The 288,358-nt window shown below is 42.7% G+C and overlaps 3 protein-coding genes across 5 annotated transcripts; 2 read left to right on the forward strand and 1 right to left on the reverse strand.

The window, feature by feature from the left end:
- Nucleotides 1-43,104: 43,104 nt before the first annotated feature.
- galntl6 (polypeptide N-acetylgalactosaminyltransferase like 6) lies at nt 43,105-197,052 on the forward strand (the record flags this gene model as incomplete). Its single annotated transcript, XM_080837759.1, has 12 exons — nt 43,105-43,239; nt 77,535-77,643; nt 81,370-81,508; nt 85,746-85,912; nt 167,559-167,744; nt 174,645-174,828; nt 186,302-186,419; nt 189,032-189,139; nt 189,691-189,912; nt 194,144-194,260; nt 194,942-195,091; nt 196,885-197,052. The coding sequence occupies 12 exons, from the start codon at nt 43,105-43,107 to the stop codon at nt 197,050-197,052; spliced, it is 1,803 nt and encodes a 600-aa protein (XP_080693885.1).
- Nucleotides 197,053-203,257: 6,205 nt separating this feature from the next.
- Nucleotides 203,258-216,439, forward strand: galnt7 (UDP-N-acetyl-alpha-D-galactosamine: polypeptide N-acetylgalactosaminyltransferase 7). Of its 3 annotated transcripts, XM_080838041.1 has the most exons (13): nt 203,258-203,477; nt 205,708-206,138; nt 210,339-210,505; nt 211,322-211,452; nt 211,854-211,933; nt 212,436-212,618; nt 212,915-213,097; nt 214,205-214,322; nt 214,539-214,661; nt 214,796-215,014; nt 215,120-215,218; nt 215,301-215,429; nt 215,548-216,439. In XM_080838041.1, exons 1-13 carry the CDS (start codon nt 203,355-203,357, stop codon nt 215,683-215,685), a joined length of 2,124 nt encoding a protein of 707 aa, XP_080694167.1. In that variant the 5' UTR covers nt 203,258-203,354; the 3' UTR covers nt 215,686-216,439. The 3 variants fall into 3 exon arrangements, with proteins under 3 accessions (XP_080694167.1, XP_080694166.1, XP_080694165.1); XM_080838040.1 differs by lacking the exon at nt 212,915-213,097; XM_080838039.1 differs by lacking the exon at nt 212,436-212,618.
- Nucleotides 216,440-216,734: 295 nt separating this feature from the next.
- hmgb2a (high mobility group box 2a) lies at nt 216,735-218,986 on the reverse strand. The gene is made up of 5 exons (XM_080836108.1): nt 218,914-218,986; nt 217,978-218,138; nt 217,646-217,797; nt 217,383-217,557; nt 216,735-217,283 (listed from the first exon to the last, which is right to left on the reverse strand). The coding sequence occupies exons 2-5, from the start codon at nt 218,125-218,127 to the stop codon at nt 217,107-217,109; spliced, it is 654 nt and encodes a 217-aa protein (XP_080692234.1). The 5' UTR covers nt 218,128-218,138; nt 218,914-218,986; the 3' UTR covers nt 216,735-217,106.
- Between the last annotated feature and the right edge of the window lie 69,372 nt (nt 218,987-288,358).

Raw genomic sequence — 288,358 nt, forward strand, 5'->3', positions numbered from 1 at the left:
ACAGATCGTTTTGTTGTTTGAACAGATACAAATAATGAGGCCTCTACCTCTAGTGTTCATTTTAGGCAGGGAGTCACCTGGAAAATGATGGCTTTCTTCTTACCACATCACTAAAAGGGTCGCTGCCACTGTACTTGACAACAGGGAAATTGCTCACCTGCAAACACAGCTGGCAGGTAATAACAAACTGCAGGCTCTCTGTGTGTGTGTGTGTGTGTGTGTGTGTGTGTGTGTGTGTGTGTGTGTGTGTGTGTGTGTGTGTGTGTGTGTGTGGGTGCGAGCGAGAGAGGAGAGAGCTGCTGTAGTCCACTGACAGCCTGATGAGTTGTGCCAGGATATGACTTAAACACAAGAGTTTCAGGCACAGGGGCTTGGCTTATTACACTCTCTTAGCCCCAGGCTACCAGGAGGAGCAGGCAGGGACAGAGAGGCGAATTCACAGGCAACAGTTCAGGCCTGTCGACTGATTATGGCTGATGGTGTATGCTTTGGAAATTCTCACATTAACATTCTGAAACCATCTCATTTAACATTGTCAACAGAAGAAGTTGAAAGATTATCTAAAGATTCTTTATTGGTTCAGTTATCAAGGATGCAAGGCAAGGCAGGGTTACTTATATGGCATTCATTACATTCATTACACAGGGGCAATTCAGTGTGCTTTACAATGTGCTTAAGAGAGAAAAATAATAAAACATACAAATATTAGCAAACATATGTAAGGGATAATGTATAGAACGCAGGTCATTGTCGGGAAAATGAGCCCCGACAGGGCGAACAGCATCCTAACGCGAAGCGGAGGGGTGTTGCTTCACCCTGAAGGGGCTTATTTTCCAGACAATGACCGGCGTTCTATACATTATCCCGCTTATTATAAGGCTACTTGCCAAAACAAAAAAATTACTTAACACAGTGTCTTTTTACAATGTATTTGTTACTATACGTAGTGTTAAAAAGCAGAGAAATAGTTCGCCAAAGACGTTGAACATTCTTAAGAACACAGCTGCTCAACCGTCCGCTGAAACACCATTGATGGAGCATTCTACAGCATTAAAAAGAGCCGTGTAATAAACCCGTTGCCATTGACAGCACAGCGGTCATTATATGCAGGTCATTATATGAAATTATTACACGGCTCTTTTTAATGCTGTAGAATGCTCCATTCACTTGAATGGGGCTTCCCAACGTTCTGCGGTCAACTATTTTCCAATAACTGACCGTTGCTATGCAATAATGACCGCTGTCAAGGAAAGTGGCCTTTTTGCCTCTGATTCACATCTTTCGTAGCACTCCGCAAGTAGTACGGTAACTTATCAAGGGAGTTTCAGAGGACGGTTGAGCAGCTGTGTTCTAAAGAATGTTCAACTGTCTTTGAAGTTCAACGTCTTTGGCAAACTATTTCTCTGCTTTTTAACACTACGTATAGTAACAAAAACAAATACATTGTAAAATGTGTGTTAAGTTATTTTTTTGTTTTAGCCGTATAATAAGCGGGATAATGTATAGAACGGCGGTCATTGTCGGGAAAATAAGCCCCTTCACGGTGAAGCAACACCTCCCCGCTTCGCGTCGGGGTGCTGTTCGCCCTGTCGGGGCTTATTTTCCCGTCAATGACCTGCGTTCTATACATTATCCTGCGAACCTGCGAACCTGCGAACGTTGGGGATGGCCCATTCAAATCAACGGAACACATGAAAAGAGCAATGTTTTTAACCTGGATTTAAGATCTTTTGGTAGTTAGTTCCAGTTGCATGTTGCATAACAACTAATGGCTGCTTCACCATGTTAGGTTTGGACTCAGGGCGCTACTAACTGACTGAGTCTGTGGATCTAAATGCTGTTTCAACATCTATGGATCTACGATCAGTTCAATTTAGTTTATATTCTTCAAACATATCAGAGATGTATTCTGGGCCTGGACCATTCAGTGATTTAAAGACTTGTAGCAGCACTTTACACCAAATCTGTTCTTTAACTAACTAGAAGCCAAAAGAGTGTTTGGAACTGGAGGAATGTGCTCTTTTCTTTTAGTCCTGAATACAATTCTAGCAGCAGCATCTTAGCTGCAGCTGCTTAATGGTCTTTTGGGGAAGACCAGTTATAAGACCATTACAGTAGTCGACCTTCTGGAAATAAAAGCATGGATGAGCTTCTATTGGTCTTTTTGGGACACCAAACCCTCTCTTTCCAGCTAATTTCCTGTCTCTCTTCACTGTCCTATTCAATTAAAGGCACCCCCCCCCCCCCCCCCCAAAAAAAATGATCTCTGTAGGCATCTGGTGAGACAGCCAAATATATACAGCCGCGGAAAAAATTAAGAGACCACTTCAAAATTATCAGTTTCTCTGGTTTTACTATTTATTGGTATGTGTTAAAGTAAAATGTACATTTTAGTTTTATTCTATAACCTACTGGCAACATTCCTACCAAATTTCAAATAAAAATATTGTCATTTAGATAATTTATTTGCAGAAAAATGACAATTGGTCAAAATAGCAAAAAAGATGCAGTGTCTTCAGATCTCGAATAATGCAAAGAAAACAAGCTCATATTCATTTTTAAACTACACAATACTAATGCTTTAACTTAGGAAGAGTTCAGAAATCAATATTTGGTGGAATAACCTTGATTTAAAATCACAACTTTCATGTGTCATCAGAGAAGACGAACTAGGAGACCCTCCAGTCGGCTTTGGTTCAATCCTTATGGTCTTTTACAAACCTCAGCCAGGCAAAGTGCATCTTTTTTGCTATTTTGACCAATTGTCATTTTTCTGCAAATAAATTATCTAAATGACAATATTTGTATTTGAAATTTGGTAGGAATGTTGCCAGTAGGTTATAGAATAGAACTAAAATGTACATTTTACTTTAACACATACCAATAAATAGTAAAACCAGAGAAACTGATAATTTTGAAGTGGTCTCTTAATTTTTTCCGCGGCTGTATGTATATCATCTACATAACTATGATAATCAATGTTGTTCTATAGAGATTAAATAGAAGATGTCTGAAAACTATTCCCTAGGGATTCTGCATGTCATGGCCACTCTATCAGATTCAAATGATATTCACTGATATTTTACCTGAATCAATATCCAATCAATATCCAAACACTTTTATAAGAATTGTTTCAGTACTGTTCTGAGGTCATAAGCCTGATTGAAATTTGTCAAAATGACCACTTGAGTTGACTTTCTCAATAATTTTCGCTTTATAAGGAAAATTTGAGACAGGTCTATAGTTGTTGGACAAAGAGACATTTAGAGTTCTCTTTTTAAGTGTTGTTTTAAGTGTCTTTGGGAACGTGTTTGATAGTAGTGAGCCATTAACTTTTTGCTGAAAATCAGTTAATATACAGTTAAAAATAAGCCAGACATCGGTGTATTGAACATGTCAATGAGTCAACTGTCAACTGTATTAAATTGTGACATAGAACTCAAACTATTTCTAGGTGGTTGTGGAGATGGTATCGTGTCAATGTTTCACTGTGTGATGTTGATAGTCAGTGTGATAGTTTTGATGTTTCCAATAAATAAAGAAAAGGCCTTGTTGATGTTCCTGAGAAATTTAGCTGTGTAGCCTTGCATAACTCATATATAAAACTACAAAAGGCTTTGTATATAGAGGACACTGTGGACTACTTTTTGGCCACTTGCATTCAGCTTTACTGCACTCTCTTTTCAGGGCTTTTATCATTATAGTGTATCTCCATGATGCTTTCTGTTTGTTCTTGACTTTTACTTGTGCAACAACATCCAGGACGTTTGAAATGTTCAAGCTAAAGTTATCCAGCAGCGCATTAACTGTGTCTGCACTCATGGTTGGTGACATAGCTAAGGCCTCCATAAACTGAGCACTGGTACTCTCGTTTATGCACCTCTTCTTAACAGAGACAGAGCTTATTTGAACATCAGTAAGTCAAAGAAGACACAGAAATGATCAGAAAGTGCCAAGTCCTTAACCACAACAGAAGAAAGGTTGAGATCTTTAGAAATTGCTCGATTCAAAGTGCTGCCTCAACCTCGTGTTGCAAGACCAAAAATGTCAAGTTGTCAGGATCCTGCTCGGTCCATTTTGTGTTTGCCTGTTTTGTCTCGTGTTTCTTGTGTGTGTTCTCCATGTGTTTCCCTGCGTTTGTTTTTACATGTGCTCTTTGTGTTTTTGTTATGCCATGTGTTTTCTGTTTTGTCCTAAGACTCCGCCCCCACCTGCCCTCTGTCACTTCCTGGATTCCCTGTCACCAATAACCACACCTGTCCGTTAATCAGTTCAGTACTCATTGTCTTAATTAGTTTCTCCTGTCCCCTGTTTGTTTCCCACCAATTGAATGTCTCCCTTCTAGTATTTAAGTTCAGTCTCCCCAGTGTTCCATGTCTGATCGTTACTTAAAGTCTGTATGAAAGACTCTGTCTGTCTGTCCGTGATTCTAGAGTTTAACTCTTCCACCTTCCCTGATTATCTGCCGGTGTGAGATAAGTTCTTGGTTTTTTGTATTTTTCTCTTTTGCTCTGCCTGCTTTGTTTTTGGATCTTTTGTGTGTTACCTTTTGGACTCTGACTTTTTGCATCTTTTATGTTTTGACCTTTTGAACCCTTTTTGGTAACCTGTTTGTGGACAAATAAACACAAGTTTTGCCAGCAATTTGGGTCTGCTATTGGGTCTCTTTTCCCTCCCTACGGAACCTAACAGTACGATCAGACCAAGATGGACCCAGCGGACCCAAACCTGATGGAGAACAGACAAACACAGTTTGACCCGTATTGTACATCGTTTGATTTTAAAGCTAATGAGGCCATACATCTGCTCCCGTGGGAGATCTTTTGGGACGGTGAGTCAGCGAGTGGAGAGGACTGGGTTACTGATGACGAGTTCTCAGAGGATGAGTGGTCTGAGAGTGGCGTCATTGAGCCCGAACCCGGACCCAGCCGAGACTCTCTGTTTGAGGGTAGTCGGTTGGCTATCCGGCCAACCCCGTTCAGAACACCACCTCTGGTCTCGCCACAACCAGTTCCTGAACCCGGACCCTGCCGAGACGCTCTGTTTGCGGGTAGTCGGTTGGCCATCCGTCCAACCCCATTCAGAACGCCACCTCTGTTCTCGTCCCCTCCGCTTCCAGCACCCCCTTATGATATTGAGGAGGATGTCAGCGAGTGGATCGATGGGGGCTTTATATTGGGGGACCGCTTTTTTGAGAAGCCAGCCAGTGCTGATGACTGGGAGGCCTATGACTCTGAGGATGACTCGGATGAGGAGGAAGAGATGGACACAGCTTCCGCCCCTGCTCAGATGACCGCCGTCGCCCCCGTTGCTCCCGCACCTAAGACTCCATCTCCAGCACCTCCTGCACCTCTCACACCAGGGCCAGTGCCAGCACCCTGCCGGATCCCCGTTCCAACACTCCACTGTGAGCCCGGTGGGTGGATCGGTGGGGGTTATTTCATGCGTGATCAGCACTTCATCTACACCGATGAGCTGGAAATGGCGGACACGACTCCTGCTCCAGCTCCCCAGTTAACCCCTGCTCCTCGTCCAGCGTCCGCCCCCCAGCTGACTCCTGCACCTCTTCAAGCTCCAGCTTCCCGGCTGACCCCTGCACCTCCTCGAGCTCCAGCTCCCCGGCTGACCCCTGCACCTCTTCGAGCTCCAGCTTCCCGGCTGAACCCTGCACCTCTTCGAGCTCCAGCTCCCCGGCTGACCCCTGCACCTCTTCGAGCTCCAGCTCCCCGGCTGACCCCTGCACCTCTTCGAGCTCCAGCTTCCCGGCTTAACCCTGCACCTCTTCGAGCTCCAGCTCCCCGGCTGACCCCTGCACCTCTTCGGGCCCCAGATGCCCGGCTGACTCCTGCGCCTCGTCGGACTTCAGCCCCTGAGCCATTCCGCTCTCCTACAGCTCATGCTGCTGCTGCCCCCGCAGCTGCTACCCCTGCTGCTGCGTCTCCTGCAGCTGCTCCTCCTGCATCCACTGCAGCCACTCCTGCTTCTGCCAAGGCATCTCCAGCTCCAGCAACCCGGCCTACCCCTGCACCTCGCAGGGCTCTAGCTCCAGCGTCAGCTCCAGCAACCCGGCCTACCCCTGCACCTCGCAGAGCTTTTGCTCTAGCCCCAGAGTCATTCCATGCCCCTGTCCGCAGTGTCCCGACTGCCCCTGTCCGCAGTGTCCCGACTGCCCCTGTCCGCAGTGTCCCGACTGCCCCTGTCCGCAGTGTCCCGACTGCCCCTGTCCGCAGTGTCCCGACTGCCCCTGTCCGCAGTGTCCCGACTGCCCCTGTCCGCAGTGTCCCGACTGCCCCTGTCCGCAGTGTCCCGACTGCCCCTGTCCGCAGTGTCCCGACTGCCCCTGTCCGCAGTGTCCCGACTGCCCCTGTCCGCAGTGTCCCGACTGCCCCTGTCCGCAGTGTCCCGGCTGCCCCTGTCCGCAGTGTCCCGGCTGCCCCTGTCCGCAGCGTCCCGGCTGCCCCTGTCCGCAGCGTCCCGGCTGCCCCTGTCCGCAGCGTCCCGGCTGCCCCTGTCCGCAGCGTCCCGGCTGCCCCTGTCCGCAGCGTCCCGGCTGCCCCTGTCCGCAGCGTCCCGGCTGCCCCTGTCCGCAGCGTCCCGGCTGCCCCTGTCCGCAGCGTCCCGGCTGCCCCTGTCCGCAGCGTCCCGGCTGCCCCTGTCCGCAGCGTCCCGGCTGCCCCTGTCCGCAGCGTCCCGGCTGCCCCTGTCCGCAGCGTCCCGGCTGCCCCTGTCCGCAGCGTCCCGGCTGCCCCTGTCCGCAGCGTCCCGACTGCCCCTGTCCGCAGCGCCCCGACTGCCCCTGTCCCCAGCGCCCCGACTGCCCCTGTCTCCAGCGCCCCGACTGCCCCTGTCTCCAGCGCCCCGACTGCCCCTGTCTCCAGCGCCCCGACTGCCCCTGTCTCCAGCGCCCCGACTGCCCCTGTCTCCAGCGCCCCGACTGCCCCTGTCTCCAGCGCCCCGACTGCCCCTGTCTCCAGCGCCCCGACTGCCCCTGTCTCCAGCGCCCCGACTGCCCCTGTCTCCAGCGCCCCGACTGCCCCTGTCTCCAGCGCCCCGACTGCCCCTGTCTCCAGCGCCCCGACTGCCCCTGTCTCCAGCGCCCCGACTGCCCCTGTCTCCAGCGCCCCGACTGCCCCTGTCTCCAGCGCCCCGACTGCCCCTGTCTCCAGCGCCCCGACTGCCCCTGTCTCCAGCGCCCCGACTGCCCCTGTCTCCAGCGCCCCGACTGCCCCTGTCTCCAGCGCCCCGACTGCCCCTGTCTCCAGCGCCCCGACTGCCCCTGTCTCCAGCGCCCCGACTGCCCCTGTCTCCAGCGCCCCGACTGCCCCTGTCTCCAGTGCCCCGACTGCCCCTGTCTCCAGTGCCCTGACTGCCCCTGTCTCGAGTGCCCTGACTGCCCCTGTCTCGAGTGCCCATGTCTCCTGTGCCCCTGTCTCGAGTGCCCATGTCTCCTGTGCCCCTGTCTCGAGTGCCCATGTCTCCTGTGCCCCTGTCCCAGGTTCTCTTGTCCTTGTCCCAGGTGTCCCTATCCCAGGCACCTGTGTCCCTGCCCCAGGTTCTCCTGCCCCTGTCCCGAGCGCTCCTGTCCCGAGCACCCCAGGCGCCCCTGTCCCAGGTGTTCCTATCCTGGTCGAGGAGGCGTGTTGTGACCTCCTCGCCCCCAACAAGGCTCCCAGTCGCCTGCCTCATTCGGGGCGTCCACCCGGCCAACTGCCAAAGACTCTGCCCCTGTCTGACCACTCATCCGGCCGGCCACCAGATACTCTGCCCCTGTTTGGGTCCCCATCCGGGTGGCCACCAGATACTCTGCCCCTGTTCGGGCCCTCATCCGGCCAGCCACCAGATACTCTGCCCCTGTTTGGGTCCTCATCCAGCCGGCCACCAGATACTCTGCCCCTGTTTGGGTCCTCATCCGGCCGGCCACCAGACACTCTGCCCCTGTTTGGCCGCTCGTCCGGTCGGCCGCCAGACACTCTGCCCATGATTGTCCACCGACCCGGTCATCCACCAGGCTCTTCGGTCGTCCACCCGGCTAGCTTCCTGACCCGTGGTCTGTGTCCAGCTTTCTGCCCACCTGCCTTGCCCTTGACCCCCTCCACCCACCCTACGCGGACTCTTTCAGGTTTTGCAAAGGCCGTCTGGAATCCGGCCCTTAGGGAGGGGGTACTGTCAGGATCCTGCTCGGTCCATTTTGTGTTTGCCTGTTTTGTCTCGTGTTTCTTGTGTGTGTTCTCCATGTGTTTCCCTGCGTTTGTTTTTACATGTGCTCTTTGTGTTTTTGTTATGCCATGTGTTTTCTGTTTTGTCCTAAGACTCCGCCCCCACCTGCCCTCTGTCACTTCCTGGATTCCCTGTCACCAATAACCACACCTGTCCGTTAATCAGTTCAGTACTCATTGTCTTAATTAGTTTCTCCTGTCCCCTGTTTGTTTCCCACCAATTGAATGTCTCCCTTCTAGTATTTAAGTTCAGTCTCCCCAGTGTTCCATGTCTGATCGTTACTTAAAGTCTGTATGAAAGACTCTGTCTGTCTGTCCGTGATTCTAGAGTTTAACTCTTCCACCTTCCCTGATTATCTGCCGGTGTGAGATAAGTTCTTGGTTTTTTGTATTTTTCTCTTTTGCTCTGCCTGCTTTGTTTTTGGATCTTTTGTGTGTTACCTTTTGGACTCTGACTTTTTGCATCTTTTATGTTTTGACCTTTTGAACCCTTTTTGGTAACCTGTTTGTGGACAAATAAACACAAGTTTTGCCAGCAATTTGGGTCTGCTATTGGGTCTCTTTTCCCTCCCTACGGAACCTAACACAAGTAGTGCAAAAAGTCCTTATTGTCTATGTTAATCTATGTGTGGATGTCCCCGGTTATGATAAACAAGTTGAAATTAATGAAAATAACTGAGAGTAGTTCAGCTTATGTCGTCATACTCAGCCAAAATGCATGGCATGACGGTGACTTTAGATCTTACAAAATCAGTCTATTAGTATAGAACAGGGGTAGACTGATGTAAGCGACACACAAGAATGTGAAATACGATGGCACAGCCCTCATTTTTTAGTATCTCCAATGGTATGCCAGTGGTTTGCAGCATTGACCAACAGAAGCTGAGGGATGCACAAAAGGTTTTTTGGATGGCAATCTCACATCTTGTTTCCCTCCAGTCCCTACTGCCGTCTCTCGTCCTCCTACTCCTCCTCCTCCTCTTTCCCTCATGCCATCATCTCCCCATCGGGGGGAATAATCATCTGTGTGGCCCTCAGCTGCCTCCTGAGGAGAGCTGAACAGGCTCTGCTCAGAACCATTAGTAGACCTGGGAGATGAGCAGAGAGGCACAGAGTCATGGGGACGATGATAGGTGAGTGAAGATCCAGTCACTCCCAGTAAATGCCATGAAGGCAGTGTCTGGTTTGAATAAACTTTCTCGACTGTTCTCCAGTCCATACAGCAAAACTTCATAAGTTATGTTTGAGCTACAAGCTACAGGTAAGGTTTTATGTCGACTGATTGATTTTAGATCGCACTGAGGGCTTCTCTAGAGTGGTTCTCTAGTGTGCTCTGAATGCGGATATCCCCTGCCAGTTGCTTTCCTTTGCTGAACTGAAGGTAACCTTTGAGCCTTTTGTTACTCTTTGGCTCCCTGTGATTAGCTAGACCTTTGCCTGTATCGATTTGAACAGCAATAAAGTTCGAAAGCAGGTCTCTTGGCCACTGCAAGTTTGGTGATGGTGAAAGTGCCAGTTTTATACCACCTGCAATCACATTCAACTGTCTAAAGTTTCACAGAGTGGGATCAACAACAGTTCTTTATCAGTCATGCAGCCACTTTCACATACAGACAGGTTAACACCATGTTGTGCCTTTGTCAAATTTAAGGGCATAGTCCAGCTTAAATGAAGTTTACAGTGCTTTTCTGATTTCTTTTCTTTCAATACATGTCTGGTGCAGTTTTCCTCTTTCTGTAAGCGGTGGTTAAATTCAATGCTCGCATTTAAATAAATGTTAATTAAATGTTATGGCTATAAAAAAAAATATTAGTCTCAGTCTCGTGTTCCTTGATTTATTTGTGACGACATGTTTTTGCAGCAACTTAAAATATTCTAAAGTAGAATTAGCAGAAAAGCTTCAGTCAACAAATTCATAACATTAGTACCGAACTATTGACCGGATCATTGTACATTTAGATCCATCCATGGGTCCGGGTACCAATGCTGTCACATCTTTAATGCCGTGCGAAGTACTCTATAATACTGAGTTGTTTTATTATGGAGACCCTTTGCTGTATCATATGTCTGAGTTTTTTGCCCAAGAAGAAGAACGTCAGGCTTCTCACATGCATTTCATCAACCTTTGACCTTAACTTCCAGCATTGTCATATCCTCATTCATTGTTTTAATGCAAAACATCCGGCAAGCTTCTTGTAAGTGTAAGTGACTGATGCAGCACTCTAGTCTCATTTCATGCTTGGCGGAGTTCTGTCTGGCTCTTGTCGTAACTATGGCTCACCATGGAATGACTGAGAAACAGCCTTCACAGTGTGACGGTTACCATGGTGAGTGAGGGTTGTCATGGGAATGTTATTATCAAACATAGCTTAGGCACAGATACCACCTGGAAGTAAATCTGCATTGGATTCCTTCTCATGCAGTTTGAATCAAAACATTATCACGTGTAAAAGAAGAGCCATATTAAGGGGAGCTATATCAACCAGCGTGTTTTCGTGCACCTCTTAGTCTTTTTTTTAACCTTAATCAGAACAGACATGGGCCTCGGTCCTTGGGCTTTTCCTCTCTTGGGTAGTACAAGATTACAGCAGCTGCAGGAGCCAGCGGGCCATGAAGACGGCAGCCGCTCACAGCTGAACATGAGAAGCGTGGCTGTGGGGCAACAGCATCACACAAGAGACTGGCAGAAGGGCTGGCCAACATGAAAGAGTGAGGTCTCCTGCTCCCAGCGCGAGCACAGGGAAATGCCTGAGGGGTCCATTACCAACCTCGCATGAACTCTGGTTTGGCCTAAGATGATAGGTTATGCCATGTTAAAGTGTGGCTGAAGATGCATGCATTGCAAAGGCTGATATATACGTCACTTACAATAGACTACATGGACATTCTAAGCAAAATACCAATTTTGAAAAAGGCCTTAATTCCCATCACAAGTACAACTTTGTCTAACAGCACAGTCTTCGGTCAGCGGGACACCTCTTAAGATACTGGCGTTGAGAGCTGGCACAGGCTTACATTAAATTCTCTGTTAAGCACAACCCCCTTGTTCTTTCACACTAATAATCTATGTGAATGTGTTTGAATGACGAGAGCGCGAGGTACAGCTGCAGCTCTGTGGTGTCAGTGACGTGCTGTGCTGCCTGAAGCAGTGGCTCATTGTTTCTCATGGAATCCATTAATAGGAGAAGAAAGGCATTTAATGAGCTAGCTAAAGTGTTCTGAAGGCACAGCGAACCATTTTCTTTTTTTTTACTTCCCAGAAGTCTTAATTGCTTCTGGCTTGCTGAAAAAAAAACATGGTGTGAATATTACTATCACATACTATGTGTGTGTGTGCAGACCTAACTGCATAAGAAAAGCACACACAACAAATGTGTTGATAAACTTTCCATCCTGCTAATGTATCCACAGCATTTTTTTTCTAAATGTGTCAGTGACTGAAATAGATACAGAGAGGCTGTTATTTTAGTTGACAGACCAGCAGGATGTTCTCATTAACACCTGCTGGCCTGCCTGTCAGTGGCTGCTTGGAGTCTATGGTGATGGCCAAACACCTTTTCCATGTTCTTCCTCCCGTAAGAAGCCTCCATTTATCCAAAGGGTAAACATAGAAATGAGCCCTGAATGGAGAGCTGTAATTTCCGTTCACTTAGAAAAGCAATTTCTGTCAGCTTGCTTGTATCAGCCAGTCTGTGCTTGTGTGATGGAAACTAGACTAGGTACTCAAGTGTGATCTTTAGACTTAGGATCTTCCCTTGGGCTCTATACACTCTATAGCTCTCTAATATGGTGCATAATTCAAGAGGATGACAGTGGTTGGTATGCCACTCTCTGCCTCCACTGGCCTGCAGTCATTTGCGGGTCTACTGGCTGGCTGGATTAGTCTACACCTGAGGAGGATAAAAAGCTAACACTTGTTTCTGTACCTCTCTCTCTCTCTCCCTCTCTCTCTCTCTCTCTCTCTCTCTCTCTCTCTCTCTCTCATAGTCTTCTTGTTTTGTCTATAATTAAGTTAAGTACTTCAACCTGGAGGATATCTATAATATATAGACGTGTCAGACTTTTGGATTATCTTTTGGTGTAACTGTCAAACAGCAACATGTGACAAGTCTCCGATATCAGAAGCCTTCACAGGACTGGCTTTCAAATCACCATCAAATCATGAGAGAGGTGTAAATAAAATGAATTGCCAAATAATTATATAACATAGCAAATTGTAGCGTGTTGTCATAATTTAATATTTGTCATGCATGCAGCGCATTTTTATTATATTGGTTGCTGGCAAGACCTCTGTTGGAACAGGTGAATATCAAAGGAGTTTTATGCTTATTTAAAGTGTCAGGTTTGTTATAAGGCATACTTACTTCAAGGAAATCCTCCCTATTACAAGCTATTTTTATTAGAGAAATCACAGAAATATTTTGTATACATTTGAAAGGTGCAGTCTGCGATTCTTATACCATACACCTTGTGTCAGATTCAGTGAATTGCCTCTCGTGGACCTCTAGCTCTGGCTCTGTAAATGGGAAACAAACATAGTGGCTCGGACCAAGCCCTATACAATCCCAGCAAATTAACTCACAGAAGGGAGGGATATATATATATATTTTTTTAATGTTAACTACCTTTAGCGAAATTGAATCATGGTCTGCATCTTGAACTCAATGTTAAACATTATAGTAACATCACTTTGCACCGCTTGCTCAGCTCTTTCCCTGGGTCTAAGCCTCACTGCATTCTGACTGGGAGCCATGGAGATTCCATTCAGTGACCGTGACCTCATTTTCTAGCACAATTTTACTCATGATATTTCATGTAAAGCCAAAGTGAGGGAAGGGCTCACATAAAACTTTCAGCATCCGCTAAAGCTAGGCGGAGGGACAAGCCTGGTCGGCCATTAAATATGACAGGCCCCTCTGTAGCACTGCCACCCAGCCCAGTTAAATGCCATCTGGCATCACGCTGCATTAGTGATGCCACATTACATCAGGTATGACATGAATATTTTACAAGTCTAGGTGGGCAAATCTGCTGCTCTTGCACTTCACTGCTTCAGTGAACTATTATTTCTAAAACAAGACCTTACATATTATACTGTCATATCATGTATGACAAGCATGGGTATTCTCCCCTTTCAAATGATATGTGTTGTAACACAGTGTCACTCATTGCTCTGAGGGATAGGGCATCATTGATGACTACAGTGATGAAGAGCAGCTGTCCTTGTGACAAAACCATCAGGGGAGAAATATCATCAGGGAAAGGGACCAACTTGCTCATCAATTTCATTACCAAAGGCTAGCAAATGGAATGAGGAGTTACACAAAGAGCCGCTTCCCCCTGCACCTCTGGCGACGGCTGGCCAGTGTGAGGCCAGCAAAGGGCTGCTTTTATGGGCCTGCGTCTGCTGGGCAGCTGCTCTCCAACCATTAGGAGCTCCCCTCTCTGGCAGGCACCACTGGCCACCAGATGCAGCGTCCGTCTCCCAGAGACACGTCCCGTCATTAAGCCGTCGGTGGAGCACTGTGGACAGAGAGGGGGTGGCTGTGGCAGGAATAATCCCACTGCTAACCTGTCTGGATGAATAATACAGAGGCCTGCTAGACAGACGTTAAACTGAGAAAGAGCAACTCAGGAGATCGACTTCTCTCATCAGGCAGCATAAGCACAAGACCACCCCCCTTCTTCTTTTTCTTCCTATTTTCCCCTTTTTGGGGTGAAAAGCATCTTGTTTGGATAGAGAGATGACATCCCCTATCTGATGGACCTCTGCAGATTAAATGCCTACCGTGTATTATCCTTGCTGAGTTTTCCGAAGTACCTTTATGCCTGCGGGCTCCTGACGAATCCATTACCCTACCCTGAGTGTTATGAGAAAGAGATGCCGAGCATAGCTGAGTGGTTCTAGACAGATAATGGGTCCACTTGTTGGCTGTTACTTCTTAAAAACTCAGTTGTTCGTGTATTGGAGATATTAGACTCATAATTCCCCTAGCTTTAAGTTGATATGACGAGGACTCTTAATCGTAAACACAATAGCCTATTAAGAATTCATAATTTATCCCTTCACATTTAGAGTTGCCACACAAGCAGAGAGCAATGGTCTTAAAAAAAACAATACCAGTAGAGATGTTGTAGATGAGGTGTAGAGGCTACATAAATCCATCATGCGTTCATGAAGTACGAACAACGAATGCAGATGGAAACGGCACAATGTCATGAACAATTCCCTTGATTTATGTACATATTAACAAAAGAATATAGGAATAGCGTTACCATTATATATAAATGAATCGATGCTTGTTAGGAACAATATGACTCCCATAAAAGCAGAGCCAGACAGAAAGCAGAGAAAATCACACAAAGCTGCCTTTGTTGTGTGTGATTATCTTTGTGAGTGGTTAGTGTTAATCTAGCATGGTGCTGTCCCTTTTGGGATGTTCTGCATCTGCATGGCAATGTGGTGCTATTATTGTCCCTTTCCCGTGTGTTTGCATCCAGTTGAGCCTCCTTCTATTTTACCGGGAGGCTTGTTAGGGCCACAACTAAATTTTCTCTGCCAGACTGGAATTAGCAGCTGGACTGAATTCACCAAAGTAGAGCCGCTGCTGTTTGTGTTTGTATCCTAATTACATCAAACACACACATTTAACCACATTAGCAATTAAAATCAGTAAGTAGAGAGGAAGACACTGTCGTGATAAAACGATCACTGATTTCTCGGCAAATGTGCATGCACATTTTATGTGGATATGAGAGAATAAGATGTCTCACATTATCAAAGAGAAACTACCTCTGGTCATTTCTCATGTGTAATGGAAAAGATGTGAGTTACATCTGAAAGGGCTTGACATTCAAATGATTGCATTTTGGGCTTGCTAGAATAGGAACAGGAATATTCAAATGGACATTGCCATGAATGTTGTCTCTTGTCCAGCATTGATTTTTGCTTTTGTTGTTGTTTTAGTGGACAAGCCCGCATACGCAACATGGCAGTCAGTAACGGCCAGCGGCACCTTTTCTCTGGGATCATCTATCAAACAACTTTGATGTAGCATCCTGCTTTGACACATGCATTACACACGTCAGTGGGATGGATATCTGTATGATTTTCTACATCAGACCAAATGGAGTCCGGGAGTCTCTCGCCAGCAGACCAAATCAAGACACCTCTCAGTCAGCAGAAAATGGCTCCTCTGGCTCTGCATCCTCATTAGTAGTCTGTCGCACTCCAGCGGTATTTAATTGCCGAAATGTGTCAGGGTGTAATTATTGCAATCATCTTCATTAAAAAAAGCGGCTGCTTGCCTGAGCAAAGAGGCACAGTGACACGCTGATGATTCTACAGCTGTCACAACACGTTTCATTTTCCACATCTCAGATTCTACACGCCAAGTCACTAAGTCGCCATTATATGATGAAAACCCATTTAACAAGGTTCAGGAGGTTAAACAAGTTGGCCACTGGTTGATTCCACCATTTCTTTACAGAGAAAAATGGAGGGCACATGATTCAGTTTTTCTTCGACATTTGGGGCTAATGTAATGGGTACAATCACACAGTGGCCCATGTAGATGGCCTCGTCACCAAGGAGAAGGGTTAGTGTCAGTGTATGGGGGTGGCATTTGAATAGAAATGTCCTTGAAGAGTCATTTGGAATTCAAGGCCGTATCTAGTCGCACTCTGACAATGGCAAAGGCATGCTCAATTCCAATCCATCTTACTTTGGGAGAGTCCATATGTCATTAATTCCAATGCATCAGTGGGTGTTTTTGTAAAAGGACAACACCGTGACATTGCAGAGCTTGTAACGTGATGTCACGGAAGACTGACATGCATATCATATAAGACAAATATAATGACAGAGGGCTGAAAATTCATGGCTCAGAGGCAGAGAAAGAGAAAGTCAGAGAAGGAGTCTACAGTGTGTTTGTCAACTCCTCCACCTTATAGCCACACTCCAAATGAAGGTCATTACGGATTCTGTGAGCACCTGGTCAGTCATGCCAGGCATATTTGATTAGGTTAGGTTTTAATTTTTTTTCACAGAAACATAGGTCTTCATAGAGCAAGATGGCAACTTTGACTCAGAGCCAGCATATCAAGCTTCTGGCCAGGTCCATGCTGAAATCAGGCATGCATGTTATGGGCCAGTGAATTTGTAAATGAAGGTCAAAAGGATGTATGAAAGGTTCATGCCCAAGTATAAGCACGTTTTTGAATTGTGTGTGATATCTCATGTTGCAGTCACCTAAAGCCTTATCATTTCCCCCGCTCGATAACAAGCTTAATTTGACAGAAGAAACAGACAGGTGAATCTGAGTTCCAGTGAAGTTTGACCTCTCCGTGGTCACTTGGCACAGGACAGAAATAAACTGCAGCCAGCGAGCTTGAGCCCCCAGGACAGTGCTCTCTTATTGGGGACAGATGGGACCCGTGACCTCACGACCTGGCTGGGATGTGAAGCTGCATGCCTGCATCAAAGCCTGCACAACACACATTCTCCCACTGAAAAAACACGTAGCATTAAAAAATGGATTCTCTGTAAACCTGGGAAAATACTTTTGTAACATCGTAATGATTATATACTTTTTGTGATATTTGTTTTTATAAAGCAGTCTATTTGGATTGCACAATTATGTTATACTTAACAGTTTATACTGACAGATAACATTGTTTTCTGATAATAACATTGACTTGAATGGTATGACTTCAAGTGGCATGGTTGTGGTCAAATATGATCATGTATTGATTACAGTATGCAGCAAAAGCAGTTTGTTTTTGTGAAGCTGCAGTCCTGCTTGTACTTACTGTAATTGATTACACATTGTAAAAGTGGATCCTCTGTCTGATAGGCTTAGTGCAAATGAGATGCCTCCTGCAAGGCATAAGCTGGCAGATAATAGATTTATCCTTCACCTTCATTCTGTTTTTGATCATACTATCTCTTGGCTTTAAAGGGGATTTGTGACAGCACCAGCAGGATACAGCACAATTTCCCTCATTACAAACACATGCAATTAAACTAGATCTAAAACCATTTCCAGCACTCGGTTAAGGTCAAGTTGTTGGTTTCTAAAGCAGATCTGGAACTGAAATGGACCTTATCCCCTCTAACTGTCTTTCTGTCTCTGGGTCTATCTTCTTCCTTGTGTGTATGTGTGGGTTGTGGTGGTGGGGGGATAGGGATTATAATAATTGAGGGGTTGTATAATAAAGGAGAACTCAAGGGTCTTTACACACAAATCCCAAAGGCACACTACTTTACATGCAGAGAAACAAGGGAGGCCAAACTGAATCCCCCAACTACAGACATTCTTATGCTTAGACAGCCTCTCATCAGACACGTGGCGAACAGAAGGTTGTGCAGCTGCAGGAGTACTCAACATTATCAGCAGATCCCAAAGAAAGCACCATAGAATAGGACGCAACACATGCAGTACATCAAACAAAAGAATACAACTCCAGATGTACTGTTGAGGTATTACATGCAGGGGCGGAGATCCCATTTCATTGAAGGGGGGGACAATACATGGTAACATTTCAGAGAGTAATTCCGGGGGGGGGGGGGGGGGGGGGGACATGAAAAAATTGCTTTCACGAGAGCTAGCATAAACTGCTAAATACCGAATTCTCTTATCACATTTACAAACAGAAATTCGAAGTGATGATCTAAACGGCATTAAATGCACTAACACGAAATATCTACTCACAGACAAATAATGTCCAAAGTTCAAGAGAACTCGATGCTCAAAACAAGTTCTATAACAGCTCAAGGACGCTTCGACAGGGACTCAAACTAGCAACCTTCTGATTACTATACGACCTCTCTATCTCTTGAACCACTGTCACCCCATGATGATAACACCAGCATTGTTCATGGACCACAGAAAAAAATACATTAATTTACCTTCAGTTAATTTAACTAATCTGGAGAGGCACTGAGATGTAGACCTACGTTTATTAACTAGCATTAACCTACTCCTGACGGGTCACTGTCCCAGCCTGGAGTTTAGAAAAACATATTCTTTACATGTTCTTACTGCGTTCGAGAATGAGATAAATCTCTTTACATATCTTTTATCATAGCGGGAGTGACAGGGGAGAGAGGAGGAAACAATCTCACAACCTGAACGTGTACTGGGCATATTGACTGAAACACGGAGCTGTTGGCAGCCCCGCCCGTTGGAAACAGCATGTGAGCCAAAATACTTTGAGGAATAGGGGGATCATAATTTTTCAACACTTAAAAAGCACATTGTTTTACGTTTATGATAAGCACCGCTTGTGTCTTTGTGCGTTTATTTCATATTACTATATTAAAAAAAAAAAAAAAAAAACATTTTCCAATGTCCCCCCCGGGATCTCCACCAATGATTTGGTCACTATAGTTCCTAGTTAACTAGGAAATGTTATATCCACAGCTCAATCATTCCATTTCGTCAATGCGACTACTGGTCATTCCTCTACCCCAGTATGTCCATCAAAGCTGTAAAACAACTCACCTTTCACACAAAACACATTGACGAATCACCTTCTCAAGTTATCTGTGCACTGGTAGTGTCTCTCAAAGCATTGTTTCCCTTCCGTTGTGAATGACTCCCTGTCTTGGGGATTCTCTAAAGCCAGTGTCGGCCTTGAAGATGCATCACAACACAAGTGTCCACAGAAGGGTGGGAGAGAGGGTGAGTGCAGTGGCATGGAAACCTCCCTGTGATCAGAGGGAGTCTCTCAGTGCTGATTGCAAGGCCCCATAATTAAGATAAATGGATGGTGCTTAGCCATCTGTATAATAGGATGTGGGAGGCCTGAGTGCTTTATCCTCTTTTAGACAGGATGGAGGTACAATGGGGCATTAGCTCTTTGAATATGAATTAGCAAATCTCACGCCACGTCTGATGTGCAAAGAATTGTACCGGAAGCCATCAAAGTAATGGCATTGTGGCAACACCTCAGTCAATTGTAGTCATTGCAGTGCACTGCCCTTCGGGCACAGACACTAAACACTGTATCCTTATAACATTGTCCTCTGATGCTGACAAATTATTTTGCGGTCAAAAATGAATCATCCCTGGTCTACTCGATCTTGTATTTTCTGCCAAATCCAGTGATCTCGTTTGATGAGGTGTCAGGAGTCGCTTTTCTGGTCACACTTTATTTGGATGGTCCCCTATAGACTATCTACGCATGTTCAGATTATAAACAAGCTCCCTGTCCTTTCATTGGACTTTTTGGTGTACCTGCAGACGATCTCCCTCTGCAAAAGCCACAATTAAATAGTTTAGCCTATTCCTCCCTTTTAGCACGGCGACTCATTCTTTTGAATTGGAAGAGTGACCACCCCCCTTCCTTTGGCAGATGGATCTGTGATGTGATGTTTTTTCTTTAGCTTGAAAAAATGAGATATACTGTTAATGGAACAATAGAAAAATTTGATGTAGCATGGCGTCCATTTATTGTATATGTTGAACAAATGACCATGATCCTTGACTCTGACTAAGTTGTTATGTACTACATGTAACTAACCACTTTGGACTTTTTTTTTTTTTTTTCCTGTTTTGTTTTGTGGTGTTGTGTTTGTTTGCTGGTCCCAGTGTTATTGTGTCTACTGTCTTTGTGTTTGAAAATCTCAATAAATATACATTGAACAAAAAAAAAGCTATCTGTTGAACTGATGTTCAGTGAACCACTGAATTTCAACAAAAATGAATTGTTCCTATTTTAGATATTTTATAATTATATGTGTGAGCATGCTCATTAGGCTCCTGTTGATTGCACCCACCTGTGGGCACGGTGGTGGTAAATGGGTACGTCATCCTACCGCGGATATAGGGGTGCTCTCCGATGTTATGGGACAGAAGTCGCCGTCACTGGATGGTAGTAGTACGAGAGGAGTACACTTGTCGCAACTTCACGCTGTGGCATAGGTATGTGGGCTGTTTTAATACAACGTCTTGCTGCTACTAGCCGCTGCATTGCCGTGATTTACGAATTACTGTAGCCCTCCTTTTGTAGCAGGCTAGCTGTCTACCAAGTGGTCATTTATGTTTGTGCGAGGGGAGGGGTAATTGGTTGACGCTTTGTCGCTCTACGTGAGCGAACCACAGTAGGCACTAAGCTGACTTTGTTTGCCTTCAGTGGACGTTGGTTGTCGCCGCTTTGAGCCGCGATTGTCATCATTGTGGTGTACCGGGCCTGCCCCCAGTTGCTGCTCCGTCTCTCCCTTGACTACGCAAATAGTCAGACGCCGAAGGTAGGCGATGCAGTACGTTTCAATAAGAGTTGTTTTATATTGTAAAAGCCTCAATAAGAGTTGTTTTATATTGTAAAAGCCTCCCGTTCTAACCATGTCTGCTTTCTCTGCTGTAGGTCACAGCTTGCCGGCTGTACAAGGCTCTTAACCACTGTTTTCCCCGGGTTATTTTTATTGTAGTTTTCTTTCATTTGCAGAGGTTCATTGAGGATTGTTCCTTCCCGCCCCTTTCCCCCTCTCTCCGTACAAGCGGTGACCCACTATTAAATTATAACCTAGTTAACCAAGTAGCTGTATATCAGTAGCTCCTGCTGTTTTGTGTGTTTGCTGTGTGCACGCCCTAGTGGCCAAGTGTGTGGCCTCGTGTGTTTTATGGCCACTGAATACTTGTATGAACAATCGTGTGTGCTTAAACATTTCCTGTGTGCCTTCCTGTCGTCCATCACTTTGACTCTTTGCAGTGTTTTGCAACTGTGTGTAACTATATAGATATTCACGTTAAGTGAGCTACTGATAAGAATACACGGTTAGGCTAGTGTCTCTTTATTTGGGTGTCACAGCTGTACGACCATCATTGACTTTCTTTCTTTCTTTTTCCGTTTTCCTGTTGTAATATTTAGTGTGACCAACCTCCTGGTTGGGTATGCCGTCATAACCACCAAATTGTTAATAAACTGTTGGTTTCATATTGTAACAGCCTCTGCTTCTCTCCATTCATTTGGGGTAACCTGTAACCTACTGGGTAGCCTTTAGAGTTGGGTTATGGGGGGTAATTAAGCACCTGATCAGTATCAAGAATACTTTTGTGAACCCTACAAGTTTCTGTGTGGGTGGGTGAGTTTGTGTGTCAGTTTGTGTGTTTGTTTGGAAACAACTGATATATTTCTGCTTATTTATTCTTGGGAGCATAATTATATTTGGCATGGTGGGCTTTGTCACGTGAAGATACAGGGATGAGCTCAGGTCTGTCTGTTCAAATATTAGACAGTCTTGTGAGCATTGCATGGTTCTCTCTCACTCTCTCTCTCACTCTCTCTCTCTTTCTCTCTTTCCCTGCCTTACCTTCAAACTGTCACTGAATCACAATCTCTGCCTGCAGCCAGAGTGGCATTGTCTCACCTTGCTGGAGGCAGCTTTCACCCTCACCCTCTCTCTTCCCCTCCCCAGTCTTGTGAGTGGACGTGTGGAGGAGGGAGCAAGAGGGAGGGAGACCACATCCCTAGGCTCCGCTCCCCACTCGTACCGCACTGTCTGTTTGACTGCAGAAGAGAAATGAATCACACTGTCAGCTGGCCCCGAAAACATAAAGCATCAAAGCCAGCCGGCCCTGCCTGGCCTACCATCACACGCTGAATCGCCTGAACGAGCAGACACAGCTCCTCACACAAACACACGCATGCAAACACTCACATTCATGCACAAAAACACACTAGCAGACATGCAGAAAAATATTGGCAATTCGCTATTCTTGTTTCCATGCAGGTGGGAGGTGATGCCTCCTTGGGTCGTCCCATGCCAAATCACCTACATATCCCCACATGACCTTGTTTGACCAGTTCTTCTCCAAATGTGTACTATACCCAGTGGTGGACGAAGTACACTAACTACGTACTTAAGTGAAAGTATAGATACCTGGTGTAAAATATTACTCCAGTAAAAGTGGAAGTATGCACTTTGAATTTCCACTTAAGTAGAAGTATAAAAGTATTTGCCTTCATTTATACTTAAGTATTAAAAGTAAAAGTACTTGGATGAATTATGGTTCTAATGGCCTTTTATCATTTTCACATCAAGGCTCCGGCTCAATCAACTGATATAAGGTGAAAATACTAATGCCACTCTTTAAATAGTGTCTTACATTTGTCTATTAAAATGAGTATAAGCACAAAACATTGAAAGATGTCTATTGCCATTAGATAATGTGATAGATAACAAGTGGTTATAAAATAACAGCACTAGAGAACAATTATTCCATTTTACATGTATTTGTAACTTAGTTGCACATTTAATTATGAAAAAATGTGGAGCTAAACATATGCTCCTTTATTGTATCACATCTGCATGTCTGTGTTACCCTTAAACTCATAAATCCTGATTTATGTTTCAAAGTATGATAAGAACCATTACAGGAACTAGTTACACAAAATCAGAGAATGTGGTGTTTTACTAGTTTGTGCTAAAGACTAGAGATATTAGTTATATTCCCTACACAACCCTAAGTACAAAAAACAGACGAAAGTCAAAACCAAACACTTGACCTCAGATCAAACGTGAAAAAAAAAATCATTACAGGAACTAGTTTTTGCATAAATTGAACAAAATAACAGAGCATACCAGTCTGCTCTGAAGACTGTAAAGAAGTATGTAGTGATACCTTTACCGAGGGAGAGTTTGTCAAGAACTGCATGATAAAAGTTTTGCCATGATAAACATCGTTTCCTCCATCATTTCCCTCATTTATATAGCGTTAAGTAGGCTAAGCATGAGCATAAAACAGCCTCAAAAATGCTGCAGCGAATTCAACTTAGCTCGCGCACAACGAACGAACCAAACTGACGAAACCGAAAGGACTTCAGAGCAAATCGTGCGCTGAGCCCTGATTAGTGATTGTGCACGCACTTTGACCTCTCATTATTTGATTCGCTTTGGTAAAAAGGAACGAGAGGTTTTACTAAATGTAATGGAGTAAAAAGTACGATTTTTCACTTTGAAATGTAGTGGAGTCAAAGTATAAAGTCTCACCAAATAGAAATACTTGAGTAAAGTACAGATACATCTATGTGTTACTTAAGTACAGGAACGAATTACATCTACTTCGTTACTGTCCACCACTGACTATACCCATGCTGCAGGTATGGGTACAGGCACAGGCACACATGCATTGCCCAACACCAAAACTTTACAAAATGAGGGAAATATAAACTAAGGTGCCCTCAACTACAAAAATAATGATATATGAAGTTGGGATTTCTTGCAATATTAATTAGTTTTCGGTTTGTGTGTGTATGTGTGTATGTGTACTGACAATAAATATTGGAGTGTATTAATTGTATGAAGTACTTACTGTATATGTTAAAACCGCAAAAAGAGCTGAGGTGAAGGTCTTAAATAATGCAAGAAATGAAGTGCCCCAAATCTTACAAAGAGTGTAATTTCAGTGTTGGCAATTTCCAAGGATGCTGACATTTTGCTCATTTAGGTTACATCATGTACAGTATGTCATATACATAATATACAACTTTGTGGCCCAGTGATTTCAATTAATAATATTCCAAAAGACCACTTCTGTGGGAACACATCAAAAGAATCAAATTAATTTAGTTGGGTGCGTTTGCAGGTATACAGTATTGTTATTTGGAGTGATGTTGAAGTGCTGCAAATGGCAAAATAGAGCAAATATATAAATACATATTTTGATATGGCAGTGTGGGCAGTTACACAAGACTCTGATATTTTGACATAGGGAACATAATTTCGCAGTCAATCTTGGTACAAAATGTCAAATTAATATTTTGTTAGGTTACCAAGGTTACCAATCACACCTCCAATTATAACATTTTTGTAATCAAGATTACGTGGCACAGGATCATTTTGCCACACACACACGCACGCACGCACGCACGCACGCACGCACACACACACACACACACACACACACACACACACACACACACACATACACACACACACACACACACATACACACGCACACAAACAAAACTACAATACTATTTTAAGTTATTCATCAGCATGTGATTCAGCAGTGTGGGCATGGATATGAAATGAATACTTGTATTAGAATTTCACCTGATTATTGGAGAAATAAATGTCCTGTTATGAAACCTTAATCTTAAAATGCTTTAGAGCTATGCTTATGAAAATGCATCTTACTTTTTCGAATCTCAAAGTAGCAGTCTTAAAATTAGCATAATATTCATAGTTATGGAGAAGTTTTGTGTATAGCTTGAACATGAATCGATGTTCCATAAATGTCAAAATTTCACAATCCTACATAATTGCTAACACAGTCATATCAAGTTTGAGACCTAATCTACATTTGTGCTATTTTACCGTTTAGATTATTGTCAGACCTTTACCATAGGTCCAAATCACAATGTGTCAATTGGTTTGAATCTTCACTCAGTGGACATTCATTCAGTGTTTTTTGATAGGAACAAGTATCAAATTCTCATCCCCACTCCACCGGTGTGCCCCAGGGATTGGTACTTGGACCCCTCCTATCCACCACTTCCTTAGGTGAGACCATCTGTTCCAATGGGTTCTCCTATCAGTGTTATGCTGATGATTCCCAAAAAAATGAGCCCCTGGTATTCTGATGCGTAAACCTTATCTGGCAAGTGCTAAATGAAGCATGTGTAGGTATATAATATTGGTATTTTTTTTTATATACTGTGTATATATTTTTCCACAGAAGTGCTCCTTTGAAATGTTAAGGTTTGCCTTGATGCCAATGTAAAGTGATTGGAAATCAAATTTTAATTCATTGAAGTGATTGAGCCACAACATATATACGTATATATAATAAAAACCTTGTATATTGATATAATAAAGACGTACAGTACAAGGTACTGCATTTTCAGAGTTACGTAATTGGAAATCTGAAAAACAATCAGATTGCATTAAAAAATCCAACTCCACACATCAATATGTAATTATTGCAGGTTTCAGACTCTACACGTGAAAGTAAATACAGTAGAAAATGTCATCCTGATATCATCAATGGTGTTGAAGATGCCAGTGTTAAAAAATGCTATAGCATATTTTGGATAGTGCAATAGGGAAAAATCTGTGTGAGGTTATTGCCATATGAACTTATTTTGTTTGCCTGTGCCCAAATCTGAAGTATGGGTATACATGATACAAATTTGAAAACAAATCATATGAGAAACTTTGTCAGTCAACTTTGTGACCCTGAAAATGAACAGGTTACTTATATTTTCAGGCATTCTGTTATGGTGGTGCGCTTGCTCAGCTGTGATACTGTGCCATCAATGGAGCCTGGTAATGGTAGACACTGGTGAAGGGATGACACAGGAGCTTCAGTAATGTGGCTTTTAAAAGAGCAAAGTACCAGATGGTGTTATTTCTCTACACCTTTCCCACTTTGTGTCCTTGTGTAGTTCTCTCTCTCTCTCTCTCAATCTCTCTCTCTCTCTCTCACTCTCTATCTCTCTCTCTCTCTCCACTCTCTACACAGTATGGCTCTGTGAATGCCATGTTTAACCTTTTACAGTTAAATACTCAGAGTGAGTTGTCACGTGACACGAGTCACGTGAGATGTCAGGCAGGACATTTTCCCTCTTAGAGCCCCAGCACCTCAGGCTGAAGAGCCCCAGAGGACTGAGGAGTGTTGCCGTGAGCAGTGTAACACAGAACCTCCCCAACATCTGCCAAGGTATCACGCAAGGAGGAAAGCAAAGGAGAGAATGAGGAGAAAAAAAAGAGAGGAAAAAAGAGCAAGGGTAGTGGAGAGGAAGGCAGAAGATAAAACAGACTAAAAGAGATGGGAGATGACCAGAGAGCTGAAGAAACACGGTTAATAGAAGACAGGGGCCAGATAGGTAGAGTGGAGTTGAGCTCCTCAGGCTGCAGAGCTCTGTGTGAGTCGCTGCTCTGATGAATGTGGTCTGTGTGAGGAGCCATTCTCTGCAGCAGATAACAAGTGCTCGGCCAGCGTTACAGCAGCCTATTCTTACATGATCCCACGGGCATCAGGGAACTGTGTATGTGAGTGTGTGCGTGCGTTCATGCGTGCGTGCGTGTGTGCGTGTGTGTGTGTGTGTGTGTGTGTGTGTGTGTGTGTGTGTAAATGAATCTGGTTTGCTTGGGTTTCTGTGCCCAGAATTACACAAACAAACACACAAAGACACACACAAGAATCTTTCATACTTCCTACTGCTTTACATTATAATTTCGTAATTTGAATTTCGTCAATATTTTGAGGAAATAATAGTTGTGTACAACATTACATACCATAAGTATAATACAATTATAAGTATATATAACAATATGTTGCTGGAAATGTACATTTTAAATTGCAATACCATGCATAATCTTGTGACCTTTCATTTTGAATACGGACATCCCAACACATCATAGCCTGCTGTGCTTACCGTGCTACCCTCTCAACACGTTACATATTATGACACAGGGGTTATGATTCAATATATTGTGATATACTGTGATACTTGAAAAGGAGGTGGTGGAAGAGGTTCAGGGTGGCTGGTTTGATACCAATGGGGGTGGTCGGTGAGACACACTAGTCCAGTCAGGGTAGCAGTTCAAGTCTTTATTTAGGACTGTAGGATGGGTGGGTGTGTACGGAAGGCAGGTGAAGGAAGGTGTGTGGAGGGAAGGTGTGTGGTTTCTAGGAGGAGGAGAAATGATGTACAAATCAGTGCCAACAAATACATTGTACAGGATACCACAGCCTACAACGTGTGCTCAAGTTATACAATATAAGACAAATCATAGCTTTTGAAGGTGGTGGCAGGGTGGCAAGTGATCAGGGCTAATTAACAGGCTGGGAAAGGGGCGTGGCCGTGAGTGTGAGGGAAACAGGGAAAGTTAGGATCTTCTCAACAATACTGTAAGTTTACGTTGTTATGTTGGGGAGAAAGTATCAAATAGCAGTAGATGGATTACAATACTGCTATCTGGTTGTTGGGGGTTTGAACACAATACAAAATAAACCACTGTCTGCCTCAAATTGTTGCCAGTAAACTATCAATCACAAATCGATGCAGTACTGATACATTAGCACAAAACATAAAATCGCAATACTCAAATGAATCAATATGTTCTTACTAGTGCTGTCAGTGTAACGCGTTATTAACAGCGTTAACGCAAACCCATTTTAACGGCGTTGATTGTTTTATCGCGCAATTAACGCAATGTTGCGATGTTTTTTTTTTTTTTTAGATTAACGTTCTTTTTGGCCTCGCAAACTGTGTAGTAGGCTAACGTTACATTTGAGTGAATGGTGAGCGCAATACGGCGAAATGGATGATAAAAGGCTTCTGAATAGAAAGTTTCCCTCTAAAAGTTGTGTTGTGCAAAAGAAGCGAGCTTCACTGTTCACTGAAAATGTCAACAGGCAGCTGGCTGAAAGCACAGAAGAAGTAGGCTTGGTAACCTGACTGTTACGGTTAATTGTTTTTGAAATAAGAGGCCTGACTATAAGAGGCCTGATGTTCACAGCAAACTTGAAAAAAAGAAAATATTTAGCCATGGTTTAACTGCACATTAGGCTGAGTCCTTGTTTATCTGAAATGTGGACTTTATAATTTTATTTTGTACCGCCCTGTTTGGCAATGTTGTTTTTCAATAAAATAAAACATTGCATAAAGCAAGCCAATCCACTTTTCCATGTTGATAAGAGATTAAAATGAAATAAAAATGATGGAAAAATAAAAAATAAAAGGGACATTTAGAATAGATACAAATTTTGCAATTAATCGCGATTAATTTGAGTTAACTATGACAAAAATGCGATTAATCGCGATTAAATATTTTAAACGTTTGACAGCTTTAGTTCTTTAATCTTATTATTAATAATAATAATAATAATAAACTTTATTTTTTTCAGCAACTTTCATACAAAACAATGCTCAAAGTGCTTAACAGCAAATAAATTACGTGAAGAGAAATGACATGCACAGTTAAACAATTAACATGCATTCATAACTATAGCTGCTATAGATAGCATATACAGTATATACAGCCGCGGAAAAAATTAAGAGACCACTTCAAAATTATCAGTTTCTCTGGTTTTACTATTTATTGGTATGTGTTAAAGTAAAATGTACATTTTAGTTTTATTCTATAACCTACTTGCAACATTCCTACCAAATTTCAAATAAAAATATTGTCATTTAGATCATTTATTTGCAGAAAAATGACAATTGGTCAAAATAGCAAAAATGATGCAGTGTCTTCAGATCTCGAATAATGCAAAGAAAACAAGCTCATATTCATTTTTAAACTACACAATACTAATGCTTACACTTAGGAAGAGTTCAGAAATCAATATTTGGTGGAATAACCTTGATTTAAAATCACAACTTTCATGTGTCTTGGCATGCTCTCCACCAGTCTTTCACATTGCCGTTGGGTGACTTTATGCTACTCCTGGCGCAAGAATTCAAGCAGCTCGGCTTCTTTACATGGCTTGTGACCATCCAGCTTCCTCTTGATCACATTTCAGAGTTTTTTTTATGGGATTCAGGTCTCGAAATTGGGCTGGCCATGACAGGGTCCTGATCTGGTGATACTCCATCCACACCTTTACTGGCCTGGCTGTGTGGCATGGAGCATTGCCCTGCTGGAAAAAACACTTCTCAGAGTTGGGGAACATTGTCAGAGCAAAAGGGAGCAAGTTTTTCTTCCGGGACAACGTTGTACTTTGCCTGGCTGAGGTTTGTAAAAGACCATAAGGATTGAAAAAGCGGACTGGAGGTTCTTCTAAGTTCGTCTTCTCTGATGAGTCCGATTTCACAGTAGGTGCAAGACTCTCTGGCTTGTAGGCCTCTCCAGGTCTCCGTCTAACCATCAGACGACCATGTGTTGGGCAAAGCTGAAAATTGGACTCATCAGAGAAGACGAACTAGAAGACCCTCCAGTCCGCTTTTTTCAATCCTTATGGTCTTTTACAAACCTCAGCCAGGCAAAGTACAACGTTGTCCCGGAAGAAAAACTTGCTTCCTTTTGCTCTGACAATGTTCCCCAACTCTGAGAAGTGTTTTTTCCAGCAGGGCAATGCTCCATGCCACACAGCCAGGCCAGTAAAGGTGTGGATGGAGTACCACCAGATCAGGACCCTGTCATGGCCAGCCCAATTTTGAGACCTGAATCCTATAAAAAACCTCTGAAATGTGATCAAGAGGAAGATGGATGGTCACAAGCCATGAAAAGAAGCCGAGCTGCTTGAATTCTTGCGCCAGGAGTAGCATAAAGTCACCCAACGGCAATGTGAAAGACTGGTGGAGAGCATGCCAAGACACATGAAAGTTGTGATTTTAAATCAAGGTTATTCCACCAAATATTGATTTCTGAACTCTTCCTTAGTGTAAGCATTAGTATTGTGTAGTTTAAAAATGAATATGAGCTTGTTTTCTTTGCATTATTCGAGATCTGAAGACACTGCATCATTTTTGCTATTTTGACCAATTGTCATTTTTCTGCAAATAAATGATCTAAATGACAATATTTTTATTTGAAATTTGGTAGGAATGTTGCCAGTAAGTTATAGAATAAAACTAAAATGTACATTTTACTTTAACACATACCAATAAATAGTAAAACCAGAGAAACTGATAATTTTGAAGTGGTCTCTTAATTTTTTCCGCGGCTGTATACGTATATATCCAATTGGATTGAGTCCTCCTTGGAATGTGGTGCCAGAGCATTCTCTGCGTAAAGGAACCAACAGTCCTGCACACAATACAGCATACTGCTACTGTGGCAAGACTGTCGACAGAAAGAAACAGAGCGGATAGATTTTAAAGTCACTTTTTGGTTTTGGATGTGAAAAATAGGGGCACAGGTTCAAGTTTTCCTTTAATGGAACTGTGAAATAGACTTAAATAAAATATAATACATTTTTTTAGCTAAGTGCCACAGGGAGGTAATGGAACTGAAGGACTGAATCTGTTTATGGAATTCATACAGGACTGAATATGTATTTATTTTTCATTCTAGAAAGCCGTATTTTGTTCACTCTCCCAACAGAAGAATGGCGATGCTGCAAACGGGAGTCAAAGTCTGTAAATGGCCCAACAATCCTTCACAACCAATATTCCAGACTCCGAAGGTTGGCAAACTAAAAGCAGGTTATATATTTTTTTGCATTACTTTCAACCTGTGTTTGTGAAGGACTGATATAGAATACAAACAAAATCACTTTTGTGTTCAGCAGATGGAATTCCGCAGGCTGAATCCAGTCATTACAAAGCAATATTTCAACCATCAAAAATGGATGGAAGGATGTCATTCTCAGGAGTAAATGGATCAATTCAAGCCCAGCTTTAAAAAACACTCACCCTGCTGCACCTCCTTTCACCCAATAGGGAGGCAGCCGAGGCCAACAGCATTTCAATGAGTTCTGCAAAACACAATACAAGCTGTATGAACAGTCTGTTTGTAGAAGGTAAAATAAAAAAACAGAGAATTACTTCAATCAGCCATCAATTAATCTAGGCACTCTTTATGGTGTATTCATCTCACACTGATTTTTTTTTTCCTGCCAGCTCTGGAAAAGTACAAGTGTAAAGGTTAGGGCTGTGTGTTTTACTGTTTTATTTTATTTTATATGGGATAGATATGGGATGGGCTATGGTATAAAATCTCTGGATTAATACAGGGGAGACATAAAAATAACCAGAGCGGTCTGTTAGAGTGAGTGACAGGAATCCATCTCCTTCTAGCTAGAAAAGGACCGAAAGCCTAAGGGATCTTTGACAGTGTGCTATCGGTTGTGTGTGCCTGACTGTGCAGGGAGATGGGGTGGGGGGGGGGGGGGGGGGGGGGCATGCAGGCAGACAGGGTGTCTGGAAAACAGACTGATGGAAAGGGAATGTGGTCTATGTCGGCAGATGACAGCCAAAGGGAGCTTTAATTGCAGTTGTCAAGATTCAGAAGCCGATAGAGAGACAGTGACATCGCAGCGCCACTTACTCTGAGGCAGTATCACAGAACAGAAATGCAAAACAAGATTGGGAGAGGGTATAGGAGCTGTCATCACTGAAAGTTTTTCCTCCAGTCAGAGATGGCTGATCATGGAGAAGGCTTTACTTCGTCAGGGAACAAAAAAAACCCTCATAAATCTGTCACGACTCGTACAGAACATCATGAGGGAAAAAGCCAACGCCTGTAGAGGCTATCACTGTGGCAGCTCAGCCTCACCACTGGAACCACACTTCACAAGTAATAACCTCTGATCCCATTTCCATCTTTCCAGTGCTCCATCTCCATCAAACCTGTGTCTAGAATTCAGCTGAAACCCAGCTATGTATGGCAGAACATGAGCAAGATCCATATAAATGACAGATTGCTATTTTAACATAGATGATAACTCACATGGTCATCATTTATTTGCATTGGCGCCTAGGGTGGGGTGTGGAGTGTGGAGCAATGTGTTTTGCGGCAGATTGACATCCCAGTTAACAGGGTTGCCTAATCTTTAATGAGAGATTGTAAATTTGAGCTCTGTCTTTGTGGCACATTCTAATTAGCTGTAATTACATGAGACTTGACCCCTGTAGATCTCTGTCTGTTTGATTTACAGCGACAGGGCTCCTTGCTCCATCAGGGGAGGAAACCGACAAAGGCTCATCTCGGAGAGAGACAGGAGCGGTAGGGCATCCATAGGTCAATCTGACAGCATCGAAAATAACACATTACGGCAGAATGCAGTAGCTGTAAACTGCATTTTGGGGATTGCGAAATGGCACATCATATATTTGCAGCTGTATCAAAGTGCCAAGTGAATCACTAGCTTGCGGTGAGGCACGCTAAGTCACAGAGAGCTGGAGCTGTTGGAGCCCCCGCTGATTCTTCCAAAATGTGTGCCAGAGCACATGAGTATTAGCAGTGAATTGAATGCCAAAAGGAGAGCCGTTGTCTGCATTTGGAATGGCAAATTTACTGGGGCTGAATTAATTCAAAGGTGAGGCACTCCTGTACAGGAGGTGAGAGATTAGGTCTTCCTGGCCTGACTGAGACAAATGACCTAAGAGCAATGAGCCACAGGAAAAGAGGCAATCAGGAATATGACATGAGCATTGGAGGGAGGAGGCAGAGCCCTGCAACCTTACCCTGTCCAGGACGAGAGGCTCACGTTGGGAAAGAAGAGTGGAGGTATAGAGAGGAGAAACAAGAGAGGATCTATCTAAGTAAATGCAGTGAAATGGCCTCCAGTGAACTCTAAGTTTTCTGATATCAAACCATGGCCTGCCATAAAATGTTTTTTCAGGATCACATCCTCAAATGTAATTGCATTTGTGCATGTGGCATTCATGGGGTCCATGGGCCAAACATGTCCATAACTCTTTTATGAGTTTATGAGTTTTGTAAAAAGTAGTTGACAGCTGTGGTGGGCTATTAGGCTTTCTGTGTTTTCTTGAACACTCATCGACTAGAGAGAGTCAGAAGTGGGCCAGGATGCTCTCCAAGGGCTCTAGGGAGCAGAGTTCCAGGTCAGATGGCATTCTGTGTTGCCAGCAGGCCAATTAAAGGGCAAGCAACCAATATTTTTTTTAAATTACAAGCAAACATTGTAGGGATGTAATGCAAATTATGTTAATGACACAGTTCTAGGAAATGGTTTCGGCGTATGTCAATCTTCATGGGTTATGCACAGATGAGTGCTTGTATTTTCTGTAAAACAGTTTCAGGGTAGATTTGAAACTCCAGAAATTCAGGGTGGATTGAGATGTTACAAATGTTATTACTGCTACTGTTTTTTCTTCTCACCTCTGTCAACTTTTGGATTCCCTTTGCTTATGCATTCTGTGGTACGATCCTGACTGCTTTAGACGTTTTTTTTTTTTTTTTTCCTAATCAGATTAGATTGGATTATTATATTATACTGACTTTACCTAACCTCAGTTCTTTAATCCATCTTCATCTGTTGGTCGCCATCCATGTGTGGGCTCCCAAATGAATGTTACCTTGCCTAGGGATTTGTAACAACTGTTGTTGTGACAACACACTGTTTACCATTTACTACATTATACCTACATAGCCACATCATACCACATATTTGTGAACTTGTGAATGAGTTAAAATCAATCATAGCATTTATTTTAAATCTCTTCCCAGCTCAATTTCAGCCTCTGGCCTTAGAATAGGATTTTAGTTTAGAATAGGCATCTCCTTGGTTGAAACTGGAGACGATATCATGAACCACGCAGAGTTTGTTTAACTCAGACGATCGGTCACTCTAGCTAATGTGTCCATTGTACTTGTGGCTTCAAGCTCTCATGATAAGTGATGTTTCTAATCTGTTATAATATTCAACATTGTTTAATATGTCACAAGATGTGTTAATATATACTACAAGCAATGTAATATGCAATGACCAAGTCTGTTTAAATGTGGATGAGAACAGCCTGTTTAGTCTATTTTAATACTGATTTTCATTTACATTTAGTCATTTAGCAGATGCTTCTATCCAAAGCGATGTACAAAGGAGAACACAATCAAGTTACGAGCAATAGAGAACTGGTGCAACAATAAAAACTACTTTACATTTGGAATAAAAAGTGCAGGAATGTAACTACTGTAAGTATGAGTTAAGAACTAGTTAGATGAGATAGCATTAGAGGAAAGATATGGAGAGGTAGAGGAAGGAAGAGGAAGGGAGAGGAAGTGCAAGTTAGGACGATGATCATGACAAAGGCAAACTCAGACTTTGCATTGGATCTCTCCTCAGTTCAATACAGTCATTTAGATGTTTTCAGTTTGGGTACTCTCTCAGAAAATGCTATGTTCTCTATGTCTGGCCCCGTGAGAGTATTTGTTAAAAAATGTAAATCAAGACAGAATTCTTTACACGTGTACAATTAGTATAGCCGATATCAAATAACAAAAGCAAGAGATTACTTTCATATTAATACTAATCTAATGTCTTCAATGAACGTTCTTGATAAAGGGATAGAGGCAGAGAGAAAAAGGAGTAAGAGAAAGAGAGAGAGAGAGAGAGAGAGAGAGAGAGAGAGAGAAAGGCGTGTGAGCTCAGGCGGAGTGTTGTGGCTGCTGTGACCCATGCTTGCTCCTCCACAGTCCCAGTGATGGGCTCGTTATCAGGCTCAGGGTTGGAGCTGTGGAGCTGATGAGAGGTGCTGCCGCTCTCTGCTCTTTCCCCCACAACAGTGCGCTCCGCTGAGGGCTGAAGCCATTTCTAATGAAGAGTAATGAGAGCAGCACTCGCCCTCACCTGGACTACAGCCTCGCAGAGAGGAGGAGAGGAGGAGAGGAGGAGAGGAGGAGAGGAGGAGAGAAACCCCCATCATGTCGAAATGACGAGCCTGGAGCCGCAGAGGACAGAGGCCAGTGACACTGCACCTGTTTACAGTGAGGTGTAGGTCAGGCAGTCAGTTCACATTCCCATCATGGCAGCACTCGCTAGGATGGCCTAGGTGATGGCCACCTCTCTGTTCTTTTTCCTTTCTTCTCACATGTAGTTTCACGCATAGATACAGATGAGCACTCCTACACCTTTTGTGCACGGACACACACACACAAACACACACACACACACACACACACACACACACACATATACACATACACACAAACACACACACATACATATAAATACAGACAAACACACATACACATAAATATACATACAGACAAACACACACTAAAACACACACACACACACACACACACACACACAAACACACACACTCACATGACCTCACACCTCTGAGTTCACCGCACACAATTTTTGACGAAAAGATATTCACCACACATATGAACTCAACACCCTGAATTCCCTCTCCTAAGATTTTTTTTCCTTTTCTTTCAAACATTCGGAAGCAGAAAGTTACCTCTGCCCTCTCCGGGAAGCCCAGGCTTTATTACGGCTATAATTTTATTTCACGGATGTGGTCATGTCAAATATATTCTACCTCGGGGGCTTTTTTTCTCCCAATGAAGGAGAAATTGAAATTCAATATATTTGCCACTTCTGAAAAAAAAGGTTGAACAGAGCATGTAGCACCGAAGATGCCCAGAGGACTGTCCCTCACGGGGACAGAAACAACGCCAGGCTTCTGCTTATTCAAATTCCACGTTCACTCTCAGAATTAAGGGTCACGACCAAGTGCTTCTCATACCAAACACTGATCAGAGCCACATCCTGTCTGGCTAACTCTCTGTCCTACACATGCGATCCACACCTTTTGCATTAATAATGGTGATCTAAAAATACACTTACTGTGCACTCTAGTGCACATTTATCATATGCAGCCAACAGTGGGCAGACCAGCCATTTGAGTTATTTCTCCTTTTTTTTTTACCCGTATAATATTCATTGAACATGGCCACCACTTAAAGTGGATACAAGCTGTGGGTTTTTTTCTTGCATAAAGTGGCACATAAACCCAAAAGGATCCCCCTGATAGGCCAATAGTGAAGGCGAAGTACTCTGCATTTTCAGCATTTAGTCCCATGGAGGACACAGTGATTTTTTTATGAGAGGAATTTTTCACACAGCATAAAGATGTTTTAGAGCTTTCGACAAGACTAAGTCAACATCTCATTTTCTTTAGTGTGCTCTAAAGTTACCCCCTTGGCAGAGTAATTTGTCATTTTACAGCTAGGAAGGGAAGACTGTTTTGGTTATATCTTCTATTTTGTTTTTCTTTTTTTGCTTAAAGAGGTTTCTCCATTATTGTTTTGTTTTTGTCATATCCTTGGATAGCACCTCTAAGCCTGAAAAAAGCACTTACATTTCTGCGTGATAAAGAATCACATTGTATCAAGTTTATTGGCATCAGATATATTTAGATTATTTGCCAAGATGTTGGAGGGAACCAGAGTGATTTAGGAGTTGTGGATTTTCCTCTTTACTGCCGCTTGCTATGCTCTTCTTTATAGGGCTGTTAAAGGGAAATTGCCTGGCTTTTCTAAAGTACTCCACATGACCCTTGGCATGACAATTAAACCCGTCCCTGTTTCATTGCGTGTCTCTGACCGTCCTGGGCACACAATATCAGATGCAATAAAGATGAAGAATACCTCTCTAATAAGGGAAAGTGACAGGAAGGATAACCCAAGGAAGCAAAGAGCCTGTCCAAATATGCTGACTTCACTAGCTCCGGGTAATCCTCTCAAGGTTTCCTTGCGATTATATTCTTCATCAAACTCTGATCTAATATATATCTAACCACAGCCCCTGAGAACTCCTGCCAACATAATCCACAGATATAATGCAAGGCAACCCACATGAGTATGTTCTCAATTTGTCAGTCATATAATCGCAACTTCACCACTACTACATTTAGACTTGTTGAGGTTATTGTTTATTTGTAGCATACTTCACTTTTTGAACATAAATCTCTACAGGTCTACCCAGAGGCAATGATCTACATCAAAAGAAATAGACACACATGGGGGAGACAATTGTAAATGCAGCCTTCCCATGCTTTTGAATGATGCAAGCATCTCTCTCTCTTCTCTCTCTCTCTCTCTCTCTCTCTCTCTCTCTCTCTCTCTCTCTCTCTCTCTCTCTGTCTCTTTTTCTCTCTCTCCTGAACAGAGTCTGAAAGCTTTTGAAAATTGTTTCAATCAACCATAAGGATATCACCACTGCGTAGAAAATCATTTTAGACACATAACAACTTTATCAAGACGTGTTTTAAACAGACCATGGATATTGGAAAAACAGTTAGGCATTTTGTGCTCTGTCTGAATTTGTATGAAGACAGCTTGTGTCATGTACACACCGGACAGTAGTTGACCAGTTTCTCATTGGGGTCCACTGCAAGGCTGTTGTTACTTTTGGGATTCTGCATTTAAAGAATTCCACCCCGCAAATGATGAGTTTGCTGTAGGTTCATTTTGCCACACCCTGAGACCTAAAACTAAAGCATTAGGATCATCTTGCTGTGTCAGCAGTAACACTTGAACAGGCTAAATTAACAGCAGGTTCTTTGACCTTCATTTCCCCACAGCTTGCTCTCTCTCTCTTTTTTCTCTCTGTATCTCCCTTGCTCTATGACAGTTTCGAAAAAAATTATGGCAAAAATAAATCAAATCTATGTCAACATTCTTTCATGGATTTCAAAGTAATATATGGTTTTCCTGTTTACTGTAATAAGAAAGCAGTAACTCACATCTGAGACGGTGCTTGCTCTTTGTCCCAGCGCTTGCCTTGAATCCCTGCCTGCTGCCTACTTTGAACGTGTCCTGCCACAGACAGATTACATCACCACCCCCCCACCCCCCTTTTGGCTGGAGATTTGAGGTTTAAGAGCACTGATTGAAGACGGGTGGGGGTGTCAAAAGACAAGGAAGGGATGCGTCTTTAATTGAGGCCCAAAGCTGTGAGTTATTTTCACCACACTCTGGAGGGCTGTATAGTGTCCTCACTCCCTTATCGCAGTGAATGCAGGCTGCCGCAGCATTTGTTTGAATGGCAACTGTTGGGGTTTATCCACGGCTTTCATCTCTCCCTGGTTAACCTGTAGTCTAGGGGGGATTTGCGTAATTATGATTTATGCCGAACAACGTCTGCTGGCTTCATCTCATAGTTAAAGCATTTGGACTCACAGGAAATGAAAGGGAACATTCCACTGTGGATATTACCATTCCACTGTGGCAATTGTTTGATATTTGATTTGAATATTTATTTGATTCCAACCTTTCATATTCACAGCATTTACATTACAGACAGACTTACCCTATGTGCAGCCCCCCCCCCCCCCCCCCCCCCAAAAAAAGCCAAACAAACATGGAATATGTCTCTTGTCTCCTTGAAAATTGAAATAAAATTTCCAAGCCATCATGTCAAGGTCTGCAGGGAATGAAGAGACTGCAGAGAAAATTAAATGCAGGAAGTACGTTGTCAAGGTGAAAATCCTCAATATGGTGCAAACCCGTGACTCTGGATTGTGGAGGACCTGTGTCCAGCTAACAAGCGTGAGAGTAAATCCATGTTTCCAGTCAAGAAGGATTACGAGGCGGAGCACTATTCTCCCTGGCTCATCAAGGCAGCGTGGAGAATATACTGAATCAAGTCCACCTTGGCTATAAGCACTATCAGCATGTGTGACCTTAAAATCAGGCAAATGCTGTCTCTGCGTATATTAGAATTTCCGCCCAAAAGATGTCTGTATTTTCTCATCTGATATACTCCTGTAACCTTTTTGACCTAATGTATTCTATCGAATTGTGTTGATGAGTAGTGTGTGTGTACGTAGGTGTATGTCTATGTGTGACTGGCAAGGGAAGAACAGAGGCCATAGCAAATGTGCTTCTCAGACAGTTCAAGTGTCCCCCACAAATTAATATTATTATGCCTTTGGATGTTGGCTTTGAGGACAGAGTTATTCTGTGTTGTTGATCATTTGGCAGTATTATCTCATGAATTATCTCATGCGCCCCTTCACCCCCTGAATAAATACAATATTTCATATACATTTCATACAGTACATAACAATACAGTTTATGCAATCTTATGTGAAAGATGACTTCTTGTGTGTGTGTGTGTGTGTGTGTGTGTGTGTGTGTGTGTGTGTGTGTCTGTGTGTGTGTTCACTTTATGCACCACTACTTTTTAATCAGTGGCTAATGCATGAAGGCTACTGTCTGAAATCCATCTGAAAGTGCATTTCTGTAAACACTTCAAATAAATGTGCTCCCCCGTGGCAAACAATGTATGTGGTTCTTTCCAGATGAATGCCCACTTGTCACATGTCACAATTAGCCCAAGGCATGACATTTGGCTTTGTGGCATTGTAATTAAAACCTCTCATTGTGCCCGACTTCCCCATCTTCGGTTAAACATGGCTGGAGAACATTAGCTGTGTTTCAGCTTGGCGCTCCATCAGCAGTAGGCATCTGAACGCAACTGACAGCATTGGTTTGGTTATCAGCGCAAGTTCTTGATTGGTGTTTAATGCGAGGAACTGATGTTGACAGCTAGCTAGTGTGACCCTGTAAACATTCGAAAACTGTTGTCTCATAAGCCCTAAGGGATGTTTATCTGTGTCTTTTTATAAATCACCATCCAGCGGTTGATTTCCTTTCCTCACTTGTGGGGACACTGCTCTTTTTTCTCCCCACATTGGCTATCATTGAGACAAATGAGACTTTCCAAGGACTCTGTTAGATCTGCTTTGTTACTTCTCAATAGTGTCATTGTAATGTGGGCCTATTCGGCTGAGCACAACTTAAAACAGAGATGAATCTGATGTACCATTTTTAGAGGGTTGCCAAAAAGTGACACATCTGGAAAAAAAAACACTTAAATGATATGCAGGTTGTCTAGATTTCATGAAACAGTTTAGTTTACAGGTAACCTATGATTAATCAGACAACTCTTTAATAACACTGCATTTGAAAATCATACGCCTCTCAGTTCCTCTTATTCAGATACAGTGAGTGGTGACTTTTGCATACAGGTGACCAGAGAGAATAATCAAAGTGTCCAGTCATTAACAGTGACTCTTAAAGCTGCTGAGAAAAGCTTTCTGAAGTAGAGGAATAAGCCGGTGACACTGATAACCAGTAGATGTGTGACTGAGTTAGGAGATTTGATCACAAACACACACTGAATGATCTCTTGAGTGATGAGGCATACTGCGGTGAGACCTCACACAGATAACCTGGCATCAAGGTTTCTCTCATTTGAGAAAATAAAAAAACTTTCATAGACTGAAAAAGTAAAAGAGATTTTCTGATTATGGTATTACCAGGATCAAAAGCCTGGTAATTGCTCCTCTACTTGTCAATTGATAGGACACCCTTTAGCGGTCAAGAGTACATTGTATATTTTAATCTAGAAAGGCTAATGTATTGCCCCACCCAGCCCCACCCCCCACTCCTGGGGTTAACTGGTGGTGACAGACTGCATGAGGATCTAGTGTGGTCACCTAAAAAGACTTGAACTATTTTGTGGCGGAAGGAATTCTTGGCTGACAAAAAACAGCAAAAAGTCTTTGGGGGACTGAATGATTTTTCATTCAACAAAGTACCTGTATGTTAAATCTCCGTGCCAATGATGCCAGAAAGGGACTGTGAATAACACATGTGAGGTGGTTCAGAACCATTTGTAAACAGATGGCACTCTAGCTTTCTTTTCAAATCCTGTTGAAATCCAGAAACATTACTATGGTGCCACCTCATCCAACAATTGGCAAGACTCAAACTGAAGGTATGGTGCAAAATGTGTGGCTGATGTTGTAAAAAGCATTTCAGAGGCTCCTGGGAGTTTTGTAGCTCAGCATGATACCCAAAGACATCCAGTGTCTCAGAAAGAGTTATATCGTGTTATCAAAGTAATTACTACATTTTAAGTAGTATTTCTTGAACAATCTGATTGATAACAATTTGATTGTATACTGTATATACCGTAACTTAAACACATAGCTTGGAATCAAGTTGTCTGCCTGGTTATTAAATGGATTGCACAATTTGTATGGTTGCTGTCTATGGTACTGAACTGGTGTAAAAGCTAATAAACATCATTCTGCTGTCCATGGTCCTGATTTTGCTTAGCTTGTCACACAGAGAAACCATAAGCCAATTTCCGATGGCCTTTATAACATATTGATGACTCTATTGTGCTTGCTTTTTGAATAGGATGTCTACACGTAGACATCCTATTCAAAAAGCAACTAAAGTGTGTCTTTTTAAAGTACCTCTGTTGGGTTGCAATGCCTCCAGTTCATTGTTGCTTTAGTTTTTTTTAAGCTCTATAAGGTTATCATATCATGGCTGTCTCACACTTACTGCATGCTCTGTTAGCCCACAGTGCATATGGTTTCGTCCATATTTTCATGTGTTAATACAACTAAGTTCCATACAACTCATGGAAGTACTGGTGTCAGCATACCTATGGTTCATTTACAACAGGTTTTAGGGGCCTTTAGAAGTGTTTACCGTGTAAGGTAATATTCATACTCAGGTATAAATAAATACATATATATATCTGTGGAAGCTCTCAGAGAAGGATAGGTTTTTTGGTTTATGTATAATGTGGTGTTATGGCTGCAATGGTCAGAACATTTTCAGAATTTTGTTGTGATTTCCCCATATCAATTCAACTTAACATAGTGGAAATGCTGTTGCGAGCTCTTGATGTTTCAGAGAGAAGAGAGGAAACCCCATTTATCACCTTGGGGAGTTGAAAGGGAGTGGGCATCTGCTTTGATTTCATTTCCCACGGATTAATTTGTTTTTACAATAGAACACTACCTAATTTAACACTGCGGCCTGTTAATGCAGCACCCTCTATTGGTGGCACCGAAGAAGAAATATAAAATGGATAACATTTCAGACCTATTTACTGAAGATAAGAGTAATCACTAAATTATTCATACCAGTATTTGCGTTTAGAAATTCCTCAGCATGGCTTACAACACATACATCAGATGAGTTGCGTAGCTCTTTCATATTGCTGAGTGGTTGCCTTAGGTTTCATAACTTCACATATACAAGATGTTCAGTCACCAATAAATGAACAACAAACAACTCCAAAGCAGCTAATCATCATCATCAATCCAAACCAGAAGAACCGAGGGGTGAATATCTTGTACTTGAGTGCATTTATTCGGACGACCTGGTGAGAATGAAGAAAGTAACCTAGGCTATAACATGCCTAATCAAATATAAATTAAAATATATGAAGATGTTTAGCGTTTGTATGGGTTAGTATGGGTTCTGGAGTGGTTAAAGATAGTAGATAGGAACTAATTGAGTTGTTTTCCACTTCCGGATGGTACAGTTTCACTTCGCGTTATTGAACTTTATTCCTAACCTTTTAACCCAATGGATTGTGATTGTGATCGTTCTGAAGCAAACAGACTACTGCCTTGAAAGACAAATATATATATATATATATAGAGAGAGAGAGACAGAGACATGTGTCTATATACTCATCTGGGGCTCAGTGTTACTCATTACCACATACTTGTCTTGTAAAAAAAAGAACTCTGGCCCATTTATAACGTAAGCTAACTGTGGTGGCACACATCCCGGATCCCTAAACGGACAGAACTGCAATACTGTGGGATTGTTTTCCTCGTCTTGCGCAATGCGCGGGGTCCATAAGCGCAATATCTGAACCCCAAGGAGGTGTGGAAGAGATTCAAGAAACCGAGTGCGAGAGGGAGTGTGTGTGTGTGAGAGAGAGTATTCTATATCCCCTCTGAGGGAGACATGCAGTTCGCCAAGGTTTTCTCTCAGTCGTTTATGAGGAGCGCCAGAACCGGACGAATTCCCCTATGCGCGCGTTGCTGGAGATAAAGCCATTCGAGGTTTCGGTTTATTGTAGCTCCCTAAGATATCTATATTGTAATCGAAAATGGAAGTCGGACTTAAAGCGTGGTAGAGACTAAAGAACAGATGCATCTCTGTTGTGTCAACATGAAAATACGCCCCAACAGTGAGTATTTTATTCATATTTACACCCTGTTTAGTTGAATACGTTACAAGCCAGATCACGCATATTTCCATTGTTACAGGTTATGTCAACTGGATATTTTCGCGCTGCTACTGATTAGCATATAATTTGTATAACCACTGTTCTGAGTTAGATTAGACTGTAGTGTCCGTTATCCGTATAAAGCATGCCATACGAATCGTGTTTTGCTTGTCGGCGTGTCGGCAAATGTGTGTGTGTGTGTGTGTTTGCTCGAATGTTGAGGTTAACTGCTGCTAACAGAACATACAATGTGTACCAGAAGACTTCAACAGTGCGATAGCGCTTCGCTTTATTTTCTTCTTCTTCTTCTTCTTGTAGGTTAAACTTTACCTGCAGTTTCAGAGGGAGGTGAAGGAACGCTGTTTGGCCTCTGTTGCTTTTACGGCGAGTCTCGCTCTTGCCACAAACGGACTCCACACTAGCCTGCACAAGAACTGTGTCAGAGTTGATCAACCAAAATGAAGAGACGGCAAAAGCGTGTCTTGCAAATGGCTTTTCTTTTCATGGTGGCACTTATATTCTTGCCCAACGTTGGCTTGTGGTCACTGTACAAGGAGAAACACCTGATGAAGTCGCACGAAGCAGGAGAGCAGGTAGGTTGTCACTTATTACTACAACACCAGTTTCTCTACTAACACTGCACATGACTTTTGCCTGACACCGTAAGAGATTCCACATCTGACAAGGTGACAAGACGTTAATGGACTTGACAGGAAGCGGGTTCACTTTTCATGGGTCTCCGTGTAGAGGGCACGTCAGTAGCCTATTACAGAGGAAATCGATAGTAAATCAGAAGAAGGACGTATAATGTGTGTAACGCGGTTCAAACCGGTGCTCTTATACTGCTGAAAGACTCAGGCTTCGGATAACATGACAATGCCTGCCCCAAAGCTCTACATCCGTTAATCTAAGGGGTCAGCGTGTTGACTTATGTTAGATGTGTACACATGTGGCCAACAATTCTTACTTTTGCACGTCCAGTTTTCTTTTTTGTTTGCATTTCTACGAACCACGGTCAAACGTGTGTACACACATGACAATTGGTGTCATGTGTGTACTTACAATCCACAACGATACAATTACTTCCCTCCTCACAACAGTCAGCTTTTTTGATGCCACATTAGACCTCCAGAAAACCTGCCATGTCTAATCCTCCTTTTGTTACCTACATTGGTAATGATGCCATGAGTTGTTAATGAGTGGAATAAAAGTAACACTGACATTTAGATGAAGTGATTAAAGTAACACAATGCAACAATTATACTTCAGGATTATGGTTAGGATAAGCAGTTTAACCTTAAAATAACAGCTTGAAAAAAATTGGAGCACTACAATGACTTTTAATATGGAGAATCGCCTCCGTGCCATTGCCATACCAGGGTCCATAGAAATATAACTTCGTTCTGTAGTTTTGCCTGTGGCAGCCCGAATTTCTACTGTCTGCTGAACTAGTAAGTAGCTTATTTGCCGTCTTGCTTTGTCTTGTGTTGCACTTGCTTGATGTTTGACTGTGTGAGGACAGTCGTTGAGTAACTAGTTTGTCATAATGTCAAAGTCAGCACATTTCAAGAGATTTCGTTAGTTTTAGCTGCTAGCAAACCGTTAGCGAATAGCTATTGATCCGTTGTGCTGCTTTAAAGATTGCAATATCACTACCTCAGTCAGCGTAAAGTCCAAATATAGTTGATTCAATAAGTAATGCAGGGTTTTTAATTATACGGTATTGACAAAATAGCCTGGAAATAGACATGGGCACAGATAAGCATCTAGAGAGGAAATAGACACACGTATACAGACCAAGAGTACATAGCAAAAAGAACCAAACAAGAGTAAACTAAAGTTCACAATGTGTTTCAGTCATATTACAGCATTGTTAGCATTGGTGAACTATAACAGACACAACAACAAACCCATAAAATAGTAATACCTATGGTTTGAAAGGTCATCTGCTCTCATCTATGTACTTTCTTTATATGTTTGGTAAACTTCGACTTTCACATCCTGAAAGAGGACCTTTGGCAATCAAGACCAAGAAGATATCGTATCACCACCCAGAGATGTAGATCGGTCTGCGCAGGGTTTAAACACAGTAATGGATTGCATTTGTTTCATTGTGTGGAACCTTCATGCACGCACTGCTTGCAAGGAACCTAACTGTGAATCTTTGTCCACGTTCATGCCACTGTAGATTTGCAGAGCTGTTCTCTGGCTTTACCCTTGTGGGTTTACGTAAACGAGTTTTTGCACAGTATTAGCGATAATTTGCAATGACAATGGGCTTGTATGTTTGTGGGGATGAGTTTAATTAGAGGAGCCAGTGCATGATCAAGTGTTCTTTTATTGCTTTGATCCATTTCCTCTGGTGGATCTCTGCAAACTCAAAGTGGTCCTCCCAGCCAGCACTAGCAGTGGCACATATGCATGAGGGAGGGGAGTTTGAATTCTTGTATTTAATGTAATATGTGCATAAGTTCTATGCATTTTCCTAATGCTTCTCAGTCTTGTTAGCATTGCATTTATCCACGTTACAGTCTGTGTAGCAAAGGATAACAGCAGTTTGACTTCACACACACTTAATTTTCCTGCCTACTCTTTTTTCTCTCTTCTACTTCTGTTACCCTACTACCCTATGGTCTTAGCAGGCAACCTTGTGGTGATGTCCTGGTTGTTGTGTGGCATCTGAACTGCAGCCAGGGGGTTGTAGTGTGGCATCTCCACAGCAGCCAGAGACAAGGGTTTGCAGGCAGTTTCAGCTGCCGTTCTTAGGGATGAATGGCTGGAGTTCATTTATTGGCTCTTGTAATTGCTTCACTCCCATTTGTTTCATCTTGTTTGCATGTAGTTGCCCTTGGGCTGGCCCCTTCCTGCACGGAGCCAGTCACTCCATTACTGCTGAAGCAGCAGGAAGACGCTTCAGTAATGACAGGGACACAAATATCAGTGGGGACCTTACATCAGGGTCCTGTCCTCCTTCCTGACCTCCACTTAATTCTCACTCAGCCTCAAAATGTCTCCTGCTTTGCTGAAAGGCCATCTCTCAAGTGTGACCCTCCTCACGAAGTTCCTATGGGGTTGGCATGCTGGGGTCCATTCCGCAGGTGTAATTTATTCAACATCCCGGTTTGTTCACGGTTTGTTTTTTTCTCCTCCTAAGATCCCTCAAAAGTCAGCTCACTTATTCAAAGCCTTCAGCAACGAGGCTGGGTCCATATGCCTCAGAGGGACCATTTGACAGAGTTATTTCATTCAGCAGTCAGTTTTCTGATCTGCGATGCTGTCCTCTACCCATTGGCTCATTTTCAGCGCAGACTGAACTGTAAAAGGCAGCTGTCGTCTGTGACAAACAAGTTTGATGAGAGTTTACAGCTTAGTGGCAGAGTTAACAGGGATGCTACGGCACTGATGGTTGAGCAGGGCGCTCCAAACGAGATGAGCTAGGACAGGAAACAAACCGCGGGCTGGCGGCAGAGGCTTATCTGTAGTGGCAGCAGAAGAATGGGAACAGTCCTCTGGATCAGTCTAAATCCGCGTCACAAATTTTCTGACTAAGACTCGCTGAAGTTTACCAGCCACAGGGATAAAAAAAGAGCAAATAAGATCCTGGCCCCCTATCAGAAGAAGGAAATAACTGGTGTGATGGTCCCCCTTTCAGGCCTTCTGGACGAGCCTCCTTCTTTGTCATTCCATTCCAATGAGCTGTGATTGAATCAGATGATTATTGTAGTCCCTCTTTTGTTTCTAGGTATTTTGGTATAGATATTTGAGATAATACCTAATGAGAGATTTGTTTTCAGCCTTAGCACTAAATAAAATAAAATTCTATAAGCAGACTGTCCAGTTCTAAAAAAAAAACTCTTTCTCTCTCTCTCTTTCGTTCTCTGTCTATCTGGTTTATCTTCATCTTTCACGCTTCTATGAAGAGACGATCTTGAATTAGCCGTGGTGGGGCTCGGGGTTAGCATCTAGATGCAGTTAACACCCCACACAGTCTGTCCTTTCTCAAAGGAAGACCATGACAGAGGCCACCTGCCTGATGGACATCTATTGATGCTCAGAGACAGATAACGGCTGTAGATGGATTGAAAAAAAATGTCTCTGCACCAAACAGAATTGATGTGCGGGGGGGTGGGCGGCAGAGTGTGACGAAGCACCCACTCACACACACAATCAGCCGCACCCATTCTCGGAGTCTGGCTGTCTGTCACAGTGCTGTCAACGGAGGCAGTGTAAATTTGTCCCGAGAAGACTGAGAATGACACAACACAAAGCTCTTAAACCTTTATATATCCCCTCCAATCGGAGACTAAACTCTCCGATGTTTGGCCTGGGAGAAACGGCTGAGTGTTATCGTCGGTTTCCATTTGGCCACAAAGTGACAGGGGGAAAAGAGATGTTGTAATTGCAATTACCCTCTGTGTCATGTTGGAGAGATGCATTATGGTAATGCACACGTCAAGCTGACGGTGGGTGAACAGGGCACCAAATCATTTCTGTAGAATTGCAGACGGACCATGGAGAAAAACAGAATTCCACAAAAGCAGGCTGGGAATCTATTGTCTGTTGGAATGGGGCTTAGAATGGTTAAACTACACCATTTTCCAGATTGTTCTCATACTCCTTGTCATAAGGAATGTGGGGCTTCTCCCGAAAGATCAAATTTGGTCTGACAAGGGGGTTAGACTTCAATTTTGAACAGTAATAGGTTATTGGGTATGCCACAGACAGATAGTGACCATCTGTCTGCTAAAAGAATGGACAGCCTTCTTTAAAAATCTGACTGTTTTGAATGCAGCAAAAATCCTGCTTCATAAGAAAAGTTGTTTCTCTAAGATAATATTGCAAATGAAAGGCGTCCATGCACCGCCTCAGATTACTGTTATTTCACGCTGTTGATGTATTTGTTGTTCTGTAATTGTTACCTCCCACAAAGGACAGATAATATATGACCATTCATTTTGGCCACAGGGTGTCAGAAAAAATCACACATACTCTCTCCAGCAAAGCTCCTCTTTCCATCTTACTCTGTGCTAAAATAGTCCTGAACAGGAACATAGAGACCACACACACACACACACACACACACACACACACACACACACACACACACACACACACACACACACACACACACACACACACACACGTATGGCATCCATCTTCGACGTTAGGGCTTTTCATCATTACCAGGTCTAATCACTTGTTCATTTCAGGGCCCCGGTCGGTGCACTCTACGACCCATCTGAAGAGAGGCAATTTAAACCTGATTATTCTCATGTGCCCCTTCATGTAGACAATGGGAGCAATGTCTCAGGTTGTTCTGGGGGTCTTTAGAGATTAAAAAGCATTTGATATGGAGTGAGGGCCATATACCAGAGCACAGTAATATAAAAGCACTTACTCACCGGCTCATGAAACAAAGGAAGATGGGCACCCATTTGAGCTTGTAGCACAGGGAACTTCCATTAAACTAACAGCACTCCCACACGGGGCTGAAAGCTCCCTGAGAGACACTTATTTCCCACTTCCTCCCATGTTTACCATTGAAGGTGACAGAAGACACTTATTTCTAGAGTTTTGAGTCAGGTTTAGTGCAACACATTGTGGATGACACATTGGTAAACATCAACAACAACAGATACAAAAATACACAAAAAACAAGATGGAAGAAAGGTCTCGCCAACTCAGGCCAATCATTGAACATTTAAATTTATCACTGTCAATATCAAATTGCCCTTCTTCTCTTGACCTTTCACATGTTATTTATTTTAAATAACTTTTTGTTGCAGATCTGGTAATCCCCCATAGAAAATGTATAGTTTATCCAGTGTAGCAGATGCCAATCTGGGGCAGAAGGGTACAGGTTGTCCCTGTAATGAAACTTCCATGAAATTAGTAGAAGAGATGATATTTTGGCTTTTATATATTATATGAACTGAACCTAGTCAAACACAGACACTGAATACTTAGATTTAACATGGAAATGCCGATGCCGTTTTGTAAACTGTTTTGTGCTGGAATGTGCTGTGATTTACCCCAATACGGTGGTGTGATACATACAAATGCACAGACATTTCAGCTTGAGTACGATATATTTGTTTGGAACAAATAAAGTCACTGTGAAAGAGTGACTCTCAACCAAATTGTGTTGTTTGTTGTCTTAAATTGACTTTGACAAAATTGACTTCATAGGGTTGACTTCATAGGGACACACAACACCATGACCAGTAATTATTTTCGTCTTTCCTGTGTGTGTGTTTCTTTTTCTGTGATAAATAATATGTGAGCCGAGATGTGGAGTGTAGTGGTGCGAACTGCCAGCTTAGACAGACTCCTCCACTTGGGTGATTGTTATTCAAGGAGAGTGAAGCCTCTCGTGGTTTATGGCTCCTCTCCGCAGAGCATGTGCAGATTTACGACATTAAAATCCACTGCACAAGGTGATATTTGTCATCGGTGAAACATAACCGCAGTAAAATGAGACAGTCAGTTTTACAATGCGGCCTCATAGAGGGTGTGGGCATTAGGGCAATGCAATTGTACGGAGTCATTACGCCGTCCTCAGTAATAAGCAATCTAAAAACAACTTCTCAACAGCAAGGTACCGGTTATACGCTAAGTGACGGAGATGAATTACACCTGACCCTGAGTCAGTGCACACGCAAAGAATGAAATCTGCCATATAGTGTCCAACTGACAAAATAACAGTAAGCTCAAATGTAATGGAATATTAATTGGACAATGAATGTGAAACAGATTAGTGAATTAGTGAGTTAGTGAGTTTTCCTCTATGTTGGAAGACACTTGATTTCATTGAAAGGGTCAAGGTGGCCTATGATGTAGCGTGTGATATACCATAGCTGGGTTTGATAGTTCGCCATGTGACCCATTTCTTCATGCCTAATTGACTAACTCGGTGTAATCGCATCAGCTTTTGTTTGTCTTCGCCTCATAATTGAATTGCGTTCGATTGGTCTTAAGGTGGGTGCTGCTCGCGCTGTGGGACTCTGCCTCGCACTGCCCTCTTCTTTTTCCGCCTCACCTCGACAAATACAAATCAATACATATGATTTTTTTTAAGTCTCAATGAGGCTTTATTATCACATCTCTGGGCCTGTGGCAGACACAAGGAGAGAAGGTTGTTATGGCAATCTGCTAGTTGGGCAGCAGGTCTGATTAACGATCTCCCTCTGTAAGGAGACGGGGCAAATAGTGCACGAAGACTAAAGTCGACTGAACTAAGAATATTTAACACAGTTTGACACAGGCTGGATTTTCATCCAACTTTTTAATGTGAATTTTGACCATTCAAATAAAAAATCCTGAGTGGATAGCTGGATACACTTGAAATTTGCATAAAACCTTCTAAATTGCATAAGAAATGCATTTGCTGGGGGTCGGATTAGCTGCTGATTTGCATAGGTAATGTGCAGTTCATGGAAACAGTTTTATTCACATTAAATAACATTTGTTTTGATTTTATAAGGTGTTTCTGTTAAAGTGTCAAAACCACAAGTTTTGAACCCACAGATGTTCACAACTCCTCCTTTGTTTGAGAAAGTGTCCATTTGTAATACGTATAACACAGCGGATGGAAACACACAGACTCGCATTTTCTTTTTTAAATTCACTTAAATTCATGCTTAAAATGTGCAAATGAGTTGGATCAAAACCCAGCTACTAACAGGGATAAGAGTTTGTGTAGTAAGGAAGGAATGCTTGCCAGAATTGTTTCTCCCTCCCCCAATTTGACACCCTGTAACATGGCGTGAGCGTAGTTTCTCAGTGGGATGTGGAGTATGCTGAGGCGGTCATGGCCACTGGGAGAGTGTGGGATCTGTCTCTTCCTGTGGTGGAGCTTAGTGACCTGGCGAGCTGACAAGCCTCTTTACAGACTTGGCATTGAAGCACTCTAAGAGGCTGTTGTTCTCAGAAAATTACAAATTGAAGCTTTTGTACAATTTTGTGGAGGCCCGGATTATAATGCATTATGAGACAGCTCCCTGTGTGAAATTGTGTGTGTGTGTGTGTGTGTGTGTGTGTGTGTGTGTGTGTGTGTGTGTGTGTGTGTGTATGGGAGGCTGATGACAGTAGTAAAATTACTCTCAAATAATTTTCATTACCCATCTCAATATTGTCAGTGTTTGGCATACACAGTCCTATTCTGTTTCCAGTTGTGCACAACGCAGCAACATTAGCAAAGCAAACACAGGGACACATCACTGCAAATCCAACAAAAAAACATAAACATGACACAATAGCAAAATGAGGCATTACTGAAAACACAGCATTTCACCATATTAGCCATTTCACATTCTGTTCGTTAAATATCAATGTAAATGCAGCAGTGACAAACAGTTGACCCTCACTTCACTTGTTTGTGTCCTGCAAAGAGTTAGCATGTATGTTACAGTCTTTCTCTTAGCAACGTTTTATGGAAGACAATAGGCATACTGACCTATGACCACAACTGTGTGGCTTTGACAGAATCAAGAGTTAAAATAACCGAATAGTGGCCAAATGATGGGCATTATACATTTCCCAGACACTACTCCTCTCATCTATTGGATCTGTGGCATCATTGTAATATGAGTAATGTAAGTAATTATTACTAGGTTTGATTTCACACTGGATTAAAAAAAAAATTCATCCATAACTCCTGCAACCAAGTTTTTCATTTCCTGTTGTGAAAACATTTCTAGTTCAAGTTGACAACGGCACAAAGAGAGTATCCTGTGAAGAACTTAAAATACAACTTTTATATAAATGTTTAATCTGAGTAATGTTGGTAATGTGGTAAGCTGACATTTCCTAGCTACGACCACTGTTTACTTACTTTAAAAGATCTTGAATGTTAATCGCTGCCGTAATCTCTTGTCTGTTTTTCGCTGGACATTATAAGCATCATCAGTTACACATTATAAGCATTATCAGTTACATATTATAAGCATTATCAGTTACATATTATAAGCAGTGGTAGGTACATATTATAAGCAGTGGCAGTTACATATTATAAGCAGTGGTAGGTACATATTATAAGCAGTGGCAGTTACATATTATAAGCAGTGGCAGTTACATGCAGAAATGCAGAATAACATTTTTAGAGTAATGTGCAGGACTTTATGTTGTCATGAAAGCAGAACCATGCATTGTACTATATATTAGTGATTCAGCACCTCACTTTAGTTCTCCCTGTTATTTTTAATGAAGCAAAGGCCTGTGAAGTTGAATCTTAACGCCCTTTGTGTCTCAGTCATGTCCAATGGTGTGTGAGTGTACATGAGTGTGATTAGTATCTCTTTTTATTCCCTGACACTGATGGTGAATGATGTGTTGAAATCAATTCATTTTCACTTTTAATGAACTTGACTACCATCCCGCTAATTTATTGTGCACAGGCTGATTAAAAAAAAGATGCCATCGGAGCAGTTGTCTGTACTTCACCACAAGGAAGTCTTTGATTATCATTATGATATTTGTGCATCAATGTAATGTGTTAATTAGAACCGCTACAGAACATGTTTATTTTCTAAATGAGGAGGGAACTAGTGGCTTTTTTAGTGGTTGTTTTCAGGGATACTAAGTGATCTCTCTCTCTCTGTTTGTCTTTCTTTCTGTCTGTCTGTCTGTCTGTCTGTCTGTCTGTCTGTCTGTCTGTCTGTCTGTCTGTCTGTCTGTCTGTCTGTCTGTCTGTCTGTCTGTCTCTCTGTGTGTCTGGCTGTCTGTCTGTCTCTGGGTTTAACGTCTCTCTCTTTCTCATTCTCTCTCTCTTTACCAAGATACCATACTACCACAGGAGTCATACAAAGAGGGGGGAAGCTGACTTCATATTAATCACAGAATTAAGGCTGATATGATTTATAAACATTGCAGATTTTGTATTTGCTAAAGTAAAGGAGGCAGAGAGGTGGTGCAGAGGGAAAACTGGTTCGTATATGACAATGTGACAACAGGGAGATGGAATTGCAAGTTGCTACAATTGACCCCACTTCCCACAGAGAGATACACAGGGTGAACAGATTGCTAGCTGTTGCTGTGTACTGTATCTCCGTGCGCTGTATGCATTAGTTATCTGGTGTGTGTCTCTGTGAATGTGTGTGTGTATTTATGAATATCAGTGTGTTTTTTCTGTGTGTGTGAGCGTTTATGTATGCACACAAGCACATTCAGAGGCTCTGTGGATTCTCTGGACACCAAAAAAAAAATTGGGTCAGCAATACACTCCCCTTCAGTTTGACGCTCACAGCCCTGCTCTCTGCCAGTGGCTACTCTGTTTGCTCTCGCAGATGTGAAGATTCACTGGTTCCGTCTGTGTGCTGCACTTCAGCTGCTGGGCCTGCGAAGTCCTCCCCGCCAGCACCACCACTCTTTCAGCCTCACAGCCAGCGCGCTCCTTTTGACGCTGCAAAATAATGCTCACAGCAGCGTCTCAAGCAAATCAGCCACGCTTGGCTTCCTGGTGACACTGTAGGCAGCGCTGTTTACATATTAAAACCTGTGTATTGTTGTGAATATCAATGCCGTTTTTTTGCTGTTGTTGTCGTTGTTGTTCTGTTTTGAGGAAGCAAGGTGCTATTGTTTATTTGTCAGGTAAATGAAGCAGAGGCATAAATCAGGGTGGTGGTTGAAGCGTGGCGCTTGACGCTGCCTCTGTGGGTCATTAAGAGAGGAGCTGCACTCTCCTCAGTCTGCTGCCCCTCTGCTCCAGCGTTATTTATGGCAGTGCGGCCGTTCATACAGACGCTCCTCATTACAGGCCACTATTAAGATTAATGGGGGGCTTCGGCCGAATGCATCTGCCAAGTTTACCTTTCTCTCACCCACCTGATGGATGGGGAATGAGACGAAAGTTTGCGTTCCCTCAGGACATAAGTTCTAACAAGCTGAGGAGGACCACAGGGGTGACTGCCATGTTAGATGGTGCCGCTGCACGTTCAGCCTTATTTCAATGGAGCAGACAGAGATGTGTGAAAGTCAAATACGACCCGATATTGATCCCGTTTCTGTCACTGCACTTTCATCGATTCCATGTGCCTGGTCCCTCCGACTGCAGGTGCCCTCTACTCTCCGCCATTTCACACGTTTTCCTCCATTCACCCCCGCCCTGTTGTCCTTTTCATCCTCATTCAAGATTATCCTTTGTTTCATTCCGGTCTCATAAGACTTTTTTTTTTCACAGTGCCTTGCCATGTCTAATTCATGATAGTTACCATTCACTGTCTTCTGAATCACTCTGACCTACAAGGTCAGACTGAAAGGGGCTGTTCGATGAGGTTTTGCTGCTGCCCTTTTGATGACATGAGAAGGCCGTGTCTTCAGAAGGGCTGCTTTTCAGCGCTAATGGTGGAATCAGTCGGTAATTGCTGTCTGTGTCTTCCTGAGGAAATCCATTTCATCCTTGAGGTCATTGATAATGTCCAGCAATGATGTGCGACCATCAAAGTCTTTGTTCTCAATCTTATCTCTCTATTTTAACTCGCTGCAATTGATCTCGGATGCTTACCGCATTACATTAAGGGGGATTTCAAACAGAATTTTCAGCAAATCTTTGGGCAAATAGAGAAAAACGTTTTTTTTTTGTTTTTGCAGAATTAAGTCGCACAAATGCTTTTGAGGGAAAACAGTTTTCCCTTCATCTGCTTGGAAAAGATAGAATTGGTTGTATCAGCCTCACAGTAATTATGGAATAGAATATCATGGTTGTCTTAACTCGTCGTTAGTCGTGCGTTCCTTTTCATTCCTTTATTCTGTTCTCCCTGCATCTTGTCTGATTCTGAGTTGACTCCCCCCCTCTGTGTTTTTCAGACATGAATTCTTCATAACATAGAGCTTCATTGTTTATGAACTCCTTTGTTCAAAGGGGGAAGGCAGACAATATGTGACAGTGTTATTAGGACCCAAAGAAAAACAAATCACCAAGGCGCTTCTGTGATGAGTGACTGTCAGTGCCTCATAATATCAGCGTGAGACGGCTTTTTTGAGTCAATCCCAGAAGCAAAGCGTGACAGCCACTTTGCCTGTGATTTGTTTACATGCTTTATTGTCTCCCTTCATCCTAGATGTTATTTGTGTTCGCCCTCAGAGATGCTACCCAAAAAAATCCTGGGTAGGCTTCCTTTTTTTCTGCCACTCAGCTGTAGATGTACACAGATTTGGATGTTTTGCTTAAGGCACCCCTTCCTAACTTGCTGCCACCCCTTCCTAACTTGCTGCCATCTCCCACACATTCTCCCACTGGACTTGAAGTGACAAGCTGCCAACACATGCACATATGATGGGTGGAAGGCCTCTCTGAAAAACTAAAGTGAATGTAGAGGGAAGGAAAGGATGCTGAAAGTTATAAGTTTGGGTCTGTTGAGGAAGAAGCACCTCCACAGGGGCTTGGCTGCTATAAATGTTTGTGCTTCTCTCTGGCTGTTGTGATGTATGCCATCACCCACAGATGACCAGCTTGTTGGTATTTGATTCATCAAATGCCTCAGCCACTGCATCTTTCAGCATTTCAACACAAAACTGTTTGCACAGTCCTCTAGATTTAGCTGGAAGTCAAAACTCCTTACCCTCCACAAGAAACTGTAGGTACAATAATAGGTTCATACCTATTAGCAGGTTACTGTAGAGTAGAGTCTCTTTTTCCGTACCTGGAATATCCTAATTTGGCCCCTTTTCTCATTCAGCAAAAGCACTGGCAGGGTGCTCAGTCTCGCTGATGCAGATGAGTGTTAGTCACATGTGAGATTGACAGCTCAATCTGAAATCTCTGAAAGCCGTTGTCTGATTAGTCATTCTCAGCATCCGCTTCTGACCACACTCGGCTCCGGATCAAAACTGGCCTTTCTCTTTTAGTCTGACAGGTTACACACGAAGACCAAACTATTTAACAACGATGCAGAGCTAGTATAATATTTACGGAATGAACCCTTATATTTATAAAATAAAATCTGAAGGAATTAATGTTGAGATTAAACACATATAATACATTATATATACACAATGATCTTTCATGTAGGTAACAATGGTGTATGTACACAGATTATATATAATGTTTTTTGGAGGGGGGGGGGGCTTGGGGGGGGGACGGGCCGAGTCTCGGCTGACGTCAAAAATGTGGGTTTGGCCCCAAAATTAGAAACAGAGTGAGGGTTCAAATATAAGTTTTAATATGGTTCATCATATCCAGAAGAACTGCATAGCCTCTCAATAAACCAAAGACAAAAAAACAACAGTCTCCAGGAATATCACCTGCTAAGCCTCTAAATGGAGAAGAGGACAACATGCAGCAGTACAAATCTATTACAAATACCTCACTTTAAAAGAGAGGACAACAATCAGCAGTCAAAAAGGGTCCACATACCGTCCACCACGTACCTGACAAGACTTGTCTAACCAAACTAGACAGAGCAATGAACATATATACACACAGGGGTAAAACTAAACTGCTGTTCATGTGCGGTCGCATCACAACCGTCACAGGGGGGAAGTGTGAAATAGATACAAAGTTTAATATTGATTTAATACATATATATCATATATATACATGAGAGCCCTCTTACACCTGCACACACACACACACACACACACACACACACACACACACACACACACACACACACACACACACACACACATACACACACACACACACACATACACATACACACATACAGTACACACACACATGCACACACACACACACACACACACACACACACACACACACACACACACACACACACACACACACACACACACACACACACACACACACACACACACACACACACACACACACACACACACACACACACACACACACACACACACACACACATGCACACACACAGATTTTAAGAAGGTAGCCAGTTCAGATGCATAATGCTATGGAAGCCTGTTCAGAAAAAGTCTTCCAGACGCATTTCTCTAAACATCTTATTTTCCCAAATTGGCTGGCCCAATAATGCTGCCACCTGGTTTCCCAGGCCTTACTGGCCAGCTAATGGAGAGAAATCATTAGACCAAGCCAGCTCTGAGCATTCCTGGAACACCTCGTCCTTGGACTGTTGCACTGAGCTGGCTGTCTTGCACCTCCGAAGAGCATGAGGGAAATCACTAGTTAGGTGTCTGGGTGTTTCAGAGCCCAGAGAAAAGCTCTCTTTAGACTGTGTCTCCATGTTCCTTTACTGAAGCATTAAGGACATTAGCGGCTTCATCTTTTTTCACATTCTGCAGCTTAACACATATCCCTCACATAGGCCACATCTGGTTTATAAGCCCTGCTGTTCAACCCCGGCCCACAGTAACGATCGGCAGATTGATGTTAATGCTACTTCTATTCCGTCCCAGTGTGACTTTAAAGGGACTTTCTCTACTACACTTCATGTCATTCAAGAAATGTGGGACACCCTACCCTCGCTACTCTCCCCCCATATGTTCCCTCTCCTCCTTCTCCTCCTCCTCTGTCTTTCCCTTTCTCCGCTCGCTACCTCTCAAACAGAGAGAACATTTCCTTAAAGTGTGTGACCCAGATTCTTCCTCCCCATTTACATTCTTCAGATGTTTTCTCAGGGTGTGCCGCACAAAGTCCTCCTTCTCTCGCATGCCTCGTACCAACAGTTGTTATTCTTAATGTTTCAGTTGTGTGTGTGTGGAGGGTGGTGGGTTGAGGGGGGCGGTGGGGGGGCGTTGGGGGTAACGATAAGAGAGCCTAGTGGGGGGGAAGAGGGCTTCCCTAGAGCGTGGAGTCATTTACTTTAAAAAATGTATCCCCTAAACAGAGAAGCAACTCAAAGGGAAGAGTAATGAATGTGATGCGCCTCCCTCACCGTGGCTCTGATATTTAATCAGCTATCAGCACGGCTGCTGAGAGCGCTTGAGCGCTACAAGTGCACGCCACATTTATTTGTTTCTTAAATTAGACGAGTCCCTAAGTGGCTGTAGGGTGAGGGAGGCGGGTGGTGTAATTTCATATCCGCCTAATTGGCTGAGGTGCTTTATTATGCTTCCCTTTTGGCTCTTAGGCTCACTGGGTTGCTCACAAGACGCTCACTCTCATTACTGATGCGTCAACACTTAACCGTGTCCCACATTTTTTTTTTTGGGGGGGGGGGGGGGGGGTAAACAAAACATAGCAGACCAAAAAGCGATTTAGCCTGCGGCACTGTTGAGTATACAGTATTATTGCTGTTTGCTTGGGGGTTCAAATACTTATTTTCTGCATCAAATGAGAATAAAGTCATAAATGTTATAAAATGCAGTTTTCTGGATTTTGTTGTTGATATTCTGTTTCTCACTTACTGTAAGCAATAAGCCCCAAGAGGCCGTGGTTTGCGCTGATTTTAGAACAGGTAAGGGGAGTTGTTAGGCACGACGCGAAGCGGCTTATTGCCTTTCTAAAACTGTTACTACAAATATTTGATATGGTTTCATAAATAAAGACAATTCAATTTAAGAAACAATAGTTTAATGATAAACCGTCATTCTTCCGCCACTAAAAATTATAGTTCCTAAATAAATCGTTGCCACGCAACCCTTGAAGCAACGCAACAGCCAGATGGAACACTGGTTATGAAATGCGCTATATGAATGCCTTGCCATTCGCTGCGCAGTAATATGGAATGTAATCAGGTCAAATTGTAAGGTTATGCTGGGTTTTACAACGGCTTTTAGCCAATCACAATCAAGGATTTGAACAATCAGTTTTAGAATGTTAAATTACACCTACCATTTGAAATACTTATTTTCCCCACTGTATCTGCAATGTAGCGAATCCTGAGCTAAGGGGTCATGTGGCTGTTGTTTTTATTCCCAAACACACCATCAGAGCATAGTAAAAGGTGAACCCAGCTCAGGCTGATGTGACTGTATTCTGCAGCTGTTGTGTTGTCTTAGCCCAGGTGTTCCATCCATATTGGCACATCAGCTGTGCTTCTCAGGGCTGCTGCTGGACTTGAGCCAGAAGGTAATTAAAGCTCCTCAGTCACTGCAGCCCTTTAACAGGTTGGGTGAATGATCACCCACAGCCTATGGTCATTTCTTTTGTGTCTCTTCGCATTGACAAATATATTCAGATTTTTTGCTGTTTCAAAACCACAGGGATAGCAGGTATGGTATTACGATGAACCCAGGAAAGGAGTTTTCTTTCAGATACACTAACCATTGCTGTGCCGTGAACATGAATGCTTCCCTATTGTTGGGTGAATGTCCATCCTGGTGAAGAGCTGTGTGTTCTGTTCTGCGTTCTGTATTGGTAATTCTATGCGAAACAGTCAGTGGACAACAGCATAAATCCATGCTGTGGTACTAGTACATAATGGCTTTTGTTTTAATTGAATTAGGATTTATTGTTTGAGCACTGAAGAGACATAAATATTCGGATGACATTATGCAGAGGTTAAAACGTGCTGATCATTGCGTCAAAAGGATTGGAGTAGGCAATGCATGAGTAATACCAACATAACTCAACACAGTCTGAGCCCAAACACTAGACAGTTAGTCTGAAGCATTACACACCGACCAGCTTCACTGGTATTTACAATGCATGTCTTTTCATACCGCTGTTTTTGATCAGGTCTCAAAGTTCATCTGTGTCATTGTGGCAGTCTCACATAAAAACCAACAAAAGCTATGTGATCACAAAGATACTGTTATGACATTTCAGAATGAATATGCAGTTTTTGTGTGTCTACATTTGCATGATGTCATATGAATGAATGACCCCATTACTCTAAACTGGTTGCGCTTTTGGAAAGGGCAGCAACACGACATTTATTCAGAAGAGGAGATGTAACCTTGAGGATTACTTCAGAGGACTGGGAAAGGGCCACTGTTATTCAAAGGCCATTATTAATCAAAACCGGCCTAGGCCTAGAGGCATTGTTTGTTTTACCCCTGGATAGGTTGTTCAGAGTGATAACATGGTGAAGACTTTTGAGTGTGGGCTGATCGCAAACATGCTCACATACCCTTTTTCAAAACAATAACGACCAGAGTTTTTGGGGAAAAAATATATAAAACCTCTTACTTGTCATGAGACAGCTGTATGTTTCTGTATGTATGACGGATTATTGTTCCATTACTGTATAGTCTGCATTAGTAATTGACATGTCGTGAATATCAGCACCACGGCAGCTTCTGTAAAGCTGCTCTTTCAATTCTGTGTCACTTCCTCTGTGTCTGGGGCTTCGCAAGCACAGTCTTTTTTTTTCATGTCACAATGTATTCAGCAGATCAAAGCATCTTATCATTGCCTTATGAATATATCAGGACTACACACACACTTAGGCTACATCATTATGTTCAGCGCAGCCAGTAGTAACACATAAATGTTTCAGCCTGACTGCTGAAGGTCTTCTTTGTGCAGATTTGTACCTCCGAGACGTTGAGACTGGAGAACGGTGAGAATGGGGATATCCATTCTCACTGCGCTAAGAATTCTTTGCTAATTGTGCTGTTATTTATTTTAGGAAAGTTGCCCAAAGAGGTGCATTTTGTTTTGGTTGCCTTTGCCAGTGTTTAGTGCATAAGTCTCCACCATTGCCGGAAGGTGTTCATTAATGGAGAAGTACAGTAAACATTTATTATGTCAGAGGAGCCGGCTGCACACCAGTGGCACAACAATATGTGTGTCACAGTGATGAATTGGCTGCATTTTTTATACTGGCCTTTTTCCTTCTCACCTTGAAGAAATGGAAGTAATATCGAGCAAACAATTACAGTGGCCATCATGGAATGAAATCAGTAAATTTTACAACGAATCATTTTTCTTCCTAAGAAATGTATTGTTACATTTCAAGAGACTTAGGAGATTTTGTAAAAATAAGGCACAATGATTTATCGGAACCTGGGCTTAAAATAGTTGTGAATACGACACCAGTTTAGTCATAAACTAAATAGTGGAAAGGGCCCATATTCAAGTATGTGATGTAAACAGGGGCCTCCTACAGCCCTTTGTGCTGGCTCTCAAAATGGATGCATGGATAAAGAATTTTTGAGTGACAATAAAAAGCTTACTGTGGCATATATTGATACAGATGGGATGAGCCCATTCTTATACAAAACAGATACTTAAACATGTATTTACATATCTCTACATGAACTCATTTTGCAGTGAACTAAAGCCAACCAGTACTTCTCAAATGCTTTGCATTCAGTGCTGTCTTTAACATACAGGCATTTTGTGGTCCAACATTTTGAAAACAACCTTGATTCAATTAAAGCAGAACCTTTATCACTCTGAGGTCTATGATTGCTCTCACTGCTCTGTCACTGAAAATGTCTTCATGTCTTCACACCCGCACATTATACAAGGCAAATCATTGGGGTTATGAATTGGGGTGTTGCATGCAGGTTTGACAAAATACTGACCTAAATCAACAAAAGAAACAGCTTCAAACTGCAACCAAAAGCCTGTACTTTCAAGCCACTGTAGTGAACCCTCAAAAGACCAAGCCCTCCCCCAGTGTGGTCAGATCAGAGAACCAAAACACTTTCATGCTTTGCGCACACCACACACACACACACACACACACATGTGCCAGTGAGCCATGGTAGCCTGAGCAGAGGTCATTATCAGATTAGAGAGGGATCAGGACCCCTCAGACAAATGTCATTTCCTCCAGGGAAACAACTGCTCACCCCCACACACCTTGACGTCAGGGGCCACTGAGACTTGAAAGCACTTTTGCGTGTGGACATTTGTGTGTGTGTGTGTGTGTGTGTGTGTGTGTGTGTGTGTGTGTGTGTGTGTGTGTGTGTGTGTGTGTGTGTGTGTGTGTGTGTGTGTGTGTGTGTCGTTGTGTGTGTGTGTCGTTGTGTGTGTGTGTATGTATGTGTGTGCGTGCAGTGAGGAGGCATTGACCTTTGTCTGTCAGAACACTTGCAGCATTAAAAAAACACTTTAGGTGCCACACTGGGTTCTCTTCAGAGACCACAATCTAGAGGTTGTGCGTGGTGCAAAAGCTGCATAAGCTCCTGCCCTAATGGGTTACCTTATCATGTCTATAAAAGAGCACCTGACATTTTGAAGTATCTATGGAAGCCTAAAGTTCTTGAGATGTGGCATTGGACATGTGGTATTTTCATTCCCAAGGAGATCACCATGACCATAGGCCAGTTTTGACCATTCAGTCTTCTTAATGTGGAAGGGTAGATCTTGTTTATTTTAGTAGCGTGGAGGATTTTCTTGAGACATACTGTAGTAGCATGGTTTGGCACCACATTCAGACAGAAATGACAGAAGGCAGAGACTTCCGTGTAGTATTTGTGGATCAGTGCCACATAGTCTGTTGTGGAAGGCATTCAGTTCCTTTCAGGGCCCTGAAAAGATTTCAGTATTAGTCAAAGCATTTTTAAAGGACATTCAGGTGTACTTTAACACAAATAACTACACCACATCCTGTCACCATTTGGAGATTGGTATCAGGCTAGATGGACCATTTTACTGTTGGCTTTCACCATGGCAACAGACTAATTATAAGGGCATCTAAATGGGTTGTTGGTGGTGAGAGGCTGCAGGAGGCAACCTGTTGTCTTCCATCTGAGCTTTTATGGACAGCATGACGGCACTTACACTCACAACAACTCCATATTCCCATCGACTTTAAGCCAGGTAGAATGACAATATGAAATGGGCAGGGATGAAAATGAAACTTGTAGAAGTGTGTCTTTCAGTAAGGGAAAACTGGTGGAAGAGAGTTTTTATGTTGATGGTGAGGTGATTCCCTCTATTGTAGTGAAACTGGTGAAGAGTTTGAGCAGGTGGTACAATTCCATGTTAAGTGACCGAGGACAGGTCAGAGACCTTGAATAATTCACTGTTAAGGCTATCAGTACTATTGAGAGAACCATGACTAAGGCAGCTAGGAAATGGCTTGGGTTGCCACACTGTCTAAGTACTGTAGTATTGTATGGAAAGGGATTTTTGGAGTCATCAGTGATCAGCTTAGCAGAGGAGTTCAAATGTGCCAAGTCCAGCCTGCAGATAGGATGTCAAGGAAACTGCTCCAATGGTGAAAACAGGGAAGAATTAGAATCCACAAGAAGTAGTTCAACATGCACAAGGTGCATCACTGCATCGGGTTATCATTGGGCACGGACAGAGTGGAAGGTGACAGTTGGAAAGCATGGGGTAAGGCTACATTGCCAGAAAGGAGGCAGATGATAACCAGCTTTGTTCGCGAGCCAGAAGAGGAACCTACATGAAAAGAAGCAAGTTTTCAGTCAAAGCAAGGGCAGTGGATGAACTGGCATCATGTTGACAAGAGAAGATCAGCTTGAGGGAATTGTAGGCTACGGATGCTAACCATATTAAATTTGTTGTTGGAGCCACTTATGATGTCCTCCCAACTCCGCAGAACCTCAGTCAGTGGGTGAGTGAAGATGTAAGCCGCAAGTTGTGTATGGGTGTTGGTCCTGTCTGGTTGTTAAACTAGCCTGACCCAGGCTTTCTACATATGGAGGTATAATCAGGTTCAAACAAGGGGACAAAAGTGAACGGCTATTGGAAGACAACTTCAAATTCAACAGTGTATTGTTGTGAATGCTATGAAACCAGACATGGGGTGGTATTTTGAGTGCAATTGCATTTTTTACTTTACTGAGTTAAAATTTCCATTTCAATACGATTGAGAAAGCTTTTGGAAGGAGGAAAGTAAGCAAAACTGGAAGCAGATGCAAGGAAACGAGGTGTCTGTAGCTAAATCAACCACAACTCCTCTGTTGGATTTTTGTTTTTTGAAAGAGGTTTAAAAACTTTAACCTGAATTATGTAAAAAAGCCTGTTTTCACAAGATTATTTGCTGCCCGGGTATAAACTCCCAAGGGGGTTACCCACTGACTGTTGAGCATTCTGGAAGTGTCGTGGGCCAAATCAAATTAGAGACTGGCGAAGGCAGGTTCCCACATGACAACCCCAGTGAAAGCCTCACAAGGGCATTTTAGTTATTGGTGGTGGTGTCATTGCTGTTAAATATTGTTAAGTATTGGTACGATGGTTGTAGTGCACCCTGTTGCTATAATACTTAGGCTAGGTTGTTGAGTATGAGTATTTGACAGTAAGAGGTTTGGCCACTGTGGGAAGACCCCAACAAATCGCACATGGGTTTTACCAATCTTTTCCTGTGTATAACAAAACAAAAAAAATAGGTGGACGACAAAGAACACCTGCGTATTTAAAACTCACTGCAACAACTGTTTAGCATCAAATTATGACATGTAACTCTATTCACAAACTGTAAGTGCCGCTGTAAGTTAAACTCAGACTGGCACAGACAGTGATGGCAACTGACAAACAGCTTACGATTTGCCTCATGTATCTCAAGTCAGTCAGTGTTGCACAGCATGTCTCATCCTGTGTGTAACCAAAACACCAAAACTAGAATTTCACACAGCACAGGCCCTCTAATTAACTGATGTTCTCTGATTATTAGGTGAAGATGAGCTGGCAGTGAGGGTGATCAACAAGATTTTCTGAATGCGCAGCATCTTGAATCTAAAAGTAGAATTCAGCACTTGACCTCGGGCTCAGTATGACACCTATCAGAGTTGAAAAATCCCAAGATGCTGTGAGCCACTTTAATGAGTTCCACCAAATCCCCAAACTGCTGCTCATCCATATTAGCTCATCCCCGGGAATATCATGTTTGTGCCACGTCAAAACCAACAGAAACCATATCCCCAGTCCCCAGCAGCGCCTGGGAACTTCTCTAAATTCACCAAGCGCCCTGATCAGTCCTAGTAATTACACCCCACATACCATGTGGACATTTTGATTCTGCTTATTTGAGCTGTGAAAATGCAGTCAGGATCATGTGAAATTTAGCAGGCTGTCTTATCATGATGGCCGCTAGCCTGACGAGGCGACCTTGCCAGTAGCAATGTAAGTTGCAGCAGCACTCTCCGTCGGAACTCAAGATCCCACTGTATGTCGTTAGACTCACTGCACACCCATACAGATGAGCATCTCAGTGAGGTACGAGGAGAATGAAGGATGCTGTATGCCATCCGCAAACACTCCATGTTGTGCTTGTTAGCAAAGTGTATGCTCTGCTTGTCTGTCAAAACAGGTCTGTGCTAAGCTGCCCACCAGACATGAGCGTATCCTACGTAGGTTTGACTTGAGTGTCATTTTGTGCTGTGACCTGCTTTCAACACGCAAACATGTCATGGTTCCGTCACGTCCGCAGCTGCTGTGTAATTGCAATACTCATGATTTAAATGGCAAGCTTTAAAATTAAGTCCCTGCAATAGACTCAATCTTTTCCTCCAGAGAGTTACATACATCATAAATGATTATGCAAAAATAAACAAGGGCACGACTACATGGTGCGTGTGTGTGTGTGTGTGTGTGTGTGTGTGTGTGTGTGTGTGTGTGTGTGTGTGTGTGTGTGTGTGTATAAATTATAAGTAAAAATGTGGGTGCGTTTGAAAGAAAGAAAGAAGGGGGAGGGCGGCATATGGAAGAGAGTGAGGTATCATTCCCTTCGGTGAAATAGTATTGGCACAGAGCTCTTTGAAGCAGTAAAAGGTGGTGGGCTCTGAGCTCAGCTGGTGCGTCAGCTGGGTGGCAGCTCAGCTTAGGAGAGAAGGGACGCGTGAGGAGCACGAGCAAGCGAGCCTGGCTGTTCTTCTGAGACTCTCCCCTCTCCCCTCTCCAAGCAGCCCTCTGATCAGGGTTTAATCTCTTTCCTTTTCTGTGCCACCGCTTGGGAACAAAGACATCGCTCCACTCCGCTCTGCGACTTCCTCTACAGCTCTTGTCCCGTCATCTCCACTCTCTGCCTTTTTCTCTTGGTTAGGACCTGGATTGTTTCAAAGATTCTTTCAGCACTGGATTGTGTGTGTTTGTGATGATGTGCTAGGTTTTTCACAGACCAGTTGATATATTGCTGAACTTTGTGCTGGGTTGTTTTATTTCCCCTGGCGTCCCATGGTGGTTCACTGGGTGGAATCAATTTGGTGCATAAATCTGGCCTTGAGCTTTCCTTCACAATGTGCATGATGACTCGGAGTGAGCTGGGGTTGAGGGAGCAGGTTGAGGGGGGTTGGGCTGGGGTGAGCTGGGGTTGGGGGAGTGAGCTGGGGTTGAGGGAGCAGGTTGAGGGGGGGGTGGGCTGGGGTAGATTCTCGCACTAGGAAGAGCAGCGCAGGTCCTCCAGCAAAACCTGCTCAGAATTCATATCACACCACTGCCTGTTTGTTTTTAAAGTAGAACTGAAAACATTTCTATTATTTATGTTGTTTTATATATACCTGTTAGCATTCCGAGAACACTCCACGGGCTACTTGGGGTGTATGAGTGTGTCACTGGCATTCCCACACTGCTCTCCTCTCACATCCTTGGCCACGTCCAGGTCCGCTGAGGAGGGCTCAGAGGCAGTGGGGGGTTGTGGAGGTTTGCGAGGAGCCAGAGAGTGTTGGCCTTAATCACACACTCCAGCCCTCTGTCTCAGCTCAGTGGAGCTCTTACAGAGCCCTTACAGTCTGTCAGCAGTGCCTGGGAGCACCCCCCTCCACTCTCTCTCTCTCTCTCTCTCTCTTTCTTTCGTTCTCTTTCTCTTTTACTTCCCTATGACACGCCAGGTTGCTCTGTTCTGCTCTGTTGCCTGCTTTGGACCCGGTGGTCCTATTCAGTAGAAGGTTTGATCAATGTGACTGGCCCCAGTTGGACTCTTCCTTGACTCATGTTGTGTTTTGTCAGGTGTGGTGGTGCCCATTGTTGCCGTGTTCTGAGCTGCATAATGTCATGAGCTGTCTTCAAGTAAAGTTGAGATTTAGTTTTATTATTTAAGTTATGCTGGCCAGTAGGTACATAATCTGTTTTCTTAGTGATTTAGTGATTTTGCCATAAGTACATATTCTTTTCTTGTTCCAACTGCCATGTGTGTGACAGTTCTGTCAGCACACCCAAACCATGTCTCCAAGTGAAGTTGAGATATAGTTTCATTATTTTAGTTATTCTGGCCAGTAAGTACATATTCTGTATTCTTAGTGATTTAGTGATTCTGACGTGTAAGTTCATATTCTTTTCCAAATGCCGTGTGTGTGACTGTTCTGTCACACCCATCCATCAGCACAATACCAGAACCCATTCTTGTGTCTCATTTTCTCTGTCACGAAATGAATACATTACCTGATGCAGGAGAAGAACCAGTATGCTGATACTTTGTTGTTGATGGAGTACCAATAGGTTATCAGTGGGTGGTGTTTATATGTGCAGTTATTGTTACCAACTCTCAAGAAAAATGGCCACACAATATAACAATACAATACACAATAGAACACAGACCTGGCTGACTCCAGATAATGATATGATAATATGTTGAGATTATATGATAATAACCAGGGTCACTGTCTGGTTCTACAAGGTGCCCCATTAGCAAGAAAAAAAAAGATAAATAAATAGATAGATAGATAAATAGACAAAACAACCCCATAGCAAGCAAGCTTTTGTTTCTGACATAATATTAGTAATGTTAGAGAGTGGTAAGCAATTAAAGGCAGAGCAGTTTTTGAATTTTCAGTGACTGATCTTGCTGTATCCAACAGGAGAAAAACAGCTAGTGTAGTTCAGATTAAGCAAGCCAATCAACAGGGGATTGTCTGTGTTGACCATGATCAGAGATTCTACATGTTGCAGATGGTTCTAAAACACCGACAAGGGACAGTGCCATAAAGTGTTATTGCCATCATGGACGTTATCCCAGCAGCAGTACCTTGGCCTTGAGGCTAAACAAGCTGGACTGGAGAGGCACCGTCCTGTGAAGAAGCGAAGCACTTGAGAGCGGAGAGGCGGATAACGAGGAGAGGCTGAACACAGCAGGGCATAATGTGTTGGGATGAAGCTTACTTGCTGCCTCCGCCGACGCCAATCGACAGTTACAGACTAATTAGATTTTTCATGGAGCACAGTGTGACATATTCTTCTCTAATCAAAATCAGTCAGCACTTTAGCCACTGTTTATATACGAACAGCTGTGACTTGAAACACAGAAATGCACTTTAGTCAAGTGTGTGTACGCTCTCAGTCTATTCTATTCGTCTTTCTCTTCTTTCTCTCGCATTCAGTTTTTCTGCTAGTTTTATGGTAACAACAGTAATAATAATGATTCAAAGTTCAGTTTGTGGATATGGTGTGCTGCAGCAAGGTTGCTATGTTGGTTTGGTTTGGGATTTTATTTATAAGTTATAAAGTTTAGTTGTCTTGAGGCTGGTTTGTTTTGGTTATTTGGTTATTCCTGTTTTCCCTCGACCTACTCAGCTACCCACACTCACAAAAAAGCGAACACACACACACACATACACATACTCTCTCTCTCACACACACACACACACACAAACACACACACACACACACACACACATACACACATATTCTCTCTCTGTCTCTCACACACACACACACACACACACACAAACACACACACACACACACACACAGAGACAGAGCGAGAGAGAGAGAGAGAGAAGGCGAGAGAGAGAATGTCAATAATTAATCATAGATCAGACTGAAAAATGTATGACTGCACAGATGTGCTATTTAAGTAGCTCAGTTGTGTGTTATGTCTACCACCAAACAGAGATAAAAACTACAGCAGGCACTTTAAACTCTGAATATGCTTGCAAAATGAAAGGTCACGAAGAACAGGTATTTGAGTTTATTTCATAAGAATAATCTCAGTAAATGGACCCTTATGAAATGAATAGAGTCATGGGGAGAAAATGAGTTTAAAAGCCTGAATTAATCACATTACGGCAAAGTGTGACTGGTATAGGGATATGGATGAAATAAAAACTAAGTGTGGGTTGTGTGTGTGTGTGTCTGTGTGTGCAGTACTTTCAGCTGATGTTTAATCTCTCCCCAGAAGAGTTGGATTCACATTTTGAAGTGTGGAGTCTCTGTCCCCACAGGGGACTGGAGGTTAATGTAGGAGTCAGACTCAGCAGATAGAGCCACATGAAACACCATAGGTCTGCACAGCAACCGCGTACTGACACACACACGTACGCGCAAACGTGCACACACAAAGACACACACAAAGACACACACAAACACACACACACACGACACACAAGCCCATACATAAATCCCCATTTGTGTTCTTTTCCCCTTATTTTTCTTTCTTTTCTTATCAGACGATCTCTTTTCCTATGCCTTCCACTTTCTCTCACAATCCTATATATGTGTTTGGGTCTCCCGGCCAGGGGGACGAGATAAATGATTAGGCAGGGTCAGGGTCTTCCTGATCCGAGCCCGATTGGATTTTGTGTTTTTGGGGCGCATGATTTGCGGTGCTGCGTGGCTGGCGGCACGGGGTGTGTGTAGAGATGTTAATGCATGCTGGGCAGCACTGGCAGGATTCTCATTAGGGCGTGCGGAGGGCCATCCTTCATGGCGCGAGCACGCTGGGGATCCTGCGCTGGCTCCTGCACTCGCCCAGCATAATGGCCAAACCTAAGTCCCCGCTGATGTATCACAAGCTGTTGTCTCAGCACTGTAATGGGACATTTATTTTTAAAAGTTACTCATCTTTTCTCAGTGGAGCAAATCCTCTCTCCCTATCTCGTCTCTCCCTGAGTGGCCTCTGGGTTTGGATTTGCATCCAGTGATGTATTACACTCATCACAGAGACATTCCATTTTTTTGTTTTTAACTTTAAAGATGTTTTAATCTTAAGTTTTGGGAGCTGACTTTAAGAAAGCAACAGAATGTTCCCTAAACCAGATGATGAAAACAAACAAAAATGAAAGAAATGTGTCCAACTTGTCTGCTCTAGCAAAAAAACAGTTGGCAGAATGTGTCATAATTCAAGCTGTGTAACAAGCCTCAAGTAACGGTCAAAATGTGGATTTGGCCAAAATGCTCAGAGACAGAGTGAGGGTTCAAAGTTATATTGTTTAATATCTTTTTCAAATATCCAGAAACCAGCTGAGCCTCTAAATCAGCAGAGGACAATAATCAGCAGTCTCAAGGAATATAACCTGATAAACCTCTATATCAACAGAGGACAACATTCAGCAGTCTTACTAAGAAAACCTGCTAAACCTCTCATTATGGTGAGGTTGACATTTAGCAGTTCAAAGTCTACACAAATGCACATACCTGATAAGACTTCTCACCCTTAGACAGAACAATGAACATATATAAGAGGAGGCCAGTACCATTATTAAAAATGGGGGAGAAAAAAATGGCTGCATGACCACCTTGCATATCCATTATGTTCTGCTACCTGAACTGCTTGGGACAAATACAATTAATGCTGGTATAAAAGAGGAGACAAAGAAAATAGTTAAAAGTGAAGGATATGGAGCCAAAACAGCAAAAAGTCACTGAAATAAAGAAATACATAACCAGAGAAATAAAACATTGCCATTGAAACACTTGCTAGTGAAACACTGGATACTCTAAAGATGAATTAATGTCCATACATTGTGTATCCTTGGTCAAACACATGCCATAATTCCATCCTAAATACCCTTCACCCCAGCTAGCTAATGTAATGTAGTAATACTAGCCTTGTTGACTGGAGTGTTTTTATGGTACCTGGTTAGCTGCAATCTTCCCTCCCTTATTTTACATGAAATCTGATGATATACGTACATTCAAGTATCATTTTATTTTCTAGTGATGAACATCGTGCTGGGTTGGGAAATCCACTTTGATCTCTTAGGTTGACAAAAACAACTGAGTTTTTATTTTATTTTGTAATCTGGCAATACATAATTCAGTTCAGAGCCATCTCCCTCTACCGGGCTATGACTCAGATATCCACCCAAATACAGTTGGCAAGCAATAGAGATTCTTGATACTTGAGTTTAGAACTTAGTTATTTTTAACTTAGTTCTTTTCAAATATACTTCACTACTTAAAACAAATAAAAAAGGCTCTGGTATGTGAAAAAAGGTAGAATTTGAAGAATCCTAGACAGTCCTAGGCAGTCCTTCGGCAGGATTCAACACATAGCATCCTTGAAACGCAGCCATCAGGGATCCGTCAAGGACCCTTCCTTGACTTTGAGAAACACCCAGTAAGTTAACATTGAAAAGTACGGACATCGAACAAAGATGAAAAAACCCAGCACTGTAAAGGCTGATATGACGAAACAAAGAAAGGATTGCCATTGAAAAGCACATCAGAATAAACTAAAAATTGTTCAGTGCCCAAAGTATATTTCAGTACAAGTGTTTCAATGCCAATGTTTTACTTCAGTTTATTTTTTCTTTATTTCAATGCTAAACTTAAAGTCTCTGTTTAAGCTCTATATAAAGATGAAGAATGTAGTTGAAGGTTGAAGGACAAAGCCCTTCACAGGAGACATAACATTATTCAACTGCTCATTTCGCTGAATATAAATTGTATCGTTTTTTCACAGCAGCAGAGGCACTTTGTTCCATTTTCCCCCTTGGCCAAGTCCAACTTGACACCTGGCTGTTGTCAGATTTACATGGATCCAACATATGCTTCCTGTCTTGTGGTTAGCATATGGCCTGGTGTCATGACAACTCCTGGATGCCTGAGAGCAGCCTCAGAACAGATAACGTGGAATACAATGATGGCTTGCACTGTATTTGAACAAGTCTGTAAATAGCAAACCAACAAGGTGTATTTTAGTATCCTTTAGCTAGACTTTACAGACACTCTGTTCTAATTAGTGCTGGCAGATATGGTATCTGTGTTCACGTTTGCACTGATGTAGCACAGCACTATGTCAGATTTAACACAACACAACTCCATAAACACATCGAAATGGTTGAATTTTACCTTTGTTGTGTTAGCGTGTGTGTGTGTGTGTGTGTGTGTGTGTGTGTGTGTGTGTGTGTGTGTGTGTGTGGCTGTATACAGTATCTTGTGAGTAGGATTGAAAATATGTGTGTGTGTCTCTGTGTACATCTGCTTGTTATTTCTCGAGTTTGTGTGTTGTCTGATTCCCTCACTCCCTCCCCTTCTCTGGCTTAGGGACAGTTGGCATGCCCATCGTATGACTAAGATTATTCAAACTGAGCACGGTGGGGATTTGGCTGCCAAGATCGCACAGGCATCAGCACTCCATGTGTGGTGCACCACACCAGCCTGGGCCTGCTGTCAGTGTACTGTGTGTGTGTGTGTATGTGTGTGTGTGCTTGCTGAAAGAAAGTAAAGCTAGCTAGATACAGCATGTCGATGTTATTTTTCTTGCCGCTGCAGCTCTGGTTAGACTTTTTACTTGGAATGAAAACTAAATATCCCATCCATGTCTGACTGTATTGGCATTACTCCAGGAAAACAAATGTACACAGTCCTACTACAGCCTTTTTCTCATCGTCAGTGGCTTAGTAAGAGAGAGAGAGTAAGAGAAGGTTATTTTTTTTTGTAAGTTTTAGCATTTATTTATTTGTTTGTTAGTTTGTATGTCTATGGATTTATTTTTATTTATTTATGTTAGAACTGTATGTAATTTAATTGATTCATTTTTGCATTGATTGGTAATGCACAACAGTTTTATGGATTTCTAAGCCCTAATATGGGTTACCAGCTAGCAGCTACCTGACTGATGTTGCATTCCGTCCTAGGATTCACTATAGTAGTCTCTAAGAATCGGCTGCCATGTTGGAGCCTGGTCGGGCCCTCTGTGGGTGGGTCTAATTAGGTGGCGTGTTTGTGAGACCACCTGCTGCCCTGGTGTTGTGTTAAGCTGGTAATCGCTACATTTACAGGAATCAGTGCGAGGGACGCAGTACTGCTTTGAGCCACAGAGATTCTGCCAAAAAGAAAAAGCAGAGGGAACACATAAGCAGAATAGATGAGAAGACACGGAAATAGAGAGAAATGAATTACAAGTGAGGAGAGGTAATATATGTGGCATTGGATTATGTGTATCATTTTCTTTTCAGTACAGGACGTAATTTAAAATCTGTCCTCTTACAGAGAGAAAACACTCCGAGCCACCAACCATGGAGGTCAGACTGTACCAGATCATGTTTTTCCGAGAACATTATGTACCAAATTGTTTTGATGATGTTTCCTTTGCTTCTATTTAGGATTTTCTTCAAAGAAGTTCCCTTTATTTAGTGTGAACTATACATTTTTTTGACTAGTGACTTTGGCTTTGACTATTTGAAAGGTTCATACAGTATGTGTGTGTGTGCGCATGAGTGTATGCGTGTGTTTGTGTGTTTTTTTGTGTGAGATTGTGTGTGAAGGGAGAGAGAGAGCAAGAGAAAAAGAACAAGAGTGAGAGCAAGAAGAAAACATGGAATCATTGAGGGGAAGTTGCTTTTCAAGTGTGGAATGTTCTTCTTCATGTGAATGTCAAACGTAAGCAGTGTCTCTCAGCATCAGTGTACTGAGGATGAGAGGTACAGGAGAATGCTCTCTGTCCCTTAGTTCTCGTCATTTCCTATTCTCAACCAACAATACAGTAGTTGTTTCTCTGATGGGCAAAAAACGCTGCTTTTTTTCTCCTCCTATGAACAAACGAATATTTCTGTCTGGTTATTTTTGCTGAAATCACTGCCCAGAACTAGGTTGCTCAGAAGCCTGCAAAAACATTGAAGGACAAAACAGTGCATTGGTTTATTCAAATCCAGGACAGTCCCGAATAGAAATACCTTAATCACCTTTGGAGTCTATGTAGTTACTGGTGCACCTAAGTCTGACTCTGCAAGCAACATCATAGTTTTTCCTCACTGACCTGTCTGCAAGTCCATGTCCATGAACTCAAAGTGCTTTTTCATTTGAAAGTAATTTTAAATGGTGGCCATTCAGAAGGTACACCACTGAGCGATTATATAGCTCTATATAGAGCTGAAGAAGGGCATGTAGCGTGCGTGCGTGCGTCCGTGCGTCCCTGCGTGCGTCCCTGCGTGCGTGCATGTGTGTGCAGGTTCATGCGCCTGTCTGTGCATGTGTGTGTGTGTCTCTTAGAGATGCGGTGCTAAGTGGTGGACTTTGCAATATTCCCGTCCAGGGGTATCAATCTTCTCCTGACCCCTCGCTCTGTGGGAGCCTGCCCTCCTTTGTGTGAATACCTACTGAACAGATTCAAAGAACCTTTATATTGCCTCTTTGTGGAAGCAATTATTTGGTACCTTGTTCTATTACCACTACTTTGTTGGACTTGCAGTTGTGACATGTTCTTTAAAATATCAATTAAAAGATGTATTGTGCGCACCAATTAAGCAGTATCAGTTTTTTGACCGCATTAGACGTTAAATATTAGTCCGCCATGTTTATAGCAAAGATACAATTCATTGTGGCTTTTTGTCAAAGACAAAAATGAATGGACTGACGGAAGAAGCCTACAGAAAGAAAAATGTGTTTGACATTTCTGAAATAACTTATTGTACAATTACACTATATGTAGACTAAAGCCTTCTGTTATATGACAAAGCTAAGGCTTCATAAAAGGCGAAGGTGTTTCCTTGACAAGGAGAGGAATGGCACTTACAAGAGGACTTACTGGCCATTGTATATAGAACTAGTAGCGGCAGTTTGGGCTGTCAATTAGCAAAATTAAGTGGGCGACTTCTACAAAGTAAATTTTAAGGATGGGAACATTAAAATGATGTCCACTGTAACAGGTGGAGTAATAGGGCTAATGTATTTAATAATATTTGGATGGTAGAAAATAATTCACAAAGTATGCACAAAGTATGAGGTAGAATAAGTGCATTACAGTGCGGTAGGGATGGGTAGGTGCAGGCCGAGGAATTCTGCAAGTAGAACAGGTAGAGAGACTACAGCAGCATCCTATAGCAGAGATAGTTAAGACTGGGAGGGGAAGAAAGATACAAGGTGAGTGGGTAATTTAGATCAATGTAGATGGAAAACTGTATTTTGACAGACTACACTAAACTATACGCTTAGACATAAAACAGATTATTCAGAATTTTGCAAAAAAATGATTCAGTTTTATGCTTTGTTTCTTTGCAGTCTTGTAACCAACTATACAAAAGTGATTCAGTACAACATTTGCATTGAAATGTGCATGTACGAAGGAAAAATACAGATGTAGTTGACATGTTCCTTGTAAGTGATCGGCTCTCAGTGAGATAAAGTGACACAAAAATGCACCTATAACAAACACTTTCATTCAAAGTTACTTACAAAAGTATCTGGTAATGTCCAGTAATTGAATTCAGGTCAGGTAATTGTTAGTCTACAAAACTTACCAGTGTACCACTAATCACAAATGGTAAAAAGTGGTAAAATGGTAAAGTTATGTTATCTACTTACCTTTACATATTTGTGGAATATGGGGGATTTAGGGGTGTATTAGACGCTTTTTTTTAAAAAAAAATTTTTAGATCCAAGGCAAGGGAGAATGTTGTGATACTTTAAATGTGAAGTTAAAAAAACTTGCTGCATACTTTTTTGTATTACAGCATACCACAGAAAAAGTAGCATTGAGCTGAATTTCGTATTTACTATACTGCATTTGTTTTAATACTGTAGTAGGTGTCATGTGTTTTTTTTTTCCTTTTCTTTTCTTTTGCAATGCAACACTAAGCTTAATGCATAAATAGAGGATACAGCAACACATAAACCTATGCATTTTGCATTGCTTCAAGTTGTTTGTGTTTGGTTAATTGTACATTCATTGATAAAGTACTTGTATTGGAGGGAGAGCATATGCTATAGCTATGGCAGCATGAGTCACTTTTAGGTGAAGTATAAAATGTTCTGGTGGTTGTAGTGAATTTTGCACCGAAGGTCACTGATGTGCTCAGGTCTGTGTCTGTAAAGCACACTGTGTAAAAAACACTTTGCAAACGTCATTGACTATTTTTTTAAAGGTGTGCACATTATGTTACTGATCCTAAATGGGAGCACCTGTCGAGAAGTGGTTAACCCTAGGCATGGTTTCCTTTGATTTTCTTAGTCCAGAGTCCAAGCTTGTTAACCAGCAACTTAGTCACTTTGAAAGCAAATCAGCTCTTCATCATGATTTCTTTTTTTTTTTTAGGTGCTTGAGTTCCTTAATTCCTGGTACACAGTGCAGAACGCTTATGACGCTGCACATCCTGCCATTAAATTATTCAAGACCATGCACAACGCAGACTGCTACCGCCTTTCCTCAGGCATCCCAGTCCTCTTCCAAATCCCAAATTGGCGAACACACACACACACACACACACACACACACACACACACACACACACACACACACACACACACACACACACACACACACACACACACACACACACACACACACACACACAAACACACACACACACACACACACACACACACACACACACACTGTCGGCAGTAATCCACTCTTGCGCGAGTCCAGGAGATTTAACAGGGATTTACACTCACTTTTTGAAGTCTGTTTTTTGTTTGTTTTTGTTTTGTTGTGTGTGTGTGTGAAAGAAAGATAGTGTGTGTCCTGTATGTCTGTGTGTGTGTGTGTCTGCACATGTACTTTGTTGTATGTGTGTGGAGGGGCAATATTTATATTTGTGTGTCTGTGCATGTCATTGTGTGTGTGTGTGTGTTTGTGAGACAGAGAGAGAGAGAGTGAGAGAGTAGTTGTGTTTGTGTGTATGTGTGTGTATGCTTAGGCGCCTGGTTGTGTGTCTGTGTGACTGTGTATGTTTGTGAGAGTGAATGTGAAAATGCTCAGCCCTGTCTCACCAAGCTTTAGTAGAATGGGTAATCACGGTATGTCCAGGAGCCACCGCCACACTTAAGAGTGGATAGGCATTAGTAATAGATTGCTTCAGGAGATTGTGTCCAATACACTCCGTAGCTTGTTTAGTGTTTAATTCAAGGGCCTTTTCACAGAATCACATTTATTCCTTGCTTTTTGTTGTGGGGTGAGGACAAGTAAATATCTGCCTGAAGTGTGAATATGGTAGACTAGAAAAAGAAAAGAACTGACTATAATGGGGTTTAAAATCTGTTGCAGACTTTCGAGAAGTGTGCTTCAGAAGCTGTCAGTGCGTAGAGTTGTATGAAAGAGCATTTTCTAAATGCCTCTGATAATGGCTACCTCAATCCAATCAGCTGTGCCATTCCCATAGCATTAGCTCCCACTGAAATGGACTCAGGTGAAGTAAAAAGTGATCTCACTATGTTCCTCTAAGGACCTCAATTCTGCTTGAGAAAATGTGAGACAAAGAGGTGAGAACAAAAGCCTGCGGGTTCGGTTTGGTTCGGTTCGGTTCGGTTCGGTTCGGTTCATAATAGTAGGCCTGCTTCTGACCTGCTCTGGTGAACTATGGTGACCTTCTGCTGCCTTTGGTTTGATTTGTATCTTCCAGGCCTGCTCTGAACAGCTATGGCATGATACTTCAGTTTGATTAGAGACCCAACATGATCCCAAATTAGCATTTGGCAGCCGGCCACTGGGCTGTTCCCAAAATCCTCAAAAGATGTCAAACCTGGAAGGGGGTTATGCAGAGTGTGTCTACGATAACTGATGTGATTATACCACCCCTTGTTTGAAAACACACAGACACGCTCACACACACAGACACACACTCACACGCGCGTGCGCTCTCACAAGCACATAAAATACAGTATAATCTAAAGGGGAAACCTATATTTTTTACCTGTTCAGTGTCTCTAAAGAAACATTGGTTGTGTCTATTTCGGTCATAATGATTTTGATAAGGATGACACTGATAGATAAAACGGAGCAAAAACAAACCAAACTATTAATCTGAGTGCAGTTTAGTGCAGTTTACATTCTCTTAAAAAACTGTCTATCATCAGAATTCTTCTATAGAACAGACGGCTGTTTACATTATCTTAACAAACTGTCTATTATCAAAATGCAAGTGTAGCTCAGGAGATTTCCTGTACCATGCCTTCATCCATCCCTTTCTTTCTTATCTTTCTCCCTGACACTCACTCTCTTAAAGTGAAGAGAGTATGGTATGACAATTTTTTTATTTTCTTCTGTAGGGCTTCTCTTTGGGCCTGAGTGATGGGCACATCTACACATGGACGGACGGCTTAAGGAGGATAGACTGGCATGACAACGAGAGCATCAGGAGGGACGAGCTGCGTGTTGGTATGTCCTGCCAGCCCGCCTGAAGAAACGCAAGCGCTCCATTCACTCCAGACTGATAGCCCACAGTGTAAAAATACCCCATACACACACACACACACACACACACACACACACACCAATTATTATATGTCTTATATGTCTGCCTGAGGGGAGGAAGTGATAAGACACCTGCTGCCTTTCATGGGTTGCATTTTAGGCAGTGCTGTGTCTTAGAGGGTGTTGTTTTAGAGCCAGTGCCAGGCAGGCGGTGTAAATCACCAGGTGGCCCTCAACTGAAGAGCTTCATCGATCTATTTGAATTTACTATGTGTTAATAATGTTACAGTCGCAGGTTTTCCTGCTGTAAATTTTAGGCACATTAGGTGCTTGGAGGCAGGGGAGACAAATCACCCAGGAGATGCTGCTTAAGCATCTTATTATGGTCTGCTTTTTCACCAAGTGTGGCATTTCCCTGCCAAATGAGCAGAATGCATTACAGTTTAATACCTAGATTTGCATTCATTGGCCAAGGTCAGTGACAGACAAGCCATTAACATCTACTCGTGTCGTAACACATCCGCAAAACAATCGGCGGTGCCAGCTATCGTTCTGGTACCATCACTTACAGAAATTATTTAGAAACTGTGAAAAAAGCACAAAGATATCTATCTCAGAGTTCTCTATCTGTGTAAATATATTTTTACGTTGCCATAGTAACCAGAGCTGTATCCTGCACACCTGTCAGACGATTTCCACTGGGGTGACTGGGTCAAGTCATGAACCCCCCCGCTCACAGCCAATATTTTCAGTTATCCCTCAAACATCAGACGCATCACCAGGCAAGGCTTTATTCTCCCGACAAATCAAGGAGGGAGAGTAAACCAAGGGAGCCAAGCAGGGCATGTTTCCCAGTGGGCCTGGGCTACATGGTGGCAGGAGAACACAGGGACGTGTGTAATTAAAGGGGATCTCTTGCTCGTGCTTTTGGAAAGACATGTAATTGTAAACTACATACATAATGCTGTATTCCAGAGTGGCTGTAGCAGGGAGAAATACAAATGTTCTCAGCATCCTTATAGCAGACCTCTTATGCTTTCCTGTTTTCTCCCTTCTCTTTAGTGTGTTAGCTATAAAGGTTTTTGTGGAAACTGCCTGCAAAGGTACAGGTTACACTTTTCTCAGCTGCCTGTAACGCGTCTTTGGAATTCCGTCCTTGTCCTCTGTTACATGATGACACAATCTCTTAGCACAGTCCCTATTGCCCAATGATGATCCACTAGACTAGCCAAGCAGAGCACACTTGGTTCATTGAGGGGGTGGCGCGGGGGGGGCGGGGGGGGGGGGGGGGTGGGGGGTAGAGATCAGTTGAGTATGAGAAAAATAATTTTAAATGGTTGTAGTTTTCTTTGGGCCAGCATATCATACATCAGCAGAGAAGGAGATGTGGATGTGATGAATGGCAAAGTGTCAGTCAGCTAAACTAATGCAAATGAGTGCTATAGGTCAACTGTACTTCAGGTCCCCAGCTGTGGGATGGTCATAGGTTCCAGGGAGCATCGCTGAAATGTTTTCACTGAATTATATGTTTCCTCTTCTGCTTTGTGTGCAAATGGCTTTCAGTTGACCGTGTATGAATGGATTACCCAAGTTAATGGAATTCAGTGTTTTGTCACTTGCCCTTTTCAGTACACACTGAGCACCGTGTAATGTTTATACATCAGGGGTCATGTAAAAAAAAAAAACATTAATCTCAAATAACAAGAGATGGTTTACACCACATTCAGCTACCAGTTAATTTCCCTGTGCGGACCAATGAGCAAGGGAATAGTCTGTCCAGCATTCCTTTGTGCTGCCCAGAGGGTCTAGGTTGTCCCATCTCATTATCCGCACTCTCACCTCTCTTTCTCTCTCTCTTTTTCTCTATAACTGTCTCTCTTGCTCTAATGCTTTATCTCTCTCTCTCGCTCTCTCACACACACACACACACACACACACACACACACACACACACACACACACACACACACACACACACACACACACACGCACACATTCACCATCTGTTGGTGACAAATCTTATGATTGCCCGCACAGTGATAAAAGCTTTGTATTCATTTTTGATGAATCACAAACTAATTTTAGAGAGCAGGCGCACATGAATCTGTGCGAATGAATAATAGATTTCAGTCCTGTTATCTCACGCTAAATCAGGTGTCTTGTTGTGTGAGCGGACGTCATCCAAGGTCCTGTGAATGCCTGTCCTGTTAAACCCATCTAGCATAAATACATACACACAATGACATGGTGAATTTGAATTGGCTTCAACTACTCCAAACAGTGCGTCGACAGGGCCTTTTATCTCACACCAAATCTGTCCATAGCTAGTGGGCATTACAGATGGAGATGTCACAGTGTCAGTATACAGATGTCAGCATATCCCCTGAATGGTTTGGGTTGTTAAACAAATTTCTAGTCCTGTTGTTTTTCAGACATCACCACAACTGGTCTGTGATGCAAATATTTAAGCATGTGTTCTAACCCTCCAGACTGTCATTATCTCTGAATCAAGCTGTTGCAGTGGCTAGAGAGCAAAACATTAACACGGAACACTAATGTGTGGGAGTGGTGGGAGAATAATGCTTACTCACTCTGGATCGCTTGTCTGTCTCTGTCTCTCTTTCTTTCTTATTGCGCTGGTCTTAATCCCGAGGGAGGATGCCCTGTAGTGTGGGTGTTTGCTTGTTTTAATTATGCAGAGGGAAAGATGGCTTTTTCTTCCCTACTCACCAAGGAGGGAACGAGCGTGCTGGGCTCACAGCTGAGATAATCAGAGAAGTTATTTCCATTTCACCAGCTCAAACTGGATGCACGGTGGCATGGCAGCTTTCCGAAGCTGTTGTCTGTTGGTCCTCATTAGTAGTGTATGCAACAGCGTACCAACGGACAATTTGATAACCTTATTATGACCAACATCAAAAAGGATGAAGAGGGAGAAAAATGAAATGACTGTGTTAAAATTGAGGGATGCAATTTTAGTATAAAAGGAAAGTTACATTCTGCTCTCCTGTATAATACATTTAGTTGTTTATGTTTTGTTTTTGCTATAATGATAGTCAATTCACTTATTTCTTTTTGTTTTTTTTGTTTTGTTTTGTTCTGTTTTGGAAACTTTCCATTACTCTCAGATCAAAAGCAGTGCCTCACATCAAGGGCATTGTAGTCTATGCAGGGGTGGGTTTTGCACATCAGACAAAAAGATCTGTCAGACTGAATTAGTTGAATGTGTGTGCTCGTGAGTTCATGGTGGTTCTCATGCTTGTTTGTTTGTTCATAAACCTCAAGTGTTTCTCTTATACTCTGCGCACAAATATCCAGACTTCCACCTACTTGGTGTGTACAGTACAGTAGAAAACAGTGTATTTCTGACAGCATGACTCACTGGTCGTGCTGTGTCCAAATGAAACCAGAAAGAGCAGGCAAATCAGAAATGATTGTTGTGAATGATTAGTACTACCCATTCGGATAGACCAGTTTCTCAAAGCAGAGACTCAATTCAGAGCTAAGCAGTATCCATTCAGAAAACCTTTAATCAGCCCCACTATTTTAGTTCCTGAGTGACAAAGTGATCTGATTATGACGAATATTGTACTTTTAACAAAAAAAAACACACATTGAGCTCCATTCCTTGTGTACATTGTGAGTGGAGGGTATTTACATGTGAAATTATGTCCCCCTATTTCTTTGTAGGGAAGGGAGAACACGGGAAGCCTTACCCTCTGACTGAGGATGAGTGTGATGACTCTGTGTACAAAGAGAACGGCTTTAACATCTACGTCAGCAACAACATCGCCCTGGACCGCTCCCTTCCAGACATCAGGCACCCCAAGTGAGTTTTGCCATCGCCACTTTGAAAATGGGGATGAATGAATGATTGTCACCTTTCAAATAATCCAGGTTGCATGAAGAGGCTAAGACTGAATGGTCGGACTGTGTTCTTGGCATTATTAAATGAGTATTCTGGCTTTTTTTCAAATTGCATTACCATTTGGTGCATCAGAAATAGAGCAGAAAAGTTGTTCACTCAAAATAAACTAATGAAGATCGGAAACTTCCAAAGGAGCATGTACTGTGGATGCAGTGGAAACCCCCGTATCTGCTAATTCGGTAACCACGGTTTCAGTTATCTGTGGTTTACCGCGTGCGGCCCACAAATATATAAGTTTAAAATTTCGTGCCACTCTCCTCTCACAATTTTTGTGTGACTCATGTCTTTAAGCTCATCTCATTTCTTGAGTATGTCTGTTCTTGATTCCCCCATGTAGCATTCTGTCCTTGTTTCCTTCATGCTTTATGTGAAAGAGAGGGGCTAGGACGTAACAAAAGGAAGGAAGGAAGGGAAAAGGGAAACATTTCTTGGCCTACAAGATATTTAACATTGGCCCATTGTGCATTAAGCTGTAAGACATCAGAATTCCACCCATTCGATTTGATCATATTATTATTAGCTAGTGTTATTGTGTGTAATTTATAACACCTTAATTACAGGTATGCATGTAGGCCTACACATAAATCAACTGATATGTGCTGTTCACTACTGTCCACAGTAGCCATTGATCGTAACCCCTACGGATACAGGGTTACTACTGTATCTGAGTGTATATGTACACAACCTGTACAGCACTAATAGTGTAAGCCTTAGAATGTTCTGAGTAGAGAAGTCATTTTGCAAAGCTATTTCCAAAAAAATGGATACATTTTTTTTCCATTTCAACTTGATCAACTCTATGATAAGAATTTGCACAAATTTGTATTCACATTGTTTCCATTTCACTTCCTGAGTGCCTCCTGAGTGAGGGTGTTTGTAGTCAGCGAAATCGCTGTCTGTGATAATGGGCAATGTGTTCAAAATGCATCAGACAGAGGTTAGGACAGAGCAAAATATTTGAAATGTTAATTTCATCTTTGAGTTGTTGTATTGTTTGTGAAGTTCATAACACATACAAATAATTCCCACCCAAAGGCATTGGTAGCTGTCCCTCGCAATGTGGGAATCAGTGTAGGAGAACATTAGTATGCTGTGCTGTGTCAGACACAGTGCTGTCATATTTCATACCAGAATTAAGAATGACTTCACATTAAATACATATATGCACTTCATTACAATTAAGTATAGACTAAATGCAGTGTGCACTGTGGATCTGAAAGTGATAACACTGTGGGTAATTTCCCTCTTGGGAACATGTACATGATATAGTGATACTGAATACAGATTAATCCATTCACAAATTCCAATACGGCATGTCAAATGCCACGATGAAATGTGTGATAAATGCAGTGGAATGAGACAGACATGCAGTGAATGTCATAGGGTACACTGGGCTGTCCTCTTTGTTGGATTCAGAGAGGAGGTGCATTTATAACATCAAAGATGAAGTGCTGGCAGACTGCCCTATAACAGGCTTATTTCATATCCTGCGTGGATATTCCACACAGGCTTTAAATGAGGTGTTTGATGGATTGGTCAGTAATAGCTCTCAGAAGGCTGCCCATCCAGAGGGGATGTAGAGAGAGAGGGAGAGAGGGGGAGAGAGACGGGGGGGGGGGGGGGGGGGGGGGGGGTGGAGTCCAACCCATTAGTTTCATAAAGAGGAATCGGCCACTCTATGAAATCTATTTGTTCTTACCTTTTAACATTAGAATTCCCTTGTAACTCTCAAGTTAGGTAGAGGTCCAAGGTTTGTTAAAGAGGCATCAGTTGTAATAATTACGTGCTTGTTGCCCGAGAGAATGGAGTGAACGTTTTCTGTCAAGAATAGCACAACTAACAACTAACATCTCCACTTCCATTGATTTTGTGTTTACTTTTGCGACGGCTTTACTAAAAACACACGTGAATGTGTTGAAGACAACTCGGAATGCATTGAAATGAGGATTCTTGTTGTGGATTTGTGGGTGTGTGCGGATGTCTTAGTGTCTAAATATCTAAATCCTTGTCTAGGTTGTTGTCTGTGTTGCAATTCTGGGCAAGCACGCATTATAGATACCATTCTGTTCCCTTGACACTTACAGTGTGTGTGTGTGTGTGTGTGTGTGTTTGCTTGTTAGTCTGTTTGTGTTTGCAGGAATGCTTGCGTCACACTCTTTCTTTTCCACACATGAATAAATAAATATGAATAAATAAGATGGATAGATAAATTAATTTTGTGTGCCATACTGGTCCAAACACAAAGGCTGCTAAATCCCCTCCAGACAATGTGACAGTGGGACTGGGAGCTGATCCAGTAATCAGGTGATGGCGTGTGCCATACGGTGTTTATCTACAGTTTCGTAAATGCCTCCAGCTTGTAGTGTGTGCTCCGTAACACAGTTTCAGAGGCGGCATCTGAATCATCTGCTCAGTGGGAACTGCCTCCATAGTAATGAAGCTAATTTCTCTAGCAAAGGCTACGCAAGACGTTGGAGGCAGAATGCTGTTGTTTGCAATGCCTACTTACTGCCTGATGAGGATGGTGAAAAGAAAAAGGGAACTCTGGGAACTCATGTTTGTGCGTGTCTAGGAATTGTATCCCAGTGTATGCAGGGAAAACTGAACATTTGTTCGGTTTCAGTAGAGTTCTAATGATAGTGTTCTACTCAACTTCTCAGAGCAGATAGAGGCTACGCATAAATCAGGTGGATGAACAACCAAATGAAAATATGTGTTAACTGAACAAACATAAAAGTCACTGCCAGCTAAAATGAAATAATACAATTATACTTTCACAATAATTCTAAATCATATTAGAAACGTATTCTACTTAAGTCACAAACTGCATTAAATAATGGAGAGGTTTATCATTTAGCAATTATGATATTGTTTTACAATTACATTAGACACTGCGGTGGGGGGTAGACATCCTACTCAGGAGGGATTCAGGTAGATTGATCATAGATTGATCATTGATCATGCAGTTAATGTGACTAGTTAGGAAATCCTTCCTCAGTATTTTACGGAACGACAGCAAAGCATTTTTTTCCTTATCGATCCACATTTTGCCCTGATACCTCTTAAAGAGAGGCAGCTTTTTCAAATCAGTGTGATTAAGATGGACATTTCCTTATGTTTGCAATTTTGAGGAAAACCCAATACCATATTCAGCTGATCTGGTCTGCCAAGAACAATGGTGCGTTCAAGTAAAAGCATGTGACACTATCTGGCTATAACTATGCAAATCGATTGCCCTTTTCTCCTGAGCGCTATTTCATAATGTAGTATTATCTGACAGGGCAAGGCAGGCTCAGCAGCAGCTCTCTAGGCTTCATATTCTGGCATGACTCCAGCGAAAGTGAATGTGCAGCACCAGACCAGCACCGCAGATGTTGCTGACGCTTTATTTATTAATTTGTCTTCCTTCTTCCTGTTCTCTTCTTTTCGTCACAAAAGGTGGATAAAGAGTAGGCCTCCTGGAGAGTGATCGCTCTACTGGGACCTATAAATAGGAGCGTCATGTCAGGATTTGTCACTGTGTGAATTCAAACGACCAGCGTGAACCATTTAACAAAAAAAAGCCAGTGTCTCACACCAATCACCAGCTTTGTTGAGTTGCAATTAACATGCCCATTTCCCAGTGGTTTATTAGGGAGCCGGGACAAAGGCAGCTCTTTAACTGATGATTTATGAGATCGGTTAGTCTGGGCAAGCGCTTGGTGACTGCTATTCAAGCACATAGAACTGTCTGATGCCTAGTGTCTCTCTAGCACGCGAGGTCATAGCCAATCACTGTACTCTTCAGAGAAAATCCTCTGCTGGTCCTGTCATCATCTGTGTTTCTACAGGTGATGAACATCTCTCTCTGTGCATGTGTGTGTGTGTGCATGTGCGTGTGTGTACGCGTGTTCATGTGTGCGTGTGTGTGTGTTGCCAAATACTTTTTGATTTCATGTAACATTCATTCATAATGGATAAAATAATCACATAAAATGAGCTCCATCACAATTGGCTCCATCTCTCCATATTATAAATAACAAGGTTTCAAGTGACTGCTGCTATAGCCCAAGATCATACTGCTCTCTCTCTCTTTCTTTCTCTCTCTCTCTCTCTAACTCTCTCTTTTTGCCTTTATCTCTTTCTCTATTTTTTTCAGCTGCAAACAAAAGCTCTATCTAGAGAACCTGCCGAACACCAGCATCATCATCCCCTTCCACAATGAAGGTTGGTCCTCCCTGTTGCGCACCATCCACAGTGTGGTCAACCGCACCCCAGACCACCTCATCGCTGAGATTATTCTGGTGGACGACTTCAGCGACAGAGGTGAGCACCCTTTCCTTTCTTCTTTGTCTTCCTCCGATATGGTTGTTTGAGCCTCTTGGCGCAGCAGGCTGGGGTTTATCCCGAGCGGTCATCGCCGTGTCTGCCTTGGCTTTTGTTCACTGCCTTGTCAATCATAGAACATACACTGACACAAACACACACATATACACACACACACACACACACACACACACAAACACACGCACGCACACAAGATGTTACATTTGCCATTATCCCTGTTGGTGTCCAGTCACACACACACACACACACACACACACACACACACACACACACACACACACACACACACACACACACACACACACACACACACACACACACACACACACACACACACACACACACACACAAATACACAGTCACTGTGAGCCCCAGTGAATTTCTCCCTGCAGTGCTCAAGCTCTGCTGAACTATAATCTCTGGGACTCTGAAAAGCACCAGACAAACAGGCTTTCAGAAAAGATTTTAAACTACCATACTCAACTCTGACTCCACTCTTCACCCAACACTTGGTGGTGTTTGAGCTAATTTGTGAAAAGACACACTCTGCAAGACCAACTTCTTTTTTTTTCACCATGAACAGAGATGTTTTGATATGTGAGTACTATCAGATGAAAATATACGTCAGTGTTCATTTAGGTATTTGATGGCCAGAACCAGAACGGTTAGTGGATACTAATAATACCAATACTCCCTTGTCCTGCAACAGTGTGTGTGCACGCAAGCGTGTGTGTGTGTGTGTGTAGCTTTTTTGACCCTATTGTCTGCTTTATGAGGCCAGACTAAGTTTATTTTAAGAAACACTTTTAAACAGGCCCTTAGCACTGGCTCTGCGTACAGTAAAAGGTCTTTTAATTACGGCCTTTAAAAAACACAGCCAGTCTGCTCTGAATGCCCAACGCATTATGGGCTGGGGAAAAAACTAACTTGTCCGCTGTGTATAATTCAGCACATTGCTGCCATTGTTTATTCCCTATGTTTAAGTTGCTCTTGACAGCATATTAGCATGTGAGCATGTACAGCCAGGTTTCTATAGTTGTACTCTTTTCCTCATTTACTGCACACCTTTTTCTCCTGCAGGCATCATTTATATAAATTACATTTGATATATTATTATTAAAATTAAAATGTTTTAAAGAAAATCTGCTGTAACAAAGAGCAGTTCTTCAACTTCAACTGTACTTTTGCGTTCAGTGTTTATGGCTGGAATGTTGGTTTTGAACACAGAACAGAAGGAAAAGATTGAGAGCTAATAGACAGGGGAGGAGCACAATGTAGGGAAATACACTGCAGCCTCAGTCCTACCTTTTCAGGGGAGCAGGTCTTGCAGGCACATATTGTACACACACACACTCACACACACAAAGACGCACACACACACACACACACACACATACACACTCACTAACACAAACACACACACACACACACACACACACACACACACACATACACACTCACACACACACACACACACACACACTCACACACACCTGTCACTGCTGAAGTTTTGTGGCTAACTGCCACCACACACACATCTCTGCGGTTGGCCACAGCCTGGAGCTGTCAGCGTCTCTCAATCAAAACAGTGGCCTTTTAGGGGGAGCCATCCAGTACCATCAATCACTCGCCCCCAAAATCCAGCCAACTCTCATTAGCATAGCGTGACTCTGGGTGACAGGCAGAATGCCAGAGGTCCCAGTCATAAACAGAAACACAAAAGGGAAATGTATTTCAGGTTTTTTGGCAGCTGTATTATAGTATTATTCTTGTGCTTGTATCTATGTTTTTTTTATTCCTTTTCCTTTTAATGTAACAATAGCTCACCAAAAATGTAGTTGAAATGATATGAAATACAAATCACAATTCAGAATTGTGAGCGCTAATCAAACAATAGCCATTATTATTGAACACCCACCTACACCCCATGCTGCTTGCAGACTCATGTAGTTTGTTCTAATTAGTTTCCATGGATATGCCAAGCCAGAGGACCTGTGTTTGCATGGTTATGTGTATTTATTTATGTGTATGTGTGCGTGTGTCTGTGTGTATGTGTGGGTGTGAGTGTGTGTGAGTATGTGTGTGTGTGTGTTTGTGTGTGTGTGTGTGTGTGTGTGTGTGTGTGTGTGTGTGTGTGTGTGTGTGTGTGTGTGTGTGTGTGTGTGTGTGTGTGTTTGTGTGTTTGTGTGTGTTTTTATGTGACTGTGAGTATGCACGTCAGTCGTTGAACTTAAAGCGGCTGCACAGTGGGGTCTAAGCCCCTCCTGGGCTTGGTGTGTCTCCCAGAAAGCCCTCTTGTGTGAGATAACCATTTCCATTGCATCCCCACACTCACACAGACTCACTGCTGGGTGCTCATTAAATGCTCCACAAATTGAATTCAGTCCATGGATTTTAATTAATTGCAAAATGTCCCCTCAATTGGAGCACAGTGAATCCACGGGAGCGATTGGTAGAGGTAAGCTCTGCCATAAATAAATTCCCAACCCCTCCTGTCATGTTGCCCATATCAAAAAGGCCCAGATACCCTTTTCATGAATTTGTTAGCATGTTTGGAAAAGCTAAAATGTCAGATTAGCCATGATGGAATAGCAAAGTACATCCACACTGATGGATAAACCCTAATTAGGACATGTAATTAAACTCACAACTTCACAGAGCTTTCTAATGAAGCTGTATTAAATGGCAGACCATGAAAGAGGAAGCTCATTCCGAGCCTGCTATCTAAACTAAGCAAAGTCGGAGTCAATTCTTATCAAATGGCAATTAGCGTCACAGTAATGTGTGGATCGTAATGCACATATTTAAGTGCGCCTGAGGACCTTCAGTGACCTCTGGGGAAGTTGTGCTTTAACACAAACACACTGTCAAACAGATGCATTAGAAGCATATCTGAATGGAAGCCAATGAGCTGTGGCAGAGACACAGCATCTGGAATGGCACGAGAAGAACACCATCAGCAGAAAGGAAAACAGCCCACAGATGCATGGTTTTAGTGTTTAGTTTGGTGTTTAGCTTTCTGCGGAGTGTCTTGTATCCTCTTGGGTGGGCTGCATATCTAGTTAAATACTGGGCTGAATACTTATTTCAGAAATATACAAATGGATTCATAGATGACACACACACAGACACACACACACACACACACACACACACACACACACACACACACACACACACACCTACTAGCTGCCTCACTGTTGCATGCCAGTGCTCTCTGACAATGAATAATTACTCCTCTGCACATTCGGCTGTGTGATGGAAAGAAATCCTGCAAGCCGAACGTGTCCTCTGCCAAAGCATTAGCGTGTCCTTGAGCTCTTATTCAGAGCAGTGCAGAATAATGCAATGTAAATAGTACTGGGTGCTTGGGATGGGTCGGCACAATTCATTTCACTTGAGTGCAGACTGCATCAGCAGGGAGTCAGAACCAAGAGCAGTGGGCTCTCTCCTGCAATTAAAGATGACAGGATTATTACAGTCAGTATAGCCTAAGAACACTGGAAGCCTGCACAGAACGCCACGGCAACAGCAGCTCTCTAAACTGGAGAGTTTTCTCAGTGCTGCTTATGTGGGCCTTGTGCACACGGCAAGTTCGTTTTTTAACTTCTGCTTTGTTTCTCTAGCGCAAAGTAACGCTGATCTTTTTAAAATCAAACAAAGCCAAAGAAAGGAGAAAAACTCAGGAAGCAAGGGAGCGTATCGCTTTATCAAAGACAGGAGAAAAACTCAGGAAGCAAGGGAGCGTATCGCTTTATCAGCAGGCCTTAATAAGAGCTGTGCGCTTTAAGTCCCTATTTAATTGTACGTGTTACTACCAATTAAGTAAAACCAATTACAAACTCCAAGTGGTTGGGTAAATCACCCTAAAATACAGGAATTATCTAAGCAAGGAATGAATCAAGGTGAAAGGAAAATCCATCGTCTAATGACTTACGGTGCGCAGGAGGCATCTAATGTGCCCTAAGCTTAGTGGGCTCTGGATGGGCCTAAAGGATCAATTTGACCAAAGCCAAATCAAAGCAAATCCAGTGCAGTGTTTGGCTTGACTAATTGTTCTATGAGTAGTACACTAAGCCTGCCCTTTCATCAGACTGACCCCTGCAGATAATGTTTTCCCTTTCTCTTGTAAGTGTTTTTCTTTTAAAATGGTGTATGGTGAACATTTTCAGATTTCTAGCTGTTCAGCCTCATGGTCGATTGTTCATTTAGAAAACCGTCTAGCATTGGCTGTATAATGAAGCCTTTTGGCTGCAGTCAGGTTTTTATATACCAGTTCTATGTACCGATGTTCTGACTTTGGCCCCTCTCACTCACACACAGTCACACACACACAGTCACACACACACACACACACACACACACACACACACACACACACACACACACACACACACACACACACACACACACACACATACACACACACCTCTTTATAACCCCCGCTTTATCCCTTGCATTATCAGCGGCTCGGTGTCTGTGCTGTGGCAGCCAAGCCCTTTTCTCTGTGGCAGACGTTCCCGACGGAGGGCGATAAATGATGGTCGGGCGGCAGAGGCATGGGTGGCAGGGGCTCCATGATTGAGTCTCGGCGTGATGCACTGAGGGCTGCCATCAGGGCTGTGTGACTGTCTGTGAGGAGGGGGAGTAGAGGACAGCGGGGAGAGAGAGGGGGTTGGTGGAGGAGGAGGAGGAGCGGGAGATGAGAGACAAGAGAAGCTGGGCCATTCTTGGACTTTCTGCTGCCTCTGCAAAGGCTTCCTGGGAGGAGGCGCGAGGGGAAAATGCCACAGTCTCCTAGGGGTGGTATGGAGATGGCATTGATTAGAGCAGGCAAAAGAGACAGTGATGTACTCCTTGTCAGCAATGCTCCCTGGGCTCCCCCTCTGCATCACCCTCCTCCTCCTCCTCAATACCCCCCCCCCCCCCCCCCCCACAGACACACACACACACACACACATCACAGTGTGGAGGTTTAAAGTCGCATCAATGGCTCTTGTTTGCCAGTGTCGACATGGCTGTCAATAGTCATGAGAGCCTGACCTCGGCACTGAGGTTTGGTAGGAGAGTCTGTGCTTCAGACAACCGTTCAACAAGCCCAGTTTGACAGCGTCTCACTGGTCCAGAGTTGTGTGTGACCCCCCACATCATCTCTGTGGGTGCCTGTCATTGAGATCAGTGGGCACAGGGAGAGGCTATGCTGTGCAGTCTTTGAACTTCTATTATTGTTATATTTAGTCACAAGCTAGTGACGTGGTGGCTCATAGATAAAGGTCACAGTTAGCGGAGGAGGCAGTTTCCGGCAGCTGAAACATAGTTGGTGTCTCTTATCTTTCTGTTTGCGGAAGCAAACACATTTTGCACACGTTCTCTTTTGCTCCCTTCCTCTCTCTCTTTATCTCACTCACACACACAAACACGCACACACACACACACACACACACACACACACACACACACACACACTGACACACTGACACACACACTGATGGCCTCTCTAAACCTGTTCTAAGCTCGCTCACTCTGTGCACTGCAGGGTTAGCTAGTGGGGAAAGGTTGCGGCAGAGGTTTTTTTTAAATCGTCTAATGCAGAGGGTTGAAGTGCTTCGAGTCCAATGGCTTGGGCTCAGCCAACTCTAAAAAAAAAGGTTATCTCACTTTCCCACCTTGACCACACACTGATGTGTGTGTGTGTCTGAGTGTGAGTGTGAGTGTGTGTGTGTGTGAGTGTGTGTGTGTGTGTGTGTGTGTGTGTGTGTGTGTGTGTGTGTGTGTGTGTGTGTGTGTGTGTGTGTGTGTGTGTGTTTGTGTGTGAGGGCACATATCACACTCCTCCCTGGGTGCCTCCCCCATTGGCATCCAGACAGCATTATCCCCACTCCCTCCTTTCAGTCAGATAATACATTTTATTATTTGACTCCATGCCTTTCCAGATCTCAAGGACACCTCACCAGCTATAGGGAATAGCAGATGTATACCAGCTGTTTGATGTTCACATAGACATTCAAGTCTACCTTATCATACTTTTACATTTGTACATTTGTACATTTGTCACCTTTTTCAGTGAAGGTTTTGGCCACTTAGAGACTGGAGTCTTCTGTCAATTCACAATCATGCATGTCTGTCAAGCAAGGGCATCGGTGTGGCACACGTCAGGCATCACGCAGGATTGGTGTGTGACATCCAAAGAGAAGTGTGTGTGTGTTTGCTCAGCACGGTCCCTGAAGGGCTGCAGGTGTGACCCCTCGTCACCAGTGCGCCATAACTCCTGGCCAACACGGCCCCATCCCTCACGGGTGTCCTGGTGATCAATGGGAGAATGGCGAGTCAGGTGATCACTCATCCTGGACAGAGCTCATCCAGGGGAGCACGCTACTCCACCAACCTCACCGTCCTCTGGTGTGGCCAGCGCTCTCCGTGAGGGCTGTGTGCACCTCCAGGCTCCACATCCTCTAGTGAGCCCAGCGCTCTCCGTGAGGGCTGTGTGCACCTCCAGGCTCCACATCCTCTAGTGTGGCCAGCGCTCTCCTGCAGGTGCTGCGCTGGGGCTATGAAGACCACCCAAGAGCAGGCGTTGTTGGGGAGGTGTTGCGTGTTTAAATCTCCGGGGGGATGGAAAGACAAAGGAAGCTCAAACATCAGCAAAAACGCAGTCTGATTCCCATATTGATAACACACCCTGTTTAATTTTGCAATCTCGCTGCATAAGAAAGAACCAGAATCCTGAACAGCTTTTTCTTTTATTCCCATTCCTCATTCCCTTGGCAGGTCCATCATAGAGGCCGGCTTAATTCTCCGCCGGGCACAGCGATGTTTATCACACGCAGGGAATTCAGAGCTTCAAAGCATCAATTTTTCAATTTCAGACGATATCCCCTGCTGCAATCTTAAAATGCCTTAAAACGCACAGCGCATGTCATCGCCTCCCAAGGCCCCGATGAATGCTCTCAGGTGGTCCATTACACTGTCTGTGGGATACCATGAAATATTCAGCAGCGTCGGGCACTGTTATTATGGAGATTAACCGTGACACCTTTTAAAAGGTGCAGCCATTAATCAATCATTACCGGAACATCAGCTGTATTATTTGCATCATTACTGGAGCCCTACCTCTGTCATCCACTTTCCTGAGCTGCCAGCTGCCCCGCTGTGCACCTAAGTGGAGTCTGGTGCTGGAACTGTGTTCGTGGAGAATCAGTTCCAGGGGTGATGCACTGGAAGACCTTACGCAGGTGACGGTGGAGGAGTTTTATTACTCCAGGAATAGCTGAGTGCCACCTTGGTCTCCGTTACCATATCTTTTTAGGTGCTTTTTAGACAATTAAATAGACTAATACCACCATCCTATTAAAAGCATGTGTGGAGCTGCAATGATGTGTGTGTGCATGTGTGTGTTGACGTATGTGTGAATGCATGGAGGACCTCTTATAAACCGTTAAAGTCAGTGATGCAGTTCCACTGTGCAGGCTGTGTCTGATAAGAGTCCTTTGTCTTGCCTGATCTCATCCCCACAATTATGTGGTGAATCCCCTGGCTGGCTGATAACCTGCCCAACACACGGCTAGGGGGCTTTACTGTAATCAAGCCTGTATTAGAGACAGACCTCCTAACAAGATTCAGATACCCACTATCTCAAAATTAGGATTGTGTGTATCTGCGAGAGAACCAGACTGAAGGGGGGATGTTAAAACGATCATATCACTGCTCAGTATTGATTTCCTGTCTAGCAAAAAAAGAAAGATTGATGCAGGAACATCTTAGCTGAACAAAAGAGACAACCTTTTCACTGGTATCATTACCGTGTGTGCCTGGTTTGAAGGATGGGTGGAAATTACTCTCCATTTGGAGCGGTTGTTCACCGGTTCAATACTGAGCATTTAGGTGTGGATCACACTGACCAGCAGTAAGCACCGGCAGAAGTGGCGGATTTTCTATCATTTGCTATGGTTTGGCAGCGGTGCACTACGGTTACACTAGCGACACAAAATGAGAGTGTTGCTTCAAGTTGAACTTCCAGAGTGTAACGTGATGCCGATCAATCTCACTTTAATGTATCCTAGGAGCGTTTCAGGCATTTTGACCAGTCAAAACGGTAACCTTCTTCATAGGGGCTGCATTTATCTTTTCTTTTCTCTAGAAATGAGTACTTCACCTCACTTAGCAGCTAGATGTGAACTTAGTTTGACCTAATAGAATTATTACGGTCTGAGCATTGATTTATGCTTTGTCGCTGTATCAGTTATTTTCAATGTCAATTCACCTTGCTGTCCTTGAGGAAATAGAGGCAATGTGTTGGCACACAAGTGCTGCCACTCCAGAACCACTAAAAGCCTAAGACAGATGTTTCCATAATACTTTGAGGAAAGGAAAAAGACACAGAAAACCTTGTTGTCATGTAGGCTACATCACAGTGTATGCCTCAACCATTCCAAAATGAAAGCAAGATGTGAACTCAGTCAGTCTTTATTGCCCTTTAAGGAGTATAAAACCTCCTGCATCAGAGATTAACTTTTATCATTTGGTACAAGTATCCATATTTGATCGCCATATCAACTGTCTTTTGGCTAATTTGCAATTGATATGGAGTTTGTTTTGTCTGCGGGGTCATGCTTTGAGTCTGGGCAGAGAATTGGCCACAGATTTTGTCTGCCAGACTGAAACAAAGCCTCTTTTAGCGAGTTGTTTGTGGGGGAGGCGTGTGTTTGTGTAATGAGGAACTAATTGTGAACAGCAGTGGCAGCTTTTTTATTGTGAATTGAGTCCTGCTGCAAACACAAATCTGGCAGAGGGCAGTAAACTCCAGGACCCACTGAAATCTTATGCCGTGCCCATGACCATTGTAAACTCAAAATGCCCATGCGTACAACCTTTTACTTAGCACCCTAAAGCATTTATTCCATCTCAAGTGTGGATTGGATGAACGGATGGATTAGATGAATATGTAATACTTGTAGGATACATAAACTGACAATATATGTATATTCAATTTTATGCTATCCTGTTTGTGTAATGAGTGTATTCGTGCAAGGTTTGCATATGTCCAGGGCATACTCCCTGCGTGCATGCGTGCGTGCGTGCGTGTGTGTATGTGTGTGCATATGTCCAGGGCATACTCCCCGCATGTGTGTGTGTGTGTGTCCCTGGCCTGATACTTGTCTCCACCCAGCCACGGAGAGCCGTGTCGAATGCTAGCAGTGCCGGCTCATCCTCCGTGTAATTCCTCCGCTACTCGCGCTGCCACTCCGACCCTCGCTCAGGACACTGCCAGCCCTGCACTGGCTTTATCGCCAGAGCCAATGGGTACTGGCCTCCTAGTCAGAGCATTAGCGGTTGGGGGGAGAGAGAGTGAGCTTGGCGTGGCAGTCTCCTGCATTGAGGCATGCTGAGAGACTGATGAATGTGCTGCTCAGGTGAGATGGTCCCATTTGTTATTGTCAGCAGAGACGAATCGTCGCAGTGGCACTGAAAGGGCGGAGAGTGAACGTGGCCACCTCCATGCCACAGAGAGACAGATAACTCCCCAGGTCTGATGAGTGCAAATGTGATATTTCTGTTCTTAGCCTCTACTGCACCAGCATTTTCGTAATGAGGAATTGTATTGTCATTATGTGGGAAGGTCGGTTTTAATTCTAAATAGAAAACCCTCTGAATTAAAGAGAGCAGTTGAGAACTTTGATCATCCGGCTTTACCTCATTCGGTCTGTGTTACATTAGCTTCCTAAATTGGCTTGAGGATTTAAATCAAAAGGGGGAAAAAAACACAAACACAAAACGAGAAACGTAAGATTTTGTACTTGGAAAGCGCAGTAGCAGCTAATGAATACGATTTTTCCAGAGATTTTGTCTCTCGTCCAGCTCTTAAATAATATATTCCTCTGCAACTACCTGCGGAAGAGAGCGCCACATTATGTGTGTATGTACCAGTTCCTCTTTTGAATATCAGTAGAGATTACAGTCACCGTGACCCGGTGTCACTTCGTGGGCACATCTGCAGAGGAAGTGGGGAGGTGACAGGGTGAGCTGACTGTTGCTGAGGTGTGTGGGAGTGAGGAGTTTGAAGGCTGTTGGGGGCTGATGGCAGCTCTCATTCTGTCATTGCGTGTTTCGTTGTGTTACCACCGAGCTGGCGCGAACACAGCACAGCATTGTGAAGTGTCTAAATTCATGCCTGTGCGCCAAATAGGATTTGTTATTCATTTTCTCTGATTGTATGTGACAGAGGCTGCGGAGATGAACGTGGCGTTCTCTGTCTATCAGACGGACCTTTGTTAATTGGGTGTGCCCTCATTAGCACGCACAGGGCTCTGTGCACGCACGTGTTCCTGGTGAACATGTGTATCTGCTGTGGAGGAGAATTCAGAGGTGGGGGGGGGGGGGATATCCACATATAGACAGTAAGAGGTCTGGGTGTAGGATCCTCCAGGAGCCCAGAGGTGTAAGCAGCACAGCTGAGTCAACTCCGAGAGGAGAGAGAAAAACAGCCCAGCATCTGATTGAAGAGGATAAAATCTATCCTGCCCAAGTCAAACAGAGAGGAGGAGTCAGCCCCTCAGGAGACACCTCTCTATCCAAATAAGCCATAGCTCAGCACAATGAGGGAGAGGGAAGGAGAGAGAGAGAGAGAGAGAGAGAGAGAGAGAGAGAGAGAGAGAGAGAGAGAGGGAGAGAGAGGGGTGTTGTGCTCACACTGCCTGATGAAGACAAGTCGATCTCCTGAGTTGTTGTCTGCTCTCGCTCTGTTTAACGGCTGTCTGGCAGGCCTATGTATTATTCATCCAGACAGGTTAGCAGCGGGATTTTTCCTGCCACAGCCACCCCCTCTCTGTCCACAGTGCTCCACCGACGGCTTAATGACGGGACGTGTCTCTGGGAGACGGACGCTGCATCTGGTGGCCAGTGGTGCCTGCCAGAGAGGGGAGCTCCTAATGGGTGGAGAGCAGCTGCCCAGCAGACGCAGGCCCATAAAAGCAGCCCTTTGCTGGCCTCACACTGGCCAGCCGTCGCCAGAGGTGCAGGGGAAAGCGGCTCTTTGTGTAACTCCTCATTCCATTTGCTAGCCTTTGGTAATGAAATTGATGAGCAAGTTGGTTCCTTTCCCTGATGATATTTCTCCCCTGAAGGTTTTGTCACAAGGACAGCTGCTCTTCATCACTGTAGTCATCAATGATGCCCTATCCCTCAGAGCAATGAGTGACACTGTGTTACAACACATACCATTTGAAAGGGGAGAATACCCAGGCTTGTCATACATGATATGACAGTATTATCTGTAAAGTCTTGTTTTAGAAATAATAGTTCGCTGAAGCAGTGAAGTGCAAGAGCAGCAGATTTGCCCACCTGGACTTGTAAAATATTCATGTCATACCTGGTGTAATGTGGCATCACTAATGCAGCGTGATGCCAGATGGCATTTAACTGGGCTGGGTGGCAGTGCTACAGAGGGGCCTGTCATATTTAATGACCGACCAGGCTTGTGCCTCCGCCTAGTTGTAGCGGATGCTGAAAGTTTTATGTGAGCCCTTCCCTCACTTTGGCTTTACATGAAATATCATGAGTAAAATTGTGGCAGAAAATGAGGTCATGGATGGAATCTCCGTGGCTCCCAGTCAGAATGCAGTGAGGCTTAGACCCAGGGAAAGAGCTGAGCGGTGCAGTGAAACGTCTTTGCATGTACAACACTCAGCCTCGGCTCCCAGCATGGGGCGAAATGCGAGTATTAGTATTCCGGGGGCATATTTGCGGTTTTATATTTCGCACTGGCTATAGACTCCCTGTGTTCATTATATTTTATTTTCCTCTGCAGCAGTTGAACCCAATTACACAGTAGCAGCTTGGTTTAAGGTGATGGGAAGGAAGCATTTTTGCATGAGGGATGCTGGCTAGCCACTGCATTTTGAAACTCAGCAGTATGCTGATTCCTCTCTGGAGACCACTGACACAGGTTGCTTTCACAGTGCTTATGGTACCTGGATGGGAGATACGATCCACACAGTCATATTGCCATATTTGATTATGTAAATGCACAAGAGGCAATCCAAATTGGCCCTCTGTCACACAAAGCAGAATTCATCTGAATTCATAACCCCTCTGTGTATTCCATCCAACGGAGCAATGTGCCCGACTGACAGAGAGCGTGGCGCAGATGCACTCACACAATGCAGTGAGGCTTCAGTGAGGTAAGCCACCGTAGACTTGGAGCACTTTTCTGTGAGTTAATGTGGAATGGTTTCAGCCATTTTCCTGGCTTCTCATCTGTTCATTCCTGTGCCATTACTGCTGGCCCACTCTGGCACTAATGAAAAATCACTCTTCTGGAAAAGTTTTAATTCTAAAGTGTTTCTAGTACAATGGCCATTAGGGAAAAACAAGCCAAAAGGGTTGCTGCATGGCGCCTTTTCTCAACCATTTCCAACCTGCATCTCTCTCCTTCTCTCTCTCTATCTCTCTTTCTCTCTATATATGTACATATCTTCTCTCTCTATCTCTCTCCATCTATCTTTCTCTCTATATGTATATATCTCCTTCTCTGTTTCTCTCTCTCTATCCTTCTCTCTCTTTAGCTCTCTACATGTATATATTCTCTCTCTGTCTTGTCTCTCTCCTCCTCTCTCTATCTGTCTTTCTCTCTATATATGTATATGTTCTCTCTCTGTTACTCTCTCCCTCAGCCATAGTGCTACTCTACGCGTCTCACATAGTCATAGCATCATTTTTATCAAGCAAACAAAACAAAAAAGTGATTTAGGAAATCAACTGAAAGAGCTCTTTTCACTCAGGTCCAGTAAATTGCCACCATGCTCTTGTTTTCTCTGAAGTGCCGTGATTGTCTCCCCACTGACGTAGTTAAAATATACCACTGATTTGCCTGTGGGATTATGCTGGGTTAGTAATGAGGGTGCCACTTGAAGCTGTTCATCTTCTTCAAGATGTCTGACCTCATCTGTGATACTTCAGTAGTCGGGTAATGGCCAACCAGCCATACACTGCTGTTTCTCAGACGGCACTGCCTTCGATGAATTATCATCACGGTGGCTTTGTGCAAAGTACAGGGACTGGATGTGTTTTGGCAAAATATAGTTTCCACCGTTACCATGGCAGCAGACTGTGTTACTCTGAAAAGACCATTTTTGAATGGCTAAATATATATCTTTCTGTGATAATGGAATTTATCGTTTCCAATAAGAGAGCTGCTAGAATTGTGGATGAAAAATCCATTCAACCAGCTGAAAATATGCATACTTGTGTTGTATTATGCCAATCTAGGTGATTGTTCTTCTGGTGAAGAGAATGGCGCATCTGGCAGAAATTGCGTTCTGTAGGTGCACACAGCTTCCTGGCAGTATTGATATGCTGTTAGCATAAGATATGGTCATGTACATCACCTGCAACAGAATGATAATGCATGAATGTTTGGAACCATGAGTGTGTAAGTCACACGTAAGAAACATTTTGTCAGGGTGAAAAAATCACATTTCTGTTTATGTAATGCAAACGGTTAAGGGTTGGGATTTCACTTCCCATCCCCACCTGTTTTCTGTGGACTGCATTTCTTCAAACTGAGCTCGAGATGATAAAAATAGCTACCGTGTTGTTAAGAATGTCCAGATCCCGAGTTAAGCCCTTCGTCATGCCGCCCCCAGCGTAAATGGAAGGCCCTCCAAATTAGCCACCAGCGGTGCAGCTCAGCTCTGCATCGATGACTTGCGGGGACAATTGAGTGCACTTCTCTGCGTGTGCCGCTGAAAGCTGCGCGGCGGGTAGTGCGACACATCGAGCTCTCCTCCCATCAGCATTTTCCCTCCTAGAAGTGATCGCTTGATTTAAGTCTCACAGAGTGAGATTGATGGCCCTAGAACTCCAGGCGCTCTCATCGATTGATCAGGCAGTCCTGTGGATATCAAGCTTTTTCAACATGAGTGAAACATTTGTCATTCTTCCGCACTGCCATAAAGCCCGTGCTACTGTTTCCTCAGGCTTGACCTCAGGTTATTAAAAAGCACTCATGGGAACTCATGTGAATCAATACCCACTTTTTTCCTGACATGTACAGCTAAAGTCTTTGCTTTGTGTGTAGCATACTGTATATCAAAGGTAGATAAGATCTGTAACAATCTATAACACAACCATGCAACATAATATCACAATACTACGTACAATGGAAACCCAGGGACAAACTGGGATGGAAAGCAAACTGGGCTTTTATGGCAGATGTGCTGAAAACAGGATGGAAATTCAGACTATGAATACATTCATATCTGTGACCATGTCCTTTGTCTCAAGAGGATGCACCCCCACTCCACTATACAGATGAACCACACTGTCTCCAGCACATGCTGCTGCTCCTTTGCTCAGCTTGTTTCCCTAACCAAGGCCAAGGCTTTTGTTTGCACACATCGCAGCGGCGTGTGGAGACATTATGCCACTTGTGCTGTTGAGCTGAGCTTTGGAGAGAACTGTTCCCACTGAATGGATGGCACACTTGTCCAGATGTAGAGGCTGCAATTTTCACACCCAGCAGCCTAGAAATGAGGGAGTAAACAAAAGAAAACAAGCATATGTTGAACAAAACCTCTCCCTACCTACTCTGCCTACAAGTACTAGAGAGTCTCTACTCCTGTGTGCTGGTGCTAGGGTAAGACCTACCACCAGTGACATGCTAGGACCTAGGATGAGGCACAGGTGAAAGGATGAGGACTGGATGAGGATGTGGTGAAAGGATGAGGAGTGGATGAGGATGTGGTGAAAGGATGAGGAGTGGATGAGGATGTGGCGGTGAGGATGACTGGATGAGGATGTGGTGAAAGGATGAGGACTGGATTAGGTGAAAGGATGAGGACTGGATGAGGTGAAAGGATGAGGACTGGATGAGGTGAAAGGATGAGGACTGGATGAGGATGTGGTGAAAGGATGAGGACTGGATGAGGATGTGGTGAAAGGATGAGGACTGGATGAGGTGAAAGGATGAGGACTGGATGAGGTGAAAGGATGAGGCCTGGATGAGGTGAAAGGATGAGGACTGGATGAGGTGAAAGGATGAGGACTGGATGAGGTGAAAGGATGAGGCCTGGATGAGGTGAAAGGATGAGGACTGGATGAGGTGAAAGGATGAGGACTGGATGAGGTGAAAGGATGAGGACTGGATGAGGTGAAAGGATGAGGACTGGATGAGAATGTGGCGGTGCTGTTCATGCTGCTGCTGTGGCCCCAGTCAGAGCTGCCTGATTCATTTTCCCTGTGCCTTGGCTCATGCCCCACGTCGCCGTGTATTAAGCTGCACAGTCGTGTCTCTGAGTCCCCGGGCTTTGCATAACTCTCACACTCTGTGATTACAGCCGTGGCAAGGAGGCCAACGGACCGTGAAGACGGCAGCAACACACGGCTCAACAGCATGGCTGTGGGGCAACAGCATTTCACAGGACATGCTGGCAGGAGGAGGCTCGTCCACATTAGAATTTGGGGCGAAAATATCCATGTGGAAGCACATCCAGAGAAAAGCCCTGCAGCGCTTATATAGTTATACACATCTCCTCTGATTTGTAGTGTGTTCTACAGTGGTAGGGAAGCGCTGAGGCCTTTTGGATATATTGCCAGTACATTTGAGACAAATGTGTTGAGTTTTGGGTTGTTTTTGATTGATTGGACTGATTGGACTTTTATGTTGGCGCACACTTGTGTTACAAGCTTATTTGTGTCCCTTTTTAAAGAAAAAGCTCTTGCCCGTGTATCTCTCTCTATCCATCTCACAGCTCTGGTAATGGGTGGAGGTGGCTTCATTCCAGCAGGGCCCCCCTGAGCAGGAGGAGGCAGCTGAGGGCCACACAGATGATTATTCCCCCTGATGGGGAGATGATGGCATGAGGGAAAAAGGAGGAGGAGGAAGAGTAGGAGGAAGAGAGACGGCAGTAGGGACTGGAGGGAAATGAGATGTGAGATTGCCACTTCTGATGCCACCGCTGCTCAAAGAGCCCTGTCGGCCCTAATAGTGTCGTTTACTCCACCAAAATCACACTGAGGTAATTGTATGGAGCAGAATGGAGTCGGTATCGGCCTCAGCATCATTGATTCAGCTCACAATCCATGAAGGATTTTTTTTGTGTAAAACAAAAACCTGACTTGAGTGACATTTGCTCTGCTTACAGATACTCATGCACACATACAAATGACAGCTGGACCAGCAACGACGCTGATCACATTATCCAGCTGACAGGCTTCCACTGTTGCCTGTGCATGCCTCTCTCTGCCTGCTCCCAGTAGCCTGGGGCTAACAGAGAGTAATATGCCAGGCCCCTGTGCACAACATTCTAGTGCTTAAGTCATCTCCTTGCACACCTCATCAAGCTGTCAGTAGATTACAACTCCTCACACATACACACACACACACACACACACACACACACACACACACACACACACACTTATACTTCAACCTGCAGACAGAGCCCACAGCCTGTTATTACCTGCCAGCTGTGTTTGCAGGAGAAGAATTTCTCTGTTGCCACACTGGATGGCAGTGACCCTTTTAGTGATGTGCTAAGGAGGGGGCTGCACATGTGAACTTGTCCTCTGGTCTTATTGTCGGAGGAACATGAAGAAGCAGAATGGAGACTTCTGACTGGTTAATCTGAAATAACGTTGAGTTATGTGTGGTGTATCAGGGTAAGCTCGTTGTGAGTGCGTTGGTCTTGTTCACTTCACATAATGCAAAAACTAAAATGTAGTGACTGTATTTAGTCAAACTTCTTTTTCAGGGGCAATATCGTTTCTTAATAGAGTTATACATTCTCTCAAATTGAGTGGGACACTTAATTCATTATGAAGTCAGATTGAATTTGGGCATATGTGGAAGCTTTTTCCATTGCATTATCTTACACGGTTTAATAAAGTGGGTATTGATTAATGTAAGCCATTTATTCACAGGCTATTTATTTAAGACATTTAAATGTCTTTTTTCTCTTTCCACCAATCATATAAATTATGATTATAAAACAATCTGTCCTAATTTCATTTAAATCTATATAAATTTGAACATTGTACATAGTATGGGTACAGTGTGGTCCTCTAGCTGACTGGATGAATTTAGCACTAATGGTCTTTGGTACAGGATCAATCCTGTGCCTATAAACTGTAGTGGCTCTGGGGAAAGGGTGCATAGGAGGTCCATACACCTCACCTTGCATCATCACATGCCTGCAGCTATCCCTAGGACCAGGTAAAGGTCCTATGCAGTGTCTAGTCTAGGGAGTGTCACTATCGGAACCACATTTTCTGTCCATGACCAAGATGCCGAATGTATTAAGTCAAAAAAGCAGGTCATCCAAATGCATTATTTACTGTTATAAGACTTACTCCAGCTCCACATGGCATACGAGCGCAATGTTTTTACTGATTCCTGAAAAGGTTCCTCATGATTAGTAGAAACTGATATTCAATAGAATTAGAAATAGAACAATGATACTATGTGTATTTCTAACCTAAATGATGAAGTGAGATAGCTAGCTAATGCAGAAGTGGTTGAATTTCATAGCTTGTTCAGCTATGCTTTGCCATGGCAACAGGGCTTTGGGTGGAATAGATGTGCCTACAATACACTCCCCAGCTTCTGTTGGAAGTTTTATTGTATGGCAAGTTTATATTTGCATGTAGGTTTGCATTATCTAAATATACATATAAATATATATATTTTTTAATTCTATAATCTAACTATGGCTTTTTTATTTTATTTCAAACCCAATGAAATCTACACATATGGTATTAGTGTTACGTAATATGGCAAATAAATGCAAGACAGAAGCAAATAGGACACATCTGGACAACAAACACCAAACCCTTATCCCCATTTGTTATTGCAGTGTCACTGTCACCGAGACACTGTGGTCTCGAACATTTACCACAGCAACATCAGTACATACTAATACCTACTCCATTGCCGTGAGAAATAAGGACTAAATTTCACTTCAGTGTCATAGTTATCAAAAAGGTGTCTGAGTTATGCAGGCTCTTGCCCTGACATGCTCCATGGGTCTTGGGAAATGAATGGCTGAGCTTATGGGAGTGAAGGCGATTCACAGCAATAAAATGCCCACTGAGCGCAGGCATGTGGGCCACCAGCTAATCTATTTGTTAAGCGGGGAAGTCGGGTCACTCTCTGAGCGCCCCAGTGTGACCATTCAGGCAGAGTCAATGAACAACATGTGCACCAATTTAATGGCCTATGTGCGGTAAAAGAGGGCAGTTATAATGTTTATGTGGAAAGGGGAGAAGAGGAACCTGGGAAAAAAGAGGAGTGAGAAGAAGTTTCTAGAAAAAAAGGAGAAGAAAAATGTAAATAAGATGAGCCAAATGGTTAGCATTATGTTAAGTGCTACTGTTCGCCTACATCTCTAATTAGGTTTCCTCCGGTAGGAGGTAACCTATTGTTATTAGGTTTCCTCCGGTAGGAGGTAACCTATTGTTATCGTAGGTATTATTAGGTTTCCTCCGGTAGGAGGTAACCTATTGTTTCTGTTAGTATTATTAGGTTTCCTCCGGTAGGAGGTAACCTGTTGTTTCTGTTAGTATTATTTGAATTCTTGTACCATGGGAGTCAATGGCAGCCCCTAGAACCATATGGTAACTTTTTGTAAAATTTGGCACACTCATTAAGGACAGTCCCTTCTTCATTCACACCAATTTTCATGGCTCTCATTAGACCATTCTAGCGCCACCAACAGGTCAAAGTTGGACTTTTGTAACACACGCAACTTTTGGATTCCCTGGATCAAGACGAATTAAACCCACCCCATGGCGTCAATTTCCGGTTATATAGATTTCCCGCTATTTCCGGTTTTATCAAAAACCTTTGAAAGCCTACTCCTCCTACAATTTTTGGCAAATCTTCTTCAAAATCACCAGAGATGATCTTCAGACATAGCCTCACAAAAGTTATCGAACAGAATTTTGATCCTCACAACCGTTTGTCCGGTACAGCCACTCAAATTCAGCAGAAAAGCGGCCAAACAGGAAGTGAAGTCATATGTCAGCAAATATTTGAGTGAAATTTACGCCACAGGGTGTGTTTAATTCGTCTTGATCCAGGGAATCCAATGGTACCTCATTTTTGAAAATCGATCATGCGGTTCAAAAGTTGCGTGTGTTAACACAAGTCCAACTTTGACCCGTTGGTGGCGCTAGAGTGGTATAATGAGAGACATGAAACTTTGTATGAATAAAGAAGGGACTGTCCTTAATGATTGTGCCGAATTTCACAAAAAGTTGCCATATGGTTTGTCCGGTACAGCCACTCAAATTCAGCAGAAAAGCGGCCAAACAGGAAGTGAAGTCATATCTCAGCTAATCTTTGAGATATCAACACCAAACTGGTATGTCACTTGGAAGATACTACAACATGTTCATTGTTAACGCTAAAATAATGCTTTACACATCTGCAGGTCAAAAAATGAAACTCTGATTCAATCACAAGTTCATATGAAGACACTTGAGAATGTTTAGTACACAAATCTGAAAAAAAGTTGACTGTAAGATGAAAAGTAGATTTTTGGTGAATATTTGAAACATGCATCCTTGACTACTTGCTAGGGTGGTTCTCTATAGAATGTCTCTCTGTCTCCTCATCCGCGCGGCTCCTAAATCTCACACACGCAGTCTTCCCTTTACACACGCGCAATCTTGGTTTTACGCACACACATTCTCACAGACACACAGCTTGGTATCACACACATACATTCTCACAGACACACAGAGTAAGCGCACACACACAACCTCCACTCAGTCTAAACTTCAAGGCAAAAGCATTGTAAATGTTGGATTTGAAATGTAATATCCCATTGGCAAGTCTGCAGCATGGATTTTTCTATACAGTGACAAATTGTCACAAAAATACATTTTTCACTGGTTCGCAATGTTTGGAGGAGGAAACCGCCATCGCTGCTTGCAGCTATATTTTAGTCTTGCATTTAGTCTTTCAATACCTTATCACTGATAAAGGGATAAGATGCCTAAATAAAGTTTTACTAAACCTAAAGATATCAAAATGGTAATGGGGGCTGCGGGTGATGAAGGCATTCAGAATGATGATTGAGATGATTTTGATTGCCTTGGGCAATATTTGAATTTTGTGTATTCTGTGTGTAAGATTGTGATGTTTACTCTGGAACATCATCCAGAGTTTGTAGCATACTGTCAAAGGGCTTATATATCTTAGCTGGCAACAAAAGAAGGGAAATAGAAAGCCAAGCTCTTTCAATCATACACATGCACACACATACACACACACACACACACACACACACACACACACACACACACACACACACACACACACACACACACACACACTCACACACACACACACACAAACACACACACACACACACACACACACACACATACACACACACACACACACACACACACACACACACACACACACACACACACACACACACACACACACACACACACAACAAACACTTAGGCCTCTGAGGATCACCCCTCCCTACAAGCAACAGGCTAACAGGATTTAATCATGCTAATTAAAACATAAATACAAGAGCCTCGCTCACACACACACACCTCCAATACAAGCTCTGACCTCAAAACTATTTTGGTGATACTCTGAAAGACATGGCAAGCTGTGATCATGTTCTGTAATGAACTGAAGCTGCTGTGAAGAGTTCAACTAGTTTGTGCTCAAATGTCCAAAAACCATCTTGAGGATGTGTTGTTTGCCCTAAAATGAAAAATGAAAGGTCAACAAGATGAATAATTGCAGTTTGACTGCACTCTATACATCTTTGCAGGTTTTTCAGTTGGTCTGAACATTACACTTATGTTTTCTCCCCCTTTGTCTCTTTCCTCCTTGAACACTAAGAAATTAAAAATGAAGAAAGAAAGGTTGTTCTCAGTCTTTAAATGTCCATTCTTTTTTTAACATATTACGTTTCTGTGTGTCTTATGCCTTAAATCGTTTCCTCCACATTCTTTAGCATTTGGTCCATGCTCTCATTAACATGGGATGCCTGTCATTTTGAGTTATGGTCTTTGATTCTCCTCCCCTTGTTGTTTAAAGGAAATAGGTATTTTCCTGTGAGCCCAATGCTAATAGAAGCCAAATTGATATTTCAACACTAAGAGAGTAGGCTGGCGCATTAATATGCCTAAGGAAAAGACTGAAACGCAATCTTCAAAGGAGGAACATGAAGTGGTTTAAGTCACACTCTCTTAGATGGATTGTTAGATACAGTGGGTGTTTTGAGGTGTTGTAGATTGGCCAGTAGTCTCTAGAGACTTTTTCACATAAGGAAGAAATGGGGCGGCATTCAACAATGCCTGCTGTTACAGAGAACTGAGACTTCGCTAGTTCATCCATCTGAATGTTTGAATAGAGCGCATTTGATAATATGCATGTTTGGCTTGATAGCTGGCTATGGTCCTAGGATGCCTGTAGCGGAGATTGTGTTTGGCGTGTCCGTTGACACCACCTGTGGATAAGGGGTTTAGCAGACGCTTTTGTCTAAAGTGACTTCACAACAAAAGAATAATTTTAAAAGAAATCAAAATTTAAAGAATCGATAATGATAATAATGATTCCAGAAATATACAAACCGTAATTTTCATTAATTACGTATGCCTTGAACAAAAGGACTAATTAGATATATGATGTTTAAAAAAGGTGAATGTAAATTAGCCTGGCCATTACCCAGCATGTGACTCCATTTCTCTCCGTCAGTCAGTCTGGCAAAACCCCATGCATTTTCGTTTCCGAGATGGGCGGGTGCTTAGCTTGAGGTTTAAAATCATTGGAGTTCCCTTAACCAATCAGCAACGTTTGGTAAGCATTCGGTCTCCCCAGTCTGTCCATTACTAACGGGGCCATCTGGTAGATTAAACTCTTCCGAAAGCCAGTTGGGAGAAGAGCTACGACGTCATTTCAAATCATAAAACTTACAAGACAATCCTCTTGTTCTCCTTTTAATTTTCTGATGTTCTCGAGAGTTGAGACAATGCTGGTAAACTACAATCTCCGCTGGACTACATGCACCTCGGCAAGGCGAGTTTTGCGTCACAGCTCTGAACTGTTCGCTGATTGGTGCGGTTGTAGGGTGAAGCCTGGAAACGATGTTAGGCGGGGCTGGGCCAGACTACGTATGAGCTTGAAATCAAATCAGGCGGAAATACGTAGGCTGGTCTCACCAGGCTAAATGTAAATGTACCCTGGCGGAGCGGACAACAGTAAATGGGACATTTCACCGTCAAGCTACCACAAACGAAAAGAGTCCTGACTGCAATTTCTGGCTGCTGAGAGAAGACAACAGATGATCATCAGAAGAGCAAATGGTTGAGAGGGTAAATAGCACTGAATTATGGCATTTAAATAAGCAGTTTTTGAAAGAATGAGCTAAAGGTGTCAACCCCTCACCCTAAACTGAAATATCACTGAGGCATGCAGAAATTCGAGGCGATATTGTGCAGTTGAGTATCATCCGTGTAACAATGATAAAAGCACCCATGGGAACGGAGGATCTCACCTAAGGAAATGGTGTAGATAGAAAATAGGAAGGGGTCCAAGTACAGATCACTGCGGTACACCAGTGGACAGGTCATAACGTTTTGATACTTCTACCTGCCAAGAATCACTGAATGAATGTCCACTGAGGTACGGTTCAAACCAACTGTGTGCTTTCCCGAAATTCCTAGTTCAGACAGCATAGAGAGGAGGATGTCATGGTCCAGTGTGTCAAAGGCTGCTGACAAGCACAACTAGAAATAATAGCAGCAGAGGCTTTTGCTTTTTTTAGCTCTTCAGTCACAGATAAAAGAGCAGTTTCAGTAGAATGGCCACTCCTGACACCATAATGCATAGTGTGTTGCAAATTCTTCTGAGACAGAAAATCATAAACTTGCTTGAAGTAAACCTTTTCAAGAACTGTTCGCAAAAAGGGAAGAAGAGAGACAGGTCTATAACTCTTCACATCAGATGGGTTCAGTAAAACTTGGCTACATGTTTGATAGAAGGTAAGACTGAAGGCAAGGTAGACTGGAAAAGGGTGGTTGGAATGTCATGAGTCATCTCCTTTGAAGAAGCACAGAGAATTGAGAGGGTAGACTGAATTCAATGATGCTCCAAGGTCCAATGTGTTTAGAAGGATTGGCGAATTGCAAAATAATTGTAACGGTAATGGTAACATGAGTTGAGAGCTACTAATGAAATGGAGGAGAATGGGGAGGAAATGGGATGCTTGCAGCCCATGGGTGTATGATGAATTGGACAGGTAAGCGGGTTAAAATCTTCCGAAAGCGAGAGTGTGTTGAGTGAGAGCTGTCAAGCATTCCTCCTACTTCTCTTCTTGGCTCCTGCCAAGCTTTGTTTAGAGAAACATCATTAATCTCTAACTGGTTGTAAACTGTCCTTATATATTTTCAGACTGCTCTGAAGACAAGTGATTTTGGTAAATAATACTCCTTACTTACCTATTGTCTCACTTGTTGTATTGCGAATTTGTCGAGACATGCGTAGACTTCATAACTGTTAACATTGTTCAGTTGCAGAGGTCTCTTTGCAGTAATGTAATCATTCTGTCACACACGAGTGGAGCCTATAAACAGATGTGCTTTCTGAACTCGAAAGTAAGGCACAAGTTCATCACTCCACAAATACCATCTGGAGACCGATTTAGTAGAGATGTGGATAATTGATTTTTAATCAAACTTTTTTGTTTGTTGCATAGAAGTATGGGTAATATGCATCAGTGAAGAGAATGATGTGTGAATCAGTGATGTGTCAACAGCTCACCTGCTCATCCAAGAAAATTGAATGCATCAGCCTTGATGCTGTGTGCAGCCTTAACACACTTTTAATAGTCCGTGCCAAACAACAAGCTTCTCTAACATCAAAAACAACACCAGCAAAAAATACACTGGGCACACTTCCAGCTAACCAAACACTTGATTTAATTTAATCAGGATTTCGCGTGAGTGACAGATGGGGAAGGATTGCTTTCCTCAGACCTGTAATTCAAAATATGTTCACTGGTTGCACATAGTACAAGGCCACCTTGGTTGCCTGAATCCGATTTTGAGGGGATGATTGGAAATGTTGTTTTTTTTGTCTAAGTGGATATTCACTGAAATATCTTCAACAACAAAAAGATGAAACCATAGCAGAGACCTTTCATTAATGATCATCCGTTGAAAAGTCCGCTCTGAAAATTCACACAATCAGTTGAGGTTAATGAACTATTGTTTGCCTAATTAATTAAAACTCCTTACTATGAATTCATTCTGTAGTGTCCTCACACAGCCCTGATCCATCTTTGTCTTAATGAGTTTATGAGTCTATCTCAGGAGAGTGCAAGGGGCATGTTTACCAGTGCAGCATTTAATAACCTACAGAGGTGGAGGCTGTCACTTCCCAGCACAATATGAGTTGAGCATAGAGTCAGGCCTCCTCTGTGATACAACACCTGCTATAAAAATAATTACATGTCCCTTCTGATAATGACTCTAGACTGATTGCCCTGTTACTGTTGCCTACCTCACCGTTGTAGCATGTGCAATTATGGCTTATGCAGATAAAACCTGTGTGTTTCCTGGAAAAGGTTATCATCCTCTCCGTGTATTTTAAGCCTCTTACTTCTAACAAGCGAATGTTCAATATTTTGCTCAGTGCTGTATAATCCACTTTATTTCCCAATATGCAAGACGCCCACTCAAAATTAAGTCCTACGCACTGCGCTTACCACTTCATTTAATACGATTTATTTGGTGTAGTAGCCTCCAAGCTAGCATTGTAAACCTGAGGATTTTGTTAACTGTACCTGATAGGAAAAGAAGAGAACCTACATTGGATATTATATTGGATCATGGTGGCAAAATCATGCCGTAGGAGTGGGTAGGTAAATAACTCAATCTAATCCAGTTCATGGTATAAATTGACTGTTTTATGGCATGATAGGGTTCCATCATAAGCATGGTCAAAGCTTTGCTATGGTGGCATCTAGTGTTAACCCATGTCTCATAAATGTTGACAACGCAAGGTCTTGTCTGTGGAATGACAAAGTGTTTTGTGAGTGCCCAATGTGAGTGACTGACTCCCTCAGCTCTCAGCTCTGCTGAGGTGGACAGGAACAGAGCTTTATGGCTCCTGCTCCTCTCCGGCTCAGTAAAGAGTGAGAAAATGGCACGTCAGACGTCCCCCTGCGTACCCTTTCCCTTTAAGAAGCTGAAGGGCGCGGAGATACAGCGGCTCAGCGTGGAGCCCAGCGGGGCCATATTATGGGCAGTGCTACTGCAGACTGGCTATGGGGCAGCACTCCTCAGCACCTGAACAATGGATGCGCCTCAGCAGAATGGGGGACACACAAAGAGAGGACATGCTCTAAGGTGCTCCACCTAGATAAATACCTCTCACTCTCACAACAGAGTGGATGTGTTCCACACAGGAGCGGTGGAGAAGAGACACAGAGACTTTATTTACTTGCTATACAGTTCATTTTTAAGTTTCACTGGAGTTAGGGGATAGTAAAGTGATTTGCATAAAATGGACTACATGATTAATGGATTAGTCTGGGGTAAGATATTTCAATAAAGTGGGGCAGGTTCATCCAGGGTAATGCAGGTAAAAAAAAAAAAGATATTCATACTATTTTTTTTAAATCCATTGACATTTCCATTTCAAGAGGATCAAATAATTAACCTCCTTGAAATTCCTTACGAGGAGTTAGCGGGGTGTTTGATGTGCAGTTAGAATGGGCCGAGTGTCGAGACACATTAGACCCAGACACAAATTAGCACACTTTTGTCCCTATGTGAGTCAGGGCAAGGGACATTAACCCGGCACAGGCTCTCAAGACAGTGCCTCTCCGAGCACCCTGAGTGTATTACTGAGAGCAGGAGGCGAGGAGATGGAGAGGATGTCAGGGCCTATTCAGTCTCATAAAGATTTCAGAGACGGACTCGAGGGGGATTAGGACGAATAAGAAGTTCATTCTCACAGCTGGCCCACAATGCTGTCTCACCATTATTAGATACCTGGGCTGGCGCAGTGTAATTAAATCCAGCCTCACATCACACGGAGCACACACTCTGTCCAAGACCATCTATTCAGTTCTCTTTGCCTTTTTCAAAGGAAATGCAGCGCTGTCAATATCACTGACAGTGTTATGAAACAGTCCTTGTAGACAGACATGTTATTATTCACCCTGCACAGGAGATGAAATGATTGTGCAGGGACAAACTGATAAACTAATTTCATCGGCAGCACATATAGATACTGCCCATGCTCATTTCTCTGACTGGCTGAATGTTTACTGTACTGGAGCCACATGTCTTATGAATTTGCACTGGGTACCAGATTGGGGGGTCAGCAATGTGACAGCTCTAGGGTAGCTGTGTGGGAGCTACTGTCATCTTGAAGAGAAGTGATTTAGCCATGGCAGACCAATTAAAAAAGGAAGGATCATTGCAGGTCAGAGAGAGACATATTTAAAATGTGTCTGTTAGGAAAACAGTATTTATACATATTTTAGTTCAACTTTTACAACACATTATTCAGCTTGATATTTGCCATTAATGGAACCTCACAATATGTTAAAAAAAATGAACTAATATTGTTGATAATTGTGTACCAGCCATTACGAAACATAAGAAAGTTATAAAGGCAGAAAAGTAAAAAAAAAAAATGTTATAGCCAGTTAATAAAAAGTTAAATTCTGAGTTGTTACAAAACAACTTGTCAGTAACTGAAGTGAATGAACTGAAAGTGAATTATAAGGAGAAATCAGTAATAGTGATGTAATTTCTGGTGCACTTTTACTGAAGTAATTTTATAATAGAGAATATGGATGTAGAATATATATATACATAATACCCCCTTTCACTTTGTATCTACCCTGTTAGCTTCAAATGTTCTGGTGAAATGTGGTGCAGAAATAGTGCTGCAGCTTTTTATTGCAGGATTTACACAATCTGGTAACAGCTGGAAAGTTATCATGGTGATGGGATGTTATTATGTGCTAGCAGGAAATCGGCGATGATAATACAAGACCTTGACTTTATTGAGTTTAATATTGCCGTTACACAACAATTCTATAAACAAGACACCTGTACTTTTAGCTCCTGGGTTAGGGTTAGGGTTTCTTTATAGGGTTAAAAGAAAATTAACAGTTAAGCATATTGTATTGTGCAGGGGGTTGGCGCACTTCCGCATGTGCGTGTGGTTCCCGGCATGCCTGACTGTTGTCCGGTTTAGTCTGTGGAATGTTCTTCCTGGCTAGCTCGCTACATTGGTGTCAGAAGTGGGATTGAGCTCAAGAATGGAGAAAGAGTTCCAGGATCTGGAGCAGTTCAGTGAGCTGATTCACTGGCACTTGGAAGGCCTGGCCCCCTGAATATGGAGCCTTCAGAGCACATCCAGATGGACCAGGAGGAAAGACATGCCTGCATTGATGCCGCTACCGCCAAAGATGGCGGTGCCCCGGAGCAACAGAAGTTAGTCAAGCTGACCAGCCAATTAATTGGTCCATGTACTGTAATCGAGAGACTTTCGGACGTAGGGTGCGTTTGGTAAAGTGGAACTGAGTGGTGATGTCCCACTCGGACCGTCCCGCATGCTACCGGCCCTTGACTTGTCCAGAGTTTGAGGCAGAGACTGAGACTTTGCCTCCTACCCCTATGCTATTGCCACAAGCCATTGTTGCTCCACTCGGATGGTCTTAGTAACAATGGCAGCTTCCCCAACATTTGCAGGATTTTGTGCTTAGCGCTTGGGTTGTTGGAGACAACTAACCTGCTAGGTGGGGGCTGTGTAAAATACAAGGGGTAGCAGATATTCCATGTGCATAAGAGAATTTGGTAACTCCCACAATACTGTGCGTTAAGTGGTGTGGATAGATGGTGATGGTGTCTTTAGGTGGGGCACAATAAACTCTGTATGGACAGCACAAAACTACACACAAACCTACCCACTCTATGAATCCAAACACAAAAACTTCTCATCAATGAATTACACACATTAATGTAACAGAGTTATCAAGCAGTGTACAATCATTGTGGTCTGCAACTGTAATGACACATTCAAAGCAACTTTTCAGATCAGGGAACCCCATTTCTTTCAAGACTTTAGCCTGCCACAAAATAACACGCCTTCTAATAATACACCAGCACTGACTCTCTTGGCTTGGAACGAAAAGATGCACAACGTTCTTTTTGATCTGGGCAAACTTGTCTTGTCAATAACATTTCAGTCAAAGTCTACCAATCCATGAATGAATTCAGTTTGAATTGCTAGCATATGCATTTACCTCTGTTTCCCTATGGTATTGTTTGTAAATCTCTGTCAACGTTGTAAAGTTTCTCTCTGACAACGCAGTGGAATAGTGATTGTAATTTTTAGCAGTGGCACTAGTGTCATGTTTTTTTCTTGAACCACTCTTGATTGAATAAGCGTTATTTTTCCTTTACAGACTATAAAATGTTGAAATCCTCTGGCTGGTGTGGTCCCAAATGTTTAATCTCTTTTATGGTCGACTTGATTCATTATATTGCATAGCAAAAATGGCTAGCATACCTTTGATGACTAAAATTGGCTAGCTTTGTATTAATGCCAATGCTGTAAACAACATTTGCTAAACCTCTTAACGTATGTAATTGAACATGCGCACAATGATGTCAACTGCTAACTTGGTTAAACAGACACTGAGGGACTCACCCCATGCTCACCAAAGGAAGACTGTTAGGAGAAGTACTCACCAGGTATAGGAAGATATTTGGAAAGTATCAGACAGCGCTACTGTTGTCATATGTAATGAATGCGCAACAATGTTATGAAGAAAATCAAATCATGTCGTGCACTGCTCCACAGCGTCATCTAATGAAGTGACAGCCCTTGTGGTTAACTGCTCCTCCTTTTGTCTCCTGTGTAACATTGTATGACTGTTAACATTCATTTGTTAATTTGCTCTGTTGTAATTCCGGTGTGATGTGTTAGCCCCTTTGTTAGTTAGTCATCTGAGCACCGTCAGAAACTTGTTTATGTCTAGAATGGACCTGACTGCAGTTCCTGTCCTTCTGTATGAGTTTCCTGACTGGTGTGTTTGGGCACAGGAGATCTCCGTCTTGCTGCACATTCTTCTTGGCTAGCTTACTACAATATCTTGTGCTCACATATGTATGTATGGATGCATGTGTGTGTGTGTGTGTGTGTGTGTGTGTGTGTGTGTGTGTGTGTGTGTGTGTGTGTGTGTGTGTGTGTGTGTTTGTGTGCGTGCGTGCGTGTGCGTGTGTGTGCGTGTGTGGGTGGATGTGGGGTGTGGGTCTGGGAGCGTTAGTTCAATAACTGTGGCCCTGAGATACATAATGCATGACGTTTCATTACAGCCCACAGGTCTGTCTCTGTGGCCTTATAACGCTAATTTATAATGAATGAGATTCTAAACTGACCTTATGCCTCCATAGCAGAAGCCTCCGCTCCATGTTATTAGTTATAATGGTTGAGTTTTCCCTCTCGCAATAGTCTGAAAGATTTCTTTTCAAAGACATTTGGACATAGAAACATTACATTTGTAAAGATTTCAAATATTATTTTTCAAACAAACGCAAAGGTATAATTTGGGTTCAGCTGCCAAGAACAGCTAAGACATCAGACGGGGAAAAATGCATCTCCACACTTTATATAATCCATCACCTTGAGCTCTTTGTGATAGCAGGGACTTTGTGTTTAACAGACACCACTGGCTCTGACTGCTGGCTGTCGCTGTCCATGACGGATGGGCAAGTCTAGGGTCAGGGCAGAACAGCAGTGGCCTTGGGCAGCTGTAGCTGAAGCCAGGCCTGTGGCTGACCCCAGAACAGCTGGCTGGCAGGGGCTTTCAGCTCACCAATTTCTCTGAAAAGCTTCTCTGAAGCCTCAGGCAGTGTTGGACATGAACAGTGGATGTGTCCTGTGCAGGTGCTGCCCAGAATCTGATGGGCTTGTGATTACATGGTACTCCAGCTGTGTGTGTGTGGGAGGGGGAGGGCTGTTTATGTTTTTATTCATGTAGCAGGTTCTCTCATCTGTGACTTGCCAAAGGTGTAGGACAATATGCAAACATGGAGTAGGCATGATGCAAAATGAAAAAGCTCTTGGAGAAAGTATGTCATCATACCTCAGTGCTGAGATTAGTGGCCTAGCAAATGCCTATCACTTTCATACAGGACCGGTCAGATTAACTATATGTGTACTTGGTTCTCTTTTGAGAGAGTTGTCGCTTACATGTTCATTTCACTAAGGCAGATTATCCCTGCCCATGCAATCGGTTTATACATGTGCTTATACATATGGATATTTAAAGTAGCCAGCAAATCAAACACGTTGTTAAATATGTTAGGGATATAGGGGAAATTCTGTATAAAATGAGCATTTCATAGATCTGGTCTCTTTGCCTGTAGTCTCATGTGAGAGATGGAGATAAATTGCAGTAGTACATCTGTCTTGTCAAATTGTATTGATTGTTGATAGTATTTTTAATGCTGACTTTATATGGTAATAAAAGTAAAGTAACTTTATAACACATGAGAAATCGTGTGTGTTTGTGTTTAGATGCAGTAATTGATCTCCCCAACCCTTTGATGAAAGACACAGGTTTCCGAGGTAGTTTTAGAATCCTTCCTTTTCTCATATCTTATTCATTAGGCTTGTGAAAGTTTTCTGCGGTGCTGTGTTCATGGCAGGGAGCCTTGCAAAATAGTCAGAGGTAAAACAGCAAGAGACTGAGCTCCTGATCCACAATTCATAGAATTGTTTTGTATATCTTTCACATGTTGGGGTATGGCTATCATTATTATGACTGTGAGGCCCTTCTTTTACCAAGGTTTTGTCGACGATATAATATACTTAGACTTAGAGCTAACATATACTTAAACCGATCCGTATAAAACTTGGCATGATTTTATCCCCACGTGGTTGATAGGGAATATAAGGTTTGTGTCACTAGCTGGGCATGTTCCTTCGTGCTAGCGGCCCCTGAATTGGTGTAGGCAAAAAAGCTTAAAAAAAAGTTAAACGAACAACTTTTATGAACAAATACATTGATCTACAGAGTTTGGTCCGCCATCTTTTTGTATTCAGTGTTGCGATTTGACTGGCGATTTGACAGAAAAAAAACGACGCGCCTCTACTGTTCTGGCAGTGAATTGCATTGCAACACCCATCAACCATCGGAGAACTGTAAAAGGTTCACAAGTCCGTTGAAGCAACTGCTTTACGCAGTCGTAGAAGCATATTTCGGCCTTTAGACTCAGAGTATCACTGTAGGTCTGAGATTCTGAAACCGATGCTAACCAGGTTCATAGTTGCCCCAGTGGTAGCACTTACAGTACAAATCACTGTTTAATGTTACATTGAACTATGTTATCCTAACCACATTCAGTACCAGCATTCTTTACAGTGTAACCATAACCATATCCACATGCCCCTGTATTCAGATTATGTTAAGTACAATATTCACAGGCCTGTGGTGTCCTAAGGTAGAGCAACAGAGCGTTGGTTGGACATAATATGTGAGATGTCTCATTTTATCAAGCGGGTCTCCATGGGGGTAGAGTTGAGTGTGGGCCCTCTTCCCGCTCTGCACTGTTGCGCTATTGATTTTGCGACTCCTTCCAAGTTGAAGCTGGATTTTCTCATTGAGATAATACAGTAGTGATATTATCAGAGAGCTCCGCCGAGTGCTGAGGGGCCAGACGCTTATCTCACACACTCTGTCACCAACTTCAGCGAGAAAAAGGATTGGCGACCATCGCCCCCTGTCACTGAGGCCCTGTGCGACTTTTAAATCTCCAGCTTTAAAGTACCAATACTGTGGCGATCTATACACCCCAGAATCTCTTGGAACATAAACAACTCAACTTGCGGCGGGATTAGAATAGAGTAGAGAAAAGAATACAGCAGCCATGCGGAAGGTGGCTTTGTGCCCTTGCCCATCGCATGTGGATGACTGGCCAGACTTCAGTTTTGATGTTCACACTGTTGTGCCTGAGCAGCAGTGGATAGCTGGACTCACACAGCATGGCCTCCTCCTTGTGAAGTCTGCAAAGCCGCGATGCACTGAAACATATTAATATTTATGCGCCCATGTTGTGTGGGCATGCCGAGGCAGAAGCAGCTCTGTTTTATTTCTCGTGGCGTGTAAGCTGATGAATGTTTCCAGCAAAACAGACAGGATGGATGTGCAATCATACATACCTGATGCATTCCATGCAAGAGTGGGAAACAGGGATATCCCACCCCACCTTTTTCAAACTCACAGCATTCTACCTTAGGTGCCATCCACTGCAGTGGTGCACTGTGACCTTGTGTCTTCTTTCTAAGTATGAATTTTTTAAAGACATCTGGAAACAATCCCAACCTACTCTGACAGGTACATTGGAGATGGCCAGCTCTGGGAGAGCCATATAAAAGGCACAGGGAAAGGCTTCCTGCTAACGGATTCCAGTTGTGGCACTGAGAGGAGTTCTCTTTGCTTGCTAAGACGTCATTAGACTTCCAAACGTTTTTCTTTGGAGATGAAAAGGGGGTCTCAGCAGGGGGAGAATCCAATCCAGACTCAGAAAAAAGAGGCTGCAGCAGGGAGCAAAACAGCACAGGTCAAGGGCTAATGACTGAAGAGAGACAATTCAAGTCAAATGGTTCAAAATCACCTAGAATCATACAAGTGCTTGAGGGCAAATTACACTTTTGAAAGAATCACTCTCATGATTCTCTGGAGGAAAAAAACAGGTTGCGAGAAAGAGGAAACCAATGAGGAGTGAAGAAACTGAATGCACACAACCAGTGAAGTCTTTACTGTGGTACTGTCATGGACAGAAAGTTCCGGCCTGCCAGAAGTTTGTTCCGTTATCTTGCCCCCAGTGGCCTGCTCCCTGTTAGCGATGTGAGCTGTCCTGCTGGTGAGCCCCAGAAGACTGTAAAAGCAGGCAGTGCGCACGCAGAGCTGGCAGGCCCGTTCATCAGCAGCTGGCGCTGACGTGGGGGAGCCATTACAGAGGCAAGGCAGATTTACGTCGGCCACCACACGCACGTGTGTGTGTGCAAATGTGTTTTTTATTGAGTGCGCTCTCACTCTCCAATCTCCCCCCTTACCCCTTAATACACATATATACAAACACACACACACAAACACAGACACACACACACTCTTTTTACTCTCCTCCGTCTCCTTGTCGTAGCGCATGCAACTGTGTGAAATGTGGAGCGTTGTCAGTAAACCTGTCAGGGTGTGATTTCTTGGCCAGTGTGCTCTCTCTCTCTCTCTGCTCTCTCTCCCTCTCTCTCTTCCTCTCTCTATCTATCTTGTTTTTTTGCTGGCACTAGCAGCAGCAGTGGTGACTGCCCTTATATTTCACCATTTCACAGAGAGAGATAGCTGATCAAATGGCACATCCATCATAAAGAGTGGCCCTGTCTCCCATCGCAACAGAACACAGCAGGCTACAGTGGACTGGGAACACAAGCACTCCCCTTGAGCAAAGGGATGCCATCCAATTTCCTGCTCAAATTTTTTATTTTTTTTTGCTCTCATTTTTTGTATTATTCTTTCTTTCCATTCTGTCTTTAAAATGCTGCCAGTGCCCCACCTGGAGTGTGATCAATCACACCAGCCTATAGCCTGAGGGAGACTCTGTATAGGGGGAGGGGAGCAGAGCAGGACAACACAGGAGCCCTTTCCCTGTGCCTCTACTCTGCCCTGTTCAGTCACCTAGGCACCCTTGTCACAACCCTGCGACTAACGACACTGCTCACGTGCTAACTGTACCACTGTGAGCTTCTTCTCCTGGCTACGTCTGTTTGTCCCAAAGCCAAATTGCTGTCTTTGTTGTATATATATTTTGGAGAATATTCCACACTGCTGATAAAAAAAAATGAGGCCCGTTACCTGGCATTGTACTATCCTGCATTTTATCCTCCATTTTTGCACCGCATTTAATATAATTATTTATTTTTAAATATAATTGCTAATTGCTGAACATACCAAATATGATACAGAAGGTATTTTATATATATATATATATCAAGTCAAGTCAAGTCAAATGTATTTATAAACAGCTCAACCTGACCAAAGTGCTGTACAATTAAATCACAATAAAATATCAAAACAAATAGAAAACAGAAACATATAGATAGCTACATATTTTTCAATACTGGTTTTAGTTACATTAGTTTCAATAAAGTCTTGCTCATTCTGCCACTTTATGCGGTGCTCATATAACACAACGCTATACGGTATGTCTATTTCACTAATTGTTAATCTCAGTAATAGTTTATAGTTTCCTCCTGCCTCTGCTAAATAGGCCATGTCCTCAATCAAAATGATAAAAACAGCTGTCACACTAAAAGCTCCTTTAATGGACGGATTGTCATTATTTGCAAACAATGAGGAAGACGAGCTCAAACACAGCCTTATCTCTGAAGAAATAATTACAAAGCTTTGTGATCATCAGAGAACTCCAGCTGTGACTTACATTTACATTGTCATACACTGACTACATTTTGAGAGATGAGAATATTATTACCCCACAGTCTTTCACATATAAGAGAGACAGAGAAATAAGCTGCATCAGGTTGCTATTGCTGCACAATTGTGAATGGCCTGAACTGAAGCTGATAATTCATGATTGGTTTTTTTCCCACAGCTACAGCAAAGGTCAGCAAAGGCCCATTTGATATAGTTGTTGTGATTAATACCATTTTAGACCTTTGAGTTTGGCATATTCATAGTACCAGTAGTATAGCACTTTGCTGTTAGTGAAGCTATTGGCGAATTTAACCACTTAAAATTCTACGAGATGGCACCAACATATATCTCCATCACTCACACAGCCATTCATGCACTCATGCCCTCATTCATCCACACTTGTGCATACACAACATCTTACATATCCACATTCCCTCTCACTCTCACTCACTCTCTCTGTTGACCAAATGCACACATGCCCAGAGTTAATTTGGCCACTGATTGGTGTCTGATAGCTCACACAATGTGTAGTGGAAACTGGACAGGAGCCGGGATGGTTCCGTTGGACCTGGCGTGGGATTCAATCCAGGGGAGTTTTCCCCTTGCCCTCTCCCTCCCACTCTCATGACACGCATGAGGGCCTTCCAGTGACAAAGCGTAATGGCATTCCCATGCCTCAGGAAGCAGCGATGAAAAAGCAGCCCATTTGAAGTCCCCGTGTGAAATCCATGTCCGTGTGGGAAATCAACCCTGACTCAACCCTCTGAAACTCCAATCCCGCCTGGAACTTTTAACAGCCCCCACTGCTTTAACATCGGCCTCCTTTAATCACTGAATTGCTGTTTGTCCCAGCTGAGGATTGAGAGAGAGAAAGAGAGAGAGTGAGAGAGAGAGAGAAACAACTTTTTATAAGGTGGATGTTGCAGATAGCTTGGGTACCGATCCTGAGTGCATTGCGACTGAGCGGTCAAGAGTTGTAGCTCAAAGAAGGGCTTAAGGTTCTGTGCTTCAGTAACTATTTTTCCACTAGCTAGTTTTGGGAAATATGCATTCTTTCTTTTGTTGACGTAATAGTTGCCTGAAGCACCAGTGATATGAAGTGATTCCAAATAGGTTTATAGGTATATGTATAAATAGCTGTGTGCTAACCTGGTACAACCAGACACACATTCACCTAATTCAAAGGGAGCAGTAGATTGGCCAGCTAGCTATGTACCATCAGAACATGTTATCAAGCTTAAAGTTTTTTGTTGGGGGCGAGATCTGTTATAGGGAATTCTCATAGATATTACTGTAATACTATTTGCATTTACATATATAATGCTGCCCTTTAATTCTATATTTATTAATTGTATTTTTACTGACTAGAAGATGGGGCTGCAGTAGGACGTGCCATAACATCTGATGGAAATAGATCTTTTATTAAAGACCACATGCCAGGGTTACCAGCAGTGAATGTTCATGTTGTTGTGAGGGCTGGCCAAACCTCAAGACATTGATGTATTTCAGTGTTTTTTATTTCACACACACACACACACACACACACACACACACACACACACACACACACACACACACACACACACACACACACACACACACACACACACACACACACACACACCTCAACCCTCCCCAGAGGTTATAACATAACTCCATCTGAATGTGGATATCAGCCCATCGGTATCCCTGTCAGTCACTCTGAGACCAGGTGAGGAAGGGTCTCACTAAGACAAAGAGTAGAATGCCCCTCGGGTCCCCTTCTGCCAGACGCCTAATTTACCATTCACCATTATGACTGTGTGAAGGGCTGACTGCCTCTGTCAATAAAATAAGATCAGCGGTCTGTGTCTGTGATGGTTGTGTGAAGTCATTTTAGACAGATACACACACTGAAAAGTTTTATTAGTGGCGTGTGGGTGGGTGGTCAGAATTCTTGTGAAAGGTTGGTGATATTTAAGCTCAACAGCCAATCAAATTATACACCTCCCACAGAAGTAGTGTGTTGATCGGCTGGAAATGTTCCTGGCTCGGTCCAGTTCGGCACTGCATTTGTTTCCCATTTACAGAGACAGAGATGTGTACGAACACAGGAGTTTTTTGAGCTTGCACACTGAACGGAGAGCTACAAGACCACAAGGAGCATTTTGCTGAATTTGACCAAAAGTGTACACCTAGAAGTGTTCTAGCTGTGGGTAGGGTATGCAACATAGTGTGTGAGTCTGTTTTACTCTACTCTACTCTTTTTTATACAATATCCCTTGTGGCAGTACATGCTGTTTACTGAGCAAGTACATCAAGACGTGTGGGGTTAGATTTTGTAGGAGGAAAATAAATGACTCAGCCATGTAACAAAAGGAACAGACAACCCCCCCACCTCCCCCACCCCACCCCAAACACTGTCCTACCTCCAGGGGCTACACCATACCCACGCTCAGACTGCAGCCACAAGTGTGTGTGTGGGCAGAGAGAGGGTGATTTCCATCTGCAGGCCATGGGGTCATAAATATTTCTAAACACTCTCACAGACCTCAAGCGTGTATACCATACAGTCCAACTTAATATAACAAGCTGTGTTTTCCGTTTTGTTTGCCGCCATGGGACGGTGGGAGAGCAGGAGGCTTAGCAAGGTTGGCCTGCGGGATGGGTGTGTCTGGAGAGTACCTTATACAGCATCGGCTGAAGCTAGAATTCATTGGCATCGCGCCTTTAGAACTGCAGGTCTGCAAAGCTGTGTTCATGAGCCTAAGATAGATAGATAGATAGATAGATAGATATATAGATAGATAGATAGATAGATAGATAGATAGAAAGATAGATAGATAGATAGATAGATAGATAGATGTATACTTTATTTATCCCCAGGGACATTTAGGAGGGTTATCATCAGATCTCTGTTAGATCGTTTTCTCTCTCTCTCTCTCTCTCTCTCTCTCTCTCTCTCTCTCTCTCTCTCTCTCTCTCTCTCTCTCTATCTCTCTCTTTCTCTCTCTCTCTCTCTTTCTCTCTTGGTCTCTCACTCTCTCTTTCTCTCTTGCTTTCTATATATCTGCACAGCTTTATAAGGGAATGTAAATAATGAGGTGGTGAAGTTTGTTTACAGTTTTTTACAATTGCTAAAACACTAAAACCCACTGGCTGAACAAAGTTCTCAGTTGCCTGAACTCATGAAGCTAACTGTGCAGTTTGTGGTCAATACCTTAAACTATTTCTCATGGTAAAACACAATTTGCAGGTCACACTTAGACTTTTCAGCAAAACTCTCAACACATTCTCAGTCTTAAAACACATTCTGCACTCTAATTCACGTCATCCATACTGGTAAACACAAGTGGCAACAATCAAATACAAATAGAGAACAAATGTCATTGATTGAACACAACCACTCAAAATTGATTTAACTTGTATCAAATGATGTGACACAACCAATATGAGCCAGTTTAGGGAGCAAACAGGTTGTTGAAGGTGGTAAGGAGAAAGTCTGAGAATGAATAGGAGAAACAATGTGAGGGGAGGAGGACAAGTAAACACCACGTTGACTCCTTTGATTTGTGTCCCTTTTACTGTGGTAGTGTATACTGTAGTAGGCCTACAGTGCATTGTAGGCTGTATAAGGACAAAACGTAAACAAATTGTATGGCCCTGAACATTGTGCTTTCCATTTGGTACAGTAACAGTACTGATTGCTCAATAGATTGTGAATGGTTGCATGTTCACATCAACAAAGAACAAGAGTGAGTTGTGAGTAGTGAGATGTAGGGTACAGTACTATAGGGGTACAAGAAGGAGAAAGAACAAACACAAATTATAGCGAAGCAAAGTAGTAATTTCTGATACATTTGTATAGCTACTATGAGATAACATGTTTTCATTCATCAAAAATCAATGATAGATAAATATGAAATTTGTTTTGAGGTAAAAAAAAATGTACTTCTCCCTGAGAACTATATGTTTTCAACACTGTGTTTTCAATTTTTTGGTGTATTGTTTACTGACTGCTTGAAAGTGTATATCATTTTGAACACTTTGTTTATGATTTGACAGCAGTGTTTGATTTTGAGCACAGGTAAAACTGTTTTGAGGCGAAAGTTTCTTTTTGCAAGAGGATTCAGAGTTTTTGCAAATAGTGCTTGAAGATGAGGTTTTGTGTTTAGAGTTTAGAGAAAATGAGTGACTGTTTCAAGAATGTGTTTTAGCAATTGTAAAAAACTGTATTACCGCTAAACTAATTAAAGCAGACTTTGTGCTCGAAGTGCTTTACTCTGTGTTTACCTGCCTGCTCTTTTCATGGGGGTTTTACCGTACACATGCCCAACTGTAATCCGAGACAAAGCCATCTGCACATTTGCATAAATGACAAACCATATGGAGCGTCATAATTTAATATCTAGTGGTCTATTTCTATTGAGCACTGATGTCACTACTTCTTAAGAAGTAGAAGCACTTGTCTTTAACTGTGTTATTTGCTATTTCAATTGTATTGTTTTTGTTTGTTTTAAATGTTCTATATCTTTTTAGTCTTTTTTATCTCTTTTAGTCTAGTCTAGTCTAGTTTAATTGTATTCCTTTATTCTTGTTTATTTTTAATTGATCCACTTCTACGGAAAAGCACTGTGGTACAACTCCTTTTGTTTAAAAAATGTGCTACATAAATAGAAGTGACTTGACTTAAGAAACGGAATCTGAAGAACAGTACTCCAGAGGGATTGTAAGTTGTTATTTACGTATTCTTAGAGATGTTCACTGTGTGTTGTGTTGTGTGGAGCAGTATGGAGCTGTGAATTAATCTTATTAAATCTGACTGCTGTTCCGGAGAAAAAAGGGGAGATTTTCTCCACCTCATCAGCCGAGGTCTTTGGAGATGCTCTGTTTTCCTTTGAAAATGGGAGTCTGAGGAGGAATATCTTACCTGCGAAGCATTAGCTGTGTTAATATTGTCTTGAGTAAATAATTAATGCCCCTTGATGGCTCCCTGCTCCTTCATCTCCTCTCAGCCCCTGGGGCCTTCAGGTGGAGGGAGGGTGGATAATTGTACGTAAAGTCCTCTAAAGTTTGTCAGATCCTTCCTCGTCTCACGGTTGCTTAAATACTAAGAAACAGTGCAATTGTGGGCAGATGGCTTGATGTGGTCTGGACATGTTGGCTGTAGCCTTGGCTATATTAACAATAGCAGTTTAGAAATCAATATTGCTCACTCTGCTTTCTTCAGAGGAGGTACTTTAGGTATTAACATGCCTCAAAGACTGTTTCTGACTCTTGTACACAACAGCAGTGCTAATGAATGTCAAACCAAGATTTCCTCAGTATCTGTGTGAGTCATGAATATTCCTGACAAGTCAGGAGGCCCCATGAGCTTTCTGATTGCATTTGATGGACAGCTTGGTTTCTAGGTGCACCATTAGTTATTATGGAGGCAGAAAACAAGAGCGGTTGTTGGGGTATTTTTGTCTGGCATTTTTCATGCACACAGTGGAACAAGCATTGTTACCAACCTCAGATTCAAGAAATGTTTTGAGGTACATGCAAAAAGCCGCTCTACACCCACATAATCTCTCTCTCTTCCTGTCTTTCTCTCACTTTCTCTCTCTCTCGCTCTATCTCATTCTCTCTCTCACACACACACACACACACACACACACACACACACACACACCTCATCTCCCTTGACAGAGTTTATCGGTTCCTTGACAGTGAAGGTCAGTCCTTATTAATAGGCATAGTGTTGTATGAATCTGTTCCTTGTGGGCCTCTCTCTCTCTGCCCCTGCCCCTATACTCTGCCGACGCTTACTGTAGCATGATTCACGATCTGAAGGCAGAAGATTAATGCATTCCATCCCGTGCTCAACCTCACTCTCCACTGAATTAACTCTTTCTTATCTTTGACCAACCGTGGTCATGCCCCCATGGATGAAATGTTTCATTAAGTTTGTTATGGTAGTTTCAGTTGGGCCACACATCTGAAATGCGTCTCTGAAATCTCCACACTGACCTGCACCACCCCACAGTCCCTGAGGCACAAGGCAGCCTTCCTTTGCTACTCTGTTCACTCCAGCATTCAGGCTATTTCCTTTTTCCTGTAAGTGCGGTCGTCAGTGGTGCGATTACAGGGGAGCTCTGAGCCAGCTCTTAGATCAGCTCACAGTAAAGCATTGCATGTGATCACTGCTCTCGCACCTCTCCATTCTGTTCGGGTTCATTCCACTGCAGTTGACCCTGTCTCGCTGATGGATCTGTAAATCTTCCTCTTGTTATGTCTGAATGGCCAGGTGATCCATGCGCATGTAGGTTAACTGTGTGTGTCTCTGTGTGCGTGTGGCTGTGTGAGCGCCTTTGTATTTTATTCCAGTGTGTGTGTGTGTGTGTGTGTGTGTGTGTGCGTGCGTGCGTGCGTGCGTGCGTGCGTGCGTGCGTGCGTGCGTGCGTGCGTGCGTGCGTGCGTGCGTGCGTGTTTGTGTGTGTGTGTTTGTGTGTGTACATGTGTGTGCATGTGTATTGTCACATATTAGGAGAATCCATCAGTAGAATATCATGAACATAGAGCTAAGTAACTGCTTGTGTTACTGTTCTCTAGGCTCTCCCTACTCTCTTTTTCTCTGTGCTCTTTGTATTAATCCTGCCATGATTGCATCTACCTGACTCTTTATAACCTCTCTCTCTCCATCCCTCCCTCATTTACTCTTCTCTCTCTCTCTTACACACACACACACACACACACACACACACATACACACACAAACACACACACACACACACACACACAGATACTGACCCAATCCTCAGTCCTTGCTATTTTATAAGACATACAGTTGAATGGAGATAGATGGAAAACACGTTCTTGACCTTGACCTATCGGAGGCCTTTGTGCTTTATTTTAATAATGGAGAATGGCAATTCAGTAATACATAGATACACATGTACATGCATGTATGCATTACATACCCTTGACCCTGGTGCTGTACTAGTTGCTAGTTGAGCTGTATGAACTCCTTTGTTCTGAAAAGCTCCATGTAAAAGCTGTATCTATTCATTCTTTGTTTGATTGCAGCATCTCATTGGTTGATGCCCTTATCTCTTTACCCGTGATTCTGAACCAGTCCTTTCTTCTCAGTTGGCCATTTCCCTTTCATCTAGCTTTTTGATGATATCTTGTGGGCAATAGAAATTGGATCTGCTATAAGTGACATGTACGTAATATAAATGCACTGCCTCACTCCCATTCAGTTTCTCTGAAAGATAAACTACTTGTTGGACCTCTGCTGTAAAGTGTGAAACATAAACCATTGCAGCAGAGACAGCCTTGTTGTGTGTATGTGTGTGTGTGTGTGTGTGTGTGTGTGTGTGAGGGAAGCACGTGAGCTCCATGCTGTTCAAAGGCTGTCATGACACGGCATCACTCAGCTCCCCTCCGGATATAAACAGACATGGGCCTCGTTTCCCGATAACGACGTATCTTAACGGCCTACGTGGATTTTGGCGACATCGTAGACTCATCGTAGCCGTAAGTGCGGCGTCGGGAAACCGCTCTGCAAGGATCCCTCTTACGACGATTTCAAGTCTTTTTTAGCGTTCGGGAAACTTGGCCATGTTTACTGACCAATGCAAATAGCCAAGTAAACAAACGTAAGCCTCCAGAACAATCTTCTTTATATATATATATATATATATATATATATACTGTATATATATTTATGTATCTTGGCCTTCTCCTAATCACACCTAGAAAAGCAGTTCTGGTATCAGCGGGCAGATCTTGGTTTCAGTGCTTACACACACACACCAAAAAAAGCTAATCTGCCACACTCACAAAAGAGGGACACAAATATTTACCCACCAGTGTGATTGATGGGCGGTGACACTGAGATGGGACGAGTGCAGAATGCCACCACTGCGGTAGCAGCAGCATGAAGAAGGCTGGCAAACTCGGCAGGCAGCGCTGTTAGGCACCTGAGCAGTTTTTAATCATCTCACGCTTGTCTGTCTGTTTATCTGATTTGTTACAGTATTGTGTTTGTTCTTTTGTTATTTGTTTTTGCAATTATTATTATTTTATTTGTTTTGCTTTTGACAAAATAACCTGTAACATGTCTGGGTCTGTAAATATGTGCTGCTAGTTGCATCAGTGTAGATGCTGGCATCATCTTCTGGGTGCTGATCACTGGACCTATTTTAAGGACTCTTTCTGTTGCCAATGGCTCTGAAACCTGATTCCAGATATTAAATGGCTGCTCTCATTCAGTGTGCAGAAGCTATAGTACACGTAACTTGAATGCTCCTCTTCACAAACATGTCAGATGCCTGTCATCATCATATTGTCATCATGACAGTTTATGTCCAGTGATAAATTACTGTGTTAGTCATATCCCAATAAAATCAAGTGTCAAATTATGTAGGAGCTGCTATTGCCATTACCATTTATAGTATTAACATTAACATTGTTATATGAAGGAGGACATTCTATATAAAAAAAAACAATAATCGGAATGATATATGACATTTTTATATGACATATATGGAATGATGTATGACATGTTTATAACATGGTAATACTAGTTTTATTACTGTTCAAGTGTCACTACGGCGGGGTTGGTTACCTTGATAGCTGAGTTTTTTAAATAGATGTCTACCAGACTAAAATATTTTACTGTGGCAATTTGGTATGGTGGATAGCCTCAAAGTTGCAGCATGTTGACTATAGCAAAGTTAGAAATGTTCCCCTTCAACATAAATTGATGTACTAAATTATAACAGCTTGCACATTTCCTGGAAACCTTTTTTGTGTTTTTCTCTGTGAGACTGGCTCTTCTGGCTTGTTAGCGCTTAGTAGCCTTATATTATATGCATCATTTGTACAATAGAGTCCATACGTTTTCACAATGTTTTGGCTCTCATTTCAGAATGCTATGATGTTAAAGAGCTGACCCTGAGCTTTTATATGAGGCTTAGATCCGTGCTTGGAAAGAGCAGTAAATGTAGCCCTGTTCATACTACATTCAATACATGAAAACAGTGCCATTGTAATAATAGTAATGTCTATTGAGTGCACTGTATATGTTAGCATGAATGTATTAACATCACATAGGCAGTGTGAATATGGATACAAGAGGGTGGTATCTGATGAAAGCTGTAGTGTGTATGTTCATGTCTTCTTTCTCTTCCTTCTAACCCTGACGCTGGTCAGAAAATAGCTGGAGAGGAGGAGAGGGCGATCCTCTCTAGCCCAATCACAGTTGATTAAGCAAACTAATTAACTGGACTTTGCTATTAATTACGAGGATGTGATTAACATTCCATCACGGAGCGATGCAGTTCCGTTATCCACGCACCACAGGGTTTGGAGGGCTGGGAAACATTGCGGTGGAGCGATTTGGCCAGGCGGTGGGGTGGGAATCAGGGAGGGAGGGTGGGAGGGAGGCAGAGCAGGGGTAGTGGGTTGCTCATAAAGCCCAGCAAGATTGCCCGCTTGTGAGCCGCTGAACCAGCGGTGTCCTTGACTGCAGTCGTCCAGCCTGGTGGAGAGGTCTAGAGTAGATCATTACCCCACCCAGGGGACGGAGCGTGATTAATGGCTATTACTGCAAGACAGCGGCCGAGGTCACGCCACCCAGAGGACTTATGAAAAAGGGAAGCAAAATCCCTCTTTTGTTTTGGAGGGCATCTGGCCATAGTTGCTTGGGATTGCACATGTGTGAGGGTGAAAGAGAGAGACTCTGTGTGTGTGTGTGTGTGTGTGTGTGTGTGTGTGTGTGTGTGTGTGTGTGTGTGTGTGTGTGTGTGTGTGTGTGTGTGTGTGTGTGTGTGTGTGTGTGTGTGTGTGTGTGTGTAACAGAGAGAAAGCATTTGTATGTGAGTGAGAGAACACACATTCACTCGTACACATATGTATGATTATTTCTTGTGTGCTTTGATCTGAGTAGCTTTAGTGGATCAGTATTACCTTGTTTCTGATTCATTTACAAAGGGAGGGAAATGGGGATTGTGGGCTTTGTAGTCAACTCCACTGAGGCGAAAGCCAAGAACACAGACCCACTTTATCATGATCCCCAGCACAATGACAAGATTACTACTGTGTGGTTTATACCGTCTACATTTACACTGCACAAGACCCAAATGTATTATTTCCTTTTTTACTGTCTGCATTTAAATTATGCAGTCAGCTAATCAGTGCTTTTTGAACTGGTTTGGAGAGCGTCAAGTGTGCTTTTATTTCCTTAGCTTTCCCACTGCAGAGCTTCTGTCAAATGAAAGGCATCCTTTCCTCAGCTTCTGTCTTCACAAATGCCCAGGGTGATGTAGAGGCTAGCATCAAACATGAACTAGAACAAGGACAGCGGAAGCACGGTGGGAATTTGTTGCAGGGCGTTTTTTTAAAGGCCCACTGCTGAGATTGTTGCCCATCCCATGGTCACAGTGGGTTTCTGGCTCAGGCTACTTGAAGGATGCAATGGAAGAATGCTTGACAAAGGGGGCAGATACGTGCCACTTGTCTGACCTTGCTGACAGGCCTATCCAACTTCACATAGTCTTCTAGTAGCTCTAGGACTGTCTCTACAAGCCTGCTGTGTTTGCCTCTCAGACCCTCTTGTTCAAGAGATGAAAAATATATAAATTAATACAAAAATTGATTGAGGGCTAGATAAATGAATGCAATTTCACCCTCACTTTACCCTTGCACTTTTCTAGTTGATGGAGGAACGGCAAAATTACTGCAATTGTAGCACCATCACATCCAAGAGGATGCACTTAAAGCACGTTTGCTCTCTCTCTGTGTCTCTCTCTTTCTCTCTCTCTCTCTCTCTCTCTCAGACATTTTTTTTTGTCCATGCTCTTTTACTTTTTCCATCAGAACTCGCCTCTCCTAATATAGCCTCTCCAATCCTTTGCCGAGTGACAGATGCCACCAGCGGAAGGGGTAGAAGCTTCCTTTCATTAGGCAAGAGTCATTAAAGGGATACAGGCGCTTCCTTTCAGGCATGGCGTTGTGGATATTTGTCCGTGGATAATTAATGAGGGGCTTCGGTGTCAGACCTGTGTGATAGAGGGGCTAATTAATCTGAGAGGAGACAGGGCGGACTGAAAACGCCTCAAACTGACCTCTCCATCTCGCAGCCTGCCTTAATTAGTCCACTCAGTGCAGTAGGATGGGATGGGGGCTGGGGTTTAAAATCCTGACATCTGGGGGCAGTAATCCTATGGAGCACCACTAACCTGCAGGCCTTTGATCAGACTGCACTGTACACAACTGCCTTTGATGTTGTCCTGTGTGTGTGTGTGTGTGTGTGTCCTGTGTGTGTGTGTGTGTGTGTGTGTGTGTGTGTGTGTGTGTGTGTGTGTGTGTGTGTGTGTGTGTACTTGCACTTGCACATACAAACTGACAGGTTCATGTATACACATAAACAATTCCACCACCAGAGATTTCTCCACTAGCAGAGATTTTTTTAAGAGCCTGTTTATTTGATCTTTATTCCTGAAGATTTGCCTGTGAGGGTCTCACGTGGCTTTGCAACCGGGAGTTTTTCATGATGGCACCCTGCACAATCTTGACGCTTATCTTCGAGCTGTCGGTTGCTGAACGTGAGGCACTTCATACAAACGCCTAGAAAAGTGGGAGATTACAGCTGCACATTATTTTGCATCTTATCAGCAAGGCCCTCAGCCTTCAGGCAGACAGAGGGGGCGGTGTGACCATAAACACACTCACATCCCTCACCCCAACACCCCCACCACACCACTCCTTCAGACACACCTGCCTGTGCTCTTGGCGCTGGCCTGTAATACGCACACACACACACACACACACACACTCTCTCTCTCTCTCTGTCTTCAAACACACACACACACAAACACTCTCCTCAGTAATCTGGCATCGTAATGAATCGAAATTTATAACGGGACAAAATGCTGTGGTAGCACAGCGAAGGGCTCAGCACAGGCTTAAGCTGAGTAAATATATTCCGCTGTCTAAGGTCATCCTCCACACCCCTTCTCACGGCACTCTTCTGGCAGCCCCCCAGCCCCTCGGCCTAAGCTGATGAGAGGCTGCCTTTGATTCAATTTGGGCCGCCCGAATTAGAGCCATGCACATTGTGTCGTTTCCTGCAAAGTACCAACTGTTGAGAATTCACAAGTTTGTGTGTAATGAGCTTAGAGCAAGTGAGAGGAGCTGGAAAAAGTGGGGAAAAGAGTGTGTGTGTGTGTGTGTGTGTGTGTGTGTGTGTGTGTGTGTGTGTGTGTGTGTGTGTGTGTGTGTGTGTGTGTGTGTCTGTGTCTGTGTCTGTGTCTGTGTGAGGGTCTGTGTGTGTGGGTCTGTGTGTGTGTGAGAGAGAGAGAGAGAGAGAGAGAGGTGGAGAGTGTTAAAGAGAGAAAACATACAAAAGAGAGTCCAAGAGTGCGATTAATCTTTCCGTGGTGGTTAATATTGATTTTTAGGCTCAGGCACAAGCCTAGTCTGACTAATTGTTTTTCAGCCTAGTGACAGGAGTGGGTGAGAGGTTGGCTGTGGGTTTAAGGCACAGATGGTGCTTGCGGAGTTGATGCGGTACCGTCTACAGCTGGAGGACTGCTTCTTTAGTAGGACACCACCAGTCTCGCTGCCATCTCTGCAGATGCCTCCCTGCTTTGTACTTGCATATCAGCTCTAAAGGGTCCAACGCCATCGCAGACATTCACAGCTCTTTTACTCCTATCCAGACCTTCTAGGAAGCAAACACCTGCCTACACCATACCTGCAAATGCTGACATTCATACTCCTTTCATAAAAGCGTGTGCACGCTTATAAACAGGTTTTGCAGTAAATGCTTTGGGAGTATGGGGTGAATATTTAGAAGGCAGATGACAGTACCTGAAGGGGACAGAGTAAGCTGTGTGCTCTCTCACTGATCAGACTTGATGAGGTTAAAGTCGTCCACTCAAAGGGTCTTGTTTTGTCTGGCAAGGAAAACATAACCCCAAACAAAGCAAACCAAATATGAGTGTTAAAGGTCAATTGGTCGTGTGACACAGAGCTTGTGGTCACCAGCTTGATCACATCCATTGGGGCAACTGTCGCAGACGTTCATGAGTATCAGTAACGGGAATGTTTACAGTATAATGCTTATTTGGTGTATATGACAGGAATTTGCATCAGAATTCTGAATATTACAAGATTAACGTCATGTAGTGGATCAATTACCACTTTTTTAAGATCACTAAGACCAATGACTCCATTGAATTACACTGTTATTTATAACATAACTGTGCACTATGCAACATTTGGCAGTAGTAAATGCATGGCGAAGAGGAATAGTACAACTGCTGAATGAAGGAACATTTTATTCTTACAATAAACTGTAATCTTGATTGTTACAAGCAGGCCCGCCGACAGGGGGGGACAAACGGGTACGTTGTCCCAGGCCCTGGACTGGCACTGGAATGGGGGGGGCCCATAACTTCACCCCCATGAAGTTGGGATTAATTATTGTGGGCCGGTCCACATTCCGGCGTGCGAGGGCCGGCCATCCTTCAATCATACCGGCCCCATTATTTATTATACGACCGCCTTACTGACCTGACAATACGGATAACTAGAGCCCAAGAAAGATCCTAACGACAAATTGTTAAGAAGGTGCATCCAGTATATATAGCACTTCCTTGTCATGCACATCTATGTGACGGTTGGTATATGGCAGTGGCGGTCCGTGAATTTCACGACTAGGCCTTCAGCGATGTCCTACACGATGTTAAACTGAGTGAATTCACCTCCTAATACCATCATTACGACGCCATGGCTCTCGAACCATTATATTTATACAGAAAGGCAGTATAAGTGAGCATTGCATCACCTTAACATAGTCGAGTACAACAGACTTTATTAATATTTCCGGAGCATTTAAAATCAATACACCCGTATTAACAATACATTAAGAGTAGTAAACTATCAGTTATAAGATCGCTTGGATATTACGGTCACAACTTAAAAATAAAAGGCGATTTTCAGGGATTAGTCTACAAAGTTTTATTAAGTCCACCGAAAGTAGCCTATGTGAGCTTTAACAAGTTTGTCCACTAAACATCGCATTGTCCCACCTGCAAAGCAGTTTCATTAAACTTCCCATCCTCACGATATCCAGTTTTTCTTGAAAGTTCCGTCTTGAAAATGGCGTTGTAATTGTATCAAAAACTGGAATTATCAAGTTGGTGTAAACTACTTTGTTTGAGTTGGTTAATGTAATTATATTTAGTCTTACCAATTGAAACAACTAGCATAATAAGCATTGAAACCGATGTACGTTGTTTTCGCATTAGCCAGCTAAACTGAGCACTGAAGCACTGCACCGGTCTGCCTCAGTATCCAATCAAAGGACGTTTACGTGTCACGTTCAACGCGAGGAAAGAAATCTTCCGGGCCTTCTAGAAGGCCCAGTGTCGCCAACTCGAAATCTGATTGGTTGTCACAACTGTCTGTTTCAGTTCATTCAACTTAAATGAACTGAAACAGTCAGTTGTGATAACCAATCAGATGTACACGGGCCTTCAATGTGAATTCTGAAGGCCTCAGGGAAGATTTCTGTTCTCGGGGAAGATTTCTTGGAGCATGGCAACACATGATAGCTGAAATATGATTGGATGAAAGCTGTAACATAAATTAACAACGCTGGAAGCTATGAAATGAAGATAATGGACTATGGGGAATAATTTAATACATATTTATGAAAAGAAAATATTAAAATTAAATGTATTTTATTACATTTATTTTCTAATGATGTTTAGGCCAGCAGAGAAGGCCTTGAAGGCCCTGACGGACCACCACTGGTATATGGTATAATTTTCTATTTCTTCAAACTGTAAAATCCTGTTTCTTCAAACTGTACAATCATTGCAACAAACTAAATCAAAATAAAACTAAAATGCTTTCTTTAAACTAAACTACGATGTTCTTATATTTGGCGAATTTATGTTCGAATATTTTGCAAAAATATGTTGCGGTGCATGATGGGATTATACAGCTAACGTGTGTAGTTGGCTGTACAAACTCAAGAAAACACTTGAACGAGTGGTTAGATAGAGAGTGCTTTGACCACAAACCAGCCTCCAAGAGACAATGTTCATGTTTTTTCGCAAGCCTGATGCCGACTCGGAATCACGGGCCTGGCATGTAACCCACTCTAATTTTACCCTACAACGGATTCTCTCTATTTTACCCTACAACGGATTCTAATGTGAATTAGCAATGCAAACATAATCCATTGCTTGCTAGCAGGGCTGTCCGGGTATGTTAAACCGTGTGGATTAATGTGGAATAATTGCAATTTGCAAGAAGCCCGCGATCAAGACAGCGTCAAGGTATGCCAGGGCCGAAAATCGTTCCCAGTCCGAGCCTGGGCTCCGCCTTGTTCCCCAAACATTCTCTGGAAGTTCAGCGGGCGTACACGCGGGTCTGGCGATAAATAAAAGTACCCTTGACATGATTCCCTTTTGTCAAGTGAAAAATGGTCGATGAAATGTGCAGTTAATGAGCACTAAGTGAATACAATAGCGTGAGTTTTATTGTGGTATGATTCTGAAAGCCATAACTTCACTCAGTCCATATCCATAGCCTATCCAATTAAAGTTGTAAATAATCCTTTTGGTTTATCCGTAATAAATGGGCTTGTCATCCCGGCGTCATGTGTTTGGGGGGGGGGGGGGGGGGGGGGCATTGAGAGAATTTTGTCCCGGGCCCAGCCAAACCTGTCAGCGGCCCTGGTTACAACGATTCAGTGAAAGGCCAATTCATGTGAACAATGATAGGCAAAGACAGAAGCCAGAAGCAAGTGAAATGTTTGCAAATTCTTAAATATAAAAAATTCCATTTAACTCTTGTGTTGAGTTACACATACAATTATCTTTATTGTTTTTTTTAACAATTATAGATCATTCTAATTTTTAAGCCCCCTTTTGATGATTTTATACTTGGGTATTAAAAACAAGGGAAATGTATACAATATTTTAACATTCATACAACTAGTGCAAGTCTAAGTCTCAGGATTTTTCGTATTTTACAATGTTTTTAACCATTCACAACACACATGGAGAACACTGGGTAAACCCACACTGGTAGGGGGGTTAGGGGGCATCTACAGAAATCCAGAATAAGAGCTTTATGCACAATTTTCCCGAAGTGACAGAAATGGAAAGCCTAAAGGCAGTGTCATTACCATGATATCATAGCGTATGCTACCTCGCAACTTTGCAACTTGTAGTTTGATGCCATCAAAACTGTCAAAACACAGACACCGGAGCTGTCGAGCTAGCCACTTCAAAGCAACCGCACGTCAGGAACGCAGCCTATTTATGGCGTCTAGGGTAGCCTACTTTAGATGGAATTACAAAGGAATTACAATTACAAATTCAACTTCGCTGTAATAAGGGCCGCGACAGGAAGTCATTCCTATACCCATCTCAACAGCAATACAAAAAGACTCTGCCGGGAGAGGAGGCTTATCCTCTGAGTGGCAATGCATGATGCACATTCTACATTTAATTTAGAGCAATATCTCAAATTAGAGCTATAGCTCATCTACAGTATTTGATCTTGTGGTATATTAGCTTGCATATGTATATACCTCAGTGTCTTTTGTGTACATTTGTGATTTTGTGTAAATTATGTGTGATTTATGTGAATTGCTGCTGCAACACTGCAATTTCCCTTTGGGGATCAAAAAAGTAATATATCTATCTATTTATCTATTTAGACAATCAAATAATCTCTGTCCATCATTATTTCCTTCCCTCACCAACAAAACTGGAATTAGATTAATTAAATTACATTTTCTACACAGACACTACTAAGGAAACGGTAAAAGCTTTGAAGGGTGGAGCTCGTGTTATTCTGCAGATGTGTGAGATTTGTAGTAGTGGTTGTTGTTAACGTACACAATGTCCTTTGTTGTAAGAACACCAGAGAGAGAAGCTTACTTCTTGACCCTTGACATCTGTGTCCATAGTTAACTTTCAGAGTGTTCCCTGCCTTACATGAGACAATTGTATTCGCTCAGGTATTTCAGGTAAAGCATGGGCCAGATATTTGTTGAGTATGTGGTTTCCCCCTCTTGATAAAAGTAGAAGCTATTTTCTTGTACCCAGGCATTTTGACAGATTGTGGGTAGCTGTTGTGGAGCAAGCTTTGGAGGCTTTTCCCACAAAATGCAGATTTTGCGCTTGCAATGTGATTCCTCAAGGGTGATGCCTACACTAGCCGAGGGCTTGTGGTTGCCGTGGCATTCATTATGTAGCAAAGAGTGAAGTACGATGAGCCAGTGGGTAACCCACCCACCTGTATCTAGGCAACCGTATACAATTTTGTCAAGTGATCCTAAATTTAGTTTGCATTCTGTATTTCATCATCTTGCTGTAAAGGAAAAAAACATGTTGATGAAGTGGTGAGCATATTTTTTCACACACACACAAATGGGTTTAGCTAAATAAACAGTCAACACCATGGCTGAGTATTTCCACCTTGGAACTGCAGTGTACCAATTACTCTCTGAAAAAATGAATGCTAGGGGAGGAACTTTAAATGAGTGTTACATCCTAAGAATGAATAACTCACGTTATACCTGAAGTTCGCCTGAAGTCACTGGCTATCTTATATCTACCTACCCAATAAAAGTAATTTGTTCCAGCTAATTCTTTGAAACACAAGCTATATTATTTGTTACATATGACTCACTTTCCCGCTGCAAAGAATGTAACTTTGTAGCCTCTGATATCATTACCTCAGCTCAAGACTTCATCACATAATAAGTCATTTCGTCAATATGTCAGCACCAAAAAGATCGCCAATTTTCAGCCTTGAAGAAACTATAATGATGTGTACCAACAATAACTCACATGAGTTTAGGACATGGATTTCCCATGTTGGATGACATAGATGTAAGTGCCTGGTAAACTAATAATTTTCAACTAGAAAATGCATTTCCTGAAGGAAATACCAGTGCATGAAATGCAAAAGTTAAGAAAGAACGAATAAAAGAAAAGTGAAAGAAGGAAGGAAGAATGGAAAGAACAGTAAAAGAAGGAAAGAAGAGTTGAAGAAGGAAAGAAGAAAGGAAAGAAGAGTGAAGAAAGGAAGAAGAGTGGAAGACAGAAAGAAGAGTGGAAGAAGGGAAGAAGAAAGGAAAGAAGAGTGAAGAAAGGAAATTAGAGTGGAAGAAGGAAAGAAGAGTGGAAGAAGGAAAGAAGAGTGGAAGAAGGAAAGAAAAGTGGAAGAAGGGAAGAAGAGCCGAAGAACATAAGAAGAAAAGAAAGAAGAGTGAAAGAAGGAAAGAAGAAAAGAAAAAGGTAAGAAGAGTGGAAGAAGGGAAGAAGAAAGGAAAGAAGAGTGGAAGAAGGAAAGAAGAAAGTAAAGAAGAGTAGAAAGAAGGAATAGAGTGATAGAGAGAAAAAAAAGTAGAGTATGGAAGGTGTCTATTAATATTCCTAGTTATATAGTTGAATGGAGAGGTACAGAGAGAAGAGGACCCTTGGAGGCCTCCCGCAGGTGTCAGTGAAGCACAGGTGCAAGCCAGTTTAATTACGTTCGTATTTCGTTTTTCTTTAATAACTTAAAAAGTATAAAGTTTAGAAAAGTGAAAAATACATAGCATAAGTGTCCTTTACAAGACCTACGCGACAAAGTTTGAATGAAGTTTCTACGTTAAGCGGTTCGGGCTGAATTAATCGCAGAAAAAGGTAACAAGAATAAGAAGAAGAAGAAGAAGCCTAGGAATAACAATACAGGGCATTTCATGCACTGTAATAAATACACACTGAACAAATACATCGCTGTTCTCATCAGTGGCTGTCAACGAAAGTTGATAGGTTTAGCTATTTGTGCTAACTTTCGAGCACAGCTTATAAGTTTCAAGCAGTACGATGGGGTGGGCTAGCTAGCGGTGTATCATACCTGCTCGCAATTGATGACACAAAGACAACTTGTGAACTGTCTTTATACTGTAATCACATCCTCTGTTATCCATATACGATATTGGAATGAGTGTAGGGGCATTTGTCCAGGTGTATAGCCAACTTCGTCAGTTGTAGCACTGGGTTATCCAGTTGGGGCGACTAGCTCAGAAAAAAATGCGACGGTCTGACAATAACTCGGATTTTTTTAAACTTTTATTGGTCAAACGATGGGTACAGAAAGATAAACTTTATATTTTTGGTCAACAACCTGACAGTCATACAGGCCTTGGCTAGATTATCAACAGGGTACGTGATATCCTCCATCCGTCTTCCAGAATCACTGCGAGTGAACTAACTAATGAGGGGTGAGGGAGGGACCTGACATTTTGTAGCTAACGTCACGTGATCCCACGGGCACATTATATTGGATGTGTGGATGGATGAATAGATATGAATACATCTATAAGTATATAGATAGATTCATGCTCCCTGTTATTGTAGGCCTACACATTATGTGATTTACAAGACTACAGGCCCATGTTGGATGCCACACCTTTTTTGTTTTGTTTACTAAGTGTTGTAAATTATCATTAAGAAAATCTAAGCAATTATCACTGACATCTGCCCCTAGATTTAACAATAAAGGTTGTTTCTAGTTACACCTCAGACTGTTAATACTTTTCTTCCCATGTCTGATCCTTTGTGTGATATTATGGCTGCAATGTCAAAGGTCATGGCCTCAACAGAGCAAGCACACTCTCGCAGTTCGTTCACAAACCGCATTCTTGTTAATATTAGTGTTCGCCTATAATAATAATTATCATATCTTAGAAACCATAACAAAGTTTATTTTTTCCTTTGATTCCTTCCTATTCATCCGGTTCCCACATCGACAGACCATGCTGACATAAATATCTTCAGATTTTTGATTAGCCATTTCAAAGTTACTCATCAATCAAATTTGAAAGCGTGGCCCATAATGGCTCCCATGGTGTCTATTCATGTTAATGCCAATAGTTGCTGTTTCCTCAGATGGCTCAACTGATTTTGTGTTGTATGCAAAAGTTTTATTTCTGTTTCACATTTCCTTGACTATAGGTCGACTTAAGTACAAAAAAAAATATCTTAAATCTCATTTTACCCCATGTGGAGATTTTGTGTACAGTGGGGGGAATGACTTCTTTTTTGCTTTGTGTGTGTGTGTGTGTGTGTGTGTGTGTGCGACTGTGCGTGTGTGTGTGTGTGTGATAGACTCTGAGTGTGTATACCCTTGATTTGTTATTGTCCCCTCAAACTCATTCATCAGCATTTAAAGCAGCCCATCTGTGTTGCTCTTTAAAAGTGAACAAATATGTAATCATGAAAAATCATGTTGTTTTGCACAATCTATGTGGGGGAAGGTGTACCAGCCGGAAGTGCTGGCTTTGAACTTTGCCATGTACCCACAGACAGCTATGGGAACAATCAATCGATTAGGCTGCATTAACTCTCATTAGCTCTCTTGTTTATGACAATCAGGCCATCTAATCACTCCACAGGGAGCTGTGTTGGGCAGAGATAATTGGTATGCGCACGGACGTCTGCTTATCTGATTGGAATGTGTGAAACTCTCAAGCACAGTGGACGTGATTGTGTGTGTGTTGCTTTGGGTATCTATATTGGGTTTTTATACAGTAATGGGGCCCCAATAGATGTTTTTTGTGGGTCCATGCATGTTTTATGACACTAAGTAGGTCTTAAGTGGTGTGTTTTGAAAGTCAATGAGGGAAGTAAACACTTCTTATATTTTATCCTGCATGCTTTAATTCTTTGTGGAATATTTCTGGGTTATTAACACGGCGCAACACAGCCGCTGCAAAGCTAGCTCTATCTATCCTATTTAACATTCTTCCGTTAAAAAATGTATGTTTTAGAGCTCATCCAATATTCAAGTGATATTCATGAAACACAGTGGTGTTTACCCACTGACATCTCGGTGTTGTACAGAAACACTCTGATGCATTGAAAATGGCCAGAAAACTCTGCCGATGCCCAGCTCCTTCAAGGCTGCCGCTGGGGGTGAAAAGCCACTCTATTCTGCAAATGCTTGCCATCTCTTCTGGCTTAAAGTTGTGTGGATAAGGAGCTTTTTTCCAGCATGACAATGATACTAAACATGCATCAAAGCTGTGTCTGGCCTGTTAGATGTCCAGGGAGCAGAAATGAGTGCTAATATGCAGAGCAATCATTCCACACTCATTCCAAATCTCAGCCCCTCAGAACATGCTGCCAAGCAATGCAAAGCATAATAGAGTTTCTTAAGATACTTTCAGGGAAGCGGTAAATGACTACTTGGGTAATTATAACATTTTACAGAAGTTCGAAGAGTTCGAAGATATTCTTTTTGCAAAAAAGACTATTCTCTGCAGAAAGGTTTATGGCTATTAGACCAGTGGTGAAGTAATACCATTACTGTTTAACCAGATGCTGTCAAAATGTCTTTATTTGTATTTGGACCATATGTTGGTGAAGTAACGAATCTGCTGTTTCACAACCACTGTATGCAATAGCCTAAGTAGTTTCGCCATGCCTTTAAACTACCTGCTACCTGCATCTTTAGGCAACATTTTCTAGTATTACATTTTAATTGTTAATGGATCGCATATATGAATGGTTCTCAGCATCTACCACAGGTATCTGCCACCAGTATCTCATAGTTCTGGCCAAAGCAGGTCTGGAATAGTTCTTCTCCCTCAGCCAAAACACTCAAGTCTGTTTGCCTTGTGAATGTATACTGTATTTGCTGAGGTACACTTGCTCCACTGTCTCCATGCTGTGAGGATGTGAGAGGAGGAGGAATGCCTCCCTTCCCTCGTCACCTTCCCTAATGATGAGCTGAAAGAGGAGATTGCTGGCGACCGGGCTGCACGGCACACTTAATAACCGTCTTATTAATAGGACCTAATTTATTTCTGGTCAGCCGGTGAGATTAGATTGTAACCTGTGGCAAAGTCAGCTGCACCTGAAAGAGAGAAGAAAATCCACATAATGATTATTCCCTGTCCTCTGGCCAAAAAGTGAGGAGCAAATTATGTCACTGCGAGACAGCTTTTAGCGGTTTTCAATTTTAGACCAGCAAAGATTTTTAATAATAGAATTTTCCATTTTTGGGGGGGCAAAAACAGAGCTTTTTGTGTGTGTGTGTGTGTGTGTGTGAGTGTGTGTGTGTGTGTGTGAGTGTGTGAGAAAGAGAGAGACAGAGAGAGCATGTTTTTATTATTGGGTGTGCACATGCTTAAATTATCTTTCTTTATTTCTTTTGTTGTTGTTGTCCCGCTGCACCTGGCAAGCAGGGACAGGGTGAATACAACCAACTATACTAGACGTGAGCAATTGGCCCACATGTCCTCTGTGGCAGAGCACTCACTTCCTATTGTGTCCATAATCATCCTCATCACTCGGTGGGCGGGGGTCCCAGATAATGGCGGTTTACAAAAATCAGGCCACCCATCACAGCGGCGTCAGCTGACCTTGGACGCACTCACTTCAAACATCATTACGGGGCGGGCCCGCACACCAAGGGAAGAGCACTGCGCCACAGCACTACGGAGCCTGCTGGATTTATCCCTGCACTCTAATCCTCCATGGGATCATAAAGCCATCGCTCAGGAAGAACAAGTGCCCTTTAGGGTATGGGCCTACACTCTCTCTCAATTTCTCACACTCTCTTCCTTTCTCCCGCTCTTCCTCTTTTTCCTATGTCTATCAGTGTTGCTAGGAGTTGAAAACAGTCAAGACTAATCCCAGACCTGATGGGGGGGGGGTGGGGGTCCGGGGAGCCAGGAGGGGTCTCAGGAAATTGTTTTCAATTCTGACAGCTAAATACACCATTTCTACACAGTTTGAGACAGAAACAGTAAGCTTCAAGACATGGCCCATCGTCTGCCTGACGTACATGGAGATTACCCCATCCACATGATACCCCATGGCTTGCCTACATGACACAGTGACACAGAATATGGATATCACCATAAATTACCCATGAACCTGTGTTGATAACGGAAATAACACTTTTGTACATTACATTTCATGTGAACATGCTGTGAGAATATCAGAAAACACAATGCCAGCCTACAGTATGTTTCCAGGTCTAGCTACCACAGGGTGCCAATAATGACAAGCTCTATAACCGGTGTGAGCTTTCTCTGTCTCTTTTCTTCTTCTTCTTCTTCTGTGTGTGTGTGTGTGTCCTCTCTCTCTTTCTCTCTCTTGTGCTCACACAAAATGTCCACGTACCAAGAAGTGTGAAGTTTACTCATAGAAGACCCTTCTTGTGTTTTTGATGAACAATATCATATTATTTTGGAGAGCTTTAATGCATAAGTGAAGTGACAGATGACTAGATCTGTTTTTTTTATTATTTATTTTAGTAAAAAAAATATATATTTATGTATACTGTATATAATGAGATCCGGAGTTATTAATCAAACAGCTGCAGCCCTGGATGTCCAGGCCTACGGTGTCCATGGCCTATCCCTCTCTCTGTGCTAATTATCTTTATTTATTTAGTCTATGTCGGTACCTCTCCATAGCATTTTAGTCTATTAAGTGCCGACACTATACCTGACTAAACAGAACCAGTTTTGTGCCTCTCACACTCCTATATACTTTCTGACAGCACTCTTTCTCTGCCACTCACAGACACACACACACACACACACACACACACATACCTACACACACACACACTCTGGAATGTTCACACAGTGTACACACAAATACATGAATACATTCTTTCTCATACAACTTTTCTTCACAGATGATGCGTGCTGCTACAGTGAAGCATTTATGTAGTGCATCTGTCAGCCGTATGGCCGCCTCCTTAAATTTGCGAATGCCCAGGACACAAAAGTACCACAAAATAGATAAATATAAAAAATACTTTATTTGGTATTAAAAACATTGGATATAATTTATGTTTTTAAAAGCAGTCTTTCAATAAGTTAAAGGTTCACTAGGAACCTCCAGCCACGAGCTGTCAGACAGCTGGGGTCCATTTTCAGTGAATCCGGCCGTGATCTGTTCAGTGCAAGCTTGATGTAACGTCGCGCCCGACGCCCCCTCACATCGATGGGATTCCCCGGGGATCCCCAGTGACGTCAGTCGCGGCCTTCCTGATCTGGCAGAAGCATACACCACAGCAAAAGTAATTCATTAAGACTCAGTCGGTACCAATACATGACACACCACAACACAGGGCACCGTATTAGGACGGCAGAGCTACTTCCCTTTATGTTGGGTATTGAGAACATTTGAGTTGTCTACAACGTTGGTTCCTCATGGTGTCAATGACTCCTCGTCAGTGTAGTTTCTTTGGTTCCGGTAACGGCAAACAGCAGACCTCGGATAACCAGGGCCAGGGATCAACACTCCGCTTAGCCACGTACACAGTATTAATGAACATTCAAAGATAAAAGAAGGCTTATGTCCCTTTGCTCAGGGAGTTCTCCGGTATGATGGCGTGTTCTCGTCTGCTACCTCCGTGGTTCCTCCGGTTTGTTTCCTTTCGTTTCGTCCGTCTGCCTGGTCGGTCGGTTGGTTGGTCGGTTGGTTCGTCACCTTCTCGTGGTCCCCGCCGGGCACCCTGTGTGTTTGCAGCTTCCTCTTTTTATATCCCTCCTCTTTGCCCCTCGCTCCCGCAGATAGGTCGGTAAATGACTGTCCAGGTAATTAGTCCAGGTGAAAGTAATTGAGTAATCCGTGAGCCCTAATGGGAAGTCTGTGGGAAATAGCCTAGTGTTCTGTGCAAATCACACAGTGCACATTATGGGAAGATCACACAGTGTACAGCAAACATAGATCACACAGTGAACAGTGAACAAAAGAGCATCATACATTTTACGAGCACAGCACACTATTCACAGCAAACTGACCACTTAACTATTCACCTACAGTCCCAATAGGCTGACACATGTAGAGGTCCAGGACGCTCACGGGTGGCTTTGCGTGTCTCTGCTGACATCCAGACACGTGATGGCACATGCCACACATGAAGGGCAGCACATCTGCCAATGAAATGCTATTTACAGGGCAGTTTACGTTGAGAGCTCTGGCGCTGGTTGTGCTCAGTCTCTGTGTTCTCTGGCCCGGATGATAGCTAAGCACACCTTCATCTCCGTGTCCGAGAGCTTCCTCTCCCTCTCTCAGTTGGCTGTGCTGCACTTTCAGGGCAATCGCTGGCAGCCAAGCAAATGCAGAGAGACGTGCTGTCCCCATCCTCACAGCTGAACCTTCACAGCCACATTCATCAGTCAGGCGTACCAGTGAATTGAAAGCGGCGTTCACACTAATGCTAAACAGGTTGTCCGGTCCTATTCACAGAACACACCATTCCATGGCAGCCTTGGCTCTCCTGCCTGTGCCTTTGGATGACTGTAAAATCTGAATGTACTTTAATGCAGATACTGTCCACTGGGTCAGTGTCAGGGTCAGGGTCAGGCATCGTTTCAGACATGAGAGAATGGAGAAATGCAGACCACTGTGGACAGAACCTTTGAAAGTAATCGCTTTTACACCCTGAATGAAATGCCCCAATGCCAATACTGAACAGCAAGTGGGTCATGAATAATTTCATGTGCTGTGGATACAGCACGGCAGAACCAGGCACTCTCATTTCATTGGAGATATATCACACGTGAAAATGTGCTCTGTCGTAGGTGATACATACATGGTGTACCTGTATTTAACTGCAGTAAAGCAGAACCTTCTGAAGCTCCCGATATCCTACTGGGGCCTGGAACCTTCAGTCCCCTGATTAGGCTTGCCGAGGAGGAGCAGTCGAGGAGAGAGCGTGCCTTACACATCTGAAATTTCTTGGCATATTGCCCAATCATCTGGTGGTCTCAGAAGCAATTACATCTCTGCCTCAGATGGGGCTGCCAATTCAACCCCCTTTCCCCCTGTAGATGTGGGATGAGAATTACAGGATTTCATCTTCACAGAACAATCCATACGCCCATCTCTGCACAGCATTGGGAAGGCCCAAGCAGGAGCAAGAAGCCCAAATCCATACCTTATACATATACAGTATGCATGCATTTCTTTGCATTTATGTTGTTTTTCTCTCAACTCATCCCGTCCTCACTCTCAGATCAGCTTACAGGTTCTACAAAGAGCTTCTGTGGAAAAAAAAGATCAGTTGAAGGATAGTGTTCATCTCCATCTTAAGAGAATAAGAAGAGGATAAGCCAAAGGAAAATGTCACTGCAACTCAAAAGCTTCTTGATGAAGCTGCTTGGCTTCAGTGTTGCTGTGGCCACCACGTAGGTCAGATGTGTGCCATCAAGGCTGGAGCTGGCTCTGAGGCTGGGTCATGCCATAGGGAGCTGTCTCTGCCTGCTGCAGGAAGAATCCATGGGGTACAGTTTAAATGCTGCTGGTCATTTCTATACCAGGCGTGAGTTGTTTTCTTGACGTTAGGTTTCATTTGACAGGTATTTCTTTCATTTGATTCAGCTGCTTGCTGTTGGGTGGATTTGCTGGAGCATAAGCAGACGGTATTCTTACCCATCGTGTCATGTTTTCCAGGAAACAATACCATCCAAACACAGGCTCAGGAAAAAGCTATCTGTTGAAGCTTGGGAAGAATGAAAAAGAAGCTCCATGTTTGACATGTGGCCATTAGTCACTGTGTAGAACTGCCTCGAAAACCGAAATAACCGCAGGCACATTATTCACACGGTGATGGTTTCCGTTTCACTGGCCCTCTTGTGACAACATTTTTGCTGGGCTAGAAACCTGTGAGGATCTGTCAGTGTTTATTGGAGCTGAGGCTTCCCACATTCATGATGCATCCATCTGCCTAAGTACACTGCTTTGTGTGGCTTGCAGATTTGACTTTGTGGAGGACGTGTGTGTGTGTGTGTGTTTGTGTGTGTGTGTGTGTGTGTGTGTGTGTGTTTCCAAGACTCTTCTCCCTTGCTGACTGCCATCATTCAGCCTTGACATATTCAGTTAGGCACGGTGATTGTTCTTAAACAGACCTTGAAGGGTTTGTTTTCCCTGAACGGATGTCAAGGATAATTGTGTGCGAGTGTTGGAGTGGTTCACTTGAATTAATGAAACCCATAGCGTGCGCGTTCATAGCCCGACTTCACTGTCATTTTTCTTGTAGCATGTTGTTGTAATGGCACCGCAGTGAAGTTATTTAAATTCAGACCCATACACACGCTCTCTCTGTCTCTCTCTCACACACACACACACACACACACACACACATGAGAGAGAGATTGATGCACAGAAACTAAATTCAAGTTCAATACATGCACAACCTATATAATGAAACACAGAAGTAGGAAAGCAAGTAGTGTCAAGGAAAGTAATGCATTTTGAATAAGCTAACAGGCACACGTCTGATGTACAGTCATGCACTGATTAAATGTATCATGAATATAATTATTTTACCATAACTATTTGTCCCTTCGTCCAGCAACCTGGTTCATATATAGAATGGAAACCAGCTCTGCACACTAGCCCCCAACAACAGCTCAGACCACACATGTTATCTATTTTCTTTGTGTGTGTCTCTCTCTCGTACACGCACACATACACACACACACACACACTCAAACACACCCGGCAGCTGTAATTGAGTGTGTCAGACCGGGTTGGGGTGATGGAGGATGGACAGTGGAGTGGAATGTCGGGCTTTGTCCATCTCCTCTCTATCAGTGTGTAATCACAGCTGGCGAGGTCACCATCTCCCACCTAAGCAACGGGCCTTGCTCAGTGGCGCTCTCTGTCCGTCCCGTCAAGCCTATCCCGCTCAACGACAAAACACAGAAGCCACAGAAATCTAGGACCCAGTATGGAGGATATAGAAAATCATTCATGATAATTCTTTTTAGACATAGATTTTTAGACATAGATTCTCTATATGTATGTTTATATATACATGTATTTATATTAGTGCTGTCAGTTAAACACGTTATTAACGGTATTAACACAAACGCATTTTAACGCCGTTAGATTGACATTCTCAAACTGTATAGTAGGCTAACGTTACGTTTGATTGAATGGTGAGCGTGATATGGCGAAATGGATGATAAAAAGCTTTGAATGGAAATTTTTGAATGGAAATGGATGATAAAAAGCTTTGAATGGAAAAAGCTTTGAATGGATTCATTTTGAGTTAACTACGACATAAATGCGATTAATCGCGATAAATATTGTAATCGTTTGACAGCACTAATATATATATATACTGAATATATCATAATCATATATCATAATGATATCATATCTATTTATATATCATTATTATTATATATCATATCTTTGTCAGTGTTTCTACTGCTTCAACGCTGCCACATACAGTACATACAGTGCCCTCCACAATTATTGGCACCCTTAGTGAATGTGACCAAATCATGCTATGAAAAAATATATCTTTGCTGTTTATCATCTTGGTCTTTCCCTCAAAATATTCACAAAAATCGTACCTTTTCATCGAAGTAAAATTCTTGAAAGAAATCATTTTTTTGACATTACATAAAATATTTTTCTCCAAAACATGGGTGCCACAATTATTGGCACCCCTAGAAAATCCTATAATTAAAATCTAACTGAAGTATATTACCAGTCATGTTTTAAATTTTTGAGTTCACCTGTTTCATTAGGAACTCTTAAGTGGTCAACCATGGCTTCCTGCTTCACTGAGGTATAAATATGAGGTGAGGTGACACAGGCCAAATACCCTTAGTCATTCATCAAGATGGGTAAGACAAAAGAACTCAGTGTCAAAGTGCAACAAAAACTTGTTGAGCTGCTGAAAACCGGATTTAGGGAAATAAGAAAATATCTAAACAGTTGGAAATACCCACTTCCACAATCAGGGCAATAGTTAAGAAGTTAAAAGCGACAGGAGATGTAAGAAATCTGCCTGAAAGAGGACCTATCTGTAAATTAACCCCACGCACCGTGAGGAGGATGGTTCGACTGGTAAAAGAATCTCCAAGGATCACAGCTGGATAATTGCAGAGGTTAGTTAAGTCCTGGGGTCAGAAAGTCTCCAGAACTACCATCAGACTGCACCTACATCACGACAAGTTGTTTTTGAGGGTTATCAGAAAAAAGCCTCTGCTGTCAATCAACAACAAACTAAAGTGCCTACAGTTTGCCAAATGTAAGTCAGACTTTTATATTAGAGTTATATGGTCAGATGAGATCAAAATAAGGCTTCTTGGCAACAAACATCAGAGGTGGGTTTTCTCTGATGTTGTTGTTCTTCCAAAGGCAATGGACATCTTGTTAGGATACATGGTATCATGTACTCCATCAAATACCAGCAGATATTAAATAAAAACCTAAAAGCCCCCCTCTAGGAAGCTTAAAATGGGCCGTGGTTTGACAATGGTCAATGATCCGAAGCACACCTCAAAATCACAAAAATGGTTCACCGACAGCAGAATAAAGGTTTTGCCATGGCCATCACAGTCCCCAGACCTAAACCCCATAGAAAATCTGTGGGAAGAGCTGAAGCCGAATCTGCAAATGTGTTGACGTCAGAATCTGAAGGATCTACAGAGATACTGTACGTAGGAATGGTCTCAGGTCTGTGCCCTGTGTTCACCAACCTCATTGTGCATTATAGGAGAAGACTTGGAGCTGTTATCTTGGCAAAGGGTGGCTGCTCAAAACATTAAATTAAGGGGTGCCAATAATTGTGGCACACCTGTTTAGGAGAATAGTATTTATTTAATGAAAAAAAAAAATATATACTATATTTCAATAATTTTATTTCAATGAAAAGGTAAGATTTTTGTAAATATTTTGAGTGAAAGACCAAGAGGATAAACAGCAAACAAATATTTTTTCATAGCCTGTTTTGGGCACATTCACTAAGGGTGCCAATAATTGCGGAGGGCACTGTATGCTTGTTCTTTGCCTCCATCCCCAATCAGCATCCAGTCATCCGATTTCTGCCCCTACTGATGCCTTCCTCTGCATGTCGGTGGACAGACACACAGAAATGTGGGGAATTCGATTTCAGTGGTTATCACTGGTCTCCTGCCATTGTGGATTATTTTTTAATTACATCATAATCCTCGAACAATGCTGGTTTGATTGCAGTGCGAGCCAGATGTGACTTCATTAGTTTAGGGGATGCGGCCCTGCGTTCCCTCTCCCTGCGTAATGGCGCTGCGGCAGCGCATTTATGCAGGGCCTTGCGTTACAAAATTCAGGGGTACTCAGGGGTGTTTGGTTGGCAGTGTTCTCTTTCATCGCTATCTAATGCGACTCTGCCGGATGCCAAATGCATGTTTTTTTCTCTCTCTCTCTTTCTGACAGACCACCCATGGAAAATTCTCACACCTCCCCCTTGGATTCCGGCCTGTTTGGCTATTAAGCACAGGTCAAAGTTTGGGCTTTAATTTCAGGGATGGGGAAATCAGAGGCGTATGCAAAAATGTCTTCCTTTTTTTTTAAATCCAGTATTTAATTGAATTTCAGCAGATGTTGCATCGGATTGGCACAGCACAGTGTCTCTGCAGGCTGTTGGCAGCGATTAAGACGAATTTGAAGGTTTTTTGCGCTCGCTATTTTTATTTTATTTTTTCACAGGCATCTTTGCAGTAGTTCCTGGAAATGAATAATGTTTTTTCGAGTGGACTGGCCTTATCCTTCAGGGATGCTCTGTTCGAGAACACGTCCCCCTCTTTACGCAGAGGTCTCCTGACTCGCACACACACACTACATGGGTTGCGGGTTTTCCACTCGTTTTAAACAAGCTACACGGATCAGCCTTTCAAGGGATTCATAAAGGCAAGGCATATCTGGTGATTACCAAACTGGTGATTATCCAGTGTTAATCCCTTTAAAAGTACATTTCACATTCACTGTAAGGGCTTTTGTTGGGGAATGCATTATAACCATTCAGCAGGACGTGTGAAGTGGTTTTATCCATAGAGCCATTATCTTGCAGTTCACTGGGACAAATGAGCATTTTACCATCAGAGATGTATTTTCATTAGTCAGCCTACTTGGAAGATTAATCAAATCACTTTGATCACTTGGATAAAGTAGTTATTTTTCATTTGCATTTAGAGATGCCAAGCCATGTGATAAGGATGAGAAGCATTTGTGTTCTCCATTAAGTGGGTTTGTGTCTTCTGTTTGTGTTTGAATATAGTCATTATGAATGGTAAATGTTTATTCAGAGAGAGAGAGAGAGGGAGATAGGGATGTAAATTAAGTGCACTGTGAAGAGGCGAGGTATGAGTGGAGTATTTCACAGTCTGGCTAAACTGGCGCTGTACCAGTTTATTGAGGTCTGATTCATAGCGTGGCTCCTCAGTAAAGAGAGAGAGACAGAGAGGTAGCTGTACCAGAAAATAAATAAATTAATTAATTAATTAAAACAACATTTTGTGTGGAGGTATGTGAGGACACTGCAAAAAGAGGAACCAACCCTCAGCGCTCATACAAATATGCCTTTGCTATTCTTGTCTTTGTTTTCATCACTCATATCAAGAACAACTTGCTGCAACAGGCTGCGTGAAATGTTTTCTTTGGGGGGAGCAGGGAGACCTGTTTGTTCTCGGGAAGTTGAAAGTTGCCACAAGGCCACAAAGTCATATCGTGTAGTTAATAGAAGTAGATATATATCTCACTCTTCTTCACGTTGAGGGAGCTCTCTGGAGCTGTCTGTCAGTAATTATTTGCTCTGCGAACCGAAGCAATGCCCATAGTTTTGAAACACAGCCGCCAAACTGGGAGACTAAAAAAAAAACACAGGATCTCAATTCTCAGGCAAAGGCTAAACCAGTTCAGCCTAAGCCTCGAATGGAAAAAAAAAGTTTTTTGTAAGACCCTGTCGGACGCAGGTTTGTAGACAGTAGGAGCAGTGTGGCCAAGCAACCGCGCTAGATTATCTTGGACACGTTAGGAAAGGTCAGGCTCCTCAGCACCTGGCCGCAGGCACTTTCTAGCAGCCTCCATCGGCCCCCGCCAGCTCACCCCTCCAAGGGAAGGGCTTTGGACTTCAGAAGCCAACTTCACGTCTGTTAGCAGCCATAAAAGAGAGATTTTTCACTCTCCTCCCCATCTTTCTCTCCCCCTATCTTTCTCTCTCTCGCTCTGTCTCACTCTCCTTCTCTCCTCTCTCCAACTCCTCCTCTTGGCAACGGTGTTAGTGGCTCTCTGTGCGTTTCCAGATGACTTCTATTTGTCCTGTTCCAAGTCCATCTGTTCTCCACTGGCTGGGCCTGCACTGCCACTGGCTAATTAAGCCATTATTTAGGGAGACGCTTCATTATATGCCTCTTGCCTGCTTCCTTTGCCACAGTTATTAAGCATAACCTGGCTGGTAGGAGATAAGACAGAGAGAGGGAGCGATAGGGAGCACATTGGTAGAGACAGATCGTTCCTTGCACTTTCCTTTAATTTTGATTTTACACACAGAATTGCCCAACACACCCATTTATTTCCTTGTTTGTTATACATTGGCAGAATAGCAAAAAAAAAAATAATTGCACAAATAAACCGAAATGAGTGTTTGTGCACAAATGTTTTCCAGCAAATAGAAACCTAGGGCTGTCATAATTATAGTACGCGTGCATAAACAGATGAAATGCAACGGCCTTTCCAATTACAGTATTGCAAATAAATAAATGTAACCACTACATTGTATGAGCTTTTTTGATTATAATTCAAATGAGCATTGTTCTTGTACTACAATGTTTGGAATTACATCTTTTTGGCATCGTTTACATTGTCAGACAGAAGCAGTTGTAGCTCAAATTGGACAGTCTTGAGGTCGTGTGCTAGTAATGGTCAGTACCACTAGGGGGTGCTCCAGAAACTGTTCTGTGACCGGTCAATGTGTTCCATGACTGGTCAATGCCTCCGGCACCTTGCATTAATTGCTTGGGGCACAGGCTCACAGAACAATTAAGTTGGTCTGTTTAAACATTTTCAGAACATAAAATACTGTGACAAGAATTTAGAAAGCCAATGCAAGGTAATGCAACGTATAATGAAAAACACAAATAGACATTATAAAAGGAACAGAAAATGCGGAAAATTAAAACATTTCAAAAGTTAACCAACTCTTAAATATTTATATTAAATGTAATCTTTAGGTTGAAGTCTATTAAGTTACCTTGATGTAGACTAAATCAGCTAGTCTACCACGTAACCCAATTACACTTCCATTGCAGCATGTTTGGCTAGTTTGGTAGTTACTGGAAAGTGTAGGTTAGCCTGTGTATGATGAGTGAGAGTGAGTAGTGGTGTTACATAATGTTAGCGATTAGCCTGTCAGCTAGCTAAAATGTTCAGATGAAGAGCTGCATTGATCTGTTTGCCTCGACTATGATAATGTAATGTTAAAACAACAATCAATGTTTATGTAGACACTTGTTGTCGCTATAGTCATCTTTTATTCATATAAATGTTTTCATGCTATATGAAGCCTGTTTCCTCTGCCATCTTGGCCAGACTTTTTTATTAGTCCCGCCCCTCACCGCTCACAAACTTCACCCAGATATAATTTGCACCAGGGGGAGCTACAGGGTATGGTTACTTATGGGCAGTGCCTCTGACACCTTGCACTAAGCGCAAATTGGGACCGGAACTCTCATGGCAAACTCCAGCAGTTAGAGCAAGGTGCTGCAGGCATTGACTGGTAATGGAATACATTGACCAATCACGGAACAGACTCTTCAGCTCTCCCTAGAGGCACTTTCCAGCAGTTAGTGCAAGGTCCCGGCATGGCCGGTGACGGAACACATTGACCAGTCACAAAACAGACTCCGGAGCTCCCCCTAGTGGCACTAAGCCAGAGGTATTGACCGGTCATGGAAGCCATCGTGGAAGCATTGACTGGTCACGGAGCAGACTCTGGACCTTGGTGCCGGCGTTATTGACAGGTCACGGAGGCCATGCTGGAGGCATTGACCAACCACGAAACATACTCTGGACCTCCCCCTAGTGGTACTAACCAGTATTAGCACACAGCCTCAAGAAGGACCAGTTTGCGCTACAATCCCTCTCTTGTCAGGTGTGGAACCACCCAGTTTATATGGATAATTTATCACCATGTGTTTCATGTTGTAGAGAAGCTCACTCATTATAAGAAGTCACTATTGGCCCTTTGTCTGGGGCGTTCCTGTGTTTAATTTTGTCCTCTGATTCACTTTTCCTCCTTAATCCACCGCACACACATATGACGTGATTGCTTGTTGGCGTGAAAGCCATGTTGGAATTCAGGGTTCATTGTAGACACTTCAGGATGGAGGCACTGCCTACCCCGAGTGGAGGTGTAGGGTCTGAGAACATTTCAATTGTAACAGGGTAAAAACTCAACTTAACCAGTTTGTCTTGACAAAACTGAAGCAAGCAAAGCACCGGTGATGCATTCAAACTCTCTGGTAATTATAATAGCCTTCTTTCTAGCCAGCTTTCTCCATAGAGGTTGCATTGACAGACAGAGCAAGAGGCAGGCAATTACCACAGGTCACATATGCCAGAGCATTGTCACCAAACAGATCCACACAAAACTCCCACCCGCGACACAGTACTAATTAGCCAGCCATTGTAAATAGTGGCATGTGTTTTCTGCTCAAAAGGCAGACCATGAAAAAAAAAAGTCGATGGGCTGCCATGTGTTACCAACCAGTTTTGACTTTGCATAAAGCATCTGAGCTCATTCTGAAACCTCAATTAAATGGAGCTAACAGCAGTATAGCCACCAAGCCCACGATTATGTTTCTGTCTAGCATGGGCTTTCAAACAGTATTTGCCGCTGTATGTCTTGCAAAGTTTGAATAAATGTGACATTTATGTGAATACAGTTTTCTATGTAAAATTAGAGATAATATTCCTTAAATGCAATTGCAAGTTTTCAAAATGCAATGAATTTGCAGAATAGGCTATCAGTTGTATTCCCTCATCATTTACAGACGAGTTGTCTTGATAAATAAGGTACCGGTATTAGCTAAACAGCCATAGACAGCTTCAGCTTTTGGATTATTGACATTCGAACTATTCCATTTGTTTGTGTTTCTAAGGATGAGTGTCGATTTCGCAGAAGGCCAATCAAGATAATTACACCCTATAGATTTTTTTGTTTATGTTTTTCAGATAATTATGAGCCTTCTCTGTGCATCTCTGTTATTATAAAGTCCGGGTTTCAGTGAGTGGAACATCGTACAGCCATGTGTTTCATGTACCTTTCGGAGCAGCGGAATGGAAATCATTTGATTACACTGGTAGTATCATTTGCACAATGCTTTCCCTTATGGACCTGGAGTGTTTGAATTGTTCCACATGAAAAGTGTTGGAATGTAATAGCAAATTCTTGCAGACATACACACGCATACACACGCACACACACACACACACACACACACACACACACACACACACACACACACACACACACACACACACACACACACACACACACACACACACACACACACACACACACACATTCACACGTACACGTATTCTGACATAAGTTCACACCTCTCATTCTCCTTATTTATGGAGTATTTCACCCATGTTAACAGACCTGATTACAATGTATTATCACTCATTAAAGCGTAAGAGGCACAGCCACACAAAGGCCGTTATGCAGTCACACTGGCATTACTCTCTTATTACGCACGGAGGGAAATGCAATGTTTTAATATGATGTGCAAATGAAATGGCTCGTAAAGGGCAGATTTATGGAGACCTCCTGCTCAGGCACATCATATAGGGACATTAAAATGTCCCTGTTGCTACAGTAAAAGCTGTGCTTGGTGAGCTATGGCAGACAGAAAGTGCTGTGCATACATACACACACACACGCGTGCACACGCACAAACACAGGCACACACACACACATAGGCACGTGTACACATAAACACACAGATAGCCAGAGCAAGTTCAAGCTCACACACACACAGGGCCCTAATTTGATAGTTGCATACTGCGGGTTCTTACAAGCAACAAAGAAGGGCATTGCATAAAGCTATTCTGATTACTTGGGCACATTCATTAGATAATTGTATAACATGTGCACAGACCTAAACGCCTTCAAGGGCAAACCGACGGCTCATTTACGTGTGTCTGATCATAAAAGAAAGTGTTCTATGGATATTGTTTTGAGGAAGGCATTCTGCCACTTCCTTTTTTGATATGTAACCTGAATCTTGGTTTTCAACATCTGGCAGGCGCATTTAATCTAATCTCTACACAACTGTCTGACAGCATAATATTGACCACTCAGTAACTAAATTGACCAATCATTTAACTCAACAAAATGTGTAACCATAAGGCTACGCAGGCTATGCGACCACGCTCAGTGCCACACAGACACAATATGGACAATCTGTTCCCTGTTGCTGTGACCATGTCCCCTGAATAGAGAGCAGTGTGTGCAGTGAAAGGCAAAGCAAACACACTGTGTCTCACACAGGTCTTCTAGAACTTTCTTCTTGTGCACTTCTATTAGGATCTTTAGTCTCTCTCTCTCTCTCTCTCCCTCTCACTCTCAATCCCTTTCTCTTCTCTGCTGTTTCAGAGAATAGATCATGAGAGGTAGGCACTCTCTTGAACTCGAATCAACCTTGGATGATATGGTGTCTTTCTGTGTGTATGTGTGTGTGTTTTTATACAGGATGGATATACATTCACTTCTCTACAGTTTGACCACATGAGGTTAAAAGGTTTAGAGATTCTGGGTGCTGTCAGCCTCACCATTCACACTCACAAAGTTAGTTGCTAAACAGCTCTATAGCCGTCTAACACTGCTCCACAGTGTGTAAGCTAGGAGGTTGGAAAGTGCACTCAAAGTGTGATGAAAGTGTTTGTTGTTGTTGTGTGGGTGTGTGTGTGTGTGTGTGTGTGTGTGCGTGCATGTGTGTTTGTATGAACAGCACTTTCTGTATGTATGTGTGTGTGTGTGTGTGTGTGTGTGTGTGTGTGTGTGTGTGTGTGTGTGTGTGTGTGTGTGTGTGTGTGTGTGTGTGTGTGTGTGTGTGTGTGTGTGTGTGTGTGTGTGTGTGTATGTATGTATGCAAGGGCGTAACCATGGTATAGACATTGGGGGGGTCCAAATTAATATTTAGTTTTACGTGCATTGCCTACAATTATATATTTATATATGAAAATTCGCACATTTAGAACATAGTTTTGAGGACTACATTGACCATTTTAATTCACATCTAAAGGAATAGTGTAATTTCTCCAAGATATTATGTTCTAAATGTGCAAATGGTAGGCCTAGATTAAAACCAATGTTGTAAGGCTGTCTAGTCTCACATTAAAATTTCAAACCTGATCACCCGCATGTCCAGAGCATGTCCCTGTCTGGCCACTGCTTTCAGCATGCCTGTCTTGTTACCCCTTGTCATTTTATCAGAAGAACAGCAACATACCTTCATGGCATATTTTAGGGGGGCTAAGCTCCTGGATAAAACCCATTATTTATTTTTTTTACCCAGGAAAACTAGGGGGGTCTGGGGGCATGGTCCCCCATAAGATTTTTTTGAAAATATCCTTTTAAATAGTGTCAACTATTGGGTTTTAAAGAGAAATTAACACATTTATAACAATACAAATTTTGAAGACATCTACTGAGATAGGTGCTAATTATACTGTAGCATGATAGGGATTTGCAGCTCAAGTGAGTAGGTTAACGTTGTAGGCTAGAGTTCACTAGCTAGTTATAGCTGGCGGAGCTACTGAATAGGGTAGCATACCCGCAGGATCAATGAACAGGCATGATAAAAGAGAGCCACAACATCTACCATTTACTCGAGATGATTTAACCATTTAGTTTATTTTACTATTTTAAACTTCATGTGCTTTACCTTTTTATCCAGCAGCTGGTTATGGCAGCTTTCACCAGCTTGGGTTGGACAGTCGCCCAAGTCTGTTTACTAGACGTTATCACTGTCTGCACGCTCGCGAGGCTCACAACTCCGTGCACTTGCCACAACAGTCTCATACAGGCGGGAGTCCTGTGCTACTCGGGACTATTTTATTTCTAACTCTAAAAATTAAACAAAATAAGTTCACAAAATCGGTTGCAAGGTGTGAATTTGGCGATCTAAAAAAAAAGCCCCTGGTTTATGATCTATCATTTTATATTCTGATTTTATGAGGCTACACGTTTTATCTGCTTACACATTAAGCTCTGTATCAACTTACTTACTGTCTGGAAAAAAACGTGTGTCCAGTTTTCTCTCCGCTTTTTAAATAACCTTAATTTCTCCATTACTCTACCTCCTCTCCACCAACGTTACTTAATTTGATCTCCACTGACTGGCGAAAAAGTGTTAGGTAACCATGACAACCCAAAATGACGCGAGGTGGATTCACACAAGGGTACAATTAGGAGGAAAGAGTCACACACTTATGTTTTTCTTAACAAACGGAAATACATTGAAAATAAATAGGACATAACGAGAGACCGATCCATTGACAGGGTAAATTAAAGGAGAACATATATTTAACATATTTCTGCTGTATATTGGGGGGGACAGATTGGTATTTTCTCACACGTCCCCCCCAAAGAATGCGTGGTTTCGCCCTTGTATGTATGTATGTATGTGTGTGAGCATAGACTTTTCTTAGTTACCCAGTGGCTATCTCCCGGAGTAGACCTAACATCCTTTGATGAATTGCTGTTGGATCTTTCTATATTCATCCCAGTCTTGCAAAGACAATAACACACACACACACACACACACACACACACACACACACACACACACACACACACACACACACACACACACACACCCCATACGTGCACTGTCATCTCTTTTCAAACTATCCTGCTTTGTGCTCTCCTCTCTCTGAAGCACCCAATCAAAGGCAGTCAGCTCCATCTGATTTGAAGGTCATGTAGATATCACCAGTGATTTTTCTCCAGACGGATTCGTCCTTGCCTGCCTTTCTTATGCAAATGAACAGCAACAGTCTACAGGGGGGACTTTAAGCAGTAGACATTTTGTAACTATCATTTTGTTTCTCTCTCATAACAGTGGTAGTGAGCTATAAGAGGAGTTAATTCAGATCAAGCAACCAAGCAACTAACTGTGTGTGTGGATTTATGTAGAGAACACATTTGATGTGATCTTTTATGCATCCTCATCAGGTTCCACTGCATACTGTGGGGTTGTGTAGTGGGATAGACAGGAAATGTTGAAATTGTCTGAAGTCGAACCGAAACAGACCTTCTTGTCAAAGCTAAAGCGAGCGAAGCACCAGTGACTGCAGTATTAGAGGTGTATGATGCATTCAACCTCTCTGGTAATGGCCATGGCCTTCTCTTTAGCCAGCTGGGGGTTTTCATTGACAGACAGATCAGGAGGCAGAGTGCAAAAGGGTATTCTTTCAATTACCTACTTCTCTCTATATCCGTTAATGCTTCGTTATATATTTTTTGATTCGCACTAGTTTTGCTGAGCTCTGTGTGTCGCTCGACTGTCTCCCATGGGGCCAGGCTGAAGATATTCTGTGTCATTCAGGGGAGTCTTTGTTCCTGGGAGTCTTTGGAATCTGACTGGATAGAGGAGTTCTCACCTTCAGTGTTGCTCAATGGACCTAGGACGGAAAGACAACGTACGCTGACCCAACACTAACATAAAGAAAACAGAAGAAGACCTCCGTCTTGCTTCTTTCACCTCTTTTTTTTATGCGCTGTCATCATGAATCAATAGTTTCAGCTTTTGTTCACAGCTCTAAGGGTGCACACACCATGATAGTTACATTCAGGCCTGTCCAATGCAAAACTCCTGAATGAGTTACCTGAATGAAATAGAATATCAATTACTCCTATCCTTTGGTCTACTAACCCCCCTCCCCTTCCACTGATTCTACTGCAGGTGAAGGTATTTGGTGTAAATCCACACCTCTCTACATTATTTTTATTTGCCAGGGGTAAAACAATCCAGTGATAGTGCTCACTCTTCACCTCTCCCCCTCCATGACATGCTATCTGACATGCCCCACACCTAGTGTGTGCTTCTGTTTAATGAGTGACTCGCTGGTTTGGAATCAAAAGTAAATATCAAAGGATTTGTGTGTGTGTTTGTGTGTGAGTGTGTGTGTGTGTGTGTGTGTGTGTGTGTGTGTGTGTGTGTGTGTGTGTGTGTGTGTGTGTGTGTGTGTGTGTGTGTGTGTGTGTGTGTGTGTGTGTGTGTGTGTGTGTGTGTGTGTGTGTGTGTGTGTGTGTAGGTACTGGGTTCATGTGAGAATTGGATTATGGATTGGGCCCAATCCTACAAAGAGTGGTGTTACAACCTGAGTAATCAATAGCACTCGCACACTTGAAGAGGAAAGTGGGCCTCAGGATAAGCTACTGTTGATGTGCTTGGGAGGGTTTATGGTGCTATAAGCACAGGTACACTTACACATGAACATATAGAGACATTGCACATCTCACACACACACACACACATGCACACACACACACACACACACAAATACACACACACACACATAAACACACACACACAAACACACACACAAACACACACACACACACACACACACACACACACACACACACACATACACATATGCATTAGACTCCCATATGCTATCTGAATTCTGTAAAGGTTTAATTTTTAATTTAGTGTAAAAACTGTATGGAGACTAGGAAAGCTGCTAAATGCCTTTGCATGAATAGATTTTTCAAGGATTTCATTGCAGTTCCTCTGGGCATTTGGTCCTTCATTATGATATTCATGTTATGCATTCAGAGTAACAGAGCTGAATTAGAGGGAGAAAGGTGGGCAGCTGATTATCGCAAGTGGGACTAAAACAGTAGAGGCAGCTGATTTTGCGAGTGGGACTCAAACGGTAGAGGCAGCTGATTTGGCAAAGGCGCTTTCAGAGGAGAAGATGATACCCTCCACTCCAGCCTCCTAAGCAGGGCCGTGTCTAACGAATGGGCTGACCGGGCTGCAGCCCCGGGCCTCGCCACCAGGGGGGCCTCAGGTCGCCCGATGTCGAGTGAGTCAACGGCACCGCACCGCGCATAACATTAGAAACATTCAGAGTGAAACAAATTATAATGCGCGAAAATGTCCGGTCAAAGAAAGCACGAGAGTGGGGCCAAAAGACTGGTCCGTGGACCGTGACCTTATAATCGCAAAAGCCCTCAAGTGCAAAGTAAGACTGAAGAAGATTAATTCACATTTCTAAACTTTGCTTTGGTTTGCACCACATCATTAAGACAGGGATAAACGCTTTTAATAACGCGCTTTCAAATACGATGATGCAGGTAACAAGCCAGGCTTCCCGGTTCCATCTAAATAGGCCTAATAAAACGTAAATTCTTTCAGCAATTGAAGATGTATGAGTTTTTATCCTCACGCATATCGCTGCAGATTAGGCTAATTCATTGAAAATTATAGACAAATTATGTGCAAGCCAGTTAGACATAGCTAAGTGAAATGTTTTAGCTTAGCTATAGAATCTTCCATTTTCGCAGTCATGGTCAAATATTAGTGTAGAGGTTTTCACTGAGGTTTTTTGTCAGATCAGCAGGACTTAATAGGTTCTACACTCAGTCCAGTTTGTGAGGTATTGCGCAATCTGAGATGAAGCACAGCTCGTCGTTGCCTCATCGTCTTGCTGTCTCCTGTCTGTTTGAACAGGACATGCGCAAATTGAGCGATTTTGATTATAAAACTGCTCGAAATGATTGGAATCATGCAGAAAATACAGTTATATCAGAGACCAGTAGAAAATATTTATTTCCTTTGATCGTTATTTGTTTTTTTACTGATGACAGGTGAAGCTCTGCCTCCCCTGACCGCACGTCGGTGCTCTCGCATAGAAAGTGCAACTTTCGAGGCTTAAAAATAAACATTCAATTTCTAGTCTTTTTTACACGTAGTAAGTTTCAATAACTCCATACCATTACATATCGACATTCAAGGAGCAAAGATGAGACGTCGTCGTGTGGTGAGAACTGATAGAAAATCGATAACAACAACAATCGCCCCGTTTTCTTTATTTTTTGTAACCTACAATAAATACAGCAGGATTCCAGTCAATGGAAAAATGGCCTCTCCCCACCGGCGATTGTTGTTGTTTACGATTTTCTATCAGTTCTCACCACACAACGACGTCTCATCTTTGCTCCTTGAATCACTATATGTAATGGTATGGAGTTATTGAAACTTACTACGTGTAAAAAAGACTAGAAATGGAATGTTTATTTTTCATTGAATGTTTGCATAAAGTTGCACTGGGTGCCTTTAAACTGATCATATTTATAGAGTGGTTCTGTGGACTTTAAAACACTGATGTGACAGTGCACCTGGCGTGGGTTTGTGTGCGTGTCACGATGTGCGTCGGGGCGATATAGGGGCCTCATCCTGGTAATTAGCCCCAGGCCTCAAAATGTCTTAATCCGGCCCTGCTCCTAAGGCCTAGTGAGAGAGGCCAGTGCTGATGGGGTAAATGGGAACCGACTCGTCCCAAGTCCCATAACAGCAGCTGCTGTCTCCATCCAGTGAGAATGATTTCAAAACCGGTAAAACTAGAAAATGAATTAAAGCCCTCACAGGACCTAGCCACAACAGAAGAAGGATTCTCTCTCTATCTCTCCTTCTCTCTCTCTCTCTCTCTCTCTCTCTCTCTCTCTCTCTCTCTCTCTCTCTCTCTTTCTCTCTCTGTCTCTCTCTCTCCTCGAGTCAATGTTTATTTGTTACTTTGTTTGCTTGTCATAGGTCCAAGTGCCGTTGCTTTGATATTGCTTGTGTGTTTTGCGAGTGCTACTCCCCAGGCCACAATAACAAGTGTATGCCCCCGAGCCCGATCTCCATGGGCTTATGATTCAACCCAGGCGGGGGGGAAAAAAACACAAACAGCCAAGCGTGGCGTCTGAGGCGGTGTCTTTTCCATGTGCCAGTTTGTGTTTCTGTGCCCATTCCTTCCAGATCCTCCCCGGCGAGCAAACCTCATTCAAGCTTCCTCTTTAAATCACAGAATATAATGAATTGGGAGTGGGGTCTGAGCATTGATCTGAGAAGAGAGGTGGAACAAGGTAGTGCGTGTCTTCTTCACAGGCAAGGCTGCTGGAATAAATTGTAGGCAGAGAGAAGATGGAGGGGGAGGGGGGGGGGTCTTTTTTCCCTATGTGCCAAAAGCTCACACTGTGTTAGCAGTTGAGGCGAAGCTGATGGATAAGTACGGAAATTACTGTTTTACTCCAAATTGTGCCATTCTGAACTGCAGACTTGTGTTCTCTTCTAACCCTGAGAGAGAGAGAGAGACAGAGAGGGATGGGGGAGAGAGAGAGACAGAGAGGGGAGAGCGAAAGAGCGGGAGAGAGAGAGGGATGGGGGAGAGAGAGACAGACAGAGAGGGGAGAGACAGCAGGTGAGAGAAAGACTTTAAATGGACAGGAGAGAGTAGGACAGGAGAGAGGTGTTAACAGAGGTGATTCACCTGTATTAATAGGCTCATTACAGCGGGTCTCTTCCTGGGGACTCACGGCTGTCACTGGGGGGAAAAGGAACCGTGTCCCTCTTGGAGTTCATGTACCTTGGTTGTTTTTCAAACAGCCACAGCGCTCGTTGCATTGTTGTTCAAGAAGATAGGATATTAATGGATGCCTGTGACAATTGCAAAGCCACACTTTCAATTTTCATGATGATATTGCTTTGACATTGGTACAAGTCTGAGCACATTTGTGGAGAATATGTGGCTAGTGTTTTGACCTACCGGTAATCAAATGTTCCCCCGTCCCCAAGTCATTTTCCAATTGCTTTGATTCAGAGACGAGTATAGCATCAACATATTGAATGACTCCAAGGGCATGCCCCTCGCTCAGCCGACTTGCCTCTCTCCTCTCTGGATTCAAATGCTGGGCTTTTCCCTGGCATTGTTTTTCGGCCTCTCTAATTAGATGGTAAGCCCTGCATGGGAGTCTAGATGTCCCCCTGTGGCTTTCTGATTAAAAGCAAAATGTGGAAAAGCTGGTGCCGTTTTTTTGATTTGTGCAGCGTGTTTTAGGATGCCCCGTGTTGTGCCTGACCCCAGCAGGGCTGCTGAATAATGGGCCGGGGGTAGAGCCATCTCACCACTACAGACAGTCTGCCTAAACACACACACACATTCAGGATAAAACGGCCCATGCATAATTATTTCCCCCTCCTACAGATTCTCTCTCTCTCTCTCTCTCTCTCTCTCTCTCTCTCTCTCTCTCTCTCTCTCTCTCTCTCTCTGTGCTTTTAATGGAATATTTACAAGTCTTTTAAGGAGTCATGTTGAAAAGAATAAGCATTATATGGAGAATAGTGACAATTTTGTAAAAAATGTACGCCGATAAACTTAGTTCCCACTTTCCATAATCTCCACATCACAGGCTCTTTGTAAACCATAGGCAAACTTACAGCACTTTAACGAGACTGTTGACAGGAGGTTTCGTCTTGCAACTCTTGGTGTTGCCGTCAGGGTGTTAATGTGCATGTGTGTGTGTGTGTGTGTGTGTGTGTGTGTGTGTGTGTGTGTGTGTGTGTGTGTGTGTGTGTTGGGGATGAGGCAGGGCAAAGGGTGATGTTTGAAGCTTAGCTGAAGTCCTGACTCCGTCAGGATCGCTTTCACAGTGCCAACTCATTGGGTGCTCTGACGAGACTCAGCAAAGGGGACTCGGGGATGATGAAGGGATCGACAGAAGGAGGGAAGGGAATGAAATCATCCCACGGAAGAGAGAAAAGGAAACACCTCAAAGGGGGCTGAACCTGCAAGACATCAAAGCAGGGGAACAACTTTGCTGCCCTTCATCATAGCTTGTCACGGCTGGGAGACCGCTGGGAGGTGAAACTTTGCCTGCTCTGTAACTGTTTATTTGTCACTTCCTCCTGCCCGCCGCCGCCTGCCTGCCTGCCTGCCTGACACACATCACCCTCAATGATTTACGACCTCGTTTAATCAGCCGCTCGGAGCGTGGCGCCAGACACATTTCCTCTCCTGTTCAGAAAATTCCCCCCGGCTCGCGCCCGACCCCACCCTTCTGCGCCCTCCATGTCCGCTAACAACTACGCAGGCCAGGCCCCAAACTGGAAAACTTTTCTTTTTTTAAGAAAGGACATACATTTCTTTTATGATTATCATTTTCTGCCTGTAGACAGTCGAGAGGGAGATGCCAAGGCACTCATATTGCCCCTGTCGGTTTTATTGAGGCCATTTGTTTGGCTTTGGGATTTAAGGAGAGTTTTGGGGGAACAGAAAAAGAGTGGGAGAGAAAGGAAGAAAGATGGATCAGGAGAAAAAGAGAAAGAGAGAGAGAGAAGGTGTGGGAGGATAAAATAAAAGTGTGGAGTGCAACTTTTGGTGGTGGTGACTTTGGCGGAGTTTATGAGGTGTGGTCTGGCCCTCAGGCCCAGCGCGTGTCTGTCTGTATGTCTGACTGCCTATCTGTCTTTCTGGAGCTCCCTCAGGTGTGGCCATGACCTCAAAGAGGAGGGATGGCACTGCCACTCTCTGTCCTGCCCTCAGGGCCTCATCCAATCAGCTGTCAGCACCAGCAGGTGCCCTCCTGGGAAGATGCCCCGCATGCCCCGCCCGTCTTTTCTCCCCGCTGGCAAAGGCAGCGTCTAATGTCCTATCGCTGTCCGGACCTCTCGCTCATTCTCTCTCACTTGTTCTCTCTCGCTCGCTGTCTTTTCGCTCTCCCTAAAGGTGTCACTGTCTCTGCAGACATCTCGACGCCCATTTAGCATTCAGAGGAAGAAGGCTCTGTTATGCAAAGGGGTTTTGGATTATGGATCATTATTTTTTATGAGTTAATAATTCAGGACAGGTATATTTCACCGCATCTGTAGATGCAGTTAAAAGACACTGATTGAATCAGGTCTTTTTAGCCTTAAGTCACATCAGCACTGCAAGAAGGGTGGGGTTGGGGGTGCGGAGCGGGGCACCTCCTGGGTTTAGCTGTAGCCGGGAGCAAAGACATTTATTCTTAATTGCTGTCAGAACTGATGCAGCACCAGACGCAGCATTTCTCTGCTGGCAGTAACTCTGACCTCTGCTGTCCAGTGCAGACTCTTGTCTCTCCCCACCTGCGGGTGGTGACATGGTATACATTTTGCTGCATTATTCAGGCTTCAATGACAGATGTTGCGGAGCGGCATGCGACATTTGTTGATGTTAAATGCCTTCGGGCATGCCGCCGATCAGAACACGCCATTGGCAGAGCGAGCCGTCCTTCCGTGAATTAACATGCAATTGCTCCTATTCCTGCACGAGTCATTTCTCGACACGTCTTTTCTCTCTCACTAATCCTGGGTCTGCTGCTAAAAAAGCGGCGTGTCTAATCGAGGGGGCACAGGCAGAGGCGGTGTCTGCAGAGCAGTGATAGGCCCTGGCACAGGTATTAATGCCCTGCATTTGAATAATGCACAAACGCGGGACACGGTACGCTGAAAGTCCTGCTGTGTTGGAAATGAACAAATAATGCGTGTCGAGATAAAACTACCCCTGCCTAGACGGAGGCGCGGACGACTGCTGCCACATTGCGCCATTCTCCCTGCGCATTTAGAAAAGGGTCAAACTCATTACTTCAGTATTGCCAAGCAGCAAAGAGAAGAGAAGCGCTGGAGGGGTCTTTGTCTTTGTTTCCGAGTTTTGATTTGGTGTCTCCTGAGTTCTTGAATTGAAGTGACACAATGCGCTGTGGTATGACTGTGTTTGTATTCCTTTTGCTTCATGTTACTAATTCGAATGATGACTTTAGTCTGTTTTATGACAAAGATACTGTTCCATTTCTACACCAACCAGCTCCAGTGTAGCCCAATGTATAAGCCTGTAAAAGAGCCAACCTCTGTGGCTGCAGCAAATGAGTCACAGGTGTTTGCTTTTTAATATGCAGGAAACCAGGACCAATTCCGCTATTCAATTAAGTTTTAATAGCAGGGGAATCTTAGGGGACGTTAAACATCAATGCTCCGAAGAGGGTGCAAAAGAATGGTGAAACAATACTGTGATTAGATTAACACATCACTGCAACTCCCTGTCCACCTCTCTCTCTCTCTCTCTCTCTCTCTCTCTCTCTCTCTATCTCTCTCTCTCTCTCCCCCTCTGTATCTGTTGCTTCTGTGATGAACAGTATACACAGTAATGTTCGGGATCAGCACAGCTGTAGATGATGATTTTCAGATGTTATGATTTTCTTTCCTATTCACACCCATTGATCTCTGTGTCTCTGTCGTCCCATGTTCCTCTCTTTCACAGAACACCTGAAGGATCATCTGGAGGAGTACATGGCCCGTTTTCCTAAGGTGCGGATTGTGCGAACCAAAAAGCGTGAGGGTCTGATCCGCACTCGTCTGCTGGGTGCCTCCGTGGCCAAGGGAGAGGTGCTCACCTTCCTGGACTCCCACTGCGAGGCCAACGTCAACTGGCTGCCTCCGCTGCTCGGTAAGAACAGATAAAGATGCGCTTACTCCAGGGAAAACTCACCGTGGAGAGAAACAGAGATAGTGAGGGAGGGAGAAAAGAGGCAGGAGGGGAGAGAAGGGGCGAAATCTGTCATCTTTTTCTCGATTGCCGATTTTATTTTACTTTTCTTTTTTCCATCACAAAACAGCTGTGACTGGCAAAAATGCAGCAAAGATTTCCTTGTTTGGCTTTGGCTTATCTGTGCTTGCTAAATTGGTCAATTTCACAAAACCCAAATGCCTTTCTTGTTCAAAGCTTTTTTTTCCAACTCTTTGTTTTTTTCCCCACACTCCATCTCATTGTGATAAATAACCAATCAGAAGTTCTCATCTCTCCCACCCCCTTTCTTCCACCATTTACTCTCGAATCCCCCCCACCCACCAACCCACCAGTCAGCATGGTGCGGAGAGGCACCCAGAGCCCCCTGTGGAGAGCTGGCCCACTGAGGCTAGCGTGTAGCCCTAAACACAGACACCGGTTTCCAGCCTGTGCTCAGCTTCCAGAAACGTGTTTTTAAAGTGTCCTGTCAGATCAGAGACACGCATTGCCAAGGGAATTAAAAGCGTGTTCGCAGTGCGCACATCAATGCATCAGGCACCAAGTTGTGTAACGTCATCAGAGCTCCAGGCGTGAGCTACGTGTGGCCTCTCAACTTGTTACTGGAAAGAAAGAGAAAGCGAATGAGAAACCGAGGCACAGTGGGACAGAGATGAGAGAAAGAGAGAGAGACAAAAAAAGAAAGAAAGAGGGAGAGGGAGATGCGAAAGGCAGAAAAGGGGGGCACGCAGTATGGAGCACTTTAATTGGCGTCGTTGAGGCGGCTCCAGTTTTGAGAGGCGTGCTGGGCTGAAGGATGGCGTCCATGATTAGAGCGTATAAGGTATGAGGGAATGGGGACTGCAGCGTTACTGTTACGAGCACATCCAGGACCAAAGGCTTTCACAGCCCCCTCATGGTCCCTCTCGTCTCCTGCTCACCTCACCTTACCTCGCCTTGAGCGGCCTTCCTTCGTCTTACCATTTGTTAAACTTGAGGCCAGCCATCGGGTTTAGATGTGAAGCAAAGATCTCGTTAGCGCTTCAGAGGGCTGTGAAGAAAAAACGTTCTCCTTCCTCGGATCACTCAGCGTTGCCGGATCCGAGGTGATCAAAGGAAATTATGTATGTCAGACATAAGGAAAGGGAAACCAGGAGATGGAAAAGAAGGTGTGCTTACAGTTGGTGGCTTCATCGATCCAAACTTTGGGAAGAGCTAGACTTTAGTTTTGCCTCAACTCTAAGGGCACATGGTCACACACAAACACACACACACACACACACACACACACACATACACACACACACACACACATACACACACACGCACATACGCACACACACCCACATCTCTATGGAGAGCCTATGTATCTATAGCACATGCATAGACACACTCACACATACGTGCTCTGAATGCTATTATAAGAATCCAGTCATGTCCACCCACGCATCGCTCACCTCAAGCTTGGCCATATCCTATTTGTTTTCACATCTCTCCTGCACCTTCCATCACGTGTGTCAGTTCCAGTGGTGGAATGTAACGAAGTATTTTTACTTCGTTACTGTACTTCGTTACATTTTTACGTATCTGTACTTTACTTAAGTAAAAATAATAGTGCATACTTTTTACTTTTACTTCGTTACATTTTGCAGGTATTATCTATACTTTTACTCCGCTACATTTCTACAATATGTGTCGTTATTCGTTACATTTTATGAACAGTTTCGCCAACATGTTGCCTACACAAAAATATGGATTGCGTTGCTTTAGGACGTTTCAGCCAATCAGGTGGCTCTATCAGCTCCAACGACAGCAGAGTGTGTATTTGGCAGCAGCAGCAGCACTACGGTAGCCTTGCCTGTTTTGCTTAAACATTCGACAAACAGCCTGACTAAAGGCCGAATTATGCTCTGTTTTAGACGTAACGCGTAAGCACGTAATTTACACAAGGAACTTGTTTTAGACAAGTTTTGATTTAAGGTTAGTTTTAGACGCAGAGCCGTGTTGCAAGGCTTGTGACGTGTTGCGTGTTGCAAAGCAAATTGACGCCAGAACTGTAGATTTTTTTTTGAGTTAAGTAAGCCTATTTATTGCAGCAGGACAAAGGAAAAAAACTTACCGGAACATGAAAGTGTAGTGGGCGAAAGGCTTGATGTTATGAATACATGTGTTACACAAAATACAAATGTTGGCAATTCAGTACCAGTGGCGAAAAAGACAGCACATGACGCAAAAGTTTGTTTATTGACATCTTTTAATGACTGCGACAGGCTTTAAAACGATGTGTTTATGAGTTACATTATTCAAAGATGAGGTGGTAAACAGCGAAAGAATCTCATCATGTTGTCAATGCTGGTAACTACAATGGTGCTGGCCACAACGGCAGGTTACTGTTAACTTTTGTATGAGCAGACCGGGCTCATTCTATCAAACTCGCTGGTGCAATTGATGGATTCACGTCAATATAAACTCAATGAAAGATATCACCATGACTCACAAGGGCGGAAAATGAATATGAAAGTACCTATTTGTTCGTGAATGACCACATTCTCTCCAAACAATCGCGGGTGAGAATGGGATATTCGCGGTAATTTGAGCGTCCTTATAAGTGTTTAAAGAGGATTTGTAAAGGAGTTCATGTCTTCGGACCTCTTCTGTTATGTTTGTTCCTAATCCATAAGAAAAGGCTTGTGAAACGGTCTGCAGGGTATTCATGATTTAAAAAAATGTCTGGGTCTAAAAAAGACTGTATGCTATTGCTATGAAACGTGAGACTCTGTGTGAAAGGCTGTGGTAGCCGGCCAATCACAGCCTTTGCGAGCTGTGTAGGGCCGTAGTGTTTTAGTCGCATAGTCAGGAATTTTGGGCGACGCACTTAAGCACGTAAGGGGGGGTATTTTACAGCGCAAGGGGGGGTTGTGTATCTTGCGTGCTTACGCGTTACGTCTAAAACAGAGCATAATTCGGCCTTTACAAACAACTTTTCAGCATGGATTCAGAGTCAGCCTCATCTGAGGACATGTTCAAGTTCAGAGGCCCCAAGAATAACCCGTGGAGGTTTCAGTGCGTTTCCTGTCTACCTCAAAAAATCGCCTTCAAATTTGGAGAAACAGGTCAAATTATGCGGAGTTCTTGCTATGCTAAGTTAATGTCTATGACTTTTGCATATCGTATGCGGTTACTGACATGATTTTATACTGTTATCTAGCAAAAATAAATGTTGACATACAGCAATAGCATCAAAATAACACGATTGTACCTTGATTATTTATTTAACGTAGTGGTAAGATAAAGCTGGTAGTTTAGCAATGTCAAGCTAACGTGAAGATTTTTGTATTGACTGGTTATTGCCTGGCATGCAAACCTAATGCCTAGTCTTGGGTTACTCAATATGTTTTTTTTCTTCCTTTTCTGCAATCAATAGAGCATAAAACTCTGCATTGACCAGTTTAACAACTCCATTTGTTTTTCATGTTTCATATTTCCATTTTTTTACACGTTTACAATTAAATAAAAGATTAAAAGATATAAAATTGTGTCTTTATTGGTTTGGCTTAATGGTATTAACTTTGCAAATAATCCCTGGTAGATAACTTGTCATCTGCAGAATTGTAAGATTATGGGCCCTATCTTGCCGATCAGAAACGCAAGTAGGACGGCGCCAAGCGCAAGTAGCTGTGTGGGCGGCTCTATGGCGCAGTTGCTATTTTAACGGCGGAAAAAACACACTTGCGTCCAGCGCAAGTGTCAAAAGGGTTGGTCCAAAGGAGGTTACTCAGCCATAGGTGTGGTTTGGGCGTAATATGCAATAAACCAATCGGAGCGTCATTTCACATTCCCTTTAAGAGCGAGAAGCGCATAGTTCATAGCGGCTTGTTATTTTGATGGCGGAATTACCTGGTGGAAGACCGGAGAAGTTCACAGCCAAGGAGACCGACGTGAGATTTACACCAATTTTTTGGCAAGCCATATATAATTACAAGGAAAATAAAGTATTTACCACTTGAGGAAATCATTGTGAAATCCATATCCAAGATATTTTTAAAATAAGCATACATGTAGCCTACACATTGACCCAAATGATTCAGGTTAATTGAAGCTGCGTGACATTTGATTTATTGTATGGCTTTGTAAAAAGCCGGGAGATAGATATACGGGGATGCGAGAAACCCTCCAAAAGTAAGCAAAGTCAAGCAAGCATGTCAAGATATTGCCGTGATAGTTTCTGCAACGGGGCACCCGAAAACGTTGCCGAAAACGCTATAATGACGTCCGGAGACGTGGGACATCCAAGCTGGATGGTAACACACGTTCTCGTGCCTTCACGGGAGGTGGATCTGCCTCGACCCAGGATCTGACGGCAGCAGAGGACATCGCCACGTCTACCCTCACGCCTGAGAGCGTGCAGGGATTTGGGGGCATGGAAATCGGCACCCAAGCCAGTGCACCAGCTGACCAAACCCAAGGTACATAAATAAAGTCCACATACACAGAGATGAGTTTACAAGATTTATAATAATACTGGCATTAAATAAATGCAACAAAGCCATACAATAAATCAAATGTCACGCAGCTACAATTAACCTGAATCATTTGGGTCAATTGTGTACGCTAGATGTATGCCTAGTTTTTAAATGTCTTGGATACGGATATCACAATGATTTCCTCATGTGGTAAATACTTTATTTTCCTTGTAATTATATATGGCTTGCCAAACAATTGGTGTAAATCTCTGGTGAAGACGACAGAAGTAAAGTATAGCCTACAGGTCCTATACTGTGCGGGCAAGCACATGCACCCTTAAAATAGCGTTCTGAATACGCGTTACAGACTTTAGACATTGCGCCTCACATTAGACCAGCTTTTTTTTGGTCAATGGCGCACGGCGCACGGCGTTGTTTTGAAACTGCAAAATACCACTTGCGCCAGAGAAACGCCTTCTCTGTTCCGCCCCCGCCCATGTCGACGCAAGTTCATTTCGAAGCGCGCCTCTGGAGGGAAAATCGCGCTGTGCGCCGGGTGCAAGATAGGAATGATACATGCGTCGGTGACAATGTCAATTGCGCTGGGTGCAAGATAGGGCCCAGAGTGTGAACAGTATTACAGACGATAGGCCCAACCTTTCCAATTAACAAATGTTGTTGCTTATAATTATTACTAGTAGTGACATCTGTAGAGGCATTTATTACCAGTCGCTATTTCTTTATCAAAATGGCACAGCCTAGACATTGAGACAACCCATTGCGTGAGTACTTTTACTTTTACTTTTAAAGTAAATTTAAAAGTGAGTACTTTTTACTTTTTACTTAAGTAGGATTGTTGATGTAGTACTTTTACTTTTACTTTTACTTTCATTTGCCTGTTCACTTGTACTTTTACTTAAGTAATAAACTTCAGTACTTCTTCCACCACTGGTCGGTTCCTCTCTCTGCCTCTGCCATCCCTTCCATTCTCTCCCCCATTTCTCTCCCTCACCCTCTCCCTCTCCCTCTCTCTCTCCCTTTCTCTCTCCCTCTCTCTCTCTCCCTCCCTCTCTCTCTTGCTCTCTCCATCCTCTCTTTTTTTCTCCCCATTGTTCAAACCGGAACTGTGCAAACCTCAGATGGAGTCAAATTTAGGCTACTTAGGGAGAAACTCGGCAAAGCAAAACAATGCGTTCTGTTGCACAAAGCACAGCAGTGTCTATTTGAGTCACGCACACATTAAAACAAAGATGCTCCTGAATCAATAGCATTGTGTTTGTTGGCACAGGGACTAGTGGGGCTGTTTGTTCGGACTACATGTCTGTTTGTATGTGTGTGTGTGTGTGTGTGTGTGTGTGTGTGTGTGTGCGTGTGTGTGTGTGTGTGTGTGTGTGTGTGTGTGTGTCTGTGTGTGTGTGTCTGTGTGTCTGTATGTGTCTGTGTGTGTGTGTGTGTGTGCCGACTGTCGTGTAATCTGCAGGAGTGATGCTGGCTGGCTGAGGGGGAGAGGGATTGTCCTGTCTCCGTGACCATTGTACACAAGCCTGTCTTGGGGTCTACTGTTTGTGGCTGAGAACTGCTTACACACCCATAGGCTAACGGCGGCAGAATGTGGCTTTGTTTCTGTTTCTGTTCTTTTCTGTCGTGTGGCCTGTTATGTGTATTTTGTTTCCGTTGTCATGTTTAAAATTCTCCAATTGAGTTGGATTTCTTTGTTCTTTGATTCAGGCATGTGAAGATTTGTTGTGTGTGCGCGCGTGTTTGTGTAGTATGTCTTCTTGAATGTGAAAGCTACATTGTGTGTGTGTGTGTGTGTGTGTGTGTGTGTGTGTGTGTGTGTGTGTGCGTGTGTGTGTGTGTGTGTGTGTGTGTGTGTGTGTGTGTGTGTGTGTGTGTGTGTGTGTGTGCGTTACTGCATTACTGCGTCTGTGTGTGTGTGTATGTGAGCCCACTTGCTCTCACAGATCTCCGTGGTCCAGCGGAGCGGTTGCGTAGGGGAGGGAAGGGTGACAGATCTGGGACAGCTTAGCGCCTCTGAGTGACAAAGACATAGCTGGCTGAGGTTCGGTGGGCCTCCACGGAGCAAACCTACTTTGAAGTGCTGTAATTGTTTCTAATGGGCATGCGACTGTAGCAGGTCCAATTTCACAGCGGTTGCCGCACTCCACCAATCCCACAGAGAGCAGCTGTGGGCCAAGAGGGACCCTTAGGGGCCACAGCCAGCCTTCCAGACACCCTTCCACTGAATCCACCGTACCATACAGGAGGAAAAGAGCTGCAGAACAATTGTGATAGATGAGGCTCCTAACTGTTTTTTTCCCCCCTCTCTTTCGCTGTGTTCCTCTTTTCTTCTCTGTCTCTCTCTCTCTTTTCTCAATAGACCAGATAGCCCAGAATCCCAAGACCATAGTGTGCCCGATGATTGACGTCATTGACCATAATCACTTTGGCTACGAGGCCCAGGCAGGCGATGCCATGCGGGGGGCCTTCGACTGGGAGATGTACTACAAGCGTATCCCTATTCCACCTGAGCTGCAGCGTGCAGACCCCAGCGACCCCTATGAGTAAGTAACACACAGCAGAGAACATTAGTGGATTACTGTGCTTACAACCTGTCACAGAACGTCACACACACACCATCACAAACTTCCATTACTCTGCACTCCTCTTACTTCTACATCAGCGCACATAATGCCATAACTCAACAAGAATGACAACTAGGAACATAAATGCTTATGACATTAAGTAATAACATGTTATTCGGTCATTTATGTCATTTTTTCCAAAAAAATTCAAGATTTTTTTTTTGGGCTTTTTGCATTTAATCGGATAGGACAGTGAAGGTTTGGACAGGAAATGAGATGGAGACTGGGATCAGGAAATGACAGCAGGTCGGATTCGAAGCTGTGTCCCCATGGGCATTCAAGCCCGTATATAACTTTGCCACAGTGACCCCCAATTATGTCACTTTTAATGCAAAGATACCATTATTTGTCTTTGTTATGACAACTTGACATTAACCAAGATGAAATCACAAACATGCCATGGTAGGCCTAATTATCAACTTTCTTAGAGCAAGTTTAAGATCAAAAGTTCTTAGAGCCGGCAGCCACTGTCGTTTAGAGCAGCAGAGTCGAGAGTTGTGACCGGGTCAATAAAGTGCTCCTAAGGACTCAACCGCAATCCAGAACATCTGTGCCTGGTGCTTTTTTCTCTCGGTGGGCACGCAGAGGGAGTGGGTTACATCTATAAAAGAAAAACTCTCTCTCACAAATCTCTTCACTCTTTGCTTTTGTTAAGGTATTTAAAAGCATTTTGACTGTGTGGTAACATTTAATGAGAAGTCCAATTTGTATTGCTTTTGTTGAGGTCAAAGGAATTATTTGTGAGACTGTTATAAAACAATTTGACAGTGTAATAAAAACTTAATGACACCTTTAAGACAAGTCCAAACTGTATCACTGTAGCTGAGGTCAAGGAAATGATTCATGACACAGTAAGAAAAGTATTTGACAGTGTAATAACACTTAATGGCGTTTGATAATTGTACCACTGTAGATGAGGTCAAGAAAAATATTCATGACAAGTAGAATGGTCTCTCAAAACCAACCACATATGGCAGTTGGTCACATATGGCAGTTAATGTCAATGCATCAAGCTAAAAGTTTAAGGTAATGTTAACTGAAGCCTACAGTTTTATATAGCTGTCATAAAGCTAAAGAGTTTCTTTGAGTTTGATTATTAGCCTTGCTATGGCATGTTTATGGTTATGTTGTCTTGGTTAATGTGAAGTTGTCATAAGAAAGACATCCCAAACAATGGCAACTTTGCGTTAAAAATAATATAATTGACCGAATTACACTTTCAAAAAGACTCCTTCATGTTCATGACACAAACGTTATTATGTTGTACATATTTTATGATGTATGTTTTTGTATATTTTAAATGTGTGTTGATAGTTGTTAAATACATGAGATTTGCACTAGTCGTATGTTTAAATATTTTGTGAAAATTCATCATTAATAGTTCAAAATCAAATTATTAGCATGTCAGGCCGGTCAATTCTAACCAGAACCACAACAAATATAGGCATGTTTCGCACACAAGATTAGGGCTATATAACTCATCTACATTTTGCATAGCATTGCTTTATAATCTGGCAATCAAGGTATTGCTGCAGTTTGCAATGCCGTCTGCCTCGACACCTGGTTGCTCTGTAAATAGCACAGTCCTATAAATCTATGCGATAAATATGGTCTTGAACGTCAGTAAATCAATAGGCACATTGCCGGTGAGATCAATACTCAGATGCATTTTTATGTGATTATTGGATATACAGCATGTTTTAACCCAGCCTTCTGCTGTTTTTACATCTTAGCTGAACTGTGTCAGGGTTCTATCGGAAAAGAAGGCAGGAGGGACATTGTGATTAGGAGGTAGTTTTCACATTTCCATGAAAGGCACACAAAGACACACACACACATACATCCACATACACACACACACCCACACACACACACAGTCCTCTGTGGAATAAGACACTGAGGTATGATGCTGAGATGTCATTTTCTCCACTTGTGCTCTGACCTTGGGAAAAAAGCTTACAATAATCTCCATCATCTTAACACCAGTAGGCACCAGTGCAGTGAATGGTCTTGTATGTGTGTGTGTGTGAGTGTGTCTCCCACCTGTGAGCGAGAGAGAGTAGCTGATGAGCGGCAAGGCCAGCTCAGCTCCCATGGCTCCCATAGACAGAGTGCTCCCTGCTTTAACCCGCGGAGTGCGCTCAAAGGGCAGCTCATTAGGCGTGCAGCGCGCTAAAGAAAGGGGCCTGCGTGTGAGATGTCAGCTACGCCTGTGACCTCTAGATAAGTGTGTCTGCAGAGAGACACACACACACACTCACATACACGATGGCATACATATGCATATAGAGATACAGCTTCGTCCTTCACTGAAGGCCCAGGCAGAGGGCATGACACACTTGAGGAGTGACGAGTTGAAAGGAAGTTGAGAGAGAGATAGAAAGCAAAGGCAGAAAAAAGAGAAAGACCAAAAGAGAGAGAGAGAGAGAGGAAGGAACAGGTTTGTCTTGACATGCACCCCCCTCCCCCTCCTCCCCACCTGCCCTACAGCTGACGTAAAAGCAGCAGAGCGCGGCGGTTCAATGAAGCCTGGTGCTCTCATTAGTAAGCCTTATCCCCCCTCAGGGCCTGCCCAGCAGCCTCTCCTCCCCTCCCCACATCCCCACAGCCCCCATCCCCCAGGCCTCTCCAGCCATATTGCTCCGCTTCTGCTTTGAGTTCAGCAGTCCCATCACAGCAGTGAAGATACGTCTGGTGGGTGGGGCGGATGGAGGGGGTTGGGGGGGACGTTGCAGATGATCTCAGGGGTGGATAGGAGGGCCGCTGTGGCCCGTGAACTGTGAGCTGCTGCTGATACGACAGTCTCCTGGGTCAGCACTCTGGAATCGTCTCACACCGATGGCTTTGGGGTTGGACTCACGGGAACACAGTGCAGCAGGGCTGATATTAAGAGGGATATGGACGACAGAGATAGCAGCTCTGGATTTGTATTTGTGTGTGTGTGTGTGTGTGTGTGTGTGTGTGTGTGTGTGTGTGTGTGTGTGTGTGTGTGTTGTGGGCCTGAGGAGCAGAGATACTGTAACTTCTAGTTAGGTAGAACCAGTGCACTGACTATTACTCATACACCACAGCATGTTGTTGACAAACAGTCTGGCTGTTTCCTCTTTCTTCCTAAGGCATATATGTGTGATTCAGAGTGATTCTGTGAGTGCAAATGTATGTGTATATATGTGTATGTGTGTCTTTGTGTGTGTGTGTGTGTGTGTGTGTGTGTGTGTGTGTGTGTGTGTGTGTGTGTGTGTGTGTGTGTGTGTGTGTGTGTGTGTGTGTGTGTCTGTGTGTCTGTGTGTCTGTGGGTGTGTGTGTATGTCTGTGTGTCTGTGGGTGTCAGTCCGTGTGTGAGTACTCAAGGCTCCCTTACTCCTTGGCAGGCTGAGCGAACTGCATCTCTCCTGACAGCATATCAGCTGAAGGTGGATACACACATTTCACCAGAGAATCTTAAATCCATGATGAAACAGAAAATAGTAACAGTTTTTTTATTTATTTTCTGCACCTTCTCAATCTCTCCTTCCCTTCTTTTCTCTCTCAATCTATCTTCCTCCCTCTTTCTCTCTCCATCCTTTCCTGTAATTTCTCTTTCTTTTTCTCTCTCTCTGTCTCTCTCTCTCTCTCTCTCTCTCTCTCTCTCTCTCTCTCTCTCCTTTCTATTCATACTCACACAGTCTGCCCACACAGCCCACTCACATGCAGGTTGGCCAGAGGGATTCATAAAGCTCCAAGTGCGCTCTCATAAAACGTTAAATATTCTCAACTGCTGCCATCTGTCATCCCGGCCCCTCCAGAGAGCCGGCGAGTTTAAAAGCGCTAATATCCCCCAATACTGTTTGGAAACGTCCAATAACGGGAGTAGAGAAGGAGAACGCCATGTCCGCAAGTGTTTCTATCCAGTACGGTGCAAAGCTTAACTAAAGCATCTGGTAACACATGCGCTCATAAATGTTTGTGGACTTGCTTTAATATTGCATGCTGTGTAAATGTTCTCGTATCAAATGTCAGTCCATCCTCTCCTTAAATCTGCCTGGAGAATATAAGTTTTAAAATAAGGTGACTGAAGTGTTCAAATGCATACATGTATCAAGTAGCTTAATAATACATAATAAGTTATATTATGCAATAAATTCTCATGTAACCCTCGTTCACTTAGTGGCTTAATTCAAGGAGCAAAATAATTGAACTCATAAATCCTGAAGGCCTCAAGAGTCCTGATATTAAACTGAATACATTTTGCGAGAATCAAATGAAGTCAATTTTACTTCATTGCTAAACAAGACAAGAACTGACAAATTATGCAGCTTCAATCGAATGGGTAAATCTTATGTGATCTTTTTAAAAGTGAAGCTTAAGTCTACTGCTGAAGTCCACAGTCTAACTCAAGTGAAAAAGACATCTATTCAGGATTGAGATAAGGATGACAAAAGCACAGCATTGCTGCCTGTCCTCGCCCACTGCTCAGCTGAGGGGAACATAAAGCCCTCTGCCCAGATGCTGCGGCCCAATTGAGCTTTTAGACCTGGACGTCCACCATTCTCCTATTCTACACACGTAGTCAACGCGTGGGAGAGAGACAGACATCTCAATCAGCCCATTGGAGCCAGGAATGCTCTCTCTCTCTCTCTCTCTCTTTCTCTCTTTTACACACACACACAATATCTCTAATACGCACACACATTCCGTTTCCGTCTACCTCTTTGTTGCGCTGGCACTGGCAGTGTTTTTTTGTCCGTTGCTCAAAAGACGAGGGATGGGGGGAACAAGAATGAAAGAAAACAGGTGAGGAAAAATCGAAGCAATGAGGGGAAAAAAAGAAAACACTTCCCAAAATCAATAAAGAGCCCAGTATTCCTCATACTCCCAGTAATAGTGACTGAACAGCAGGAGACACTTCTCATTAAAGCCAAGTCTCACAGGAAGATTAGGATTAATAGACAGACGGGGAGATTTAAGGCATGGAAAGGACCCAGGGGATATCTTGCTGAATTACTGTTCCACCTCACTGAAGAGGCCAAGCAACTACAGTGTGTATGTGTGTGTGCATTTGTGTTTTATATATGCACAGACAGCCATGGTTCTGTGTTCTGTGGAGTGCTAACCTGTCAATGTATTTCTCTCTCTCTCCCTCTCTCTCTAGCTATCTATCTTCCTCTCTCACACACACACACACACATACACACACAAAAACAATTGAACCCAACTCATACACTCACGAATCACTCCAACACTGCAGCAGCCAGCCCTGAAAATGTCATCAACAAGTGAAGCCTTCTGACAAGCAGTCTAAGGCAGCCCTGTCACTCTCCTCAAGACTGACCCGTTAGTGATAGCTTTGAAAACCCTCCAAGCGTGTCATCTCATCTTTAGACAGCCATAGCTACTAATGAGCTAGAACTTTCCAGTACCCTCAGCCCATGGGTACTGTACTCCACATTTGTGTGTGTGTGTTTGTGTGTGTGCATGTGTGTGTGTGTGTGTTTGTGTTTGTGTTTGCTTGTGTGTGTGTCCGTGTCTGTGTTCTTTTGTGTGTGTGTGTGTGTGTGTGTGTGTGTGTGTGTGTGTGTGTGTGTGTGTGTGTGTGTCCTTTGTGTGTGTGGCCTTGGCCCCAGCTCTACCCATTGCCCTTGCCTTCTACCTGTGGAGCTGTCCATCCCCCGAACACACCCACAGCAGGCCAGAGGAGGAGCAGGCAAAAAGGTGTAGCAAACATTTTTGGTAGTGTCTTCGCCAAAGCAATCCTCCTTCTCTAATGAGCCTCACCAACCACATGCCCAACAACATCTTGACAGCTTTTGAAATCCTGCTCTCTCTTTCTCTCTCCTCTCTCTCTCTCTCTCCTCTCTCTCTCTCTCTCTCCCTCTTTCTCTCTCTCCCTCTCTCTCTCACCTTCTCCTCCTCCTCTCAATCACCCTCTTTCCCCTTTTCTCTCTGTACTATTTTAATGGTGCAGCAGCACTTGTCTTTCTGGCTGCCAGAGCACCTCACACATTCTCATGCGTGAAGCACGCTCAGCTAAGATGCCTTAATATAGATCTTACCGCCTGTTACAAGATGAAAGAGGTCCCACTATCTGGATCAGAGCTCATTTGTGGAATGACTGATCCAGAGAGAAGGCTACGATTTTTTGCTCTCCCTCTCTCCCTTGGAGACAGCAATAGAGGGAGAGAGAGAGAGAGATAGAGAGAGAAGCCAGATGCAGCGAGAGAGAGGAGTAGAGAAAGAGAGGGAGAGAGAGACAGAGAGAGAGGGAGTCAGAGAGCGTGTAGGTGCATTAATGAAACGAAGGCTGGATACGCCTGGCTTGCGCTCCTTTTCTTCATGCATTACCTCCCAGGTTAAATGACATTGCAACCCCCAGGCGCCATCATCCCCCTTCGGCCCGCTCTCACCACCTGAACTGCCGACAACCCGTTCGGCTCCTGCTGGCACATCCCTGGACCCACATCGCCCCCTACTGCCCAGGAAGAGAACGGTCCCCACCTGGTTGGCCAGCACAGCCTGCCGGTGATCACTGAGTCGGTTGCAGTGCAGCTTACTCCTTAAACCCATATCCATACATTATGATACTTATTGGCCTTCATTCATTAGTGGTGACTGGTATAATGGGGTCACATTGCCTTATGCGTTTGGCAGCACGCATGTTGTGCTGAGAGGGTGGCTGAATAATGAAGGCACTGTAGTGTAGCGTGTGTACAGTGGCCGTGCTCTAATAATGATTCATATATGCCTCCCTTTCATACACATGCCCTTGTGTCTTTGTGCTGCACATGCATGAGCTTTTTTCTGGGCTAATAGGATTTTGGAGAACTATGATGAATGACAACTGGGAGATGCGCTAGGCTTCACAACCGAACAATTTTGGTCTTCCTCACTTTTTCTCTCTTTCTGCTTCATTCTTTGTTTCCCGGTTTTCTCTCTCTCACACAAGATACCTCTCTCTCTACCTTGTTCTCTCTCTCTCTCTTTCCCTCTTCTGGCTCTTCTTTGTTGGCTCTGTCTGACCTTGGCTGCATGGATGTGCATTGCAAATGATTCCCTCCACAAATCTCCTTCTAATCCCCTTCCCCCCTCCCCCTCCTCTCCTCCTCCCTCGCCCTCTCTCCCTGCTATTCGCTGTGAATTTAACTGTTTAATACTACCGTTCCGCCTTGGGATAAAGAACACGGTGACTGCTCCAATGCTCTCCCTCTGGCGGCACTGGGCACTGCCAGCGGCACATCTTTTGTAGTGCGGAAGAAAAAATCTGCCTCGCATATTATTCCTGGCGCTCCGAAGTAAATACTGGATTTATATTTATGGAAATGGTTTGGAAAGGGAGTGTTAGGAAGGTGTAATGATTGGGAACGAGTGAGCCGCCAGCCCATGTGTCCTCCCTGCGTTCCAGCTGAGGCATTTAAGCTGGGTAAATGTTGTATTTGTTAGGAAGTTAATTGGATTTCGACGGCTCATCTCTTGAATGCAAATTGTGATTGGCATCTGGGCCTGCCTTAGGTGGTGCTGGCAGGGCCTGCGTAAGGAACATGCTGACGGATCGGGCAGTGATGAGAGACAGCAGTAGAGGTGATTCAGAGAGCTTTCCTAGCAACCATCGCTGAGGTCTTTAAATCAATGTAAAGAAAGGAAAAAATGTGTGTGTGTGTGTGTGTGTGTGTGTGTGTGTGTGTGTGTGTGTGTGTGTGTGTGTGTGTGTGTGTGTGTGTGTGTGTGTGTGTGTGTGTGTGTGTGTGTGTATTTCAGAGGGTTGATATTAAGAGGTGCTGGTGCAGTCCTGAGCCGACAGAGAATAATAAACAAAGAAAGCAAAGCGAATGTTTAACTCGGATCCACATAGACCCCCTCTGGCAGTCAAGACTGGCAGGACATTAAAGCTGGTGTGGGCACCTTTCCCATAGTCTTTCCCTTCCCTTCATGCCACACCATCTCTCTCTCTCTCTCTCTCTCTCTCTCTCTTTCTCCCTCTCTCTCTTTCTCTCCCTCTCTCTGTCTCTATCTCTCTCTATCTATCTCTGTCTCTCTCCCACTCTCCTTTTCTCTCTGTCTCTATCTTTCTCTCTCCCTATCTCTGTCTCTGGCTCTCTCTCTCTCTCTTTATCTCTCTCTCTCTCTCTCTTTATCTATCTCCCTCTCTCTGCAGCAACTAATGTGTTGCTGTAAATAAACCATTCCACACTATTTACACCCTAAATTAATGTTAGCTGGTGCTCTGACTTCTTGTATGTAAATAATCCCCACCCCATCCCCTGCCTCTGCACTCGCTGCCGTATTTAACACGAGGAGACACTCGTTAAGACTAATTTCAGGTCCCACAGGAGCCGCCGTGCTCTCCGAGGCCCATAATAATTCCGGCAGTGTTTACCAAATATCCTCAGACAGTTAGCCTTTTGAGTTAAGTTCCTGTGCAATTAGCCTGAGTGGAGGTGCAGAGCAGAGGAGCAGCGGAGCTTGTCAGCACGTAGAGGTGTTCTCCTCGAGGCAGAAGTCCCTGAGGGAGAGTGGCAGCAGTGTGCTGAAGGAGAGGGGCAGCAGTGTGCCGAGGAAGAGGGGCGGCATTGGAGCCGCATGGACTGGATGGGAGCTGCTGTTACTGTGCTGGCTGGAACAAGGGGGAAGCATACAAATGAGCAGAGGGGGTGGGAAGTCCAGGGCAGGGGAGATCCCCCTCTTATGCCCAAAGCATGACTATAAAATCATATCCAGTGATATGTATGCTTTTCTCTGTGCTTTTGTCTTGAATGAAATCACTTTTTTCTCTACCAAAGCACGTACATTTTGCGCAGCCAGGCTGAGAAGCATCCGGCCCAGACATTCATGCCCACCCCCACCACTCCCACCTCTGTCCCTGGGGGAAAGGCTCTGACCTTGGCTCACATGCTTCACTGGCTCAGAACACTCCTTATGAGTGACAGCCTGTTTCCCTCACCTAGCCATCCTCTCTCTTATCTCCCTCTCCATCTCTCTCTCTCTCTGTCTCACTCTCTCCTTTCCTCCATTTCTCTCCTCCTCTCTTAACTCTGCCATCGACCTGCACTTTCCCCACAGATTCCTTTCTAATTAAACCGTCGATAGCGCGACCACTCTCCTGCTCTACTCGCCTTTGTTATATTTATTAGGCTGTTCTTCTCAGCCGACCCTGTTCCCAGACTTTCTCCTTAGAGCCGCAAAGCGATGGGTTTCATTGAGTTAACCCAGACCCTCTTGACATGCTGTGGTTTTATGAGAGCGTAATTCACAGGCAAACCAGCTCGTCAAACCCACCTGATCTCTTTGGAAACAGGCACTCACTGAAGTGGTTACCAGCGGGTATGAAGCGGTGTGTTCTAGTCTCTTCTCAGAGCGGCTCCTCCTGTGGTTGGGGGCGGCGGTCGATTGAAACCCACGACTTAGAGAGTCGCCATGAGCCGCTGGATGAGGAGGAGAGGGGCCCTCTCTGCTAAGTAAGGACTAAATGAAGCCACAGAGAAGGGGAGGGGGGGGCTGGTCGAGGGGCTCTCATCATCTCCCCACCGCCTCAGCCTAGGGGCCTTTCATCTCACTTGGCCTCCCCAGCCCAAGACCATGCCTGAGCCCGACAGCTTCATTGTCTGCTCGGGAGAGGATCTCCAGTTATTGGCAGGAGCAGAGGGGGAAGAGGAGAAAGAGAGGAATGTAATCTCGGCACCGAAGTGCTTGTTCCTCCATTAGTTGCCTTAATTGAGTGGACTGCAATATTTCAGCGCCTTATTAAATTGGAAGGGAAGCAGGCCGCAGGGTATTACACAAGAGCAAATTGATTTTGGCGCCCTGCACTCCATCTGCTAGGCTATCTTTTCGGCTATCCCTGTTCCTCGTTTGCTGTGGTTTTTTGATTGTGGGATTGCTTGTTCATTTTTTTTTTTTACTTTCTGGCTTTCACTTAAGCGCAACAGGTCCATGCCAGGGATGTTTATGGATGTGTGTGCAGATTTAATGTGTGCTTGCTGACATCTTTCACCTCCAGACTACTTATACTCATGGTTAAGTATGTGACTGCTGTATCACTTAGAAAAAAAACACCCACACAAACAAGCAAATAAAAATCAATACACTTCAATCGCCCTGCATCATGTATCTTGGATTGTTAGCTTATGCTAGGATTTGGTTTCAAATGCTGTCCTGTTTGTCAAAGTAGAATGTGCAGCATGACCTCGAAGGCATGAAGAACATAAAATAGTTGAACCAGATCCAGAGCAAACAATGAAATGTTTGAACTTCCGTGGACAACCTTCTCTGTGGCATCAGGAATTTAGAAGGAGATTAGAGTTGAAAATAGTTCAAGTGGTTTACTGATCAAAAAATATACAATGAACGGGATCGATACCAGAGGTACAGAATTCAAAACCAGGTTGTTTTCAATAGTCCTGCCTGTTTTATTTTTATTTTTATTTTTCAGGAGCTGAAGGTCTTGGACTTTATTTTACTAATTTTCTAATTTAGACATGCTATTAGTATATAACACGTAACTGATGGACCGTTTAAGGCTGTCACCTTCCACTCAATAAAACACTAATTATTAGACTATAGAAAGTATATTAGATTATAATACAATGTAGTAAAATAGACTTTGCCTAGAGAAACCCTATCCCAGTACTGCCAACATTATACACTGACACTAAGTTAATCATTTGGCTACACACCATTATCAAGGCACACACCATTATTCCAAATACCCCACCAACCCTGTCCAGCCCACTCCATTTAACGGCTAAAACGTGAAGGCTGCGCCCCGATGGATTATACGGATTCTGCTCCTCGTGCCATGTGGTGGAGGCACCGAAGCACATCTGTGTGGGGTCTCAAGAAATCCAGTCCGCGGCATAAGCCTTGAAAGAGGCTGTGAAAATAACAATGCTCACAGGTTTGGACAGCCGCATGAGCTCTGGGGAGAATGAGAGGAGGCATGAAGAACAGATTAAAACCGCATTAGCAGCAGCTGTAGAAGTTTTTTTTATTTTCTGTATTGCGCGGATGTGTACTATGCACTCTCCATAGACTTGGGCAGATCTCAACAGAATGGGCATGGGAAGCATGCGGAGGGAATTCCAGCATTGCTCATTGGGATTATTGTGCTCCATTGTGCACACGCGTCCCCAGAGTTCGATTTCTCCTCTGGAATTGGGCCTGGGAGTGAGAGGCTGTTTCACAAAGGAACATAGTTATTTTTGTCTAAGTCCCTAAGTCCATTCTATGAATATCTCTGTGCTAAATATGAATCTTTATAAGGATGGCAAGAAGGCTTTCGATGTATGGGTGTTCATGAATCCCTGTTTTTAGTTCTCTAAAGGCAAGTCGAACCATAGTACTATAACAAAAATCCTTTTTTTCTCTCTCTCTCTTTCTCTCTCTCTCTTTCTCTATCTCTCTCTCTCTCTCTCTCTCTCAGGTCTCCTGTAATGGCTGGAGGTCTGTTTGCTGTGAATAGACAGTGGTTCTGGGAGCTTGGTGGTTACGATACTGGCCTGGAGATTTGGGGTGGAGAGCAATATGAGATCTCTTTCAAGGTAAGTTTCTTATCTCCCTTTTCTTCTCTGCTTCAGTAAGGCTGCAGTTTACAGTACTCCACCAGCATTCATTTCACATCATTTTGCTAACAGACCTCAATGAATGAAGTGAAAGAATTCTGCTTTCAAGTTTGAAGTGTTTTTGAGAGTGATTACAATTCAGAATTAGCATCTGTCTGAACAAACCTGTCTGGCCTGTATTGATTTTAAATTGTATTACAAATAAAAGTTTTCACAATTGCCACCCATAGATCTGCAGTTTGACTCTGCCTGTCTTTCTTCCATCAAGTAAATCCACAGGATATTGTTCTTAATATTTGTCTTCCCTTGTTCTCATGAGGCTTAAATATCTCTCTCTGTGTCCCTATGGAGTTGTTTGTCCACCATCTTTAGCGCTCTGTGAAACTGGAATGACTTCCCGGAGTTGGCCAGATTTAGTCTTTTAAATTTGTTGTTGTTCTTCTTCTTCTTCTCTCACCTTCCCGCTAACCGACAGCCCAAAATAAGGCCCGGAGAGTGCAGCCACAACCTTGCGTCTGGTGTGACCTGGCCTTAGGCACAAATTAGGTTTTCAGCACTTCTGGTTCAGATTCTACGTTTTTGATTAGATTTTCGCTCCTGACACATGCCACTCGGGCGCTTTCATTAGGCCTCCCCTCAGCTGTCATCCAACCTTACAGGAATGCCATCATTTTTCCTCTCACCTGTCGTTGGAATCGATGGAATGGAAACCATGGTAACAACAGGAATTGTTCAGAAGCTCAATTGTGAGAGTGCGTGTTATTCTTCTCAGATATATCTTGTGGCAGATTTTTTAGATTTTTTATTCAGGGTTCTATTCATCATCCCTCCGTGACAGTTGGCTGTGTTATTCCACTTAGGGTGTCTCGTTTCCCTGTGATTTTTGTGCACTTCAGATTGACACTATAATACAGGGAGCACTCACAGGTGAAATCACAATTATTCTACCACTGAAAGTGACAGATAAAGTGACAGCCTGAAAGCATGATCTGGCACTGCAGGTGTAAGAAGTAGAGAGTCAAACATTTACATTTTTTAGAATTCATGCACTGCACTGAATGTCTTTAGTCCGGATAGATCTGTGTTATTGACTATAGGCTTAGCTATGTTCAATGTCATATAAAGCGTACGGTAGGGTAGCAAAGGAAATATACATATCAATCCAAATTCATTCACACTGAAAGCACTACTTTTCCTGCATGGCGCTTTTGAAGATAGAACCAAAGAAGTGGACGTGAAAATAACTCATATGACCCGACTTCCCTGTTTATTCATCCTTTCTGAAATAGATCCGCTGTCTCTTCTTTTTTAATCCTTTTTTTTTTTAAACGGGCAATTTCCAAAACAGTCTATCCACATAACGATCAGGCCTGAGAAGTGACTTAACTCCTTGACCCCAGGTGCGGTAGGAAAGAGGGCTTGAGCCATTTGATATGCAGAAGCGTGGTGCGCAAGTCCTCACACTCACAGTAGGGGGAGGAGAGCAGAGATAAAAAGAGAGAAAGAAAGAGAGAGAGAGAGAGAGAGAGAGAAGGCAGGGGAAGAGGGAGGAGACAGATGAGAGACCACGGCATGCCTAAAGAAGTGCTGAAAATCCATCCTGACTGCCGCGTCCTCTCACATGTCACCAGCATCTCAATGACTGCAGACACTTCTGCCAACCAAACAAACAAACAAACATCATACGACCACACACTTCAAATAGTGTGTGTGTGTGTGTGTGTGTGTGTGTGTGTGTGTGTGTGTGTGTGTGTGTGTGTGTGTGTGTGTGTGTGTGTGTGTGTGTGTGTGTGTGTGTGTGTGTGTGTGTGTGTGTTGAGCTTAAAGGAAAAAAGGGGGATGAGAGGTTGTAGGCTTGTGTTTGAAAAAGTATGACCAAAAGCACCCTTAAAATCTACTTATTTCCATCTCTGCTTTGCTCATTCGGTGGGCTGTCCGTTTGAAGAGATGTGTGAACGCTGCACCACACGCTCGCTTTTGTCCAATTCTGCTGTCAGACAGGCAGGAGAAGCAGGAAATTGGAGCCTGTGGAGAGGAATGTGTGTGTGTGTGTGTGTGTGTGTGTGTGTGTGTGTGTGTGTGTGTGTGTATGTGTGTGTGTGTGTGTGTGTGTGTGTGTGTGTGTGTGTGTGTGTGTGTGTGTGTGTGTGTGTGTGTGTGTGTGTGTGTGTGTGTGTGTGTGTGTGTGTGTGTTTCAAAGCCCCCACACAAGAGTGTGTCTGATTGTCTGAACATAGCTCACACAATCCCACATCCCAGTGGACCCTCAGACGTGCACTCCCACTGAGTCTGCTCAGTCCAGCACAATACAGGGAGACATTAACCTCAATTGTGTTGGCCGCCCCCAGTCTCTTTCATTGCCTTTTGTCTACATCACCTTGGATACATTTCCATTCCAGCCTTTGTAATCATTTCTTTTTCTAAGAAAACATTTTAATTTGTACTCTCTCTCTCTCTCTCCCACACACACACTCTCCGTCTCTCTCTCCCTCTCTCTCTCTCTCTCTCTCTCTCTCTCTCTCTCTCTCTCTCTCTCTCTCTCTCTCTCTCTCTCTGTGTCTCTGTGTTTGTATCTCTCTTACTTCCCCCAGGTGTGGATGTGTGGTGGCAGCATGTATGATGTGCCCTGCTCCAGGGTGGGACACATCTACAGGAAATACGTGCCCTACAAAGTGCCCTCTGGGACCAGCCTGGCAAGAGTGAGTGTGTGGGCAAGTCAACCTTTTTATCAACGCACCCTTTCACCCAACTGGCATCTGTAGCAGCCGAGTTGACACAAACAGACATAGTGCAGTCCTGTCACGCTGAGTTCTCATGTTCAGGGACTAGTTACCTGTACAGCTGGGAAAATTATGTGTTTGTGTGGAGGTAATCACAGTAGAAGTCCTGTCAGGATAATTCAACTGTGCCATGCTAACACACTCTTAGCACAGCCCTTCACTTTTTCAGTGGATGTCATATCCAGGCTAGGAAGCTGCCGATTAACTAGCGCTAAATTTAGACTGTACCATCAGGCATAGAGTGATCCTGTGCCTTTGCGTACCCATCTGTTTTTGCCCGGTATCTCGAGAAAGTCTGTTCACTAAAAATGATGGAAGGCAGGGACTATTGGTACTGATGAAGTGGAGTAGGAGGCACTATCACAACTTGAATTAAAGACAGCAGCAGTTGTAGTAATGCCTCTTTTGCTCCCTCTCTCTCTTTCTTTCTCTTTTGGTCTGTTTTCTCTCACTGTTTCGCTCCCTCTCAGAATTTGAAGCGAGTGGCAGAGACATGGATGGATGAGTACACAGAGTTCATCTACCAGCGGAGGCCAGAGTACCGACACCTCTCCACTGGGGACCTCACCACGCAGAAAGAGCTTCGCAAGCACCTCAAGTGCAAAGACTTCAAGTGGTACATGAAAAACGTGGCCTGGGACTTGCCCAAGTACTATCCCCCTGTGGAGCCCTTGCCTGCTGCCTGGGGAGAGGTGGGTCAACTACACTCACACACACACACACACACAGCAAGAGAGAGAGAGAGAGAGAGAGAGAGAGAGAGAGAGAGAGAGAGAGAGAGAGAGAGAGGCAGGCAGGCAGGCAGGCAGGCAGGCAGAGGCGACACAGGTGGGTGGACACAATTTATCCTGAAGTTAGCTTTCAAGTTATGTTGCCTCCATTCTCAAAAGTCACTGTTTGGATTGGTGCTTGCTCTGTTTCAACATAATACCAGAGGAAAGTGCGTGCCCACATTGAAAACAATCACTTATCCCTCATTGCTTATACAGTGTAGCAGAGGAGCTTATCCCTTGATGAAAGAGACTCTATTTCCATAGAACCATAGAACCCAATTCTTTAAAACACACTAACCAGTGGAGGAAGCACCTTTTTAATCCTGCATCTTTCCCCGAGGCACATTAGTCCCTTGCCTCTCTCTTCTCCTCCCCTGCCCAGCCTAAGCCAGCGCTTTAACCAGTCTATTTTAGAGAGGAGAGGAGGGCATAACTCCTCCATGACTGTTGTGTTCTCGGTTATGCATCTCAAACAGGGGTGCTCCACCCTCCGCCACCCTAACACAGCCCCCTTCACTGCTGCCACAGGTGGGTGTCACCAAGGCTACGGGGAGATGCGCGCTGATTTATGGGATGCGCTGTGGGCTGAAATGTAATGAATTTTTCATTTTAGAACAGGCAGGCGGCAGGCCCTATTTTAATATACATGATGCCATCACCCCACCCCACCACACACACACGCACACACACACACACACACACGCACAGAAAGGCACCGATTCCTCCCATCCATAAACCAACCTGCCGTGTGTTATACATTTGTATTATTTACCATGATCCTAAGACAAGCCATTTAGGTTGTATTATTTTTCACCTGTCATATAGGAGAGAGGGAGGCACTGAGTCGGAGACAGTAAATGGGAAGGGGGTGAGAATTAGTTATTCATCCCTTTTCCTCTCTCTCTCTCTCTCTCTCTCTCTCTCTCTCTCTCTCTCTCTCTCTCTCTCTCTCACACACTCTTTTTCTCTCCGGATATCTGCTTAGCTCTCCAAGCTCTGATGGAAGTTTAAATTAGGCCTGATATATTCGCTTCATAGACTTTATTGCTTAATTAATTTCTCCTGCGTGGCAAACAACCTTTTTTTTGCACGCTGAGATGTGTCAAAGACTCGAAACAATCAGGACAAAATGTAATTAATTTCACATCACATTTAATTGGATTCCTTTCTCTGCTGTTGGCAGACTGTGAGGAAAGTGATAATGCCAATAAGTATTTGCCCCCATCTCCAATAGATGCACTAGTCATATTCCTAAAGTCCATTAGCCATGAACACACCTGCCTCTTGTCCTGCACCTCTCTGTATAAACGGGGGAGGGTGTAAATGCCTGAAGGGGACAGAGGACTGTAGATCTTCCGAACCTGCTCAGGGGGAATTTATGCACAGTAAATATCCTCTTTCCTGCAGCGAAATGATAGTAATTTAACTGTCAGGTTGATAGTTTAATTTGCAAGCTTTCCAGACTGTAGGCTTGTCATCCATGCTGATATACAGCACAATAAAAGGGCTTCATTGGGCATTCAGAGTCACCCCTGCGGCTCAGAGTGAGAAAGGGAGAGGGAGAGAGAATGAGAGAGAGGTGGGGAGGGGAGGTAGGAGTGGGCTGCAGATCAGATCCTCTGCACATCTCCATTCTGAGGACAGGGGTCATATTCAGCCTGACCCCTCGCCTCGCTGACTGGCAGTCTGGGTAAATAGTTTGTCGGGTGTCTGCTCAGGGACCCCGGCCTCGCCCACACCTCTTCCTTCTCCCGGTCCCCTGTCCCCCCTCCCTCCAGTCATATTACAGATTCTACATGCAGCACAAGTCCCTCCAAAGTGATGCAGTGAGAAATGATGCAGTCATCGGCTGTCTGTGTCACTTACTCTTCCTGGATATGTATAGTGGTTGTCAGTTCAGGTGACACGTTATGGAGATATGAACACATCTCAGAAGGTCGAAGGTTAGTAGGCAGTCGTTACTTGATTAAGGTTAAGGTTAATTGTCCATCACAGTATGTTTGACGGTTTTGATTTCTTCAACAGAATTTCTCCCTTCAGAACAGTGAAACGTAGCAGTCATTGATTTTTGTTCTCCTAGACTTGGAATATTATCATTGTACATTTGTGTTAGTCTTTTTTGAGAACCTTGAGAACCAGCTCAGCACACATTTCCTGCTGCCACGACCTTACAGAAAAGGGGCCTTGCTGTAAATTGTCTCCATCCACCATTCAATTGACTTTTTTCTAATGGACATAGTTGCTTCCATGGGAAAAACAGGTCAAATCATTTGGCCCGAATATATCAATCATTGGCCGACACAAGGGAGAGGCAGAGCGAGGCAGAGAGAGGCAGTCTCATAATGGGAACAGAAATAAATTGCATGCGCTCCATCCTTTTTATTTTTTTCTTGGAAAGAATCAAAATAAACGTTTACAACCAGAGGCTACGAAGGAGAGGCATGCACCTGACCCCATCTTTGGCTTCTATTTTAACTCCATTTGTTTTGCTTGTGCTCTTCAATTTTCTGTGCCGGTTCTTCATTTGAAAGTGTGACACAACACAACCAGGGAATGCTGTTGCCTGTCACAAAATAATTGGAAGCAATAATAGTCCCTTAAAGAGGCTTTTGTGGAGAGGGCAGTGTTAATTCTGCTTCAGCACCAGCTGTAATAAAGGGAACTGCCACCAAGTTGTCACACATCAGGATGAGCCGCTCTCCCACATTCTAAAATAGCTTGTTTCCACACTGGAGGACAGCAGGAGAAAGAGAGAAAAAACACCACCTGCCTGTCTCACAGTGTTACAGACGATGTGAGATGGAAATAGCATGCTGTGATAAGTGTGAAAAACAAGGTTGCGTTGTGAAGTATCTGTTCACAGGTGCATTCACCCATGGCCTATCTTCACATTCGGATTTACACATTCACCACACAGGGTACCTTACACTTGTATGTGTGATTATAAAAAGAGACAGGGTCTATACCTGCATAGTCCAACAAATGACAGTCCAAACAGTCTCTCAAAATTGTTTCTTCTCCTAATTCTATGTTTTTTATCATGTAAGTACTTGTACCTTCGAAATCACTTATCCACATCCGTAAACTGTAAGGGTAATGTTTTCATCACTGCAGTGTAGTATTATGATAGTTTTAGGCACAATCAGATATCAATGCAGCGGCGCCAAGTATCACAATATTTATTTATTAAATATTATTATTTTAATTCTATTTCTGTACATGCTTCTATTCTGATTACATTGCTTCCTAAGTCCAAAAGGTGGCGCAAGACTTTGTTCCTTTCTTGCGTCACAGGGGAAAAAACAAATCAGAGTATACAAAGTGTAATATATGTGAGAAATAAATCGCAATTAATCACAGAATCTAATCGAATGTATCCCATTGTCACAATTTCCACCCCTATCCATTTCTGTCCTGCTGTATATCCATGGCAATAGGATTAGGAGCCACTGGAAAAGTCATGGAAAGCAAAGAAGAGACACTATCAAACAACCACACACCTTCAACATTCTGAATTTCAAATGACAGCTCATGCCTCCCCCTGGTGGCAGATGTGGGTGCTGCAGATTGAAAATAAAACATGGCATTCATGTGGCACTGGTTTTGGGACACTGCGTGGGAGCAGTGTGGTGTGGGGCTGTGGTGATGAGTCCCTGTCACCTTGCTGGAGGGACACACAGCAGTGGTGGGTCAGCAGTGGGTGGAGCCAGTCACGCATGGAGGCACAGGACACCTGGCGCTATCCCGCTCAGGCCATTTCACATGCAGCCATCCCAGGTTCATGCATTATGTAGGCGCGCGGTGACTCTGCTGAGCGCGCCGGAATGCTTTAAAGAGAATTAGGCAAATGCGACAGCGCATCAGAAATGTGGGCATGGGCCTCTGAAACTGCTTTGAAAGTTTGCTCACAGCAGGCGGCCAAATAAACTACACACACAGCGAGTGTGCCAAGGGAAGAGGACTGTTGATCATGAATCACTATTTAAAAATGCTGATTATCTGCTGAGTCAGGTGTGTGTGGGGGGGGGGGTCGTGGGGAGAGCATTTTTGCCTTTGCTTCATTGAGCTCCTTTTGGTGTTTGGAGATCAAAAGACGGAGTGCTCTGAGCCGGTAACAGAACTGGGATGTGTGTCTCTGTGTCTCTTGCAGATACGCAATGTGGCGTCAGGTTTGTGTATCGACTCCAAACACGGCTCGACAGGCACAGAGCTGCGTCTGGATGTCTGTCCAAAGGAGGGGGCTGAGCGCACGTGGGCGCACGAGCAGGTACGGCACCATGGGAGGGAGGGAGTACATGCACATGTTCACACACACACACACACACACACACACACACACATTGCAGTAAGGACCGCAAGCACACACATACACACACACACACACACAATGCAGTAAGGATCGCAAGCACACACAAACACACACACACACACACACGCACACACACATTGCTGTAAGGACCACAAGCACACACACAAACACACACACACACACACACACACACACACTGCAGTAAGGACCGCAAGCACACACACATACACACACACACACAAACCACTCAGCTGTGACTCAGTAGCAGCACTCACTCAGCACAGCGGCTGAAGTGACAACAGGGCCGCAACCTCACTGTAGAGACAGCCAACCATGCTGAGGAAATTACAGTCTCATAGACTCCCACGAGCTGCTTGATGCCTATTGTCTTCGGCTCCACTTGCACTCTACAGGGAAATTCATGCTTTGGACCACTATAAGCACTATCATTTTGAGTACTCTGAGATCATGCAGTGCCTCAGAAAGTATATGGCCCCATTGCTGCTTCCTCCTTGGCTAGTGTGGCTTGTTAACCTACCTGTTGAGAATTGAATTGCTGTAAGTTGTATACTTGATGTCGTACTAGATCTAGATGTGGTAGTCGTTAGACCTAAGCTTTGCATCTCTTTGCCCCATTAGATTTTCACGTTTGGTTGGAGGGAAGACATTCGGCCGGGTGACCCCCTCCACACCAGGAAGTTCTGCTTCGATGCTATCTCCCAGAGCAGCCCCGTCACACTGTACGACTGTCACGGGATGAAGGGCAACCAGCACTGGAGCTATCGGAAGGTAACGGCCATCAATCTACATTAGAGCTCAGACATTTTAAAGCAACCTGCTGAGGTTCTTTCAAACCAATAACTGGTAGTAGACCCTATCTATGGAAGGAGCTCTATTACATGTGATCTACATTACAGGTCAGAGGTAGGCCACTGCACAGAGTGAAATGATACACTATAGAGACTGTATACACAAAAACAGAATATCGTTACTCGTTTCCAGGTATATCAAAGACAAAGCGCTCCTAATGTGTACACCAGCAAACCCACATAGGTTATACAATTCACATTCAGTGAAATGAGCATGCATTTTGATGGTGAACTGGAGATAACATCATTTTTGGGGGGAAGCATCTTATCTGTATAACGTAGGTTGTGAGGTTCTCTCATAATGACACAATATTTAGCATTTTGCTTACTCCTGCATATTTGTGGATATAAATATTTATTTCAAAGCCCTGTTAATAAACATTAAGTACATCACCTTGATTACTATGGAAATGATATACTGCAATGACCATAGGAAGGTTGTGAAATTAAATATAGGGCCAAAAATTGCTCGTACATCCAAACTCATAAACTACCATACTTAAAATACAACACAAGAAGAATAAGACAGCTCAAGGAACTATTTCCTCTAATTCCAATCCATGCTGTCATGAACTCGCCCAACTACTAGTGAATATATCTAACAGAGAGAGAGTTTGTTTTACACAGAAATACTGGGTAACTGAGCCTAATTCAGTACCATGGAGAAAAGCTATTAAGTATGCCAGCAATGTGTATTTTTTGTTATAATATGGTTTAATCAAATATAGTTTTACCATTCACATATGAAAACATTATACATTAATCAGTGCTGCAGCATGATACGCACTGAATTTGTAACGTTATTCCTTTTTTTTTTGCATATCCAGTTGTAAGGATAGCACACACCAATAGGGAATATTAATTAGTGGAAACTAGCCCAGTTGTATCAGGACCAGTTTGTCACGTTGGAGAAACTTTGGAATTTACCTTGTGGATAAGCAAGTAATAATACTTGTCTAATTATTACCTGATTTGTTATTGCTGTGCTGGGTGGTCAGGGGGCTAAACAAAACAACAAACCTTGCTTTGACACGAGGAACAATCTTGCTTGCACTCCACATAAAACTTGTTTCCCATTCCATCTGCATCTTTGAGCTCTTTACCCATACATTTAAACCAGAACACATTATTGTGCTGGTAATACATCCTGGAATAATGACATGAAAGCCCAGGCAGCTTTACAGGGAGCAGATCATTATAATTCTTTCTCACAGAGGTTAGAATTTGAAGAACTCAAAAAGTTCTGGCAAGTTTGGTCTAAACCACTCTCCGTACTATTATTTGTTGGTGTTTTACAAAAGTTCAGTGTGGGTTTTAATGAATGGCAAAGTTCAGTCAAACTCTTAGGCAACACGTAGGCTCTAAGGCAAAGCTGGTTCTGTATTCCTGAGGACATGAACTTGCTGATAAAGCTTGTCACCTGCCTCAATTTGCCTCTACCCCACCTCTCAAATGCCGAGATGATCTTCTGTTCTTTCCTGTTCCCTTTTTTTTTGTTCTCTCAGAGTAACTGAAAAAGCATGACTGTGTCCATCCATGGCACCACCTCTAATCTGACTAAAGGAGGGGGAAAAGGAAGAGTGGCATACAGGACTCATTCCACAGAGTCACAGTCACTGTGTTTCTCATTTATTTTCACTTCTTAATTTTATGGCTTCTAATTCTTCCCTTCTTTCCCCTTACTCCCGCTCCCCCCCTCTCTCTGGGTTGTAGGATAAATCCCTCTACCACCTGGTGAGCAGTGGTTGTATGGACTGCAGCCCCAGCGATAAGAGGATTTTCATGAACAAGTGTGACCCACTCTCGGAGACGCAGCAGTGGCTGTTCCAGAGAGTTAACGCCACCGTTTTGGACAAATTCAACAGCGCTGCCAGCTCCTAGGAATGCTGACTGCCCCATCCTGCCTTCTGCCCCCTGAACATGTACACAGCAGCCAAGCAGCTGTCTCACAGACCTCCCAGAATCCTCAGCGATAGGTCTTCGCAGCAGAGCTGAACGATAAACTGTGCGTGTGCGTGCGTGTGTGTATTCGCGCGTGTGTGTATGCATGTGCGTGTGTCTGATCTATCTGAGGCCCTTACGCTCTGGGAGATGGACTAAGGTGGACCAAAAGTACTAGCCTACACACAGAGTCCAGGGCTGTAGAGACTTCAATGGCTGTGTGAGGCGTTCAACTGATGAGGCCCAGTTAGGACCACATAGAGCCCTTGCTGGACAAGGAAAATGTGGACAGCAAAAATCTCTCTCTCTCTCTATTACGCTCTGTCTTTCTTAGTTATGGAATAACATACTGATCCAACCTTTTCTCATTACATGACAGCTAAGGAGGAATTTGAGTTTGATAAATCTGAACAGAACAGAATTCTGTTCCAGTGACCTCAAGACTGCTCCTCCACACACTGAAGATTGCATAATGAATCTGGATTTGGTCAGAAATTCTGAAAGAAATGCATTGTTTAGTTTTGTATCACTATTTATTTTTCATGTTTGTTTTAATGTATATTTATTTTGTATTTATTGGAGGCCATTTTTTTGATCAGTGTAAGTTATTATGTATATATTTTAATTAGGGTTTTATTTCTGGTTCCTGTAATAGTAAGATTCAAACTGCTGATAAGTGATTTTTGTCTAATTGCTCTGGAATCAGTTTTGTTCAGGATTTATTTCCAATAAAGCAAAACAAAAGTGTTCGTCTGTGTGGATGGAAGTGGGAAGGTATGTTTTGCATCATTTTCATAATCATCATTGCATAATTTAAATATGCAATTGATGCCACAACATACTGAAATAATAAGGGGTGGTTGAGGGCATCTTTTAAGCCCTTTCGGAATGCACTCCTCTCTAGACTTGATAGTGTCTGTAAGAGTGGTGTAAGGGCTCCCCCCTCTGTCCAGAATTACACTGTACACTTTAAGAACGCTTTGCTTCAGCCATGAAGCCAATGGGGAGAATTCAGTTCACTGCTTTGACAATCGCTTAAGGATCATTCAGTGGAAAATGAAGAAACAGGGCTTGATGAAATTTGAAAATTACTTTTCAAGCCTTATGTTTAAATGACAGCATGGATGTATAGACTGTATTCGTGTTGGAGTGGACAGGGGGAATATATTATCTGTATTATAGTAGGATGTGCTACATGCCCTAGTTTTAGTCTAAAGAGCTCCAGTTTCATGGTTTCTAAACCTATACACTATACCTTTGTGCAGCGTTACTGCTCTTTCATGCTCACTGCCCTCCATAATATTTTATGTCAACATGTGGTTCTTTGTGTTTGTGTAGGTACTGTGTTTACATGGTACACATCAGGTTCTTAAGTGGAAGTGACTTTTAAGCAGGAGCTAAAAGAACCCTCGACTCCGGGCGGAAGTTTGCTAATATTTTGAGGACAAGACCCAATCAAATCAAACCCCTCCCTTCGGAGCTCCCGCTGCAACGTATTGATTGGCTGGAGTAATGTGTAGCTGGGTCTGAGCCAATTTCCCATTGACAGAGTTATTTTGAGGGCACACAAAGAACCGACAGCTAGAGGACAGTGGGGAGCAATTAGCTGAAGTTGACAAAAAGTGCACTGGAGTAGAATTCCGGACTGCAGGGAGGGCTCAGAGGTTCGGTGACTAGTTAAATTGATTTTTTTCTAAATTATCGGTTTCGGTCACCATTCTATTTTCCCTCACTGCCCTTTTCGGTAATTTCCTCACCCAATCAAGGAAGGTTAAACCCTGAGAGATTCAGGAGGCCCTGCCTTGGGCACCATGCCAGACATGCCAGACATCACCATGCCAGACATTATAGATTTTGAGGCTAAGTAAATAAAGCTTGATATTATTCAGGGGTAGCATCATTTCTAGCTATGCTGCGATCATGGCATTTGTTAATTTGTCCAATTGAGCTTTCTAATCCCCACCATTCCCAGTTTGAATGCCTGTCCCTCTATTTGAGGATGGGGCCCTCATCCCTGCTGTTCCTAACTGGGAGAATCTTGTCTTGGATCCAAATGCTGGGCCAATACGGGGTCACATTACACTTATGTGATGATTTATACTCACTTTTGTTTTCTGTTCTTCTGTGCTATGTACTCTACTCAAGGTTTGAGGTTGTTAATCTTAAAAGGCCTTGCCCTGGAACATCCTAAAAGTTATGTCTCTTCAGTGTAATTTTCTATCTTGTTACTTATGTTTTGATTCTTGTGCGACATGGAAGAGGCTTGGTTGTCTCACAAAACAAGAACACATCAGTTGCGATATGCAAAGGTAGTCTGTGTTCACAAAGCTTTAATAAACAGTCAATTTGACAGTGTAACTTCTATGGTACAAGAAATGATAAGACATTGAATTAACTGGTAACAATTCAAAGGTTGAATGTGTATAAAAATGGACAATTAATGGACTACTTATTGCAATGAACTGTTTTTGCATAATGATTTCTGAAGATTTTATCCATTTCTATTTCACTTCACTTTCACTATTTCACTTCAATAATCCATTCCCAACCAAGTTAAAAAACATTTTGGGAATTCAAGTTTAGCACAATATCAAGCCAAGTGCAATATTTTATGGTTCATGAATAATCAGCATATGCATCTACACTGAGTCCTTTATGTGGATATTTATGGTTATTATTCTGTAACAGTCTGGCACAAGAATACACCCAAAATGACCAAACCACACTACAGCACCACCAAACATTTTACTTTTCAACATGGTAACCATGGGTGTTGCCAGGGTCACTCCCTACGTGTCAACAGAGTGCACCAGTGGTGTGTCAAATGACAAATGATGAGATCACAGCATTGAAGCTAGCTAATTATTAAATCTACCAAACAGGGAGACTAGACAAGGCAATACATAGTTTATTTACAATACATCTATATCTATATCTATATCTATATATATATATATATATATACCACTCAGAGGATAAGTCTCCTCTTCCGAGACAGAGGGGAGTCATATATTGCTATTGCAGTGGGCAGGAATGACTTCCTGAAGCCTCAGAGTGTTGTCATATATGTTGAGCAGTTTGTCAACATCTTGCTCTCACCCAACCCTAGAGCATTCCCCAGCACAGAGCCAGCTTTCTTTATTAGCGTGTTAAGTTGCTTAGTGCTACTGGCTCTGATACCGCTACCTCAACAGATGACGGTGAAGAAAACTGCACTTACATCAATAGGCGGGTAGAAGATATGCAACATCTTGCTGCACACATTAAAGTAGCTACTCTTACTTAACGTAGAGTCTGCTCTGTCCCTTACTGTACACAGCCTCAGTGTTACATTTCCAGTCCAGTCCCAGGTATCTGTAGCCCTTCACCACCTCCACCTCTTCTCCCAGGATGGAAATGGTTTGCAACATATTCCTGGTCCTCCTTAAGTCCACAACCATCTCCTTCATCGCTACATGTAAGACAAGGCGGTTGTTCCCACACCACGCCACGGTTGTTCCCATACCACGCCACATAGCAGTCTACCAGTTCCCTGTAATCAGTGTCCTGTCCACCACTGACACAACTCACAACTGCATAGTCGTCTGGAAAATTCTGCAGATGACAGGACTCAGAGCTATACTGGAAGTCTGAGGTATACAGCGTGAAGAGAAAAGATGAGAGGATAGTCCCCTGCGGCCCTCCTGTGCTGCTAACCACCTGCTCAAACACAAACTCAGTCGCACAAACTGTGCTCTGTCTGTCAGGACGTCAATAATCCAGGAGGTTGTGGAGGTGTCTACCTATATCTTTTGTAGCTTCTCATGCTGCAGTGTCGGCTGATTTTTGAAAGCACTAGAGAAAACAAAGAACACGATGCTCACAGTGCTTCCATCTTTGTGCAGGCGAGAGTGGGCTCGCTGAAGCAGGTAGGCTGTTTTGAAGTCCATGTTGGGGGTTCAGGGGTGGCACAGTGTGAGTCACATAGTTGATGTGTTTAATTTACCTTAGAAGTTGGAACTTGGAATGACGTCACACTCGAATTGACTTCAGGGGGCATTTCCTGTTGAAACTTCAGACTTTGAACTGGGAAATTCCAGTTTCCACGTACAACTGGAAAGCAATAGAAGTCCTCATCACCAAGGGGGTGTGAGAGGGAAGCAGCTGTGGTGGCAAGGAGGCTGTGGGGACCATAGACATAGTGGGGACTGTGTGGCTGGGGGAGGGGGAAGGGTGGAGGCAGCTGAGAGTGCTGTACCAAACCTGTTTAAGAACAGGTTCAATGCATTGGCTTTACCCTGAAGCTTGTGATGGTCTTCATTCTTGACCACCCATCCTTCACATTGTTTTTTTGGATTTAGATTTTCTAGCTTTCGCATGTGGGCATAATTGCTCTTCCTCAGCCTCACTTTCTTCTTCTTGTTCGGCAGGTCCTTCAGGTTACTGGTGATCCAGTTCTATGGGGGTATTATTGCAGCAGAAATATCAGTAAATGTTTGTGGAATGTTGTTTAACTGTATCTCAATCTGTGCATCAGATTTGTAAATGTGCCGAGATGTGCTAAATGTACTAAATGCCTACAAAGATTTGTGAATGTGTAAAGGAACCTGCAAATGTGTATTCAGAATCAGTGTGTACATAATCAGTTTTATAAACGTAGGCCTACTCTAAATTAGTAATGAGATTTGCGATTTGGGTGTATTGAGATTTCTACATGTGTAGACAAGTCTGTAAATGCATGCATAGATCTGTAAATGTGAAGACAATTTTTGAAATGCGTACATAGATATTAATGGTTGGAAATTCTCAGTAATTCGCTCCAAGATACATCTTTTGCCATGTTTCTCATGCATGCAAGAGTTATTATTTGGGGAAACATCGCACTGTCCTGGTGGGGATGGTGGTATCAACACAGAAGTTAATGTAGGCTAATCTGTAATGCATTCAGTCATGGAGGTGATGTCGTCCCCGCTGACTGAACTGACTATGTTACAAGCTGTAAAGAGCAACAATAATGGCACATGTGAAACCCCATGGCATACAGTGTGGACGCAAAGTCGCAGCTAAAAGTACAATAATTTACAGGAATAAGGGCTTATGTGACTGTATGCAGTTGTTGATGTTGTTATCCACAAAACGTCTGGGAAAACGGATCCAGTCCAGCCATATTGTTGTTACATTTTAATTGAAAGTGTGTCCTCTGCACCTGAAGTACCCTCCCACTCTCTTTATATTCTCCTTTCGAGAGTTGTCCCATACGATGAAGAAATAAATTAAATGTGGTCATTAGGAATGTTAGGAATAAGGAAAATAGAGAAAGGTAGGCTACTTTTACTGTGACAGAAGTGGTCATGACAGCTTGTATCTTTGAACTGCCAGGCTGAGATCAAGTAGGCTAGCTGTTACGCCACTCTACATCCCCACTGGCTTCTCAGTTGCAAACAGCGTTTGGGTGGTGAATTGGCATATTTAGCTTGTTTGTCTACACCTGAGGAGGTGTGGATAAAAGCAATGCTGTTTGTCCTCAGAAGGGGCGTTGCATTCTTAACATGCCTTTGATGTTGGTGCACAATTGGCATTTACTATTTTATCCCCTATTTTGTATTATTGGTAATAAACCCCTTTTTGTGTAGGCTACTCTGTGGTCTGTCTCTCAATGTATGTTGCGGGTCGTAACAGTAGCCTACACGTTAGGCCTACATTAAAACTGATTAGCCTATGTCTTTTCATTATTTAAAAAATCATCTGTTGCCCCAAGCAACAGATTGAATTCTGGTCAACTAGAATCTCACTCCAAATTTTAGAGCCTTAAAATTGTGTTTTTAAAATAACCAACGGATCCTCATTTGTGGATCAACAGTAATTAACAAAAATGGTTTCAATTACGGAGATATTGATGCAGTGTCGTGTATGCGACTGAATGGGTGAATTACTGTATCCGTGTGTGCCTGTGCATATCCGCGTGTGTGGGTGTCACGCTTGCGCCTCACCTGTGTGAGGGAGTAACTGATAAGATGTCATTGTTCAAGGCCCGTCAGCCTGCGTGTCATATAAAGAAAAAAAAGGTTTTGCTCGAGGAGCGGCAAGACTGAGTGAGGAGGCAGCAGTGCCTGATCGAGAGGGATTCGAACTAGAGAGGCGCAGTACTGCAACTCGGCGAGGAACAGGATAGGGGGCTCGAGCTGGGAGTCACCAAGTAGTCATTGCTAGCTCGTTTGCTAGCCGCTAGGTCCTTGTCATCATATCACCACTATATTTGCAAAATGAGGGTAAAAATTGGATTTATTCTGCGCAGTATATTAGTCATTGGCACCTTTTTAGGTTTAGTTGTGCTCTGGTCTTCCCTCTCACCTAAAACAAGCGATGAACCGTTTGGTGCTAAAGTGGTACGTATTTATATTGCTCACCATAAATCATGGTTTTGTTTTCACTTATGGTAGCTGATGGCAACTTAAATGTGATTATGCTTTGCAGTTTATGCACGCATTTTAGCTATTGGCAAGCTAGCTAGCACGTTAGCCAAATCGTTGTCATGGAGATTGCTGGTTAGTATGTTGACATGAAGAACGAAAATCATGTTAACCGCATTTCCTAAATTCCAGCGAAATCATATTTTGATATTACATGCTTGAGGATCAGTAGAAACGTGGCAACAGTAATGGTGACATTTTACGTCTGAAATAAGTATTCAGGCTAGCTTGCTAACGTTAGTTGTTCTTGAATCTTTGCCTGGGTCATTATCTTACAATTGCTTGGACAGCAATATAATTCAAACCCGGAAGGTTTATGCTAACGCTAGCTGCTATGACACTTAATTGATGTCCAGAAACTGTTAACGCTTTAGTGGAGCCGATCATTAACGTTTGGTAATGTTGCTATCATTTTTGTAGGATAAAAGTGAAAATTGACAGGTTAACTAATACAAGTAACTTGCGACCAAGAAACCCCCCCAGTTTGTATTACTAACGTTAGCGGAACGGAGTCGAATATCGGCACACGTCGAATATCGGCACCATACCTCGTTGTCATGTTTACATTCACTCTCGTGATCAACTTCGGACACCAATGGAGAGAAACGTAATCTCCCACAAAAATATGGCATTTAAGCTTTACTTGTGGAAAAAATTAACTCTGTAGACCTAATTTAAGCTTGCGAAATAGTGTTTTTTTTATAGTGCACTTTTGCGTGTACCTAATAGTGTGGAACACTCAGTGGCGCGACGAATATTTCGTTTGGTCTTTGAGTTGTACCGTCGGATTAGTTCTCTCCAAGATGAAGTTTAACTGTCATTTTAAACTGTCATATCAAATGCCAAAACAGATACCATGACATAATGTAAGTACGGATGCTCACAGAGATCAAATCCGATTACTCTGGTCGTTTAGACCCATGTCAATATGAAAGGCACTAGTTGAGAAATTGGACGGAAGAAGTTCGCCTTCCGTAGTTGCATTTACAGTTTACCTAAAACAAAGTTGAATTAGATAAAATGTTTGTATTTCCACTAACAACAGTACAATTACAATACCCTTATATTGATGTCTTAATTTTTAATACATAACATACATAATCACGCCATGTTTGTTTTGTGCAGGTTTAAGTGAATAGACTGCACCTACAACTGAATCAGGTCAAAGCAAGCCCACAAAATACCCTAATTAAACGAAAATAACACTATTGAGATGAACGTTTTCTTGACAAAACATATTGTGACTAAGGCATTTGTACAGAAATTAAACCAGGATATGTCAAAGCAAGAGGAAAAGCATTTTATTATCACGAATTCAACGCGGTAAGTGGAACAAAGTAGGAGTGACGATATTCGACTCATTTAAAAACTTACTCGAAAACGTGTCACCGTAAACATTAACAGAAATATTTTGAAATACGGTTTCTTACGGTGTTAAATGAGTCGTACAAGTTGAAAAGGACAAACATCTCTCTCGAAAACCGTTGGTTTGGGTAAGTTTACACCTAACGTTAATCTATAAATAGACATAGTATAGCGATTTCTTAACAAAGCGGCCGATATCCGGAATAGTTACGCTAGCAAGCTAGCGATGGGTTAAATATTGGCAATCCACAATACTATAACTAAAGTTGGCTAACATTAGGTAAACTGTAATACAGAATTCCCATACGGGTTTCATACGAATTTGTAGTTGGTTAGTTAGCTTGACTAGCTATACTGGTAAAATAGGCATAATATAATAACTATGCCGGTTCTGACATTACTTTAAAATTGAAATAGGTGGCCTCATTGAGTTTGAGACAGAAGTGAGACACGTGGCATCACGTTATATTAAACTTACTAGCTAACCTGTTAGCCAATTAGTGCATTATTTCCTTTATTATATAGAATAACCACGAACAATTCGTGCTTTGGCATCACTAAAGAGAATTGGCATATTCAATGGGTAAATAAAGCCCTTAAGGTTTAACAGCGCTTACATATACGAGGACGAGACTGTGTACCTGTAGATAATGGTTGTAAACACAAAATACCCATTGGTAATAAGTGACAAGTATGCTGTGTGCTGTGAAGATTTTAGAAAAACTACAGTTTTTGAAGTTTTTGCCATCTGTAAGTTCTCACCCACACTTCTGAACCACAGGAAACCAGGGAGGCTGTGCTCCAAAAAAACGAGGCTGGTGGAAACCAATTCAAGCCTGTGGTGCCCTGGCCACATGTGGAGGGTGTAGAGGTTGACTTGGACTCCATCCGGCAGAAGAATGGTGGGGACAAGCCACGAGCTGAGGCACCTAACCAGCAGAATATCATCCAGAAACAATATGTCACCTTCCATCCCCACACCCATGCCTACTCGAACCCTGTGCTCCAGCGGGGCACCCTGGGCAACTTGGAGCCCAAAGAGCCAGAGCCCGAGGGGATACAGGGTGGACCTGGGGAGGGGGCCAAGCCATTTGTGCTGGGAGCAGAGTACAAGTCAGCCATACAGGCCAGCGTCAAAGAGTTTGGTTTCAATATGGTCGCCAGTGACATGATCTCGCTGGACAGGACCATCAATGACTTGCGGCACGAAGAGTAAGTGGGTTATGGTTCTAGGTTTATTTAGATGCTGAAAACAAATGCACCCAGTGTATACAGATGATCTGTTTGTACAGTGAGCCAGTGATCTGTTTGTGCTTGTAGTTTAATGAGCTTGAATTGTGGGGGAATCTCTGCGGTCTTCCTTTCAATGTGATGTTTCTGTTTAATTTTCATAGGCATGTATGGAATGGAGTTCAATAGAAAGATGGAACTTACTAGGTGGGGCCTGGGCGAGGTACTGATAGAACAGGTTTCTGGTTTGACTGACAGGACCAGCCCTGAAAGTCGGCCTGTCATGCTGTAAATGCAGAGGTGATATTTTTGGATATGGCAAGTGCATGTAGAAGCAAGGTTCTCACATTTTGATCCCTATGGGACCAGATTAATCAGATTCTGTCCAAAAGCAGTCTGATTCACACAGATTTCTTGTATGTGTGAAGACAATCTGCACAGTGTTTGCAACCATGCATTGTTTGTGTATATACCTGTTACGCGATCAAGCACGATATACGGATGTCTGATCACAGTGGAAGCCACAAAGCACAAGTGAGATCAGGTCATTCATTATGCAGATACTGATATCCACAGACGGATCTCATGTTGTGTGTAAATGGAGTTGTAGAGATACTGTGCACTCATTTCCGCTGGACTGGTTTGGGTTGTGTACACTTTAAGCTCAAGTTACTGTAGGCTTTCCTCCGCCTGTATACACATTTACACACACACTCCATCTGAGCAGTCAGCCAGTGCTTGGATTAAGAGGCCTTTCCATGTGAATTTCATTCAGTCTGTTTCCTTCCTCATAATCCTGCCCCAGAAAAGCGTGGCAATGCTGTAGCTGCAGTTTCATAAATCCCTGAGCTAAAATGCTACTGTCTATCCACGTCACCACTAAGTGATAAGCAGAGCTGCGGTATCTAATAATAATAATAACACCCTTGTCTTTGTAACGCAACTAGGCAAGACAGAGCTATCTCACAGTCACACCCACTCTCATTCAGGGTTATCACACACATTTATTTACCATACAATTATTTCTGGGTCATGCAGATACACATGCTTCCTTTCTTGCGTTCTCTCTCTCTATTGAGCTCTCTGTTTCTTTGTTAAAACAGCTGGATTCTTTTTGGTTGAATGAGATTACTTTCAAATCTACCAGCACTTTTGGTGAGGAAAGACTTTTAAAAGAAGGCAAAAGTAGATGAGCAGCAAGATCTGCTTAAAAGTGAACTATACTGTCTGTGCATTCACTAAATGCACAACAGATATGGGATTTACTGTCCTGGAACCATGACTTTCTCCCTTGCTGCTGTCATAGCAACCACAAAATGAAAAAGGGTTCTGATGTTGCCAGGAGAGGTTGCTGGTGGTATGGATGTGGGATTGGGGATGGAGAGGCAGCAGGCAGAGGAGCAGATCAGTCTCCTCCAAGCATCTTATTAATACCATGTCTGACATTCTAAACTCTGTGCATTCAGGCCCACTGGACAGTCAGAGCCCTGGGGAGACGTATTCCAGTTTACCATGTGTCAATCAGGAGGAGCCAATCAATGCTTTCATTAATAGCCCAGATGCAAGGATCGGATTTAGCTTAATACATCGGTTTGGCCTACGTGGGCCTTCTGATTAGTCTATGAAGCAGTTGGTGATCTCACACACACATATATTCACACAGAGCCACGCCAAAGGCAACAGACTCCACAGAGAAATACAAATAGCCTTTGCTGGAGAGTTCTGGACTATATCTGGCCATATGCCAGGTAGCAAACAAAGGGCAGCTCTGTTGAAGGTTCCCCTTTTGTTTTGGGCTGTGTGCAAATGTGTGCATGGCACAATGGGCATTTACGTGGCAGGTAGTAAACACACACACACAAACACACACGCATAAAAATACAGCCGTTCTGTAAAAGAGCAACACATGCCTTCAGCGCATTGCTGTTTACAGGACATGTCAGCATTAAGGATAGTTAGAACAGAATGGGGTTCTCCTTCTCATTGGACAAGTAATTTCCCAATTCCTCTGACAGACTTGGTTCTGTACTTGGCTCTTGATTTTTCATTGCAACAGCGCCTCCTCGCCTTGATTTCAGGCTGAACAACATGGTCAGTAATGGGTTCTGGAGAAATATACTCCTTAGAAGCCAGCTGTCTTTGATGCGGGCTGTTCTATGCACATGTTGTCACTTTCCCCTTTTCGTTGATTGAGTCTTTTTGTAGTACCTTTTTTTTCCAGTAGATGGAGCAGTATGTCCATTGAGACATTTTGAGTGGTGCTATGTTTGTTTAAGTTTTCAATTGTCCTGATATAAGGTTAATTAGGAGTGCTGTGACATATGCATTTGATCTGTCCTCACACTTCCAGTTCACTAAAACATTTCAAGTCTTTTGCTTCCTACCAATGCAAGTGGTTCAGACTCAGATAAAGTTCCTCATGGTCAATAATCAACCACAAATTAGGGTTAATGTACTCACCCTGAGGTCCCCAGTTAAGGCTGTATTATGGCTACAGTAATTCAGTAAGCATTAGGCTTAGTTGAGTTCCTTCCTTGTCTTCCACAGACAAAAGCAGGAGCCTCTGTGGCTGTTTAGGTATCAATATACAGATAAGCCTAGATAAACTGCCTTCGTTTTAAAAGCGCGAGCCTGTGCTGACTTCCCGCATGTGATTGTTGGCAATAAGTGAGTGTTGTTTTTCTTATGAGTAGCATCTATGTGGCTTCTGTGGACACATTCATTCTGGTAAAAGAATGTTGGATTCGCTCAGCTATCAGTTTAAGGGGGGGGACAGAGTGCTAGGCCTTGGCCTATATTGCAGTTTATGTGCCTGTGGCCCGATTTGTCAAATACCTTCTATTGAATAACCACCTTTCCAGGCATAGGGCTTTGCTATTTAACTTGATCAGCTGCATGTTTGCTGAAGTATCCTGTAGGACGGGAAGATTCTAGTTCTTGTCACTTCCATTTTCTCTAAAGATGGATGATCATGCTAGTAGACTAGAGAGGAGGCCTGTAACTCTGCATGTCAGCAGTAATAGGCTGACATTTTGTCCTGATTGCCGACGTGGGGAAAACAAGTAGAGCTATGCGGTTGCTGCAAGCAGAGGCAAGGAGCTCAGAGAGCACACCCTACTGAACTACACAGGCAGGCTGGAACAGGAAACACAAACACACGTGTTTTTCTCTCTCTCTGTCTCTCTCGCTCAGTCTCTCTCTCTCATTCTCTTTTGTTGGGGAGGAACGAGTGAGTTTTCTGAGCAGCTGTGTAGAGGCTATGTGCTTTAGTTAATCTCTCATACACACACACACACACACACACACACAACATTTGGTCTGACAAAGAGGCCATTTGTGTGGCCTAATGTAATAAAACTCCCTGCCTTGCCAGACAGGACAGCCGGCCCTTTTGGATTCACCCTGCTGAAATCCCTTTGGGAGGTCTGTCAGTTGCTCCCTCTCTCCGTGCCTCCCTAGCCAGGCCCTGTTAACTTTATACTGCATTTGCTGATTTGCATACAGCCAATGAAGGCTGCCGCATGCCACTGTCACATGACCCCAAAATCCCAAAGCTGCCAAGCCTCTTTCTCTGTCTCTTTCTTTCTTTCTCTCTCTCTGTCTCGCTTCCTCCTCCCTTATTCCATGACATGTTTACAATCTGAACTGTGCAAAAAAAAATAGGCATCTAAAAATAGGCATCCAAGTCACTGCATACCTCGGCACTCACTGTGGCAGCATAAGCAGCCCTCTCTCTGTAAGCCCCGGAGACTGTTGCTCAGGCACGTAGGGGAGCAGGCTAGCTTTGTGCCAAGCTGCATGTGGTCAAGTTGCGTCAAGCTGACTGCCTGAGTTCAGCTGCAGATATCGAAGGCACAGTAGGAAGTTAGACAAGGTCACATCAGCTTGCAGGAAGCCCTAAGCAGGGCTCTCCACCTTCCTCTGACCCTCAGATGGTCAGTAAGGGGGGGTGACGGTTGTGAAAGCTTTGAGGCTTTTATTTATTTATTTATTTATTTAGATATGTCCCCATTCCAGCTGCCTTGTTCGGCCTTTCACAGTCAGTTGCTGCCTTTGCATTGACGCATACAGTTCACTCATTCTTGCATGTACTGTCTTTGTCACAGACATACACATACACCAATTGCTAATTTTCAATGCAGTGGTCTTTTTAAAGCACCCCTTCTGTCCTTTGCCCATCAGGTGTAAGTACTGGCACTACGATGACAACCTGCTCACGTCCAGCGTCATCATTGTCTTCCACAATGAGGGCTGGTCCACACTGATGAGGACTATACACAGCGTCATCAAGAGGACCCCCCGCAGGTACCTGGCCGAGATCGTCATGATCGACGATTTCAGCAACAAAGGTATGCATGAGATTCTTTTGTTTTTACTCCCCCCTTTCTTTCTCCCTGCTCGGGGAGTAACGGACCATATCTTCCTTTTGTGGTTCGGCAGCCTCTTAAACAATGCCTGCTTAAATCCCTTGAGTGCAGTCTCGCTCTCCGAACTTGGGCTCCTCAGACAAGCGCTTTGAAAGGGTTTCTAGCTCAATTTCTCTGTCAATTCTGTGGTTGTTTTTTTTTTTTTTTTTTTGTGGTGGGTGTGAGTGGCAGTTTGCCTGAGAGAAGTCGATTTCCTCAAGTGTGAATTTGAGTAACTTTGTTCTGTGTTTTACCATGTGGCCCTGTTCATTGACACTAATGCACTAAAACACCTCCAGGCCTGACTGAAGCAGCCATGCTCACCATCTCCACTTTACCTTTTGTCATGGAAAACCCATTCAGGCATAGGCTTAACTCAGAGATGGGCAAGCATTGAGGTGGTGTCCCAGCCTGTCTCATAATGAAATGTTCCCACTGTTGTGCTAAACCGGCCCATCTACAACCGCAGGCACAATGTATGTGTTAAACCTCAAGACAGCTGAAGTGCTAGTTAACCTCGTGTTGGAGCTAGGGTTGTCTGCATGTCATGTAGATTCCAGGGTGAATTCAAAATGTCACATAATCCTCCAGGTTACCAGAAGGTACGGTATCTTCCTGCTAATTACATGCAATAAGGAGGATATGTTAGCCAGCTACAGTAAGTCTGCAGTCAATCAGCCAGTGTCTGTCTGTCAATGGCTGCTTTCTCATGCTGTGTTTAAATATACATGTCTCTCTCTTTCTCTCTCCTCACTGTAGTTCATCTAAAGGAGCGTCTGGAGGAGTACGTAAAGCAGTGGAATGGCCTGGTTAAGGTGTTCAGGAATGAGAAAAGAGAGGGACTGATTCAGGCCAGGAGCATTGGTGCTCGCAAAGCTACTCTGGGCCAGGTCTGCCTCCACTTTGTGTGTGTGTGTGTGTGTGTGACCATATCGGATGCGATCTACTGTTGCATCTTGAGCTCACGTTATGGTTCCACTGACTTTCACTGTCATCAGCCAAGTTGAACCAAGCAGCCCAAACCAGTTTTTTAGTGTGACAGTGTTCGTTGAATGTAAAAACATGTAACAACTAGGCCTCAGAGAAAAAAAAAAAGTGAAATAGATGTTGAGCCTGTATTCAAGGATTGTGTGTGTCCCGTGTGGTGGTGTGGTAACTTTGGCATCAGATGGACTGTTGTCTGGATGATGTTAGGGCCTGAGATAAGCTTAGCTGGTGTCTGTCCTGAGAGCCTGTATGGCACAGGCAAGCAGCCACAGCACACCAATAACTTGGTCATTACCTCCAACAGGTGCTCATCTACCTGGACGCTCACTGTGAGGTGAGTATCAACTGGTACGCTCCACTGGTGGCCCCCATATCCAAGGACAGGTATGTCGCACTCGTTCACCTTGGGTTACGATCATGGCGTGATCCATGTGTACATTTTATAGGTTTCACGTAATTAGATCCTCTCTTACAGTGTCTAAATCTCAGTTACTGTATTTGCTAGGTGGTTAGTTTATGCTTACCTCTATCTCTTGTTATAATGTGGCAATGTTTGTTTTATGTGTTAAGTTGTCAATGCCATCACAGAATGTACAGTATAGCCCAGCTGGAAAGTGCAAATAGTGGAGAACTGATTTTACTGTGTTCATTATTCTTCAGTATTTAGTTGCCATGTAAATTACCATGGAAAGTTTACAGACCCACATGCTGATGTGTAATGCCCGGCACCTCTGTTAGTCCCACAAGCATCTGACTGGCTTATTGAGACCATGAAACATCAGCCGCATACAGGTGGAGGAACCAGACCAACGTCTCGCCCTCCCTTGCATCACTGCTCAGTGTATGTGTGCATGTTCTGAGTTGCTGTTGTGGTTAACATTTGCAGAACGGTGTGCACCGTGCCACTGATAGATTACATAGACGGCAAAGACTATACCATAGAGCCCCAGCAGGGTGGCGACGAGGACGGACTGGCGCGTGGGGCATGGGACTGGAGCCTGCTGTGGAAGCGTGTGCCGCTCAGCAGCAGGGAGAAGGCTAAGAGACAGCATAAGACCGAGCCATATCGGTAAATGTTTGTCATGCATGCTCATCTAAACACCCATTCTCTCTCTCTCTCTGTCTCTCTCCTATCTGTTTGTATTTGTTTTTACCCCCCCCCACCCCACCTTGCCCCACTTTGTGTGTGTGTGTGTGTGTGTGTGTGCGCTGTATCAATCATGCGTTGGTGTGATTGTTTGTTTGTGTGTGTGTGTGTGTGTGTGTGTGTGTGTGTGCGCGCACGCGTGCGTGTATGCATGGCTCATGACCTTCACACCCACCACACCACCCCCTCCACGCTCCATGGCCCGGCGTGGGCTTCAGAACGGTGTGCACGGTGCCTCTCATTGACTCCATTCACGGCCAGACATTCATCATTGAGCCTCAGGGGGGAGGGGACGAGGATGGCTTTGCCAGAGGAGCATGGGACTGGAGCATGCTCTGGAAGCGCGTGCCGCTCACTAACAGGGAGAAGCAGAAGAGATTAACTAGAACCGAACCCTATCGGTAAATCAGCACAACACCGCTGAGCCAAAGGGAGTCTCAAACCACACCTGAGCCCTCACAGTGTGTGTGTGTGTGTGTGTGTGTGTGTGTGTGTGTGTGTGTGTGTGTGTGTGTGTGTGTTCAGTTGGGCCCTCGGTGTGGTTTTTGGTCCCTTTGGTGGACCCCTTTCCCGCTTTACATTAATTGTTTGTCTGGTGATTGAGTATTTACTGACCTCAGCTAGCAGCTTCTGCCTTCTAACTTTGTAAGGGTGTATCACTTGTAGTACTGCCTGCTTTGCCTCAATGAATGACATTTTCAGCAGATCATTCCACTGTCAGAGAGCTGTAGCGTAATGTGTTTCTGACAGTCTATAAAATATATTCAACATAGCCCTAGCACTTTTTGGAGGGAGCTCAGACATTTTTTTCCTCTTAAAATTCACACCATTTAATCTTCCAGAAGTGAAAAGTTGGGCCTGTGTAATTGCTAAGGGCATGAAAGGGATTTTTCCAACCAGGTTTGGAGGGAGAATTTTGAGGAATTTTAAACAGTTCAGAACTACACCTACAAATGTTTTCATTAAAAAAAAAAAAACTGTGAGCATATGTAAACTGTTCTCTGATTAACCTCCTGATTTATTCAATCCACATATTTAATGTAAAGCTCACCCTGCTGTGGGAAACTACACAAAAGGTTCTGAAATAGTTTCTGTGGTGGGAAAAAAAACACCTTTACATTAAGACTTTGTAAAACCACAGGAGTAGCTTACCAAACCCCTGTAGAAGCTCTGTCTTTTGGGAATGCATGCAGCTCTGGCATCCTTCTCGTACTCACCCCAGCCAACTAGTCTATGTCACTCACTCACTAACTCAGTTGCTTTTAATTGTCACTAAACAACTGTAATCTCTTCTGACTCTCATCCTTAAATGTCTGTTTGCATCAAAATACTGCAGTGTTCACTAAGTGCTTGAAGCTTTGTTTGAAGTTCTGTAGAGAGCTGCAATAGTTTCCTCTGGAGCCACTTTGTCTTTTCCTCCCTGTTGATTTGTGTCAGTCTGTGTATGCATGCAGAGAGTGGGAAGCAACAGCAACTGACAAGTGTGTGTGTTTGTATGGATGTCATAGGTCCCCTGCCATGGCAGGCGGTTTGTTTGCCATCGAGCGGGAGTTCTTCTTTGAGCTGGGTCTGTATGATCCAGGCCTTCAGATCTGGGGAGGAGAGAACTTTGAGATCTCATATAAGGTATAAGACAGTGAATAAAATTTGACAGTTAAAGATGAAATGACTTTCAGAGGCCAGTATTTGTGCTAAATGGTTTATGGAGTTGAGAAATTGTACCGATCTAGCAAGTGGATGTATTGGAGGTATTTAGAACAAATTCAATACTGTAGTCAACTGTACGGTGATTTTTAATATGGCTTCATGTCTGTGCAATCTCTTACCCTGTTCCCTGTGTAGATCTGGCAGTGTGGCGGCCAGTTGCTCTTTATCCCCTGCTCTCGTGTAGGACACATCTACCGTCTGCAGGGTTGGGAGGGCAATCCACCCCCTGCTCATGTGGGGTCATCTCCAACACTGAAGGTCAGCGCCCATGTATGCCCGAAGCACAGGCCACGTCCAATTTGCAGTTTGGTTTTCAGTGCCGATCAGTACTGTCAGGTTTGGGTCTCACTTTCTCTCAAAGGAATCTTGTTTGTTTCCCTGCATCTCTGCAGAACTATGTGCGTGTGGTGGAGGTGTGGTGGGACGAGTATAAAGACTACTTCTATGCCAGCCGGCCTGAGACTTTAACACTAGCCTATGGCGACATCAGTGAGCTCCAGAAGTTCAGAGAGGAACACCGATGCAAGAGCTTTAAGTGGTTCATGGAGGAGATTGCCTACGACATACCCACATTCTACCCTCTGCCTCCCAGAAATGTGGATTGGGGCGAGGTACTAACCATTAGACTTTCTTTTAATTACAATGATTTTATTAAAGAATGCTGTTACTGCTAAATATTAAATTTTGACTAGGAATTCATTTGTATTTTTCCTTAGATTCGTGGGTTTGAAACCAGCTACTGCATAGACAGCATGGGTCACACAAATGGAGGAAATGTGGAGATAGGGCCTTGCCACCGGATGGGTGGCAACCAGGTAAGAAGGAGAGAAGTGGCGTTTCAACTGTCAGTCCACACAAAGCTGGCTCTGCTTATCACAGTTTCTCTGTCTCTCACAGCTCTTTAGGATAAATGACGCCCATCAGCTGATGCAATACGACCAGTGTTTGACAAAAGGCACAGACGGGTCTGCTGTAATCATCACACACTGCAACATGAATGAGCACACAGAGTGGAGGTATTTCAAGGTGGGTGATCACCAGGCCCCTTTATCAATACCTGCAAAGCAGTCGATTTTATCATTTATAAATTAGATTATTTGATGCATCGATAAATAAGGTTTCTTTTTTTCTTTTCCCCTTCTAGGATCTTCACCGCTTCACTCATGTTCCTACTGGGAAGTGTTTAGACCGCTCTGACGTCCTGCACAAAGTTTTCATTTCAGACTGTGACAACAGCAAAACTACCCAGAAGTGGGAAATGAACAATATTGTTGCCGTTTGAGAAAAAACACAGCGTGTGACAGGAGTGCAATTGTGACTTTTCCAAACCTTTCTCTGAACGTTGGAACAAATTTTAGATTTTTATATCTAATTATGAATACAAATGTGTAAATACTGAGGACTGGACTGACTCTGTCCTAACCTGACTCAAAATACTGATCATAGGGATGTCAACTCCATCCTTCTCTCACTGTAGATGTTTACATTCAAAATGCGCTCCTCCTTGCCATATCTTAATCAAAGGATTTTCTTGATTTTTTTTGTCTCAATTTGGGAGGTTAGTGTTTTCACCTGACTCAGAACCACTTCCATTTGTCCCGCTGTTCATCACTGGATAAAGCGACAAGTGTTTTTGGAATTCATTTTTTTCTTAACTCTCCTTACCTGTAAGAATTTACACTGGATTGCTTTAAGGACTTGACATTGTTGGTCATTGGCACAGTGAAACTCCACTTGAAACTGAACTCTTCTCTCTTTTAGCTGTGGTAATCATCAAAATCAAAACATGGAAGTCATGGGGAAACTTACTCAAAACACTTATTGATTGCACAATATTGAGCACTTGGGTGTGAAGTTTGAGTAGTTGATTATACATACATTCGAAAGTGATTGTGAAAAATATGCCATGCAGTTGGAACTTTTCCAAGGTAAGGCTGGCTGTGTCGGCTGCTTTTGTACAATGTAAATAGATTTCTAAACTTATGAAAGTGGAGCCTTTCAATGAAGGTGTAAATATCTAACTTATACAAATTATATGTTGGCTCGGTTTTCTCAAATAAATGGAATCTTTTTACCTACTGACTTTCTTGTATCCATTTTGTGAGGCATTTCAGTTTCAGACAACCTTTTAAGCTAGTTTGGCTAGTAAGTCAAAACTACAAAAAAAAAAATGTGAAACCTGCCTAATGAATAAGCTTCCAAAAACATGAAAAGCTCTTGAGAATAAACTTCTCTACAAATTGATGGCTTATCTTGCTGTAACACTACTAAATGCAGGACTTGTCCATCCTTGAAGCTTCCTGCAACTGTACAAATGAATAGCAATGTATATTTTGATCATAATATACAAAACTTTATTATAAAAAAAGTTCCGTCTACACACAATTTAAAGCTCAGTTTTTCCTTTAAAAAAAAACAAAAACTGTTAACATTTACTAAACAAAACGTGTTACTCTGAATCCTTTATACAGCAGTGGAACCCAGTTCGAAAATGGAGGGGGAAAATGGCCACCACCACTACCCATGACAAAGCAGTGCTTAAGGGAACAAAAACAAAAAAGCTGTTAATTTACAAAACAGTACATGACCCTCGATATGCATTACAGTTAAACATTTCTGTACACATTTTGAAAATCTAAAAATATAAATTCATTGCATGTTCACATTGTTTTGAAAATAATCCAGCTCAAGTTTCCAAGCAGTTTAATCGTCGTCATCATCATCATCATCATCGTCGTCCTCATCATCTTCCTCCTCGTCATCGTCATCATCGTCGTCGTCATCCACTGGTGCTGCCTTCTTTCCTCCAGCTGGCCGACCTGGTCCTCCCTTCTTTCCCGCATCAACTTTAGTCCCCTTGGCACGGTAGGCTGCAACATCCTGCACACATAGAAATAGTTAAAATCATTAAAATCAGCTTAAACCAAGTGGGGAAAAAAAATATTTGGATAAACTTAGGTTCAACCAGTCTTAATTTACCTTTTCATATTTCTCCTTCAGCTTAAGTGCCTTCGCCTCGTATGGTTTCTTATCACTGGGGGTCTGCTTTGACCACAAGACGCCAAGCTTCTTAGCAATGTCGCCAATGGAGATGCCTGGATTCTCACCCTTGATTTTTGGGCGGTGATCCGCACAGAAGACGAAAAACGCAGACCTTAGGAGACCAAAGTTTAAGATTGGAGATGAGGAACACAGTACCATAGGAATCAAAACCAATCATTGCAAGTGTGTTCAGTACATACGGTGGACGCTTGGGGGCGTTAGGATCCTTCTTTCTCTTTCCCGGCTTTCCCATCCCTTTGGGGGGCACGTAGGTTTTCATTTCACGTTCATAGCGAACTTTGTCGGATTTGGCCAGGTCCTCGAACTTCGTTTTATCTTTGGCAGACAAAACCTTTAAAAAGCGACACAGAGATTAGTGTAGGCAAAAACAATTGCAAAGCGGCTTCTGCCTTCCATTTGCTCGGAGTCAGGTTGTTTTTTACACTTGCGTTTCAACTACGCCCCACCCCCTCCAGTCTTGCCCAGCCCCCGGAAAAACAAAGTTCGACTACAACATGGCTGTTCCACTCACCTTCCACCGTTCAGAACATTTCTTGGAGAATTCGGTGAAGTTCACAGGAACGTCTGGTTGTTTCTTCTTATGTTCTTCCCGGCACGTTGAGACAAAGTAAGCATACGAGGACGTCTTTCCCCTTGGCTTACTAGGATCTTTTCCTACCATGACTGCAAGTTCTGCAAATAAACAATATTGGGTGTAAAATGAAAGCGTTTAAAATGTAAAAGTCAACGTCCCTTTTCCCGAGAGGCAAAACAAGCCAGCCACCAAACAGTGCTTTTAGCTTCCATAATGCGTTTGCTTACCCGTCGAGGAAATTACTGATCTAATCCGATCAAGTTCCTGCTTCACTCTGTCCGCAGCACAGAACAATAAGCACCCCACCATTTTGTTTCCCGCCTAAACAATTTCCTTGATAACTTTAAAACACCTTCGAACGCAACTCCAGTAAGGGACAAATGGGTGTAACTCAATGACGGTTTAAATACTTGACATTGTAGGGCCTGCATACGTTAATTCTTGCTACATGAATTTAGAAGTTGTTGCAATCCATTGTGTAGACTGGCTAGCTAACGTTTCCCCGCTAACATTAGCCGTAACGTGCGTTAGCTTGACTAACGAGGCAGTAGTTAGAGAAAGGCATATCTGGAAATTCTTAGAATATAAACGGTCTGTAAACACCGATGTCTCTGCCAATTTAACTGGACTATTAACATCGAGTGTCTGCTACGGCTCACACTTAGCAGAAGGTCTTGGATCTCATTAATCCTTAGCTAGCTAAGCTAACGTTAACTGGATAGCACAGGCAACAAACTGCGATTAGTCATGAAACTACAGAAATACACTTGGCGAAATGGCATGGTTGTTAAAATAAGCAGCTTAAGTCACAGAGAATTAGAAACAAAATATAAATTGTAGTAATAATTTTCACTGAGGAGCAAATTAACATACCTGTTTTTTTTGTAGTCACTTCACTTCCACCGACTGCAACGAACAGAAGTTATTCACGCTGTTTTGTGAGGAGTAGAGGACAGGCGCACAAGCTTGATTAAATGGCATGAGAACTCCTCCCACTGGTTACTCTGTTGGTTGTTCAAGCCCTTTGAAAATTTGAATCGAGGGCAAAGGGAAAGAAATGCGCTGGTCCTATTGGTTTGTACTCTACTCACTCCGGTCATAGTAAATCTGTGGCCAATCAGGGGTTAGTCAGCTGTGGCCTTTAAAGAAGCTAGCGGGAAACGTCCATGTACATATATTACTATTGTAGCCCACTGTGATACTCAACTGTTGTCACTGACTTTCTCTACAACGTCGTCGGTGTATTAACTAATGCAAATAAATATATGTGTATGCCGTGTACTCAAGAATACTGCTGTGGTGCGCATAACAGATGGTTTCCGGAACGGCTAGTTACGCCATATGCCTTCTAATTTGTAGCGACTCCCGCCTTGACCTCGTTGGGATAGTAAAGCCAAGCCACGCCATCTTTTGTTTGTCGTCGGATGATCTTGAATGGGATATTAAATAGACGATGGACATTTACAGTGTTGGAAAAATGTGTTGCTGGATGCTACTAAAACATATTTTTTTATAAGACCGTAGACTATTTATGGTCAGATTGGTGGGTTTTGTTTTTGTTAAACGTGTACCTTCGCTGTTAAAAGCAAACTTTTATCTTGCTGTATGTTCTGGCATTCTCACTGTGTTGCAAGCTGGAACGAAGCAGCCCAAACCGGTCTTCAGCGTCACATGGGAGGAGACATGAATTGTGTGCAGGGATTGTATGTCAAGGGAGTGTGAGACAGTGAATAACTGAAGCACAGCTGCCCAAGCCTTTTGCTAACTAGAGCATGGTATTACAAAGCCTGTATAACACTCTGCACACCCCCAGCTGCCATATTAAGTTAAAGCGAGAACATTTGTCACTTGTATAAAACCATGGAAATATATGACAAGTTTACATATTGTTTAAGCTATTCGTCACAATTCGTTATTTGGTTGTGTGTTGAATGCAGTTAGCATGATCGACCCTTTGTGCCCGTCATTTAGCCCTCCCATCCCCCAGGCTACTATGGTCTCTTGTTCCTCTTATATTAGGAATGGAAATAACGGTGCTTTGAGGCGAGTCGGATCTTATGGCTCTGTTCCTCTCCGAGAGCCGTTCATCTTCTCTACTCCTTACTTGTTAATCTACAAAATAATCAGTATAATGATTTGGTATGATCTGGATCAAATTGAAATTGAGACATCCCACCAATATAATATAATTTCACACATGTGGACTATTCACACAAAATCCTTCTTTCAGAGGTGTGGCCCTGTGTGCTTTAGAATGTAACTGGCATGAGAATGACAATTCTGATTCTCTGTTCTTGGGAACACTGCTCCCTCTCTTTATTAATTCTCAAGTTTTTTTGACCACCGTTGTGCTTTCTCTCCCCATTCAGTACCTGAAATCGATTGGCTTACTGTGTAGGTCTGGAGTGGGTACTCAAAGGAGAGTGCCTACAGGCACTGAGCAGTCTGGGCAAAGGTGTGATGTTTACAGACACCTTTTAACTCACACTCTGCAATTTTACGAAACTTAATGTTACAGATGTAGCACCTAAAACATGATTTTGTTTTTATTCACCAGATTTTGGCTATCAAATTGTTAGGTAATTGATGTGTCTTCTTAATTCATGGTTGTGAGAACACTTGCAATCTCTGATCGGTAAAGCTAGCTATGGTTAGCTTCTGCTCAACTCAAAAGTCACTAAGTGACTTACCAGTTATTTTTTGTTGGTGACAGAGGGATGGCAACATACATATTTTAGAGATATAATGGGTCTACAGTCTATACAGAGACAACATACAAGTGCATTTTAATTAGCATAATTGAATGCATTATCTTTCAACTGCCATGGGTATTATCTTCTTGATTTTCAAAACCCCATTCATTCTCTAATATGGATTTTCCCCTAAAAAAAACTGGAACGTGCCAAAATGCTAATCTGCTGTATGCCAAATTACCATGCTCACTCACACACTATTAAGGTTAACAGATATAGGTGTATCTGTAGGGTACTTTCTATGTTGTCAGCCGCTTATAATTAACATTTACAAGCCTTTCAGTGGCAAAAACAAGTAGTTTATGATGGCGGTGCTGGCTTGCTTCATAGGATACTATATTATAGCCATTCTGTTGGCTGGTTTGCATTCTAACTCAATAGGCCGACTGGACCGATTTCAATTGTTCAGTTGTCCTTAGTTAAAGTTTGGACACAAAAAAATCTAAAAATAGGGCCTAGGTTGAAAAAATACCAAAGTTAGATTTGACATGTGTGAGGCCTATGTGGGTCCTATATGAGAATATTATTATTATTATTTATTTAATAGTGAAGGCGGTACAATGCATGATATATTCAAGTAACAGCATATGTTGTGTAGAGGTTAAGCTGGTGCAAAACAACCATGCATCAGGGAACTGATTCTGATCTCTGCGCCATCTTAGGAGAGACAGTGGAGATGTACCCAAACATTCACATTATAATTAAAGTTCTACTGATGATGCCTGCCCCCACTGTTTCTGCGGAAAGGTAATTCAGCTGCTTGATACACTTAAAGACGTTCCTTGAGGTACCAGTATAACAAAGACATTGGCTGCAATAACAGGATTGGCTCTAATGAACATTTATAAAGACTTTGAAATTGATATGTACAGTGCCCTCCACAATTATTGGCACCCTTAGTGAATGTGACCAAAACAAGCTATGAAAATATATATCTTTGCTGTGTATCATCTTGGGCCTCGTTTCCCGATAACGACGTATTTTAACGGCCTACGTGGATTGTGGCGACATAGTAGACTCAGTAACACTTTCTATTTACGAGCGTTTCCCGAACATCATCTTAAAGTCAGGTGCACGAGCGCCACGTGCACGAGTTCTTAAGTATCTCTTAGGGTGGAGGTCGCCTGTTCATCGATGTCAGACGAGTCGATTTTCTCACTTGTGTATACATGGGTTTCTCGGCTACGTCATCACTGGTTGCGTGCGCAATCTCGCGGCAGAAAGAAGCAAGATCACGTTGAAGTGGATGAGAAAGCAGCTTACTTCGATGCAAAGGTAAGATTTTTGTGAATATTTTGAGGGAAAGACCAGGGCCTCGTTTCCCGAACGCGAAAAAGGACTTGAAATCGGTCGTAAGACGGATCCTACGTTGCAGAGCGTTTTCCCGACGCCGCACTTAGCTTAAGTTTATCTTTTGTTGAGAAGAATTCTACGTGTGATCAGGACCAGTAGTAACTTCACACTTAGCGATGCAATCCACCAGGGGCGTCGTTCGGCCTATTATAGAAGAAATCCAAACGATGTTTCTGTGTATAGCACATCATGAGAATGTCATTGTTTCACCTGCCTATTCCCATCAAAATAGAAATAAAGAATATTGAGTATTTGAAAATAAAGATTATACAAAATAATATGTTATTGAACTAAGGAGATGGCTTTTCTGACTGTGTAGTTAGGCTGCAATATTAGGAAATTAGGAAATTGACATTTCCGGGCTGGAAATCAATCAAGAGGGTGGCACCCGCTAGCCTATATATATTTATTGAGGTATTGTTCTTATGTCGACACTTGTTATATTGGAACTTCATTCATGAGCCTATACATGGGTTTCTTGTATACAAACATTGAAGGCTGCGCGCGCAGATCCGCGGCAGAAAGCCATCTACCCTAATACAAATGAATACAGAAAGCCCAGTTTAAATGTATTGTTTATTACTTATTTAGCCTACCGTTCCCTATTCTGTTGCCATGAATGCTTGCACACACCCTCAACATATTCCCAAACGTAACCTTGTACATTGTTGAGCCTTTTTCTATATTTGATTTGATTTGATATTTTATTTTTCCTGGCAAACGGATGCTTCCTCCTGGGTATACTGAACATCTTACCAACTCTGTTAGAGCAGTTCACCACACAACAACTCCCTGTCATGTTGCCTTCCTCCACAGCTTTCTCATCCACTTCAACGTTATCTTGCTTCTTTCTGCCGCGAGATTGCGCACGCAACCAGTGATGACGTAGCCGAGAAACCCATGTATACACAAGTGAGAAAATCGACTCGTCTGACATCGACTACTTTACTTTCAGAACCACTGTGATGGACAGCTCCACCCTAAGAGGTACTTAAGGACTTGTGCACGGTGCACTCGTGCACCTGACTCTAAGATGATGTTCGGGAAACGCTCGTAAATAGAAAGTGTTACTGAGTCTACTATGTCGCCAAAATCCACGTAGGCCATTAAAATACGTCGTTATCGGAAAACGAGGCCCAGGGCAATAGTTAAGAAGTTAAAAGCGACAGGTGATGTCAGGAATCAGCCTGGAAGAGGACCTATCTGTAAATTAACCCCACGCACCGTGAGGAGGATGGTTCGACTGGTAAAAGAATCTCCAAGGATCACAGCTGGGTAATTGCAGAGGTTAGTTAATTCCTGGGGTCAGAAAGTCTCCAAACTACCATCAGACTACACCTACATCACCACAAGTTGTTTTTGAGGGTTATCAGAAAAAAGCCTCTGCTGTCAATCAACAACAAACTAAAGTGCCTACAGTTTGCCAAATGTAGGTCAGACTTTTATATTAGAGTTATATGGTCAGATGAGACGAAAATAAGGCTTCTTGGCAACAAACATCAAAGGTGGGTTTGGCGTAGACAGAAAGATAGCCATACAGAAGAGCACCCCATACCCACATTGAAGTATGGTGGCGGATCTCTGATGTTGTTGGGCTGTTTTTCTTCCAAAGGCCCTGGACATCTTGTTAGGATACATGGTATCATGTACTCCATCAAATACCAAAATAAAAACCAGCCCCCCTCTAGGAAGCTTAAAATGGGCCGTGGTTGGACCTCCCAGCAGGACAATGATCCGAAGCACACCTTAAAATCAACACAAAAATGGTTCACCAACAGCAGAATAAAGGTTTTGCCATGGCCATCACAGTCCCCAGACCTAAACCCCATAGAAAATCTGTGGGAAGAGCTGAAGCCGAATCTGCAAATGTGTTGACCTCAGAATCGGAAGGATCTGCAGAGATACTGTATGTAGGAATGGTCTCAGGTCTGTGCCATGTGTTCACCAACCTCATCACGCATTATAGGAGAAGACTTATTTAATGAAAAAAAAAAGTTCTTTCAATAATTTTATTTCAATGAAAAGGTAAGATTTTTGTAAATATTTTGAGTGAAAGACCAAGAGGATGAACAGCAAAAAAATATTTTTTAATAGCCTGTTTTGGGCACATTCACTAAGGGTGCCAATAATTGCGGAGGGCACTGTAGATAGCTTTGAAGAGTGTGACACAACAAGGACCAGGAGAGTGAATCTTTCATTTGTAGGCTGTTTAATTATTTAAATGAGAGTGTGTAAACCAGGGCTGGGTTCAGCCACATGATGAGCTAGAGACCAAGAAAAGCTTAGGCTATTTATCTCATAAACATTTATCCTTTCTTTCAAAATGCATTTAAAATGGGATGCTAGCAAGTTAGCAAGCTGGCATCTTAGCGTTTTAAAATAGAAATAGTTTTTATAAGACAACACGAATTTATTCAGAACTATGGCAAAACGAGAGCCATGTCATGTTTTGGTTGGAGCAGTTTATTTGTTCTACAAGTTCTACAAAAATAATGAGCCAATCAACTTCATTCTTTTTACAAATGGCTTGTTTGTTGGCAGTGCAGCCTTCTATGTCACCCTCCAGAAACTCTCTTTCAATTCTGAAAAACGTCTAGGGCTAGACTATGGTTTGTGTTAAATTTACCGGGGGAAAAATCCGTTGCCTCTAATGTTGCACGTGGTACAACTTTGTGTAGTAGCCTACCGCGAACGAGAATCCTGCGGGAACCCCCTGGTGAAAACCCATGTAATAGTGTTTGCCAGAAATGATTGGCTATTGAAGACTGCGATTGTAAAACCTGCACTTTTGTCAAATTCACCTTCAACTCAGTCTCCTAGCTGTCCGTTCAGCGTTTGCTCTTAAAAAAACACCAATGTTTGTACACAGTCCTGGCTTTTTAATTGGGCAACAAGTGACTCGAACCGAGCCTCAACACGCGGCCGGTGTTTCAGGATCACGGGAAGGGAGGGGGTAGCCTAATCTGATTGGCTGTTGAGCACAAATATCAACTGTATGGCCTATCGGTTCAAATGATACTGGAGAAACACTGTCCAGCAGGTCAGAATGGGCTTTCCGTCCTGAGGTGGCTGTGCGGAGTCGACAAACTTAAAACAATGCAACCAAGAAAGGAGTATCTGGATTCCGTGAAATGTGTATCGTGCTTCCGTGAAATCGAGTATACGCCTGACGAATGAGAGCTTCTAGCAAGATTTGGAGTTATCTCGTTATTCAGAAATCCAGGAAACTATTCTGGTTTTTTTTATCTTCTAAAATGTAGCCTGTTAAAAGTTACCTACTACTCATGGGTTCCATTTAATTAATTTGATAGTCTCGCGATGAACGAGAAGATCCGATGTCATTTTTTGACAATGCTATTTGGTAAGGATGTTACGATTTCAGCAGAGCCATAGCCGACTGGGTTGTGACCAGTGACGTGCAGTCAGGGTAGGCAAGGTAGGCACTGCCTACCCTGCCAAAATTCAAACGTAAAAATGTTTATTAAATCATTTTATTTAATAAACTTGTATTTGTATTTGTACCGAGTATTCTTGTGATTTATATATGCAATACATACGTTATTCCAATTGTTTAGACGTTACGATGACAATTGTATCAGTTACGCATAAACAAATACAAAAAACCGGTAGAATAAGCAGTGCCTTTACTGTCCATTCATTTTGAACGGCAACCAAAAAGTCATATCGCGCATGCGCACTTAGATTCTGTATTATTTAATATGTACGTCGAAAGGCACAACTCTACTGTGCCTTTGCACGTAAATATGTTATGCCAGTAATCATCTACGTTACGTATCAAACATGGACCAATTAAAATTGAGATATTACTGGACATTTGCGCAGCTGACGTCATTACACCAGCTAAGCGTAATCCCCGCGAAAATCAAAGTAAAAATGACAACAGCGGTATCTACCGATATTGTGGAACTTAGACATTTCTCTAAACTCGACTTTAATAGAAAAAAAGGAGTAACTAGCAAGAGGGAGGCCTATTCCAACACTAAATGAACTTCTGCAGAAAAAGGGACCAAAAATTGTCGTTTTCAAACGGACTGGTATGACAAAAAAGATTGGCATTGTGGCTGTGCTAGTCAGGTGAGTTAGAAACTATTTTGAGCTTAATTTTGAAATGATAAGTGTGGGGTTGAATTAATGCCGACTGCAAGCCATTTGCTTTCATATTCAATTGAGCAATGTGTGTTCTCATTGCTGCTGACTGACATACATAATTGGCCGCTGTGCGGATAAAGATGGTTGCATTCTGATGATGGACATTAACTGGTGTGTGCGTGCGTGTGCGAGACTGAGAGTACGATATGTTATCGTGATTGGATTTTTTTATATATATCGATCGACCGTGCCTGTGTGCCGCACTTGTACCTACTGTTGTCACGTAGCCTATTAGCCTAAACAATAAATAAGGTAATCTGGCTTTCATAACTCAGTGCCTACCCTCGTACTGACTTCACCGCACGTCACTGGTTGTGACAGAGCTTGCTTAATAGATTTGTATGCTGTTGCCCTCTACAGCTTGTCTGCTGCATTTCAGATGACCTAGTAGCAAAGCATAAATATGTTAAGAGCCACTTATTCTTTATTATTCTATGGTAAATGGCCTATCACAGCAGCAGCACCAGACTGTTATTTGTGCTTCAAAATGTGGCCTTTACCCTCGTTGCTTTATTTTCTGGCACTGATGGTGCCACTGCTATTTGGCCTTTGAATCTGCCACCAGATGTAATACTGTTCATATAGCAAGCCAAGCACAAATGTGTTCCTAACATGAAGGAATTCATTTAGAAAAGGCACACTACCTATTCAGGTGTCTGTATGTGTGTAATAAGCTACATTATTTTTTATTTTAAACTTTGATTTGTAGGCTTGGCCTGGTGGGAATAGTTTTGGCTATGATATCTCATGGTATTGACGCTATATTATATATATATATAGTTCAGTGATGATGAAAAACACTACTAAAGCATTTTAAGATGATTTAAAAAAAATAGTTTCAATTCGAGACAAGCACCAGTAGGCTGAAATACCCATTAAAATGTACTGTATAACTAAGCATCAAGTCCATATGTGCAAGTTTCAGCTACAGGAAATCTAATGACCCCTCTGTGTAGTCAGGTGTAATAACACTCTACCACCGTAACATCAGGTTGAGCTCAAGCTCCGTGGTCAGTCCTACCAATGAAACTGTATACAGTTTAGCGTTGCATCAATTGTAAGTAGGTTATTTGCATAAACTTTCGGTGGTTTTGTATGTGTGCTGTGCTACTCCAACTAATATGTTTGTGCTTACATCACTTCCTTCATGGGTCATGAGGTAAAAGACTACACCGACAAGTCAAATGTTACAATAGTGTATTTTTATTAACACTCAAAAATAACTGGACAATTAGCCTGCCATTTTAAATCAGGATGATTCTTCAAAAAAAGGTTCACATTTGCAGGGATATTATATACTGTATATTTAGTCTTTGAAAAGGCATGCTGGTGACATTGAACTGGAATATTTTTTTTAACAAGAAAGTCTTGCATGCTGCTTTGCATATTATCCACATGATGTATATATGCAGTAATATGTATCTGGCTGAATGAGTAATACATGCTGACATAAATACATATGTTTTGAGTGGCTTGCAGCTAACATCTGCTAAAACAACTGCTTAATAATACAGAATAATGGTATAGCCTAATACGTTGCTTACACCAATAAGCTGTGCAGCAATACAGTATTTTTCTAAAAAGATATCAGCTAATATGTTAATGCATGACATGCCATTATTTGCAAAATACTCCAGTCTACACAGTCTTTCAAACATGTTGGCTGTCTTGGCTTGAATGGTGATTTGAGATACATGTGAGAACCACGTACGGTTTTCATCAGTGGTGGCACAACATCATTCTGTATATAAGAATTCCATCAGTCGATTGGCCTCAGATGTCTTTGCATGGAATGACAAATGAGATCTTTGGACCAAAGAAGATATCCCTGAAAATAAATAAACAATAATTCAATGATTTTGTCTGTCCTGTGACATTTCTGTCTATGTGTGAATGTGTTTGTGAGCAAAATGCTGGTGTGGCCTTTTACAGTTGTAGAGGTCATATAAATGAGCAATGGAATTTAATCCTTCAAATAATCCGCAAATAGCCTTCATATTTAAGACACAAATACGCCTATATTTAATCAAACAGAGCACTGGAAAATTAGTCACCACACTGTTTAGTACAAGTGGTCCATTTAATTGGTGGCGTATTGTTATGACAAAGCAAGTAGTGTTTGAGAGCTGCCCTTATCAAGATTCTCTCTTTGATTGCACCAAAGCAAGTCGTCTTCGGTCACTGCTTTGCTTAGGGCTCCACCTACTGGTGAAAAAAGTAATTACCTGGGACAACAGAGTAGCTCCCTGAAGTTGCAGTAGCAGACCACGTCGCATTTCTTTCCCTCCCAGAAATGGTTCTCGAGGGAGTCAATCGGTCTCATCTGCCCCATACCGTTGGCAATGTCATGACAGTTTTTTTCCTTAAGGATTTTTTTGTTGCAAGACCAGCGATTCGAAGGAACTGCTTGACTGCTGTACAGTCCAAGTAAAAGCAGAGCAGTAATAAGCACTGCCTTCATTCTGGCAATCTGGAGAGAACAAAAGATTTCCCTTTTTTGATGTTCAACTATACTTACTTACTTATTTAAAACGTAGTACAAGTATTTTGTGTACTGTATTATTGTGTCATGATACCAATTGTACCAAAACATGATAACAGTTGTAGAATTAGTTGGTCTAATGACCGTATCGTAACAAGACAACTCCCGTTGTCTTAACATGATATTACCAAAACAACGTTGCTAATTACTAAAGATATAAAGCCATGAGTCTCCCTCACCATCCACTATCTGTTGGTGTCGGACCGGAGAGGACCTTACCTTTTGAGCTGTATCCTGGGCAATGGTAGCACATTCTGAGAGGATCCTGAGAGCAAGAGCTTGTCTTAGGCACCCACACAGTGTGCTCTTTGTGCCTGGCAGGCCCCCCAAACTGAAAGAGTGATGGTCTCTCCCTCACACCAGCCTCCCATGTGCCATGATGGGAGAAATAACTGGAAGCATTTATAAACTAACTCATGGGAATCCAGTGAGTGTACAAACACACACACACACACACACACACACACACACACACACAAACACACACTCAGAGAGAGGGAGAGAACACCTTTACAAAAGTACGCAAACATATGCAAACACATTCAGCCGTATAAACACATATACGACACATATAACCTGTGCTGTACAAACAGGCTCACACATCTCCTCATACATAGGTACATGTTCACCGACAAAGTGGCAAGAGGCCAACTCCAGAAGCAGCAGTGGGCACACTCTTCCAAATTTAGTCCACTTAGGAAAAAACAGATAGCTAAAGCTTTAGCACCTCCACTCTCCGAAGCAATACAGTGCTCCTGGAACCCTTTCAGCAGGACAAACATCTATAGACATTTTAAAAGTAACCCTGCTGCTAACAGCTAAGCAAGCTTTGCAGCTGGTGTGTAACAAACAAGGCTTTTTAAAAACACACTCTCTATTGGAGAGTGGTTTCTGAATCAAATGACACAACTCCCTTCCGTGCTCATGAAGCACGTGTGTTGATTGGCTGGGATTGTTTGAGGCTCGGTCCGAGCCACTATGTTTCCCACTTACAGAGCCAGGTCTGTTGTTTTGACTGCGAACACTGAACCGACAGATAGAGGACTGTGAAGAGCAATTCGCCGAATTTGAAAAAGTGAATGGAATTTCAATCTGCATCTTCAAATAGATACATATATAAATAGGTACTTAGAGAAAGAGAGAAGACCACGATGAATTATCCCAACTCAACTGAGTTATTTTAAATAAGGGATAATGTCAGAGTTTTGCATGATGTAGATGGTTTCTTTTGTTTTTGTACCTCCTATACCTACCTGTACTCCTATAACTTGTAGAACAAGGTGCTAACAACAGAAAGGTTAAAGACTTGATACAATGATACAAAGATGCTTATTTACCAAACGAGTTGATATGACTTGATCACGCAAGTGGACGTGCATACTCACCAAAATACCTTTAGAGCAGGGCTACTGACGGGTCAGTGTGTCATCCTTTTCATCCTCTATACCAGCTACACTTTACCCATTCCTAAATATTTGTAGCGTATAGCCTATTTCACGTGTGTTTTTGGCATGATTGGCTATACTCTCACAGTTTGCAGTCACAAAGCCCAAAGAGAGAACAAAGCCTCACAAATGATTTGAGTTTTTGATTTACAACTATCGAGCTAACTATGTAAAGACCAACCGCATTTGCACTGATTCAAGTTGCTAGCGTGCCAACGGATGTCTTGTAGTGTTGTAGTTGGTGATGTCATGCTGTAAGAGCTTGACATTTTCACAGATCTATAGTGCATAGCCTGGGTGGCTAGTGAGGCTGAGGTCATTAGTTAATAGGCTATGTTTTTTTCAATGTATTTTGTTTAATACATCTTGCAGTATTTTGGTAGGTAGACACAAAAGATGGATGCCTTTAACTGACTCCTTTTATGACTTATGTAAGCATAGGTAGACATCATGCAGTTTAAAAGTTCAAATATCAAATTCAATTGAAGAACAGTTCGGCCCAATCCCATTTCTCATCTCTACTCCTACCCTTACCCCTACCCCTTCGCTTTTTCAAACGGAGCGGTAGCGGAAGGGGTTGAAACGCTAGCCCTTCGAATTGGGATAGCACTTCAACAATTACGTACGTCATCAGTACGAAGCGTCAGCTGTTACGTTACCGGAGAGCGACAGCTGTCACTCACCAGATATAAACAAACATGGCGCCTGCAGCTGTTATTTACACAATGCAACATTTCATCAAACAAGTTTTAAAATCATGAATTACAAAGAAAATACTTTCATTTGTGTGATGCTTTCCCTGCTGTTTCCGACATTTTTAAATGGACTCGCGCGATGTTTGTTCTTTAATGATCACGGGTTCACAATGCATTGAGGGAAATCAGTCTACCCCTCCGTTTGAAGTGTGCCCTCGGAAAATCTTCGTTTGGAGCGGTAGAAAGCGCTTCCCCTTCCCCTACCCCTCTGTCTTAACGTGAATTGGGACAGCCCTACCCCTCCACATGAACGCGCAAAACGGAGGGGAAGGGGAAAGACGAAGGGGTAGCGGGAGAAATGGGATTCAGCCTTCATATGCTCATATGTTCGTCTAGACCAATAATTCACACCTGAAAAATCAATCCAATGTCCAATACTTCAGTAAAATCCATAAAATGATTGAATTGTTCAAAATGATTCTGCCATGTTACATGGGACTAAGGCTGAATCCCATTTCACCCCTTAGCCCTTCGCCTTTCCCCTTCCCCTCCGTTTTGCGCGTTCACGTGGAGGGGTAGGGCTGTCCCAATTCACGTTAAGACAGAAAGGAAGGGGAAGGGGAAGGGCTTTCCACCCCTCCAAACGGAGATTTTCCGAGGGCACACTTCAAACGAAGGGGTGAGACCGATTTCCCCCAATGCATTGCGAACCCGTGAACATTAGGCTAAAGAAGAAACATCGCGCGAGTCCCTTTAAAAATGTCGGAAACAGCAGGAAAAGCATCACACAAATGAAAGTATTTTCTTTGTAATTCATGGTTTTAAAACTTGTTTGATGAAATGTTGCATTGTGTTAATAACAGCTGCAGGTGCCATGTTTGTTTATGTCTGGTGAGTGACAGCTGTCGCTCTACGGTAACGTAACAGCTGACGCAGCGTACTGATGACGTACGTAAGTGTTGAAGGGCTATCCCAATTCGTAGGGCTAGAGTTTAAACCCCTTCGACTACCCCTAGGTTATAGCTCCGTTTGAAAAGGCGAGGGCCAAGGGGTAGGGGTAAGGGAAGGGGTGGAGATTAGAAATGGGATTGGGCCTAAATGTTAAGTAGCCAATTAACTAAGCGATTAGACATACAGCTGCTTTCCTATCATTATTAAATCCCTATCTCCTGACAAGATTTAAAATAGTATTTTTTTTTTAGAATGCATGGTTTTAGTGCCCCCTGTAATTTCATCCAATCTTTAATGATCATACAAATACATTTTACTTTTGTATGGCCAAAGAGTTCAATCGTATTCCCCTTGTCCAGGAGCAGGGGGCAATGACACCTTTGTACCACTAGAGGGAACTATTATCAAACAAGCACCCTAAACCTCTAGCAGGGACTACTTGAGGCAATAGTGAAGTCCATTCACATCCAACAGTCTGCTGCATGGAACCTCTAAAGATCATAGTGTTATATATTGAATGGTGGTGGTGATTTATTTTCAGAATATGAGGCATCTCTTTTGACTTACTCCAGTGAAAGAACAGACAATTTTCCTCTTGCTATAATCGACATACTTCAGACAGACATAACTGTAACATTTCAGGCTTTTATTTGTCTGTTAATCAAGAGCAACTGATTTTCAAGACATTCCCAGTCTTGATGTATGGTTTATGTTTACAAGTTGCCCATAACCATCAGCTGGTCACTGTAAAAGACAAGCCTTTGGCTTCATTTTGAGGTTTCCTGAAATCTCTGGTGGGGGCTGTTTTAAATTTATGAATTTGGTTATTGTTCTTGCTCTATAAATTTGTGTGTGTTTAGAGGGGGAGAAGACAGCTGGGTTTGCACGGTCCCTTTGGTTGACGTCAGTTCCCTGACACTTCTTCTGGGCATGCATTTTTACCTTCTACGCTGCCTCCCTCCCTTCTAGATGTGCAACATAAAAAAAACTGGGGATGACTACTGTTTTTCTCTTCTCTGTCAGCTTGAATTGATATTTGACTTGATATTTGGATTTCCATGTGGAACAGTGCTACAGTACACACAGTATTATTCACCTGTCAAATCTATTTCTAAAAAAAGCAAAATCATAACAACAACATAATTAACAACAACAATAAAGAAATAAGACTTTTTTGACATTTTTATTACCCTTTAAAGTAGCTTTTTTGTTGTTGCCCCCCCCCCCCACAGTGGGTAACTATTTGGATCAATGGAGAAAATATCAGAAGTCTCCTTGAGTTCTCATGACAACTTCAAATACAGAGATGGTCTTACGCCGCCACAATTTAATTCACAACTATCATGAGAGCACAGCTGTACGTCTTGCGTGTTCTTAAAAACATTGGGAAAGCTCAGCTGGCTGTGAAAATACAGCCCATTATGCAGTACAGTCTAACTGATCAATGGAAATAAAGGGAACACCCAAAATCTGAAGCATGACTGTGTATGTAGTCGCTATTTTAGCAGTAAGAGCACCTTCTGTCTCCTGCAGCTCAGCCGTTGGTGCTGATCCTATTTGAGAGGCGATCAGTGGTAGTCCTGGTCAGGCCAAACTGGAGCTAATTCCCAGTGTTTTGGAACATTCCCATGAGCTTCTCTGGCATCAGCGACCCAGGATGTCGTAAAGGCCGTCCGTTTTAAAAGCAGACCACAGCATGCAGGGGCCTCTCCGGCAGAGCTACAGTGCCAAGCACGGCCATGCGAGCCTCTGAGAGAGTGCCCTGAGATGATAGTGTAATCTCTCTCTGTGTGTAACCCAAGAAGCTGGCGCTGACGCTTCTTCATCACAGCTCTTGGAGAAAGCCCCTGGAAGATTTTGTTTACAAGCCGGGGGTGAGCTCAGCACCCCGTATTATAAATCTCTTGTCCGTCAGGCCCGGCAAAGTGAGTGCTTTTTTCCCTCCCCGTCGCTCGGCTCTATGTGTATGCTCCTTTGATTTTTGTGTAATGGCAGTGACGCAACGTAACAAATTTCAAAGCACTGACTGATTTCTTCAGGGAATACCTATGTATGAATGGGAAAAAGTATAGGTGGGGTCTAAGAGTGGTCTTCATTTCCCCTTCATTTCATTTCTTCAAATGCACTTTCTCCTCAACAGTTGAAGTATCTCATATGGAGTAGCAGGAATGAAGGAGTGACAGAAAGTGCAAGGGAAAGTAGGTTTGTAGGTGGGGGTGGGGGTGGGCATTTTTCAGCCAGCAGTCTGGGCTGATAAATTCTCACGGCTCAGGAATCTTAAAACACTGGTTATCACGAGTGTCTGCGGTACGTAAGGTGGGGGTTGGTGTATGTCTGTGTGTGTGTGTGTGTGTGTGTATGCTCACATGCATGTGTCTGTGTGAGTATGTGTGTCAGCTAGCCCGTGATGCAGACCAGCGGGAGGCCTCTGTTTATGATTCCCTGTCATTGTACCAAAACAAGTCTGTGCCACCACCATCCACTACGCATTCACAACAAATGGGCTTTTGTGCTCCCTTGCCCCCAACCCACAATACCCACCTTCCCAGCAGTCGGTTTCAAGGTGTATGATCATTTCTACATGACCTCAGCCTGTGCAGAAATGATCAAAGGATGTGAGGAGATCATACATTTTGACAGTTCTGAAGAGGTGTGGTCAAGTCATCACAGTTTGGGCCAAAGCAGAGCTGATCTCTGTCTAGGATACAAGAGGCTTGTAATTGTCTACATAGGTTGAAAAACAAAAGAAGAAACTGTCAGATATTTCTGTCCAGTTGAGACCGTATGGCTTCAGCCATTTGCTGTAACTGACGGCATTACGGTGGAATGTTCATGCTAAGCATTTGACAGGATGGGAGGAGTGAGGATTCGCAGCGTGGTATAACGTTAGTTTTTATGCCGCATTTTATGCGCATTCATTCCACGCTTTCAGTGAAATGTACTATGGCATTAACTTTGTATGAATACCCAGTCTCACTGTGCAAGCTACACTACAATTATTATTTACCCAAAATTACTTGTTGGGTTCTGCGCGTTGATGCAACCCTTCTTAATTCATCTCACTACAATGATGAACAGAAGGCTGTCCTAACTGTTTAGCAAACATTCTCCATGATACAGACATTTTTAAATATTTGCAATGAAGCTAAATGTATGCCTTACCTCAAAAAACAAAGTGGGAGTCGGGCCACCCGTGAGACCCTTAATGAAAGTCCCTACCAGACCCAGCGGACTTGTGTGACCAATAAACTTGGGGCCACGCGGTCAGAAATCAATCTGCCACCTACCTATTAAATCAATAAATGCTCTTGAAAGGCCCAGTTCAGGAGATGGTCAAGGAATAATAACAACAGAGCGATAAATCAAGTCTTGTAACGTGTTAACACACCCACAATCCGATTTGATTCACAAAAGCATGACAGAATGTAAATAAAGCATGAAAAAATATTCCGTTTTGTTTTCATCTATTAGACATGAATGTAAATAATTGAATGAGCTAAGACCATTCAAAAATCTACGATGATGATGCATCGAGCAATAGGCTAGCCAAAACTCAGTAGGTCGCCTATAATCTAAATCCTAATGTATCCCTATTCCACATTTCATTGAAGTGCAGTTTGGTTGTTGTTGGTATATAGGATATATATTTAAAAAGGCACAGTTCATTCCTTATAAAGGCATGATTGCTATCATTCTCTATTTTGGGCATTTAATTTGCCTACATTTTCCTGAAAACGCAACGAAAAGTGATGCAGCAATTTATCGAGACACACGGAATGCACAAGGATATTGGTAATCATTATTTTTTCACAGTTTCAAAATGATTTAATCACTGAAGGTTTAATTTTTATTTTGACGAAAACTGGGAATTTCACCTTTAATGGACAACGATCACAATTAATTTAATAAAGGTTATAATTAGTATAGCCTACTTTTGGTTTGGTTTATATCTTTCTAAAACTGTAAAACCCAGTGACACGTCAATGACAATGACATGTCAATTTCCTAATATTGCAGCCTAACTACACAGTCAGAAAAGCCATCTCCTTAGTTCACTAACATATTATTTTGTATAATCTTTATTTTCAAATACTCAATATTCTTTATTTCTATTTTGATGGGAATAGGCAGGTGAAACAATGACATTCTCATGATGTGCTATACACAGAAACATCGTTTGGATTTCTTCTATAATAGTGTAACCGAGCGTTGGCACTTATATCTTTTATCACAAGAATGACACATGCGTTGAAGGGAAAACAGTCTCGTTTACTTCGTATAGACAAGAAGTGAGTCAGTCACAACGCACAACGTGAGAGCTGGAATACTTCTTTCCAAGTACGGAAACCCAGAGGGGATAAAATACATTCGCTCTTCACAAAGCTAGTCTGTTACAATAGGCCGAACGACGCCCCTGGTGGATTGCATCGCTAAGTGTGAACTTAAGTGTGAAGTTAAGTGTGAAGTTCGCTAAGTGTGAAGTTACTACTGGTCCTGACCACACGTAGAATTCTTCTCAGCGTTTCTTCTTTAGCCTAATGTTCACGGGTTCGCAATGCATTGGGGGAAATCGGTCTCACCCCTTCGTTTGAAGTGTGCCCTCGGAAAATCTCCGTTTGGAGGGGTGGAAAGCCCTTCCCCTTCCCCTTCCTTTCTGTCTTAACGTGAATTGGGACAGCCCTACCCCTCCACGTGAACGCGCAAAACGGAGGGGAAGGGGAAAGGCGAAGGGCTAAGGGGTGAAATGGGATTCAGCCTTAGTCCCATGTAACATGGCAGAATCATTTTGAACAATTCAATCATTTTATGGATTTTACTGAAGTATTGGACATTGGATTGATTTTTCAGGTGTGAATTATTGGTCTAGACGAACATATGAGCATATGAAGGCTGAATCCCATTTCTCCCGCTACCCCTTCGTCTTTCCCCTTCCCCTCCGTTTTGCGCGTTCATGTGGAGGGGTAGGGCTGTCCCAATTCACGTTAAGACAGAGGGGTAGGGGAAGGGGAAGCGCTTTCTACCGCTCCAAACGAAGATTTTCCGAGGGCACACTTCAAACGGAGGGGTAGACTGATTTCCCTCAATGCATTGTGAACCCGTGATCATTAAAGAACAAACATCGCGCGAGTCCATTTAAAAATGTCGGAAACAGCAGGGAAAGCATCACACAAATGAAAGTATTTTCTTTGTAATTCATGATTTTAAAACTTGTTTGATGAAATGTTGCATTGTGTAAATAACAGCTGCAGGCGCCATGTTTGTTTATATCTGGTGAGTGACAGCTGTCGCTCTCCGGTAACGTAACAGCTGACGCTTCGTACTGATGACGTACGTAATTGTTGAAGTGCTATCCCAATTCGAAGGGCTAGCGTTTCAACCCCTTCCGCTACCGCTCCGTTTGAAAAAGCGAAGGGGTAGGGGTAAGGGTAGGAGTAGAGATGAGAAATGGGATTGGGCCGAACTGTTCTTCAATTGAATTTGATATTTGAACTTTTAAACTGCATGATGTCTACCTATGCTTACATAAGTCATAAAAGGAGTCAGTTAAAGGCATCCATCTTTTGTGTCTACCTACCAAAATACTGCAAGATGTATTAAACAAAATACATTGAAAAAAACATAGCCTATTAACTAATGACCTCAGCCTCACTAGCCACCCAGGCTATGCACTATAGATCTGTGAAAATGTCAAGCTCTTACAGCATGACATCACCAACTACAACACTACAAGACATCCGTTGGCACGCTAGCAACTTGAATCAGTGCAAATGCGGTTGGTCTTTACATAGTTAGCTCGATAGTTGTAAATCAAAAACTCAAATCATTTGTGAGGCTTTGTTCTCTCTTTGGGCTTTGTGACTGCAAACTGTGAGAGTATAGCCAATCATGCCAAAAACACACGTGAAATAGGCTATACGCTACAAATATTTAGGAATGGGTAAAGTGTAGCTGGTATAGAGGATGAAAAGGATGACACACTGACCCGTCAGTAGCCCTGCTCTAAAGGTATTTTGGTGAGTATGCACGTCCACTTGCGTGATCAAGTCATATCAACTCGTTTGGTAAATAAGCATCTTTGTATCATTGTATCAAGTCTTTAACCTTTCTGTTGTTAGCACCTTGTTCTACAAGTTATAGGAGTACAGGTAGGTATAGGAGGTACAAAAACAAAAGAAACCATCTACATCATGCAAAACTCTGACATTATCCCTTATTTAAAATAACTCAGTTGAGTTGGGATAATTCATCGTGGTCTTCTCTCTTTCTCTAAGTACCTATTTATATATGTATCTATTTGAAGATGCAGATTGAAATTCCATTCACTTTTTCAAATTCGGCGAATTGCTCTTCACAGTCCTCTATCTGTCGGTTCAGTGTTCGCAGTCAAAACAACAGACCTGGCTCTGTAAGTGGGAAACATAGTGGCTCGGACCGAGCCTCAAACAATCCCAGCCAATCAACACACGTGCTTCATGAGCACGGAAGGGAGTTGTGTCATTTGATTCAGAAACCACTCTCCAATAGAGAGTGTGTTTTTAAAAAGCCTTGTTTGTTACACACCAGCTGCAAAGCTTGCTTAGCTGTTAGCAGCAGGGTTACTTTTAAAATGTCTATAGATGTTTGTCCTGCTGAAAGGGTTCCAGGAGCACTGTATTGCTTCGGAGAGTGGAGGTGCTAAAGCTTTAGCTATCTGTTTTTTCCTAAGTGGACTAAATTTGGAAGAGTGTGCCCACTGCTGCTTCTGGAGTTGGCCTCTTGCCACTTTGTCGGTGAACATGTACCTATGTATGAGGAGATGTGTGAGCCTGTTTGTACAGCACAGGTTATATGTGTCGTATATGTGTTTATACGGCTGAATGTGTTTGCATATGTTTGCGTACTTTTGTAAAGGTGTTCTCTCCCTCTCTCTGAGTGTGTGTTTGTGTGTGTGTGTGTGTGTGTGTGTGTGTGTGTGTGTGTTTGTACACTCACTGGATTCCCATGAGTTAGTTTATAAATGCTTCCAGTTATTTCTCCCATCATGGCACATGGGAGGCTGGTGTGAGGGAGAGACCATCACTCTTTCAGTTTGGGGGGCCTGCCAGGCACAAAGAGCACACTGTGTGGGTGCCTAAGACAAGCTCTTGCTCTCAGGATCCTCTCAGAATGTGCTACCATTGCCCAGGATACAGCTCAAAAGGTAAGGTCCTCTCCGGTCCGACACCAACAGATAGTGGATGGTGAGGGAGACTCATGGCTTTATATCTTTAGTAATTAGCAACGTTGTTTTGGTAATATCATGTTAAGACAACGGGAGTTGTCTTGTTACGATACGGTCATTAGACCAACTAATTCTACAACTGTTATCATGTTTTGGTACAATTGGTATCATGACACAATAATACAGTACACAAAATACTTGTACTACGTTTTAAATAAGTAAGTAAGTATAGTTGAACATCAAAAAAGGGAAATCTTTTGTTCTCTCCAGATTGCCAGAATGAAGGCAGTGCTTATTACTGCTCTGCTTTTACTTGGACTGTACAGCAGTCAAGCAGTTCCTTCGAATCGCTGGTCTTGCAACAAAAAAATCCTTAAGGAAAAAAACTGTCATGACATTGCCAACGGTATGGGGCAGATGAGACCGATTGACTCCCTCGAGAACCATTTCTGGGAGGGAAAGAAATGCGACGTGGTCTGCTACTGCAACTTCAGGGAGCTACTCTGTTGTCCCAGGTAATTACTTTTTTCACCAGTAGGTGGAGCCCTAAGCAAAGCAGTGACCGAAGACGACTTGCTTTGGTGCAATCAAAGAGAGAATCTTGATAAGGGCAGCTCTCAAACACTACTTGCTTTGTCATAACAATACGCCACCAATTAAATGGACCACTTGTACTAAACAGTGTGGTGACTAATTTTCCAGTGCTCTGTTTGATTAAATATAGGCGTATTTGTGTCTTAAATATGAAGGCTATTTGCGGATTATTTGAAGGATTAAATTCCATTGCTCATTTATATGACCTCTACAACTGTAAAAGGCCACACCAGCATTTTGCTCACAAACACATTCACACATAGACAGAAATGTCACAGGACAGACAAAATCATTGAATTATTGTTTATTTATTTTCAGGGATATCTTCTTTGGTCCAAAGATCTCATTTGTCATTCCATGCAAAGACATCTGAGGCCAATCGACTGATGGAATTCTTATATACAGAATGATGTTGTGCCACCACTGATGAAAACCGTACGTGGTTCTCACATGTATCTCAAATCACCATTCAAGCCAAGACAGCCAACATGTTTGAAAGACTGTGTAGACTGGAGTATTTTGCAAATAATGGCATGTCATGCATTAACATATTAGCTGATATCTTTTTAGAAAAATACTGTATTGCTGCACAGCTTATTGGTGTAAGCAACGTATTAGGCTATACCATTATTCTGTATTATTAAGCAGTTGTTTTAGCAGATGTTAGCTGCAAGCCACTCAAAACATATGTATTTATGTCAGCATGTATTACTCATTCAGCCAGATACATATTACTGCATATATACATCATGTGGATAATATGCAAAGCAGCATGCAAGACTTTCTTGTTAAAAAAAATATTCCAGTTCAATGTCACCAGCATGCCTTTTCAAAGACTAAATATACAGTATATAATATCCCTGCAAATGTGAACCTTTTTTTGAAGAATCATCCTGATTTAAAATGGCAGGCTAATTGTCCAGTTATTTTTGAGTGTTAATAAAAATACACTATTGTAACATTTGACTTGTCGGTGTAGTCTTTTACCTCATGACCCATGAAGGAAGTGATGTAAGCACAAACATATTAGTTGGAGTAGCACAGCACACATACAAAACCACCGAAAGTTTATGCAAATAACCTACTTACAATTGATGCAACGCTAAACTGTATACAGTTTCATTGGTAGGACTGACCACGGAGCTTGAGCTCAACCTGATGTTACGGTGGTAGAGTGTTATTACACCTGACTACACAGAGGGGTCATTAGATTTCCTGTAGCTGAAACTTGCACATATGGACTTGATGCTTAGTTATACAGTACATTTTAATGGGTATTTCAGCCTACTGGTGCTTGTCTCGAATTGAAACTATTTTTTTTAAATCATCTTAAAATGCTTTAGTAGTGTTTTTCATCATCACTGAACTATATATATATATAATATAGCGTCAATACCATGAGATATCATAGCCAAAACTATTCCCACCAGGCCAAGCCTACAAATCAAAGTTTAAAATAAAAAATAATGTAGCTTATTACACACATACAGACACCTGAATAGGTAGTGTGCCTTTTCTAAATGAATTCCTTCATGTTAGGAACACATTTGTGCTTGGCTTGCTATATGAACAGTATTACATCTGGTGGCAGATTCAAAGGCCAAATAGCAGTGGCACCATCAGTGCCAGAAAATAAAGCAACGAGGGTAAAGGCCACATTTTGAAGCACAAATAACAGTCTGGTGCTGCTGCTGTGATAGGCCATTTACCATAGAATAATAAAGAATAAGTGGCTCTTAACATATTTATGCTTTGCTACTAGGTCATCTGAAATGCAGCAGACAAGCTGTAGAGGGCAACAGCATACAAATCTATTAAGCAAGCTCTGTCACAACCAGTGACGTGCGGTGAAGTCAGTACGAGGGTAGGCACTGAGTTATGAAAGCCAGATTACCTTATTTATTGTTTAGGCTAATAGGCTACGTGACAACAGTAGGTACAAGTGCGGCACACAGGCACGGTCGATCGATATATATAAAAAAATCCAATCACGATAACATATCGTACTCTCAGTCTCGCACACGCACGCACACACCAGTTAATGTCCATCATCAGAATGCAACCATCTTTATCCGCACAGCGGCCAATTATGTATGTCAGTCAGCAGCAATGAGAACACACATTGCTCAATTGAATATGAAAGCAAATGGCTTGCAGTCGGCATTAATTCAACCCCACACTTATCATTTCAAAATTAAGCTCAAAATAGTTTCTAACTCACCTGACTAGCACAGCCACAATGCCAATCTTTTTTGTCATACCAGTCCGTTTGAAAACGACAATTTTTGGTCCCTTTTTCTGCAGAAGTTCATTTAGTGTTGGAATAGGCCTCCCTCTTGCTAGTTACTCCTTTTTTTCTATTAAAGTCGAGTTTAGAGAAATGTCTAAGTTCCACAATATCGGTAGATACCGCTGTTGTCATTTTTACTTTGATTTTCGCGGGGATTACGCTTAGCTGGTGTAATGACGTCAGCTGCGCAAATGTCCAGTAATATCTCAATTTTAATTGGTCCATGTTTGATACGTAACGTAGATGATTACTGGCATAACATATTTACGTGCAAAGGCACAGTAGAGTTGTGCCTTTCGACGTACATATTAAATAATACAGAATCTAAGTGCGCATGCGCGATATGACTTTTTGGTTGCCGTTCAAAATGAATGGACAGTAAAGGCACTGCTTATTCTACCGGTTTTTTGTATTTGTTTATGCGTAACTGATACAATTGTCATCGTAACGTCTAAACAATTGGAATAACGTATGTATTGCATATATAAATCACAAGAATACTCGGTACAAATACAAATACAAGTTTATTAAATAAAATGATTTAATAAACATTTTTACGTTTGAATTTTGGCAGGGTAGGCAGTGCCTACCTTGCCTACCCTGACTGCACGTCACTGGTCACAACCCAGTCGGCTATGGCTCTGCTGAAATCGTAACATCCTTACCAAATAGCATTGTCAAAAAATGACATCGGATCTTCTCGTTCATCGCGAGACTATCAAATTAATTAAATGGAACCCATGAGTAGTAGGTAACTTTTAACAGGCTACATTTTAGAAGATAAAAAAAACCAGAATAGTTTCCTGGATTTCTGAATAACGAGATAACTCCAAATCTTGCTAGAAGCTCTCATTCGTCAGGCGTATACTCGATTTCACGGAAGCACGATACACATTTCACGGAATCCAGATACTCCTTTCTTGGTTGCATTGTTTTAAGTTTGTCGACTCCGCACAGCCACCTCAGGACGGAAAGCCCATTCTGACCTGCTGGACAGTGTTTCTCCAGTATCATTTGAACCGATAGGCCATACAGTTGATATTTGTGCTCAACAGCCAATCAGATTAGGCTACCCCCTCCCTTCCCGTGATCCTGAAACACCGGCCGCGTGTTGAGGCTCGGTTCGAGTCACTTGTTGCCCAATTAAAAAGCCAGGACTGTGTACAAACATTGGTGTTTTTTTAAGAGCAAACGCTGAACGGACAGCTAGGAGACTGAGTTGAAGGTGAATTTGACAAAAGTGCAGGTTTTACAATCGCAGTCTTCAATAGCCAATCATTTCTGGCAAACACTATTACATGGGTTTTCACCAGGGGGTTCCCGCAGGATTCTCGTTCGCGGTAGGCTACTACACAAAGTTGTACCACGTGCAACATTAGAGGCAACGGATTTTTCCCCCGGTAAATTTAACACAAACCATAGTCTAGCCCTAGACGTTTTTCAGAATTGAAAGAGAGTTTCTGGAGGGTGACATAGAAGGCTGCACTGCCAACAAACAAGCCATTTGTAAAAAGAATGAAGTTGATTGGCTCATTATTTTTGTAGAACTTGTAGAACAAATAAACTGCTCCAACCAAAACATGACATGGCTCTCGTTTTGCCATAGTTCTGAATAAATTCGTGTTGTCTTATAAAAACTATTTCTATTTTAAAACGCTAAGATGCCAGCTTGCTAACTTGCTAGCATCCCATTTTAAATGCATTTTGAAAGAAAGGATAAATGTTTATGAGATAAATAGCCTAAGCTTTTCTTGGTCTCTAGCTCATCATGTGGCTGAACCCAGCCCTGGTTTACACACTCTCATTTAAATAATTAAACAGCCTACAAATGAAAGATTCACTCTCCTGGTCCTTGTTGTGTCACACTCTTCAAAGCTATCTACAGTGCCCTCCGCAATTATTGGCACCCTTAGTGAATGTGCCCAAAACAGGCTATTAAAAAATATTTTTTTGCTGTTCATCCTCTTGGTCTTTCACTCAAAATATTTACAAAAATCTTACCTTTTCATTGAAATAAAATTATTGAAAGAACTTTTTTTTTTCATTAAATAAGTCTTCTCCTATAATGCGTGATGAGGTTGGTGAACACATGGCACAGACCTGAGACCATTCCTACATACAGTATCTCTGCAGATCCTTCCGATTCTGAGGTCAACACATTTGCAGATTCGGCTTCAGCTCTTCCCACAGATTTTCTATGGGGTTTAGGTCTGGGGACTGTGATGGCCATGGCAAAACCTTTATTCTGCTGTTGGTGAACCATTTTTGTGTTGATTTTAAGGTGTGCTTCGGATCATTGTCCTGCTGGGAGGTCCAACCACGGCCCATTTTAAGCTTCCTAGAGGGGGGCTGGTTTTTATTTTGGTATTTGATGGAGTACATGATACCATGTATCCTAACAAGATGTCCAGGGCCTTTGGAAGAAAAACAGCCCAACAACATCAGAGATCCGCCACCATACTTCAATGTGGGTATGGGGTGCTCTTCTGTATGGCTATCTTTCTGTCTACGCCAAACCCACCTTTGATGTTTGTTGCCAAGAAGCCTTATTTTCGTCTCATCTGACCATATAACTCTAATATAAAAGTCTGACCTACATTTGGCAAACTGTAGGCACTTTAGTTTGTTGTTGATTGACAGCAGAGGCTTTTTTCTGATAACCCTCAAAAACAACTTGTGGTGATGTAGGTGTAGTCTGATGGTAGTTTGGAGACTTTCTGACCCCAGGAATTAACTAACCTCTGCAATTACCCAGCTGTGATCCTTGGAGATTCTTTTACCAGTCGAACCATCCTCCTCACGGTGCGTGGGGTTAATTTACAGATAGGTCCTCTTCCAGGCTGATTCCTGACATCACCTGTCGCTTTTAACTTCTTAACTATTGCCCTGGGCCTCGTTTTCCGATAACGACGTATTTTAATGGCCTACGTGGATTTTGGCGACATAGTAGACTCAGTAACACTTTCTATTTACGAGCGTTTCCCGAACATCATCTTAGAGTCAGGTGCACGAGTGCACCGTGCACAAGTCCTTAAGTACCTCTTAGGGTGGAGCTGTCCATCACAGTGGTTCTGAAAGTAAAGTAGTCGATGTCAGACGAGTCGATTTTCTCACTTGTGTATACATGGGTTTCTCGGCTACGTCATCACTGGTTGCGTGCGCAATCTCGCGGCAGAAAGAAGCAAGATAACGTTGAAGTGGATGAGAAAGCTGTGGAGGAAGGCAACATGACAGGGAGTTGTTGTGTGGTGAACTGCTCTAACAGAGTTGGTAAGATGTTCAGTATACCCAGGAGGAAGCATCCGTTTGCCAGGAAAAATAAAATATCAAATCAAATCAAATATAGAAAAAGGCTCAACAATGTACAAGGTTACGTTTGGGAATATGTTGAGGGTGTGTGCAAGCATTCATGGCAACAGAATAGGGAACGGTAGGCTAAATAAGTAATAAACAATACATTTAAACTGGGCTTTCTGTATTCATTTGTATTAGGGTAGATGGCTTTCTGCCGCGGATCTGCGCGCGCAGCCTTCAATGTTTGTATACAAGAAACCCATGTATAGGCTCATGAATGAAGTTCCAATATAACAAGTGTCGACATAAGAACAATACCTCAATAAATATATATAGGCTAGCGGGTGCCACCCTCTTGATAGCATGCTATAACGAAGCTAGCTAAGCTAGTGATTGTACAAGTTTAAAGATATGTATCATTAGCATGTATTTAGCAGTCAGTAATTGATTCTCTAGTGAACAAGATTAACCATTATCTAGCTCTTACAGCATGACATCACCAACTACAACACTACAAGACATCCGTTGGCACGCTAGCAACTTGAATCAGTGCAAATGCGGTTGGTCTTTACATAGTTAGCTCGATAGTTGTAAATCAAAAACTCAAACCATTATCTATGGTTTAATTGGTAATATTTCTAGCATGAGTGAATCAGCCCAGTTATGTTAGGAAGATTGTCATAGAAGTTGCAATTATTCCACTCGCACAGGTACAACTGACCGGTGAGAGACTGTTCCTAGTAGTTATGGCAGGTAAGATAAGAATGTCTGGAAATCATTCACAACATTTCTTTTATTACCTTGTCATAGAATGTGTAATCGAAATTAGTGGTCATGCATTGCTTGTTAAAATGTCAGCACATTAAATTCTGAGTCAATGCTATAATACACTTGACAGTAATGCAGGGTTGGTTAATCTGAATAGGTTGGTTTTGATAGCCTGCTTGAGGGACGATATTGATGGGGTGAGGGCAGGGAAGTCAGTGTCAACCCAGGTCCAGCTTGTTCCTAGATGTCACACAGGAGTTTGCGAGACGTCACCAGCCCGGGCACTATGAAAGCAGCTGCCCAACTGTTGTTACCCAGAACGCGCCTTCTCCAACTTTACTCCTGTATCGTTGAACTTTGATGTGTCTCTACATTAAACTCTTGTATACTTATCCAATTTGATCTCTGACTCCTAACTCCGATACCTCCAGCTGACTGAATACGAAAATTCCTTACATCCCTCACACCAGGGTCAACCTATCCTGGGGGTCCCTCATACGGCTCACACATTGGGTAAACTTCCGATGACCTCACAGCAAGCCATCTCACATCTGACACCATTTGTAGCAAAGGGACAGAGCAGTGACACCACCCTTTGTGACACCACCCGTTGGTATGGCAGTCATAGCGCATACTCAACTGTAGTGACGGTACTCCGTCACAAGGACTGTTATCCTCAGTAGCTATGATCCCCAGCAGCTATGATCCCCCCACCCACATCAACCATCAGATTGCTCACATGACTATATTCCCTAAATCATAGAAAATCAGGGACTCGATCCCCCCACACACACACACATATTTGTATTTACTACTGTCTTGAGGTTGCACCACATTACTTTTTCTTAGTATTCTGTCTAAGTTGTCTATGGCTGAGGCTTGACCAACTACAGTATTGTGCTAAGAGAACAAAGGACAACTTCATCATGTATAAAGGAAATTAAGTACATAATAATACACACTCACAGACCACTTTATAAATATGTTATATAAATATGAGTTTGTGTGATGGCTTTTACTGATAGCAATTAGTCATAATCACATGAATATTCTCTGCTGACATATCTGCAGAACTTGAGTTATGCAAACATGTCTACATTATGAACAACATAAACAACAGCTAGATTACAGTCTGTAGCTTGAATGTTATTCTCCCGGTATGTCGCTTTGGATAAAAGCATCTGCTAAATTACTAAATGTAAAGTACAGTGTTCATTTAAACATTGCCACAAACCTCACAGTGGCAGAAAAGATTCTGCTGTCCAGACAGATCTTATGCGAGCTGAAGTTCACGGGCCTATGGTGTTAGGTTGTAGCCTGTGTACACCCACTTGAACAAAACAAAGCTCTGATGGTGTGTGTCCCTGAGGATCTGTTGACCTCTCTACCTGAGATCTGTGCGTTCCTCCTTCAGCGTTCGGTTGTTGATGTCCATGGAAGGGAAGTCAAGTCTATAACCCTGATGATGTAACAGTGTCCTGAATGTTAGTAAATGGATAAAAAGTCAAAGACACTGCATTCATAACTCTGAAAAAGTAGAAGAACATAAAGTTATATCTTACTTCAGTCAAAGGATTTGACGCTGGCTTGCTCACCTTACATACCAAGGCATTTATCATAATTCGTTATGACCCCACCCAGTCCTCTTTTGCACTTTTTTGCTTGTACACATATAACCCTGCACAACCAAAGTTGACAACCCCTTTCCTCCAAAGTATTGCTCTGAAAATGTTATTATTTGTCTTTTCATGTCTTGGTGCTCTCAACAGAGTTATTTGGACAGTATTCCATAGTACTGGATTGAATTGTGACCTTTTGACCTCCTACACTATTGTCGTAGAAACCACTGACACTTTCAGCTTTTGAATTTGAATATAGAAAATCTTCTTGCAGAAATGTCCGACTTCCAGAAGGCTCTTCAAGCTAGCAAGCATCTAATTTCTAAATTTGATGCAACCGCTGTGAGTATAGATTTGTTTAAACATGTGGCTAAGTGTATATTTGTAAATAAAACAATTAATGGAAACTCCCTTACTTTAGAAAAAATGTCATGCTATGCCAGTTCAATGGCAGCCACGGGACAGCAATGGCGAAATTCTATTTAAAAGACCTGGTCAAGCACCACGTGATCAAATTCCTGCCAAAAAAGGTATGAGTTATTATTAGAATGTGTGCAATAGTGGTAGTTCACTTTGCCATAGCACTTTATGATAGTCAATACATTACAGGGGCAGTCCCTACCAGACCTTTGCAATCACTTCCCATGCTCTTTACTTTTCACACATCTGTGAGTGATTTTTTTATGTAGGTGACATATGTATGTGTGCTGTGTCATGGTTGTGTAAGCTACTACATTCTTAAAAGATCCCTTGGGATAAATAAAGCATCTATCTATATGTCTGTCTATCTATCTATCTAAGAACAAATGAAAGCATCATATTTCCTATTACAGCAACAAGCAGCATTCCTGGACCGGTTTCATTTGACGTCCTAGGTATGCCTTTGCTTTGGTTGTGGTTGTGCAGTTTCTGTTATCGCTCTTTTACCTTGTAATCAGGCTCTCATAATGATTATTATATTCTCTGTGATAAGATACAAATTTCCAGGCCTACTCCGTCGAACCGAACCCTGGAACAAACCCTGGAACATCCCAGCAAAATGTCAGCTGGGGTGAGAGACAGGCTCTAAGCTCGGAGAGATGGAGCTCAATTAGGGAATCCTTAGTTCAGGCATTGATGTCCTCCGAGGTCTTAGAGCCTGCCTGCAAAATTTGTAATAACAGGGCAGTAATTCACTGCAAGGAATGCATGCCCAAGGAGTTCCTTTGTAGTGAGTGTGATGCGAAGGTTCATGCACTTCATGTACTGCATGACAGGAGTGCCATTTTTGAGGGGTTTCATCACCCCTTGTCACCCACTACAATTGTCCAGCCTGAGGGTGACGGATACAATCTGATGGAAACAGGTGTGTTCATAATTACACAAATGATGTAACGTTATTGTGACAAATTAGCCTATTTAGCTATATGTTAAATATATATTATATATATTTTCTTTAGTGCGATTTCTACCGGTCAGCCTGCCAAAACTATGTGGTTGCTGTCCAAGTGCTCTGTCAATGACAGCAGCCAGAGGAGTCATCCTGGTTGGGATGAATGGTAAGATGGATATGTTTTATGGATGTCATATCCCTATTCTTGCTTGAGTTAACACTGTACAAACAATTATTTCAGGGCGTTACAACCTGTCCATCCCCTCTGTAACCTGTGGCCTGTGCCAAGAGAGTTGGACAGCTGGGTTGGAGGACCTGGTCAAGTGTGGTTACTGGCCTGCCACGCTCAATCACCACACCTTGTACCAGGTCACAATGCTGAAATCTTTTCAAGAGTTGAAGTTGCTTGCCCCGGGCCTCTCACGTCAGGCATTCCTCGGAATGTTGGAGGAGAGGAGTAAAGCCTGTGGGAGGGTAAATATCTTTCCTTTCTCTTTTTCTTAATAATTCTCATCACATAATATATAATAATATCTTTCCATATTTATCATTACTATTTAGGCCAGCAACATCTGTGGAGATGCCTTCCAGAGGGCATTCATTGAATGGTCCCACGCAGAGCATGAGTTGGAGAGGGCCATGGGGATGGACCCATTCCTCTGCTCTGCGTGTACTCCACAGATGCACGCCATTGCCGTGGATGGTAATCGAAAGCATTACCGCTTTCAAAATGCCACAGGGTATTACATTTTCCTTTATAAACTGTTCTATGAAGAAATGTATAATGTATGAGCTGTAATTCATAGACTTTGTTTCTGTACATCATTTCTAAAGGTCTCATGTAGGTGTATTTGATGGAACATTCTTTGCAAAGGATGAAGAGGTGGCCAGCTTTGTGGAATGTATTCATAGCAACACAAAGCATGTAAGTTAGTTATCAAAGTTCTATTTGAGCAGAGTGCAATGTTGTTGTCATGAACTTGCTTCATTCTGAATGATTCTGCGTTTTATCAGACATCAGGCAGTGGCAGGTGTGGGACAAGCCAGTGGCAGGCAGCGAAAGAGACCAGTCGACCCTCCTCCTCAAAAATTGATGAGGAGGGTTTGGAAATAGCCGTCTGCAGGCACGGCGTTCTCCTGAAGGCCTTAAACATGTTTCGAGGGGAAATATTTGCATATCCCCTCTATTTACACAGGGAACTAATGCCGCTTAGGCCAACATTCCTGTGTATGGATGTGGCCTGCAAATATTTCCCCTACCTGAATAGGGTGGCCTCAGTGTTTCAGGAGTTGAAGGTAAGAAAGACTTTTTTTGATGCATTATCACTGAACTGCCTTGAACACCCACCCTCTTGTCAATTGTATATTGTATCTTGCTTTTGCCTGTTGAGGTGCCCACAGCCATGGCAACCTGACATGACAATCCCCCCCAACACACACAAACATGCTGTGCATCATTCACCCCCTGCACCCCCCCCCCCCACACAATAGGTGAGGGAACTGACAATTTCACTGCATTATTTACATTAGTACATCATATGCATGTGACTTATAAACACATCCTTGAGTGTTATAGTTTGAGAGCAAATTGACGGAGTCAAACTCCTTGTTTCTTTACGCAAACCTGGCCAGTAAAGCTGATTCTGAATCTGAATCTGTATTATGAGTGTAATGCATCTTTGACATGTTTGTGTCACAGGCACTCCAGGCAGTCCGACCCCTCCTTTCGGTCATGCACGCCAAAGCCCACTCATGGACATGCGAGGTTAGAGTCAAATTTCGTGCAGTAAATTCTTTAACCATTTGTGCATGTCTTGAAACTCTTGTTTGTGAATTGCAGCTGAAATGGGGAGGCCGCAACCAAGAAGGCGCAGGGAACACCATTGGAGAGGAGGTGGAGCAGGTGTGCTAAATGTGTTCAATTTTGTTAAAAAATGTTCTTTCATTGTGTTGTCTCCTGTGATAGTATAGTATTGACATTACATACTGATTGTTTACTACTTAGGTGAACAGTTTTTTGTCCAGGGCTGCCATGTCAACCAAGTACATGTCGAAAGGAGGTACAACAACAACAACACATATAAAATAATACAGTAATAACAATGATGATAAGAAAAATGAAACAGTGTGTTTGCTTTGGGGTATTTATTTCTGCCATGATTCGACAGCCATTACTTTTACTATATTACTACAGCAAGAAGAGACATGATTACCATGTTGGCAATTTTGTGGAACCATCGGAAGATGGCAAACCTCCACAAATATTTGGCCCAGAGGTATTCAAAGGTATGTCTTAAAAAACACTCTAAAATACCTGAAAAGCCATAAACTATTGTACTTTAATATACAGTATAAGGCGCATGGACAGTTACGAGTGCTGTTTCTGGATCTATTTTTTTTTAAAGGCGCAGAGAAGGCTGGATGAGGAGGTTAAGAAGCTGCATGCCCTCTGTGCAGAGCTGAGTGTGGATGACACTCAGCTCCAAGGATGGATCTCCGAAGTCCAAGGCTGGCCATGTGGTAATATTTAACCTTCATAAACATGCATGTCTTCAAATTCAACTGCATGTCTTTTGGCATTTTATGGCATTCTATGGCATTCTTTGACCACAAATAATGACAATTTCATCACAGCCTCCACAGTCGTGGATGAGCATTCTCTGGAGCGCCAAATTGAGCACCTCTACCTCAGCATTCGCCAGCGGAAGCACATGCTGTACAGAGAGACTGGTGTGACTTGATTTCATAGATGCTTGAACATTTATTTTCAGTCAAGTCAAAATATCACTGCATATAGCACTATGCATGTTTTTCAGTCAGTTTACTCATGTCTTTAGACTCCAATAAAAGACGACACGCCATCCGTCGGAAGGTTGCAGAGGACAAAAATAAATTGGAGTCTGCAATCAACCGTCTGGGCGAGGCCTTCAAGTCAAAGCTACCATCGCTTGACCACATGCTGATCCAGGACAATTTCGTCTGGCCTTGGAGTCTGTCTTCGAGTATGTACGCAACATTTGGATTTAACCATAAGTAGAAATGTACAATGTAGATGAGTACATATTGTAATTATTTCGGAATGTTTAACGTTTATTTTGGTTCATATACTCTGTTGGAAGGTTGTTAATACATCAAGTTAACAACAACTGTCTTTGCGTTACAGGCAATGGGAATCTCTCTCTCAAAAAAAAAATGTTTGACATCGCCATGCTGGTGAGCAGATTTCATGAAGAATTAAATATTGTTGTGAGAGAGATGCACCAGCATATTGACTCCCTTGAGTTACAGCTCCAAAGGTCACAATCCCTGCTCCAGGATAACTGTAAGTAAATGTTCACAACCAGTAATTACCATGGTACAAATATAATTAAGTTGATAATACTGTTGCCTGACTGGCAGCCTTTTACAGTAGCTCTGTTAGTCGCACCAAGAGGAAATTAGAGAGAGTTGTCGCCAAAGCCACCAACATCACTGGTCGTGACCCTCCATCAGTCCACTCTTCCAACTTCTGCCCTCTGGAAGACGCTGTAGATCTTTGAAGACTGGAACGACGCACTTCAACAACAGCTTCTACCCTTCATCAATTAGGCTCCTGAACTCCTGAAGATTTGCAACTCTACTTATTTATTTTATTGTATCTCCTCCTGCTATTAACACCCTCCCCCCCCCCCCCCCCCCCCCGACTGAGCTAAAAAAGAATACCACCAACATTGTTGTGTGGCTATTATAGTTTCTAAAGTTTCTATTCTATAATGTGTTAAAGGTGTTCTACTTATGATGCGTCTTTGATAGTGAAATGTTTTCTTTTCAGGTAAACCAGAACTTCAAAATAGAGTAAGAAGAAAGATCTTCGAGCTGGAGGCCAATATTACTGAAGCTCTTCTGGTTTACAGTCCTGCTTTCGTGGGTGGCAGTGTGGCAGTGGAAGTACCTCTGCAGGACAGCGAGGTATCTGAAGACTCTTCAGATGATGAAGAAGAAGAGGGTTGCGATGAATGAATGAATGAATGAATGAATGAATGAATGAATAAGTAATTCAATAAATCATTATTTTATCTGATATATGTAAGTGTTCTGATATGAAATAAACCTCATTTGCATGTCATCACCCTGCTGGTCAGTTTTGATCTACGCGACAACCCTGCAAAGTATCATCCAGACAGCTATTCGGCTGAGTTTTCAGACAGTTTTGGATGCACACAAGTTCACGGATCAAACCAGACACATTGAAACATCCATACTGTACTTTTATCTGATATATGTAAGTGTTCTGATATGAAATAAACCTCATTTGCATGTCATCACCCTGCTGGTCAGTTTTGATCTACGCGACAACCCTGCAAAGTATCATCCAGACAGCTATTCGGCTGAGTTTTCAGACAGTTTTGGATGCACACAAGTTCACGGATCAAACCAGACACATTGAAACATCCATACTGTACTTTTATCTGATATATGTAAGTGTTCTGATATGAAATAAACCTCATTTGCATGTCATCACCCTGCTGGTCAGTTTTGATCTACGCGACAACCCTGCAAAGTATCATCCAGACAGCTATTCGGCTGAGTTTTCAGACAGTTTTGGATGCACACAAGTTCACGGATCAAACCAGACACATTGAAACATCCATACTGTACTTTTATCTGATATATGTAAGTGTTCTGATATGAAATAAACCTCATTTGCATGTCATCACCCTGCTGGTCAGTTTTGATCTACGCGACAACCCTGCAAAGTATCATCCAGACAGCTATTCGGCTGAGTTTTCAGACAGTTTTGGATGCACACAAGTTCACGAGGCCATCCCAAACCCTCAAAAGCTTCCTCTCTATGCACTTAAGTTATGTGAAATGTTTTTTTTTGTGCCTAAATTGCAAATATTGCTTTACATTTTCTGGTCGTGATGATTACATGTCATGCTCATCAAATTGTAGGCCTACTGGTCATATTATGCCCGGTTGATGAAAAATGAAAATATGCATAGACTGAAATAAATAAGCATATGTTATTCAGCATGATGCAAAGTAGCATCTGAGGAATTTCTATTGCCCCAGGACCCCCCGGTTAGCTCAGTAGCGCCACCTATAGGTGTAAACAGAGCAGGTTTCGGAAGGCCTAAATTCTAGAACTACAGGTCAAATATGTCTGAAATTTGGTATGCTAATTGTTAAAGATATGGCTTATAAATAATGTTTCTGTCATTGGTGTACCTCATGTGGAAACATGGAAAAATAATATTTATTTAAAAAAAAATAGCAATGTCGCAAGGTTTTGACTTTATATTCAAGAAGGTGGCAAATGTTAGTCATTTAAGCATGTTCCTCATGTTATATATAAAACTATTATGCATTTTTGACAATATAGCCATTTTTGTAAATTGACTACATTTCCCATGACGTGTACCGACGTGTACAGTTAATTTCAAAGGTGCTTACAACAATGGCGCTGTATTTGTAGTTCTATGAAGCGGTTTTGTTTAAAATATATACAAATTACGATTAGGGCTGTAAACACTGGCAAAGGCGATTTTTAGTGTGTAAAATATGCACATAAATACTTCTAGCAAGTTGTGACATGAGTCACAACCTTAATATTGAATAAAAAGAAGCATAATTCGTCGAAATATCGAAAAACGTGTAATTCTGACCCCGGTTGCTAGGCAACGCCCTGCACTAGCTTGGTTGAAGAGTAACGAATAGGCCGCGTTCATATTTGCCTTATAGTTTAATAGACCTATGCACTGAGACATGTCCCATATCTATCCATGCCTTGTCTGGGGGGACAGTACATAGAATGTACTTTCACTGTTTCAGTACGCATTCATTTTTCAAACATGCATTCCTAGGCTTAGGCATACAGAAAGCAATTTAAATATTGACATCACCCAAAGTAGCCTACTACATTAAGCATGGAGTCATTGTATGTGTAGTCCCGAATTATCAGTTTTGTTAAACCAAGCATCTCCTCTTTCTTTATTAATAAGTGTGGCTCTTGGGTGCTCCAGTGTACCTTAAATGGTAAAGCAGAGTTCAGAGTTCACTGTATTTTAGGCCTAACGGCTAGACAGAGAGTTTTTTACTTACTGTAACTTAAAAGTAAGCTCAGCAGGACGCCAGCTGTGACATCCCTTTAGACAATCCGGCACCACCTATTTGCAGAATCTCTCTTATTTGGAGGTAACTTGGGGAAATGTCATATGAGGAGTGGGCAAAGTCACGTATATTTCAGGGTACCTGTTGACTATAAAATGTGCATGCAGTCTGTGTGTAGTTAGATTTTGGAGTCCTGTCTCCTGTTGTCGTGTGTGTGGCATTAAACCAGCTCCAGCTCTCCTCAACCTTGACTCTCGACTCTTCTGATTATCGAACTCATATTTAATAAAAAGTAATGGTAATTCTCTACAATATATGACAGAAGGAAATTGTATTTGTTGTTACTCACTATGGATTATGAAGTTCAATAGTTTGTCTGCTATAAATCGAGTCATGACATTGTTATCACCCAACCAGGTCGAAGTAGCCTCTCTGTCTGCAAGGAGATTGTATTTATCGGCTTCTGGTACTCATGCATGAATTTTCAGACCGTCAGGGTCAACTTCAGACATATTGGAGGCACATCTGAAGCAGTGGGCAGCCGCCGTGCTGGTCAGTGAAAATGGGTTAATTTTCAGCACAACTCACATCTTTGTATCCAGGCCCATCTAGACATTTTAATCAGAGCGATTGAACAGCTGGTGTGCATTAAAAATCATATCATATATCTCTGCACAGCTTCATTCTTCACTACATACAGCACCCAATTTATTGTATGAAGTTTGCAGTCAATACCCAGGTGCTACTAAAAACAATGCACTTTAAAGAAACTACAATACAGTGAAGAAAAATCTTTATTAGACAATTTGTACATTGTATTTGTACATTTGCTTGAAATTGAAATTGATTTTAGCACAGAAATTGTTTCAGCCAAAGTGGAGCTCTTCGATGCCTTGTCTCTAGTAGTAGCAGTAAGGAGATAAATACTTTTCGTAAACGTGTGTTCTTGTGTTTTGTTCTTGTGGGGTGGGGGGGGGATGATTGTTTCATCATCGTCATGGAATATGACCGCTCTGTCAGCGATATGGGATGGTTGGTGGTTGGCCTTGTCTGCTCCTGAAGCATTGAGTTGGCTTGTTCAATTCGGATTCGGCGTTGGATTAGGAGAGCATTTGATCCCACCCGCTCTGTGGCATTGACAACAGAGCATATTGAGCCATGCTTGAAGTACTCAAAACACAATTAGTAACCATGAAAACAAAATTTTGATGATCTTCGTGTCATAGTTTTTAAGAGTGTTATATAAGGATAGATCATCTTAATTAGCCTAAATCATATGTTTTTGCAATGCTTGAGATGTGTAGAAGTGATTTAAGCTATAATAAGCTATTCCACCCAATTTCATTGTGGTCATTACAAACAGCAGTTACACGACACAATTATCACAAATATCACCTCAAAAACACACACAAGATATACAATTTATAGGAAGACATGTCATTTAATAAATTAACAATATATTATTACATACTCAAAATATGCACACAGCTAGTTGTTAGCCAGTTACTAGCCAGTTCAAGTTTTGTATAGATTTTCTAAAAATGAATAAAACCTCTACACTGGTAGAGATTTTCACAAACAAACAATAAATATCAGTTCAAGTTTTGTATAGATTTCTTAAAATGAACAATAAAACCTCTCCACTGGTAGAGATTTTCACAAACAAATAATAAATATCAGATTTCTAAAAATGAACAATAACTAATTGGAAGAACTGATCATTCGAACTGATTGAAAGAACTGCTAATTAAACTGATTGACAGTGCTGGAGGGAGGATCGTAATCTGTAAAAGAACAGAAAAATTATATTTAGAGAAGAATTTAAATTTCTCCTGTATATATCTCCCACAAATGTGGAATTAAAAAGTATGTTTATATATATATATATCCTACCATTCTTGTAGTTGTAGAGGTGGGCGGGGTGAGGGTGGTGGAGGTTGAGGTGAGCTGGTTGAGGTAAGGTAAGTAGGGTGTAGCGTGTAGGAAGGGGAATGCTGTATGGAAGTGGGTAGGGTGGGTGGGGTGGGAGTGGGGAGGGTGGGTAGGTTGGGAGTGGGGAGGGTGAATGGGGTGAGGGTAAGTAGGGTGGGTAGGGTGGGTGGTGTTAGGGTTAGGGTAGGTGGGGTGGGAGTGGGGAGGGTGGGTGGGTTGAGGGTAGGTAGGGTGGGAGTGGGGAGGGTAGGTAGGGTGGGTGGGGTGGGAGTGGGGAGGGTGGGTAGGTTGGGAGTGGGGAGGGTGAATGGGGTGAGGGTAAGTAGGGTGGGTGGTGTTAGGGTAGGGTAGGTGGGGTGGGAGTGGGGAGGGTAGGTAGGGTGGGTGGGCTGAGGGTAGGTAGGGTGGGAGTAGGGAGGGTAGGTAGGGTGGGTGGGCAGAGGGTAGGTAGGGTGGGAGTGGGGAGGGTAGGTAGGGTGGGTGGGCTGAGGGTAGGTAGGGTGGGTGGGGTGGGTGGTGTTAGGGTAGGGTAGGTGGGGTGGGAGTGGGGAGGGTAGGTAGGGTGGGTGGGCAGAGGGTAGGTAGGGTGGGTAGGGTGGGAGTGGGGAGGGTAGGTAGGGTGGGTGGGCTGAGGGTAGGTAGGGTGGGAGTAGGGAGGGTAGGTAGGGTGGGTGTGGTGGGAGTGGGGAGGGTGGGTGGGGTGAGGGTAGGTAGGGTGGGAGTAGGGAGGGTAGGTAGGGTGGGTGGGGTGGGAGTGGCGAGGGTAGGTAGGGTGGGAGTGGGGAGGGTGGGTGGGGTGAGGGTAGGTAGGGTGGGAGTGGGGAGGGTAGGTAGGGTGGGTGGGGTGGGAGTGGGGAAAGTGGGTGGGTTTGAAAGTAGGTAGGGTGGGAGTGGGGAGGGTAGGTAGTTTTGGTGGGGTGGGAGTGGGTAGGGTGGGGAGGGTAGGTAGGGTGGGAGTGGGTAGGTTAGGTAGGGTGGGTGGGGTGGGAGTGGGGAGGGTAGGTAGGGTGGGGGTGGGGAGGGTAGGTAGGGTCGTTGGGGTGGGAGTGGGGAGGGTAGGTAGGGTGGGGAGGGTAGGTAGGGTGGGAGTGGGGAGGGTGGTTAGGGTGGGAGTGGTGAGGGTAATGAGGGTGGGAGTGGAGATAGTAGGGAGGGTGGGGGCAGGTGCAATGCTGGTGGAGACTGGCTTTGGTACTGTGAAATAATCATAACATGTAATAAATACGTTATATCCATTACAAATTCCCAATCATATTATAATCAATGTTGTGTGTAATGCAGAGGAGCCTGTTAAATGTAAGGGTATAAGGCTATAAAATAAGCCCTTATGTATTTTTTGTTCACCTATATGCCCATAAGATGTATCCAAGCTATGTTATTTAATATTGTTTCATAGGGCTTTAGTGGTAGTGTTGAAGCCTATAATATCCCAACGAGTAACAAGAAAACACTGCTGTTAGTAGTTCTCAAAGTGGGGTCCTCAATAATGTACTAAAGCATACTTACAATTCAGGAGTTTCTCAAAAACATCCTGGATGCTACTGAAGGCATCGTTCTTATGGCAATCAATGTCTCCATCCAGGTGTAGCAGCTGTGCCTTAAACACCCCCTTACACTTCTTTCCCACAAGCAGCAGGGGGTAGAACCCAACAGCTTTTAGCTTGTGCAACTGTAACAAAACAAGAACAAATCATTAGATAATCAGATTTGGGAGGACAGAATACACATTTTATACTCTGACAGTAGGAAAGGGGTCTCTGCAGCACAAAAAAACATTTAGAAGGTTCACTTAGTACACCCTAGTTGCAATTGTTTTTCATGATACTGTCAAGCACTGATAGTTTGGGGGAATGGTGTGAAAATTGTTTGATGTTACTAATTGATTTATTGCAGATCATACCCAAAACCCAAGATTTATTAAGCAACTAGAATAATTAAGTAAGAATGCAAAAATGTAGACAGTCACCAAATACCATTCAGTGGTAGTGCAACAACGGAATGGATGGAGTGTTGTAATGAGGCTTAAACACAAAATATAAATGAAAACACCTTTTGTTATGTAGGAAATGTTTTCATGTAAGCAATAATAATTACAGCAGAATTACATAAATCGTATCTCTTTACTTTCAAGACACACAGGAGAATGGGCGTGGGGGAGTCAGATAAGATCAATAGGTTATTGGGTGAAAGAACCAACCAACAGGTGATGTTATGGGAGTGTCTTAGGAACTTTCAAAAGTGAAGGCGCAAGTGAATCTCGTCAGATAGATTTGTCGCTGGATCTGTACCGGTAAACATCGCTTTACTGTGGCATAAAACTACAGTAAATCCCTTAGAACAATGTATTCTTTGTCTTGAGTCTTTGATTGAGGAAAATGGGTAACTTGCATTAGTGATGCATTTATTAGGATTCTACAGTTATTACATACTGCATGTGGTTCAGAATAATAGTGAGTGTGTGTGTGTGCTGCGTGTTAGCCTATGTTATGCCTGGGCAATAATTCAATAACTTCTCTTATCATAAAAAAAATATGTTAAATATATAGTGCCAAATCTAGCACCTGGGTTTGTAAGACAGACGCAACCCCATACTTATTTACAGTATTTGTGTGTTTTTCATTGTTGTGTCGACATAGGGGTTGATAATTGAAGAACAGTTGAATGTTATATTAAGTGTTAAACAGAAATGTTTAATTTCGGCATGTTTGTTCTGTGACTATGATCAAGCAATATCATGATATACCACTGATTTATTATACGGCTCTTCACAATGCAATGATGGCTGTGCCTATTGTCACTTGTACTGTAAATACTGTACTGTTTTCATTTAGTTTGGACCGCTTTGGTGGTTTAAATGACAAATTCAATCACTCGTATTATTACAATACCTTACTGCGTCTGTATCACTGCCTATTGGAATGGGAATAAGTACCTTCAAGGCGAAACAAGACCCCTCTGCTTCGCATCTGGGTCCGGTTAGCCCTGTCGGTACTTATTTTCCCGATAATGACCAGCGTTTTATGTATTATCCCTTACATATCGCCCAGGCCTAGCTTCTGTTGTAGCATATTTGTGGAATATATATACAGGCAATATTAAAATAAATATACTTACACCAATAATGACACCATCTAACACCTTCCCTGCATTTTGGGTCGATGGGGGCTTTTCAATTATTTTTTTGATTTTTTCTTTTTTTATTTGCTTATGTGGCTGCAAATTAGAGCAGGAAGGGCATTTTTTTTGTGCCACAGCTATCCTGGCCTGGCAGGCAACACAAATTTTATGCGATCCTGGCATCTTCATGTAGACAAAAATGGATGAGAAAGTTCAGAGATGAGAGTGAAACATTTGGCTGATTCACTCATGCTAGAAATATTACCAATTAAACCATAGATAAGTAGTTAATCTTGTTCACTAGAGGATCAATTACTGACTGCTAAATACATGCTAATACATGCTAATGATACATATCTTTAAACTTGTACAATCACTAGCTTAGCTAGCTTCGTTATAGCATGCTATCTTTTCTTTTCTTTTCTAACAAATTATAGATTATGAGGTGGCAGTTTAACAACTGTAAACTTTCGGGCTGTACAGCAGGCATTTACAGTTAGTATAGCATAGGTGGATGATATTTTCAACAAAAATAATAATAACTCCCATGTAAACTAAATACTTACTTAAAAATCAATGGTAATTTGACAGCCGCAATGCTCTTTCCGCGCCTTCAGAAGAAAATCTCGTGAGAAACGATATTTTACATCGCCCTGATTGGCTAAAATAATGCAAAAGGCTTACATTTTCCATTGCTTGCCCTGATTGGCTGAAATAATGTAAGACGCTTACATTCTCGGACGTGATATTTTGTAGAGGGGTTACAATTCTACTAGGAGACCGGGTTGGAGGAGACATGAATTGTGTGCAGGGATTGTATGTCAAGGGAGTGTGAGACAGTGAATAACTGAAGCACAGCTGCCCAAGCCTTTTGCTAACTAGAGCATGGTATTACAAAGCCTGTATAACACTCTGCACACCCCCAGCTGCCATATTAAGTTAAAGCGAGAACATTTGTCACTTGTATAAAACCATGGAAATATATGACAAGTTTACATATTGTTTAAGCTATTCGTCACAATTCGTTATTTGGTTGTGTGTTGAATGCAGTTAGCATGATCGACCCTTTGTGCCCGTCATTTAGCCCTCCCATCCCCCAGGCTACTATGGTCTCTTGTTCCTCTTATATTAGGAATGGAAATAACGGTGCTTTGAGGCGAGTCGGATCTTATGGCTCTGTTCCTCTCCGAGAGCCGTTCATCTTCTCTACTCCTTACTTGTTAATCTACAAAATAATCAGTATAATGATTTGGTATGATCTGGATCAAATTGAAATTGAGACATCCCACCAATATAATATAATTTCACACATGTGGACTATTCACACAAAATCCTTCTTTCAGAGGTGTGGCCCTGTGTGCTTTAGAATGTAACTGGCATGAGAATGACAATTCTGATTCTCTGTTCTTGGGAACACTGCTCCCTCTCTTTATTAATTCTCAAGTTTTTTTGACCACCGTTGTGCTTTCTCTCCCCATTCAGTACCTGAAATCGATTGGCTTACTGTGTAGGTCTGGAGTGGGTACTCAAAGGAGAGTGCCTACAGGCACTGAGCAGTCTGGGCAAAGGTGTGATGTTTACAGACACCTTTTAACTCACACTCTGCAATTTTACGAAACTTAATGTTACAGATGTAGCACCTAAAACATGATTTTGTTTTTATTCACCAGATTTTGGCTATCAAATTGTTAGGTAATTGATGTGTCTTCTTAATTCATGGTTGTGAGAACACTTGCAATCTCTGATCGGTAAAGCTAGCTATGGTTAGCTTCTGCTCAACTCAAAAGTCACTAAGTGACTTACCAGTTATTTTTTGTTGGTGACAGAGGGATGGCAACATACATATTTTAGAGATATAATGGGTCTACAGTCTATACAGAGACAACATACAAGTGCATTTTAATTAGCATAATTGAATGCATTATCTTTCAACTGCCATGGGTATTATCTTCTTGATTTTCAAAACCCCATTCATTCTCTAATATGGATTTTCCCCTAAAAAAAACTGGAACGTGCCAAAATGCTAATCTGCTGTATGCCAAATTACCATGCTCACTCACACACTATTAAGGTTAACAGATATAGGTGTATCTGTAGGGTACTTTCTATGTTGTCAGCCGCTTATAATTAACATTTACAAGCCTTTCAGTGGCAAAAACAAGTAGTTTATGATGGCGGTGCTGGCTTGCTTCATAGGATACTATATTATAGCCATTCTGTTGGCTGGTTTGCATTCTAACTCAATAGGCCGACTGGACCGATTTCAATTGTTCAGTTGTCCTTAGTTAAAGTTTGGACACAAAAAAATCTAAAAATAGGGCCTAGGTTGAAAAAATACCAAAGTTAGATTTGACATGTGTGAGGCCTATGTGGGTCCTATATGAGAATATTATTATTATTATTTATTTAATAGTGAAGGCGGTACAATGCATGATATATTCAAGTAACAGCATATGTTGTGTAGAGGTTAAGCTGGTGCAAAACAACCATGCATCAGGGAACTGATTCTGATCTCTGCGCCATCTTAGGAGAGACAGTGGAGATGTACCCAAACATTCACATTATAATTAAAGTTCTACTGATGATGCCTGCCCCCACTGTTTCTGCGGAAAGGTAATTCAGCTGCTTGATACACTTAAAGACGTTCCTTGAGGTACCAGTATAACAAAGACATTGGCTGCAATAACAGGATTGGCTCTAATGAACATTTATAAAGACTTTGAAATTGATATGTACAGTGCCCTCCACAATTATTGGCACCCTTAGTGAATGTGACCAAAACAAGCTATGAAAATATATATCTTTGCTGTGTATCATCTTGGGCCTCGTTTCCCGATAACGACGTATTTTAACGGCCTACGTGGATTGTGGCGACATAGTAGACTCAGTAACACTTTCTATTTACGAGCGTTTCCCGAACATCATCTTAAAGTCAGGTGCACGAGCGCCACGTGCACGAGTTCTTAAGTATCTCTTAGGGTGGAGGTCGCCTGTTCATCGATGTCAGACGAGTCGATTTTCTCACTTGTGTATACATGGGTTTCTCGGCTACGTCATCACTGGTTGCGTGCGCAATCTCGCGGCAGAAAGAAGCAAGATCACGTTGAAGTGGATGAGAAAGCAGCTTACTTCGATGCAAAGGTAAGATTTTTGTGAATATTTTGAGGGAAAGACCAGGGCCTCGTTTCCCGAACGCGAAAAAGGACTTGAAATCGGTCGTAAGACGGATCCTACGTTGCAGAGCGTTTTCCCGACGCCGCACTTAGCTTAAGTTTATCTTTTGTTGAGAAGAATTCTACGTGTGATCAGGACCAGTAGTAACTTCACACTTAGCGATGCAATCCACCAGGGGCGTCGTTCGGCCTATTATAGAAGAAATCCAAACGATGTTTCTGTGTATAGCACATCATGAGAATGTCATTGTTTCACCTGCCTATTCCCATCAAAATAGAAATAAAGAATATTGAGTATTTGAAAATAAAGATTATACAAAATAATATGTTATTGAACTAAGGAGATGGCTTTTCTGACTGTGTAGTTAGGCTGCAATATTAGGAAATTAGGAAATTGACATTTCCGGGCTGGAAATCAATCAAGAGGGTGGCACCCGCTAGCCTATATATATTTATTGAGGTATTGTTCTTATGTCGACACTTGTTATATTGGAACTTCATTCATGAGCCTATACATGGGTTTCTTGTATACAAACATTGAAGGCTGCGCGCGCAGATCCGCGGCAGAAAGCCATCTACCCTAATACAAATGAATACAGAAAGCCCAGTTTAAATGTATTGTTTATTACTTATTTAGCCTACCGTTCCCTATTCTGTTGCCATGAATGCTTGCACACACCCTCAACATATTCCCAAACGTAACCTTGTACATTGTTGAGCCTTTTTCTATATTTGATTTGATTTGATATTTTATTTTTCCTGGCAAACGGATGCTTCCTCCTGGGTATACTGAACATCTTACCAACTCTGTTAGAGCAGTTCACCACACAACAACTCCCTGTCATGTTGCCTTCCTCCACAGCTTTCTCATCCACTTCAACGTTATCTTGCTTCTTTCTGCCGCGAGATTGCGCACGCAACCAGTGATGACGTAGCCGAGAAACCCATGTATACACAAGTGAGAAAATCGACTCGTCTGACATCGACTACTTTACTTTCAGAACCACTGTGATGGACAGCTCCACCCTAAGAGGTACTTAAGGACTTGTGCACGGTGCACTCGTGCACCTGACTCTAAGATGATGTTCGGGAAACGCTCGTAAATAGAAAGTGTTACTGAGTCTACTATGTCGCCAAAATCCACGTAGGCCATTAAAATACGTCGTTATCGGAAAACGAGGCCCAGGGCAATAGTTAAGAAGTTAAAAGCGACAGGTGATGTCAGGAATCAGCCTGGAAGAGGACCTATCTGTAAATTAACCCCACGCACCGTGAGGAGGATGGTTCGACTGGTAAAAGAATCTCCAAGGATCACAGCTGGGTAATTGCAGAGGTTAGTTAATTCCTGGGGTCAGAAAGTCTCCAAACTACCATCAGACTACACCTACATCACCACAAGTTGTTTTTGAGGGTTATCAGAAAAAAGCCTCTGCTGTCAATCAACAACAAACTAAAGTGCCTACAGTTTGCCAAATGTAGGTCAGACTTTTATATTAGAGTTATATGGTCAGATGAGACGAAAATAAGGCTTCTTGGCAACAAACATCAAAGGTGGGTTTGGCGTAGACAGAAAGATAGCCATACAGAAGAGCACCCCATACCCACATTGAAGTATGGTGGCGGATCTCTGATGTTGTTGGGCTGTTTTTCTTCCAAAGGCCCTGGACATCTTGTTAGGATACATGGTATCATGTACTCCATCAAATACCAAAATAAAAACCAGCCCCCCTCTAGGAAGCTTAAAATGGGCCGTGGTTGGACCTCCCAGCAGGACAATGATCCGAAGCACACCTTAAAATCAACACAAAAATGGTTCACCAACAGCAGAATAAAGGTTTTGCCATGGCCATCACAGTCCCCAGACCTAAACCCCATAGAAAATCTGTGGGAAGAGCTGAAGCCGAATCTGCAAATGTGTTGACCTCAGAATCGGAAGGATCTGCAGAGATACTGTATGTAGGAATGGTCTCAGGTCTGTGCCATGTGTTCACCAACCTCATCACGCATTATAGGAGAAGACTTATTTAATGAAAAAAAAAAGTTCTTTCAATAATTTTATTTCAATGAAAAGGTAAGATTTTTGTAAATATTTTGAGTGAAAGACCAAGAGGATGAACAGCAAAAAAATATTTTTTAATAGCCTGTTTTGGGCACATTCACTAAGGGTGCCAATAATTGCGGAGGGCACTGTAGATAGCTTTGAAGAGTGTGACACAACAAGGACCAGGAGAGTGAATCTTTCATTTGTAGGCTGTTTAATTATTTAAATGAGAGTGTGTAAACCAGGGCTGGGTTCAGCCACATGATGAGCTAGAGACCAAGAAAAGCTTAGGCTATTTATCTCATAAACATTTATCCTTTCTTTCAAAATGCATTTAAAATGGGATGCTAGCAAGTTAGCAAGCTGGCATCTTAGCGTTTTAAAATAGAAATAGTTTTTATAAGACAACACGAATTTATTCAGAACTATGGCAAAACGAGAGCCATGTCATGTTTTGGTTGGAGCAGTTTATTTGTTCTACAAGTTCTACAAAAATAATGAGCCAATCAACTTCATTCTTTTTACAAATGGCTTGTTTGTTGGCAGTGCAGCCTTCTATGTCACCCTCCAGAAACTCTCTTTCAATTCTGAAAAACGTCTAGGGCTAGACTATGGTTTGTGTTAAATTTACCGGGGGAAAAATCCGTTGCCTCTAATGTTGCACGTGGTACAACTTTGTGTAGTAGCCTACCGCGAACGAGAATCCTGCGGGAACCCCCTGGTGAAAACCCATGTAATAGTGTTTGCCAGAAATGATTGGCTATTGAAGACTGCGATTGTAAAACCTGCACTTTTGTCAAATTCACCTTCAACTCAGTCTCCTAGCTGTCCGTTCAGCGTTTGCTCTTAAAAAAACACCAATGTTTGTACACAGTCCTGGCTTTTTAATTGGGCAACAAGTGACTCGAACCGAGCCTCAACACGCGGCCGGTGTTTCAGGATCACGGGAAGGGAGGGGGTAGCCTAATCTGATTGGCTGTTGAGCACAAATATCAACTGTATGGCCTATCGGTTCAAATGATACTGGAGAAACACTGTCCAGCAGGTCAGAATGGGCTTTCCGTCCTGAGGTGGCTGTGCGGAGTCGACAAACTTAAAACAATGCAACCAAGAAAGGAGTATCTGGATTCCGTGAAATGTGTATCGTGCTTCCGTGAAATCGAGTATACGCCTGACGAATGAGAGCTTCTAGCAAGATTTGGAGTTATCTCGTTATTCAGAAATCCAGGAAACTATTCTGGTTTTTTTTATCTTCTAAAATGTAGCCTGTTAAAAGTTACCTACTACTCATGGGTTCCATTTAATTAATTTGATAGTCTCGCGATGAACGAGAAGATCCGATGTCATTTTTTGACAATGCTATTTGGTAAGGATGTTACGATTTCAGCAGAGCCATAGCCGACTGGGTTGTGACCAGTGACGTGCAGTCAGGGTAGGCAAGGTAGGCACTGCCTACCCTGCCAAAATTCAAACGTAAAAATGTTTATTAAATCATTTTATTTAATAAACTTGTATTTGTATTTGTACCGAGTATTCTTGTGATTTATATATGCAATACATACGTTATTCCAATTGTTTAGACGTTACGATGACAATTGTATCAGTTACGCATAAACAAATACAAAAAACCGGTAGAATAAGCAGTGCCTTTACTGTCCATTCATTTTGAACGGCAACCAAAAAGTCATATCGCGCATGCGCACTTAGATTCTGTATTATTTAATATGTACGTCGAAAGGCACAACTCTACTGTGCCTTTGCACGTAAATATGTTATGCCAGTAATCATCTACGTTACGTATCAAACATGGACCAATTAAAATTGAGATATTACTGGACATTTGCGCAGCTGACGTCATTACACCAGCTAAGCGTAATCCCCGCGAAAATCAAAGTAAAAATGACAACAGCGGTATCTACCGATATTGTGGAACTTAGACATTTCTCTAAACTCGACTTTAATAGAAAAAAAGGAGTAACTAGCAAGAGGGAGGCCTATTCCAACACTAAATGAACTTCTGCAGAAAAAGGGACCAAAAATTGTCGTTTTCAAACGGACTGGTATGACAAAAAAGATTGGCATTGTGGCTGTGCTAGTCAGGTGAGTTAGAAACTATTTTGAGCTTAATTTTGAAATGATAAGTGTGGGGTTGAATTAATGCCGACTGCAAGCCATTTGCTTTCATATTCAATTGAGCAATGTGTGTTCTCATTGCTGCTGACTGACATACATAATTGGCCGCTGTGCGGATAAAGATGGTTGCATTCTGATGATGGACATTAACTGGTGTGTGCGTGCGTGTGCGAGACTGAGAGTACGATATGTTATCGTGATTGGATTTTTTTATATATATCGATCGACCGTGCCTGTGTGCCGCACTTGTACCTACTGTTGTCACGTAGCCTATTAGCCTAAACAATAAATAAGGTAATCTGGCTTTCATAACTCAGTGCCTACCCTCGTACTGACTTCACCGCACGTCACTGGTTGTGACAGAGCTTGCTTAATAGATTTGTATGCTGTTGCCCTCTACAGCTTGTCTGCTGCATTTCAGATGACCTAGTAGCAAAGCATAAATATGTTAAGAGCCACTTATTCTTTATTATTCTATGGTAAATGGCCTATCACAGCAGCAGCACCAGACTGTTATTTGTGCTTCAAAATGTGGCCTTTACCCTCGTTGCTTTATTTTCTGGCACTGATGGTGCCACTGCTATTTGGCCTTTGAATCTGCCACCAGATGTAATACTGTTCATATAGCAAGCCAAGCACAAATGTGTTCCTAACATGAAGGAATTCATTTAGAAAAGGCACACTACCTATTCAGGTGTCTGTATGTGTGTAATAAGCTACATTATTTTTTATTTTAAACTTTGATTTGTAGGCTTGGCCTGGTGGGAATAGTTTTGGCTATGATATCTCATGGTATTGACGCTATATTATATATATATATAGTTCAGTGATGATGAAAAACACTACTAAAGCATTTTAAGATGATTTAAAAAAAATAGTTTCAATTCGAGACAAGCACCAGTAGGCTGAAATACCCATTAAAATGTACTGTATAACTAAGCATCAAGTCCATATGTGCAAGTTTCAGCTACAGGAAATCTAATGACCCCTCTGTGTAGTCAGGTGTAATAACACTCTACCACCGTAACATCAGGTTGAGCTCAAGCTCCGTGGTCAGTCCTACCAATGAAACTGTATACAGTTTAGCGTTGCATCAATTGTAAGTAGGTTATTTGCATAAACTTTCGGTGGTTTTGTATGTGTGCTGTGCTACTCCAACTAATATGTTTGTGCTTACATCACTTCCTTCATGGGTCATGAGGTAAAAGACTACACCGACAAGTCAAATGTTACAATAGTGTATTTTTATTAACACTCAAAAATAACTGGACAATTAGCCTGCCATTTTAAATCAGGATGATTCTTCAAAAAAAGGTTCACATTTGCAGGGATATTATATACTGTATATTTAGTCTTTGAAAAGGCATGCTGGTGACATTGAACTGGAATATTTTTTTTAACAAGAAAGTCTTGCATGCTGCTTTGCATATTATCCACATGATGTATATATGCAGTAATATGTATCTGGCTGAATGAGTAATACATGCTGACATAAATACATATGTTTTGAGTGGCTTGCAGCTAACATCTGCTAAAACAACTGCTTAATAATACAGAATAATGGTATAGCCTAATACGTTGCTTACACCAATAAGCTGTGCAGCAATACAGTATTTTTCTAAAAAGATATCAGCTAATATGTTAATGCATGACATGCCATTATTTGCAAAATACTCCAGTCTACACAGTCTTTCAAACATGTTGGCTGTCTTGGCTTGAATGGTGATTTGAGATACATGTGAGAACCACGTACGGTTTTCATCAGTGGTGGCACAACATCATTCTGTATATAAGAATTCCATCAGTCGATTGGCCTCAGATGTCTTTGCATGGAATGACAAATGAGATCTTTGGACCAAAGAAGATATCCCTGAAAATAAATAAACAATAATTCAATGATTTTGTCTGTCCTGTGACATTTCTGTCTATGTGTGAATGTGTTTGTGAGCAAAATGCTGGTGTGGCCTTTTACAGTTGTAGAGGTCATATAAATGAGCAATGGAATTTAATCCTTCAAATAATCCGCAAATAGCCTTCATATTTAAGACACAAATACGCCTATATTTAATCAAACAGAGCACTGGAAAATTAGTCACCACACTGTTTAGTACAAGTGGTCCATTTAATTGGTGGCGTATTGTTATGACAAAGCAAGTAGTGTTTGAGAGCTGCCCTTATCAAGATTCTCTCTTTGATTGCACCAAAGCAAGTCGTCTTCGGTCACTGCTTTGCTTAGGGCTCCACCTACTGGTGAAAAAAGTAATTACCTGGGACAACAGAGTAGCTCCCTGAAGTTGCAGTAGCAGACCACGTCGCATTTCTTTCCCTCCCAGAAATGGTTCTCGAGGGAGTCAATCGGTCTCATCTGCCCCATACCGTTGGCAATGTCATGACAGTTTTTTTCCTTAAGGATTTTTTTGTTGCAAGACCAGCGATTCGAAGGAACTGCTTGACTGCTGTACAGTCCAAGTAAAAGCAGAGCAGTAATAAGCACTGCCTTCATTCTGGCAATCTGGAGAGAACAAAAGATTTCCCTTTTTTGATGTTCAACTATACTTACTTACTTATTTAAAACGTAGTACAAGTATTTTGTGTACTGTATTATTGTGTCATGATACCAATTGTACCAAAACATGATAACAGTTGTAGAATTAGTTGGTCTAATGACCGTATCGTAACAAGACAACTCCCGTTGTCTTAACATGATATTACCAAAACAACGTTGCTAATTACTAAAGATATAAAGCCATGAGTCTCCCTCACCATCCACTATCTGTTGGTGTCGGACCGGAGAGGACCTTACCTTTTGAGCTGTATCCTGGGCAATGGTAGCACATTCTGAGAGGATCCTGAGAGCAAGAGCTTGTCTTAGGCACCCACACAGTGTGCTCTTTGTGCCTGGCAGGCCCCCCAAACTGAAAGAGTGATGGTCTCTCCCTCACACCAGCCTCCCATGTGCCATGATGGGAGAAATAACTGGAAGCATTTATAAACTAACTCATGGGAATCCAGTGAGTGTACAAACACACACACACACACACACACACACACACACACACACAAACACACACTCAGAGAGAGGGAGAGAACACCTTTACAAAAGTACGCAAACATATGCAAACACATTCAGCCGTATAAACACATATACGACACATATAACCTGTGCTGTACAAACAGGCTCACACATCTCCTCATACATAGGTACATGTTCACCGACAAAGTGGCAAGAGGCCAACTCCAGAAGCAGCAGTGGGCACACTCTTCCAAATTTAGTCCACTTAGGAAAAAACAGATAGCTAAAGCTTTAGCACCTCCACTCTCCGAAGCAATACAGTGCTCCTGGAACCCTTTCAGCAGGACAAACATCTATAGACATTTTAAAAGTAACCCTGCTGCTAACAGCTAAGCAAGCTTTGCAGCTGGTGTGTAACAAACAAGGCTTTTTAAAAACACACTCTCTATTGGAGAGTGGTTTCTGAATCAAATGACACAACTCCCTTCCGTGCTCATGAAGCACGTGTGTTGATTGGCTGGGATTGTTTGAGGCTCGGTCCGAGCCACTATGTTTCCCACTTACAGAGCCAGGTCTGTTGTTTTGACTGCGAACACTGAACCGACAGATAGAGGACTGTGAAGAGCAATTCGCCGAATTTGAAAAAGTGAATGGAATTTCAATCTGCATCTTCAAATAGATACATATATAAATAGGTACTTAGAGAAAGAGAGAAGACCACGATGAATTATCCCAACTCAACTGAGTTATTTTAAATAAGGGATAATGTCAGAGTTTTGCATGATGTAGATGGTTTCTTTTGTTTTTGTACCTCCTATACCTACCTGTACTCCTATAACTTGTAGAACAAGGTGCTAACAACAGAAAGGTTAAAGACTTGATACAATGATACAAAGATGCTTATTTACCAAACGAGTTGATATGACTTGATCACGCAAGTGGACGTGCATACTCACCAAAATACCTTTAGAGCAGGGCTACTGACGGGTCAGTGTGTCATCCTTTTCATCCTCTATACCAGCTACACTTTACCCATTCCTAAATATTTGTAGCGTATAGCCTATTTCACGTGTGTTTTTGGCATGATTGGCTATACTCTCACAGTTTGCAGTCACAAAGCCCAAAGAGAGAACAAAGCCTCACAAATGATTTGAGTTTTTGATTTACAACTATCGAGCTAACTATGTAAAGACCAACCGCATTTGCACTGATTCAAGTTGCTAGCGTGCCAACGGATGTCTTGTAGTGTTGTAGTTGGTGATGTCATGCTGTAAGAGCTTGACATTTTCACAGATCTATAGTGCATAGCCTGGGTGGCTAGTGAGGCTGAGGTCATTAGTTAATAGGCTATGTTTTTTTCAATGTATTTTGTTTAATACATCTTGCAGTATTTTGGTAGGTAGACACAAAAGATGGATGCCTTTAACTGACTCCTTTTATGACTTATGTAAGCATAGGTAGACATCATGCAGTTTAAAAGTTCAAATATCAAATTCAATTGAAGAACAGTTCGGCCCAATCCCATTTCTCATCTCTACTCCTACCCTTACCCCTACCCCTTCGCTTTTTCAAACGGAGCGGTAGCGGAAGGGGTTGAAACGCTAGCCCTTCGAATTGGGATAGCACTTCAACAATTACGTACGTCATCAGTACGAAGCGTCAGCTGTTACGTTACCGGAGAGCGACAGCTGTCACTCACCAGATATAAACAAACATGGCGCCTGCAGCTGTTATTTACACAATGCAACATTTCATCAAACAAGTTTTAAAATCATGAATTACAAAGAAAATACTTTCATTTGTGTGATGCTTTCCCTGCTGTTTCCGACATTTTTAAATGGACTCGCGCGATGTTTGTTCTTTAATGATCACGGGTTCACAATGCATTGAGGGAAATCAGTCTACCCCTCCGTTTGAAGTGTGCCCTCGGAAAATCTTCGTTTGGAGCGGTAGAAAGCGCTTCCCCTTCCCCTACCCCTCTGTCTTAACGTGAATTGGGACAGCCCTACCCCTCCACATGAACGCGCAAAACGGAGGGGAAGGGGAAAGACGAAGGGGTAGCGGGAGAAATGGGATTCAGCCTTCATATGCTCATATGTTCGTCTAGACCAATAATTCACACCTGAAAAATCAATCCAATGTCCAATACTTCAGTAAAATCCATAAAATGATTGAATTGTTCAAAATGATTCTGCCATGTTACATGGGACTAAGGCTGAATCCCATTTCACCCCTTAGCCCTTCGCCTTTCCCCTTCCCCTCCGTTTTGCGCGTTCACGTGGAGGGGTAGGGCTGTCCCAATTCACGTTAAGACAGAAAGGAAGGGGAAGGGGAAGGGCTTTCCACCCCTCCAAACGGAGATTTTCCGAGGGCACACTTCAAACGAAGGGGTGAGACCGATTTCCCCCAATGCATTGCGAACCCGTGAACATTAGGCTAAAGAAGAAACATCGCGCGAGTCCCTTTAAAAATGTCGGAAACAGCAGGAAAAGCATCACACAAATGAAAGTATTTTCTTTGTAATTCATGGTTTTAAAACTTGTTTGATGAAATGTTGCATTGTGTTAATAACAGCTGCAGGTGCCATGTTTGTTTATGTCTGGTGAGTGACAGCTGTCGCTCTACGGTAACGTAACAGCTGACGCAGCGTACTGATGACGTACGTAAGTGTTGAAGGGCTATCCCAATTCGTAGGGCTAGAGTTTAAACCCCTTCGACTACCCCTAGGTTATAGCTCCGTTTGAAAAGGCGAGGGCCAAGGGGTAGGGGTAAGGGAAGGGGTGGAGATTAGAAATGGGATTGGGCCTAAATGTTAAGTAGCCAATTAACTAAGCGATTAGACATACAGCTGCTTTCCTATCATTATTAAATCCCTATCTCCTGACAAGATTTAAAATAGTATTTTTTTTTTAGAATGCATGGTTTTAGTGCCCCCTGTAATTTCATCCAATCTTTAATGATCATACAAATACATTTTACTTTTGTATGGCCAAAGAGTTCAATCGTATTCCCCTTGTCCAGGAGCAGGGGGCAATGACACCTTTGTACCACTAGAGGGAACTATTATCAAACAAGCACCCTAAACCTCTAGCAGGGACTACTTGAGGCAATAGTGAAGTCCATTCACATCCAACAGTCTGCTGCATGGAACCTCTAAAGATCATAGTGTTATATATTGAATGGTGGTGGTGATTTATTTTCAGAATATGAGGCATCTCTTTTGACTTACTCCAGTGAAAGAACAGACAATTTTCCTCTTGCTATAATCGACATACTTCAGACAGACATAACTGTAACATTTCAGGCTTTTATTTGTCTGTTAATCAAGAGCAACTGATTTTCAAGACATTCCCAGTCTTGATGTATGGTTTATGTTTACAAGTTGCCCATAACCATCAGCTGGTCACTGTAAAAGACAAGCCTTTGGCTTCATTTTGAGGTTTCCTGAAATCTCTGGTGGGGGCTGTTTTAAATTTATGAATTTGGTTATTGTTCTTGCTCTATAAATTTGTGTGTGTTTAGAGGGGGAGAAGACAGCTGGGTTTGCACGGTCCCTTTGGTTGACGTCAGTTCCCTGACACTTCTTCTGGGCATGCATTTTTACCTTCTACGCTGCCTCCCTCCCTTCTAGATGTGCAACATAAAAAAAACTGGGGATGACTACTGTTTTTCTCTTCTCTGTCAGCTTGAATTGATATTTGACTTGATATTTGGATTTCCATGTGGAACAGTGCTACAGTACACACAGTATTATTCACCTGTCAAATCTATTTCTAAAAAAAGCAAAATCATAACAACAACATAATTAACAACAACAATAAAGAAATAAGACTTTTTTGACATTTTTATTACCCTTTAAAGTAGCTTTTTTGTTGTTGCCCCCCCCCCCCACAGTGGGTAACTATTTGGATCAATGGAGAAAATATCAGAAGTCTCCTTGAGTTCTCATGACAACTTCAAATACAGAGATGGTCTTACGCCGCCACAATTTAATTCACAACTATCATGAGAGCACAGCTGTACGTCTTGCGTGTTCTTAAAAACATTGGGAAAGCTCAGCTGGCTGTGAAAATACAGCCCATTATGCAGTACAGTCTAACTGATCAATGGAAATAAAGGGAACACCCAAAATCTGAAGCATGACTGTGTATGTAGTCGCTATTTTAGCAGTAAGAGCACCTTCTGTCTCCTGCAGCTCAGCCGTTGGTGCTGATCCTATTTGAGAGGCGATCAGTGGTAGTCCTGGTCAGGCCAAACTGGAGCTAATTCCCAGTGTTTTGGAACATTCCCATGAGCTTCTCTGGCATCAGCGACCCAGGATGTCGTAAAGGCCGTCCGTTTTAAAAGCAGACCACAGCATGCAGGGGCCTCTCCGGCAGAGCTACAGTGCCAAGCACGGCCATGCGAGCCTCTGAGAGAGTGCCCTGAGATGATAGTGTAATCTCTCTCTGTGTGTAACCCAAGAAGCTGGCGCTGACGCTTCTTCATCACAGCTCTTGGAGAAAGCCCCTGGAAGATTTTGTTTACAAGCCGGGGGTGAGCTCAGCACCCCGTATTATAAATCTCTTGTCCGTCAGGCCCGGCAAAGTGAGTGCTTTTTTCCCTCCCCGTCGCTCGGCTCTATGTGTATGCTCCTTTGATTTTTGTGTAATGGCAGTGACGCAACGTAACAAATTTCAAAGCACTGACTGATTTCTTCAGGGAATACCTATGTATGAATGGGAAAAAGTATAGGTGGGGTCTAAGAGTGGTCTTCATTTCCCCTTCATTTCATTTCTTCAAATGCACTTTCTCCTCAACAGTTGAAGTATCTCATATGGAGTAGCAGGAATGAAGGAGTGACAGAAAGTGCAAGGGAAAGTAGGTTTGTAGGTGGGGGTGGGGGTGGGCATTTTTCAGCCAGCAGTCTGGGCTGATAAATTCTCACGGCTCAGGAATCTTAAAACACTGGTTATCACGAGTGTCTGCGGTACGTAAGGTGGGGGTTGGTGTATGTCTGTGTGTGTGTGTGTGTGTGTGTATGCTCACATGCATGTGTCTGTGTGAGTATGTGTGTCAGCTAGCCCGTGATGCAGACCAGCGGGAGGCCTCTGTTTATGATTCCCTGTCATTGTACCAAAACAAGTCTGTGCCACCACCATCCACTACGCATTCACAACAAATGGGCTTTTGTGCTCCCTTGCCCCCAACCCACAATACCCACCTTCCCAGCAGTCGGTTTCAAGGTGTATGATCATTTCTACATGACCTCAGCCTGTGCAGAAATGATCAAAGGATGTGAGGAGATCATACATTTTGACAGTTCTGAAGAGGTGTGGTCAAGTCATCACAGTTTGGGCCAAAGCAGAGCTGATCTCTGTCTAGGATACAAGAGGCTTGTAATTGTCTACATAGGTTGAAAAACAAAAGAAGAAACTGTCAGATATTTCTGTCCAGTTGAGACCGTATGGCTTCAGCCATTTGCTGTAACTGACGGCATTACGGTGGAATGTTCATGCTAAGCATTTGACAGGATGGGAGGAGTGAGGATTCGCAGCGTGGTATAACGTTAGTTTTTATGCCGCATTTTATGCGCATTCATTCCACGCTTTCAGTGAAATGTACTATGGCATTAACTTTGTATGAATACCCAGTCTCACTGTGCAAGCTACACTACAATTATTATTTACCCAAAATTACTTGTTGGGTTCTGCGCGTTGATGCAACCCTTCTTAATTCATCTCACTACAATGATGAACAGAAGGCTGTCCTAACTGTTTAGCAAACATTCTCCATGATACAGACATTTTTAAATATTTGCAATGAAGCTAAATGTATGCCTTACCTCAAAAAACAAAGTGGGAGTCGGGCCACCCGTGAGACCCTTAATGAAAGTCCCTACCAGACCCAGCGGACTTGTGTGACCAATAAACTTGGGGCCACGCGGTCAGAAATCAATCTGCCACCTACCTATTAAATCAATAAATGCTCTTGAAAGGCCCAGTTCAGGAGATGGTCAAGGAATAATAACAACAGAGCGATAAATCAAGTCTTGTAACGTGTTAACACACCCACAATCCGATTTGATTCACAAAAGCATGACAGAATGTAAATAAAGCATGAAAAAATATTCCGTTTTGTTTTCATCTATTAGACATGAATGTAAATAATTGAATGAGCTAAGACCATTCAAAAATCTACGATGATGATGCATCGAGCAATAGGCTAGCCAAAACTCAGTAGGTCGCCTATAATCTAAATCCTAATGTATCCCTATTCCACATTTCATTGAAGTGCAGTTTGGTTGTTGTTGGTATATAGGATATATATTTAAAAAGGCACAGTTCATTCCTTATAAAGGCATGATTGCTATCATTCTCTATTTTGGGCATTTAATTTGCCTACATTTTCCTGAAAACGCAACGAAAAGTGATGCAGCAATTTATCGAGACACACGGAATGCACAAGGATATTGGTAATCATTATTTTTTCACAGTTTCAAAATGATTTAATCACTGAAGGTTTAATTTTTATTTTGACGAAAACTGGGAATTTCACCTTTAATGGACAACGATCACAATTAATTTAATAAAGGTTATAATTAGTATAGCCTACTTTTGGTTTGGTTTATATCTTTCTAAAACTGTAAAACCCAGTGACACGTCAATGACAATGACATGTCAATTTCCTAATATTGCAGCCTAACTACACAGTCAGAAAAGCCATCTCCTTAGTTCACTAACATATTATTTTGTATAATCTTTATTTTCAAATACTCAATATTCTTTATTTCTATTTTGATGGGAATAGGCAGGTGAAACAATGACATTCTCATGATGTGCTATACACAGAAACATCGTTTGGATTTCTTCTATAATAGTGTAACCGAGCGTTGGCACTTATATCTTTTATCACAAGAATGACACATGCGTTGAAGGGAAAACAGTCTCGTTTACTTCGTATAGACAAGAAGTGAGTCAGTCACAACGCACAACGTGAGAGCTGGAATACTTCTTTCCAAGTACGGAAACCCAGAGGGGATAAAATACATTCGCTCTTCACAAAGCTAGTCTGTTACAATAGGCCGAACGACGCCCCTGGTGGATTGCATCGCTAAGTGTGAACTTAAGTGTGAAGTTAAGTGTGAAGTTCGCTAAGTGTGAAGTTACTACTGGTCCTGACCACACGTAGAATTCTTCTCAGCGAAAGATCAATTTAAGCTAAGTGCGGCGTCGGGAAACTGCTCTGCAACGTAGGATCCCTCTTACGACCGATTTCAAGTGCTTTATCGCGTTCGGGAAACGAGGCCATGGCCTGCATCATGGCTACAGTTTACAGGATTGATGTACGTGAAAGAGGTAGCTAGAATAATGCTAGATAGCATACTTTGCCCTCTGGTCTCTGAAGTAGCCTAGGCCTATTTCGGTATAATCAGGTGACTGACATTGGTTTGAAACGATCCTACTGCCAGTCATTATAACGCAAATCCTTTAGTGTCTTGATCGTTGGATATGCGAACATTCTCATATGAGGCGACACAAATGCAATAAATAGGCCTATGTGCACATAGCAAATTAAACTGCTGTTTAAGAAAGCACCTGTTGTTAGTTGATGGATGGCATTCTTTTTGATGAGAAAAAAAATGCACCCCTTACCACAATTGTCTAGTGATGTCCCTGTGCTATGTAATTTTTACTTTTTATGGGTTGAAAATGACTCAACACACAATCTATTATTTCAATTCATCCTGAACCTTAGAAGTCTGATGCTGGCGTAGAGTCAACTGTTAGGGACTTAACATAACGTCATAAAACGGGCTCTCCTGTGCCTGTGAACATGAGTCTCATTTACATTTGCAGATCTGGCTGATCATTGACAGGAGTTTACACCCCCCTCTCTCAGCACCTTGCCAACTTTTTAGCATCTTTCAAAATTATGCAGTGGGTGGAGTTAGAGCTAAGGGTGAATTTACACTTTAGGCTGTAGCCCTACCTTAATGTTTCAAGCTGTCTCCCAGAACGTATTTAGCTAAAGTATGTCGCCTTTAAGAGATACTTTCGTAAAGTTGGTCTGGACCACTCTTTGCTATACTTTAACACAGTTTTCAGATAAAACAAAAGATTTAAAGCATAAAAATGTGTTAGTGTCTGGATGTATGCAATGACTGCGATGTAAGACCAAGATACATGTTGCATCACATCTGTTGCTTCTTGAAATGAAAAGGAAAAAAAACAGGTATAAATTAGCTAGCCGTTCATTTTTAATCCCTGACATACAAATCTATGAGTAACATCAAGCCTATAGCCATCCTTGTTTGGGAACTTTTCTTATTTTGATTTGTATAGTATTTCTTGTCAATGTTCTTTCTAACAATAATCACCTGCACTCCAATTTGAGTCATGCCCATCATACTTGTCTCACACATGCTCAAACCTACATGAATGACAACAATCGAGGCCAGAAACATGGACTTGACCCCTTAAGGTGTATGTAGGAAGGTTTCTCTGAGGGGAACTTTTAAGAGATGGTCTGGGAAACACTAATAGAACAGTAAGGTATATCGTCCAAGCCTTTACCAAATGCTACAAGCCATCTTAACTGGGAAACCCAACCGTTTATTCCCAGTAAGGTGAAGCCTAATAGAGATACTGACATTGATACAGTATATTCAATAAAAAATAAACTTGATAACGTAATTTAAGCAGACTAATAGGCTATGTTTAAAAAGGGCCTAAATGAGGCAGAGGCTCGCAAAAGGCGTTTGATTCATGTATGACACAAAAGGTTTTCTAAAATTCTTCTAGAAAACTGACCTGAACATTTTGCATTCTCTTTCATTATATTTTACAAGTGGTAATACCTGACAATCTCGCCTTATTCAGCCCCACCAGAAAAGTGTAAATTACGAGAAAAAAATGGACACGGGAACAGGCCATGGAACATATGGGACGCCTGGAATGCTATTTTCAGCAGAGGAACGTGACACTCCTGAGACAAATGATTGGGCAGTCCTTGGTGCAGTGAGGAGCCTCTTTTGATCTCAATAAGCAAGAACAAAAATATACCATGTGGTATTATGTGGGCTTAACCTGTTAAGGCAGACTCATTGAAAAAGCTTGAGACAAATGTCTGGTAGCTCAGCTCTGCGCTGCATGGACATAAGTGGGATATTACAGGGTTCAAAGGTCAGCCAGGGATGCAGCTGAGTAGACCTTTTTCTTTTTTATCTCCCGTGAACTCAATATGACTTTGTATTCACGATTATAATATGTAAAAGAACATTCAAACAATGTGCTCATTGTGCTTATTACAGTAAGACCAGGAAATATGCCAGAAAAAAAATACGTATGTGTGCTCATAAATCATCTCTGGTCACATTCTCAAGCCTATCTGATGGGTTGTGCGCAAGGAAACTGGACTTTTTGGAGGAAGCAGGGTTTCGGTGCATGAAATCAAAGCAATCATGTAACCAACATGGATGACACCATTTACAGATGTGGTGTGTTTGTGTGTGTGTGTGTGTGTGTGTGTCTGTGTGTGTGTGTGTGTGTGTGTGTGTGTGTGTGTGTGTGTGTGTGTGTGTGTGTGTGTGTGTGTGTGTTCGCCTGTATGTGTAAGGGGTGTGTGAAAGGAAGGGAGGGAAAGTTATGGGCCTTTGTAAGTAATTCATTCAGCTCCTAAAATGTGCAATGGGGTGGAACATGGTAGAAAATAAGAGAGGCAGAGAGAGAAAGAGAGAATGTGAGTGAGTGAAAGAGAGAGAGAGAGAGATGTGGGAACAGGGATAAACTCAGAGACACAGAAAGAAAGAGAAGGAGAAAGGGGATAGCTGTCATCGCTGTGGTTTAACACAGGCAGCCACAGGGTGCTCCAGAAACTCTCCATTACTGCCCATGATGAATGAGAGGGGAACCTGGCCCCGGATGCTCCATCCTTAGAGGCCCATACTGACTGACAGCAAAAGTTGGGGATAGCAGGATCTCCCCTCTCTGGCATCCTGAGCCACTAATGATCCTGGCCAAATAGTTCATAATATCCGCTTGCCCCACTGTACCTCCAAACTATGCTCCAGAGGCTACTCAGTAAAATGAATGCAGAGGTTTTTTGGGATATCACCTCGCTCAGCTGATGACATTTACTTGTCCATGATAGTATTTTGTTTATATTTGGCCATGACTGCATCAGGTTACACAGACTTTAAAACAGGGGATCTACTGTTTACATCTTTCTGATGTTACAGGATAGTTGATCCACAAGCTTCAGGTATTACTCCTGTTGACATAAGTATCTAGCTGGCACAAAACAATACAAATGTGAAGTTTAATTATTTTGTATTTAATAATGTAAAACTTACATGAGACACAAACAACAAAATAGCATTGTCTGTTTTCTCCATATAGTATGCACCCTAATAATCCATATATACCATATCCATACTGATCAAAAGGATGCATTTGAGCGTTGGCAAATATGTTAGCTTTTTAAATTTGAAATGGTCTATGGAGAGGACAGACAGTGTCTGGCTGAATGGTCACTGGTATAGGCGAATGTGATCAACTGCACCATATGCAAATTGACTGAAAGCGTAAGAAACTCAAGCTAAATGGTCTACAAGTTGAAGTGTTCTACATACTGTACACTTTTTACGAGGCCACAGACCACTGGCTGGATTCTAACAGAGGCCATTTGGCTCTGCTTATTGGCTTTGCCCTTGACCTACTGTTACCGGACCCACGCCATAGTTTGAAATAAATTAATCACTTTCATATTTTCCAGCATGCCATATGAAGTAATTTATACCGGCCCTAGGTAGTCTTACACTCTGCACACTAACAGATGTTTCCATCAGCCTGGAAGTATATGTATGGAGGCACGGGGCTGCCCATTTAGGTGTGGAGGAGGAAGGGACATAAGAGATACAGTGAAATGTATGCATTTCTACTCCTAAGAAGAGCTGTAAAGGTCAATTTCGGGAAAGACACGGAAATTGCATGCATTTGTGTAGATACATGCACATTAGTCTATACACGCATAAAGAAACACCATGGTGACCTGAGCAGGGTTTCCAAAAACTTTCTAAATCATTTCTAAGTTATACCTAGACGTTTAGAGGGGTTTCCTAGAACGTCCTTAGTTCAGTTTACCTTCTGTGAGAGATACTTTCGTGTTAGTGTCTGGACATATGCACTGACTGCGATATAAGGCCAATATATGTGTCGCATTACATTTTGTGCTTCATTAAATGAACAGAAAAAAACTTCGGTATAAACGTTTAATCCCTGACAAATACAAAACTATGAGTTACATCTAGCCTATAGCCGTCATTGTTTGGTAACTTTTTTGTTTTGATTGTTGATGTTCTTTCTTTCTCTAATGATCACTTGCGCTCCAATCTGTGTCATGTCCGCCATTCTCATCTCGCGCATGCTCAAACCAGCGTGAATGTCAATATTCCATTCTAAAAACATGAATTCAGCCAATTAAGCTATACATAAGACGGTTTCTCTTAAGGGACCTCTTGGTTTGGGAATGCATAGAAAGGTCAACAACTGTATTAGCTTTAGTCTTCGTAAAACGCTAAAACCCAGCCCTGATTTTTTCCCTGTTGTTCAACCCTATAGCAACAGAGACATAAGGAAAGGTAAAATGGTGATGTCTTCGCCATAGATTAGTCCCATGTAGCCCAAAACTAGTCCCATCTGTAAGCAAGATGGCAGTAGGCCTACTTCCTGCTGTGACTTGAGGGAGTGAACGCCTGGTGATTATATGACCGGAGAGTGATTCATTATTCAAAGCCTTTATGCTTAGAATAAAGTAGGCTACGTCGTTTACTTTACCCCTTTATAAATGGGTTGTTGTACTTTTCGATTCAACATAGTGTAACCTCTTGAAGCAATTGGCCCATTTTATCACAATATTGTGCTGGCAATTTATAGAATTTAAAGATTTGCATCACCGGCATGATCTAAAAATGATGTAAAACTCAGGTAGGCCTACTGACGTATTAAGGCGTATTATTATCTTCAAGACGCTGGTTCAGTTGGTGACACTGACATAGCCTACAGGTATTCAAGATGTTTAATATGAACGTCCTAATGAATTGAAGCAATTGTAGCATAAGCTCTTTAGTTAAGAATACCCCATGGACTGGAGATAATAGGCTTGTCATGCTCAAACACACAAATCTATCATTTTTCATATCGACACGCCAAATATATCCACATCTCAACTATGGTAAATGGACTGCATTAATATAATGCACATATTCTAGTCATAGAACAATCAAAGCGCTTTACAGATGCCTCAGTCATCTACCCATTCACACATCGATGGCGGAGGCTAGGCTACTATCTGAGGTACCAACCCGGGAGCGGTTGGGGGCTCAGTCTCTTGCTCAAGGACACTTCGTCACTTGGTGAGGAGGAGTCGGGATCGAACTAGCAACCTTTCGATTGCTGAACCTCTACCTCCTGAACCACTATCGCCACAACTATAGGCCACAACTATGTTGACATTGTTTGCAATTATTCGATATTTTGTCTTTTAAAATAAAAATGTAGGCCTTTATGTTTTAATATTTATAACCTGTAACACATAGGATAAATCGAAAAAACTAAATTTTAAAAGGTAGGCTATGCCATTTAGTGGATAGCCTACCTATGCTGTTTAGCTGACATAAGACTTAGATTCACTATGTTGAGTAGCCTGTTTATTTGGCCACGCCGTTTTCGACGCTTTCTTGGCCTGATGTAATTCCTTCTGAACACCGAGCGATTTTCTTTAAAACAATGTCAGTCAACACATGTCCGCTCTGTCCCTTTACCTGTGCTAGAGTAAACCTGTGGTGGGCCTAATGTATGACAGGCTGACGGCTAACTAATAATGCAGGCCTTGTGAAAATCAAGGGGATCACTTGGCTTCCATGATTACTAACATTTAGTGTAGAACATTAACCGTTGCTTGTTTTATGTAAATATGCATCTAAATATTCATTTTTATTATGAATTTGTCAGTGCAATACGTTAACACTTTGTCCGAAATACTGAGCTGTCTATCATTCAGATAAGAGCCTTTTGGAGGAGAGAGGAATTTCAGTTAATGTTCAGTTAATGTGCCTATAGCCTACCCTATAGCCTACCCTGCGCTCTCCATCGGTACAAAATAGATCATTAGAGGTCATAGGGTGTCAATCTGTGGCGTTTAGTTGAAAAAACATAACTATTAGATCTAATGACACGGGCATAGTGTCCACCTATAATGATCTGTGGATTGTAATTATTCACATGAAAGTGGAAAAGTAGAAGTGGTCAAGTATCAGAAGTTATTTTTGCCCCGTTGGGTACCATGGTCCCGCTTGTCCTATTGGTGTAATGTAGTGGAACATTAAAATACATTAGTCCTTCAAGTCTTTCATAGGCTACGGAAAGGGGATACTACTGATTCTCTATCTCTCTCTCTCTCTCTCTCTCTCTCTCTCTCTCTCTCTCTCTCTCTCTCTCATGTCCGTCAGAGTGACTTATTTTGCATTTGATAATAGCTTCACAACATCTTAATGGGCAAACTCCACATTTCTAGTACTACGAACAAAAACAGATTTAGTGAAGATAATGTTTCCTTTATGGATATTTTGAGACATATACTTTCTTAAATCAAACGTGACAATTGCGTTTTCTTCTATCTCCTGTGCATTGAGTTTGCGTAGAAAATATCCCGATTATTCTGCTTAGCACTATTTAATTTTCAATGTACTATTCAAAACTAATTCTACCTCAGTTCCATATGCTTGTTCAACATTTATCAAAGACATATTTTAATGCATTGAAAAGAAAACAGTTAGGCCTATATATATTTAAACCCCAAATTCCAAGGCTCACCTGGATCTAATGGTTCAGAAAGAGGCCATTTTCTGGTGAGTGTTTTTCGCGCGGTCAGGATTAGATTTATGCTCCCGTTTAAAGGTTTTAAATGTTTATCACCGACAAAACAGAACAGTCGCCTCCTGCTTTGCCGGATAAATGGAGTGTTAGCGGAGTCCCTTGAAATGACACGCATGCCGCATCCACTTGGGAGGTCTGCTTCTACTCACACTTAAACCTTACCAAGCAATAACTGCAAATGGCGCATGCATTTTCGGGATATTTTCAGAAATAATTTCCAAGCTATATCGTGATAACGTCAGCCTTAATTTACATGCAGTTTGATGGATCTGCGGTATAGGCATATGGTTATTCATCTGTGGTATGCCCCGATAGTGGGCTATGGGAAATGAATGGGGCCTATAATTCCTATCGATAGAGCAGAAGTCCCTTGCAGAAGGGACGGACGCATTCCAAGCAGGCTCTACCAAAAAGTAGGTCATCCAGACCCTCTGTTCACCGTTATACATTGTAGCCTACGATCTTGGCTGTGGAATTGTTGCCGATGGATTCAATATAACCTGTTTTGTGTTGATACCACATGCATGGGTCCATTAAACCGAACATATCGCATAAAGCGTCTATTGAAAGCGGCAGTGATATCAACTTTTAATAGTGGTTAGGCTACAAGATGTACTAAAAAGATAAAGCAAAAACTTGAATTGATAGTAGGCTACTTAGTGCGGTGTGAACAATGCCTGACTTTTGTCTTGATTGTTTAACGTTAGCAGATGTTCAGGTGGCGTGAACGTGAGTCAAACTTAAAGATGATTCATCTTAAACGAATTATTATTATTATCAACAGCAGCAGCAACATAATTTGCCTATTATTAATATTATTATTATTATTATTGGGAGAACATGGATGCCTGCTCCAGATATAAATATGCATAACATCATTGAACTTACCCCAGGCAACGGTGTTGTCCACCACTCAACCGTGACGTTCATCCCGAGTAGCTATAAGAGTTTAGTCTGGTAATGGCCCCGGTTCCCAGGCAGAGGAGTCGGTGTCTGGGGAACCAGCGCGCTGGAGTGCCTGAGCAAGGTTTATGAAGACGGTTTGGGTGGAGAGGGAGTTTTTTTTGGTGAGAAACTCAATCTCACATACAGTAGCGGGCTCCATCTGGGAACTGTCACAACTGACAGCACCACGGGGCACAGGCCTGATCCTCTACACAACATTCTCCAAAAAGTACAGTTCGGCAAAAGGAGGTCGATAGTCTTGTCTCTTTTTACTGCAATATTCACGGAGTCATCCGCAGAGTGCGTTGTTCAGAGGTTCACGATGGTGTGTTTTTGAGGAAGGTTCGTTGGTCATAATGACATCGCACAGGCCCATCTACAATAGGCAGGTCCCATAAAACACTTTAAGAAACTCCGAGTCTGTACAAAAAATTGTGTGAATTGGTTCAACATTTACCAATATCTGTAGCCTAAATCTCATTTGATTGCTTCACAAAATAAAGCTAAAAATCCTAATTTTATGAACGGTATCAGTTCAACGCCGTCTACATAGGCTAGTATATGGAAATTGAATGGAAATACAGATCATTTAAATGATAATTAAAAACAAAATCACCATTTATTTGAGTCAAGAGGATTATGTTGCGGCTTGACTTTCAACAGATTGGAAGGGAGCGTATGTTCCAAGAAACTATGTTCATTCAGCCTTGCATATTAAATAAACAGACCTAACGCGGTCTTTTGTTTAGTTTAACGTCCCATTAATGTTGATTCAGAAACGCCGAATATTCCGGCTGTCCAAGACGTGTTGGACGTTTGTGGAATAATTATTCACAAAAGTAAAATATAGCCTACACACAAAAATACTACATTTGTCTTCAATGCATTCAATATCCTGAAAATTGTAGCAACCCTAATATCAATACACCTAAACAAGGATTTTAACCACACTAACGCTGATATTTTGCATATTAAACCTATATTATGCTATGACGTATGACGCTCCCCTGATTATAACGCTCTCGGTCTCACCAGACAACTGAAAGATAACCTTCAGGCGTTGTGGGCATATTTTTAGCGCGCGGATCTGAAAGAACAGATCCAGTCAAACGTTACTTGTACAGTTTTAAACATACAAGATGATAATTCCCTCGCGCTGCGTTTTAACAGACATGATTATAATTTATTCACACTGCATTTCAAAAGACATGATTTGCTTAACAAGTCTTGCTGCAATGAGGCCCTATCCTTCTAAAGTTCAGTAACGCAGACATAATGGGTGGATGTGTGGTGATACGAGAATTCCCTGTCTAACTATCTATTTAATCATACTTGAATAATATTAATATTTTAGTAGTAGGCCTAGTAGAAGTATTGTAGCTGTAGAAGTAGTAAGCCTATAATAACACTTGAAGCAAAGGTCTGAAAGCTTTTTGTGTTTCTACATTATACTCACGGATTGGCCATTAGAATGTAAGAGTAGCTTTGCAGCTTTTCAGAGCAGTCAGGCTGTGTGTTTGTCGTTGCGACTACTGGCAGAAAAATCAGATGTAATTGTTTAATGGACACAAATGCTGCACTCTATTCAGATATTGCATAAGCGCCTTCGGTTTTCGTGAACACAGCGTCATTACGTCCAATTCAGGCGCAGAATGTCTCTTCACCGTCTGATCTGACGTCATTATGTCTACCAGCCTTATAGCAACCGGGGGGGGGGGGGTTCTGGAGGAGGGCCTTATGAACTAATCATTCACAGATGTCACTGATACCAGGAAAACAATCGTATTTGGTCCACATGCTTTCAAACCTAATGTGATCCAGTTAATATGAAACCTTTACTTATCGTGGGGCAGAAAGGTAAAAAGTTAAAAATAATTAGCCTAAATATGAAGGCTTTTTAATAAATGTAGGATCCTAAATTACATTGAAGGGCAATGTTTTAATATTCAGTATTATATCACTCATTAGGAATTGTAAACAAATGTGTCGTTTCAATTTAGTTACTTGTCCATATAAACTGTTGGGCATAGAAACATGAACATGCAAACTAATTTTTACCCTACTCAGAGAGAAGCAAGAGAGAGACAGGGCCCAAAAATGTTGCGAAAAGCTAGTTCATGTTTTTAACAATCCGTCTCTCCAGTTGAACGATTTGTGTTACGGCAGTAGGTCATGATGAGGTCACAGGATTATCTTATCCTTTAATCAACATTGCGACCTGTTAATAGGCCTGCTATCTCGGACGCCATCTTGACAGAGAACAAATTATCTATAATTATCAACACAGCGATCAGCCAATTGTACAGCCTGGCTACATATGCCACGTTTCTATTGATTTATATGACTGTAGGCCTACACCTAGGGAGTGTCTTAACAAAAACTCCCCTGTTAAAAAGACACGTCTGACACAACTATAAAGAGGGCATTGTATTTCAACTTAAAGTGCGTTGGATTCCATGTCGATTACGTTTTTATATTATTATGCAAGGGTATGTGTGACTGTCGGGCGTTATTTTACTTGACATATCTGTAAATTCCATAATAAAGTTGTGAGGGATGTATCTATAAGTAACTCGCTGCTTTTCAACGAAACACACTGAATATAACAAAATCCTAAAGGCTAGGACCAAAACACCGCGCCTTCCAGCTTACCGCGACCCGTACCTTCTCAGTCCGTGGAGACAGGGGTGGCCACACCTCAGCCCTACATTTTGATAGACACGCTATCAATCACATGCGCATCCGATAGCTGGCCTTTCCTTCTTGACAGAGACTACCTTATCCTGACCCTCTTCAGCCCCCTGCACTTAACGTCACGTGCATTTTCTGTAGGCTCCGAAATGTCTGCTCCTTCAGTGATTTGAGCGAAAACGGTGTAACTCACCACTGGAAGTTCACAGTTTGTTTT

The sequence above is a fragment of the Sprattus sprattus genome, assembly GCF_963457725.1.
Source record: "Sprattus sprattus genome assembly, chromosome: 4".
Taxonomy (NCBI): Eukaryota; Metazoa; Chordata; class Actinopteri; order Clupeiformes; family Clupeidae; genus Sprattus; species Sprattus sprattus.

Coding starts and splice junctions, on each gene's coding strand:
- galnt7 (XM_080838041.1), top strand. CDS start 203,355: ATGAGGGTAAAAATTGGATTTATTCTGCGCAGTATATTAGTCATTGGC. Junction 214,662..214,795: donor GGTCATCTCCAACACTGAAG/GTCAGCGCCCAT, acceptor GCATCTCTGCAG/AACTATGTGCGTGTGGTGGA. Junction 215,430..215,547: donor CAGAGTGGAGGTATTTCAAG/GTGGGTGATCAC, acceptor TTCCCCTTCTAG/GATCTTCACCGCTTCACTCA.
- hmgb2a (XM_080836108.1), bottom strand. CDS start 218,127: ATGGTAGGAAAAGATCCTAGTAAGCCAAGGGGAAAGACGTCCTCGTAT. Junction 217,798..217,977: donor AATGTTCTGAACGGTGGAAG/GTGAGTGGAACA, acceptor CGCTTTTTAAAG/GTTTTGTCTGCCAAAGATAA. Junction 217,558..217,645: donor AACGCCCCCAAGCGTCCACC/GTATGTACTGAA, acceptor TGGTCTCCTAAG/GTCTGCGTTTTTCGTCTTCT.